General features: G+C 39.1%; 6 protein-coding genes across 14 annotated transcripts in view; 1 reads left to right on the plus strand and 5 right to left on the minus strand.

Moving 5' to 3' along the window:
* The window catches only part of CWH43 (cell wall biogenesis 43 C-terminal homolog), a 24,151-nt gene extending 12,844 nt beyond the window's left edge, over window positions 1-11,307 (minus strand). Inside the window, exons 1-7 of the mRNA XM_065737030.1 lie at window positions 11,221-11,307; window positions 10,701-10,892; window positions 7,553-7,673; window positions 7,256-7,410; window positions 5,790-5,991; window positions 4,339-4,427; window positions 2,439-2,693 (exon numbers count right to left, since the gene is read on the minus strand). Of these exons, the coding sequence (XP_065593102.1) occupies window positions 2,439-2,693; window positions 4,339-4,427; window positions 5,790-5,991; window positions 7,256-7,410; window positions 7,553-7,673; window positions 10,701-10,892; window positions 11,221-11,263 (1,057 nt within the window). The 5' untranslated portion in view covers window positions 11,264-11,307. The remainder of the gene's footprint in view (window positions 1-2,438; window positions 2,694-4,338; window positions 4,428-5,789; window positions 5,992-7,255; window positions 7,411-7,552; window positions 7,674-10,700; window positions 10,893-11,220) is intronic.
* Window positions 11,308-31,863: 20,556 nt separating this feature from the next.
* On the minus strand, window positions 31,864-44,987 carry LOC136049044 (OCIA domain-containing protein 1-like). The gene is made up of 8 exons (XM_065737042.1): window positions 44,835-44,987; window positions 44,014-44,098; window positions 42,187-42,240; window positions 41,800-41,847; window positions 38,773-38,902; window positions 36,416-36,621; window positions 34,998-35,147; window positions 31,864-32,291 (listed from the first exon to the last, which is right to left on the minus strand). The coding sequence occupies exons 1-8, from the start codon at window positions 44,883-44,885 to the stop codon at window positions 32,254-32,256; spliced, it is 762 nt and encodes a 253-aa protein (XP_065593114.1). The 5' UTR covers window positions 44,886-44,987; the 3' UTR covers window positions 31,864-32,253.
* Window positions 44,988-45,271: 284 nt separating this feature from the next.
* Window positions 45,272-197,548, plus strand: FRYL (FRY like transcription coactivator). 8 transcript variants are annotated; one of them, XM_065737049.1, is made up of 64 exons: window positions 45,272-45,406; window positions 59,744-59,951; window positions 108,636-108,835; window positions 115,502-115,555; window positions 118,078-118,217; window positions 118,652-118,748; window positions 121,157-121,236; window positions 121,948-122,028; window positions 122,461-122,629; window positions 123,620-123,712; window positions 126,709-126,807; window positions 128,267-128,368; window positions 131,197-131,241; window positions 133,748-133,851; window positions 134,480-134,588; window positions 136,153-136,239; window positions 136,903-137,074; window positions 137,768-137,900; window positions 138,145-138,252; window positions 139,273-139,510; window positions 140,112-140,300; window positions 140,403-140,489; window positions 141,313-141,581; window positions 141,984-142,179; window positions 143,443-143,567; window positions 144,942-144,999; window positions 145,844-145,935; window positions 146,296-146,468; window positions 146,979-147,139; window positions 147,667-147,777; window positions 148,669-148,823; window positions 149,036-149,135; window positions 150,272-150,440; window positions 151,638-151,897; window positions 152,965-153,105; window positions 154,722-154,890; window positions 155,969-156,053; window positions 157,572-157,684; window positions 158,653-158,803; window positions 159,093-159,196; window positions 159,910-160,095; window positions 161,723-161,927; window positions 162,765-162,886; window positions 163,349-163,539; window positions 164,121-164,215; window positions 165,197-165,804; window positions 166,493-166,590; window positions 167,309-167,479; window positions 168,395-168,535; window positions 170,659-170,856; window positions 171,707-171,868; window positions 172,150-172,224; window positions 172,646-172,822; window positions 175,324-175,527; window positions 176,370-176,537; window positions 180,363-180,616; window positions 181,574-181,781; window positions 183,767-183,916; window positions 185,857-185,955; window positions 189,458-189,526; window positions 192,540-192,557; window positions 193,473-193,583; window positions 194,658-194,854; window positions 195,241-197,548. In XM_065737049.1, exons 3-64 carry the CDS (start codon window positions 108,716-108,718, stop codon window positions 195,497-195,499), a joined length of 9,105 nt encoding a protein of 3,034 aa, XP_065593121.1. In that variant the 5' UTR covers window positions 45,272-45,406; window positions 59,744-59,951; window positions 108,636-108,715; the 3' UTR covers window positions 195,500-197,548. The 8 variants fall into 8 exon arrangements, with proteins under 8 accessions (XP_065593121.1, XP_065593120.1, XP_065593115.1 ...); XM_065737048.1 differs by lacking the exon at window positions 45,272-45,406 and adding an exon at window positions 47,625-47,720; XM_065737043.1 differs by lacking the exons at window positions 45,272-45,406; window positions 59,744-59,951 and adding an exon at window positions 72,092-72,406.
* Window positions 197,549-199,799: 2,251 nt separating this feature from the next.
* On the minus strand, window positions 199,800-201,077 carry ZAR1 (zygote arrest 1). Its single transcript, XM_065736127.1, has 4 exons — window positions 200,346-201,077; window positions 200,185-200,277; window positions 200,047-200,121; window positions 199,800-199,979 (listed from the first exon to the last, which is right to left on the minus strand). Exons 1-4 carry the CDS (start codon window positions 201,075-201,077, stop codon window positions 199,836-199,838), a joined length of 1,044 nt encoding a protein of 347 aa, XP_065592199.1. The 3' UTR covers window positions 199,800-199,835.
* Window positions 201,078-201,457: 380 nt separating this feature from the next.
* Window positions 201,458-202,996, minus strand: SLC10A4 (solute carrier family 10 member 4). Its single transcript, XM_065736128.1, has 3 exons — window positions 202,617-202,996; window positions 202,276-202,486; window positions 201,458-202,140 (listed from the first exon to the last, which is right to left on the minus strand). The coding sequence occupies exons 1-3, from the start codon at window positions 202,994-202,996 to the stop codon at window positions 201,625-201,627; spliced, it is 1,107 nt and encodes a 368-aa protein (XP_065592200.1). The 3' UTR covers window positions 201,458-201,624.
* Window positions 202,997-211,828: 8,832 nt separating this feature from the next.
* Window positions 211,829-240,326, minus strand: SLAIN2 (SLAIN motif family member 2). Of its 2 annotated transcripts, XM_065737060.1 has the most exons (9): window positions 239,933-240,326; window positions 232,427-232,575; window positions 228,721-228,885; window positions 227,536-227,697; window positions 226,389-226,748; window positions 224,075-224,212; window positions 219,435-219,512; window positions 214,481-214,799; window positions 211,829-213,443 (listed from the first exon to the last, which is right to left on the minus strand). In XM_065737060.1, the coding sequence occupies exons 1-9, from the start codon at window positions 240,283-240,285 to the stop codon at window positions 213,377-213,379; spliced, it is 1,791 nt and encodes a 596-aa protein (XP_065593132.1). In that variant the 5' UTR covers window positions 240,286-240,326; the 3' UTR covers window positions 211,829-213,376. The 2 variants fall into 2 exon arrangements, with proteins under 2 accessions (XP_065593132.1, XP_065593133.1); XM_065737061.1 differs by lacking the exon at window positions 219,435-219,512.
* Window positions 240,327-243,814: the final 3,488 nt, after the last annotated feature.

Raw genomic sequence — 243,814 nt, forward strand, 5'->3', positions numbered from 1 at the left:
ATTACAGGGTCCTAGGCCAAATCCACAGGGTGGATTCAGTATGCTAAATACTTCCAGGCTCCCACTGACAGCTACAACTCTCAGATCAGCTCAGTGTGTACAAAATTTACCCAAATTAATCTGGACAAGAGCAATTAAGTTACATTTACATATTATAGATTCTTAATTTACTAGCTTGATGAAAAAAATCACTGTTGATTTTAGACATCTGTTAAATCAGCAAATTAACTGCTTTGTCATCAAGATATAATTAACATGTTTCTATACAGGAACTCCAAGTGTGATTGCTCAACAGTTAGTTCAGAAACAGTATAAGCAGACTGCAGCAGGATGGGAAGTAGCATCTAACTGATATAATGCATTTTCCTTTGGATAGGTAGTGCAAATTAATGTTACAAGCTCTCATCTCATCCCCTAAGAGCTAAAGCATCCCATTATGTGCAAAGAAAATGTGGGAGCATAATGAACAGGGCAAGAGTTCTGCTGGTGGAAGCATATGCCTTCAATATCTTTGTGTCATAAGTAACTATAGAATTCATCTTTTATTTCAGTTATAACTGAAGATAAAATAACCGTTACTCATTACTTTCTTATTGACCCTACAAGCTACATGAGGTGTAAAAGTTGTCAAACAAGGAAGATGGGTCTAGTATAAGGTTTTGTGCATACCCACTTCTGCATTTCTCAAAAGGACACTACTTCAAAGCCATTAAAGATATGGGCAACCAGAGATTTGATCCCTTAGCATTATATTACATCACAGCGAAGTAGCAGAGAAGTTCTGAATATAATGATCTTACTTTCATTGGCACTTTCCCCAGTGCTGTTCCCTACCCAAAATGCGGCAAGAGAAAGGCAGGATATTGGACAGGAGGAGAAAGCAAGAAATAGCACTTGTACCTGAAAGAAACCAGAATAAAAAAAATGCAGTTTCCCAGAAAGCCAGGCTGTAAAGAAAGCACAGCAATAAATACATAGCCTCGTAATATAATCCTCACATCTTTGACAGCAATAGAATGGCATCAGAAAGACAAAAATTGCATTCTCACATTGAATGAGCTCATGTAGTGTCATCAGCTGACATAGGTGAAGTTCACAAGCTTCTTTTTGCCAGAGAGAGTTGGGACCATCTCTGTGATTCTACTCACCGATCCTGACAGGTGAGTTAATCACAGGAGTATTTAAAAGAAACTGATAGAGAGGGATTTCATATAATAGCTTTTCTTTTGTCAAAGCATTGCTCAAAAAAAGCATTTAATACTTCCCTACCACATGCCTTCTTTCTATAATTCCAACAAATAAAACTAAATGAACTGAGGTAACAATTTCTAGAGACCCCTTGAATCGCTTTCAGAACAAAGGAAACTACAGTAAATGTAACGGAACCCCTCTCAAAATACAACAAACCAAAATCCTGAGTGATAGCTGAAATACGTGAAGCACTATATGCTAACTAAGAAACTAGACTGGAGGAGAGTGGTTGAGAGACATTTCTGAAATTTGAAACCACTTAAGCAACAAGTCAAGCATGGCATTCATTAATTCTTTTGAAAGACAACATGGGATAACGTCACATTTTCAAATGTGCCATACGCTTAGCCCAAGATATTGTTTAGCACTCCTTAAGTGTTATTAGTGAAATACACTATTGAAACACATTAATAACTACTAAGAAAATTAGTTTGGAGACAAAATTAGAAAGGGTTGGTTTCACCTCCACCTCCACACTTGAATCAAGGGATCATTTTGCTAAACCCTTTGTATTTGCTCATCTCAATTCTTCCTCACTGTCAAATATCTGATAATTTCTTTTCTTCTCCCATTCCTCTTCTGTTTGTCTGCATGTTTCTGACACTGCAGGCTTATCAACATTCCTTCAAACATGATGGTATGTCCACAAAGCATTAAGTACAATTATGTGGAAATGAAGCTCGGGTCTCAAGTGCAGACTAGCTAGATAAGCAGGGTGCTGCACTTTGGTTCTCAGAGCAGAACTAAATAACGTACTGAATTATGTTACAGTCCCAGGAAGACTTAATAGCCTTCCTAAGCCACCAAGTTTCCAGCAAGCACATTGTTACCTGAGGTACCAAACTGCCATCAAAGATAGCTAGCACACAGATGCAGTCACGCCCTGGATTGCATTGCAACCATATTTTTTGGGTGATTGATTAACAGCTTTTTTTCTCTGTACTTATTTATCAGACTTCCATTTTTCCTCTTTTTAGTTTTCTCTCAAATAAATTCAACGTTCTGCCCACATTTTAAAATGAGTTTGACGGTAAAGAAACAAGTAGATTTTTTTTCCATGTTTCACTAACTTTCACAGAAGCTCATAGAGCATTTAGGAAAAAAATACCTATATGTTAGATAAATTTTAAATATCTGGTTGAGGCTGAAGCAAGCATATTAACATTTGTTCATAGTCATACATGTACCTAAAAGAAGATGGGAGCTTTCTCTAGCATAAGCTCCTCCAGGTACAAATTTATAAGCTGTACACCATACACAGAAGAATAATTCAAGAACATAGGTGAACATGGCTGTACTCATGGCTTTTCCAGGATGCAGACAGCCAACAAGGCGTCCAGCCAGTTGAGGCCACACACACATAGTAAAGACAGCAAGAATGTTGCCTGCAACAGCAGCACTCCAGGTCTGTAAGTAAAAGAGACCAGCTGAAGATGCTATACCTGTAAAGGGACAGAAAAAAAAAGAAGAGTCATTCACAGACAGCTATGTTTTCTGCCCTCTTATTTACTTTAAAACATTCTTCTAGTGGTTGGCAACCCTGCCCACAGCAGGGGGATTGAAACTAGATAATCTTTGAGGTCCTTTTCATCCCAGGCCATTCTATGATTCTATGGTACTAGAAGGAAAAAAAAAAAAGTCTAAAAAATCTAACTGCTTTGCAGTCATGAGAACTGTATCACTAGAAGGATGCTTACCGCCTAAAGTTTTCTCAATATCTCATTCTGTTACAGGTTGCTTATTGATCTGAAGGAGTAAAGCAAAAATGCTGCAGAGAAACTTCAACAAGAGCCAAACCTGAACTGTCTTTCTTATATAAAGCTCCTCGAGCACAATAGCTACTATGCAGTTTATGCATAATAATAGATTTTGCAGTTTTTAAGATGTCATTATAACATTATAAAATGTTTATCAACACTGATCTGTTTATATCAAAAATCAAATCTTATACTCACATTACAGTCTGAAAACACGTTTCTCAAAACTAACAGCTGCACCAAGAGGTAAATTATAAGGGCAAGTGACAGTTTAAGCATTGTCAACTCTTGTGCCTTTACTGAGACTGTCCTGATATTTGTTACTTTATTTTGGCTTCTGAAGTGAAGTAGCCCTAGGAGAAACTCAGTTCCCATAAAATTTCTTGTCTTCACACTGTGAAAATTAACTTGAAAACATTGGCTCTTAAATGCTCCAAAAGAGAACATGAATAAGAACAAAGCAAAACATAATGCACCATGCCTTTTGGTTTCCATATTTTGAGGTCCCAATTATTATTCAACATTTGTGGAAAGTACTGCTTTGTCTTCTTGATGAAAATTATCTACAAACAAACAGCTAAGACCAAAAACAGCACTGTTGTTTTTTGTTGTTGTTTTGTTTTTTAATTTTAAACAGCATTTATGCCAGTCAATTTCTCTTAGATGTGTCTACAAACAAAACCAAGCTGCACCTATCCATGCTAATAAAGTATGGAAAAAAAAACCTCTCTATGAGAATATAACAGAACAATTTTTATCTCCTCTACAGTTTGCTCCATGGCTTTTGTGATATGTCTATAATTTCTCTATGAAATGGATGTCCCGATCCAGCACTCAAACCCCTTTTCCCATCACCTAAGATCCATTGTATGCAGACTGATTCACAAACACTTTGCCTCAGCAGAACTGCTTTTGTGTTCTTATTTTATTGCCAGGAAATCTTGTCAACTAAGAAAGCAAGATGTAACCTTGCCTGTAGGTGAACTGCCCATCACATTACAAGTCATTATGCCTCCTGCAGAATCCAAGGGCTTGTGTCACCTCAGCCCCATAACCCTTGCTGTAGTCTTATACAATGCAGATGATTGGAATCAAGGTGCTGCTCAGGGGAACAGAACTTCAACAAGAGATTCCAAAGGGAACAATGCTGCTCTGCAATTGCCTGGAGATTTGGAATGTACCCCTTAGTCAACTGGTCAGACACGCACATGCTACAGCCAGTGATAAAGACGCTCTGATTAACAATTAACTTGTCTGACATCGGATGTAGGATCCAAGGGCATGATTAAAGGTAATAAAAACAAAAATTCTGCCCCAGCCTTGCTCCTACCTATTAGAAACCAGATGAAACTGGCAACGGAGGACCAACTCCAAAATGAAAGCATCAGTCCATGAGCCAGACCCAACAGAACTGTACCTCTAATATAATAAAATCAAATAAAAAATAAAAAGAAAGAAAGAAGAAGAAAAAAGAAAAGGAAAAAGAAATCATACATTACTATAACTTTATTTTATAAACGTCTGGCATTCAAAAATAAACTTCTAGACATAGAAGTAAAAATGATTAGTAATATTTTATAATCATTTTATTTTAAACAGTGCTCAACTTAAGCATAAAATATCTTTGTTTCACACCCTGCTACATTTTTCCCCTTTACTGGATGTAAAAATAATCCAGTTGAAAATAATGTCTGTTCAACACAGTATATAAAACAAGCTGTGTTCAGCAGCACAAGCCTATCACTGATATATTATATCACTGATATACTATATCAGGTACCAAAGAAAAAGAGAACTCATAGAAAGTGAGAGGAAGGAAGCCATCCTGAACAGAAGCATTATGGTCATTTCAGACAGGCTCCTCAGGGCAGAGGTCACAGTTCAAGAAGAGTTTGAACAATGCTTTCAGACATAGGATTTGGATTTTTGGTGGTCCTGTGTAGGCCCAGGAGCTGGGCTCAGTGATCCTTGAGGGTCTCTTCCAACATTATATGACTTGATGAAATGAAATAGGAACTGTGTAGCATCTAAAATTGCTAACAGCCTCGAGTAACTCTTCTAAGTGCTAATTCTAAATTATTAACTAACTCACCTATGACTACACATAATTGGCTATCAGAATAACTAATCCACTTTCTTTGTAGATTTCAGAACTCAGGTGAGCAATTAACAGCATTAAAACTAAATTCTTAACACCTAAAAATGCTACAGAAGTATATCCTTTAATATGGCACATAGATGCTTAATAATAAAAGGGGAATAAAAAAAGCAGCCTCCAAGGTATACTATTTTCTATTACCTTTTCAATTAAATCAACTGCTAGATTCATCTACTGGATATTACAGATGCATCTCATTCATAAGCAGTTCAACTGCAGTCCTACTTTTAAAATAATTTTGCAGTCTGGTTGATCAGGTGTTATTATTGCCAACATAAAAATAATTCTTGAATAGAAACATTTAAGATTTATTTTCATAGATGCAATGCTTGGAAATATCAGTACTACTTGGCCTCAGTTCTTAAGTTCTCTATTAGAAGTTTCGTGTACCCAGTTTATTCTACACAAACATTTATACCATCAGCCTCTTTCTAGTAACCAAGCTCTTTCCAGTAACACACTGAGTAACGTAACACATCTCTTCCTTTTGGCAGAAATAAATGAACTTGAACAAATATCTCAATCCAGTTGATTTTTAATTTTCACCCACTGAGGCACTGGTTTTGATTACTGTTTTGTTCAAATAATTAAAAACAACAAACCAACCAACCACATGCACTTACCCATATGGATTAGGATCTGGACCCGTATGTGGATGCCCACTTACTGCCCATCTAGAAATTAATGAGACCTCCCCAAATATCCAAACGGTGAGGAACATGAGGCTGCCAAAAGCAGTTCCTGACAAAAGCCAATTAGGCTGCGAGACAGTCTCCCTAACTGTGTTACCAGCAGTGTTCCCTCCTTGTTTCCTCTCGTCTTCAACTAAAATAAGAACAGGAATACAGCTGATCAAAGAGTCAAATAGGAACAAAAGGTTATTAAGAAAACGCCAAAATTACAAAATTACCAGAATAAATTAAACAGACACAAAAGCTAACTTATCTGATCATTCATGAAAACTGATAAGACAAAAAAAGCTCTAGTAAAATTCGTAGGTCTACCAGGCAAAGCTACTGATCATGTTTCCTTAAAATGACAACCTGCCCATATGTTTATCCTTCATCTTATTGGAATGTAAAACATTCAACTGGCTTTGAAAATCAGCAGAAAAGTTACTGGAATTTGTTCAGAGGATTCTGTTCTCTGAAACTCTAAACTCTGATAAGAACAAAACCTGACACTTCCAAAGAAGCCACAAAAACTCCCTTCCTTCTCTTCTCCTTTTTCTTCACTCATTTAAGGAGAAAGGAGTAACTTCTATTGCACTGGCATATTGTTTTGTCACACAGGAAGAAGAAAAACTCCCTTTCTCAGTTCCTGTAGTAGATTCCCTCTCTAAATTATTATGAAAGTTGAGAGGCTTAGCTTAAGTCACAAAACACAACACAAACAAATGCACAGCACCAACTTAAAACCTTATCTATGTGTAAGTGGGTATATCTTTCAATTAATTCATTCAGGTTATACTGAGAAGGAAGGAACTTCTGAGGATTTAACATGAGCTGCCCTCACTAACCAAGCCACTTCACTGTCCTCCTTGGAGATAACTGCCTTCACACGTCTAAAGCATGATTACCATACACCAGCACCAACTGCCACGTACTCTAACCAGATGCTCCAAGAACTTGGATGAGTTTTGATCAAGACAATCTGCCCACTTTTCCAATCTTTCTGTTTACTTTGCAGCATCAGCTGTTCCTTAGCTTTATATTGTCTCCCTTCTCTGACAAAAGATTTGCACTGACAGAAAAACTGAAACAGCAAGATTGAATTAGGAAAATAACAATAACACCACAGATGTTTTCTGCTGGGGAAAGGATAACCCATTCTAGTTTTAGTGGTCTGTGTCATTTCTTTGTTTTACCACTGCACTACTGACACTGCAATTAGTTGGCATTTCCAACGTACTGCAGCTTGTATGGTTTGTAATGCAGATTCTGCCTTGCTTTGTGAAAATAAAAGTACCCTGTGATTTGTAATGTCTGTAACACTTGTGCATCAAACTACTTAAAAAAAAAAAGTCATACATAGACAGGTATACCTTAGGATGCCTTCATAACTGCTTTCTTTGCTATAGTTCATTTACCTGCATAAATTCGCTCCACTGCTGCTAAAAAACCAAGTGCCAGCATGACAGTATTGGCAGCTTGTGAGCTCCAGATTGGGTTTAATGATGTATACCAGATTCGAAGGACAAGGAGCATCATCTTGCCTAGAATGAAGCCCCATATCCTGATGAACCTGTAAGAATCAGGATTAGATCACTGACACGTTTGAAAGGAGGAAAAAGATCTTGTTTTCTGAGGGAAAAAAAACAAAACCATGACCACACATTTTAATATCGAGATATGACTTTTATAATTCCATCAGCATAAAAAAATACCTTTGTAAACTGTTTCCTGACCACCATGTTACTGTTTGAACCAGCAATGAGGATGAAACACCAGCAGCCAAGATGAGCAGTCTACTTGAAGCACTTGGAGCCTGGTATGATGCTAAGCTCCCTACAAACAAACACACACACATGCAGAGGTTGCTTTAATGGGCAACAGGGGTTCCATCTTGCCACTGAAAAGCATAACCCCCCCCCAGTTGCTGAAAGAGACACTGCACCTGTCTTCCACTTCTCAGGGCACAGAAACCTCATTTTTATTAGCAGTTTAAAATAGTAGGTTTACTGTTCAGGTGACTGCGGATATCACACTTTCACATAACTTCAGTCTGGGTGGCAAATTGTGACCCAGGTCTAGTGACAAACAGAGGGGAAAAAAACCACTGTTTGCTGCCAGCCCTTTGCTAAGATCACGTGAGTCAAAGTCGAAGAGATACTAAGAAAGGAAGGGTAGAAACAGAGCTGCTGATCTTGGCACTGCATGCTAGGAATTCTCCAGCTGCCTATGTGCTCATTTTCCTCACAGTGCAAGACACAAAGCTAAGAGCAAAGATGGCAAAATGAAATCACTAAGTGTAGTGAATTATGTTCCTGCACAAACTTCAGCACAGGCTGCACATACAGATTTCTTGCTGCATTGTTCTGAATTCTGCAAGTCTGCCTCTTCAATTCTTTCACCATTTGTGCTAGCCGGTTTAGAGCTGGCATGGGTTTGCCTATTTACATTAGACACACCTTTGGCTGCTGAGCAAATACACCCAAAAATGTAAATATCTAACCAAATATGTAAAGATACCGTACATGCTTTGTCTGAAGACATAGGCTCACACAAACACTGCCAGAAGGATTGTTTGCTGTTTTTTTAAGAGAACACAATGTAGCATGAAAGGATATGGAAATCAAAACAAAAGCTTCAGAGAAAATAAAGCTTCCAGAAAAGATAAAATGTGAACAATAATGAAAGAGAAGGGAAGGTGGGAAGGTCTTCTTTAATAAAAAGAAATTAAAAAAAAATTCTAAATATTCTGGATTTCGCTAAGCATGAAGAACTTCCCAATTTTATTTATTTATTTTACTGTGAAATTAAAGAGTGACTATTTCCTGTGCAGCATCCATGGAATCTTTCTGAGATGGTAAAAAAGATCAAGAGAAGCAATAAGTATCTATATACAAAGATGGAAAATATGCAAAACGAGTCAAGGAAGGGGAAAAAAATTAGCACAGTATGGTAGGACAGAAATTACTTAAAATTATTTAAAATACAAGTAATGAAAGCCAAGTAAAAAGATTCATATAGATATTCTGATAGCACAAGTATATCTCAGCAACTTAAAGGGGTCTGAGAACCAGCAGGAGGGAGGCAAGAGTATGAATCACCACTTGATGCTAAACACTTTGCTAGGAACAAAGAAGGTGAGGAACATCTTCCCCAAATGCTTATGTTCACTGTAGAGCAACAGGAAAGGTGAATACAGTACATTAGAACGGGAAGAGAACGTAGTGTAGAGTACTCAAGGGGGGGGGACAATATTAGGAATGTTTGGGAGGTAGAAATAACAGGAGGACACTGTCACTGTGGGCTTCAGATAACCTCAGCAGGAATGAAGGGGAGACTTCACCTGTGTACAGCAATGTTCAGGTTACCCTGGCTGTGGATTCTGACATCCTCAGTTCCCACATGCTCTGGAGTCCTCCTATGACCACCTCCATTAACACATCCTTTCTACAGCTTATTACTGAAGGTGCTAGCTTTTTATTCACAGCTAATACCTTCAGGAGACCGTGATGAGAGTGAGTAAACAAGTATAAACCAACAGAATTTACACAGCACAACAAATCCATCATTGATCTTTTTATTTAGCAGAATAAGAATTACATATTTAAGCAATTTCCACCTCTCCTGGCAAAGTGAACTAGTAAATGCAACAAGATGATCTGAATGATTCATCTTGAATAAAGATGGCAAATTGTATATTACTGTGATATCTGAAGGAACACAGAGTGCAATTTGAAATGCTTGCTCATTTCTAGTCTCTAAAAGCAATGCACTGCTGCAGAAAGGTAATGTGTCTCTACTCACTGAAAGGCTCATGAAGAAGTATTAGAATGGACAGGACAGAAAGAGCAGAAAAATGAAAGAACATTTCATTTGAAGTCATGACACTAATTACCTCTGTTCAGTTCTAGAGGTAAGAAACATGGATTCTTAAAAAACAACAATGCAGACGAAGTAAACAAGATCATCCTCTTCTGTTCTCTACCAGTAAGAGAGGAAAATCATATGGGAAGCGATTCTGTGGTTATCATCCTATATTGATAAATAAGGAGCCAGGAACTGCAGCAGCATCCTCCCTCTATGCAGGATAGATACTCTCACCTCCTCTGACCATATAGGTGATGCACACTCATCAGTAATAACCTCCCTCCCTACAAACTTCCAGAAAATCAACAAGAACTAAGACTTGCAGTATTCTGCTGAAGAACGAAAGGGAACCTGGCAAGTCTTGGGTAAGGGCGGAACATGTGGGATGGGCAGCAATAAGTTCCATCCTGAATTTATGGACAAACCCTTTTCTTGTGCAACTGACAGAATGCATGAGTCATCTCACATACAGGGTGAGCCTATAACCCCAGAAATACAATGCATGCATACAGATACACTTAATGACTGGAAAAAAAGAAAAGTCACATTCCAGAATTTCAAAAGTAAACCTATTAAAAAGAACATTTCATTTGCGGCAGATTATGTGACTAATATCCCTAATAATCTATCTGTTGTTAGAGACAAATAAATGCTATACAAAAAAGCACTTGCTCAACTGATATCTATGTAATACTGAAAACCTTCTTCCTACTGGGCATTTGCACTAATTTAAAAGCTTCTACAAATAAAGGTGAAGTGAGATTGCTTTTAATTATGCAGTGTTCATCTAAAAACTACCACGATGGATGGAAAGAACATTCCTCTGAATGTATCCAAGAGCTCAAGAGAAAAATAATGTGTGAGTTTGGGACAGCAAGAACTTCTTATTCCATTGCCTTTCGAGAATCCTCTGAGCCTTGAGGAAATATGCAATCTTTATTCTTATGCTTTAATAACAAAGGGGGGAATCTGTAACTCACAGTAGTATGTACTTACCAACCACAGTCAGTCTCAGAAGGGCTAGGATATACTTATTGTTAGCCAGCCTCCAAAACGGACCAATTATCAGGAGTACTGGAGAAAAGAAGGCAGCTGCAAAAACTTCTAAACCTGTGAGTGCCAGCGTCTGCAGAGGGAAGTAATAGATCATCGGTGGCAGGGCATGGTAAAGAGACCAAGAAATGTAGCCTATTAAAAAGGAGAAAAGAAAAAAGAAAGAAATATCATATTTTGCATACTACGGTTACCAAACACGCACCACTTTACACCTCTATGTGCAAAATACTATAGAATTTCGAAACTAATTCAGGCAACAACAGGCTGTTGTCGCCTTTAAATAAAGCATTTCTTTAAAGAACTAATTGCCACTCTAAATTAATCGAATACATCTTCCCAGGAAGCAGGACCATAAGAAAACAGCTCTTGTCCCACGCGACGGCAGCAGCCCCTGCTTCCATCTTCAGCGAGGATCGCTCGGGGCCGTTAGCCGCGCCCCGGCCCCGCCGCCACCACCTACCGAGGAGGCTCTCCGAGAACACGGCCCTCCATAAGGGACCCATGGCCACACCGCACCGTCCGACGGCTTCGCCCCCTTCCTCCCGGAGCCGAGAGCCGTCAGGATGCCCCGCCTCGCCCGGCACGCGGCGGCCGTCGAGCGGGCTCCGCAGCGCCCCCTGGCGGAGCGCCCGGCCCCTCCCTGCCCCGCGGGGACCACCGCCGCGGCCGCTGATCGCCGAGGATGCCTTCCCTCCTGTGCCCAGGCTACGGAGGAAGAGCCCAGAGGCGCTGTGCCGGCCTAATTAACAGACCGTGGTTATTAACTCACTGCTGCCAGCTTCTGGCTGAAGGATTATAAAACAAATGCTGAATTATTACATATATATATGGTATCTATATGCATAATATGTTTGGTTATCTGTTTTTTTCTTTGTTTGTTTTGCATAAAACTTAAACCTGCAGCTATGAACTAAGAAGTACTCTTGCTGTATCTTCTTCAGTTCTATTAATCATACATTACTGTAAGAAACTGCTAGCTGTATCCTCTTGCTTCTACTTACTGCCCCAGCCTAAATTAACTTTATAATCAGCATTTTCTTCGCCTTTCCTGCATAAATCCCAGTCTGCAGGAGTACACCTCACAGGACCCAATACCAGTATTCTGATGGAAAAAAAATAAAAGGAAAAATCAGCCTTTCCAGGGGAGAAAGCGTGAGACTCAGAGTTGGAAGGGGCCCTTAAAAACCATCTAACCCAACTCCCCTACAGCAAATAGGGACACCTACCTCCTCAGAGCCCCATCCAGCCTGACCTTGAGTGCCTTCAGGGACAGGACCTCCCTGGGCAACCTGTGCTGGTGATCCACACAGCCTCAATGACCCTCCTCTTTTCTCTTCTCCACGATCCATATCACTAAACACATCCTTTATTTTTCCTCATCTGAGCTAAGCTCACTTACCCTTGGTGCAGGATTATGCAAGTGGTGACAGCATTCCATGACACGATGCAAATGGAACATGTAAGAGGAGCTCCTCAGCCAGAGTAAACCAGAACAGCTGCTTTTGTAGCTGCACAGTAAGAGGCTGGTGCTTGCAGGCCAAGTCCAGACAATAAATACTTGAAACAGTTTTGCAATGCTTTTAGTAATTAATGTATCTTGCTTTGTGGTTTAGAGGTGGAATTCCAATAAAATTAGGCATGCCTGCAATCACAAACCTGATGTGCTTGTGCGACTTCTATTAGAGTGAAAAATATGTAGCTGATAAATAAAGCAATAGGAATCCAATAATGGCAAACCAGCAAAACCAAAACAGCAAACTACAGCGAGAGCTTCTTCTCACTGAAAGAGCATCTCCATTCTATAATAGGGTTTGATATACCCTAAACTTAAGACAGACATAAAATCCTGAGTTAAACAGAACTCACAGCTGGATAATTGCATTGGTACTGACAGGGATAGAACTATTAGATACCTGAGATAAGCTGTCCTTGCTTATTGTACAGGAGAGGTGTGTCTGAGCACAACATAAGTGCAGAAGAGTGTGCTGGAGTGGTAGAGCAGTATAGCAGTGCAAGATAGGACTAAGAACACTCTTCTGCAGGAGCACTGGAGTGGATGAGCTTACTAGGCACCTGCCATAGCTGCAGCTGGGGCACGGAGACTTATGGGTCAGCTGGGGGCCACAAAGGTCTTAACCACGTATTCATACTCTTAAACAAGAAATAGATGTGGGTTGTCTCTTTCTCAAGGTTACAGTAAGCTGGCTACAAGAAAACGCCGTTCATTTGTTATCTGAGCTGAAGCATAACCTCACCTCTTGTAAGTTACTTCTAAAAACAGTAAAACACACTGTGGGACGTAAGCTATCCTTACCCCAGAGTCAGGAGCAAGGTTAGTGTGCTCAGTACAGTGTGCCTTGATTCACTGCAATATGTGTTAGAGACATCAATACAAGCAAGTCTGATGGCAGGACATGAGCACCTAAACCATTGAAATCTGCGCACAGTGCAGAACTTTACAGCAGTACGTACTTCAAAGTATGCACATAGCCATGCAGCTCTGGATAAGACAAAACCGTGGTCATTTTGCTGCTTTCTTCACACTGAGAAGTGAAAATTCCTAGATCTCAAACACCTGCTAATTACCTGCCATTCATCTCTATTAAAAAACAGGCTAAGCCAAGAGTAGAACAGAAAGAAGTCTATCCAAGAATCAAATAGAGTGTAACAGGGATTTTTACATCCTGGCTTTTGTGCCTAATGAGGACAGAGTTTAATGTTTTACTCAGAAATACGTTGACTGTTTCCTGCTGTGATTTTTGTTGCCTTTTAATTCACCCTTAGCTCTTATTCCCATCAACCTGAGAACAGTGCCCTGCAGTGTAATTATTACATGGCTTTCCATGCTCTAAATGTTTTTATCACCAGTAGTTATTTTTTTAACCACACTTTCCTACATTATTCCAGGTTTGTTTCTCATAGACCTTTTTTAAAAGCGTTTAACAGTCTTCCTGATTTTCTAATAGACCAACAAATGATCATTTATCACACTCCATACTAGTTCCTTTCTCTTTCACGTGCTGTATGTTCTTTTTAAGACTCCTGTTGCGAAGGCTTTGACATTGGTGAATGCAGTTCATTCATTGGTGAATGAGGTTCAATTGGTGAACCTCAGGGTGCTAGCAACCCTTCACCATCTTCTAAGATGCTTTACAGACAAACAGCCACAGGCCCTATGCACCTTTCCCTGGTCTGTGAAGTCTCATCTCCTTGACCTATAATCTGACAGCAGCAAATTTAGTTGGTGGTGATCTCATTTTCTTTTTCCTGAAGCAGAAGCATTTATTGCTTTCTGACTACTGACTTCTCCCCATTGTCTGAAAGAGAGCTGTGACAAGTACTAAGGACAAAGTGCTTGGAGTAGTTTTTTCTTCGAAGTTAAAATTAAAAATAAGTCTAACCTGATAGTAATGCTATAACATGATGGAAAGGACAGCAATAACAGCAGGGTGGAAAAGTCTTTGGCTGGAGCAAACGAGGATGAGCACAGTTGCAACAGCTGTGGATGTAAAAACAAAGGGGAAAAAACACTACTCACCTCAGGTAGACAGGGATCTCCAGCAAGATACCCTCACGTCCACTGCCAGTCCTTAAATGAGGTCTGGGAAGGGGCAAGGTGAATCCTGGCTCCACTCCTTCCAGTTGTTCAGGTACATTGCATGCACCTGAGCTCACCTGGGTTGGCTCTGCCTTCCCACCAGGTGCTCCATCACTGCTTCAAGCTGAGACTTAGCATTTCCTCTACACTGATTTTTAATAGGCACTGTTGCACAGGAAGATGAAAAAATCCAAGTAAACTCTATCCCCAGGAATACATATGCTCTATGAGGAAATTATTGTTCAATTGCTCCTTCATTCTGTGACCAGTTTAAGCTGAACCAACTAGGAAATAGTTGTTTTTTAGGGATTCATGCCATGCAAGATTCGCTTGTGTGTTATATTTTTCATAGTAGCATTTAGTGAGTACCTGTAAATCTTCCTTTCATGTGGGATTTCAAGGATACCTCCTAGCTCACAGGAGACATAGGTGCACTTTTAAGAGCTGTTTTAGGACACGACCCTTGTTGAAGTTGTACACAGAGAGGATGTTTAGCAACAGCAGAGCCAATGACTGGCTTGGTTGGGTAAGATGAGATAATGCTCTGAGGAAAGGGGCTTCGAGCAGCTAAGGCTTCTGGAAGATGAAAATCTCCTTGGACCTAGGAGGATGAACTGTGGGTTATCTGTCATGTCGATTATGAAACACAATGCCGAGGGCACGTGATTGAAGGAATTATGATGCTGATCTCACAAGCTATTAAGTTCATGCTACGTGCTGAAGTGCCATTAAGGCATGGTACTAAATACGACTGTCTCCCTGCAGGAGAGGAAAAAAAAAAAAAAAAACCACCACCACCAAACAAAGAAACAAACAACACCCCAAGACAGCTTTTATTAAAGATAAAACACAATAACCAGCACAGCCCCGGCCAGGAGGTGGCGGTGGAGCCCGGCAGAACACTCGCAAGCTCCAGCTTGCGTGCTGAGTACTCGTATTAGCAATTCACTTTAAGAATATTTTGATGACACGGATTCTGTCCTTTTGCCATGCTCTTGCCAGAAGAGCTTTCAGCTTTCATCCCAAGTGGGGAAGGTAACAGGAAGCTGTTTAATGCGCCATCGGCATTCTTCGAGAGTGGCTGAGAAAAAAATAAAGCCAAGCAGTGAAAATAGTTACCAGTTCTGCAGGTTTGTGTGAATGCAATGCTTAATTGAGGCTTTTTACCAAGGTGAGAGAAGGTCATGCTGCTTCTGCTCCATCGCTTAAGAAGGCATTGTTGTTTGAATGTCCAGCTCGCGTGAAGCAGACACTGCATGAACTCTACAGCTGTGCGACTGACCCCAAGATAAGTGCAGGAAATGGTTTAAACACTGATATTCCGAATGCCAGAAATCATTCAGGTTATTAAATAGTTGGAAGACATTCCCTGTTTAACTCTGTCCTTCCCAGTCGCTTTAGCCTCGCTCAGTGCCACAGTTCTGAGAAGGTACTTACTGAAAAGCAGCAGTGCTTTGCATGTTGATAAAGAAAGCACCAAACCATACAGCAAAATGCAAGAACCAAGACTATTAATTATCGGCAAAGTGAAATGGGTGGCTGTAGGCAATAAAAGCATCTAATTGTTATGCTTACAAAATTACAGACCAGTCAGGCACAAAACAAGCTAGAGCTCTGTAGCAGACAAACGTTCTTTATTTCTCAAGCCACCTCTTGTTTTATGAAGCCTAAGTATTGGCTTTCAGGAGCAGGGATGATGGTAGGCGGTGAGCTCTTACAGGAAAACACTAGCATTGCAGCTAGTTTTAACTCATGGCTACTGCAGAGAATTTGTGCGGAGTACAAATTTCAGATAATGACTGTCCCATTCATTTCAGATGCCCTATAACACTATAGTAGCTACTGACAGTGATCTCTTAAAGAAAAAATAATTACTGACAATTGCATCGCAGTACCCTGGATGGTAGAATGCAAGAATATTGATGCTTTTTTCATCAGGAAAAAGGAAAGGGAGGGAGAAAGACTCATTCATTAACCTAAGCCAAACTTGATGGCAAGCTAATTATTACAGGGTTGTCAACCACTAGAGCAGGCTGCCCAGAGCCACAGCCTTGCCTGGAATGCCGCCAGGGATGGGGCATCCACAACCTCTCTGGGCAATCCGTTCCAGTGCATCATCACCCTCTGAGTGAAAAACTTCCTCCTAATTATCTAACCTAAATCTCTCCTGTCTTAATTTAAAACCATTCCCAGGTTAGATATGCAAGGGTTTAGTGCCTTTTTAGTCTACCGTGTCAGATTGTATCTAAATCATACATTTTCTGAAAGGAGAAAATTAAATACAATGCATTAGCTCCAGGTGCCACTGCATCTGTCTGGAAGAGTGTTAACACATCCTTGTCTCAAAGAGACATTACTCTGAACAAGCAGGTGTAGCAGGTAATTTAGACAGCATTCTAAATTAGTTTTTGAAAGATGAGCAATATATTCAAAATTATAATCGTATAGAACAAGTATTTAACATATATATGAAGGTTATGTATTTAGCAAGTGAGTAACAAATTCTATCTAACACTTCACATATTTGTTCTTTTTATTCTTACAGCCCTTCCTTTGTCTCTTGAGAGCACACTTGTCACCCTGGAGCTAGTCTCAAAAGGTAAATAGAAAAAGTACAAGGTGGGCACAAGTTACAGAGTTCAGACTCTGGAGTTAGTATTGAAATGCAAATTCCCCTGCAGCCTACTGTTTTTCAAGATCGGTATTCTTCCCACTCATCACTGTCACTGCTGTAATGATTTGATCATTGCGTGTTAATTGCTGCATTCACTCATTTGAAAGAACATGAGAGAGAATTCATGAATTCAAAGACTGGTGGCTAGATTCTGTTGCTATGCTCATATGTGCTCAGGTTGGGTCTTCTCTGGGGCTGCTGGTGGGGCAGAACAGCGCACAACCTGAGCAGGGCATCAGCACCTGGTACGCTAAATCCCTTTGTCTATTTGAAAAACACAGGCAGTGTTCTTACAGTGACCACATACTAACATGAATAAGCTCAGGTGCAGAGGGACAAGGAATGCTGCCAAAGTGAGTAGACAGAGAGCTCTTTATGGAGGTGGCTTGCAATCTAACATAAACAGAATAGAACTTTCTTTTATGCAGTGAGTGACCCTGCTTCCACACATTGTCCCTTGAGGTTCTCCCCCAGGGATCACGGCTAACAAGAAGATCGAAGATTACTTTGATGAAGATTGCTATGATGGCTGCATCCCATGGGAGAAAATGAGCTCATCCTTCAGCCCATGTCAGTAGCAAGTTGCAGGAATCTATGGGTCCTGAAGTGCAAAGGAGATAGTGAATAGGCATTTCATCCTCAAACCCAAAACTTGGAGCATTACCCAAGACAGCAAGTAAGTTGGACCTAATTCTAAAATAAAGGAAAGGTTATATACAGGAGATCTGCAGACCTCCACAATCTCTTTTCAAAAGTGATTTAGGAAAGAAGAGTTCTCATTTAAAAATAAACATATGAAATGCAGTTATTTTAACATAAACATTTTCAGTGGTAGCTTGTATTTACTTACCTATCCTCTCAAATTGAGAAAAACTCATCTAACCTTTGTTTTAGAAGTAAGGTCAGCCCAATTATCACCTATGCTCAGCAGATCACACAGTTGTGGGTATCAGCAAATCATTATAGTCTGCTATAGGAAATCCTATCTTCCTTTGAATGCGTTTATTTGATATATTGTTTAATTTATGACCACATGATAAAACAATGTACAATATAGTAATTAGGCTTTTAAATAGGAAGAAATGAAACTGATTCCCAAATCAGCAGAAGTTTGGTGAAAAACTGACCATGTTGAAGTAACATTTTTGTTCCAATTCTGTTCTAGCTTCATAGAAAAACTGAAAACTTAGTGCTACATTTGCAATCACCAGAAATACCATGTTGTGTGTACAAGGGTAAGGGAAATTAGTGCTGACACTATGATAGAATTTCGTCACACTCTATATAGTCTGGTTTTCTGAATTTGAAGTCTGTAATTCAGCTGGCTGTTATAAACGTTTCCTGTCTGCATTTTTTGGGGACTAGTTGCTGCAGTTCATCATTGTCAAATGTATTTCCAAAAATCCTATCCACAAGAATCCATCTCCTCTCTCTTTTCATATATTTCCCACAGACCTCAACAGGAGCCCTTATGCTTATGAAATGCCTTACCAATAATGGAAAGCTTCATTGTTTTTGTATGTCTCTCCTGACACTTTTCCTCATGCAGTACTACACAAGGTGGCTATGTCATGCTCTTTATTGTACTCCTTGCTCCTAATTCTGCTTTGACACTATTGATAAGCACAATGGCAAAGACTGCTTAGAAATTCCTGTAATATTTTGGTGACTGCTGGAAATGGCAGTTAGGAATAATAATTAGTGGAATTATACTGGTCAAGACATTCAGACATCATCTTTTGCAGTTTACATGCAATGAAGTCATTACAACAGCTAGAGAACATAGGCAGGAGATTGCTTCTTCAGAATGTGTTAGTATATCACATGGCCATATTGGAAGCAAAATTCTTGAATGCTTTGTTTGCTTTCAATATTGTAAGCATTGCACTTGCAAAAGACTGTGAAGCAAAATTGATATCAAATGAGGAAAAAGGCTGAAGTACCTTAGTCCCAGGTAGGCAACATTCACATTTAACATAAATTGTTGTTTGATTTCCCATGCTGGGCATGATTGAAGGAGCTATCCTGCATCCATGCTTTTCTATTTTTTTTGTTTACTTTTAATATCTTTCACATTAATTTTAAATCCCTCATTTCTGAGGAAATTCTCATTTTGCTGTATCAGCCTTATTAAGAACACCACACATTCACCCAACTGGAATTCATTTGTACTGACCACATGCATGAAATAATACTTGTAATTGCATTCTAATTCTTAGGTAAAAAAAAAGTTAGAAATAAGTAATTATGGTTAAGGTTGATATTTCAAAGAGGATTCAGATATTAAGATCCCAAAAGCAGATGTAGTTGGAAGTGGATCTGTTTGTGTTATTTTTTTCCCCTCCCATACCTGGTATTATGGTTTGACCAGAGCTTCAGTGAGGGTGCTACACAGGTAATGCTATCCTGGGAAGACAGGAGGGGTGAGAAATGAAATAACAATCACATGGTGGGATGGGGGACACGAGACATGCAACGTTTTCACCACAGAAAGAGATAAGGTTCCTGTGAGAAAAGGAAGGAGTTAAGGCTGGAAAGCAGGGGAGTGGTTAAATGAACTCAGTCTTTGTCTACAAAAAATGGGCCAGCAGCTGGGCTCTCTAAAAACGTTTTCACACACTGCTTGTGGCAATCTGTCCTACATTTCTCACAGGCAGGAGAATGTGTGAAAGTGTTTGCAAGTAGCTCAACTGCCTGGAAGAGGGGAGGGCAGAGGCTTGCTTGAAATCGATGCCATGTAGTATAAAGCTCCCACTGCAGCTCAGGGTAGAAGTCTGATGTGGAAATGATTGGATTGAGTTTCTTCAGCTACTATGACATGGCAGTTTAAACAAATGTCAATAATTGTTCCTTTCTTGCTCCAAAGTGCATTGCTGCAGTCTGTAAGGAACATTCTAGTAGAACCCACATACCTATACAGAAATGGAGATTTTACTGGATGTTACAATAGTAAAAACTGTTTTGAAGGAAGACATTAGAACAAATTCTCACTCTTACTCCACTGTTCGAACATCTTACACAGGTAGCCTGCAAGCACTCAGCAAGAGGCAAAAAACACTTTTTGTCTCAGGCTTACCTAATAGGGAGCGCTTCCAAAATGGGCAGTGCTTCTCTTGTACCAGCTGGAGAGATCCTGAGCAACATGGTCAGTCCCATCATCTCGCTGCTCTAGCTGGAAATCAAGCCCCTGAGGAAAGGGGAGAGAACAGCAAGCCAAAAACCTTCTGAGAGGTACCCTGATAGTAACATGAAGGGGGAGAGCAAGGCACAGCTAACTGTGATTGAATGACACCCTAAATACCCAAAACATATTCAATTGAGGGTGGTCAATTAATTTCCCAAGTAGTGGAATACAAGTTTTGATGGCTGTGGTAAGATTTACCTTCACTGTTTGTCAGAGCACTAGCTTGCTGAAACTTAAAGCCAAAGGCAAGAGACCTTCAGCCTGTCCCCTCTTTTAGACTTCCTTTGTGTGATGAGAGAATTTTCTTCTGGTGTATATTTACCAACTAACTACTTTTAAAAGCATTCCAATTTGTCTCAAATTGAGAGAAACCTTGCAGCTATATGAGGGGAAGAACACAGGATGCCACAGGTGCTCATATTTGAATTCTTCCTACAGTCAGTCCTGAAATCTCTGCTGCGTGGCCCATTCCCTTTTCCAGCTCAGACATCCAAAGACCTTGGCTGCTGCAATTTTAACCAGCCACTTAGGTGGTGTCTGCTTTTCAAAAAGGCTAGAAAACCCCAAATTGTATGAGTACAACTGCAAAACAGGTACATTTCTTTCAGATTTTGATTGCTAGAAGGAAAAAGACTTCATATTTGACCAGTACAGTATTCTGTATTTGCCAGGAATCAGGTTTGATGGACAGATTTTAGAACATCCCATGTTGAAAGCAAGCTAATGTTCAGCTAAAAGATTTAAATGATGTTTTTTATCCAGTTTTGAGATGTGGTGAAGATGATAGATGCCTTACCGATCAGCTTCATCTTTCAAGCCTTTATTGTATGGAGAAATATCCCATAAAAAAATCAAGAACAAACATTTCCCCAAACACAGCAACTGTGTTTACTTGGAAACCAAAAGTACAGATACTGAAAAGTCTGGGCTTCACAGTCAGCTAGTGAAGCTTGTCCTCTGTGTCTTTTTTGTTTTGTTTTTATGTTATGCCTACAGCTCATTATGCCTATGGTTTGTATCCATTTTGATCCATCACCTTTGGACACTTCTATCTGAACAAAAAGAGACCTTGCAGTCAGGATATATAGGATGTAAAAGTAGAAATTAACTATTAATTGGTTATAACAAACAGAAGACATTCCAGATTTAACAAGCTTATAGGCTAAATGCTTACCAGCCTGATAAAACACATGGAGAATCCTTCCAAGCTCATCAGCTGGCAGTGGAAGGGTTAGACTGACTAGCCTACCTGCCTGTTTTGCCTTTAAAATTGCATATCTTCCAGAATTAATGTTCACACTCTTAAATCCTTGAGATTCCAATAAGAACCAGTCTGTCTCTACAGAGGCACCAATTTTACACTTTTAACATTTCTACAGTTTTTTCCTGCAACTCCCTCATCAGTCTGAGAGAAGGGCACACAGCTGTGCTGTATTAGAGCTGATGCTCAGTATACAAGCAGCTAAATCAGGGGGAGTCCTCAGCAGGAACTGAAGGGAAGGAGTATTACCCTGCTGTGGAGATGCCATCATCTTTGGTGGATGTGAGTGATTACAGGCATACTGCAATAGCCAGAAAAACCTCATGCATGTCTTATCCACTTTCCCTTCATCTGATGGGAGCTATCAAGGTGACAGTAACAAACAGCACCATGATCACTCACACTTGGGTTACTCAAGGCAAGCCATAGCACACACTTGTGATGACCACATTTCATGGCAGGCTCTCAGACATGGTTCCTGTGGTCTCTGGATAGTTGAAGATCACTGAGCAGTAACTGTTCAGTGTAACATTGTTTAGGCTTCCTATCACTTTGTTGCACAACAGTAAACGTTACTAATACTGACGTTTTCCTCTCAAAATTAATTTCCATTCTTTGAAAGAGGCAATATTCTGATGAGCTAACAGTGTTAGCTAAGTTAATGACTTATTGGGCTATCATTGTGAATGATATTTAAGCTGTATTAGCACTAAATTTGTGCCTACCAAACTAAAACAAGCACAGGTTTCAGGAAAATCACTCTTAAAAAGATGTTTAAGAACTTTTTTCATACCCTATGGAATTTATAGCCAAATAATTCTCTAAACCTGCCAAGTTCCACATAATACTCCTTGGTTTGAGAATTAACTGGGCTGTATGTTTTGGTTGGGTTATTACTTAATCTTGTGAAAATACAATTACTTCTGTGTTGCAGGAAGAACAAATCTAATCAAGCATGAAGCTGGGTAACAAAGCTTCATCATAGTGGTGCTGCAATATTTCTGGAGCATAACTCCAGAAGTTTAAAATAGTGTGAAGTGTAAGTTTAGTGACTCTCCAAAACATTTAAGGACCATAACAGATTGTGTAATGAAAGGCAGTTGGTTCCCATTTCTTCAATGACTTCCATGTGCATTGATTTTTTTCCAGGTGGAAGAATGGGCATTCTAGAGGAGGAATCAAATAAACACTGAATAGTAAATTGAGTTGTTTAGAAGATCTAAATACTTTCAGATTTCACAAATGTATGCAGAAGTGCCATGTAAGTTCACAGTAAAATCTGTATAATAAGCAGATAATAACCTGTGCAACCTGGTCTAGGGAGCCTACTTTGTCAGGGGTGTTGGTCTAGATGATCTCTAGAGGTCCCTTCCAACTCCTACAGTTCTGTGATGCCATAAAGTGAATAGCCATATGTAAGCATAAGTCTACTGTATGAAACTGTGACTAGAAAAGGACTGAATGTAGAGGAGAACACCTGTGATACACTTTCTTCTTTGGGGACTTTCCTATCAATTGTTTCAAATAATTGCACTCAACTTTTTAAAACTGAACATAGAATAATCTTTGTTTCAGCATGGAAACAAGTTGTAGGCTGAAAAATATGCATATTCTTGTTAAGTAATTTTATTTAACTTTGAGTGAGCTGGCTGGTCTACAGTTCTCTTTGAAAATAAAGAGAATAAAGCTGATTAGTCAAGTATGCATAAGCCTATGAAAAATAACACTTTGAACTTATTCTATTACTTTCTGAGAGGACAGAATACTATAGTGTGATGGAATGAGAAAAAGTGGACAGCAATGAGAAAAAGGTAGGAAAGGCCTTGTCAACAGTTTACAGGCAGGTTCAGCCTGGTTCATTGACAATTGGTGTAAGGGACCCACGGACCCACGCCCCAGGAAAGGGGAAGGGGGAAAAGGAAAGGGGAGATGTGCCAAGGAACAAAACAGCAGCAATGATCTGAAGAAGAAAGCTAATTTACTAAATAAGATATCAGAAAGCAAAATAACAATAAAATAGGGACTGAAAGCTAATAAATCAAATAAAATGAGCAAGAGAGAGTGTCCGATAAACTGAAGGCCTTACACTAACGCTGAAGGTGAGATGGCAGCGAGCACCCACTGCTGGGTTGATCCCAAAGAAAAGAGAGTGTCCTGTGACCACAGACAGTTTTTATCTTTTCCCTCTGAGCAGAAATACATAAAAATGCAAAGCATTGCACAGTCCTCTGGGGAATGTAGTTCTTCTTCTCTTCTGAGACAGGTATACCTGGAACTATCAATGATCCATGGAGCTGGAGCATTAACTCTTTAACTCTAAATGCACTACATGATGTTATGAGATGAAATATCAATAACAAAAAACATAAAACCATGACAGGCCTAGACTGTAACAAGTGAGGACAAGTCCAAATGCAGCAACCGTAGACAGAATGAAAAGCAAAAAGGTCCACTTACCCTTAGAAAGCCTCAGGTAGATAGGGTTCTCCAGCAAGATAGCCTCATGTCCACTGCCAGCCCTTAAATGAGGTCTGGGAAGGGGTGGATCCTGGCTCCACACCTTTTGGTTACTCAGGTACGTTGCATGCATGTGAGCTCCCTTGGATTGGCCCTGCCTTCCCACCAAGTGCTCAATCACTGCATCAAGCCCTGTCTTAATAATTCTACTACAGAGGAGAATGAGATAACAGCATGCTGAGCACACAGTGCTAATAGTTGGGCAGGGCTGTGGTTGGGGCGGTAAGTAGAACACATTCCCTGGGACAGGAGCCTGTGGGACCAGGATGAGAGGGATGGTTGAGGGCACAGCTAGATTGGATGCCACTCTGGTGCCTAAGAACAGTATTTATTTGGGAACACAAGCTACTTTGACTTGACTTTCATGACTGAACAGCTGTTATTTATTTGTTTTATTTGTCTCACTTGGCATTGCTGCCATGAATTCTCTTTGGGAGAGTGAAAAAAAGGGATCCAACTTCTGACACGAGCATTTTAGCAGTTCCATATCTTGGAAACAGTAAGCTGCTTTTACAAAGCACCCTGTTTTCCTAACTGTATATACTTCATTTGAGCAACTTCCTCCAGAGTTGGTGGATCTGTGAAGCCCAAAACTGTTGCAAGTATACCTATGATACTTAACTATGAATAATAATTCTTTGTAATTGCATGATATTATGAAGAATCATTACAGCTTTCCAAACAGAATGTTAATGTCTTATAAAGCTATCAGTGTGGTTTTGGAAGAGTGGATGTGCGAACAAAGGGATCTACTCCATACTGTGCTTCTGCTTTGTGTAGTTTGTCTTAATTACTTTTTACTATTCATTTTTTTACTTAGTATAGTTTGTCTTGTTTATTTATTTTTTTGGGGGGGAAGGCTTTTAGGAAAATTACATTCTCAAGAAATAAAATGAGATAGTTCTTAAGGGCTGTTTAAAACCTAGAAGGCTTGAGAGGGCTTTGGGTCAACATACTAACATAATCTGGCAGAGGAAAACACAAGTATATTTACTGATGGAGAATAACTAGGAAAAGTCCTCAGTACTGTGAGGCTGAGTGATGAGCTAAAAAAATGCACTAGAAATGCGCTTCTAGCAAGGGTTAGAAAAAGTAGAAAAAAACTTATATTATTCCATGTAAGGAATGGATTGGCAATTTTTGGCTTTGGGAGCAGTTCCTGCCAAGGCTGCATATCCCAAAAAGAATCCTACGTCATCGCTGAGCAACTGGATGAACAACAAAAGGGCTTCCTGCTAGGGATTTAGTCCTGTCTAATTTACTCAAGAGTTTTGGCAGAGGAAATTTATCAAAGTCTTCATCACCCCTTCATCTTCACATCTTTTTTTCTCAAGAATAAGTTGAAGCTTTATATGATTGAATGTCTTTTCTATCAGATAATTGTTCAATGTCTTTTTTGTTGTTGTTTTTTTTTTTTTGTGCAGTACCAGATTATGAAGTGACTCTTGCTTTCCAATTTTGAAAACTTTTTATTTTGTTACGGAGAAGACACTATGATTATACTGAAATGATGTATTGTCACTCTGCCACAGATCTTAAAATCTCAGGAAATCTTGAATCAATCAATAGAAGAAATAATAGTAGCATAGTAAAGGTGAGTGAAAAAGGTATTTAAACACATACAAGAAGCTTAGTGCCTTCAGCACAGAAGAGAATAAACAGAACCAAAAGCTCTAAAAGATGGCTATTACTGTTTGATTCTGTAAGAATTTACAGTTCTCATTTATCTGAAGTAATTTCACACAAACTATGTCTCTGAGGAACTGACATCTCTCTCCAGCAACTTTCTCAATAGTTCTTTTCTCTTTGTCACATTTTAAACCTGAACAGCTATGCACTTCTAATTTTGCTTTGCTTATTTAAATAAAAATACTAGTTGTTTCATTGTCTTAATTATTCTGAAAGAAATGGTTCCCTTGACTTCAACTTCCCTGACATATGCTGGAAATACAATACTGCGCAGAGGAAGCAGTCCTTGAGATTTCTAGAATGTGTGGATGATTGCTTCCTGACTCAGCTGGTGCAAGAGCCTACCAGGGGAGATGCCTTGCTTGACCTACTTTTCACTAACAGGGAAGGACTAGTAGGGGATGTGAAGGTTGGAGATTGTCTTGGCCAGAGTGACCATGAAATGGTGGAGTTTGCTATTCTGGGTGCCGTCAAGAGGGTGACTAGCAAAACTATTACCTTGGACTTCCAGAGGGCAGACTTTGACCTGTTCAGGACACTTGTTGCAAGGGTCCCTTGGGACTTGCTCCTGAAGGGTAAAGGGGTCCAGGAAGCCTGGATGCTCTTCAAGATGGAAATCTTAAAGGCACAGGAGCAGGCAGTCCCGGAGTCCTGTAAGTCAAGCCGGAGGAGCAAAAGACCAGTGTGGATGAACCGGGATCTTTTGTTGAGACTCCGAGAGAAAAGGAGAGTCTATGTCCTCTGGAAGATGGGTCAGGCTACTTGGGGTGACTACAGAGAACTGGCCAAGATCTGCAGGCAGAAAATTAGAAATGCTAAAGCCCAGCTTGAAATTAGGCTGGCTACTGCTGTAAAGGAGAACAGGAAACCCTTTTACAAATATATTAACAGCAGGAGAAAAACTAAGGAAAATTTCCCTCCTTTACTCAACGAGGCAGGCAATATAACCACAGATGATAAGGAAAAGGCTGAGGTTCTCAACGCCTTCTTCACATCTGTCTTTAATAGACAGGACAGTTATCCAAATGGTACTTGCCCTGACCTGGAAGTCTGGGACGGGGTGCATAATGCACCCCCTGTGATTCAAGCAGAGACGGTCAGAGATCTTCTCCTCCATCTGAACTCCCACAAGTCCATGGGGCCAGATGGGATCCACCCAAGGGTGCTGAGGGAGCTAGCAGAGGTGATTGCCGAGCCACTTTCTGCCATCTATCAGCATTCCTGGTTATCTGGAGAGGTCCCACAAGATTGGAGGCTTGCCGATGTGACTCCCATCTTCAAGAAAGGCCGTAAGGAAGACCCGGGGAACTACAGGCCTGTCAGCCTGACCTCGGTATCAGGGAAAGTTATGGAACAGATGTTATTGAGGGAGATCACACGACACGTGCATGGCAATAAAGGGATCAGACCCAGCCAGCACGGGTTCACCAGGGGCAGGTCGTGCTTGTCCAACCTCATCTCCTTCTATGACTGGGTGACCAGACAGGTAGATGAGGGAAAGGCTGTTGATGTAGTCTACCTGGACTTCAGCAAGGCCTTTGACACGGTCTCCCACAGTATTCTCCTAAGGAAACTGGCAGCCCGTGGTGTGGACAGGTTCACTCTTCTCTGGGTGGAGAACTGGCTGGAGGGCCGTGCCCAGAGGGTAGTGGTTAATGGAGTTAAGTCCAGCTGGCGTCCTGTAACGAGTGGTGTCCCCCAAGGGTCAGTTTTGGGGCCCATCTTGTTTAATATCTTTATTGATGACCTAGATGAGGGAATTGAGTGTACCCTCAGTAAGTTTGCAGATGACACAAAGCTGGGAGGATGTGTCAAACTGCCTGAGGGTAGGGAGGCCCTTCAGAGGGATTTGGATAGGCTGAACAGCTGGGCTGAGCAAAATGGGATGAGGTTCAATAAGACCAAGTGCCGGGTCCTGCACTTTGGCCACAATAACCCCATGCAATGCTATAGGCTTGGGGCAGAATGGCTTGAAGAATGTAGAGAGGAAAAGGACCTGGGGGTGTTGGTTGATGCTCGGCTCAACATGAGCCGGCAGTGTGCCCAGGTGGCTAAGAAGGCCAACAGCATCCTGGCCTGTATTAGAAATAGTGTAGCCAGCAGGAGCAGGGAGGTGATCATCCCCCTGTACTCAGCTCTGGTACGGCCGCACCTCGAGTACTGTGTTCAGTTTTGGGCCCCTCACTACAAGAAGGACATTGAGGCCCTGGAGCGTGTTCAGAGAAGGGCAACAAAACTGGTGAGGGGCCTGGAGCACAAGTCTTATGAGGAGCGGCTGAGGGAGCTGGGATTGTTTAGTCTGGAGAAGAGGAGGCTCAGAGGAGACCTTATTGCACTCTACCACTTCCTGAAGGGGGGTTGTGGTGAGGAGGGGGTAGGCCTCTTCTCCCTGATAAGTAATGACAGGACAAGAGGGAATGGCCACAAGTTGCGCCAGGGAAGATTTAGATTAGACCTCAGGAAGCATTTCTTTTCTGAAAGAGTGGTCAGGCACTGGAATGGCCTGCCTAGGGAGGTGGTTGAGGCACCATCCCTAGCGCTGTTCAAGAAGCGTTTAGATGAGGTGCTAAAGGACTTAATTTAGTAGTTGGGTAGAGATAGTGATAGGAGGATGGTTGGACTAGATGATCTTATAGGTCCTTTCCAACCTTATGAACTTATGAACTTATGAACTTATGATGCTCTTAGGAATTGGAAGGTTGTTCATAGATGAGACACCCTGGTGCTCTCCTGGTTGTGTTCTAATGCAGCTACTCAGAAGTGCCCCAGAACTGCTCCTGGTGATGGTGATTTACATCCACTTCTTATATTAGCATAGAAAATATTTAACTTATGGACTCCAGTTACATCAGTGTGCACACTTACTTTGGCTCAGCTGAACTAATGCAAACCCTAAGGAACAGCTCTGAGGCAAGAGCCTGAAATAGTAATGAGATGCAAATAGCCTCATTCATTTCCTTGAACCTGAAATCCAAACATGATTTGTTGATTTCTATAAGCCCTTTAACAAGCAATCAGACTACGAAAAGGGTTATTTATAGTCCTGTTGTGTCATTTAACAGATAGCAGAGATAACAGTGCTGGTTGCAAACCGGAAAAATTGCGCTGCAAACAAACCCTGCTCTGGAAGGGCTGAGCTGGTCACACATCAGAGCTGCGGGCAGCAGCCAAACGAGTACCTCACTGAGAGCAGCCATCCCAGCATGGGCAAGCCAAACAGGTCCTTAGCTTCCAACAAATAGTGGGCAAGTCAGGATTCCTTCTTGAATCTCATGCTTGAGATTTGCGTGTTCTGTTCGGAATGGAGTGTACTATTTCCCCAAGCCTCTGCAGATCTGCCTTAGCTTTCAAGAGACAAACCAAATTGCTTTTCATGTATGTGTTTATCTTCAATATAGATGCGTTCTGAACAACTTGAATAGAAACAAACCCCTCAAAACTATTTGTTCTTATTTCAGCTTCTGAAAGCATTCCTTGTCTTGAGCGGAGACAAAACAAGCAGGACCAGAGTTTTTGGTAGTGTTACGGGCTGCAGAAGAGCTGAGGAACATTTACCCAATTCTCTCTGTGCTCAGGCACGTCAGTAACAACTGGATAATGCTCATAGCTCCTTTAAATTGGACATGCAACCTTGAAGAGTTTCAGGAGACAGTGGGAGCAGTAATTCTGAAGCTTTTTTAGAAGTGTTCCTAGTGAAGTATTCAGACTGATTTGCTGGTGTTTGCTGTAGGGTACAACAGTTAATTTTTTATGTAGCTTAAATTCAAGTACTAAAAGAAAACAATTAGCTTTACAGTAAACATGAATAGAGTTATGTCACATTTATTAATGAACAATGGCCCATATGACAACTTCAATTCATTTGTAATGCAATCATCTTTGTTGTTAGGTCAGATCATAAATGCAGAAGTGGAAATATAAATGGTAACGCCAAGTGAAATTCTTGCTGTGATTTTTGAATAGTGAGGGACCTACATTCAAGTGAAATAAGGGGCCTGGTTAATGAATGAAGAAAAAACACGCTTTACATTAGCTGGAAACACGTTTAAACAAAACAAGGAGGTCTATCCTGCATTCTTCATATCATCCTTATTAATTCTTTATATATAGACATTTTTATTTATACTGCATATATTCATTCACACTGCAGTATAAAAACAGGTAAGTGGGTAGCTGGTATGAAATGATGAGACTGGAAGAAAACACTCTGAATCTCTGCAGTACTTAATGGTAAAGAAGTGCAGAAGAAAGGAAGGGATAAAACTCAGGAGTTTGATGCACAACAAAAAGCAAACTGAAAGTGACCCTATGATGAGTCTTCAATAGGCAGTCAAGTTACCACCTACAATTGTGAAAACTCTTGTATTTAATGCTTACTAAGCCAAGTGCTTGGGTGAAAACAAAGAACTTGAAATGGTTTCTATGGTAATCCCAATTTGTTCTTCCTAACCATGTGCAGTGGAATGAGAACTTTACCTTCAATTTAGAAATCTGATGTATATACAGTGTTCTATTAAGCACAGTCTAAATCAACATTAGCTATACATGCCTTTTATTCACTAAGGAAAAAAAGTCTAATATAATTCATGTAAAATGCTGAATTTTCCCACCTGAAATATTAATTAAAGGCAAGACTAAGTCCCAGTTTTAGAGCAAGGGCTTCTGATCATTTTATTAATTAATAGTCAGTCATCAGCATATATAAAGAGTCCTCTCCAAACGTTGCAGTTTGTGAGAGCTAGAGGGAGTCCCACTTTTCAGAGGAATGCCCCCACTGCTGAGGTATTTACATTAACTCATAGTCAGAGCCTGAGAGGACCACCCCCCACATAAATACACATCGTCATGTGAGCAGTTGAGATTCCTGAGACAAAGGTTACTGTCTGTTTATCTTGTACTTAAGAAAATGCAGTATTTACTCCAGAATAAAAAAATACAAATGTTTATATTGATAGGCTTCTTGTTCAAGAGCTGCATCTTCTACTGTTGCAGTATTTTCTCCCCCCATAATGCTGCAAGTCTGCTCACAGGTTTTCTCACTTGGAGGCATTTCATTTGTCCAAAATTTTCATTCTTTCAAGTGAAAATGCACTTCCTCTATCTTGCTCTTGTTACAACACCTAAATCTTCTGTCCCTGTTACTTTTTATCACTTTAATTCACAACTATGAATTTTGAATTTCCATGATAAATCTAATCAGCTTTGGAATAGTGCACCAAATAGCAAAACCAAAACCAAACAGCAGTGTAATTCTGGCAAGCTTCCTTGATATTCAGTTTTAATCGTGGCAACAAGAAGTATTCTCTACATGCTACATTTTGAAACATCTTTAAGCTTACCTGGTAAGCAGGTAAGCTTTAAAAAAAAAAAAACAACAACAAAAACGATCAGCTTATCTGAAAGCAATCTTTGTTTTGATGATTATAAGTGGTATTTCTCTCAAAGTATTTTCTCATCTTTTCCTCATTTCAGCTGATTGCTCTTACCTACCCAAAACAATCTTCTCACTCATGTTGCTCTGCCGCTAGTCCACTAAATCAAGGAAGTCTTCAATAATTTCCTTCCTAGTAGGCTATTTTTCATCTCTAATAAAGATGTCAGGAATGCTATTAACTTCATGGCTTTGGTTCAACTATGGCCAAAAAGCCCAAACAAACACAATACTGTGAGATTAAACAGCATACCTGAAAATAAGGGAACACAAATGGGTAGAAGATAACATTAGTACTTTGACTGAGACAGAACAGATGATGCACACGTATGAAAAAACTTTTCAGTAGTTTTGCCAATGTAGCTCAGTTCTGACAGGTAACTGCTCCACTGCTCAGGATCAAGTTTCAAGCTTTTTTTGTTTGTTTGTTTGGTTTTGTCATGACACTCACAAACGGAAAATAAGATTTAATGCACAAGAATTAACTCTTAACAGTCAATATATGGTTTATATTTTTACCAGTTTGTCTGGATTAGCACTTACATGTGCAACACGTGCATGTCAGGACAAGAGTCCAAATATACTGCTGTCACCCTGAAACACTTTTGAAAAAGGGGAAATCCAATTCAGTATGGTTACTCATGTATTTGGCTAGGTTCCTCTCCAAATAATTCAGTACTATTCCAAATATTACTAAGTATGATAAAGCGTTTCCAGCACATCATTTTCAAACAAAAGAGTGTGAGAGGTTATTTCTAGAGGTACCTTTTAATGCAAGTCTTGAAAATTTGAGAAGATTTTGACATTTTTCCCATCCCAATACAAGTAATTGCTTTTATTTACATACATTTTACCCCTTATACATTTCTACTAGTTATTGCTAGTTACCTTCTTCTTTCTTAAATAATAGCACAAATGGTTTACAATCATGACACCTCAAAACAGCCTGGCTCACAATTAATTCAAAATAAAAAATGATGTTAAGCCTAAATATATTTCTTTAAATCTTTTGTGATGTCAAGATTTTCTCCTGATTTATTTTTTGATTGGCAGAACACTCCAAATGTGTCAGCATCCATGACTAATATAGATGAAACTAGCTGACAGAAGAGCATTTTCTTCAGTTCTTCATTCAGTTCTTACTCATCCCAGGTATCTCCATATTTATTTACTTTAACTAAAGAAAAGAAAAAAACAGTAACCACGTTATTAGTTTCAAGTATAAAAATTACAGTGTCAAAAGGAACAGTCCAATGTCACTGAAAGTGTGGAGTATGTTAGTCACAGCACAACAGACCTCTAATTAAAGATACTTCTGAATAAATGGGGAGTTCATTCGTTGTTCTTTAACCAATTTATCCTCAATCCAGAGGCCAACTATGCTCATTCCTGCCCTACAGAACTTGTAATTACTTGGAAACAAATGCAACACGTGGATGAAATGAAGACAATTGGAGGAAACAGGCAAGGAATGTTTCAAGAAGTATGTGGCTACATAATGTAGTTACGTGCACAATTGGATGGATTCAGGATAGTTCAAAACACAAACAAACCAAAATCAGCACTCCCTACTAGGAAATCATTATTATTTGGCAGCTTCCTTTAGTGTATAGGAAAAAAACAGGCTACTGGTCCCAAAGGATTTACTCAGATACGTTGTGCATAACTGAAAAATGGCCAGTAAGTAAAAAGATGCTCTCCTGAAAGTGATCTGGAAAGTGTCTGTAACAGATTGCCACTGCTGACAGGGTGGATATATATGGATCTGCATGACACAGAAGCAATGCTGATGCTACTTAGGCACTCTTTATAAACTGACTTGCAGTTTAGTTATTTAACCCAGTAGAAGCAGTGGAACAGAACAGTGGATGGTCCTTGTTTCAATGAGAAGACAGCAAACTTAGCATAATGCATTGACAAATCTGTTTTAAGCAGACTGATACTGCAGATGAGGGACATGAGAAGCTGCCTAAAACTAATCTGACAGTTCTTTAAACCACAGCAACTTAGCAGATTGTGTGCATTTATTGACTGGAATGGTCCAGTCCAATTCACTGTGCAGCTACACAGGTTTACACACTTGTGACAAAAGAAGAGAAGGCACCAGCAGATGGAAGCTAAAGACTGCGTACAACTGGTTTAAGCATGGTTAGTTTCCTCTTCTGTCCTTGCCACAGAAGACAGAAACCACTGTCTCCTATTGGCAATCTAGGTCCTATGATACAGAGACATGTACAGAGATAAACAAAGGGGTAATGAATCAGGATGCAGAGGATGTACATAACAGGTAACATATCCCACATGGCACAAGAAGCTAGAACAGATTTTAGCCCACAACATCAGAATCCCTTAACTGTAGTGCACCTCCACTTACAAAGCATTTCTTAATTTTTGTACTCCCTTCTTTTTTCCCCTAACAGTCCAAATTAGGTACTCACAGAAGTTTATCTACAAATCTCACGTACTGCTCAGTTCTAGTCTCAAAGACTAACCATACCCAAACAAAACACAGAAATGTAAACCGAATGCAACGCTGCTGATCAACTATAATAAAAGATCCCAAATAACTACAACTACAGGAAATAATGCATTCTCATTTTTAGCCATAAGATTGGCCATGCAGTACGGCAAGGTTTGCAGGATGCTGCTTAAGATTTCAATAGATTTTTCTAGTGGTTCTCTGTCTGTGAAGAAATATCTTGAAAAATACTCATTCTGTAAATCAATTGACAGTGTCAGCTGATCGAACTTAGAATCTGCAACTACAATTTCAATAGCTCCTGAATGTTTTATCTGACACAGTCACACGAAAAAGAGAAAAAAAATCACTCCATTACTCTCTTAGTGATGCATTTAAATCTTTACCCAACAATTTCAATTCTAGGTTTCATTTTGAGACCATAAGCATTCTTCTACAAGCAAATGACCTGGAAAAAGTATTTCACAAGTATGTAATAGACTGACACTACTATACAACACTGTTCCAAAGTTTAATATTACTGCTTCAGATCTTTTTGCATTTATATACTTTTAATATATTTATTGCAACCTAACATGCCCAGTAGGATACATTATCTATTCTTACATACTTTTTTGCATTATCCTTGAGAAAACATTTGGTTTTGCTGCATACAAAACAAATGACTGTAGCTTAATAGTCCAGCAGACTGGTGAAACCCTTATCTTGATAATACCTTCTTCCACAGCTGTCATTCTTAATAATACAGTTCTAGAGCAGCTAAGTATGAATTGCTACTGATGTCTCCTTTTAAAAACAACTGTTCAAGTCAGAAAGTCAGCTGGAGCCCTATTTTTCAGAGCACTGCATTCTTATTTTGTTGCGTAAAGTTTTGCTTCTCATTGTGAAAACAAATCTCGATATTGTTGCTAAATACTGTTTCCTTCCTTTGCATTTTAATGTAGAATAATGAATCTCTACAAACAATACCACTATAGAAATGCACTAATTCCACACTAAACAATTCATAAATACCCCCCACTCCAAAACCACCAAGTGTGCTCTATTCTGTGAGAACAATGGTATCTGAAACACACACCTCCTTCCATAGCTAAAACTCTTCAGTAAAGCTCAGAGTTCAGAGAATTCTGTTGAAAGACACTGCTCAATATATTAAAAAAATAATAATAATAGATGTTTGGAGTCTGGCAATACAAGCAATAGAGCTAGAGATGAAGAATTACTATCTGCTTTTGCAAGATCAGCATTTCTGATAAGACCCTACTGCATATCACATACTTGGAGACACTGCAACTGGAAGTTGCTTAAAGGGCAGGCAGAATCAAGCTTTGGCTTTGTAACTGTCTTACAAATTATTGCTACTGTTTGAATTTACCACGGTGCTGTTGTAAATCAGTACATTACCTTCTTTAGCTGGTCTTTCCTGGGGAAATTTGCCTGGAGTTCCTGCCTTTGGTGGTGACATTACTTCATAGGTCTCTCTGTGCTTATTCCTTAATTCCTCATATGTGACACCTTTTTTTTTACGACTTTCTTCTGGAATTGGAGGAGCTTCTACAAACACAAAAGTACCAGAAATGGCATCACACAACAAAACTTGTCTACAACCTCTTCCAGAATGCCAGTTAATTACAGTTCAATCTCAAAAGAAAATGAGCAGCAGCCGCAATTCTAAATGCAAGTGAGAATGGATGTGGTTCTTTTATCCTTTCCATTTTGTCTATCTGGTTTACATCTATTTTACCTTAGTTTTGTAATTTCATCCAGTGGAAAGCCTAACAAGCAATGCTACCTGACAGATAAAATAGTTTTGGTCACTTTAGATGAGATGAATGTTCACCATTTATAATTCCTGAAGAGAAACCTGGATGAATCTGAAGTGTTTGTAGTAAGGCTTTAAATTCTGCTATTAAAGAATGAGGACCACAACCATCATATGTCACTTGATATACACTTCAATGTACATCTGTAATGCAGAATGGTTCTGTAATTAAGGCTTTACAAATCACTGATATTAGTGATGAAGTATTATTATAATTCCCTCAACACATCAACACCCCACGCTTTTATATACCAAAAAGTAAGTTGCACACAAGGTTTTTTTTGTGTGTGTAAAAAATATTTTTCACCAAGGAATTAAGAATCCAAACTAATTCAAAATATGCAACTTTGCATTGGATAGCAACAGCCTCCTTTGTGTACCACAGAGACCAGACTTCAGAACAGTATTTCCTCTGCAATAACGGAGCACACAGTTCATACTGGACTGATGGGAACAGCTGCACAGAACAGTACTCTAAAACCTTTTTACTTCACCATGAGAAAATCAGCTGTCACATGAGAGAACAATACGCATTCAGTACTCAGAGAACACATTCTAAAAAACCCAACAGTTTTAACTTATGGAATGAGCAGTATAAAGCACCATCACTAGTGAAAATTAAAGAATTCTGAAAGGCTAGCAGAGAAATGGTGGAGTCCATGGCTTATCTAGTGCAATGAAAAAGCTGGCACATTCACCTTAATTTAAATCAAAAAGAGCTTCAAGTCAGAACATGTTTTTTGGAGGTTGAGTTTCATAAGAGATTAAGCCTTATAAATTAATTTACTCACAATTAGAGCTACAAAATGAAAAAACACCTGCATTTTGCTTAAATAATACATGTATTTACCTTCTGTCTCAAAACAATTCTAGGATTTTCAATGTGTTTCACTGAAAAACACTATTATGCCATGTATGTTTGCATGGGATGAAATTAATTTTTCTGAGAGAGCTAAGAGAAAGAGTACTACAAATTGCTAAATATTAAGACAGATCCCACCTTGAACATTATAATCAGAAATTCCTGTAGGTGAAGATTCATTCAGGGAAGCACTGAATGGAACAGGTTCATAACTAGAGAGGGCTCTGTCTGTTGAGCTATAATCATCTGAATAGCCAGAAGAAAGAGGGAATCCAGCTTTTGGAGAAGATTCAGTATATGATTGAGAAGGCATATCTGAAAATTCAGATTTTCGACTGGAAAAGCTGAAAAATAATACAAATAGATATTAAATACAGAAAGCTGAAGTTAAAATGAAACCATATGAGTAACATTGTGTGCAGCTCAAGAACTTATCCTGTTCAATGGTTTTGTTTTGTTCTCAACAAAACTAACCAAACTGCCCTAAAAAAAGACCTTCCTTTTAAACACTGCAAAAATCTGTATGTACCCCTCCCCAACACTCTTTGCTTCTTCCCAGAAACTGAACTCATAGCCCCAAATCTCCAAACAAGAAGACAAAAGAGAAATTATTTTGCATTTTAAAACACAGAAACGACAATCCTTTCCCTCAGAGACTCTTCAGACACAAAAAAAAACACAACAGACACAAATAGTACAGGGTGTGTCCACCTAACAAGCTATAGCATGCAAACTACAGACATTTCTAAAGATCTTTTAGGAAGAATTTGCAGTTATAAGACCCTTTATTATTACTGGTGCTATAATTGATCAATAATACAGAACAAAAGAAAAGGAGAATGAAGATCTGTGTTGGGGATAAAAAACTGTAATAGTTTGCTGAGTTACTGAATTAAATTTTCAGAAGAAAAATAAATGAATTTTCTTTTGAAAGAAAAAGATTATACAAAAAATACTCCTGAAATGGATGCCTGATGCCACTCGGAACAGCCTTACAAATCATTTCATAGCAACGTGTCTGTCTCTACCAATAATGCCATCCTCTTGGTTCCATTAGTCTTTCTTTGTTCATTTTTTACTTGAAATTTCTGCTTAGCTGTACATTTAACTTCATACAAAGATTTGCAGTTAATATCTGCTTTGTTCTCACAAAGCATACTCCATCAACACACAGAGCTACGCCATTGTTTTTTCTCCATTATATTTTTAAAGTATTTGCAAACACAACATTAAAGAATGATGTAATCCTTTAGTTTCCTAACTCTTTTTTAACTGCATGCAAGAATTACCAAAACAGGTTAATTGGCAGATGTATAATGACCACAAATAGGAGCACAATGACTTCTGTCACTGGCTTTAAAGGCTAGTAGATGTGGATGACAATGTAATTTGAATGAATTTAAATTCATTTTTCTACCAGGGAAAGGAAAAAAAAAACATCACTTAGGAAATATGATAGATTTCAGAGATACAGAAGAAAAGACTAATAAAAGATCAAGAGACAATGATGCAGCAGTTGATTGCACATCTGAAGTGAGCAGAGTTAATGGCCACAATACAGTCTTTTTAAAAACTGTGGAGTGGTGGGAGGGAGAGTCCAGCTGAGTTTATACAGTAGATGTATTAAGTGATCATTACCAAAACTCACTGGAAATAAAAAAAAAAATCAATATAAAAAGTAAACCTTGCAGACAAAAAATTAAATTCTTGATTAATTTATACATTTGTACTTATCAAGTCCTACAACACCTAAAAAATCTTAGCACAGAGAAGTAGCAGGTCTACCACTCCCTATCCAAAGACTGTTCTGTCTTCTCTAATTCAAAAGTTTAAGTGAGACATTCCAGAAGTAATTTGTAATTAAAAAACACTTGAGGTAGAAAACATTCTGGAACAAAACAGGAAATAGTTTTAAGAACTTGATGAGTTTCTCATATGTACAGCATAACTCTGTTACAGATGTAAAAGATTTAAACAAACAGCCACAAGTTTGACCACCATGCTTCTTCCTGCACTGATATTGTTTACTGAGCTCTTTCCTTCGATAAACACTGAAATCATTTCCACCCTCTTCCTACTTGAATCAAACTGAACTATGAAAAAAAGCTTCCAGGAGGTAACACTATTTTATTTCAATTAACTTAAGTTTACACCTCAGCTGAGCAGGGCAACTTCTGATGTCACACTACTACAGGTAAATTCCACAGGAAATCAACGTATGAAAATCTATACCTTGTAAATTAAGATAAGTAAAATCTTTATTTTTCTATTTGTCAAAGTAATTTATTGTATGTGTTGAGTTCAACGTGTGTGTTTTTATAGCTGGTCAATTGATACAGCTGATAGATTCCAGAAAGGGGAAAAAAGGGAAAGAGGGAAGTTACAGATTTGAAGATCTCTGAAAGCTGATAACATAAGCTTGATCTCTTCAGTTTTTAAAATGTCTTACTCTAGAAAAAAACAAGTGTTACATTTAAAAGAGAATTAATTCTTACGAATGTGAACTATGTCTCTGAGCCTGTCGCAGAACATCTCCTATTGGGGAGTCCTTCAGCTTCTTAAATTTCTCACTACAGATCGGCAGGTATGATATCTTCCCAGCCAGGTATCCACACATTCCAGCAACTTTATTAAGAGAAGGAAAAAAAAAAGATGGTTTTATATGCTTAATAATAACATTCAACATAGTTTTAAAATAAATAATTTTAAATAAATTATACAGCATCTTCAGTAAAAGAAACAAACAAAAAGAAAAGTGGTAATCATCTCTTCGCTACTTTTGCAGACAAAGGGTACTAAAAACAAATGCAAGAGTTAAACAAAGACATACTGCAATGACTTAAACATGACACGAGTATCAGGTGATTCCAGCTAACAATTAATGAATGAAAGGTGACAAGGAATTCCAATAAACTTTTCCCAAACTCCAGAAACAACAACTAATAATCAAAGATGATAAAATGGTCACCAGTAAGCAAGGGTAGAATTTAATCCACTGAAACAGACACATCTTGAACAGATGAAGAGAAATCTACAATATTTTAGTACTAGGCTCTACTATAAAACTAGATGACTGAATTGATGGAACCCTTGCAATCTTAAGGCAAATGTTTTCAATTCAGTGCATGAGACATTTTATCTGCTAGGCAGGACATAAATCTAACACACTAGTTTATTCTAGAATTAAAGCTGCTGATTTCCATCAGTTGATCCTTCAGGTTTACGAGCGGGCAAATTGGAGCAAAAGGATTCAGCTCCAATCAAAAGAACCTTTCTTATTTGTAGAAGATAACTAGATCCTTTTATATGAAAGGATTATTTTTTAACTGAGAAGACTAAAGACTAAATCATCCTTAAGACAGGTAAGTGTTAATTACCAATAACATTAATTCCCCAAGAGTCTCATGGTGCAGATCATATTACCTGGGAATCAACATAATAGGAGATTTTATCCTACCACACTGAAATTGTGATCCCTGTGATAAAGCCTGTATCTTCCAAAAAGGTTAAAAAAATGTTTACCACGGGATAGGAAAGCCAAAAGCAGAGTTTACAAACATCTACCAACAAGACACATAGGGGTTTAGCTGCTTGGAAGAAAAAAAAGAAGATAACACATGCAGAGGAAAAAATTAAAAGCCCTTAAAGTGCTAAAAGAAAAAGTCTTAAAGTGTTTTATTGTTTTACACCAGCTAACTATGAGCTAGCACCAGTACATGGAAAAACAACTACAAAAACAACTACAGCTGTGCTGCAAGAGGAATGTACAGTTAAACTACGGAACACTATGTGGAGCTGGCAATAATTTCCAGAAAGATCCTGTAGATAGTAGCCACATCTCACCCAATGGTGATGCAATGAGAACTGCTCTACTCAGGCCTTTTCAACCACAACTACATCCCTCATAAATCCTGGTACTTGAACTGTACCAGCTAACTCAGATGAGCTACCTACTAAAAAACAACTGAAGCACACTTTTTATGGAAGTTTCCCTAATTTCAAGTGAAAGTCTGCATGCCCACCAGCATGTGCTGAAGATAAGGCAGAAGTATTCCAGCTCAGTTTGAAAAGCAGTTGGTCTGGTCCATTTCAAAAGTTAGTTCTGCTACATAAACAGAACGTGGTCCTCAGCAACACATGTGTAGGAGGTATCAGGGAAATAGTAATTCAATTATTTATTAGAAATGTTTGTGCTGTTTGGTGTTCAAAGAAAGCAAGTAGAACTTACTATAAACAAACAGCAGCCCCAGTCTCTCACATTCATTTATCTGCCTAAACAACACTTCCTTCACCACAAATCATGGCTTTTGCCCTCCTCCCACTGAAGTAAACTGTAATAATAACTGGCTGTAACTGGCTGCATCTGGGCAGATCGGCAAGACGGCACCTTGTTTTACTGTCATGTATTACATTCATAAGGCTTATTATTTTTTTATTATACTTAATCCAAAATCATTCACAAGAAATTGCTGTTTTCCCATAATTGTATAACAGAACATCTAGGGAAAAAAAAAGCACCAAAATAGCATGAATGGGACAAGTGAGACACATGAATAATGACGTTCAAATTAGGAAGGGTGGGGTGGGCGTACCCTGGCAAAGTCTCACTTGGCAAAACCTCACTGCAGCAGCAGTTTATTGTTCCAATATTTTAGGAGGTATTATTTGCACTTAGAAATTTTTAAACAATGTCAAAAAGTTTTACTTGGCAAAGCAAAAGTATTGAACAGATACAGCAAGTATTGAATACAATCATCGTCAAAAATGAGTTTCCGATAGAAGCATCACAAATTGCTAGCATGCACAATTCAGGTGCTAGAGGAAGTGTTACTGTGTGTGTTTGTTTCTTCCCTCCTGCAAAGTTTACACAGACAAGGGAAATACAAAAGCTAGGTCAAAAGAGCATTTTTACTTAGTTCTTTTCAGTTGTACTACTCTGAATAGATGCTTTAATAGCAACAGGTTACATTCCTACACGCAGTCCTCCTTAAGCATGAACTAATTTCTGACAAATTTCTGATTCATCTTTAAACTCCATCACAGAAAAATACTGCTCCCTAGCAGGCCATAATGAAAAGGAAACTAAGTAAGGAAACTCACACAGTGCCTGTTCAAAGTACTTTTATCTTACATTCTCATATTACACTTGTCAGGAGTAGTTCCAATCTTAAAACTTTATAGAAAGCCCAAAAGCAAAAGTTGTCACAAATCTGTTGCACAAATTCAAATATAATGAATTGCTCTATCACTTGATACTGTCTAGTGTCTTCCCAGTATTATATGTTGTGTTTAAGAAACATCGCAAAGAAGCTGCTGACTGATAGAATCAACTGCGGGAGGTGAATTTTATTCATTGGATATATCAGACCATGCAGGCATGATCTTCAAGCAGAGTTTTACTAATTTAAGGAGGGAGTGAAGTCAGTCAGCCACCCAGCTGGTCTCATCAAAGTTACAACTAAGTAACAGACTCCAGAACCTAAGTCATAAATGCCAGCTCATCTATACAGGCTTTTACTTACATGCCACTTTAGTGAAAGAGCCAAATCTTGAGCTATCTTTTAGAATGCCTGAAAATGAGAAATCAAATTAAAAAGAAGTTACTAAGTATCCTAAAGAACTAAGAATTAGCTTTTTAATATCACACAGAGTACCACCACATTCAGTAAAATATACTGTCCCATAGTCATAGAGATATTGCATTTGCTGAGCAATATAAACTGAGGAAGAACTTGATTTTAATTTAAAGTTCTGTTCCTTCTTCAGCTTCAGAAAGTGCAAGTCATATAGCTTAAGAGTCTGAATTCTCTTAGTTACCAGTAGTTGTTAAAATGATTATAGTATCTTTATTAAGCAGAAGTGTTTTACCTCAGCAAGTAAAAATTAAACCAAGTATATTTACAGTTTACCTTTTTTGATTAAGAAACTAGTAGCAAGCATGCTCACTGCAGCCAAAGGAAAAGCTGTGAAGAAGAAGAAAAGTTACTTGAACACAATTTTCAATGTTATTTAACAATGTATACAATAAAATGAGAGATGCTAGGTCTTAATAAATTCATTTTGTATGAGAATAGAACTATGCACAATTAACAAGCTATAAAAGATATGGGATATTCTCAATCCCAGCTTTTGAGACCTACTACAAGTAACGTGACACTGTGTTATCTTGCCCTTGGACTTCACACTTCCTAAAATACAAAAGCCCGTTGCAGCTGTGATAAAGGAGCAAGGTACTGACACTTAGCTACAGCTGCTACAGCATCAATGTAGCACTTCAAACCTGAAAAGCATACACAGGCTTTTAGAAGAGATGGCTGCATAAAGACCAGTGCCTCCAAAAATTATTGATAACCAAATGTTTGATTTTGTTTTAATATGAAAATTCCAACTCTTGCAGAGATACAAAATAAATTGATTAAAATGAGGCAACCAGAAGAGTTTTACTCATTATCAGTGAAATAATGGAGCAGGTTTTTTTGTACCTTATGAATCAAGCTACCCAACTTTGGGGTAGGGTCAAGAATGCAGAGAAGCCTATGAACTTGGAACTGCATTGCTACTTATCACAATCTGCTTGATGGCTTGCACCAGTGTTTATCACATTGAATGACTTCAGATAGCAGGAAGCAGTTGGAGACAGCAAGAAATAAAAGGAATGTCTATTTCAAGCAATTATAATATTTGGAAGATAATACTGTTTTGAAACTATTCATAGAACCAACAACACACAAGATATGGTAACAGTGAAATGATGAATGTTGACACAGCTAAAGGTAATGGAATTAGGGACTCACAATGAAATTATATTTTAAGCAAGTCTGCAAACATGTATGTTACGAAAAGATGTTAATTATATTAACTTGGCATAGGGGGATTTTTTTTAATTGCAAACAGCACTGAAGTTTTACTGTTTTGAAGCACGTCATCTGCTAATCAAGTCCCTATCTTAAAATACATAGTATTTTAATTTTTACACTACTAAAATATACGTTGCAAACTGCTTCTTTCTTCACAGATTGAGAGAGATGTAAACTAGATTGGGAATCTAACCAGTGCATTAGGGTAAATATGAGCTGATGTTACATTTAAGGATAAGTATTGGCTCCATGACTTGCAAGTGAGGTTACAACAAATGTTTCAACAAAGATATCACAGCCCTCCAAATCCACTGAATATTAAAACCCTGTGGTTTGGGAGATTCTAGGACACATCTTCTACAAGTTCATGTTCTTTGAGACAGAACACCAGTGTAGGTTTGAATTGAAGTTAAAAAAAAAAAAAGTTACATTAAAAAAGTCTAGCAGGACTAATTGCAGAGGACCTTAGTTTAACCTTCAGAACTCAGAAATTATTTCTAGGCCAGACACAAATACTGGACATCAAAGACAGGTTACACAACACAGTGGAAACAAATGCTATGCTACAATGTGAGCATAACAATGATATAAAATGGTAACTAGAAATTAAAACAGCAACGGGTAAACAAAAATTGGGAGTCAAACAAAATCACCATGAATAACTATCCAGGTGTAGAAATTAAGCAAAAGAAGGTTAACAAATCAGAGACCATCCCCACTTCTCACTGCTATGTGCAAAAACCACTCCAGGAACAAAAGAAATCTTAAGAAAAACACCAGGAGGCTGGAACATCAACAGCAAGTCACTAAGGGGGGAACGTAATGCATCCTAGTCAAAATGGCTCCATGGGGGAGAAGGTCCTATCAAATCCAACTCACCTCGGTACCGGGCGCTCTCTTCAGCACACTCCTTGAGGAGTCTCCTTTCCTCTTCTGTCGGCACATAATGCTTAGGGACTGTGTTCTTTTGTTGTGGAGAGCAATTAAAAAGAGCAAAATTAAGATTTAGGGGATTCTTCAGTTAAAAGCTTGTTGTGACTTTCAGACCTCATAGTGCCTAAATGTCAGTACAGCTATGGTGAAGGAGCCAACACTTTTTTGCCTACAAATACCACGTGAAAAATACCATGAAAAAACAACAAAGAAAACTCAACGGTTCCACAAAAACAGACAAGATCCAGTGTGTGCTCAAACCACTTTCCTTGGGAAAGAGAGCTTTGCACTCAGCCACCTGCCTCCCAATTTAAGGAATTCGGACAGCTCACTAAACCTCTTCTTACATTTGTCAGGGCTGTAACTCCACGACGCAGGTGTGTTCCCACCAGTACTCAGCACGGCCGGAACGCAGCTACGAGATGCCCGACAGAGGCACTCCCCTACGGACAGGGGCCCAGGGGAAGAGACACCTCCCACCGTCCCTACAAGCGTTCCACCGAGGCGCGGGCCTGCTGCGAAGTGCCAAGGTCGAGGACAAGCGGGCCTCAAGGGCACGGCGAGGGGGAGAGCACGGCGAGGGGGAGGGCACGGCACGGCACGGCGGCCCCAAGGGTCGGCCGGAGCCGCACAGTGCCCACCAGCAGCCACGCATCCGCGTGTGCCAGAGGCCAACGACCTCGAGCCTCACACCCAAGCGGGAACGGCGCTACTACCAAACTGCTCTAGGGCCTCCAGGGCCAGTACTGCCAGACGCGCGCCCGTACCTCAGCCGGGTCGCCGAGCTCCCTGCCACCGGGACCCTGCCCGGCCTCCATGGCGGAGTGGGGGAAAAGCGAGCCCGGGCGGGCGGCACCGGGAAAACGGGGACCGGAAGTTCCCTGACGCCCCTCCGCCAGGCGCAGCGGCCGACCCGGAAGTGGGTGCGAGGCACTGCGCAGGCGCGGGGAGCGCAGGGCGCCGCGGGGTCGAACGCGTTGCCGGGGAGGGCCGGGCGGCTACCACGCCCCGGGGCGGATGGGTGTAGGTCACAGGATTCGGGAGCTCTTTCAGGGCTTTTTGCCTTGAGCCCGTAAGGTGCAGCTCCGCTGTGAGAACAGGAGCTTCGTGCCGATGTGGCTAGTGCTGTGTCTGCTGTGCTGCTTGCTCGTTGTTTGTTTTCCCCTCGGTGTGAAAGCTGTGTGCGCGCGATGCGGCTGCGGGCGAGACGCAAAGCATTGATTTCAATAGAAAACGTTTCCTTCCCGTGCCTTATCTCGTTTCCTGCCTTCTTAAAGAGCGCCACCCTATAATAAACGTGAGAGTAGGCACAGCTTCAGCAGTGGTGAACCCTTTAAAGGTAATCGTTATGCGGCTGTTCTCTTTTTTGTAGCGTCGGTGTTCGTGTTGCTAGCGCTAGGCTCTCTGCTTGGCTGCACGCAGGTTCCCCTTTATTTAAGGAGCTTTGCCAGGAGTCTAGCAAGCAGCTGCCCGAGCTCGGTGGTGAGGATGGTGCTGGAGTGTGTTTATGTAGAAGAGTCTGCGGGTATCTTGTTCAAGTGGCAGTGATAGCGGGTGAATGCTGCTTTTGAGAAATCGGGAAGGGGGAGGAGGGGGGGGGGAGAAGACGTTTTTAATAACGCGGTTTATGCTGTAAAGCTTTCTGGTAAACTCTCAGTACTGCTGCTCGAATTCTCAGCGCAGCGTTATGCCTCTACTTGCCTGGAATGCACCGCTCCCTGCCAGCCATCCCCGCAGCCAGCCCTTGCCTCTGAACTCTGGAATTCAAGTGAAGAGGCTTAAATTGCTGCTGCCTGATGACTGTACCGAAAAAGCCCGTGCCTGAAGATAGGAAATGCGAGGCTTAGAGGCTGAAGGTGTCAGAAGTTAGCAGGGAATGTGCATGTGAAATATCTGAAACTAGTACAGAATGTGACTGTGCTGTGAACACGTGAACGACCTAGGATAAACGAACTGGGGAGTGTGAGTGCCACAGCAAAAGGAGCTTTAGAGGAAATGGGTTTCTGAATTTGGATTATTGAAATAAGATGAGAAGATGGAACCAAGGAGAGAGAGTTTTTTTTTTTGTAGTTTTCATCATAGAATAAATAAATTACCAGTTTATCAGGTTATTCTGCCTGATAATGCAGATTAGTTCCAACCTTCATCTCTGCTCATCACTTGAGCCTGCCCTAATTAACCTCATTAACACCTAAACGCTGTTCATCCCAAAGCAAAATAATTTGGCCTCGTGAATCCCCAGTAGTTTTATTTAATGCATTTTAAACGGCAATTAATTTGATGCTACTTCCCATCCTAGATAAAGATTACAATTTGTTGTTAAAGCTTGCATTTTTTTGTATGGGAGATGTGCTTATGGATTATTCCTTCTCTAACCACTGAGCTTCAGATGTGGAGGAAATACCTCTTGGTCTCCTTTGTTGAAGAAAATAATTACACCTTTGTTTCTTGTTATTTTTTTCCCTCTTTTATAAAATTAATACTTTTTCATTCGATTTCCCCACTTCACTATTCCTGCACTTACACGTGAGTTTTACCTTTCTTCCTGGAACAGCTGTGTGCAAGATGCTTAACGCTGCTTACAGGTTTCACCTGGCTGCCTCTGTCTGTTCTCTGCTTTAAAACTGCAGTTGCGGGGCCGTGTTGGGTTTAGGTGGTAGAGCACATCCACATCTTTGGAACTTCAGTTTGTCTTTGAGTCAGCGTGGAGGAGCAGCAGTATAAAGTGATCTGTTAAGGAAAGTCCCCAGAACAGGTGCTCAAAGTCTGAATGCTCGAATATACAGAATAGTGATTTCTCTGTTGGCCTTTATTGCTGTTTCTTAGCTCTGGACAAAAGTGTGAAGTGCAGCAGCTGGGAGCTGCCAATTCTTGGCCTCAGGGCCACTCGTGGTATGGCCACTGCCTAACGGGAACAAGGCACTTCTGTCCTAACCAAGTACTGCTGAGGCGGCTGCGGCTGGTGGCACACAAGTCAGTTACTTGGTGCCCGAAGCGTCGCGTGCCGCCAGTGAGAACCAACAGTGGGCGTCAGTAGAGCTGTTAAGCACAGCCTCAATTAGTAAGGATTGTACCTGCGTTGATAATAATTAATAACAAGTGGTAATGCAGCGCGCTTTGCAAATCACTTTACAAGCTGATCCTTAGGGCTACACAGTAAAGCAGGAGAGTAACGAGCTGGGGAAGGGGGAGAACCCCGCTGCTGAACGTGAGGACAGGCGGGCTCCTGGGTGCTGTCGTGAGCCGACCCACGCGCAGCGCCCGCGAACCCCTCAGCACCCAGGCCCCGAGCGCTCCTCCCGGGGCGGGACTAGCCGCCGCCGCAGGGGGCCGCCGAGCGCTGCGTTTTGATTGGCCGAGCGGAACAACTGGGGGCGGTGCCTCGGGGGCGGGCTCGGCCACGGGGAGCCAACGGGGAGAGGGCGGAGGGGCGGTGCTGCGTGAGTGCTGCGCTCTCGCCCCAGTGAGCGGAGGTTCCTGGTGGGGCGCCGCGCGCCAATGGGCGGCGGGAGGCCGAGCCGGGCCGGGCCGTCGAGTTACCGGAGGGGAGCGGCGACGGCGGCGGGATAAAGCGGGCGGTGTGCCCGGCGGCGCCCGCTTCTCGACGGCGGTGCTTTGCGGGGGAGCGCAGCGCTCCCGAGGCGGTGGGAGCGGTGAGGTTGCGGCAGCGGGACCGGGGAGAAGGGGGGAGGGACCGCTCCCACGGAAACGGGGCGCGGGGACGGGCTCCGCGCCCGGGCCGGGCCGCTTTGTTTACGGCGGGGAGGGGGCGCGGGGCGGAGGCGGGAGCCTGTCGGCGGAGTCGCCTCCCTCCTTCCTTTCTGACCGCGCCGCGCTTCCCCCGTCCGCCTTCCGCTGCCGGCGGGTGCCCGTGCGGCGTGGCGGCCGCCCCGGGGCCAGGGATCTGCGCTTCGGAGTGACCGTGCGGCGGCGCCGGGGGCAGCGGCCCCGAGCCGGGCTTTGTTCCCAGCCCCGCCCCGGCAGGCGGTGGCGGTGCCGGGCCGGGGGCAGCGCGGGCGGAGCTCGCCCCGAATCGTGGCAGCGCGGCGCTGCGGCGGGCCCGAGCTCGGCTCGGACCCCGAGCTCATTTTTGCCCTCGCGCTGTGTTGCCCGTACGGCTGTAGGTATGACGGGGCCTCAGCCGCTGTGCCCCCCTTCCCCCCGCACCCCCCGTTCAGCTTTCACGACGGTACTTCCTCTCCTTCGGTTCTGTAATAGTTCTGGTTGGCTGTAACAACGCTCAGTGAGCATCTCAGTTTGTATTTTAGTCAGAAATCTGTTGCTCGCTAGCGATTGCCGGGTTAGTTCCAGCTCAAAAAGAATCAGAAAGGTAGAAAAACAACCAAAACCAATAACAAAAAAACACGTCTGGAGGTGGGGGAGAAGGAAATCTGGGCTTCTGTCTTCCCAGAACCAGAGACCTGAGCACGCCTGGGAATGCCCATAAAATAAGTGGTCTTTTCTGTACTCCTCGTGTGCTTGGCTGTCCCCTGAGCTCAGGCTTTGTGCACTGCAAGGGATGTTATCAGGCAGTGAGGCACTGAAATGAGGCCAGAAATAGCAAAGTGTCAGTAGGTAGGTCTCTGACCTGACCACAAAGAGCCATGTACGTTTGTAGGAACGGTGTAGCGTGGAGCGTGTGGATTGCTGTGCTTCATGAGGTTGTTCACTAAGTGAAGCTACCTGTAGCTATTTAAGAAGTTCCTGCAGTGTGCCTTTCTGTAGGTTTCCCTCTCTGTTGCTGTGGTACTGAGGATGCACCCCAGTGCTTCAGAAGCTCAGTGGAAGCTTGAACAAGCAATGGGAAACCACACACACTGCGCCTTGTCTTTGTATCACAGGAAGGAAGCGAACCCCAGGTAAAAATGGCTTTGCAAGCTTAATAAGTTGAGTGCTTACAGGTGAGAACAACACTGTGTCAGAAGTTTATTTTTGTAGGGATTCCTGGAGGCCATTGGCTGGTGGCATGTGATGGCAGTGCCCAGCAGGACCTCCCTACTGCCTTGCTGAAGCTGAAGAATGGATGTGGCTCGAGTCCCTTCTGGCTCCTCTCAGGAGGCAGAGTTGGTTATATGTTGCTGTGGGATACTGTCGCAGAGAAGTGCTGCTGAGCTTTGTTTCAAAAGAGAAGTTGATGAAACTAGCTTTTCTTGTTAGCTTGGCTGTCTGAGCTGGGGGAGCACAATCACAGCTGATGCTTGTGTCATAGCATTACATCCTTCAGGAATTAGATGGAGGGCTGTAGGACTGCAGGGAAACAATGGAAATGTCTCAGTTGTTCACACTGCTGTTTTAATGCCTTTCCACCAGTGTCCTCCTGCTAGCCCTGCGTAGCTCAAGAGTGGTTCTCAAGTGTTTTTTTTCCCACTGTAAATGTTTGTCTTTCCAATTTTTGGGGTTAAGATTAATTCGTGTGCAGAAAGTTTTTGCTAATACAATTGAGAACACCCTGTCTGTATTTACTTTTTCTAAGAACTTAAGAAGATTATAATTAAACCCAGTTCCTATTGGCTATGTATGAAAGAAACCAACTTGGAAAACAAGGTGTTCCACATCCAAAATTGCCTGTTTTGTATCTACTTTTGTAGATACTACTTCAGGGAGTTTTATCTTGGTCACTTTGGCTTATGGCAGCTGGTTCATTATGGCACAAAGGGCTTAATGGTTTTTTTTTTTTTTTTTTTTTACTCAGAGCACTGTGAGAGGCATGCAGGCAAACTGTACACTTCAATGGACTCATGTAATCCAGATCATGAGTATAGAATGTGCTCCCTCTGGTGTAGAGAGCCACGAGCTTGTGGCAGTTTTTGTATATGTATTTGAGCCGTAGCTCAAGGACAGCCATAGGTGTCATGTTCCAACAGCCACATGCAATGAAGATACCTCTGTGTTACAGATGAGTTGCACAAGTTACTGTGAGAACAATGGAGATAGTGGTTTGGGGTTGTGACTGTGTGACGAACATCGGGCCTGCTCTGTCCTACAAGTGGGAAGTGTGGGGCAGCTCACACGCAGTGGTAGGGCAGCTGCCTCTTGCAGTCTGACTGTGGCTTACCGCTGCACAGTGCTCTGTATGCTCACACCCAAACAACACTGAACCTTTATGACTTCTGGGTCTGTAATAAACCTCTTAGTAATGAACATGGACTGGAGAAAAGCTTGGCAGTGTGGGAAGGTTTTGTAGTTCAGCATTATTCTTGCCTGGTCTCACTCCAAATCCCTGTCAGCTCAAGTAATAGGTGTTAGCCAAACTGATTCAACTAGGGTTGCTTTGCCTTTTTTTTTTTAATCAATTAAAATAGCAGTTCTTTTTCTTAGTATTTAGATTGCTTACCCTAAGTGCTTAGTGATTAATTTTCTATATGTGTGTGTTACACTGCATAGCTCTGTCTCTTTCAAGACTGTGTTGTCCTTCCTTCCCCTCCCCCAAATCTAGTACAATCCCTAATTCCCTGTGACATGAGCACCTCACAGGAAGAATGACAAAATGTGCATGGGTGGGGTGGGGGTGGGGGGAAGTAATTGCTGTCACTGAAAAACATAAGGAAGGAGTAAGTGCTTGAGCTAATTAAACTACAGTATCTGCTCTTTGTTTTGAGGTATTTTTCTATTTATTCCATTTTTGTTCACAAAATGAAATCATTAGCAAAAACTAGGAAGAGGAACACATTAAAAAAACATAAACTTCAGAAGTTAAGATTGAGTTTCTCTTAAATGTCTAAACATTTTATAGAATGGCCTAGTGCCACAACACTGCTTTTGTGAACTTTGATTTCTTATTTACATACAGAGTATGCCACTGTGAGTGCGAGCAGTGTAAATTATATATATTTTTAAGAGCAGGTGATAATGAACAAGGTCAACCTGTGAAATTCACAGAGTCCCCCAGGTGGTACCTATCCTGCACTCCAGCACTTGCTAGTAGTGTAGATCAAATGGGCTTTTGAGTAGCTGGGACTGTCTCTGCCTGAAGCAGCAGCTGGATTTTCAGGGGAGCTTGTGGCAGAAGGCTGGGGTTGCTTGCTGTGCACACTTTGATGGTGTGGCTGGTTGCTTTGGAGTTAGTTTGGTCACCTGTTTCCTATGTTCTCCCTGTTCTCCAGAGAATGGGAAAAGTCCCCTGGTGTGAACCTTTCTCTTCTTTATTTATTTATCTGAAGTTGGCATGACAGGATAAAAAACAGAACAAGCTTTGTGTGCCTTGTCATCTTGCCTATGGAAGGCTGCTTCACAATAGAATTCCTCATATACTTTGGAGTATTTTTAATTCTCAAATTGTATGTTAGTAGCAGTCGGTCAGTTGCTATTGCCAACATTATTGTTCAGCTTAAATAATAGTGTTTCCTTTTTTAGTGTTCAGTCCATGTACTCCCTGGAAATAGGCTGTTTGTTTTTTTTCCTGGCATATCAAAAGTATGCTATTATTGCCAGACTCATGTTTGGATGAGATGCTTTCTGTTCACTCAATGGGCCTACAATTTCATTGCTGCCTTACTTTGTATAGAACTAGTCTTTTTAGCATGTATGTGTTGACCTGACTTATATAAATTATTCCAGAGAAGGTTTCAGTGGCACTTGATCTAGGTCATTAGATGATTTCGCAGAAGTATCTTGCCAGTAGATCTTCACGTCATGTTTTTCTTCAGTTCTCTCAAGGTTTCTCATATTTGTCTTTATAAACTTCAATTTACAGCAAAATTAGGTTTCATTCAGTTAAATGGGGAGAGAAGCTGTAGGGTGACAACAGCAATGTTTATTGATGCTGGGTTTAAGTGTCCTTGGGCCTACCAAAGTTCAGGCTGTGGTGGGAGTGGCGTTGGTTATGCTCATTGGGAAAGCATTCAGGGAGCTCAAAGGTGCCACTAACAATGTGCAAATAACTGGGGTAGAGAAACAGAAAATATTAAGTGCCATTTTTAGAGGCAAGAATGTGCTAAATGGTCATAGTGAGAATATAGACAAGCCCTGCTCTGCAGTATTCAGTCACACTTGGATAGCCTTTCAGAGAAGACTGACTGCTATTGTTTTTTTCTTCACTATTTGTTATTGTAGTAGTCTCAAAATACAACAATTGTGTGGGTTCTGCCAGTCTTATGCAGCTAAGCTTGTTTGTTTGTAGTAACTGAATATAATGTTGGAAATGTTTATAAAATAAGGGCTGGAAGAGAGTGGTGAAAACTACACATATAGATAGTTGTATCTGACCTGAAAGGTAGGGCACTGGTAGTGCAGGGTGGGAGACTTAAAAGAAAACAGATAGGCATTTAAGAAATAATAACGAATGGAAGGGAATATTTATACTCTGAGCTTTGAAAATGCTATGATAAAGCCAGGTATCCGGAATTCATGTTTCAGTTAAAATTATAAAGAGTGACTTGATTGCTCAGTTGGTGTTGGTGCTCAGTTCCTCAACAAGAGGATGCACCTACTGGGAACACCATGGCCTGGAGGCAGAGCTGGATGGACAGACTGGCTTTCTTTGTTAGGGAAAGCTTCAGCCTGTCTTTCATGAGAATAGTCCATATCGACAGCACTTGTGCTCCTGCTCTAAGTAAGGTAGAACTGTTTGGATTCTGTCTGGGGCAGCATAACATTTTAGAGATGGACAGAATTTGCCGCTTGGAGGGCAAATTGAGCTAATCCAATCTGCTGGTAATGCTGATCACATTAAAAAAGATGACTTTAAACAAAAATAGTACGATTTCTTCCCCTGCAGATGTAATATGAAAACAGATGTCATCCAAAAACTGAAAAATGTGCTGCATTGTGCAGACTGCCTGCTGTGGCTTACTCATTCCCTGGGGCAGGGAGCTGAGCTGGTCCCACAGTGGCCTGTGCTGCTACAGTGGCTTGGTGAGCCTGTGAGATGGGAGATGGGAGCGAGTGCTGATGTTCCTGGGAGAAGTGGCAGTAGGGGTCTACCCTTACTCCTGACACCTTCACTCTGTACTGCAAACCTGTTTCTTTGCTCTGTACATACATGCAGATTCTGCTGGCTTTCTCTGTGTTGCATTTCTTGATGTGTCCATGTACCTCATGCTAGTGATCCTTCACTCAATTCTGTGCCCTTGCCTCTGCTTCCCCAGTAATAAGCAGAGATTTCCTTTTTCAGCCTTTGTTGGTAGATGTTTCTTATCAAACTGGAGGTAAGCAGTGTTTCTCCAGATGGAGTTGATGGATGTTAGGGGTGTGCGTATGTGTTTATTTCCATCTACTTCCCCGCAGAATTTACAGGTAAATAATTATGGAAAAGCTGGTGTAGATGAGAAGTGTTGGAAAGCAGGTGTGAGAATAGGTAGAGAAGCTCAAAACAAACAGAACAGGCTTTTAGGGGAGAAACTTCTTTACCTACCATTGTATGTGCTTTTAATGCTTCAGTATAATGCTTTTGGACCTGTGCTCTGGAGGGACAAGACCCAATTACAAAGCATTTGAGACAGTTTTCTTTCTGTCTGTTGCAATCAACTTTTGCAATTATAGTCTGTTGCTCAGAATCCATAACCAAGTCATCAGATAGGCACTGACCATCCTTATCTTTGTGTTGATAAATGGTGTAGAAGTGATCTGAAACAATTTAAAGCCCGAGTTTTTGTTCCCTGGGAGAGTATTTACAGAAGGTACTACATAGCACGTTCTGTATTATGCTCTACTGGAAGTTGTTCTTTTGATTTGCATTTTTAAACTGTGTGAATATTTTTGTTATCATGTCTTTCTCAGCCTCTGTAATTTTATAGTACTTTCTATTGCATGCTCCAGCAAAACAAAAATGATTGTAGTTGAAAGGTGCAGGATATTGACCTGCCTGTAGTTAGTAGTGCAGGTGTTTTACGTTGAGGAATTGAAATGTGTTAGTGCCAGAAGTCTCTGAAAGCGATCTGCATTCAGCAGGTGACTGGAAACCAGTGTGCATTTGTTACCAGAAGAGTAGGACTCTTTGGAAAATGTATCAGTGGGGCTTTTACAATGCTTCTAGCCTAGAAACAAAAAGAATATTTTGACTACTTTTCTGTTTCTTATTTTTGATGTACTGGAGAATGCAGGATGACCTCACTTAGGTTTCTGTTAAAATGAATAGCAAGTTCACGTTTCAGGCTGCGTGAGTACAGAACTCAGACTAAATTCTTTTTAAGAAAAAAGGGTAGATAGACTGTTCCTATGTGGAAGTACAGCAGAGTCCTTGTTCCACTCATTCTACTTCAAAAGCAATAAGGACTCATGTTGCTTATTATAGGCTATGCAGCAGATTCCCAGAGTCCAGAGAATGCTGTAATCATTGGAGTATATCATTTTAAGGATGTTTTTCTGCAATTGCTTACTATGGGAAATCTGACTGTTATACTCCAACATGGACTGGTCAGCCTACATGTGGAAGGGCCACTGTTTGATATATAGGACCCCAGTTTAGTTTCTCTTAAAGTTGCTTTAAGTACGAGCGGGAAATGACTTCTACTTAAAGTAGAACCTTTTCACTTCAAATGCATATACTTTAATTCAAAATATGCATGCTGTTTGTGTTAATAACTGAAGGAAAGCTCTATTGCTGTGTATTCTTTCTCCTTGTGCGAGCCCAGTGATGTAACTGGTAGGTGATTTAACAGTTTTTGGCAGTTTTTAAAAATAGAATGTATTTTTAGCATTAACAGTCTGGTGAGGGTAAAAAAGTAGCACATAAGCTGTTGATTTTTCATTCAGTGATTCCAAGTGCTTCAACTGTAGTAAATTCTGATCTCTAAAAGCTTACTGAATTGAAAAGGATTGGGTTTTGTTTGAATTGCTGTCAAAAGTAGGATGCTGCCAAAAACAACATGAAGGTGTGAATAAGCTCCCGCTTTTTAGATTTAATTCATATTTTTAGGCTGATTTTGATGTAGTTTGTGCTTGCAGTTTGTTTTGGTGGGGAGAAAGGACAAAAGGTTTTTAGAGCTATTTATTTGCAATTTTATGCATTTTCCCCTGTATTGCTGTTGTGATGATGGAGCAGGGCTCAGAGTTTGATATGCAGCGTAAGCATTCTGAATGGGAGTTCTTGTTTTTCCTAGTGCCAAAACTTTGTTACTGCTGCGAGGGTGATTGATGATGCTTGGATCAGTGCCTGAGACACCTTCAGTAGGACCATCTGCAGCATATGGACCTAGATCTGCTCTTTTGCTTTACTGTTGCAGACACCTGAGGGAGACAACCGCTGCCATGGGGCAAGGTCTGCCCTTTTTCTTAACCAGTGTGCTGGAAACAGAAAAGAAATGATGATAAATCTCTAGGTGATATAAGAGTAGGCAAGCTGGAGCCATGCTTGTTACTTCTCTTTAAAATACTGGTATGTAAAAGAGCTTACATTCCATGCTGGGACAGGCAGTGTTGGAAGCAACGTCTGTTTGAACTGGTATTGTTGAGTATGACCTCAGACACTAACAAAAGGTAACTTACTTCTTACCCTGTACACCTGTGTGGAGTATTGGGAGACTGGATACATACTGTAGTTTCATAGAAAGCAACAAACTCCTCCTCTCCAGACAGTCTTACCTTATCAATGGCGTAATGGGAAATGATGAATGTCACTTGTTTTGGAAACTCTTGTCCTAATAACTGCAAGTCTTATTAAGAGGCTAAGCTGAGAGGCTTGAAAGCTCTTTGCTTAAATATGCTTTGGATGAAAACCCCGGTTTAATTTTAGCAAATTTCTAATACGTTGAAATGAATTTCCAGAAGATAAAAAGTTGTCATAAAAATTTGAAGAGCAAACAGGCTTTCCAGCACTGTCCCAATGGAGGTGAATCACGATTCCTGTACTTTTTAGTCCTTTTTCCTGCTAACTAAAGAAAGGTGAAAGCAAAGAATACATTTTTGATTTGTTATGGTCAAGTCATTACACATTTGGTACACAGACTTGCTCTGAAGTTTATCTCACAGATCCTTCTCAGCTACAAATTGATTATATTGGAGTCTTTTTGATTGAAGTTTGTCAGTTTATAAATGGAGAGCTATTTATAATTCTAATTGAGACAAATTGTTGAACCAGTATAATAAATTTAGTTTTCAGGTGCAAATGGTTGACCTTATTCCAAAGTTTCTGTATGATGGAGGTTTCTCTTTTTTTTTTTCTGTTTTACTTTTATCTTCTCAATCCAGGACCTTCTGGGTTGAGAAGTGCTACTCCTCATTTCTACGTCCCTTATGTAGAAGCTGAAACTGCCTCATTTTCCTGCCTTACAACCACGCTTCTTCTACTTGCAACACCTGTACTCCTGTTTATGACACCTGTGTGCTTACATGGTTAATTGACCAGCAGTCACCCAGCTGTGCTTGCCATGTGAATCATGGGCTGGAAGGCGAGCTGTGTTTCTGTAAGGAGCTTGTTGGTGTCAGAAAAGTGTGTGGCCTGAACTTGAACATGTATGGTCAGTAGTTGTAAGCTGAGGTACCACTGTATTGTTGACAGCATGTTGTAACACTATTTATTATGGGACCATTTTTTTTTTTTTGGCTGTCACTGAATATTGCTATATATTTGCTAAATTATTAATGTACCTCAAGCCTTTAAAATGAGCAAAAGAACCAGGTTGTTCCTAAAAATCTTCTGTTAATACAAATTGTGCCAAGCTTCTGTAAAGAAAAGAGGCACGTGAGGATATTGGTGATTTAGGAAACGTCATTCTCCCTTTTTGTTCTTTTATAGCCCGGTTTCTTGTGCATGATGAGCTTAGAAATGGTTTCTGAGAAATTCAGCATCTGTTATTTTTGGGGATGGCCTCAAAAATTTTTGATGCTTCTGGGACAGTTACGTATTAGAGAAAGGAACAGTACACACCAGCTGTGGTGTAAATATATGTGATAAACTTGGTGGGATGGAGGAACTGGGCAGCCCCTAAAAGTCTTGGTGTACTGGGAGCATCTCCCTGCTGCAGTGGGAAGGTTGCTTAGTTGGGGGTGTAAGAGGCAAGGCTAATTTCTTTGTATGTTGTTACATTGTCTGATATATCTGGGCTGTGCTGTATCTGTTTCTCTATTGCATGGGCTGTTAGTGTATCCCCTGTGACTTCCTGGACTTGTGCTGCCTCCTCCTCGTGTCACTGTCCCCAGGGACAGTGTGTTGTGTTAGGGCTTGTGATGCCAAAGGCAGCTGAATGTAAAAGTTGGCCACATTGTTGAAGCAACCATGGACTGTTACGTTTGCACAGACACTAGTTTTCTAGTAACTTGACAGCGCTGCTTAAACAATGCCTTTAAAAACAAATGTAATTAGTCTTTGACTTTATTCTAACTTTTAAAAAAGCAAGCACAGAGGTATGGAAAAGAGTGTAACATGGAAAGCGCTACTTCCAGCAGTTAGTTAAAACTTATCATTTCTTGAGTGTTATGTCATTACATCTTTTGTCCCAGTAACTATAAAAAGACCCTAATTTAGTGTGTTATACATAGCTTCTTAAATGCAGGTGTTGACACATTGATTTCCTGCAGCATTCCTTTAAATCCCCGACCCCACTTCTGTAAGTCACTGTAAGTAGTCTTCTCTGTTACCTCCCTAGGCTTAACACTAGCAAAAAACTTGTCCATGATACCTTGCCTTCCAGATCTGATAAAGCATAGTTAAAACGTAACTTGACGTTGTAAGCTGCAATGGAATGAAGCCCAGTGAACTTCCCTCCAGCCATATGCTGTTGTTACTGTAAGCTTTGCTCTCCATTGGAGTCTTTCAACCTTGCTGCTACCTTTACTGGTACTTGTTTCCTTTGTTGATTCAATCGGAGTAAGTTGCTTCTGTAGAAAACCTTAGGTTTTACATAGATACAATCATTGTTCTATTTGAAGTTTCAGACAGCTGCTGCAATGTGAAGTTTATTGTTACTCAGTATGTACAACTGTAAAACTTGAGGCAACCTGCATGAGTTTTCATGTGCCTGCCACTCTCTGAACCTTTTCTGTTTATTTTGCCAATTAAATTGAATTTGCAGTATCTAGTCCTAATGTTCTGTCAAGTTAGTTTTCAGTTTAATTTCATTTCCTCCAATGAGCAGCTGGGCTGCTGGGCAGTCTGCTTGGGGAGCGTGGGGGGATGGAACACAGGGTAGTGGACAATGAGTCTGATTGCAAATCACAGACTGCTTTTGTGTGTTTGCTCCACACAGTGTGGAGGAATGAATTATGCATCTGTGAATGTAAGTTATGAGAAAGTGAGCTACAATGTCGATGTAGGCCATGGTGAAGCTCTGCTCTGATATGCTTTCAGTTTTATCAAGAGTAACATCATGTTTCAGTTGTCTTCAGGATCTGTCTGCATTTGGTGTAAATGAGGAGGAGTTAAAGGAGAGCCAGCCAGCAGCTCATTTCCAAACTGGAGGGGGGATGTAAGGCTTTGCATGAGTTGATTGAAACTATTTTTTTTTCTAAAAGAGTAAAAAGAGAAAAAAGGGAGCAGTGTAATTAATGGAGACTGAGTGAAAGACCCATATGTTTCTGCTGCACAGAGAACAATGTTTTCTTGCTCTAATAATCTAAAGAGGAAAAAGTGATGCTGATTTTATACACTGTCAAAACTGCAAACAGTTGGGACTTATTAAAGAACAGGAGTTTAGCAGGTGAAACTCAGATTTGTATCTGTCTATAAGCACGTACTTTTACATCTGGTTACCTCCTTATAAAACGTGACCAGTTTATTTTTTCCCAGCTTAGAAGAAGCAAGTGTCAGTTAACTTGCATCTAATTTCACAAGTTTATCTAGTTTTCCTGCTTTCTCTAAGTCTCACTTCTTAAGTTGTAAAAGCAAGTTTAATTTCAGCATGTGGCTTTTTAGCTTTAGATCACATTTGTATGAGTGTCTCTTCAGAAGTGGTAATAAAGAATTAGAAGAAACAGTCTCTAATAAATTGGTGATGATGAAATAGTTAACACGTCCCTGAAAGAAACTAGTACATTCTTGTTGTATCTGGGCGCTGATTAAAGTCACGTTGGGTGTACAGGTCTTTGAATGTACCTGCAGTTCTTCAGGCTATGACTTGAAATATTTTTTTTCCGTACAAACTAGAGGATCAGGAGTCGGGGTTTGCTGCTGCACGTTGGGACTTGAGTTGTTAAAAGTGCTTGGTCTGCCCCCAGGGTGAAATGCTTTTGCTGTAGTTCAGTGGTAAGGGAGAACAAAAGCGAACTCTGAGGCTTAGGCAAGTTGTGACAAGTATGCAAGTTGCATGCCGGCCTCTGTTGTAGAGGAATCTCCAGAAGTTCTCAGGGCTTTGTTAGAGAGACGCAGCTGAAGTACAGTTTCCTTTTTCTGACTGCATCCCTGTGCTAAACTGGAAGGGAAGGAAAAACAGGAAGGAGCTAAAAGGACCAATATGGAAAAAAATGATTTGGAATGATTTTAAGTTTGGGGAGAGTGTGTATAGATATAGATGTATTATTAATAAAGCCAGTTTGTAGTTTAAATGTCACTAAAATCTGTGCATAGTGGCTGTACATTTTATTTCAGTTTCAATTCTCCCCCCATCCCAAAACAAATTACTCATGAATTAAAAATCTTTAACGTTTAAGAAGAATAGTAGTTTGAAAGACATCACCTAGAACTTTGTGTTAGTTTTTTTTTTTTTTTCCCAAATGGAAAAGTTCAGAATACTGAAGCTTTTGGAAAATGTTGATATCTATATTAAAATTAGTGTCTAACCTTTGACTTTTTTTTCTTTTTCAGTGTTTTATATTTCATTTGTCTGCACTGTGTTTGGAGATCCCTTTCTGGTATTTGGCTACGTACCAACTGACCTGTAGCTGTTTACACCTTTATCTATTCCTCTCATCTCTAAGCACGAGCAGAACTTGGGGAAAGATGTCTTGATGGATACATCCTGAGTGTGATATGCTAGTGGCTCGTGTTGGTGGTTAGCAATGGCTTCTAAGTGGTAAGACCTTCAAAATTCTTCCATAAAATATATTTTCATATGTCAATTTTTTTTTTGTCTTTTGCCTTGGTCTTTGTCATCTCTATTTTACTGTTAATACACATCCAACTTTGCACTATCACTTCAGATGTCAGTTACCCGAATAAAAATTAATTACTGCATTAAATAAGAACATCTAACAATGTTAAATTAGAATATTTACTTTATTACTGTACTGGACTGTGGACAGATGTGGGCCTCTGCTGAAGAGGATAAGAACAGAGTGAGCAACATTCAACCTTTCATTCAGGAGCTTCCTAAGTCAGATGTACATCCCGTACTTTCACTAGGCTGATTGTACACATATTAATTTCTTTTGCCCAAATAATTTGTTTGGTAATTCTGTCAAGTAGTCTTTCATGTATTTGTATGCTCAGTGGAAATCTGACTTTATCTGATCTCCTGGGATGTGGGCAGGTGCCTGAACTCTGTCCTCTTGTGGATAAAGCCAGGAAGTGCAGCTAATTAGCAAAGTCTGTAGCAATCCCTTCTATGGATTTTCTTTTTCCTTATTGGCCTTGGTTTAAGAATTTTATCTCAGTTAAGTAGGTCTGTATTGATATCAAGCACAGGGTAATTCTTGCAGATAAAATTGCTTCACTGTAGTCTAGCAATAAATCAGGTAGATTATGCTTCCTTAGTGTCTTTGAGAACTGAGGGTATTTTGGCACAATGGAAGGAAAATACTGAAGTGCAGTTGTTGCTACAGTATTTATTGAATGGACTTGTGCATTCAGTACCTTAAATATTCTGCAGTGTTTTTAATGGCTCTCACTTTCCTTTAGTATATTGTCCTTTGTGTTCTCTATAGAAGGAAACAATTAAGTAGACTTTCAGTGTATTTTAAGTCTTGGTATGGGATCATCTCTGGTGTATTAAATTGCTGTTTGATTCAGTTACTGGTTTTTCATTCCTAGTTGCACAACTTGATAACCTGCTTCACTTTCTTTTGTTAGAACTTTAAACTGCAACTACCTTTTTTTCCTAATGTGTGCCTTCTTTCAAATAGTAACAGATTTGTCGTTACAGAAGTCTTCCTTGAACATCCTTAGGTTCCTGTTGTTCAGGGGAGACAAGTGTAATTTTTAGCTTTATAGCAGAGACTCTGGGTCAGGTTATTTTTTTGTTTTTGTTTTTAATGAAGCAGGAAAAAATGAGGCAGAACGCTTGAGGACATGAGTATTGTGTTTGCTGTAACTAGTTCTACAAGAGCTTAGCATGCTTTTAGCATCTTCAGTTATACCTCACTTTAAAATATTTTAATGTTTAGCTAACATACATGTTTCTATGTTTATTTAGAAAATGTGACCCAATGTAATTTGAACATTGGTTGTTGTTCTGCTGCCCTGTTACTGTGTGTGATTCTGCTGAAGAGCATTGTAGAATGTAGTTGCTTACAATGAAGTTGCAGGCTTCAGAACACTTGATGATGCATTACATTGTTCAGGTAATGTGGAATGTCTGAGATATCTGCAAGAAAACAGATGAGAATGCTAATAGGGACACAGAAGAGCAGCTTAGTTTGTGGAGTGTGAAAGCTGTGTCAGATTACCAGGGGGGAAAAGATTAATGGTTGAAACTGTTATAGGATTTTCCCCCCCTCTAGGATTCTTAGCAGTTCAGAAGGTCATGTGTGGTATGTTATTTCTGTGTAGTGACATCCAAAATCCATCAAGTTCCTATCTCAACGTTCTGTAAAGCTTGCTCTTGTTGAATCTGTGTTTTTGTTGTGGAGAACAACTTTATCATGAATGATAATTTTGGAGTTCAGTTAATTTCTTTATCACAGTATATTTGTTCTAATGTAATCTACTTGTATATTGAGCCTAATAGTATAGAATGCTATCAGGGGTGCTTTCCTGAGATACCTGAAATTAAATACATTTGGTCTTCAGAAGGACTTGAACTGCTCTATTTCTTTTAACAGTCTGCTTAGAAGACTGCATCGTTGTAAGGCAGTGGACAAAGCAACTTATGTGAGCCAACTGCCTCTGTGCTTCTACAGCTCTGAAACTTATTTATAGCATTCTGTATGCATAGGCATCTTAATCTTACTTTTAACACATTTCGGTCAGACAACTGTCATGGAGATGCTGCTCTTCTTGGTCAGCCAACAACTGTTTCCTTGAAAAGAATGATACTGGAGTGTTCTTTAACTTGAAAGAAGCAGCAGGATGTAGAGCTACTTGTACAGTTACTCTGTAATAAGGACTCTTACAATTAAAAGCTGTGATAATATGTGTCTATGGAAAGGAATGAGAACCAGAAGTCTTCAGTGAACTGGAAAATCCCTATCCCTTGGCTAGTAGCTAATGAAAACAAGTACTTCAAAGTCAAACAAGTACTGCAAAGCACAAATGATGCAGCAACTTCTGATCTCTCCTGTGCAGTTACAGGCCTTCCCTGTGGAAACAGTTCCTCTTGGATGTGCTTCTGCACATGGATTTAAAGCATCCTGCCATTCTCTGCTCAGAGGCACTTGGCACTCTTGGTCTTCAGGGAGACCCTCCATAATTTCATCCTTTTGTGTATCTATTAAAAAATAAATATATATATATATTAAAAGGTCCTTGCTCGTTTGATTTGAAACACAGCTTAACAATGCATGTTAAAATGTACAGCAGAATGTAAGGACTAACTGCTTTGAAATACATGCTTAATTTTAACGACATTTGACCATCTATTCTGCATTAATTGAAGAAAGATAGTGCTAGTGTAGAGGACACAAAATGACAGTACCAACACCTCTGTTTTCATAGCCAGCTGACTCAAAATGATCTGAATGTGTAAGCAGACCTGTTTGTGTTACTGTGTTGATGAATCTTTAGTTTTTTTCTGTTTGATGTAGCAGATTAATTTGAAAACAAAGGATATTTTCAAAAATTAAGAAATGGAAAGTGGTGAGGTTTTTTTAGCTGCATCTGTCTCAAGGAAGAGGTAATCCTAAAGTTGTTTGGTTTTTTTGTTTTTTTTTTTTTTTGGAAAAGAATTCCCTTGCCTTTGACAATGACAACTAATCTTTTATTTTTTTCCTACTTAGAAAGCCACAGGTGAGAAAAAGAAATGCTTTCTTTAGCTTTCCTATTCTGTCCACTGACTGGAGACTGGGTTTCTCTCTGATCATGCTCAGCTGTATTTTAAATGCTTCTTTCTGCTCTTTGAAGACAGCTTTCTCCCCCTTGTTGCTACTTGCAGAAACAGGCTTAATCTTTGTCAGGTATAACAGAGCAGTTCTTTTTCACGTCTTTTTCAAACCTGTTGAATCTGGTGCGTGTTAGTTAAAGTTGCACCAACGCTTTTTGTCAAAATCTGTACTTCTCAAGGTATCTTTCCATGTTGTGTCAGTCTGTTCTATAGCTTGCCCTTATTTTGTGGTCCTTGTCAAGAACTAATACTTGAAGCTCCTCTGAGCTTTTCTGTTACCACTAGGTCAGTGAACAGTTAAGCCTGCATGAAGAAACAATCCTCTGTCTTCATTGCAGCCCTTTAAGTAATGTCTGTGTTCACCCAGCTTCTGAAGCTGCAGTTGGTGTACCATGTATTGTTTGGCATGATTCTCTTGTTTCCCTTTGAGTGATTTTGAAAACTTTACTGTGATAGGAAGTCTAGGGTTTGTTTTTATTTTTGATCTCAAGCGAACCTGCTTGGGTGTGTATAAATACTTGAAGGTTCCATATATAATTAAAAATGGAAACTTTCTCTGGGGGGAATTCAGCAATTAGTTGCTTCAGGTGCCCTCATCTTCCCATGCATTTATTTTCCTGGTGACTTTGATATGCTCAGAATTATTCGCATTTAGCAAGCGCTCTCTTATTTGCTGGTAACCCAGAATTGCTGTTTAACTTATTCCCCTCTTTGCTTATTAGAAATATTAATTTAGTCCCTAGCTTATAGCTGGATCTATTTCTTACATCTCAAAGGTGTTCAGGATTCCAAAATAAAAGGAATAAGTGAGTCCTTGGCTTGAATATTATACTGAAAGCTAATACTTCCTCTCCTGTGCTTAAACCCTGAAACTAAAAACTTTGCCAAGTAAACCTAAATTAATTGTCTTCTCTTGGATAACTAGAAATTATTACTGGAAATGAGAATTGTGTAAACTCCTTGCTGTTTTATTTTTTTTGCCTGGTAGGAATTATCACAATTTCTTAAATTACTTCATTTCTGCTATATCTGAATATACATGGGATTCAAAAATGACTCTTAAGTAAAAATAGATTTAAATATAGTTTACAAATGTTGGTGTGCTGAAATTATGATGGAGTTTTCATAGACTCACATGTAGCTCTGCTGGGAGCATCATTTGCTGCATCTAGTGGTCTGAGGTGGTTTTTTTTATTTTTTATTTTTTTACCACCTTGAGTCAGAATACAACTGATCTTAAAACAATTTTTTTTAATGGAAAAAAAAATCTATAGATGTTCTATGTTTGCAGTGCAGAAAAATCTCTCTTTTATGTAACGGAATTTATATAAAAATGTAAGCTCTAAATTAATAACCTATATTATTCTGATGCTTACTATAGTAAATCATACTCAATTTCTGTACCATCCAATAAGTTCCTTAAGTAACAGATAAGAAAGGATCTGGATCTCACCAGGAGTGCGTTTGTTCCTTTAATTCAGGTGTCAATCTTTCTGTAAGCCATGAAATGTTGAAGACTTCAGCCCTGAGTACTTAGCACAACTATTTATTGTAAGAACTGGGAGGTGGGACTAGTTTCTATTTAAAACAAACTACATACTTCTGCCAGCAGCATTTTTCTTTCTGGTTAGGTTCTGATTATGATGTGAAAACGCATTCATGTTATAGGTAAAAAAATATTTGTTAAAGACATCTGCATTTTATATGAGAATTTAAGTGCTGTTGGTTTTGCACTGGAGCAAGTGATTAGGTTTTTTTTTCTATTTGATATTTAAAGAGGAAAAACTGCTACTGCTGTAAAATTTACAATACATTTCTGGAAAAAATAATCTAAAGATTTTGAGAGAGATGGAAAAAGAAAATTTTAAGTTATTTTCCCTCCCTTACTGGTGGGCAATCATTAGACATCTTTTGGGTAATATTCTGTTAAGAAAATAGAGATGTTCGTTTTGAGTACTTATATAATTAGCTAAGAGTAACTTTCTGAAGTCCCACATGCAATTACTTTTTCTGAATCATTCCAAATATATTTTTTTGAATGTCGGAGGTGATGTAATACATGTTTTTTTCTTATTAGAGTTCCTTATTGCTTTTACTGATTCTTAATTTATATTTACTTCTTATCCAAAGAGCTGTAAGTGATTTGCTTCTGTTGCATCTAAAACAGCTGGACCACTGATTGTAATTTCCACACTTGAGGAAGTACAGATATTTTGTCTTTTCTAATAGATGAACTTCTGAAGTATGCCTTGTGTTTCTTGGTAGGAGTAATTGACTTGCTTATTTCTTAAATAACTAAAAAATAGTCTGAATAAATCAATATTTGTCTGCTGTCAATTGTTGTACTAAGATCCAATGTAAAGGACAATATTTCATGTGCCAAGTTATAGAACCATTAGTCTTTTTCTTTCAGAGAGAGAAAATATATACGTTGGAAAGAAAAATGATAGATGTTGTCATAACCAGTTCTTGAAAGGAGTGTGTGAAATTAATGCAAGTTGATATTTACATCTCTGAAACCTAGCTTGATTATCTTTTTAAAATAAAGTAATAGTCACATTCTCATATACTGTTCCTAAGAGCTGCAATGGGAGGAAACACCATCAGGTGTGTATATATGTATTTCCTTGCTACTTACTCCACTCCTTGTGAAAGGAAGTGGGGGCAGTTGGAGGTGCTTTCAGTGTCCAAACATTTTCTTCAAAGAAGAAAATGTCTTCTGTTTTTGTATTTCCTACATATTTTTCTCCTATTGTGATTAGTCAGCATAGAATAAATGAGACCGTAATTTGACCCCAGAAGAGACGAATGGCAAACTTGCAGATGGCTTTCAGTGCATCTAGCATCCGGAGCACAGATCTAGTTTTTGCTGAAAACATTGTCAGCACAATGCTGACTAATCTTTACTTATGGGGAACATTGCTTGATCAGCACAGGAATACAGATTTCTACAGGTGAGAAATGGCGGCGTTATTACACCTCAGTACAATCTATGCAGCATTTCTTAACAGATGGTATACTGTAATCTCTAATTACTGTCATCCACATAAAACATCCAGCTCTCTAAATTTGAAACTGGGAATGAACTTGGATAGAATTAATGGCTTATAATTGGAGAGAGTCAGATGGCAATTCTGGCTGTCAAACGTAAAACTGATATGTAGTCTAAGTAATTTTGTTTCTTAGATATATATATGTCATATTTAGTTGCATTGCATACCAAATACTTAATAGAAAGAAGTTCTTTCACTGAGGACGATCCTAGTGCATTACTTAGATTTCTTGTTGGAAGTCCTTGTTATGCTACAATGCAAATTACTTTCATAACTAAGGTAACGTTATTTAAAGATAATGGGGTGAGCATACAGTTCTTTTCTTTGCAGAAGTTGCATTGCTTTAGCAAAGTGATTCCTTTAGAATAACATACACTAATCTTTTAAGGGTTTTTTATGTGAAAATTTTGTGTTGGAGAGTTTAGAGAAGATTAGTGAGAATTATCAAAGGTCTAGAAAACATAAGCTGAAAGTCTGAAATAAAATTTCTGCAAGACAGAGACAAACAAAAGGTCAGTTTCCAAATACATGGAAGACTGTGTGCCTCTGGGATATTATTTTCATGGGTGCTTATGCTGACATGCTGTCTCTCACTTACAGTAACAGTATTCATGGATCTCTTTGTCAAAAGAGGAATTGGGAATAAAAAATAAATAAAAATCCTTCCAGCTGCTGCAAATTGATATTGCCTTCATTTCCACTAAGCTGATAAAATTCAAAGCAATAATATCACAACATCTTGTCTCACTTCAGTTCTAAATGTTGAATATTTTTTGAAGCTGTGTTGTAGCTTACTTTATCTGCAAGTGTGACCAGCAGCTTATTTTCAGGATGTGGAGTCCTAAAATAAAAGTTTTGCATGATTTATTTTAGGAGAATAGAGATCATATACAGCATATCATGAAGAATAATAAAAATAACTTGTAGTACCATATAGCCTATATATAGGCTTCTTGCATAGGCAGTGGTTTAATTTTTAAAGTGAACTGTCTCAAATGCATTTTTTTTTTTTACTTCTATAGGTAGTTACATTAAGTATATGGTATGAATGCAGTCAAAGCTGACTGCATAACTATGTTTACTTGAAATACATGAACTAGGTTGTATTTAAAAAAGTATTTCAAACATTTGAACTTTATGTGAAAAAAATTCTATGTATGAGGGAAAACCATAGAAATGCAGCTCTGGTTTACTGTTAATTGATTAAAAACAGTGTAACAGTGATGTATTTATTCTCAGTAATACAGATGTTTGTTCTTGAAGGTGAAAACATTTGTGTATATACATTCATACATGTGTTTTATGTAATATGTGGAAAAGGATCTGTGTTTCATTATAGCTGTATAGCAAACAATTGTTAGAGTTACTGAGCAATGAATGAGGACATCCTTTAATTACCATAGAAATTTATTTATGTTCATTTGAACAAGACTGTTTTCTAGAGCAGTCCCTGTTGAAGCTGTCTGAAGTATTCAGTTGCAGCAAACATAATCATTCTTTAAACTGTTTTGTGTAAATGAAGTTAGAAATTATCCTTCTTCTTTGTACTTCCAGTCAGCACTCACTTAAAAACTGCTGGCTGAAGTGTTGCATTGTTGTACTGGCAAGTGTTGCAGTGTTGCACCCATTCGATATCTAATCCATGTGCAAGTTCTGAATGTGGCACCAGTTCTCAAAAAGATACCCCTAACAAATGGATTGTGGGTTCAGGAATGGCCAGAAGGAAAGATGGAGGCTGAAGGGATGAACTTAAATCTAATGTAAATTTGTGGACTTTTCCGAGACAAACCTATTACTTGTAGGTTTCTCTCTTCTGTGGTTCTGATTTCCAAATAGAATTTCTTCTCAGAGAGCTGGAAATATTTTTAACGGACACGGTTGCTGTAACTTGTTGTCTCATGAGACAGGAATAGAGAGAGCTCTATGGAACAGGCTTGCTACTGAAATGTGGAACAAATGTGGAAGTAATCTAGAACCACTTCTATCTTCTATGTCACTCCCTGTAAGATCAATTAAGTAAGCCTAACCTTAAAATAATGCTGGAAGAAACAAATTTAATTGTATGCTGTAAATGCAAGGATGTAAATTATTGTTTTGGACAATTATTTTTCTCTTGTCCCTTCTTCCCTTAGTTTACGTTTTAGTAGTCTGGTCTGTCTAACAGCATGGAGAAACTTGGCCTGAACCAGTAGAGCCCTGATTCAGTCAATGTATGTGAACAGAGATTTTGAAGTGTAGGTAAAGGTTGTGACTGTGTTCCCATTTTGCAAGGGAAGAACTAAAGTATGGGAGTAAAATAAGTGCATGGCTTCTTTGTAAACCAAGGCAGAACCTGTATTGAGTCTAGATGTTCAGAGGATTTGCATTGATATTGGGAACTGAGCTTGTACTGTCTCGTGAATTTACTAAGTCTGTTTTTAATTACTGCAAGTTACAGTTAGGAATCACTAAGGTTAAAAAAAAGTAATTTTCACAGGTCAGTAACATTTAAAAAATACAAAAACAGAAAACAGCAGCCTTAAACAGACTAGATTGGGCTTGGTAGGAGAAGCAGGGTTAACTGATGCTATGTGCCCTTCTTGGATTGGAATGAAGATTATTTTGAGCAACAAACAATAGACTTTTATGCTTTGGGCATAATTTCCTAACGTTTAGGAAAAGAATCTAAGTTGGCCCATCAAACATAAGGAAATTCTTATATAAATATATGCTTTCATAGAGAGAGAGAGAAAGTATGTTAGAGGTAATCCTAACAGAAATATCTATTCTGGCTGTGAAAATAGCAGTATTTGTGTGAGAAGTGTATATTGCACCATTTATTTATTTATTTTTAACTCTGTGGCTATCTCTTGTGGGAGAAGATCTGGCCACTTCATTGCCATGTAATAGTTTGAATGACGTGTTTTGTTGCCGACTGAAGTGGATGTCCTACTCGTGTCTGAATGAGTATGACTCATTGCAGGCTCTGCTCTGGGATTTGCTTTCAAAATGCCAGTTGTTATTTGAATAAAACTTGCCAGTGAAAGAAATGCATAGGTTTGGAAGATGTTGTGTGCGAGGTCAGGAGTCCTAACAAGCAAGAGGTTAGTGACAGGAAGACCAGGTCATTACCCTGGCTAAGGGTAATGTCTATTCTAATTGTCTATTCTGCAGCTTCTACCCTTAGCAAAAGGGTAATGTCTTAAGGGTTCCCAGGAACTCCAACGTGTTCAGGAAAGCATTGTATTCTTCAATGCAACTTAAAGATAAGTACTATTTCACCTAATACAAACATTAAAAATGTTGGGACTTTCTTACTGAAGGGGTAATGCATTCAGTCACTGAACATAACAGTTGCATTTTCTGTTCAGCTTTGATTGATTTACTTAACCAGGTAATTGATACTTCTGAGTGTGTTCACTTCTAGTGATGCCAAATCAAAACCAAGCTCATAAAAACAGCAACAAGCCTCCAGAAATCCCCAACTTTCCAAAGGAAAAACCCCATAAGTTGCTGAAAAAGCTCACTGCCATGTAGAGCAAGTGCAGCTTGGGTCAATGAAAAGAAATAGAAGCTTTACTGAAAGCTGATAGATGGTTCTTACTTTCATTTCTCAGAAACCTGAAAGGTAGAAATTCTTTCAGAAAAGCATGGGGGTGACTGAAATGATTTTCATGTCTACATGAAGAAAAACCAAACTTACAAACTATTGAGAAAGTGTATGAATTGTGTTTAAACTGTTTTTAATATAAAATTAAAGCGGTATCAAACTTGCACTGTTATGGAGATCATGTACTGCAAAGATTGTACGATCATCTGTGCCCACTTACTGCAGTCCTTGGTAGTTTTTATTGTAAAGTCGTATTAGTTGAACTGGACCAAGGTGGTAATTAATGTTAAGCAGGTCTGTAAATATCTAAGAAGCAGGAGGCAGAAGGACGAGGCTGGACTCTTCTCAGCAGTGTGGCAATAGGATGAGGGGAAAGGGTAACAAACTGATGCATAGGAAGTTTTGCACTTTAAAAGAAAATAAACTCTAGAGAGAAAGAAATAGGGTTTGTTTTCCTCCCTCCTACAGGCTTCTTTGTGAAATTATAGCAGTGTCCTGTTAATTGGCTGACAACTATAAAGTAGGCATCTGGTACCTCTCACGAATTCAGTATGTTAGCTTACGTGCTGGAGTGCAGGTTTGGTTTCAAGCTCAGCTGTTATGTTCAGCATTCAGTTATGGCTTTGATCTTCACTGGGGGAAGAGCAGATTGTTTTCATTGCAATAAGACAAATACTTGCAGATCAGCCTTCTATTCTGAGATTAGAGTGTGAAAAATTTCCTATACATAGGTGCTGTAGTGGCTGCTCTATTTCTGTAGCAGATTGACTCCCACTTGAAGCAGTGATATTCAGTTTGAATTGTCAAGTTGAAGAAAATTGTGTATCGCTCGAGGTTCCCTGCTAATAGTGTGCTCAGGGTGTGTCAAGGGTGCGTGGATAAAACCCTTCGGCTAAGTAAGAAATAGTAATGTTATTAGGGACCTGTAGGCTGAGGTAGAGCCCTCTGAGGTGGGATATGATGTTAACTAAGGACACAGCTCGCATCTTGCGGCTCGGAGCTCGCCGCCAGGGGGCGCTGCGCCAGAGCCGGGCTACGGCTGACGCGCTGCCTGCTGCGAGATGCCGGCAGCTTACAAAGGGAATTTAGACGCACTTGAATATTTGGAGATTTTAATGCAGATTAGAATGCTAAAGATAGCAAACGTTTTCAGTCTGCGTTATCTCAGGTGGCAATTTCAGCGAACCTGTACGGTGTTTTTCAAGTGGCTCCCAATCCCTTGGAGCATCTAGCTAATGACGACCTCCAACAGATTGCGCTGCGTACACTTGATAGATTTTAAAGTATTTTTGTTTCCTTTTAAGAAGAGCTAGTTGCAGTGGTGGATGTGACATTAGGTAGTTTTGTTTAAGGTATCTAGTAGTGCTTTGCACCTATGTTGGATAATTTTGTTCAATACACTCAGAAATACCTTGGACAGGGAGCTGCTGTCACAGAGGCTGCCCATGACTCAAGAATCAGTGCGTGTCAATTTCTTCTTGAGTGATGACTGTAATCTACAGTGATAAAGTGAGGTGTGGATCTCCGCTCTACATCTAGTAAATAATGGTTTCAATCATATGTATTCTCATATGTAAAAAGAATTAATGCTTTTGTGCTAACATCTGTTTTTTTCTTTTTCCTTCCCCTTCTCCCATGAGTTTTCCGCTCTAAATGTGAGGCATCTTTCATAATGGCTTCCTGAAACTATATATAGAACAGTGTTTAAACTTTCTTCCAAATGAAAACAAAAACCTTGGTTAAACCATATTGATAAATAGCCTTAGGGACAGTGAAAGTTTGGACAGAACGGGACAGTTTATTTCTGTACTTGTTGTGTCATTGAAGGTGGTTTGAGTATTTTAAGTGGTAAATATAGCATCAGAACCCCTGGAAAATGGAACTCAGTGTTTAATAAATGTTAATAGCTTAGTGATTAGTACTTAACACCATGTGAGAATGCAAATGGCTTAAACTGTGGTGCTGCCAGACACTTTGTAGAGCTGGTGAAGAGACTTTGAAAATGATAAGTGTTATCTTTCAAATGCAGATGAATGCTCTCTGTGCACTCCATGAAAATTGAGAGCTATTGAACTCTGTGAAATACGACTTTGAAATACATGTGCATTTTTTTTTTTTTAGAGCTTTAAAGTGTTGCTGTGCTAAAATGGTGTTTTATCCTAGTCAAGAGTTTAATGTATGTCAGTTGATAGACTGGCTTGTTGTTGTTTGGTTTTCTTATCAGTCTGTACAGTTAGACTTCTTTAAAATCTGCCTGGGAGCAGCTGGCAGCTGACGTGCTGGGGCTGGCACCACCCAGGTCCAACATATGACATCACTGGGAGAAAGAAGTAATGTGCGCAGTCTACCTCTGCCTTCAAGGAAGTTAATGTGGGAGCTGTAGTCTGTAACGTGCAACTGTTACTGAAGTGCTGCAGTTAGTAAGATCCGAGTGTACAGAGGGCAGGCAAAAATGGAGTTTCTCAAAAAAATAGTTCCTACAGTCACTTCTGGAGATGTTGTGTTGGATGTTGGAAGTTCTGTCCGTGAAAGCTCTCCAAGGCTGCTGAAGATGAGGCGTGTCAGTCTGCTCTCCTTAGGACAAACAATAGATGAAGACGAGGAGATACATGTTTTACATCCTCATTTCCGTATGTATCCATGTCATTAAGCTGATTACTAAACTTTCAGCAGGTCACAATTATTTTGCTAAATTGATGGACTTTGTAATGGGGCTTCTTTATCAGTCACTATAACAGTGGTGTTGCTTAGGTTTAGAAATCCTTTAAAAATAACACACTGTCATGTTAGTGACCTGTTCTAAAGAAATTTTACAGGATTTTTCGGAGCAGGGGGAAGTGAATTTCACTATTAAAGTTGTGAAATTATAATTTGTCTATGGCTAGACATTAAGAGTTGTCTAGACAGGTGAGCTGTGCAGATATGCATCTACTGCACAGGATTCAAGTTCTATGCTAGCTTTTCTCTCTGTTTCTGAAATCCCATGCTTTCTAAGGTGTTTCTTTTAAGAGGTTTTTTTAATTTCAAAAAAAAAAAAATTTTTTTTTACTGTTTTGAAGACTGTACTTGGTATAAATGTGTTATGTTTATAGAGTTTTTGATTGAGCATGGGTCATTTTGCCTGTATTAACTAGGAGTTATTGTATTGTTAGTAGTAGATATTATTGTATATAGACCTTAACAGGTAGAAAAAAAAACAAGTATCATGCTAATAAGTCATTGTAAAATTAGTTGATGTTACTTTTTCATATAGTACAGCTGAGTTGCAGTGGAAAATCTGGTTTTATTTTAGCTGAAGACCAAAAATAAGTAGATTGTAGAGACTATGGACTTGGGTTCTGATGGCTTTGTTATGATGGCTTTATGTGGTGACTGTTTGACAGCTCTGATCAGAAGCTCATGGCCTTTTAGTCATGTTTGAGCCTTTGTTGGGCTTTAAACCTCATGGCTGTATAGCAATTTAAAGTTGGATATCACTGTGAAGTGTACAGCTTCAATATCTCCATAGGCATATCTTGCCAATTTTGCTTTTATGCTGTAATATGTTATTCTTTGATACTTAGAAGTATGAGTTATAATGTATTTGGAATGTTATAACTTCAGAGTTATAATTCAAGAACAGTCAGAGTTGTCTTTGTGCCAGTCTGAAAGACAATGCTATAGCTGAAGATTGTAGTCAAAATAGATGCTTTCATCTAATGTTGTTCAATGTTTTATTGATAGTTGAACAAATTGATATAATAGACAATGCACCAATCCTGCTGTTGAAGATTATTTTTCTTTTCCCGCTCATCAAATTTGTCTGAAGGTCATTAGAAGGAGGGATTTCTACAAATCAGTAGTTTCTGACCGCTATCATCTAATAGCGTGATGTCAACATGTGCAAAATGCAGACTTAGTCTGTTCTGGGATCATGCTTTTACCATAGCAGATAGTGGCTGAATCCTCTTTAAATTATCTGCTTATTTCTATTTTTGTATCTTGGTAATGGAATGAGCTGCTCTTCTGGAATAGAGCAAAAGAACTGCACCGTTCACCAGTTGGGCATGCAGCAGGCGGCAGGGCATGGTAAAACAGGTAATAAAACAGTAGAATGATTGGAAAGAAATTATCAATAGTTGCTTAACATCTGCAAGGTGGTGGTAGTGCACTGCAGAATTTAGTACAATTATGCTGTTCAGGAGCTCGATAGGTTCTTAAAGCTTGAAGTTGTTTGTTCAGTAGGTACGCCTGAATTTGAAAGTTCCCTGTGGTGGTGGTGGTTTCTTTATTCCCTTTTCTTGTGTTCCTTTGTTTTATTTAGGAAAGTTTTGGTTTGAATAAGAATCTAGGTGAAATTCAGACTCTAACTACTTAAGTATTATAGAAGATTGTTAAAAAACAACAACAGAAGAACAACCAGCAAAAACTTGCCAGCATGTATCTGATTTAAATTGCATACAAAATATTTAAGAGGTGAATTCTTTCCTTCTAGGATTAAGGTATATTTATCAATATTGCAGTCCAAAATACAAACTGAATTGGCTTGTACTTCTGCCTTATTACAGAAAGCAAGTACTTATAAATTTATCTGTGCTCTGTGGTACATTTCCTTTGAAATACATAGTATCTGTCTGAATACTTTCAAGAGCTTTTTAAAATTTTCCATAGCTGTCTTGAAATTTATTGGATTTCCGGAAAAAATCTTACTTGCTATTTTCATATGATTGTATGTGTAACAATGTGTAAATGGTAGTGGTAAAAGTACATGCAGTTCTTCTACATTTTCAGTAGCATTTAAGAATTCTCCGTTTTAAAACTTTGTCACAATAGCCTTTCCATGGAATACTCCATTTAAAATGAAACATAAAGAGATGATACGGAGAATCTAGAAAAGGTATTTTCATATAGATAATTACAAAAAATACATGCAGACATGTATCTGTCAATGATTTCATATTCTCCCTGTTGCAGCGTTGAGGTGACTGCTGTGACTGCTCTGGGCAGGTGGGCTCCTGGCAGTTGTACCTATAGCATGTGATGTGTGCTTTGGGGCTTGGTTGTGAGACAGGGCAGCTAACCTTGTGGGACAGGTGTCATGATAAGCTGTTCAAGTCAAATCTGCAATGCTCACCAACAAATTTAAAAGCTTTGGGGTGGTTCAATGTTCTCATTGCTCAGTGCCCAGGGCCATTTCTGTGTATGGACAATGTTTCCTCCTGCAAGCATTAATCCTGCTTCCCTTCAAATGCCACTGCTAGAAAGGCAGGAATAAGCCATTGGTGGTAAAGAAACGAACAGTAGAGTTGTAGCTGATTCAGAGGACTGAGTGCAGGGGTGGGATAGACATGGACTGCCTCTGAGCAGCATCCCTATATCAGCTCCCTGGAGTTGCCCAGAGCAGTCCCAGACAGCCGAGGACATCTGGGAAGTATATATCTGAAATAAAAGTCGGGTTTGGGATCCATGTTCTGAATTTCAGTTGTTGAAAGCTAGATTGGTTAACAACAAACAAAACAACAACAACCCACCATTGCTGTTTTTTCCTTCCTCCCTTCATTCTTTGTTTGCTCCTTGTTCACATAGGCTGTTTCGTAGTACTGTTTGAGATCCAGAATATTACTTACATACAACTCTCTAAACCTCACGTCTGTTTTCTTATCGTTGTAGATAATGCTGTTTTGCTTGAGTAATACCTCAGGAAACTCTTCTGTGTGTATTTTCCATAAGAAGTAAGGGCCCCTGGAGCTTTGCCTTGAAGCCCTTTGTAGCAGAACAGGGGATTATTACTATTTTTAATGTTTCTCTAGAAGCTGATCAGGCTGACCTAATAGCTTGCTGCTAGTGAAGAGGACAATCAGACTCCCAGATGTGCAACCTCTCCACCTCCTTTCTGGTACAGCCTTTTCCTGAGCTGGTGTTTTGGAGAAAGCTGTCAGGAAGCACTCTAGTGTATTGGAGGTGATAGTTTTGAGAGAAGCAGTTGAGGTGAATCAACTCTGATTCAGAGGTCTCTGTGGTCAGTAGTAGGGGCAGCACTGCATGGCTGGTCCTTGTAGGTGGCAGTCACCTTCTGCATACCATGTATTTTTAATAGATTGATCTGTGGAAAAATATATATTTTTTAATATTTTAGATAAGCAGAGACATAAGCATCTCTTCACAGCTTTATTTTTAGTGTGGGGATTATCCCTTTTTCATAGTAGTACTTAGAAGCAGATATGAAGACTCCATAATTCTGACCATTACTGAATGTTTAAGTATGGTGTTGCTTAAGACAGAGTCAATAATGAATTATAATAAAGTTTAGAATTATACAGTGTGTCTCTTAAAAAAAAAAAAAGACCTGAATCTTTTGTCCTGTACTTGACTGTACACGTAGTGTACTTTTAGTGTAGTTGACTGTTTCATCTGAATAATGAGCATAGATGAATTCACAATGGATAAATAATGGATATAATCCTCATTTCCTCCAGTGTGTCTGTTTCTTTGGTTATGAAGCTCTTTACATCATCCCAAAGTGCAACGTAGTAATTCTGACTTACTGCTTCATTCGGGATGAGTGTCAGAAAGACTCAGAAGTATATCTGAAAGCCTGTTTCTTTATACCTAAGAATACTTATGTAGATTGAATGAGGATGTGTTCCTCTGAGATAGAGCGAACAGTGTTTACAGTTTTTTTTATATGCTATCATAGATTACCTGTACATCATTTTCAATGCAAATGTAAAGCCAGTAATACTTTGCACTCATCTTATAATACATTGTTTTCTGTATTGTTAAGGCACTTAAAAGGTCTTCTGGGTCTTAAGTAGGTTACTATAGTTTTACATGTCGGCTGAACCAGTGTAGTGGCTTGCTACTCTTCCTGTTCATTTTCTTTCTGTTCCACAGAAAATATTTAAATTGAAAAGGAAAATTTGAGAAGCCCCTTCAGTTAAATTAAAAAAAACAAAAAAGCTACTATGTTATGCTCCAAATACTTCTTTTAAAACATTTTCTTTAGACTAATTCTTCAGGATCACACAGTTAAAAGGGGAGTTGTTCAAATGTACCAAATGCATCTTTCCCTAATTAATCTAAAATTACTTTTCACCAAGATAGTTGGAAGCTATAGAAGATAACTGTTCAGTAGAGAAAATTCTCAACTACAAAACAGTTTTTCAACATAGTCACCTCTTCATTGTGCTCACGTGCACTGTTTGGTGTTTATAAACATTCAGTGAGTGTTGATGAATGTCAGTGGATGCAATTTTTTCTGCAAGGAGGAATTCAGTGACACACCTTTGCTTCATGTCAGCCACCATTTTGTCTGAATTACCCTTCTGCTGCCATTTGTCTTGTGGCAACAAAATGCAATAGAAAATTGATGTGAAGATTCAGCCTGTACTGTAAAAACAATGTAAAAATGATTTTCTTTTAAAATATATTAAAATTTCACTGTGCTGAAAAATCCAGACCAATGCTCCTGTAACTCTCAAAGGTCAATGAAGTATGTACCAGCAGGATAAAATCAACACTTGCCTGTAGAGATTACATAGTAGTGCTACACTATGTTAGCACTAAGTCGGTAGTGATACAGACTTAAATTCAGCAGTACAAAGTAGCCTTGGGATCCTCCTGTGGACTCCCTCCTACAGCTCCACATCTTGTTCTGGGGCTCCCAGAAGTGGACACAGTTCTCCAGATGGGGCCTTACAAGGCTGGAGCAGAGGGACAATTGCATGACTTCCTTCAAGAACTGATGGTACTTCGGGTGGCCCTGGGCTGTTTTGGTGGCTTTACTTCTAGCTGTTCTGTCTTGATTTGTAGATTTCCATTGTACTGGTTTGTTCTTTTTTTTTGTTTTGTTTTTAAGTAACGGAATGCTTTTTACTCCATCAGTTCTAAATTTGTATGTTTTCCTTCTGAAAAGTGTTATGAGTCCAAACTGAGAAAAAATAATTTCAAGCATTTAATTTGAATAAAGGGCTAATTTCAAAGGCTTTCCTTTTTTCAGTAAATGAGAGAAAATTTAAAAATGTTTTTCCTTTATGGAAAACTCAGCTGAAGAATAAATTATTATTCTGTAGGAGGAGTAGTTAGAGGTGAATATTTTAATTTGCCCAGTAGTTGATGTAATTATGCCATATCCACACATAGGTAGATTGTGTTTTTAGAAAGCTAACACATTAATGTCAATCACAGGCTGAAATGATTATTACTCTAAATCTCCATCAAGAAATAATGTAATAGAGCAGCTGGTTCCATGAATAAAAAATGTCTCAGGGATGATATTTTCCACTTGTCTTGAATATGTTTTGACCATATAATGCCAGCTGTACACTTTCTGTGACTAGCAGAGATGGCATTGGGGTGGTGGTGGTGTCCCTTCCCATTTGCTGTGTCTCACCAGAGGCAGGTGAGCACACAGGGAGCCTTGTGCAGGGCTCCTGATAAAGCGATAAGCTTCAGAGCTGCCGCGGGGCCTCACCCAGTGCTGGGCACAGGTGCCAGATGCATCTGCTTATAGAGGCTATATTGTACTGCTCCAACTGGGGCCCTTTGGAGGACTTTGTGCTGTGGACTATTTGCAGAACTTTTAGACAACCGTGGCTTTGTTGTAAACTTTTAGTGTTTGTTAGGTGATTAGTATCCAATGCTGCGTTCAGCTATGCTTTTGGGTTTGCTGTTGTTTTCTGTTTTCTCTCTTTCTGACTTGTGTTCCTTTTCTTGCTCTTCCATGAAGCAGCAAGGTGAAAGGGATAGAAATAATACCTCATAGAAGTTCTGTTAAAACTAATTCGCTAGTCAGGATATATCTGTTAATTAGCTTTCCCTCAGTCCTAAGAGTTTCTGGTTTGTACTCCTGCTTCATGTTGTTGCAAGAGCATCTGTTGTTTCAATGAGATGGGAAAGCTGTAAATGTTAGTGCTAAAAATGCTTAAATGTTTGAATCCTGCCTTAAAAAATGCACTGTAATTATGCACTGTAACTGAGCAGTGTGCCTTTGGAGTGAGGAAATGTGCTATTTTGGTTTAACTAAGAAGACTGCTGTATTAAGGACTTTATTTATATTTTTATGTAACACTGTTGAGCAGAGCTCCTTATGCTCCTGCCTGTGTAATTAAAACATCAAGACTGGCGTTTTCAGAGAGTTAAAACATGAAGAGAAAATTGATTGCCTATGCTTTGTCCTTGCTGTCTGTCTTCTGTTTCTAAGCAGTTCCCAAAGCCTTCACCTTGTGTGTGTGGGCGCTGCCTCAGCCCTGCCAGCTGTGCAGCCTCGTGGGCTGATGTGCCCTTCATGGCACTGCCCGGAGCTGGTGGGCTTGTCGGGTGAGCAGGCTTAGCAGGGACACCCAGAACAGCTCTTCATGCCCTGCCAACACACACCTCAGTGGCAGAGGTGGAACAAGCAGCTGTATTGTGCAGCTGGCATTAGAGAACACTATTGCTCTTGTGAGCTTTAAGAAACTTGTGACTTTACTGTGATTACTAATACACTTAAAACAAAAAACAAGCCACAAAAACACAAAAAAGTCCCTAGTTATGTGGTTTTCATTGTTTTTTTTTTTCTTCATCAATACCTTCTGTATTTGCAAATAAGGTGTTTGCTGTAGAAGTGCCACAGACATTTAGCAGCTTGGGAGGAGCAACAAAAATAGAAACATAACTGATTCCTAGCAGTTGTCCCCAGGCCTTGTAGGGTAACAGAGTTAAGCCATTCCCTGCTCTATCCATTTAAATGCCCAGCAACTAAGCAGGGATTTTCAGCGTAGCCTCAAAACTGTTCCCGGGTTCCATTTAAAGGGTCAGTAAAACCTAGAATGCTAGTTCTCCAAAAGCAGTGCACTGGTATATTCCTGCTGAAGCACAGTAAGAAGACTGTCATGTTACAGAACCCAGCGCATCATTGAGCAGTTATTTCTTGTTGTTTGGTGCAGAACCATACCAATCAGACTGTACCTTTAAGGTTTATTTGTGGTCATGAAAAGTCAAAACTGAGCCCTTGAGACACAAGTAAAACTTCTGGGATTCTGTAGATTTTTAGGATGACCAGGAAAATCAAGGAACTTGGATTTGTTAAATTTATGAAATACGTTAACAGCTATGGCTTTGAGTATTGCTTCACTTGTTTTATTTCCTCTTTGAGAGAGAGTAGTTAAATAACGTCTCAGAACTGCCTGCTGGGTTTTTAGAAGCGCTGCAACTCTGCATTACTGTTTTGCTTCTTTGTGTTCAGCAATCTGGAAAGCTTGATTTTTCAAGAAGGGACAGAGTGAAATCTGTTCAGTGAAAGCCTTTACAAAGTCAGTAAACTCTTTGTTAAGCTACTTTAAAAGCAGTCTGATTTTTCAGGATTCTGTTGTTCATTATTTTTTATATAAGCTGGGAGACAGGGAGGATTGGAGGAAGATAGGATTACTGTAATAAACATTGACTTTTTACTGTGATAGACTTTTCCTTCCTGGAAAAGTTAAATATTAACAGTGTCCTCTTTGAACTTATTCAGTGGCTGTGTTCAGTCAGAAATCTGTGCATCTTCAGTGTCCTTCCTGATCTGGTTGGAAAACTAATAGTTGTAATTGACTTTAAATAGGAAATAATATTTGTAGTTTTGTCTTAATGCATTTTCTGTCAGTCTGTATCATCCTGAAGTTGAACGTAGTAGGACTGAAAACCTCAATGAAACTTGGGAGCAGAAATGAATTTACCTTTTTTATGCAACTTTTAAGAACTGCTTTAGCTGTATTATTATTATTTTTAATGAGCTATTTATGCTGGAATGATTAATGCAGATTACTTTGTGGAAGAGGAAGCAGAGAAATCGTTTTATTTCTGCCATCCTAGTAGGAAACAGCTTAAGGGGGGGGAAGTTACTATGATGTGTCAGACTCCTGCAGAAATGGAACTATTTTCAAAAGAACTTGAGAAGAATATTTCAAGTGAAAATTGGAAATGAAGCTGAAATCTGTAATGTTATTTGTGAAATGTAAGTGAATGGCAGAAAATGTTTTTTTTATCATTGGAAAGCAAACTTTGTAAATGATGCTCTTTTAAGGCATCTTATACAGGAATATATTCACTCATTAAAAAGAAAAAAAATGTAATCCATTAGGAAAGAAGGATCACATTACCTTTTCAGTCCATAGGGATGAGGCTGAAGCAATGCTGTGAACCGTATAATATTACTATATATGTATATATTACCATATGCTAGTAGAATGTGTATTTTTTTGTCTTGTGTCTTGACCTTTGCCACAAGTCAGAGCTTTGACAGCTGCAGAAATAACTGTTTGATGTTGTACTTATTTTTTATACGTTGTTCACAGTTGTTGCTAGCAACATTACCAGGTAGGTCCAAGAAACTGGCATAATGTTACTCTATTAAAGAAAAGCTGTATACACCTCCTTTGCAAACACATTTTTAGTAAATGAATTGATCCTAGTATATTGATACCTTCAGAAATGGTTTTACTAAAATTTCAAACTCTGTGAATAAAAGAAGTTTGAAACTTGTTATCTGACGGTGACGTGTCTGATCTTTCACACTGCTTGGATGCTATAGCTACTTACAACACCCAGGACTGTTTTTTCTGTTTTATGAGTGGTTGTAAAATAACGCCTACTGTTTTCTTGATCTGAATATTGCATCTGTAAAGCTTGCCCTCTTGAAACACAGGAAGTCAGTTCAGCGCTTTGAGTGTGCTATGCATGAAGAGTAGAGTAGTACCAGATATGGATGCTCTTAATACTTCATGGAACTTGTGGGCTTATTGTATGGGACTGTAGTTTGTAGGGTTGTTTCCAGCCTAAAGTCTGCAGACTTGTTGCTGATGTGGCTCAGGCAATTTGCATCTGGCCATGCTCTTTCCTAAAAGGTTTTTGTATCAGAAAAAAAGCAAGGTGTGAACTGGATGCTGGCGTTTGTTATTCTAGAGGAGGGCACACAGCTTGTGTTGCTGATAGAGAACTTTCGCTTAACACAGTCGTAGTCATATTCTTCTCCTTTAAAGACCTTACTGGCATCATTGTGCTCATTCAATGGTATGTCTCACCTTGAGTCTTGAGAAAGTATCAGAAACATTCACGGATTTATAGTAGTCTGCTCTCTTCAATAATGAAACTTACAACTGGCGAAGTATCACATGGTTAGCAAACTTCAGAATCAGTATATAAACTACATTTGTTGGAATTGTGTGAATTACTGCTTTGTAAGGAACTCCAAAGTCCAGCCAAGTAATATCCTTATTTTGTTGAGGATTTCTTTTCACTTTGTTTTTCTTACATTAAACAGCTCCATTTCGAAGTTCTTGCCCTGTAGTGAAATAGAAGTGCTCTCTTTTTCTGTCTCCTCTCTAGGTAATAAAGTAACAGGCCAAGTATCTTAGGAAAGGCTTCCCATATATGTACTGCTAAGTGATACATATTTTTAGATGCTTCCACAGTAGAGTACTTGTTGCTCTTGATTTTAGACACATTGTAGTTTCCTGGCCAGAAATCTGTTTAATTTTCCTCATAAAAGGAACTGATGCTGTAAATAACATTTTCTTGCAGAGTTTTGAGATGCATAATGATGATATCTCTTAACACAATAGTGAGTTTTATTGGGCTCTGTTTAGTGAATTAGCCTTGTCTGTGCCTGGCAAGCTTCAGGGGCTTTTAATGCATGCTTTTCCTTGCTTCTTCTGTTCTTCATTTGGTTACAAGTAAAATAAATGTTACATCTTAAATTTTGTGATTTATCCTGAAATCTTATGCCAGGATATGAAGTCCAAAGATGCAGTAGTTGTCTGTATGTCTTTGATTATAGACATACAAGTTGGGGTTCTGAAGATTTTAGAAGGCTCATAAAAATGATAACATGATCATGCTTTTCATAGTGATGTTTGTGGTAATGATGATGTACATGCAAGTACAGAAGTACTCTTAGCATCTTAGAAGTTCTTAGTGGGATAATGTTGAGCTAGCTGCATTTAAAAGTAAGTGTTATTTTCCTCAAAGAGGAGACCTATAGGAAGTAATTGGGTGCCATGGGGGAAAGCTATGTAACTTGCTGTAGCAACTGCACTGTTATCACAGACAAATGTGCAGCCTTTAAAATATTTTGTCCTCTATTCACTCTTAAAACACCGCTATGCAGAAACACTGGCAGCTCTTCTTAACAGGGTTCTGGGAGGTGGAACATTTGGATTAGTATTTCTGTGCTTCTGGAGCTTCTGGGTGATTATTGATTTACAGAATAAAAACTGAGTGGTGGTGGTTGCAAGTACAAGGAATCTGGAGTGTATTTTAAAAAGTCATTATTTTTGAGGTGCTGGGAGAGTTGGCTCATGATTTTGGAATGCGTGCTCTTAACAAGGCCTCCTTTGAAGAATTCTCTGTAGCCCAGTGTTTAAGGCAGTCAGAGACTAACCATAATTAATACAGTCTTTCAAATTAGTGGTTAAATTCATCAGCCAGTTCCAAAATTTGACCTTTGTATCTCACTAATAACAAAATACTGCCTCTTTTTTTTTTTTTTATTTTTAGTAAGAGGAAAATGAAATGCATGGAGTATAGCTCTGAATGTATTCATAAGAGAAGTGATGAAAAATGAGTATGAGGGTAATGGGAGGCACTAGGTGGGTATAATATTACCTGAATCAAGTCGTGAAAGAAAGGCTGATGCAGTGTCCCAGAGCGTCGCATGCAAGGAGATAAGAAGCCAGCCCCAGGGACAGAGCAGTTTATGTGGCAGTTAAAAATACTTCAGCATTTTTGGATGTACACCATTCTTACCTCTCTTGTACTGCTCAGAGCATACGTGGAGGGCACGTGTGTGCGTTTCCCTCCCCCTGGCCGCTTTATTTCTCATACAGTGTGGAGGTAGTTCTGAGGCTGCAGGGTCTTCTGATGGCTTTAAAGCAGATGTAGCTGTGCATATGCTGCCCCTGTATGATGCCTTTTAGTTGGACTGCATGGTACGGCTCATGTCACGGCCATGCTGCGTGCAGCTGCAGGGACCTGTGCCCGGCCCCGCCGTTCTGCTGTGCCCGCGCTGCTGGCCTCATCTCGTGCTGTTTGTCACTTAATGTAATCACACACAACGCTGTAATAATTGTAGTATCGGTTGGGAGTTTTAAATAAAACCCGGAGAACAGCTTTTTTATACTCCTATACAGTTTGAAATAGGCGTGCAGACGGGGGGGGCGAAAAGCGGCCTTTCGATGTCCGGCCGACAGCGGCAGTGGGGAAGTCTCGCCGTCCCTTTCCGCAATGGGACCGCGGTGGCAGCGCCGGTTCCTCTCCTGCGGGAGCCGTGCGGGCACGGAAGGGTCCCACGGGGGGCGCCCACCGCCGGTGCGCCCGCCCGGCCCCGCCCCCGGCCGTGCCGCCCGCCTCCGCAGTCGGCGCGCGCCCCCCGGGCCCTGCGTCAGCGGGAGGGCGCGCGGCGGAGGCGCGGGTGGCGGCGGCGGGTTGGCGGTGCTGCCGCCCGCAGCCGGCACCATGCTCAGCCTGCAGGACTCGCTCTTCTTCGAAATCAGCATCAAGTCCCTGCTCAAGTCCTGGAGCGGCGGCGGCGGCGGCGGGGGTGAGTACGGCGCTGCTCCGAGGGAGCTCCTGCCCCCAGGACGAGGGTGCTGTGGTCGTGCCTCGGAGCGGTCGGTCGTTGCGGCCGCAGAAGGCGCGTGCTGTGCGGCGAGCTGCCCGGGCGCAGCATCCCGGACTGAGTTCCCTTTGGGACCGTGCCGGCTCAGGAAGGCCATAGCACTGGGCAGGGACAGCCACGCTGCCCTTTCCTCATCCCACCCACAGCCCTCGTGCAGGGTCACTGCTGCCCGAGTATGGCTGGTGTAGGGTGATGGGGTAGCATTACCTAACATCCCATACTTTGTAACAGTAAAAGAGCAGCTGAAGCAGGGAGCATCCTGTGTCTCAGCTGGGTGTGAGCTCTGTGAGGTGCTGTCCCAAGCTTTTTCTCTCCATTTCTCCTCTGGAGCTGCTGGGGTTTGAGATCCACACGCATACTGCTCAAAAAGACTGGTAAGGAATTAGAAGCGTGTTTACCGGCACACCCAGCAGCCCTGGCATGATTTGCTTCTGGCACTGATGGTGGGATCCGCATTTTGGCCTGGCAACCTCCAGGCTGACAGCTCTAACTCAAAACCATGAGTATTTCAAAGCCAGCATCCCTCCACTGCTTCTGTGCATATCTTAGGGTTTAGCTGTTCCAGGTTCTGCTTTGTACTCTGCAGTTAACTGATGTTCTTGCTGACTCATAAATAACTGTAGTTTAAACATATATTTTACGGTACAAGTTAAAGATGTCATGAAAAGGATTGCAAATCCCTGAGGTCAATTTTACTAATGTGTATTATTTCCATCTTGAGACAGAATGTGGGATGCATTGGTTGCAACAAACTGAGTCTGTAGCTGGCTAAATAAGTGCTGTGTCAATAAGAAGGCAAACTGCAGACTCGTGATCAGATGCCAGCGTTGGCTGTAACGGGGCAGTGATGTTAACAAAGGGTATGTGAGGAGAGGCTATGCAGTGTCGTGCTCCCCCCTGTGCCCTCTGCTGTGTGAGCAGCAGCTCCCTGGCTGTGCCAGGAGGGTGGGATGGGGCTCTGCCGCTGCACTTGAGCCCGCGTGCCTCACAGTGTTGTCTCCACTCATGTGAGTGGACATGGTTGCAGCTGCTGCGGTGTGTAGCTGGGTGCAGTCCCAAGCTGTAACTCACACCCAGGCCGCTTGCTTTCTGTCCCCTAAAACATTTTCCAATCAAGTGGTGCAGTGTGTGCAGAGCAAGGAGTTACGTAATATTTATGTTGAGCATGTGCTTGGAAATTCAATAAACTCGCATCTGCTGAGAGATTACATAAGAAAGGTTTCTCCTGTGTTTTCTTAAAGAATTTTTAAGTAACTTGAGAACATTGTATGCTGAGGAATACCAGAGCAGGGGTGCATGTGCTCGTGCACATTTGTATAAGTGCTCATAAAGAGCGTGTCCTGCTCCCACAGACCCCGGCTGAGGGCTTGCTTAGCTGGCACAATGCTGCTGCAGTGCTGGCCTGGCCGAGGTTTTATTGTAGTTGATCTTTCTTCTTTCATTGACAACAATGAAGTGACACTTGTATGGCCTAGTTTCAGAATGCTGTCTCTCTGCCAACAATTTTAGGCATTACTTCTTTTTGAAGGGAGTCAGGCATGGCCTTTTAAACCATTGCTGTAGGGAGGGTGTTCCTACCCAAGGATTGTTTGCTTGCTGCAGTGACGGATGGAATGGTGACTTCATGTGAGCTTATACTTGGGTTGCATATCTAAGGAGTCTTAGTCACAATAACATGTCTGAGTCCTAAAGGTGAAAAAATATGGGATGTTAACAGTTGTGGATCCCGTTTTGCTCATTGAAAGATGTATCTGTAGTCTGTGGAGTGATGCTACTGAGGTTTCTGGTTCTGCAGCAGGAGGGCATGTAGTTATAGTTATTTACATCAGCTGGTATGAGAAAGCACTCATATTTTGTCCACAAACCCTTTGTTTGATGAAGGTTTGGATGCCATGAGAAGTACTTTTGGTAACACAATACATATGTTCAAAAGCCAAATGTGATGCTGCTTACCAAGAGAAGCGATGTGCAAGGGCAGCCTTTCTCTAAGATGAGTTGTATGTTTTCATGACATCTCTGCGTGTATTTCTTGAGCTTATAGTCAGTTTCCTGGTGAGCACCATCTATTACTGCTTCCTACAAGCTCTACTCTGTTCTTTATACCTGCCACAAGGATCATCTTGTCAAACTCAGAAGTAAAGAATTATTTCCAGAGAATGAAAACTGAGCTAAGAAAGTATCCCTTGTTTTTCTAATAACAGATGCACAGGTTTTTGTTTCTGTGCAGTGGTTGAGGTGCATCTGCTCAGCAAACAGAGCAGGAAGTCTGTCTGATGTCTGACTGACAGTAAGCCCACGTGCAGCTTATTCAGGAAGGTATCCCTGCTGGAGGTGGCTCATGGGATTCTTGGTGTTGGTTTGCTCACCTTACTTCAGGAATGAAAGTTCCCGGAACCTGGGAATGTACAAGCCATGCTGTGGCAGGAAGGCATGCTGGATCTGTCCAACAGCTGTTTTTGAAAATGTATTCTAAAATCAGAAAGAAATGGAAGAAGGCAGAAAGGAGTGAGTTAGCAGAACTGTGGCAGCAGAGCAGTGGCAGGTAGCTTGGTAATGGGGTGAGTTCACCAGGTGGGCTCGGGGCTGCTGTCCTTCCCAAGGATTGCCTAACTGAAGGGTGCTTTTGCTCTACAAGAAATGGACTTCTGCCCCTCAGGAGATAGTGCTCCAATAGCCTGCTATTGAACAAGTTCTGTGAAACAGGCATGGTTTTGCCCTGTGGCTTTTCATTTCATGGCAGATGATACAGTGTGCTTCAACTGAGAAGGATGGCATCATTTCCAATTCTATTAACAGGGACATATATAGGAAGGGAATGTCTGAGGAACTGTGGGACAAACATTCTTTTGTTGGCCCCCATCATTTGGGATGAGGTGGCTGAGGGCTTCTGCAGAGCTGGGCACGTGCTTGCCAGGAGGGGCAGCTTTGCTGCTTCTGCTGCAGGTTGCTCCTGGATTGAACTGTTTAAAGAAATGCGTGCAGTTTGTTAATACTTCAAGAACCATCACTTTGATAAATTTCAGCTTTCCTTCCCTGTGACTGTTAGACAGCAAGGAAAGTGAAGCATAGGAGGAAAAAGGAGTCATGAGATGCTATGTGGTTGCTTCTTCTCTTGGATGTCCCTTGGGGTGGTAGTGAGCAGTGGTGGCCTGGGGAACCGGCAGGCATTTCTAATGGCAGGCTCATGTTACAGTAGCAAAACCTGAGCTTTTCCACCATGAAGAGAAATCTTATTTTCACGAGGTCATTTTTGTTGTCTTCTTAAGCAATAATTATCATCATATAAGTACAATATCGAACAGTTTGTTAACTTTATTTCTCCAGCATTAAACATCACAAACAATAATGCTCAGTCTTCCTGAAGGAAATGTTTTGTTAATTGTCACCGTTACTTAAAAAAGTCATGATAATGAGTACTCATACTGAAACTCCGTAGACTGTGTTTGGGGAATGTACCAATTTTTCCTGTCACTGTATTTCCTGGAATGGTTTTGGTATGCTGGAAAGTGATATTTCAAAATAAAAAAATAATTCAAATTTATGATAGATTTTGAGAGCGCTACTAGACTTTTTAGATTCTGGTTCATTTTCCATTTATTTAACTGTATATTGTGTTAGTTAATGTAATTACTGATCTGTTCCCTGTACTGCTGAAGTTGTAAATTTATTTACCATAGAAGAAGTGTTCAATGGCTTTGCCACAGGCCATTAGTTGTCATGGTAAAGCGAAGTTATGGCAGTAGTTAACCACCCCATGAAATGTGAATCTGATTTCTGCATTTTGAGTTAAAAAAGGAATTATGTAATGTAACCTCAGTATTTGTCCTTGGTTATGAACTTTGGTGGCCTCTAATGCTGGCCATTTGCACAGCTGGAATACATTCAACTGAATGAAATGACACTAATGTTATGTGTAGTAACGTCTGGCATATGAAGAAAAAGAACTATCTAAAAGGATTTTTTATTTTATAGAGGTCAATAAATAGGCTGGCAGGAGACAGGTAAGCTGTAAGATGCTTGAACCAGTACCATGTGAAGCTGAAAAATGGATGCTCCCAAGTTGAAAGTGGCCAAGGTGCTGAACTTCTGTTTCAGTTCTCTGTTAGGTGCTGGATGAGCATGGACAACATGTCACCCCATGTCTGAACACACAAAAGGGGCTTTGCTCCAGCTATGCAGCCGTATCACCTTCTCTTCTGCCACCTGTGGTGCTTGTCTCATCGTTTTACTGAGCAGGTTTGAGTCATTACATCAGCAGAAATTCTCTTGGGAAGTTTGAAGAAAGGTTTTCTTTTATTTAATGAGCCAAACAGGAGTTATGTTGAGGCACAGGTGGGTGGAGTAAGGGCTGGTGTGCAGGAAAGGCTGGGGCCAGCTGCCCACAGGTGTGATTGTGACTGCCTCTTTCAGTGTCTGCTACATCAGCTCAGCTGGGCTGTGGAGCCTTGCTCTCATGTGTACACAAGCTTCCTTTATATTTGCTTGTTATATTTCTGCATGACTGTGTGAATCTTTCTTTTTGTTTTTTTTTTCTCCCCATAACTTATACTCTTACTAAAACACTTCTATCCATGTGTGTATTTTTTTTTTCCTTTTTTGCTGTATCTGTTTGATGCCCACAGTCTGTACTTCAAAACATGATGGAAATTTGATGTAGATTAGATGTAAGGGCTGGATGCTCATTAGAGAGAAGGGTATGTGTCCAGATTTTGAGAAGTTATAAGCAGATGGGGATATAAAATGTTTTGGGCCTTAATTTTGGACTTGGAATTAATTAATTTTGGTCATGGAAAACATTGAACTATGATTTGTTTTGAAGATAATGTCATGTGTGATTCTTCATATAAAATTTTAAATAAGATGCTTGCATCGTAGTAGGTACGATATATGCCGGGCCATGCATTATTTATTTTCATCAGGCATAGGTATGCTAGAATGAGCTTTCCTTTAGGGCATTCTTTCTATTAAAACAATATTCATTTTGCTAAACCCATAACTCAGTTGGATTTTGTAATGATTCAGATTGCAGAAGAGAATGCTATTGAAAGGAGAAAGTGCCCCACATAGAAAACTCTCTGTCAGCTGCTATTGCTAGAATAAACTGCGTGCTCTGCATGAACTTCAGGAAAGCTCCAGATAAGCCAACTGCAGCAACCCATATCAAATATCCCATTTCTGCTGACTTTTTTTTTTTTCAGCTCTAGCTCTGCTGATTTTGTATTGGAAGGGGAAAGGTTCAGACACCAGAGATATAATAGCATTTAAGAGATCACTGGCAAAACAGTATTTGTTTAGTAAAGTGGTTGACATCTTCAAAACGCTCTATAGAGCAAAAGTTTTGTTTGCTATATTATATCCTGTTGGCATATAGCTGCGGTTTTCCCTTGTTATGCTATATTCTACCTTATTTTTCAAGAAAGTATAATGAAGGTAGTCAAAGGGAGCTTGTAAGCTCAGTTAGATACAGTGCAAAATAAAGCATAAACACAAACTTCAAGAGGAAAAGGCCATTCTAAATCAAAAGAGGTACCTGTAACCTGAAGTATGTAGGGCCATGCTGCTGTAATTACAAGTTGTTTGAAGTCTGCCAGTCCTAGTGCCCGTCATGAGGAAAGCTTTACATTTTTACCTGTGTTTTTGGGATAAAATGGAGGGAAATTTACTGAAATGCAGTTTTGGATAAAAAACTGCTAGGCTACAATAATGGGAAAAGAATATTAAGGCATACACTGCATTGTTTTAATGGCTTAATATTGGAATATTAATTATTCAAGTGTTAATGTATAGAAACAAGTTATATCATTGACTTTGTATTGATAAATCTTATTATGCTAATCCAGGAACTGTGGACCAAGCAAGAAGTGAATGTGGAGGTGGTCAAAATGATAAATTATTTATAACTGGAAAATGTTTTAGTACAGTTTCAGAATTGTTTTTTTTTTAATAAGTCTTTAATTATTTACATCAGGCTTTAGACTTGGTGCCTTAAATGAGTATAGTTTAAAAGCAAACAATGTATGTAGGACAAATTTTACTTAGTTCAGAGTAAATACTGAATAAATAATACTTCAAAACAGTGATGGCAGACAGCAAGCATATAATTGAAAGCAAAATCCTCACCATTTACCTTTTCTCATTCTCCTAAAAATGAAGAATTTGATAATCTAAAGAGGAAAAAGAGTACTTTTTTCAGATTGACATAGGTTCAATGACATTAATTGTTCAATAGGCATTTGGATGATGCCCTCAGTAACATTCTTTAACTTCTGATTAGCTCTGAAGTGGTCAGGCAGTTGGACTGGATGATCTTTGAAGGTGATTCAAAGCCATTCTTAAATGTGTATGGAAGTAGACTGCTCTGAGAATTAAAAAAAAAACAAAAACAAGACAATTAATAAATAAACCACATAACCTTTTGAGCTTCTAAAATATTTTGCCATTGTTAAAAGCAGCAGTCCTCATAGGTTTCTTGCTTCAACAATCCGTTCCAGTTCTAGAAGTAGTTAACTGCTCTAAGAGATCCTAGGAAAACACGGTATAAAGGGCTCCTTCTGGTTCTACCCATTGGCCACAGCTGCCATGTGAACTGGGGATATTTTCAAGGTTACTTATGAAGGATCCTTTGTAGCCTATTGCTGCAGAACAGAGTGCTTGTCCAGAAAGATGTCTTGAACACTTGCAAATCAATACTAATTACTGGATATTGAAAAGAAACGTTACACCACAATGTGTAAAGCAGCATAAGTAGCTCTATGAATTGCAGATTTTCTTCCTTTTACTTCTTTTGTTCATCATCCCTATGTTTTTGCTGCTGAACTATGACTTAAAGGAATTCCTGATCTGAAGGACTTGTTTGTGAAGGTGCTAGTGCATCTGGGTTACTGTTCAGTATCAGCTTAACTGGTCTTAATGCAGAGCTGGTGTTAGGCTTAGGAAATAGAGTGTCTGTCATCTCAGTGGAAACCTGTCTTTTTTTTCTCTTTGACATCTTGTTTGTGCCAGCTGTCAGCGGGATGCAGCAGTTGGGCCAAACATCACCAGATTTGTACTGTTCTTTCAGCTACAAATGGGGTCTTGTCCTGGAAAAAAGACAAGCTGGCAACTGACACTTCATTTTTATGACAGCAGATCAGAGAAAGGAGGAAGATAGCCCAGTTGTACTGAGATCTGGCTGAGAAGTTCAAAGTTTTATGGATAGCTGTTTGAGACAGAAACCTGTGACAGACTGAACAGGGATGTTCAAGTAGGCTCTTGCATTGTTCTACTTGCAGGGGTGTTCTTAGCTTTCAAACCCTCTTTCTTCAGAAAAAAATAAAAGAAAAGAAAAAGGTAGGAAAAGAAAGTCACTGCCAAAAGTGCATGGATAAGAGGAAAAAAAAAAGACAAGAATAAAGAGTTCCAAGTCTTTCTTCTTTTTTCTCTTCTTAGATAAATTAAACAGAGAAAAATAATCTGAAAGCATGCTTGACGCTGTATTTCTTTGCAGGGCAGAAAACAAACTGTATACTAAATTAAAAAAGAAATCAGTAAGTAAAGCATGTGAGCAAAACCAGGTTTCATAAATATGGTTAAAGGTAACCAGAAAGAAAGCCTTTTTCCTCTTAGAAGTTTCCATAGCATATGCCAATGTAGTACTATTGAGAGGATTACTTGGACACATATGTTACATGTATATATACAGTGCAGTATTGGTGCCTATCTTTTATGGTAAAGTTGTCCTTGACAGAGAGTAGTGTAACTGAAAAGTGTTCGTCTTGAAGAGGACAAGGGCAACAAGATGGCTAGTGACCTTATCCAATAGGGTAGAGGATGGCAGGACAGCTAAGGAGAGTGCAGACTTTTTTTTTGGTAGCAAGCCTTGTAGAAGTTCACTATCGAAAATGTGGTGTAGAATATGAAACACCACTGAGCATAAAAACTTTTTTAAGCATATTGAACTAAGGATGAATCTCATTGGTATTGAATCTCACTGTACATGATTGCTGTCTTCCTTTAGTAAACCATGCTGGGCTTTGGGTAGAGTTTTCAGAGTCAAACATACATGCACTGCTTACTCTGAAGACCCGAAGTGAGGAAGTACTGCTTTCTTAGTTGATTTTAATGTGGATAACATTTTACTAGGTATTTTGTTGCACTTCTTTAGTTCTTTCTCAAGGTTAATTATCCCTTCTTTACTTCTGTTAAGACTATTTACGTTAGTGCTACCAAGAAAAATGGTACTACATCCTTCAGACTAATTTGTTTTTGTTTTGTATTTAGTTTTAAAGTTTTTAAGGCTGACTGCCAACAAATGACAATCAGTATTGTATAGGTCTAGCTCTTCCAGATCTAAAGGTCCTGAAAGGTGCTGAAGAGCACATCGATCTCTCATATGTGCTGGACAAGATTTTCTCTGTTTCAGTCTCCAGGCATACAGTAGCCTTGCCTCATCTGTTTGACTCCTTCCATTTAGATATTTGTAAGCACTGATGAGATTCCCCCTAGGCCTTCTCCAGGTTGAACTGCCTCAGATCTCTCAGACTTTTCTCACAAGGGAGAAGCTCCAGGCCCCTCATTGTCTTTGTGGTCCTATGTTGGACTCTCTAAAAGTTCCCTGTCTTCCTTGAACTGGGGATCCCAGAACTGGACACAGTACTGCAAGTGTGGCCCCGCCAGGGCAGAGCAGAGGGGGGAGGATCACCTTCTTCAACCTGCTGGCTATGCTCTTTCTAATGCACCCCAAGATACCATTGTCTTTGTGGCCACAAGAGCACACAGCTTGCTCATGGACCTATGGTTGTCAACCTGCTGACATAGGAGGGTATAATAAAGTGTTGCAAGCTCTCATACGCATCCATAGTTAGAAATATGTTTTGTTTTGTTTTGTTTCTCTCAAGTTTCCTCTGTTTTTCTAACCTATGTTTCTTATCATATGCAGCTGCTTTAGCAGGCTATTGGTAACAGATTTCTAGAGATAAGATGTTGCTTCTCTTATATGCTTATTTCTGTGACATAACAGTGCTTGAGCCACGTTGCTTATCAGCCTGCTTCCTGCAGAAAAAAATCATCTCTGTCGTGAGTCTAGGGAACTTCCGGTCAGCCCTGCAGTGAAGTAAGTTTTTTATAGTGTGACAAAGAGCATCTCAGCATTTTCTGGTGATATCAGTATGTGACCATACAAACTGAAATACCATGTCATTGAGGAAAAGATGAATGATGAGCTTTGGACATGGAACTCCAGTTTGTGGGTCACTGGCTTGCAGTGTAACTGCAAGAGTGACCAAGGATTGTTACATTTCATGGCTTACGTTGGTTCCATTCCAGATGTCAGAGCTGGAGCAGTGTTTGCAGCACTGTGGTTTATCTCCAGGCCCTAATCCCTGCTGAGATGTGTAGTCACTGCAGCTCAGTGTGCTGGCAGCTGCCAAGCACAACTTATTTTCCTTCATCTTTGCTTGTGGTCGTCCGCAAACAAAGTTGTTCTCACCTTATTCATGAAATCTGTATCTTACTGCTTAACAATAATTAATGAAGTACTGGGCTTTCTTAGAGTACATACGGTTTTTCCTTGTGTGTCTTTACATAGTAATGAGGCTGAGGTTCAAATGCTTCACCAGAAAAGCCAGCGTTTGTAGCACCGAGTAAGAATCTTTGGGCAACATGTTAAAGTATTTTTGGTAATAGTGTAGCAGAGGAAGGATGAAGCAAGTATTGCCCTATGTTCAGATATGTTTGTGTTGCATTTTAAGAGCAGAGTTGACTAGTGTTCTGGGAACCTGTGTGATACTTTTTCTTTCTTGTAGCAGTAGTCAAGAGATTTATGAGTTATACAGTTGCATTTGTGATGTCCTCTGCTAAGAAAGTTCGCTGTGTTTCTAAGAAGGACAGCGCATTGGAGCATTTGTAAAGCCCAGTCTTGATAATCACCTAGTTTTCTTCTGGTGTATATATATGTATGTATGTATGTATATATATATATATATATATATATATTTAATTTGTAGAAAGCTTTAGTCTTCTAAAATATCACCCAAGTACTGTTGCTGTCGTTAATGGCCACTGGTATCAGTACATGTGGTTAGACTGACGAGATGCTGAGTTACTTTTCAAGCCTTAAAACCTCTTAGTATTTAAACAGTTGTAGTTCTGAATGCTGCTGGGATTCAGTTGTCCTACCTCCTCACAGGGTGCTTTCTTTAAAATCTAGACTTAGATATACAGATGTTTATTCCTGTCTGTCATTATGAAAGACTTCAGAATAAATGCTACCCATTTCTTATTATTTTTCTGATAGACTGGATGTTTTCTGCTTTGTTTTTGTTGTTTTTATTTCCTGTGGGACTTTCAACAAAAATGGGGATAATGCTATTAATTTTTATCAGAAAACAACATATACAGTTTAGTGATGCTATTTCCTAAACCATGTCGCAAATATAAATATGGTAATTTTATTAGAGGGGAAGGTGATGTTATTAAAAAAAAACAAAAAAACACACCTGTGTTTTCACTCACTCTGTGTCACAAGCCCCAGGATGTGTGTGCAGGACAGGAGTGTTCAGTGCACCCGGCCATCAGTAAGCACCACAGTGCTTGTGTCCAGCTTTTAGGTCCAGGATTCATTACTGTGACATGGGAAGAAAAGGTGCCTAATACTATGTCGTTGGCTTTGTATCTCCTGGATGATTCTTAGGTTGTAAACTACACACAAATTTTGGATATGTTTTTGAAGCTGACAGCAATCACTGTATCCATCCTGTTCCACTCCCGTAAGTCATTAGCAGTTGTGATGGCTCTTTGTGCCCAGATCTGGGTGGATTGTGAAGCTGCAGGTAGATGTGCTGGGGTCTCCCTGACTTGCTAACAATGGATTATTGTAGCACCAGCCTCTCTGAGAGCCCCTTCTCCCCTGCTGTGAGCTCCTCTGGTACTTCCACACCCTCAGTTCATACTAACCTGAGCCTTTCCGTTGCAGTTCTCTGCAACCAAGCACTCAGATGCTTTTTAGTGTTCTTAAGAATGTACTGAAAACAGATGGAGGCTTGTATTTTTGAGAAGGCATACTACTTTCTGCTAGAATTGGATAGGAAGTTTTAAGTAAAGGCTGAGAAAGCTAGGATAAAAAAAAAAAAAAGCTTTTCCTTTTGTCCTTTGATTCCAAAACAGTACAGCTAAAATCTTTTGAACAACCACTTTAGCCATGGATTTTGGAGTTCTGTGGACAGGCATATGATAACCTATTTTTATTTCAGATGTGACTAGCCTCCTCCCCAGGATCTGACAAAGAGGCTGTTAACTCTGAAAGCTTGGTGTGTTTATGGTGGCTAAGAATAGCACTGCACCACACTTGGTATTGTCTTCTTTCAGAGGTCCAGTTCTAGCACTGGGTGCGGTTTGCATGCCATGTGAGAATTTACAGCTTGTCTTGTGCCATGCCCTTGTGCTGTTACTTTCCCTGAAGACTCAAAGCTCTGAAGCCGGTTGTCTTATTTCTAAGATGTTGCAAAACTGCAGATTCTTACTGGTTCAGTTGACTTTTATTTGTGGTAAGAGAAATTTCTTCAGAGTATCTGGTAAGGAGTGTAATTGTCTCATGCTAACCAATGTAAGAAGACCTTTAAAGTAGGGCTTCACTTGGGCTTAGCATTGCATTATGCTGCTATGCCAGGACTTCAAAAGTGCAGAGGAATGTCAAAACACAGTTGCTAATCATAGCAACAAAATAAGTTTGTATTAGCATCCCAGAATATAGTCCTCAGTCATGTAGATTTTTCCTAATTTTCACATTCAGCAATTTTTTTCCCACAAGAAATACTGAAAATAAACATTCTAGACCCTCACCGACTGCAGTTTGCTGTTGTCCCGTGGAATTCAGTGAATGAAAGGGAGTACATTTGGGAAACAGAAACACACAGAAGACTACAGCTAATTTGGAAACATTGACTTTACAAAAATCTTGTGAGATCTGCACGTGTCATCGCAAGGAAATGTAAGCTGTAGTTTAAAAATAGCCACCTTAAGGATGTGCTAATTCTGATTGTATCGGAAACCGAAACACAACAAGTGTTGAATTTTCAGAAAAGCTGAAGTTTTATGCCCTGCTGAAGTAAACTGCACTGCAAGGCAGAAGAATTTGTCTGGGGAGTTATGTTGTTTTCCCTTCTCTTTTTTTTTCTCTTTGGACAGTTAACGTTACCTAGGTGCACAAAATGTTTTTTTTTGTTTGTTTTTTTTTTCCATCTAAGTGAACTTAGAAGAATATGCTGTTGTGTTGTTTAGTTTTTTTTTATTTCTCCTTGACACGCTTGCATTAAACCTGGCAGGTTGAGTTACCCTTCAGTGGCTTACTTCACTTTTCAGGCTGTACGTTCACCTGGAGTATTGCAAGGCAAAACTGACTGAACCAAACTGTAGATGTACTCTTCTTTCCTGAAACTGATACTTGATGCATGAGTCTTGCCCTAACACGGGTTTGTGTATGCTTGAGCATGTTCTAGCGGTCAAATCTGCTGACTTGGGTTATTTCTGTTTTTGTTTTTAAGCCTCAAGTGTATGTCTTGCACTTCAGTTTTCAAATTATACCACAATATCAGAAATACTATGAAAATGTTACTGACTCCTTCATAGCTGGTGTTCCAGAGGTTTTTTTTTCCTCCCAAAGCTGCTAATATTCATTACTTCTAGCATTAACTCAGGAAAGGTATTAGATTGACATTAATGAGATTAATTGAGGATAATGAGCATAATGACGATAATGAGGAAAAGTCTTTTCCTCTTTCTCCAAGGATTTGGAATTGCTTTTTAATCACAAAACAGGAATGAGCGAGAGAAGGGAAGGGGATATACAACCAACTACCTGAGGTTGTGCAGGGCCAGGGAACTCCTTGCAAAAGCTGCTGGCCTCTGCCACTGCCTTGAAATCAGACCAAACACAATTTGTCAAGCGTTTTGTCACTGTTTTGTCCCAGTACAATAGACCAGTAGGGGTTTTTAGTATCTACTTGTAGATTGTGTTCATAGAGTGTGGTTTGTGTGTTTGTTTGTTTGTTTAAAATCTTTAATACTGCAGAAGGAGGACGAGGAGTTCTGATTTGCCAGAGAAACATGAATGAATCACAAAAGATGAAAGAGGGCATTTTTTTTTCTTTTTGCCTCTTAGGTAACGCTGACTTTGTTGCTTGGGGCTTTCTGTAGTGTATATTATTATATACACTACCTTTTGTACTGTATATAATAATATGTGTAAAGGAAACAAAGCTTCATCAGAGATATGTGAGTGGGGATGATTGTTAGAAATAAGCTGTCTGTGCAGCCGTATATCATTGTGTTTGTATTCCATCAGTGCTCCATCCACCACTTCATTTCTTAGGTGCTACTACTTAAGGCTTTAAATGTAGTGCTTAGTTTGTGCTTTCCCTCCCCCTCATGCAGTGAGCATACCATAAAAATAAAGTAGATATTTAAAATAAATTTTATATCATTGTTACCATGGAAGTGTGTGTTTTCTTAACTTACAGAACAATGTCTTTGGAAGTCTGGAATTCTGTTTTCTTTCTCCTTTTACTCTTCTGTCCTGACTGGTTTGTCTTCCCACTGTAGCCTTTGCCTCCTGTATGCTTTTTGATTTAACATCATTTATGCAAGCACTGATACCTTTGTTTGTTTGTTTGTTTGTTTTGTATTTTTTTGCCAATGTTAGATCAGATTTAGCTCAGAATTTAGAGGCAGCTTGTCCAGTGATACGGCATCAATATGTTTCCAACCTGATCCAGTCTTCAGTGTTGAAAGCCTGCAAAGGAAGAACCAGATTTCTTTGTGAGCAGTGAATGTTTCGTTCTCTGCACCCCTGCAGGCTGAACTGGCCATACATAGTGTGCTGAGTAGAAAATGTGTGGATGAGAAAGGCAATGTGTATATAAGTTCACCTGCAGGTTTCCCTCTCACTTGAGATATTAGAACCTGACCATCCTGCGATACTCAAAGGGAACTAGACGAAACCGAACACCAAAGCTGGGAAGCTTACATTTGCTTTGAAGGAATCTCCATCTCCACTACAAACTTTGTTTGAAAGAAGAAAGAGTCTGCAAATGGAAAAATGCTGTGGTACATTGATAGAAACTGCAGGATTATGCAAGCATGTTAGGTTCGAGTGGGTACTTTATTTTTGGGTCCTTACTGGTGAAGTTTGGTTAAATGCTGTTGGGATACTGTCAAAATATTCAGCTTTTACATCATTGAGAAAGCTGTAATTGCTTGTATTTGTAGAGCAGAATTTGATGGTGTGAATAGTTGGAAACACTGCCAGATAACTTGCTACCTGAACTGACTTCCAATTGTCCTTTTGACTCCAGGAGTTAGAACAAAGGGAATAAAGGCATATCTGCAGGGCTTTCAGAGGCTATGGCTTCTCTGCTAAGTGTATGTGTAGTGCTGTCTAAAAGCACTAAAACCACAAACGGTATGGCGCTGAACCTGTGCTAATTGTTCCCTTGGAAAGTTAGAGAATTCTGCTAGCTCAGACCTCTTGGGAGCTCAGTTTATGTTTTCCTGAGCACTAGTGGATCATTGGAACCAAGGTAACAAGCCAGTGTTATGCCATTCTGTCCCTGCTTTCTGTATTTAAAGGAGAGTTGTAATCATTACTTCTGTTGCAGTAATGATTTTAAATAAGAAACGAACGTGAGATACAGATCTCTTAAGTGCCCAAAGCACTTCTGCAATATAACCGTGTGGGAATGGAATCACATCTTTGCAATGCTGCCGGAGGTGTGACTTTGTACTGTGAGAAGCCCAGTATTAAGATACAGGAGCAAGAATTAAAAAAAAATAAATTAGGTTTTTAAAAAAATTCTTACTTTGTTACTGTTTTGAGAGAATACAGAATTTGTAAATAAGTAGAACTTAGTCAGTTGTGTATGCCCAGGTATTGCAGTTCAATATTTTGAAGGAAACTGAGATATCAGGATACATTCCTGACACAGCTTGGTACATTGCCACTGCAATTTGCATTTCTGCCACTGTGCTACCTCTGTAGGTGATGGGTCTTGTTATAGACGAGGGGCAGATGAAAGATATAAGACAAACTATCTTATGCTTTATATATTTTTAAGCTGATCTTACATGAAAACAGCTTTCTGAAAGTGGAGCAAAGCTTGTTAAATGTATTGGCAGTTTTGAAGGATGCAGTGGAATAATTTTGATGCCTTTCTGAGTGAAGGTTTCTGTGAAATTCAGAATACTTTTTTTTTCTTTAATTGAAATGGTTTATCTGAGGAGAGTTTCTGTTCTGGCAGTTCTTCTAGAAAAGGAATTCGATAAACTGCAGTTTTAGTACTCTGACATTTTAATGGTCAGGATTTCCTGATGTCATGCTGTAATCAAGAATGACTGGGCAGGACTTGAGACAACTTAGTTTAAATCAATTTCCTCTTCCCCTGGACAAATCTTTGTGCTTTGTCATGTTGTTTTCAAATTGCATTTATATGGTTTGGTCTTTGGCACCTTATGCTATCCAGCTTATCCACAAATATCCTTTTTTTTTTTCCTATCCAGTACTAGTTTGCATATATGGCCCGCCATAGAAGGCTGTGTAAAATGCTTAACACAGTGAGCTGTAGTTGTTTGTGTGTGTGATTGTCACAATCTCCATCGATATTTCCTGTCTAGTTTCTAGCTCTTGTGATGTTAAGGACGTTTTAAAAATGTAAATATAGTAAAATTAGTTTGACAGACATTCAAATTATATTTTTCTTATTTTGTTTGTTAACATTTTCAGTTTCTTCCTTCCAGAGGTAGCTACTTGTACCATAGGCTGCACATTCTCCCCTGCCATCTCCTGCTGATTAGAATTATGTAGCATGGGAGGTCAACTGGGTTGCAGCAGTGGTCTTTGAGATTGCAGCTTATAGCAGCTTTTGCAGCTTCCAGTCTGATGTTCTCAGTGGGCAGACTTTGAAAGCCTGGCAACATCTGCTGTTCCACTCCTGACTGGCTGCCCTAGAGGTCCAGGCACTGTTCTCATGGCAGTGCTGACCTCTTTTTCAGCCATGATATTTTTAAAGAAAATTATTTTGGTTTTCTATCTTCCACAATTAGAAAATACCTGCACATTTGGTTTGGATGCTTGTAAGTGATACACGTGACTCTTGTTCCTGTTGAATCACAATCCCATATTTACAGTATAACACGTGTTACTTCATTACTAACTTTTAAGAATTGTGGTGCTGTTTTTTATTTTTTTACCTGAAGAAAAGCTTTACTTGGGTCTAAACACTCAAATGTGTGTTTTATAATTGTGCTGCTTTCCACAAATGAGAGAGGCTTGGAAATAAGGTTTAGAAATAAAGTTTAGCTGGGTTGCTGCTTTTCACCTCCGTGCAGAAGTAAGAGCTACAACCAGCACTATGCTTGCTGAGAAGTGGTGAAACCAGCAGGATTTACTGGGGAAGATAGTAGCCCAGTTTCTCTCTTCTCACATATCTGAATTTAAGCAAAAGGAGTACTTAAAAATATTTTTTCCAATTTTATGTTTGTAATTTATTTTACATTCCCATGCTCTGGAGTTTTGGGAAAGAAATATGTATTCTGCTTTGAGACTTCTCAAAATAAGTTGGGAAAGAGACTGCAAGAGATGAAGTCCAGTACAGGAATCAGAAAAATTTCTGGTTAGAATTTGCTCAGCCTTTAAAGCAAGCAGGCAAGAATTTCTTGTTTTCCTCAGGATGCTTCAGGCTGCAAATCAGTACAAAAAGGGCAGAAAGCTGCTGTGGGGCAGAGAATATAGCAATATATTTTCAGAGACTGCATGAAGAAAGCAAGGCTTATGTGAGTACCTGTAACTTCAACACTGACAGCTGTTCTTTTAGCTGAGTCAACTTTCCATAGAAGTAGAAAACGACTTTCATGGTGAAACTTGAGAAGATTGCTGTGAGGTTTTTCTTTTGTGTTCTTTTAGACCACTTGAAAACTCAGCTGTCATAGTACCAGTTTCCACAACGCACTCAAAAATCTTTCCGGGTTCCCTCCTAGGACATCTTTTTCGTTGTAGTCATATGCTTAGTTAGCAACTGCCAGAAACAAGTGCATCTTCCATTGATTGGTGTAAAATAGATGTACGGGTTTTTTTTTTATTCCAGATTCTGGCTGGGATAGCTGAAGCTCCTCAGATAAATTGCCAGTAGGGAAGTATTTTTTACTGCAGAGGTAAAAGTGCATGTTCTGATTTGGAAGTGGAGGGGAAGTTATCAATATATATATAACTTCCTCTTGCTGAAAGATTTGACTTGGCTTTACAGGCATTATGCTAGTTCAGCTGTATGGCTGTACTAAGCCAGTTCCATTGAGAACTGGAAGTGATTAAAATTAGTATATATGTATATTTTAAAAGTCTGGAATTTCTTCTGTTTTGCTGTAATCTGTTATCACAAGTAACGTTAATGAGTGTTGGTAAAATAAATGGAGATAGATGGATAAATGCAGCATGATGCACAGTGGGTCACAGTATGTAGCTCAGTGCCACTTTCCCTGTACCTGGAAGGCAGCCGGCACCGCTACACTGTGCTGCACAGTATTTCTCATCCTTGACAGATTCAGAGGCTTTCTGCTGCAGTGCCCGACTTGAGCCAGCTCTGGGCTGTGTGATGCTGGGGAACCGAGGAGCCGCCCAGCGCCGAGTGTGCAGATGTGCTGGCTGTGTGTGAGGTCAGCTGGGGGTCAGTGCAGCTGGAGCTAATAGGACAAGAAATCCAACTTGGGAACGGGCTCCATGCAGTAGTACTAGCATGTTTGGACAAAAGCCAAGGAAGTACCCATGGCTGTTCTTGCAGCCTCACATGCTTGTGTAACCCAGGTAAACCAGCTGGATACCAGCTGCATCCTCGCCTCACCTCGCTGAAAGCAAATCTATGTGACTTAAGTGAATATATGACTGACAGACATAGATCACTTAATGTATGCTCCAGTCTTTTCAATTAATGTCATTTTGTAGTGTGGACCAGAAGCTAAAGTTCAGAAAGTGCATCTTTTTTTAGAGAAGTATATGTTAAACTTAGTTGTTTTCAGAAAAATGTTTGCCATTTATTTTATTCAAATAATGATGCATAGTTTGTGGAAGGAGATTTTTTTCACTGCTGTGAATAAGGGCACACAGAAAATGGAAACGTGATGGTATAAAAGAACTGGAGAATTGCAAAAGAATGATAAGGGTTTTTAATAAGTTGCTGTAGAGAACAGACCACTTGTTTTGACATAGGAAACTTAATTTTTTGGCTGTGCTCGTTTAGTGTTGGGGTGACTATTGGGCAAATTAGATTGTCTCTTTTGAGTGTCGATGTCCTTGTTAGGGAATAAATGGTTTCTCTAGTTAAGCAAATGAAGAGTTGTTGCTATGAAACACACAGATATCTTTCCATGTCTATTAATTTCACTTCTGTAAGGTAGAGTGAGGCCGTCCAGATGTTTATCAGAGCAGGAGACAAAAGAGTTTAATTAAAATACTATTAAGTAACAATGCAGATAATATTTTCAGTCTTTTGAAATTTTCCTATCATCAGTGTGATTTTCAAACCCTCTTCTGCAACAAGCATCACAGGAAGCTTACCATAGCTGTGATACTATCTGTGCTGTGAAAATAGTAATAAAAGAATCATTAAATGTAGGCTGTGTAAAACAGTTTACTATCTTAGCAGCAAGCTAAATGTAGCAACTGTGTACATGGTCTGCTCAATGAAAATGATGGAGGCCTTCTCAAAAGTGTGTTGAGTGTTCTTACTTTATAATTGTGTACTGTATTTAAAATAAATAAAAATAACTTTAGACACAATTTTGGCCATCGTGAAAGAGGATGGATACCTGGTAGGAAATCTGCTTCAGTCCAACCAAGCTTTCCAGCTTTGTAAGAAGCAGTAGCAACTGAAGTAGAGCAAGTTTCAGGTAGATCATGTGAATCACCTAGTGCCATTTAAAGCAAATAAGAAGGGTCATCACTTGACTAAGTGGAAAGCAGTACCAAAAGAGGATACAAAATGTAAAAAAATATTGTATATTAGCTGTGAAATAAGTTGTGCTGGCAGACTGCAGTACACTGATGTGTATTAGTTACCTTGGGTACCTGCTTGGTATGAGCGAGTCCTAAATAACTTCGTTGATGTAAATGGGACCTCATTTATGTCCTCAGCCACTTGATGTGTTTGGACTATACAAAAAGAAGCAGGATGATAAAAATACCATTCTTTAATATCAGCTTCGGTATTAAGTAAACTTTCATAGGTCTGGATGCTTATGTTTACCGTGAAGAAATCTTGTTACTAATTTAGCATCCATCAGCATGTGTTGCCTTTTGACCTGGGAGTGCGCTGTGTGTCTGATCATCCTTTGTATTGTTTTACTGTTCCTTGAAACTATCCAAACAATTTGGCGTGTCCCTAGCAACCAAACAATACTGTTTAACAGATATTTCCTACAGCTCTTCAGGGGCACTTGCTTCCAAATTTCCCACGTAGCACTAGCTCATATTGGAACAAACAAACAGGATATTGTTTCAAGTGAATAGCACCCAGTGTTTCAAGCAGTTTATGAAAGTAGTTTTTTGTTATCAGACTGTTGCGAATGGTATGGTTTTTGGTTCCAGATTTTGTCTGAAGTTCTGAAGACTGTTCCTTAGTTTTAAACTTCAAAACAATGTTTGAAACTTAAATTTTCTCAGGCGACAGATCATGCTTTGGTGGCAGGGAAGAGGAGAAAGGAAATATTTAATCCTACCCTGTAATGAGAGTTCTCCATTAAATATGCTGTTTAAACTCCACACAGATCCTTTTTAGAATGTTATCAATTGCAGTTTCATGAATCCCACGGAATGTAATTATACCAGGTAATCGTGTAGTTTGACCTAGTTAAGAAATCTGATAATAGATTTTGTCTTTCCTTTAAGGAACTACTGTGTGCATATCCTTCTATTAAACACAGATCAACTCCCTCCCTACTTTCCCTCCTTTGTATTTTTTTTCCTGTTTACTTTAACTTACGGGTTTTACATAGCCGTTAAAACCACAACCATTGTCATATACAGAGCAGGAATTACTAAGAGTCCTCAGCAAATTCACAGATTAAAGTGAAGCCTAGTCTTTATTCTGCTATTTGAGTATGCTGGTGCTTCAGCAAATCTTATGTATTTCTAACTTTCTCATGACACTGTTTGTAATTGTATCGATTTTGCATTTTTATTTATTTATTCATTTTTGGTGGAGAGTGGGAGTTCTTTACCAACTGAAAGATTAGTGCATGTGAATCCAGCAGTTAGCAGCACTGCAGGCATGAGAGGGGTTTTGTGGCTCTGTTCACCTTATGTCTGGTTTTAGATCAACTTAAATAGTCTCGGGACCTCATCTCTAGCAAGAGATGGTGTTCTGTATCTTTGAAAACAAATGTATGTTAAAGTCAGTGAGATAAGACATTAGAGTCTTGCACATACTGGGGAGAGTTCAGTGGGGGCTACCAAGATGAACCTACCAAGGGTTTGCAGCAGCTGCTACTGTGGGAGAGGCTGAGAGCTGGGCCTCCTCAGCTTGGGGAAGAGGAGTTTCAGGGGGATCTCACTGATGTCCATAAATACCTCAAAGGAAGTGCAAAGAGGGGTAGAAACAGGCTCTTTTCAGTGGTACTTAGTGCCAGAACAGGAAACAGTGGGCACAAATGCACAGGCTGCCCAAAAGCTGAGGGGTCTCCTCCTTGGAGATCTCCAAAAACCACATGTGCGTGGGCCTGGGTACCCTGCTCTGGGTGTCCCTGCTTGAATGGGGGTTGGGCCGGATGGATCTGGAGGTGATTCTGTGGCCTCTTACTGAGAATTAGTTGACATTTGTTCAGTGCAAAGTAAATAATGTACTGTGAGGATGATCAGATCTCATCATTTTCCTGATTCTTTAGTGACAGGGGCTTTTTAAGGCCAACTTTTAAATGCTGGATACAGAAATGTATTTTGTAAATAATTACTCTTAAGACTTAATGCAAAACAAAGTTAGAGAGTTATGGGTTAAGAAGTATGTCAGTCTCGCTTGGTTTTCATGTAGAGAAACAAGCGCTGGTGAAGTTCCAGCTCTTGTTGAGGAACGTGGGCTGGGAGTGATGGGGATTGCTGCCAAGCCCTCTGCCCTGTTGTTTGGGCATCGTGGCACGCTTCAGTGGGCAAGGCTAGAAGAAGCCAAAGCAGCTGCTTCAGTAACTTCTTTCTGACCAGACACAGCTTGCAATGCTCAAGGGAAGGTTTAAAATTCTCCATTTGTTGCCAATGTGTTAGCTTCCATACGTGATTTAAAACAATGAAGTCAATAAATTTACTGTTGAATAGAACAAAGCTTTAGCTTTCTTACAAATGCTCATATTTAGGATAGAAAGAGCTGCTTACATTAGAAATATGTAATATCTGTTGGATACTTTAGCTTTTAGGCACCTTAGTACCCGACACCTTTACAAGTCTTTAGGTCTTTCCAATTTAGGCACCTTAAAAAAAGTGTTGTTTATGTCTAGATGAATATGAGAGTTGTTCAAAATGGCTACGTTGCAACGTTTTTCTGTTTTGTAAACACAGACATGCATGTTGGAGGAAGCACAGACTGCTTGTAGTGAAACAAGATGGGTTTGTTTTGCTGTGAGGTGTTTCAACCCTGTATTCATGGATAAGTGGGATAAGAAAAAAGTTTTCTTTTGAAGTTAGGTATTTTGCATTGTTTTCCTTATTTGTAGCATGCACTTCGGTCTCTTCCCAAAAACCTTGGTGTACTTTGCCATAGTGACTTTCTGCAGTAGGGATCTGAAGCCTGGCAGCACTTCCTAGCTCTTGTTGCCTGCATTCTGTGGCACATATATTTCAGTCTCTTTTAAGAACTCTGTCACCGAGATCAAAAAGTTAGATTAAAGACTTATAGGGTATTCAGAAGCATGTTATGACACGTGGCATGGGTGCTTGTGTGCTGGGTATTCTGGCATATCACCTGCTGTGCCCCCTGATTATTGGCAACTTGGCTGTGTGACGTTGGCTTTGCCTTCCCATCTGTAAGAGGGCATATAGCAGTTTACATGAGAAAACATGTGTTACACAAACTATGCTGCTTGTCTTTTCTTAACAATGGTTTGAGCAGCAAACCTGTGCAAGAAATACTTAGAGGAAAATCACAGGTCAAATATATACCAACAAACTTAAGCAAAGGAACTTTCCTTTTTCTGTAGAGACTGAGGTCATTGGGACCATTCATACATTTTCACTTCATGCTGAATTGTCAGCTTTAGTAAAGCATCTATGGAAGTTGAGAAAATTTGCATTCTGTCAAATGTAACTTTCTGAAGTTACAGAAGAAATTCTCAGTGGCTTGGAGACCAACTTGGGAAGGCTGTAAGTGAAGGACTCTTAGACCTGTTTTCCATGATAACCACTATTTTCACGATGAGATCAAGAATGAAAAAATGTTGAGTGAATGTTGTGATTAATATTTAGCACATAGGAATTGCATTTGCAACAATTGAAAACAAATGAAAATGTTGACTATTAAGAAAAATCGGTCAAGTTCATCTTGAAACCTCTTCAATCATGAAAAGTCTCCAGAGCCTTACCTAGGCAAATCACAAAAAATAATAAAGTAAAATAGACTGATATTCGACTCCTGTGCAACCATCATAGGAAAAGAAAATCCTAGTATGAATAGGAAACAGAATCATAGGTGTTGAGAGGGACCTCTGGAGATGATCTTGTCCAACCCCTTCGCTAAAGCAGGTTCCTCCCCTTCAGTAGGTCACACAGGAAAACCTTCATATCACAGGAAGTCTTAGAATCCATTCCTAATACTGTAAAAAACATAATATGCCAATAAATATTCTGATTGTGTGTGTGCAATATGAGAATTATTACTGTTTTCCCTAATTGTCATGGATGTTTTAAACACTTTGAACAGTAATACTTGGTTTTTGATACTGCAAGTCTTGTCAGATAGCCTCTGTAGAAATAGCAAAGAAATGCTTTTGAGTGCTTTGAGAAGAAAAGTGAAATTGAAAGTGGATAAATATTATGCAATCTTAGCCTATGACAATTTCAGTAGATGAATTGTGTGTTAGAGAGAGACTAATATATTGATCAGTTATTTAATATGGCTGGTAATGGACAAGTCAAGATTCTTCGTTAGCGGGGTGTCCTGGTTTCAGCTGGAATAGACTTAATTCTTTTCCTAGTACAATGCTGTGTTTAGGATTTAGGGTGAGAATAATGTTGGTAGCACTCTGATGTTTTAGTTGTTGCTAAGCAGTGCTGCCAGAGAGCTAAGGTTGTTTTAGCTTCTTGTGCTGCTGTGACAAGGAGCGGGGGGGGGCACAAAGGGCTGGGAGGGGACAGTGCCAGGACAGCTGACCCAGACTGGCCAAAGGCATGTGCTGTACCAACTGGCATCATGTTGAGAAAAAAACTGGCCCCGGGGGAGGAGGCTGCTGCTGCTCAGTGCCTGGCTGAGCATCAGACAGTGGGGAGCTGGTGAGCAATTGCATTGTGCATCACTTGTTCTATATATTCTATTATTATTGTTGTTATTATTACAGTTTCCCTTCCTTTTCTGTCTTTATTTCAAACCACAAGTTTTACCTTTTTTCCATTTTTCTGTGCTGTCCCACTTTGGTGGAGGTGGGTGTGAGCAAGCTACTGTGTGATGTTTAGCTACTGGCTGGGTTAAACCTCAACAAGAGTGGAGAAAAATAGTGAGTGTGGCATGTCTGGAAGGAGTTTGCGTTCTTTCTAGAAATATCAAGGTGCTGACAAAAGTTGCAAAGAGGCATTTCTGTTGAACTTATTTGTAGACCAGGTAGAACCTTGAACTTAGATGGTTCATAAACATCAGCTGAAGAAGATCCATCTCATAATGCAGGGAGGTAGTCCTATAAATGGAACTTGTTATTTTTAGTCATACTTGAACTGAAGACACTGGATATTAAAGTCTGTATATTTTATCATGTTCATCATCTGGTTATGGTCTAAATGGGGCTGCTCACACACCTTGAAGCAGTTTTGCATTTTTTCAGTAATAAAAAGAGTCTACACTGTACTCCCTTATCTAACCTTTGAGTAGAATTTCCTATCAAATGCAAAATATAAGTTGAAAAAGACTTCTGGATGTTTCGTTCTTGATTACAGAATATACTGTGTAGTTTTATGTAGTGGATGGGAAAGTATCTAAAAGTGTCATTATTAAGAAGTTCTGCTTTATAGCTCATTGCTTTTCTTCTTTTTTTTTTAATAGCCTCCACGCCACCCAGCAGAGTAAATAAACGCAGAGTTTCTCCAAGTGTTGCTTCCACTTGGGAAAAGAGAGGCATCATCATGTCTAACATTACTATTGATCCAGATGTCAAACCTGGCGAGTATGTCATCAAAAGCCTCTTCGCTGAATTTGCAGTTCAGGCTGAAAAGAAAATTGAAGTTGTAATGGCTGAACCTTTGGTGAGTCCTTTTTTCTTTTCTTTCTTCCCTTGAAATGTTGTTTATTTTTTATTTTTTATTTTATTTTTTGTTTTTCCTAAAGCAGTTTAATATATTATGTCTGTGTTAACTGAAAAAAAACATCCAGAGATACTGTTGAGTTTTACTGTTGAAGGGATTACTTCAGTAATAAAATGCCCTCTGCAAACAGGATTGCTACCTGGATAATATTTTATTGACTTCCTTCAAAACTTTCGTTAAGTGGTTACTGGAAGTACGGCCTTTTAGTATTCATAAGTTCTGTAAAATTACAAAAGGAAATAGCAACTACAAAAAATGTTCCTACATTACTGCTACAAAGCATGTTTCCTGTTGATGTTCCCTTGAAGTAATATATTTTATGAAAATACAGTTTCAAGGGAAGATGCGTTTGGTGTGTTCGCCAAGAAAGGTAGCATTGACATTAATATGTGAGGAGCACGGAATCCAGCATATATTGCAGATCAGGTGAAATGCAAAATTCTGTTTGTAATCATAGAATGGTTTGGATTGGGAGGGGCCTTTAAAGCTCATGCAGTTCCACCCAGAAGGTCAGGCTGCCCAGGGCCCCATCCGACCTGGCCTTGAGTGCCTCCAGGGATGGGACATGCACAGCTATTCTGGGCAGCCTGTGCCAGTGCCTCACTGTTCACTGAGTAAAGGATTTTCTCCTAGTATGTAATCTAAATCTCCCCCCTTTTAGTTTAAAGCCATTCCCCATTGTCCTATTATTATTATATCATGTAAAATGTCTTTTTTTCTTCTGCTGATGAGCGCTCTTCAAGTACTGAGGTGAGTACTCAGTGAGGTTTTTTCTAAGCTAAAGAAGCCTATGTCCAGTCTTCGTAGGAGAGGTGCTCCAGCCCTCTGGTCATCTTCATGGTCTCCTCTGGACCATTTCCAATAGCACAACTTTGTTGTGTTGGGAGCCCCAGACCTGGATGTGATACTCAAGGTCAACTCTCACAAGAGCAGAGGACCCCCTCTCTTTGCTGTAACTCCTATTCTGGAGATACAGTTGGCCTTCTGGGCTGCTCACGTCCAGCTTTTTGTTCACCAGGGCCAATCTAGGTAGCTTACTCTTGAAATAAATGGATGCATGTTTTTTTTTAATTGGAAACTATGCTCAATTGTGATCTTTACTTTGCATGAACTCTGACTCCGTATCCCAAACCAATGTTTGATCTTTTTGTGTTGTTGTTTTTTGGGTTTTTTTTTAATATACACAAGTGATATACAAGCCTAGAATTAAATGGGAAATCCAAGACACTTGTACACTATGCATTGCAACTTTCAGAGCATGTTCTAAGATTATATTAATTTCTGAAATGAAAGTTAATATAAAGATTGTCTTCTGTGGCATAATGCAGCTCGTCCATGTGATTCTTCCTGCTTTAATTCTCATAGTTAATATTTCACTGAATTGTAGTGGTAAAGATTAATAAAGTACCTGTCTTTTAAGATTGACAAAAAATGTTTTACAGAAGCACTAATTTGCTGGGTGCAGTTGTAAACATTTGAAATTATAGTAGCCTTATAACTTTGTGTGCTTGCAAGTATTTAATGTATTTTCGCAGCATGAGTACGTCTTGAATGTTTTCCTTAACTGCTGTTACGGAATGCCCCCTCACAACACGCCAGTAGGCACTGGTCGTGACCATGCTGTACCAAAGGCATGGGATCAAGATCATGCTGTATTATGGGCACACTGACAAGTAAACCTTTGTTCTAGATGTCCATTTCCTACAAATTGCTTTGAATAGCTATAATATTATGAGTATCCATCCCATGCTCCCCTGCCTTCTTTCCCGCATATATCCAGTGAGCTACAGTCTCTGTGTTAGTATTTCTTGGGCAAAACTGGACAAGGGAACACAGTAGCTTAGGCATGCAATGAATTTGGACATTGAAATCTTAAGACCTTCTAGTCAAAAGCAAAAGATAAAAATAATTTGAAATACTAACTGGAAAATCAATTAAATTGAAAGGCCTCTGTGTGCAACAAGTGCTTGCAGAAGCATTTTTCAGTATAATGAGTAGTCCTATTAAAGTAGAAGGTATGTGTGAGTGCTTGGATGGCAGTTCTGAAACTTTATAAAAAATGTTATGAGGCAGAAAAAAAAAGGTAGAAAAAAAGGAGCTAAACGTATTTTGTGGTACCAGTGACTGAATTATCTTAAGGTGAAGCCGTGTGTAGATGAAAGGCCAAGGAAAAGAAAACATTTTGTTATACACACCTATTTAAGTATACATTGTGCGTAAGTATACTTGTGTATGTACCAGACAAGTATACAATTAAACATGACTTTACTGTTTGCTTATCGACATTACAGAGTTCAGGAGGGTTTGTTAAGAAATGACAGCAGTGTTTGCAGGAAAACACAAAAATACTCAAGGGTGATTTCAGGAAGCACAGAGAGGTGTGGATGGTTTTGCTGGCAGTGAACTGGAAGGTAACTAGTGAATGCCATCTGAGTATCTTTTTACAGCTTGTTTGTTAAACATAGCATTTGGACAGGACTTTTGCATCTGTAATTCAAATGGACCGAAGAGCTAATTTCCTGCAGATGCAATTGGTTTGGAGTTAAATCTCTGAACTTAAATACTGATAGCCTGCTAAGTGTTGTAGCCCTGGCGTGGCTTGTGCTGCAAAACGTGTCCTGGATTAAGTGCTGTGACAACAATCCTGGGCTGTGCCTCTCTGCCACACTGCTAACTGTTATTTAAACAAATGTTCTTCAATCATACAAAATCAGAACTTCGTACCAGAGTAGAAATTAGAAAACCTGTGAAATAAGGCACTTTGTAAAGAAGTGTGACCCCTCAGATCTTTTGTCTCATGAACTTCTAAGATAATTGCAAGAATTAATCAAGATCTCTTAATAAGATTCTAATACTGATACTTTGCATACTGTGCATATAAAATTCTTCAGGAGAAGATATGAAATGATAATTATTGATAGGGCAGTGATTTGTGAAAGTCTTTTTAACAGTTCTGTCTGGGTTCATTTGCTAAATTTATAATTTATTTAAACAAAATGCGTTGCAGTGCAGTCAGGTGTAAATTTTGGCACATAGCCAGCACTCCTGATTTTATACTGACAAGAAGCAAGAACTGTACAGACAAGCAGCAGTTTAAAGGATGTGCTAGAATCTGTGGAAAAGTAGAACAGCCTGAGCCCATACTGTATGAAGAGATGGAAGTGAATGTTAGAGTCGTCTGAATGAAAGGAAGTACTAAAGCGATCTTATTTTTGTATGGAGTATTTGAGATAAATACTGACTGTTCTGTTCTAGTATTTAAAAAAGATGATGGAAGTCTGAAGGGGCGATGAAAACTTGTTGGCTGAGATTGGAGAAAAGATTTTGCAGGAAGTGAAGAAAGCCCCTTGCTACTTCAGTTTGTTTTGGTTTTGTCAGATGATGTGGCTGCAAATAATGAAGTTTATGTGGGGAACATATTTATTTGTTACATAAATCTTTAATGTGTTAGATGGAGCCAGACTGTTGGATGGAGTCTGTAGCCAATAAAGTTAGAGCTAGACAATATTTTTAAAACTTGAAGTTGCCCATGTCAGCAAGGGAGCAGAAGTGGGTGGAAAACAGTCACTCTGGAGCAGGACAGCTGGGGCGGGGAAGGCAATATGCTGCTTATTCAGGAGCAGAGTTGTGATTCCCAAAAGCAACTAAATGGTTTCTCTGGCTGTGGATATTCTTAGGGTACACAGTGTGAAATGTTGCTTTTTGTTGATAAATGTCTTTTCTGCCAGTATTTCATTTTAAAGGAGAAAGGACTCAAATTAGATTTGTGTTCTGTTAGTTTGGGTAGTTCTGCAGCTGAGGAAGGATAACTGAGTGACATGAAAACAACTTTACCCAAATGTGAAACAGATCTCCATGGCCACTTATGGGCACTTGCAAGGGAAGGGTGAGAGAAGCAAGTGTGCAAACTTAGCTGTTGTTCCTGAACTGCTCCACTGCCGCACCAGGGTGTACAGGCTGGGCTTGACACTTGAGAGCACTGGAGTGAGGCCACCGGGTGGAACCTGTTTCCACCAGTGCGACTGTTTGCACAGCACACAGACGTCTGCATCCTGGTCTTTGCTGCCTGCTGTATGTTGACATTTCTGCTTTCTGTAGATGCAAACTGCTCTTTGGATCATTCAGTAGTGGATTTTTTTTTTGTGGTTTTTTTTTTCCCCTCATTTCTCTTGTAGAAAATATATGCAGAGCTATTACTTCCATCTTTCCCTGAACTTCAGGAAACCAGAAAGATAAATCTTAAATTATGAATTCAGTGAAAGTTTCCAAACCTTTTCTTCATGCTGTTGTGTAGATTTTTGTATTCTCCATGAAACAACAGGGTCAATGACAAAGCAGTGTCAGAAAAACACTTTGAAAGAAAATAAACTTTAAAACCATGCAAGTGAATCAAAGGCCTTGATAAACCTGTGACTGGGTTAGAGAATACTATTTGGCCGTGTCACATTTGTTTGATATGCAACTATGGTGATGGGAGGGGAGATGGGGGGAGCTAAATTTTTAGAAGTACCTTAAAATAATGTGCTATCTGTTGACGTGGGCAGTTTTGTCTAAAGACTTCTGGATTATTTCATTTTTGTGTGTGTGTGTGTTCTTTTGTTTATCTATTTCTAGTTTTAGACACATGCAATGGATATAATAACCTCAATGTCTGTTCACCTTTTTAATAGTCCTTGCAGGATTGTGGTGAAAACATAGCATGCCAGGCATTGTCACTGTCAGGCTGAAGGAGCCTCACCTCTACCAGATGTTTTATAGGAAGATCACCTCTCCACTTGACAGGAAGGTCCACTTCTTTTCAGGAAATAGTTTTCCAGTTAATTTTCCTTCAGCTCGTTCAGCAATGTACAGTGTTTATATAGGGTGGAACATTTCTCATGCAGTCAATGCAATTATGATTCTTTGTGCAGTTTATCTGAAAGCACAATATGGATGCATGAATTCAGCACTACAGCAGAAAATCTCCTTACAGCAAGAAACAAAACAAAAGAAAAAAGAATTAATTAAAAAAATAGAATTACTGTACAGTATTAAATGCATTTTCCTGAAACCATCATTTAAAAGTTTATTTAAAACATACTTTATATGTACATAAAGGACAGTGTTTTAATTAGGCAGTCAAGTAGTCTGTGTAATCAGGGTTTTCCTGAATCAGAAAAAGTGAAATTGGTCTGAATTCTCCGTTGGTTTTCTCAGTGTTTAATTTCATGCTATACTTTCAGAATGGGCGAATGCCTTTTGCCTGGACAGTGCTGTATCCAAGTTTTTAGAGAGCTGTAGTAGTTGCAAGAGACAGTATTTGTAGTTGGAAAGAATACATCTGCAGTTGGAACAGAAAACTGTCTCTAATTTTCAAGAGTTAAGATAAGGTAAAATGAACTACCAGCTTGAATGCTGAGCTTGGTACACCCAACCCCAGCCTGGATCCATTTCCCGTGTAGTCAGTCTATGTGCTTTGGTATTGCAGGAGTTAAAGGCCGAGCAGCACTGGCTTTGTAAATTTCCATCATCAGCATGGCAGAAGGGTGTTGCCCCATGCCAAGCTGCTGTGCAGTTGCTGTTTGTGAGTGGTGCAGAGCTCCCAAGGTGCTGAGAGCTGTGCATTGCAGTGGCATCCCACCTGGTGGCTGCTTATTATCCCTGGGCTCACCTGCCTCAGCCTCCTCTACTGTCTTACATCCAGTACTTCTGCTCTCCTTGTCTAAGATAGAGGGGTTTCTGGTTTATGTATAGTGACATGAAAAGCACTTCAGTGTGTCTATAATTAGCTGGGAATGCTCACTGTGTCCTGTTCAGTATACACTTAAGGCTGTTTTTCTCACATTTGTGTTCATGGTTTAGCAAGCCAATCATCACTGGCCCTCAGAACCTATACCTGTGTCTTGGTATTTAAAAACAACAACTACCCAGGTATCCTAGCAAGAGACCTGTAAAAATTTATTTCTTGTAGCTGTGCCTATTAGAGTTTATTATGTTTTGTTTAGTTTCCCACAATGCTTTAATTTACATGGAATTGTTTTGTCATGACTATAATTGAATTTTGCTTTTAACAGGGCAGTGTGTTTTATGGTACTGGTAGCAATGAAATATTGTAATTAAATCCCATTGACATTGCATTTTCTGTACCTTATGAAGGAAGTTATTATTGACATTCTCCTTTTCCTGGACTTGGCTTCTAGCTCTTTCTATTTGCTGTTCAGGGAAAGAGCAATGGGCTGAGCCATCAATCACTTTTGCACTGACTGTTAGCTCAGATGGGAATGGCTTTTCTACCCAGCCCAGCACACCTTACCAGCTGCTTTCATCGAGCACACCTCTATCGGGTCTGCTGCTGGGAGGAGGTGTTTGAAGTCTTCTGTTTGTCAGTATTATTAACAATTAGTGTTGCTACTGTGCTGTCAAATTAATTTTGGATCTCTGTTAAATTTATTTTTGTGATCACAATTCATGTCATCAGAAATATCTTCAGCTGAAAAATAGTGCAAGTATTCACATTAAACTTTATTTCTTTGTTCAGTGATATAACTGAAAAAGAAGGAATCTTATCTTTGTTGAATTGCATTTCGAGGTTCATATGTTTGTTTTTTTTTGGTTTTTTTTTTTCAGGAAAAGCTCTTGTCCAGATCTCTTCAAAGAGGTGAAGATCTTCAGTTTGATCAGGTAGGAGGCACGTCATCAAAGGCAGTTTATCTACGGTTAAGGTGACCTCTGTTTCTGCCAGACATTGTTGGGGTGATTTAGAACATGTCTATTGGAGTGCCTGAGTTGGCTTTAGAAGACTTAGATCTTTAAGGTTAGCTACCAGAACAGAGTTGTTAAAAACGAGCATTCAAGAGAAACAAAAAAAAAATCTTGGGGGTTTATTTTCCATGATAGTAAGTATCCAGAAGGTTAGTTGTCTGTAAATGACAGTGAAAACTGCTGAAGGTAACACGGTGAAATGTGGTAAGGAACAAAAAGTTAGTGTATTTCTGCTATCAGCTTTGTGTATCCTCAGCCTCTATTGCTTCACGTTTCAGTGTTTGGGGGTTTAGTTTTTACAAGCAAATAATGTTGATTTCAGTTACTCGATGCTTTCTGATTCTATAGCTGTAGGCAGATTTAGGGTGCAACTTCTTTCTTTCCTGAGTGTATAATCTCACTGTAAAGCTATTATGTTTCACTGGGTTAACTGAACTACACCTGGACTAACTACTGAGTTTATTTGTGTTTACTGTCTGTACTTCTTTTGTCACACAGGCATGTTTTTGTCCTGTAACTTCTTCCTTGCAATGGAGTGGAAGCATTGAGATAGTGCCCCATTAACTACTCGTTCCTATTCTTAACTGTTTTTAGGTAGCCTCTGACTGTATGAATTATAATATTCTGTTTGTATCTTCTGTTCCTATAATTTTTTTAAGCTTCTATTATTCCTCTGATGTAGGTATTGCACGTAAATCTGTGGCTCTGACTCTGATGCTCAGTTAAGAGCCGTTCACACACCTCTTTCTTTTCCTCCTTCCAAAAGGGAAACGTATATTAGGATATGACAGTTGATGCATAAATTTATTTTCCAGGACCCCTCCCCCAATAAATCTCATGTAGGCTTCTAATAATTTCTAATCTAAAGTACTCTGAAGTTTTTATCTTCAAAATGGCTTAGGGGGGATGTAGCTTAAATTTTTTGGTAGCTACAGTATTTTATTATAAATCTAACCAAGAGCAAAATGGTCTGAATAATAGGAGTGATCTATCAAAATCTGTGATCTGTCAAAATCTGTAAATCAGCAGTATTATTTACTTTTTCTATAATTTTTCTCTTTAGAAGTCTTTCTCAGGATATTTTTATTAATTGCTCATTTTTGCATATGAAGCTACGCATGGATTCTGAGAGTAACCGAGTGCACAAAACTAGAAAAACAAAGCATACAACTTCTGGAAGTATGTGATATAGAAATAATCTAATACTTAACAAACCTTGATTTTAGATATATGTGTGAATTCATTTTGGTTCTTCCATTACTTATGTTGACAGAATACTGCTATTATTTTTCTTACAAAATTTTTCAGGCCTGTTCTCTGTGAGAATTTCTTTTTCAGCCGGTCAGGAATACAGCATAATTCCTGTGACTCGGATAACTTGCTGAGAAAACTTTTCTGGTAGTTGAAAGATTGTTCTGGGCTTTCCTTATGGTTAACCTCTCCCCATCCCTTCCCCAAACCTAAAAAAAGCAGTATGCCTTAAATGAGAATGAAGAAATTCTGATATTGACATTATCTTAGTTTTCTAGAGTAGTGAATAGTGAGCAATACATAAGTTGTCTCAAGAGGACAGCTTCTATTGATATCTCTCATTTGAAAGATGCAAGAGATAATCAACGTGTTGCATTTGGGAAGAACAGTATGGTGACTTCCTTTTCCCAGTCATGGTTTTAGGGACTGACTGGCTCCCCTCTGCTGCCTGACAGGGGCTTATAGCTGCTTGGTGCCATCTTTATGCAGTCATTCTTCTTCCCTCTGTGCTTGGACACAGATAAGTTCTGTTAGTTTAAGTCAAAAGAAGAGCAGATAATTCAAATTCTATACCATTTTAAGGTCTTCCTTCTGCAATGCCTTCTGTTGACACTGTTTCATTAGTGTTTGCTTTCCTGAAAGGGAAAAATAAATAAAGCTTGAGATCTAGACAGACGAATGCATTAAGCATGGAGTTAGAATATCTAAAATAAGTTGATTTTTATTATTTTTATTGTTTCTATTATAACCAAAAAAGCTTGTTTTACAGGGTTACATACTTGTTCATTTTAGAAAGGTTATCTCTTCTTTGTCATAACTTAAAGGTAGGCATTCTTCTGAAATCCATATGGAAGTACTTAGGGACTTCCTAAAATATCTGATGTTTTCTGAGTGGTTTCACACAGGCTTTCTGAATAAATTTAGAGTTTTCTGATCCCCATGAGCTTCAGAATAATTTGCCTATTTGTGTTTGTCATATTATTTAACTTTGTGTCATATTTACAGTACTTCTCCAAGATGAAAATTGTATGCAAAACCTCTACTTCGTGAAATTTTACAGTACCCTTTATAAAACAGTGTTAAACACCAGCTTGAAAGAATTATTATAAATCTATTTAAGTTTAACACGTATATACTTAAATTTGATTGCTTTGTTGTGGTAAACAATTTTTTCTTTTTTTTTTTTCCAGTTGATAAGCTCTATGAGCTCAGTAGCAGAGCACTGTCTCCCCTCCTTATTACGCACCTTGTTTGACTGGTACAGGCGTCAAAATGGAACAGAAGATGAATCTTATGAATACAGACCTCGATCTAGTACAAAATCAAAGGGGTAAGAGTTTTCCTTGCAAAAGTCTGTTTCATTTTTGGCTGTCTTGTAAGAAATCTCTGTGTTTGGTGTTTTTTTGTTTGTTCTTTTGACAAATATTTTGTATTTAGATCTGTCACTGGCTAAATCTGTGGAGGAGGAAGATGTTTTGAGATGTTCTATTTAGCTGTGTGGATGATATCCACAAAATGACTTATTAATTTTCTGATATAAAGAAGAAAGTTGGAACCAAAGCTAGTTTGGTTTTTTTTTTGTCAGGTCCTTCCAGGAGGTTTCAGGATCTTAGTGCCACACCAAGCTATAAAGTCTTTCTAAGTATTTATACATGTGTTTGACTATGGTTGGATGGAAAATATGCGTACTCCTTCTCTGTAATACTTGTGGTTAGTCGTGTACAATACGTTCATTCTTGATTTTTTTTTTTTATTTTATTTTAGGGATGACCAACAACGTGAAAGAGACTATCTACTTGAAAGGAGGGACTTAGCTGTAGATTTCATTTTTTGTTTAGTTTTAATAGAGGTTCTAAAACAGGTAAGCTCTTCAATGTATTTCTTTTAATTATTGTTTTTCCATGTCAGTTTTAATCCCCTCTAACTGGAAAAAAAACCTGGAGAAGTATGATAAGCAGATGTAAGGTTGTAATTATGCCCCATATTATTTCAGTTCATTTCTTGGATCCACTAAGCCAAAACTGCTAATGCAGTATAAAAAGTAAAGTTGTAAAAATAACATTTTATTCACGTTTAGCATCTTTTTTGTTCTTAGACACTTTTGAAATACAATGTGAAGTTGGTGCATAGTAAGACTAAAATGTCACATTTCTATAAATTGGAAAGGATGTGTAATTTTATTTTGCCTTTTGCTAATATAGCACTTGCACAAGTTTTGTTATATAAAATTTGCATTGGTATATGCATAACGTAGCAGAGTTTGGCTTCAAGTAACAGCCTTTTTTCTTATATATTTGAGAGGAGAAAAGAAAACATAATATTTGAAAACAGAGATAAGTTGCAACACAGCAACACAGTTAAGCAACAGTATAAAAAGAACCACGCTATGACATGTTAGTGTTTACAGAAAATAAATTAATGTATTGTCTGTGTTATTAGAAAATTGTCAAGTTTCTGTCAGTGCTGGAAATAAAAGGGAAATGGAATAGATGATTGCTGCATTCTGGTATCAGTTTCTCTGTAGAGTAGTGTACATGTTGCTAATGGGTTCAGATTTCAGGAGAGGTGCCAAAGTTTTGGTCTGATAAGACCCTGAGCTACATCATGTAGTCCAGATAAGTGTTTTTCTGGAATCAACCAATTCAGTGCTTATTCTTCAGTCTTCTGAAATGGGGAAGAAAGTTCTGAACAGAAAGTCTGATGTGGTTTTTATGTCTACTTTTAGTGGAGATTCTATCTGATCTAGAACTTTTAAATGTGGAATTATCTCAGCTTTTGTCTGTATTTCTTCTGTTAGATAATTTTTTTGTCTAAATCCCTTTCCTAATCATCTTTAGAAACCCAGCAAACAGTCCTCTGCATGGCTAGGGGTCCATATACTCCTTATTTTGTATTTTGTATGGTTATTTTTGATCCTTAAATTCCACAAAAATTCTTAGCCCAGATCACCTCTGCAAGCTTTGGGTCAGGATTCTGTCTACTTTAAAATGCATTCAAAAGTCACAGAAGTACAGCCTGCTTTCCACCCACCGTGCCCATATTTTCTTTCTTAAGAGCCCTGGTAAGGTTTTTATTCTCTGGGAAATAACTTCAGTGGATCACTCTGTCACAGAGAATCCTTCATTTAATGTAGTCCTACAGGTTATCTGAAGGAAGTACGTTCTGCCTGTAATGTGTTTTGCATTATGGCAGTCAAAGTGTGTGGAAAAGGATAGCTTTCTATCAGTAAACATACTTGTATTCATATTTCATCCTTCCTGTCTTCCTGGAAGCCCTGTCATTGTGTAGTTCTTAGAAACTGTATATATAGTATGAAAAGGTTATGATCCACCCTCTTTTGTAACAAGCACAGAGCAACTGGAGGGGGTGACAGTTGTGACCTGTATTGGAGCAAAAATTTTATTTAAATGGCTGCATATTACTCACTGTATTATATACCCATGTAAACTGCCTGTTCCAGTAACCAGAAATTCTTGAATAAATCGCTTTGTTTACACTGGAGAGTATGGAATTCTGTAGCAATAAGTGTTTTCGTTTTTTTGTGGCCGAGACAGTAATCTTTTACGTATTTTTTTTGTGTTTTTTAGGCAGTTGTTTCCTTCTGAAACTGAGGAAGGTAGTGGTGTTAGGGAACCACTGATGTTTTGTTTATTTATAAAAAGGACCTTCTAAACATCGCATGATTTTGTCACCTAATTGTTACCTAGTGTTAGGAAGATTTGTCATTTTGTCTACTTGCATTTGCAGCAAGTCTTAAATGGTCATCTCTTCTGTGTTGTTACTCTTGCATTTTGTATTCTTTTCTATCATGATTAATTACACTTTGAGGTTAAATCTGTTGTAATAGCACCATGCAAGGAAAGGTGGAAAGCTTAGAACAATGAGTGATCAACTGATGTCTGATGAGTTTCTATAGCAAATTTGCAGTGTTTAGATTACTGTTAGTAGTTTATTTCAGAGTCAATTTAAATCGTTAAAAGCCCATGTGCAAAATAATATAAGAGACTTAGTACATATTAATAAATTCTTTTTTTTTTTTTCCCTCGGGGGTAAGGTTGCAATATTGCTTTGATTTTAAGATCTCCAGGTTGTGTTAGTGTTCATATCTTGCAGAATGAAACTGACCTCATATGCCAGCAGAGGATTTGTGCTCTAACAGGAGTAGGAGATATTTCTGCAGGGCATCTCACAGTCGTATTTATTTACTTTACATGTACATCCACACATATGTACATAGTTACTTACCTATACACAACACTTTTGTTTCAGATACCTGTTCATCCAGTGCCAGATCCTTTAGTACATGAAGTCCTAAACTTGGCTTTTAAGCACTTTAAACATAAGGAAGGGTAAGTTTCACCCGTATACTAAAAGATGTTTTGTATGTATTTTCAGCCTGTACTTCACTGTGATAATTGTTGTCCTTTGATTACCTCACCTGTAACACATTTATGGTGATACTGTAAACGAGCAATGGTTGGTGATTAAAAACTGAACACATATCTTGAAAAAGCACAGCTTTATTTACTATAGTAATAATAATTTTGCATAGCCAACCGGAGCCAGAAAAGAGGATTGAGGTTAGATAACAATAGTAAACTTCCTGTGCAAAATGTGTATGTCTGCTCAACAAAATGACACTACTTTACACAGAGTCACAGAATCATAGGGGTTGGAAGAGACCTGAATATCATCTACTCCAACCTGCTGCTAAAGCAGATTCCATACCACAGGTAGCACAGGAAAGCATCGAGGTGTATTTTTAGTATCTCCAGAGAAGGAGACTCCACAACTTCTCTGGGCAGCCTGTTCCAGTGCTCTGTTACCCAAAATGTGACAAGTTCTTTCTCATGTTCAGATAAAACTTCCTGTGTTCCAGTTCGTGCCCAGATATCACCTATGCTTTTTATTTACGAATCTCACTGTTATTGTGGTTATATTCCAGGACAAGGGATGTCATCTTTGTGTTTGTAATTGTGAACACGCTTGTAGTTTAGAAGAACAAAAGTGTATTTAAGATGTATTTAACGCCTTCTCTGTTTTTTTGTTTTTCTATCTAGGTATTCAGGAACCAACACTGGGAATGTGCATATTATTGCAGATTTATATGCAGAAGTGACAGGGGTTCTTGCTCAATCAAAGTAAGTTCAATTTCTGACTCTTCCTGAGAAAAAATGATAGTGGAGTTAAGGGTATTTAATATAGCTATGTTTGTTACTGGCCTCAGTAACAAATAGTGTAGTCTGGTGTGTGCTCCTTATGTTCCAGCACAATAGTTTGAACAGATCAAGAAATAATCTTTAGTACAAAAATGATTTACTTTGATATCAACTTCTAGGTGCAGAGAAAAGAGGCCTCTGTCTGTCAATAGTTGTTCTGTTAAGAAGTGTATTCCAATGTGGTAATCACTCTAGAAATGCCTAGCTCTTAAATATCAGGGTTCGTCTTGTTTGTTTTTAGTTTAATGTAGGTGCTTTTCTCAGTTACAGAGTAAAGACATCAGTTCTGAGTTAAGGATGTGATGTAAAAGTAAAAGAAAATGTAAATAAATGCAATCTGTATCCCTTGTTCAGGTTTCAAGCTGTTAGGAAGAAGTTTGTCACTGAATTAAAAGAACTGCGTCAAAAAGAACAGAGTCCTCATGTAGTACAAAGTATCATCAGTTTGATTATGGGAATGAAGTTTTTTCGAGTAAAGATGTATCCTGTGGAGGATTTTGAAGCATCATTTCAGTTCATGCAGGTAATTGCACGTGCAAACTGAATTAAGCATTATTTTGATAGTTTAAGTAATGAAAGTGCAGGAGTACTTGCTGTGATCTGTTACTCAGTCGTGTCATGATTCATCCTTTTCTGTTAGTTTCAAAGTTCTCAGACACATCAATCATTTGTTTCTCCGTGGTTTACGAGTACCCACCATAATGAGAACCCATTCTGAGTTGTCCTAATAATGTGGCCAACCTGTAATACATCAAATTGTTTGAGACTAAATGGATGTGGCTAGCAATCTGCTGATTTTGTTTATGAAAGTAGGTTGACAAACCATTTTATTGAGATACCTTTTTTAAAATAGCTGAGATACCAAGAAGCACTTCTGTTTGAAAAACAGTTCATTTTGAAGGAGAATTGGAATCTTTGTTTGCTTCTTCTGAAGGTTGAAAAATTGCTTATCTGTTTAACAACTGTTGACATTAGTCCTGTGGTATCTCCCACACTTGTGCATAGTTCAGTTTCTTTCAAGTTTTACACAATGGAGTGTGTGTACAAATGTATGGGTGTTTATTCCTCTGTGAAGTTGTTTTTGCATCTATATATCAAAGTCGCCTTGGAAATTCAAATGAATATCATACACTAACATCATTATAAACTAATATTTATATATATTTAAAATATATAAAAATCTATATAAAAATGTAAAATATTAGTTTATAATGATGTTAGTGTATGATAAGTTGCTTGTTTGTTTGTTTTTGGAAAGTAGAGGAAGAACTTGCATCTTTTTTTATTCTGAGTAGAAAAAAACATTCCCCTTTCAACTTTTTCATAGTTCCTTGGAAAAAGGTACTTAAAGTTTCCAATCTTCTGTAAAGTTGTTATTATCACAGAAAGTAAGACCAACTATTTTCAAAATTTGAACTAGTAATTAATGTGATAGTAATGTTTATGATATAATAATATTTTTAAGTCTTTTTTTCTTTTTTTAAAAACTTTTTTTTTAATCTTAATCACAAAGGAATGTGCTCAGTACTTCCTGGAAGTAAAAGATAAAGACATAAAGCACGCACTTGCTGGTTTGTTCGTGGAAATTCTTATCCCTGTGGCTGCTGTAAGTATTTTTTTTTCTTACTCCATTTTCCTCTGTTACAGTCAAGCTCTTATTATAAAATTGCTTCCAATAATCTTCATTACATTACATTTTTTTCATAATTTAAAAATGCTACTAAGTAAACTACTTATGAGCACCTATGTAAACTTTTGAAGGGAAGTGTGTTGGTTCAATTTGCAGATTAGCTGCTTTCCCCATGGATTTTCAGGACTTTTTAACAGTATTTTCTCGACTATTTTATCACAGCACTATGGTGTTATACCGTTCTAAAAGACTGGAAGTTCGTGTGTTTAATACTTTGTTTATTTAGAGATTCCAATGACTTTCTTTATTAGCTGAAATCTCTAAGTTCTTTCAAGAATAAACTGATATATCTGACATTTTTACAGTTGGGTAGGTTGAGTGTGAACTCCTATGGAAGAAGAAAAAATCTAGCATAGGAGAATATCTTTGACCTCTACTTTCTCATTCAAATGTATCTTTCTTGCCATGACCTGCATGGATATGTTTATCTTCTCCAAATTTCTTAACTTTGGAATTTAAAAAAAACTAACAAAACACTAAAAAATTAAAATTTAGACAATATTTCATTTTAGGGCATGACCACAGAGATGTGGTGTTGATAGCAACTGTTTATTGACTAGAGTTTTAGTCTTAAATGGGCATATTTATCCTCTTTTCTAGAGAAGAATGGCCTAACTTGATGAGAGGTAGATACATTTGTCATTTTGAATTCCATAGCTGGTTGACAGGTCAAGTGAGGGGTGAATAGAGAAAGTACTCAGCATTTAGGTAAATATGACTATTAGTTTACGAAATTGTAATCTAATTATTAAAAACCACACATTTATTGATAGGACAGGGGAAGCATTGGATTGGAACTAGTTTGTGGTAGTCACAGAGACATGCACATCAGCTGTGCAGTGCATGTGTCTGTGATGAGCTGTGGATCTCTTCCTACAAATAGTGGCTGAGTCAGTGCTTTCAGCAGTTGGTGAGGGAGTCTTGATCTTTCTGACTCATTGAATCTTTAATCATTTCATACAATTGATGCTTCTTAAACAGAAGTTGAGAACCCCATTCCAGGTGGAAATAGAGTTGAGAGTGTTAGTCATTCTCTACGTGAGATGCAAATTTGAATCCTTTCAAGTAGGTGGAAGGGCTGAGTCTGGATTTGCTGTTATCTTGGGTACAGAAAATCACTAGTGAGTAAGCTATGGGATTTCAGCATTATTCACTTCTTTACTGTCATTCTCCTGCTGAGTCATTCAGGCATTTTTAAAAAATATGACTAGAATTGGACCCTCCAGTTGTAATGGATGAGTGAATATTTTACAGAGGGAAAGTTAAAGGTGGTCTATGAGCTCAAGATTATAACCAAAAGCAGTAATTTGGTGTTGGTAACAACTGGCTCCAGTTTCTCATGGGACACTTGGGGAGTACAGAATAACTTAGACCTTAAGAATAGCAAAAGAGAAATAATTTGGAGATGTAATAAAATGAAACTGATTTAAAATGTAAAATTTCTTTCTTGATTCTTTCTTTTTGAGTTTTTACACATTGCAGTATATAGTATTTTTTTTAATCTCTCTGCATCATTAATGTGTTTAGACTGTTCTGAGCAATTTGGACATGAAATCTTAATACCTCCTATTTCTGTAATTAAAAAAAAAAAAGGCTTATTTTGGGAAAAGTAAAGAAATGATGAAATCGCTTTCACCTTTCTGATTCTCTGTCAAAAAGTACAAAATGAAAGCAAATAGAATTGCTTCTGCAGTGTTGTAAAGAACGTGCTTATACCAAACTTATATTTATAGAGAATCTTTTCCAAAAAAGCAAAGACAAAACAAAACAGCAACAATAAAAAAAAATACCTAAGCCAGAATTCAGTAAATACAGAAAAAAACCAAAGGATAAAGTAGTACATGAAAATTATATTTAAATTGATTATAAGAGGCATCCAGAGAGAAGGGTAAGAAATGAAGGGAGTGGAAGAGAAGGCTGTTTTGAATCCAAGAACAGATTGGGTAATAAATGTGATGGGATGTGTTCATCTCCTTCGTTAATTCTCCAAATGGTGCAAGGACCACTTTTATTGTCTATAAAAAGTACAGTGGAGGGCTAAAAGATAATAAAGGGCATGGAACACCTCCCTTACGAGGAAAGGCTGAGAGGTCTGGGTCTGTTCAGCCTTGAAAAAAGAAGACTCAGGGGATCTGGTTCACATCTATAAATATCTGAGGAGCGGGAGGCAAAGGGATGAGGCTGGACTCTTCTCAGCGGTGTGTGGTGATGGGACAAGGGGTAATAGTCATAAACTGCAGCATAGGAAGTTCCGCACAAATGTACGTGGGAACTTCTTCACAGTGCAGTGACGGAGCACTGGCACAGCTGCACAGAGAGGTGGTGGAGTCTCCTTCTCTCGAAAAGCTCAAGACCCACCTGGATGCCTACCTGTGCAACCTGGGCTAGGGAGCTGCCTTGGCAGGGGGTTGGACTCGATGATTGCTAGAGGTCCCTTCCAACCCCTACAGTTCTTTGATTTTCTGATTGTTGACTGACTACTCATCATCTGTGTGTCATTTCTAAGTTTTCAGTTTTTCACATTCAGGGATATAAAAGAAATGGAGAGCAGGGAAAAGCGGAACAGTGGAAAAGTTATGGTTATTATTTTTTAAATACGTTACAATACTTCTAAAGGGTTTCAGTTTAGTTTTGTTAGTTAGATAGTGGCAAATATGTATTCTATTCTTTAAGTGTGGAACACAAACCACGTTTTTAAAATAATGTTTTGTAGTTGGTTGGTTGTTTTTTAACTTACGTAGCTGTGGTGATGATTCGTTATGCTTGTGTTTACATTTCAGTGTTAGCAAATGCTTAGCCAACATGAGATTTAACATTTTAATGTTCTTAAATTCATGAACATTCTAATGCATATTTTAAGTACCTTCTTTATAAGAAATTTAAACCAATTTATGTGTGTATTTTTTTAATAGGCTGTTAAAAATGAAGTGAATGTGCCATGCTTGAAAAATTTTGTGGAGATGCTTTATCAGACTACCTTTGACTTGAGTTCAAGAAAGAAGCATTCGCTGGTATTTTAAAGAAATATTTCAACTTCTCCATTTTGTTCATCATAGGCTTTTAAGCTAATGCACTGTCTTAAGAAAAGTTAAAAGCTCTATTAATTTAAATCCCACCTCTTCAGTTCAAGTACAATCCAATTAATGCTACATATATTGCGTTTGCTCTGATTTTGATCTGTTTCTTTGTGCAAACCATGGTGCTGTTATCTCACTTGTGAGATTGTTTTGAAATTGATACTTGTTTTAGTTTGTTTTAGCACAGTGTTACTTAACCTAATGTGTCTCTTCTGATAAGAACTACATAATTTTATACATTTAAATCATGTTTAATTAGAGGATAGAAATCACAGGCAAGACTTTCCAGCAAAGTAACAGTCTGTGAAGTAGCCCTGTTCTGATTGTTTTTTTCCTCTCCACATATAATCTATTCTTTTTTTTCCAAAATATTTGATTAACTCTTTCTGATAGAAATCTCTACAGATGTCTTCTCCCATGACTACATTTTAGCAAGAATCCACATCTCTTCTTATTGCATTATTTGGTAATTCTTGATGATTTGTGCAGCCGTATTTCAAGTTGATTTATTTTACTGGAAATACAGAGTTAAATTTGGCATTCAAATTGGCATATTGAATAAATCAAGTGAGTTTAGTATCATTTATTCTTCCTTCATGTTAGAGACTTCATAGAAGTGTGAGCTTTACTATAAAGCATATTTACACGGTTGCATATGGTTATACCCATGACATAAGAATAACAGTTGATAGTATTTGTTATTAAAATTTATTCTTGAAGTCAGACTGTTATGTCAAGATTACAGTTTACCTATTTATCTTCTTTCGATAATTTTTGTTCTATAACAAGACAATATACAGTCAGATTTGGTATTAATTGTTGTGTATTTTTTTAAGGGATATGATGTTTACAAATCTAACACAGCAAAGCTAGATCATCCAAGTTTGCATATTCATAGTGCTTATCAAACTAGGCTTTTTTTATTAATCAAAATAGACCTTGAGGAGCAGTAAAATGTCTGACAACCTCAAGCCTGCCTCAGTTCTTACTGAGTTGATTGAATTTTTTTTATTTTTTTTTTCTGAAAGGCAGCTCCCTTTCCCAGTGTGGAAGACCCCGTGAAATGATTCATATGATTGCAGGGAAACTGAATATTGTTAGAAGGGTGAGAGCTGCCAGCAGCCTTTACTTGAGATCAGGCCTTAGTAGATGAGCTCCACTGTGGTACTTTACCATGATCTCTGCAGCACACAGCTTACAACACCCAGTCCTAACTAGCAGACATGTCCTAGTACAGGGCAAAGGCTGCAGCAGAATGCTGATCTGGTGACCAGTCCCTAGCTGCTGTGGGAGCCTGAGACAGGGACGAGCTCTCTGTCTCATTCTCGATGTACTAGACTTGGGAGGTCTGCTAAGAGCAATTTGATCGATTCTTTTTCCCCCCTACTCATAGGCTTTGTATCCATTGATCACCTGCCTGTTGTGTGTCAGTCAGAAACAGTTTTTTTTAAATAACTGGCACGTTTTCCTGCAGAACTGTTTGTCACATCTGAAGGTAAGAGACCTTTTCAATTCAGAAACTTGCAAATCAGTAGCATTTGTTTCAATCCGTTCTCAGACACCTTCTGCAAAATAAATAGTGCTTAGCTATTTAAAAGGACACTGTGATTAATAAAACAAACAAACAAACAAAAAGTCTGAAGTCTCCATTAGTACTGATTTTATGTAATTCTGGAAACATATCTCCCTGATGGAGGCCTTCAGTTTTGTTGAGTAAAATCTACAGAAGTATCTGCTAATAAATGCTGTCACCAACATTACAAAATGTAATTTTTCTTGTGAAGATTACAACTGAGAAAGTAATTTCTCACTGCTTTCCATTTACTGAAGGGACAGAAAATGAATCTGTAGTCCAGAAAATAAATGTCTGCAGCTTGTGATGTGTATTTTTTATATGAAAATTACAGTGTCCCTTTAACCTTGTGGCTTCAGTTGATAGTATCATAAACAAAAGTCAATTGATAAATGTAGAGATATCAGTGCTTAAAAATTAGAGATTTCATTTCATAAATTACTTACAATATTAATTGTTATACATTTTCTTTCCATAATTTTGATTAACGTAGTTCATGATTTTGCCTAAGTGTTGTGATAATTGTAATAAATTCTTTGATTGACCTTCACAGTAGTCATTCTGATTAGATATGAGTGATGATTCCAAAGGTTATTAGTAAGATATAAAAACCAGCATGAAGTCTAATGGAAACAGGGTTAGCTGCTTGGATTGTTAAGGATCATTTTGTTTCCATGACATCTTTCATACTTTTCTGTTGCTTGTTGGGTTTTTGTATATTTTTCATCTAACATTCTCTCGCGATATTTGCCTGGATTTTTTATGTTGTTGTTTATTTTGCTTATGGAGGCTTCTTTTGGTTTTGTTTTTAAAGCTTTAAAAAAAAATCTTACAGTCTAGGAACTGCATTTTTCTGGCATAATGTCCATTGCTGATAATGGATGTTTTAAAGCTATAAAAGCCAGTGAGTTTAACTGGTAGCATGCATTTTATATATATATATATATATATATTTTGAGTTTTCTTATCTACTAACAGCTTAACATGTTTACTGTAGGGCTCTATTCAGCAGAAATTTTAGCTGCGAATTTCTGCAACTCAGAATTTGCAGTGTCTTGATGCTTTGCCATCAATTCGTTATTTAGGATGTTTTGTGGGTTGCTTTAATTTGGTCTATCAAATACTCTTTTTTTTTTCTTGGGTTTTTTTTTTGGGGGGGTGGGGAGGGATGGGGAGGCAGGTAGGTGCCAAGAAATTTATGCAGAAACTTTCTTAAGGTTAATCTTAAAAATTACATCCTGACTGTCCTCCTGTGTCTTGTGAATGAATGTGTTCCTTTGTTTCTGGAGCTAATTAAATGCATGCAATCTGTAATAAGTAATCTAATTAATTTATAAATCTAAATTTCACAGCAATTTAGTCTTTTAGATTTCCCTTCCCCATTTTATTTCCTTATTTCCTAGTGACCAAAGTTATTTATTTGTGGTTACTAAGTATGTAAAATGCAGTCAGGATTCCAAACCCATCATCTGTAGTGTCTTCAATGTTTTTTAATGAAGTAGGCATGAGAGTTATTGGGAAATAGTTTGAAGTGCTAAAAAGTTTCATTTAGCCCTGACATGTGGAGGAAACTAGGGAAGTTAAGAAGCTGCAGCAATGAACAGCACCTAGACTTTGTCACAGGAGTGCTGTACAGTGAGCAGAGACCCACTGGCAAGTCCTGAAGAGGTGACACAAGCTGTGATCTCATGGTGCTCAGTTCATTTCATGATGACTGCCAAGTGCATTCTTTTATCTGGCAAGGAATGCCCTGTTGGCCACACTTCAGTGGGGGAAAATTAAGCCATCTTTTGTTGTGGGTGGAAGCTCAGACCTTGGCAGTCTTTCCATAGTAACTGGTGCACTATATTCATATCCTGCCTTACCTTGCTGCATTTTAGTACAGTTACTTCATTTGGTGGCTACATTGTCCTTGATAACATGATCCAGCAAGATTTATTGTCCTTGCAAACTGCTTGCACTTGGTTTCAGCACATGCCCTGCTAGTTATCCATGGAGTGGTCTTTGTGGAGAAAACATCCCAGCCTCTCAAAGAGAGCAGCCCTACTAGGGCATTAGTTCTTTTTCTTTCCTGCTGTTAACTGCTACAAGGAAGGGTTAAATAGCTCTGTGTCTGGACCAGTGCAAATAGCAGATAAGTGAGTAGTAAGCTTTGGTTAAGACCTGGAGGATACCAAGTGGAGACCTTTGGCATATGCAACTCTGACCTTGATCAGCATGTTAGCTTGGTTACAGTTAGCTAAGTTACTGCTGTAGCTTTGAGCTCTGGAGAGCTAAATGTCTTGAATTTGTTCAGCAGACAGTAACATTGGTCAGTATTGCAAAATCATTTTGCCTACTTTTTTGACTAGTATTTAGATAAAATAATTTTAGATTTGTCAGAAAACTTATTCTTGAATGACGTTGAATTGTGGCATCCGTACCACATCTTACACGGAGAGGAAGGATTCAGTGGAAAAGCTGCTGGAATGAGAAGGAAAAAATGTGTATCATCCTGCACCATTGTTGAGTGGAAAAGAAGGGTTTTTGAACAGTTTAGCCTTGGTGTCTGTTACCTTGAAACCTTAAAAGTCAGAGAAGGGTTTTTTTATTTTTTATTTTTTTGCCACTATAGAACAAACAGTATTTCTACTGAATAGAGTCCTTAGTATACAGCTATCTGTTGTTTTTGTGCTTTTTTTCATCTAACATGCATGTGCCTCCCATTCTCATGTTTGTTATGTTTTGCTGTCTCACATTGCTTTATTTAGATGCCATCTAACAACAGTATCAGAAAACAAATAGAAACACTGCAGGTGAGTTAATATGTTGTTATAACTCAGTGAAATGTTGCTTTGTCTCACGTAAATAATGTATTTTGTACTTTTTCATGTTAATCATTGTATTTTGTACTCTCCTTTCTCTGTAAAAATGCTCTTAGCATTGTTAAGAAGCCACAGGACGCAGAGTGTTTTAAAGGTCTTTTCTTTGTGATAGGGAGTTAAGGAGAAAGATATAAAACTGATATCAATTTGTGCTACGGGTAAGAATATGTCTTCTTGAGGTTTCATATCAATAGCTGGTTTCCCTAAACAGCAGTGCATGTTTCCATTGGAATTAAACTACGTATTCAAATGTATGGGGTTTTTTTCTGTTAATTTGTTCCAAAAAATGTCTTGCATGTGAGCAAACTTGAAAGCAATTTCACAATAAAAAAATGTGAAACTGATTTACTGTAACAACTTGCAGTGCACTAACTTGAAAGACTTTTACACTGTTGGTTTTGCAGGTTTTAAAAAGTAGGAAATGTTTTAGTTCAGAACAGAAGAAAAGTTTAACATCAGTATTAAAAAGTACTTTCTTCAGTAAGTGACTACATTTGACTAACATGGAAAAATGCTGTTTTATTTCTTGCCTTCATTGAGATATGTTTCATTGACTTGTCTTAATGTGTCGTGTAAGACTGTTGTAGATTTGCTCTTTTTTTGTTTTATAATCAAGATACAGTTCTTGAAAGTTTATTCCAAACTTTTCTGATATCATCCATTTGAAAAATTCTGAGATTTGAAACAGAACTGTGTTTGGAAAAAACAAATGACCCACAAAAGGGAATGCTTTAAAATCTGTCATACATCAGCTAAAATGCTGAAATGTAGTCACGTTATGGGACTACATAGACTCATGTACTGCATTCTAGATGCAGTGTTCTTGAAGAGGGAAGGAAATACTGGCAGACTAACAGCAGGTGTACAACAAGAGTGCCATAATTAGACAAAAAAGCCATTTTCTAGAATATTCGCTTTCTTTCTAGTTATAGTAAGAGATATTGAAGTTTTTCAGTGCTTAAGTCTGGAAGAACTGCTGTATTTTTAATGTTCTTACACTTTTTAAAAAGTGAATGCCTATTCATACATTTTGCTTTTCTTATGAAGGAGCAACATTCTTCATAACCTATCAGAATGATAAACCTTCTTAGCTATGGAATGTTATAATATAAGCCATATTACAGAAGTACCTGCTACCTAAACTTAATTATTATTATTATTATTAGTAGTAGTATCATTATTATTATTATTATTATTACATTTTTATTTCCTTCTGGAGCTGTAAATTGTTTTCCCCCTTTGAATTATCAGATATAAGAAAACCAGAGCATTACTCAAGTGGGTTACTATTAGTAAGAGAAGTTCTAAATGCTGCATTTTGGATAGTCTTTGCTAAGGCATGTATGTACAAATGAATTCATAATCTTACTTGGAACATAAAGGTCTGTTGGTCTGTACATAAGCTATGATAAATAATTATGGGTTTTTTTTTTGTTTTTTTTTTTGTTTTGTTTTTGTTTGTTTGGTTTGGTTTGGTTTTTTGGGGGGGAGGAGGCTCAGTTTAAGTTGATTGAAATCAAAACTATCAGAGTCTATTATGCTCTGTATGTCCTGGAAGGACAAAGTAGCAGTGCTACTCTGAATCACTGGCTTGTGGTTGAGGCTAGAAAAAGTGAAAACAGTTATGTTCAAGCCATCAGGCAGAAACATCGTGTCTTGAAACATCAAGACTTCACTAGAGATGGGAAAGAATTCTTTTTTTTTAAACTGAGATGATGCCTAAGAAGTTCCAAGTGGGAGTCATTTACTCCCAGTTCATAATACTAATAGTGAATTCCAAGAGTCCCATTGAACACTTCAAGAATATGAATACAGTGAGCATCCTTAGCTAAAAAAAGAAGTTACTTAAGTTGGTATGACAAACGTTACTGTCACTCAGTGTTCTGAACAGTGAAGGAGATAGAAAGAGGAAAGCTAAACTCCTAGGAGCAGCTTTAGGGATGAAAAAGAACTTCATACCATGCATAATTTATTAATGCTTGCCCTGCACTCTTTTTCTTCTGCACCTGCTACTGTCTGCTCTCATAAACTGAATACTGGACTTAGATGGACTCTGTGCCTGATCCAAAGCAGCTACTCCCATGTTTTAGACAAAACTATTAGGTAGTTTGCTATAAAGAAGGTATCCAATACTTTCTAAGTTCTTTGAGGCATTATGCTCATGGTGTTCAATCTGAGGACTGTTAGTTAATCTTCTGCTTTCGGTGTGTATATAAAACAATCTGAAATTACTAGTTAAGTATTTAAGTAGTATTGGAAATATGCAATGCACACTTGGTTTTTTATATAAGCAGTAAAATTTACAGTCAGTGTTAAACATTTCAGCTTTTGTTCTTGAAAAAGAAGTGAAAATATTCTCAGAAGTCAGAAGAGTAATAATATAATTTCCTGAATGTCCCACAGGCAACAGTAACTGTATTTTTCTTCTGTTTTACAGAATAAAGATCCCAAAATGTCTCGAGTTGCACTGGAATCTTTGTATAGGTTGTTGTGGGTTTATGTTATTAGAATAAAATGTGAAAGCAACACTGTAACGCAAAGGTAAGTTTATTTTGCAAGAGATTCTAAGTTGCTTTTTTTTCCCTACTGATATTAAAAAAGATTCTGAAGTCACCTCAGGGTTGGGCTTGTTGGATAAGCAGAGGAACTTATGTTCATTGTTAATTCATCTTAATAGAGAAAACCAGAGGAACTTGTTTAGTTTGAAGAGGAGAATGAACAGCGTCCACGTTCTCCTTTTACACCTGTGATGATATAAGTGGCTAGAGAGATAAAAATCAGGAAATTTAGTTAACAGGCACTAATGATACCATAACAAATAGGATCTGAAGAATCCATCATTAATTATAGGTTGGAAATGAAAAGTATTTGTTTTTAGAAATTAGCACAGTGAGAATTTGGAGTAGTCATTTGCTTCTCCTTCTGACTATTACTAAGTAGCTCAAAAGCAGAATTTTGGTCACTTCATAAATTAACTCATTGTAATGTTCCCAGCAACAACAGAGAGCTGTACTCTAAATGGCAGGTCCTGCCATTTGTAGCCTTCTGTGATGTGTAGTAGTGAATCCCACACTCGCTTCAGATTTGAATCCTAACAAATAGGCTATTAGAGAAAATAATTCTTATGACAATTTTTTGACTTCTTACATTTCTTTCTCAATTCCTGTAGTCGTCTCATGAGCATTGTATCAGCACTTTTTCCAAAGGGGTCACGTAGTGTGGTCCCACGAGACACACCTCTGAATATATTTGTGAAGATTATTCAGTTCATTGCTCAGGTAAGAATATGTTTTATTTGTAAGAAATATAAATTGCGGACCATTTTTTGGAGTATTTTTAGAGTTTAATATATGGAATAGAATTTCCCCAAATAATAATAGAATTACTAATTCATATCTACAAGTGCTAAAATTAACTATGGTTGTAAATGTTATGATGATTAGTATTAATATTTGTATTGCTCTGTAATGGTTGTGTATGTATGCATATATAGATAAATAAAGTACACCAATATACATAGTATAAGTATAAGGGGCAAAGTATCTGAACATTAATATCCATTTGTATTTAGCAGGGAGTTTAGCCTCTATAGCCTGGAAAAAAAAATTGAACTGTGTGTGGCAGTAGTTGCTGTTGCATTAGAAGTTGTGTTGTTTTAGCTGCTTTTCCTGTCTTAATATCAAAATGCAGGGTGTAATCTCACAGGATACAATTCTCATTCATCTGTAACCTTATAAATTAGAGACTTATGTTTTTCCATCATAGAGATAACTTGTCTGTGCTTCAGTTTCTGAAATTATTTTCTTCTGTTTATATGGAGATGAAACAGGAGACAAAATCCTTTATGCTCTGCTTTGTTGTTGTTGTTGTTCCTAGAGTTCATTTTATTTATTTAATTATCAAATATTTGAGCCTATAAAGCAACCTAACTGTAAAAGCCTGTGCTTTATTTACTTTATTCTTTTGAATTTGTGTCTGGATACACAATTTCATGGTGAACTCTTCTACTGCCCCCTCATCCTAGTTTCAGAATGCTTTTTAAGTGTTCAGTGCATTTTTTATAGTGTGTTAAACAGATGGAGAACTGAAGTTCAGCAGAAAGTAAGTGCTGAAGTTTCTGTTCTTTGGTGCAGATTTTCACCAAACTAGGTAAAACTGTGTAACATACAAGCAGAGTTTTCAGCTTGACACTTCTACTAATGAGATCCCAGGGACTCAAATCAGGCATTCTCAGAATGAAGTAGATGTAATTAGTAACCTACTGTGAAAGCTTTATTTAACTAACTCAACTGTCATCAATAATAAGAGCTGTCTAACAGAAGCAGGAATAAAATATGCTTTTCAAAGGGATGTTCAGTTGGCTCATGTATCAGATTCATTTGTTCCATTTTTCTTTCTAGCATGTATGTTATGTTTCTGAACTTGCTTGAGAACTGAGCTATATTCATTAAAAAAAATCAGAAAAAAAGCATTTGCTGTGCCAATTTGATATATATGTTTTTCAGTTGGCTTCTCTTGTACAGATTGAAACAGAAGTCCAGTGGTATATGACCATTCAAAGAGAACCTGAGCTAATCTGAGATTACAAATGCAACCTTAATTGGTGTATTACCGACCTCACGTGGGCGTTACCAGTGTAATAATTTTGACATTTTATTTTTTATACGTTATATTAAAGAGTGTTGAACTGTATTATATTTTAAAAAGAGTGTTATTAATTCATAAGAATACGTAATAAAAATGAATATTTTAAAACGTTTTAAATATCATTTTTTGTTTTTTAAACTTCTAAGGTATGATACCCACAAACCAGTTGATGTATAAACCTTTTTTCCATTATAGGAACGCTTGGATTTTGCAATGAAAGAAATAATATTTGATCTTCTTAGTGTTGGAAAATCACCTAAGACCTTCACAATTAATCCAGAGGTAAAACAAACTTACTACTTGCATGCAATGAGAACAGGGTGTTGGGGAAAAATTTTGGAACTGTAGTTAAGTTTTTTTAAGCTAACATGAAAGCAGATTAATGAATATCAAAGAAGTTATTCTGATAAAACTGAAGAAATAAGTAGTTGTTACTAGTTAAAGAAATAAATAGCTGTGTGCAATTGCTGTTTCATTTCTGATGAGTAAGCCAGCAACACTACTGCAGTTACTCATTGCAACTATAAACCCAGTATGTGTGCGTGTGTGTATAGCCATAAAGCCTCTTTTTCAGGGAAATTGTACCCAGGTCTTACAGCTCAAGACCCAGTGTAATAGATGAGGTGTATAAACATCTCTTCAGTGTATCATTCTCATGATTCATATCGACTCCTTTAACACTGTTTACTCTAAAACATTACGTGTATTAGTCCATGTCAGTTTTATTGACTGGAATCGGAGAAGTGAGAGGCATTCAACAATCAAATTTTATTCTTGATACTTTAATTACTCTAATGTGTGATATTTAAATAATCCCTGTCCTACTAATGCTGACTGCTTACAGAGAGAAAATGCAGTTTGTGTTTCGCCTCATGTGTGTTACTTCAGCATTTATAATTCCTTTTGTTTTCTGCTTCTTTTTTCTTCCCTTCATTGCTTTTTTAGAGGATGAATATAGGCCTCAGAGTTTTCCTCGTCATAGCAGATAGTTTGCAGCAGAAAGATGGTGAACCACCAATGCCAACAACAGGAGTTGTTCTTCCCTCAGGAAATACTCTGCGTGTGAAGAAAATTTTTCTTAATAAAACACTGACAGATGAGGAAGCAAAAGTTATAGGTATGTACTAGTCTTTTAGAATTTTACATCCCAGTATGTACATTTATGTTCTTAGTTATACTTAAATAGTACGTTTGTGTATCTTTATTTCTATATTTATTTTAAATTCTATCAAGAATTTAGTGGTAGTATGTTGTAACGTTTCTTTAGAGAAGAAGCTCTAGGCAATATTGAACTTCTGATGTCCAAGTCTGGATTTGTGGCATTTTGAAAAACTGTTTTGCACTGCCAAATTAGCACACGGAATACTGAGTGCAATTAGTTTGATAATTCACATAGCAATTTTTCTTCCCTTGATTCACTCTAGAATGTTCCAAAATACAGCTGCATTGGAGTAAAATGCTTTTTATCCCTTTGTTTGGTTGATCTTCTGCAGATGAAATAGTTGTCTCTAAAAGACAGTTTCAAGCTAGAACTAAAATACTCAGAAATGAGAAAAGCATCTTATTATTACTCCAGTGTTTTTGTTCTTTCCTGAAGAAAACTTCCACTTTCATAAAATGCCTCCTACTGCTTTCTTGGGTATGCTTCTTTGTGTTTTCTTTTTGATGCCTAAAACGAGTTTCATGACAGCTTTTGTACAATGAGAAATTTATCCTAAGCTGAATGTGGTATATATTTTCATAAGAATATGAAAAATAAGTGAGAACATGGAATAGTGAAAGAGGTGATTGGAACTCTTTGCCTCTTCAGGAATGTCAATATACTATCCTCAAGTCAGAAAAGCACTGGACAGCATTCTTAGGCATTTGGACAAAGAAGTTGGAAGGCCCATGTGCATGACTAGTGTGCAGATGTCCAATAAAGAACCTGAAGACATGATTACGTATGTAGAACATTGAAGTGTGTTCACTGTTGCACTTGTATCATTTTGTTATTGTGCTGTAATGTTTCACAGTAATGCATCACCAATTTAGGCTTTTTATTTGAATATTAAATTCAGGCTCATCTTTTAAACTAATGCTAAAAATTTTCTAGTACCTGCTTAGTTTTGACCTAAGATTGAAAATCTTCATGATGCACTGATGTGGATTTTCCTGTTGTTTGTTGCTTACAAACTGGTTTTATAGGGGTGAAAGAAAACCTAAGATAGATTTATTCAGAACTTGTATTGCTGCTATCCCAAGATTGATTCCAGATGGCATGAGCAGGACTGACCTCATTGAACTGCTTGCAAGGTAAGTGAAATGAAATACTACTATTAGTGATTATTCCTTTGTAAGAGCTCCTTATATAATTAAGAGTATGTCAGAGCACTCACTATGAAGTTCAAGCATACCGATCAATTCCTCATATTCTTGTCTGCCTTCAGCAGTTGACCAGGTGTTGCTGGCCAGAGTAGCAGGAGTAAATTTAATATGGAAGATCTTGCACTTATTTTTAAAAGAGAAATTTTTGAAAAGGGAGTAGAATTCTGCTGCTTTTTTCTTGTACTTGTTTTGTTGTTTTGTTACTACTGTCTCTTTCTGTTAATAAAACCATTCCCAAAATGCAACATGAAAGCGTGATAAAAAGTCTCTCTTAGTTACCCTGCCTCATTTTTCTGTTTTTTTTTTTTAATCTGACAATATGCTTGTGCTTCAATTTCGAAACTCATTTTAGATTGTATGTGCTTTATTGGTACTAAGTAGTTGAGACAACCACATCTTTGCAGGTTGATAGTCTGAGCACTCGGTGAGAAAACATAGTTGGGTATGTGTGTGCAGGGCTGACTACTTATTACTGGAGCAATAAATTTTGCTTCTGTTTATTTATTTGTTATATTTCATTTTGTAATATAAAGATAGTCTCGGTGTAGGAAAACTGTTCAACTTTTAGTTCTGGAATTACAAGCTCATTTGCGTATAGTTCATTGAGTTCTACCTATGTAAATGTTTGTTAAGATGGGCAAGAGAAAATAAGGTTTTTGTAACGCTTTTTCTTCATAGAAGACAGGAAGCATTGAAAAATAATGCATTAGTGGATAAGTTTTTTCTACCATAGGAGGTAGACATACCTTGTATGCAAAGTGTTTTTTGGTGATTTTTTACTCATATCCATTGTAAGCTGCTTTATGTATTCAGTGCAGAGAATGCATCTTTGTGGAAGTGTTCTACACTGTACAATAAAAACAGGAGGCAGCACCAAACCTTAATTCATAGAGTCTGCTTAAGAACATGTGATTCTAAGGTGATGATACTGATCTTCTTTCTAAACAGGCTGACAATTCATATGGATGAAGAACTTCGTGCCTTGGCTTTCAATACTCTCCAAGCATTAATGCTTGATTTTCCAGATTGGCGAGAAGATGTTCTTTCAGGATTTGTATATTTTATTGTGCGTGAAGTGACTGACATCCACCCAACGCTTCTTGACAATGCAGTAAAAATGTTAGTGCAGCTCATAAATCAGTGGAAACAAGCAGCCCAAATGCACAATAAAACCCAAGATTCTCAGGTATTTTAAGTACAGTCCTTTGATATTAAAACATATTTAATGTTCATGCAGTTTTGTTAGTATGCTATTTTTTTTTTAGTTAATTGATAAAAATTTACTTTCTTACAGTGCTAAAGATATGTAGACCTTTTATTTTATTTTATTTTTTTGCCCAAATACTTGGTTTAATATTAAGTATTCTCTAAACTGATTAAATGACACATTTTTATTCAAATCAAATTCAACCTGCAGAATTGAAAATATTGAATCGTACAAAAATTTCCACTAACACATGCAGAAGATGTAGAAGTAATTTTATACAATATTTAATATGCAAGAGAGTTATTTACTCATTTTAAATTTTGCTCTCATTGCTTTGCTTACATGAGGAAGTAAAATAAGAAAGGGAAAATACTTTCTTGTAGTACTTGGTCCAAATTCAGAGAGAGAAAACAATACAAGCTAGCTGATACTGTACCATTTTCATAATTTAAAATATGACAAGTAGACAATCAAGACCTAAACACATTCTGATTAATTCTGTCATCACTAATAATAACACTATAATTTGATTATGTTTACTTTATTATTTATTTGTTTAACTTCTGTGGTTATTTCTTAGCGTGGTGTCCCCAGTGGTGCTGCCCATAACACCCTTCCTCTGGAAAGGACCCTTTATTCCAACGTGTTTCATGTGGTGGAAGGCTTTGCTTTGGTCATTCTTTGCAGCACTAGGCCTGCAACAAGAAGATTAGCGGTCAGTGTGCTTAGAGAAATAAGGGCCTTGTTCACACTTCTAGAAATTTCTAAGGTAAGATTTGATTACCCATTCATGTAACTGCTTAATGAAAGAATACTGTTTTTCTTGACTTCGTGATTTTTATGTTTTTGTTTTGTTTTCTTTTGTTTTTAGAGCGATGATGAATTGGCTATAGATGTAATGGACAGACAAAGTGCTTCTATCCTGGAGAGTTTCATACATCTTACTGGGGCTGATCAAGTAGGAGAAGTTTTACCTTAAACTTGGGTGTGAGATGATATATTTCTCAAGATGTATTTGTACGTTTTTAAAATCAGTGCCGTTATATTCAAGCTAATTTTATCAAGAGTTCCTCAGCTTCAAATATATATATATATATTTTTTGAGGCTGACAACATCGTTGTACATTTTCTGATCAGTAAGGTGCCCACCACCACCCAGACACACACATCCTTTTCTGTTTTTTTTATTTTTTATTTTTCTCCTCCTGGCTCACAGATTACAAGTTTATTGAAGGAAAGACCACTGACTTTTTCTGTCACTATGCTATGTCTAACAAGCAGTGCTTCCTTTAGCAGCCAGAATGAGAGCATTATACATATCAATGAGTAAGAGCTGAATTCTTTGATATATGTTTATCTTAACTATTAATGATCAAAGAGAAGCTTTTCCATGTTTAGGCTTAGGAAATGAGTTGTATTTCAGTAGTAGAACTGGAAGAGTCTGGAATCTTTTGGAAGGATAAGTCATTATGAGTCATATGTTGCTTTTTTCTATTATTGTTTTTCTTTTTTAATTATTATTATTATTTTTTAACAGTTTTCTGTTACTTAATATCTGTTTCCTTTCCAAATGTGTTTTTGTCACTGCCTGCATTAGGAACTTCTCTAAAAGAGCATGAATTAAGTAATGTATTTGAACTAAGCCCAAATGTGTTTCTGACACTAATATTTCAGAATGAAAATCTAACAGTGAAAAAATAGTACTCAATATGCATGGAAATGAAATGTTTTTTGTTTTATTTTTTTCCTTCTTTTCTTTCTTTTTTTTTTAATGCATACAGACTACTTTACTGTACTGTCCCAGTTCAGTAGATTTACAGACTTTGGCTGACTGGAGTTCCTCTCCAATCAGCCACCAGTTTGATGTGGTCAGTCCATCACATATATGGATATTTGCACATGTGACGCAAGGCCAAGATCCGTGGATTATAAGCCTCTCAAGTTTTATGAAACAGGAAAATCTTCCCAAACACTGCCCAACAGCTGTAAGCTATGCTTGGATGTTTGCTTATACCAGACTCCAGATGCTGTCTCCACAAGTGGATATAAAGTAAGATCATTTCTAAAGGAGATACGAACTAATTTGCTTGTATTCTTTCAAGATTTATCGTAATTCTAATGCTGTTTATGTTTCAGTGAGACAGTGTGCACTCCTAATATTTTCTATGGATTTCATTCATCTTCATATAACAAAAAAGAGCAGTTCTATTTGGAAAAAAAAAATCTGCTGTAAAGATTAATTCATGCCTGTGGCAGTATTTGTAGTTCAACAAGTTTGACTATAAAAGCATACATTATTGATGTACAATTTTGTTCTGAATAATTTATTCAGAGTAAACTGTATTAACAGTTGCAGAAACAAAGACAAATGATTTAAGGATGAATTCAGTGGAGAAACAAAACCTCATAAGCATTATTTGTTATACTGAATTTTTTTCTTTTCTTTAAATAGCAGCCCTATCAATGCAAAGAAAGTGAATACAACTACAAGCAGTGACTCCTACATTGGGCTCTGGAGAAACTACCTGATTCTTTGCTGCAGTGCAGCATCTTCTTCAAGCTCCTCTACTTCCACTGGTTCTGTGAGATGTTCCCCTCCTGAGACGCTGGCGTCCACCCCTGACAGTGGTTATAGCATTGATTCAAGAGTAGGTTCTTCTAATGCTGATTATAAGTACTGTAAATATGTATAATTGGAAGTAGAACCACTTGAGGTTTATGATAGCTATCATAATTTATCTGAAAATGTGTTTAAGTTCCTTTTTTCATTTGTTTTGGATAGTGCTTTAGTTCATTTCTTCCAATCCATACTGTAGAAACATTTCTGCCTGTGTTTTTTCAGGCAAAACCTAACCATGTAATGAAAGCATTAACCCTATTTCAAAGTCTTATCTAGTGATAATGAGGAAATATTTTGCTTACCATTATTTTTTACTTTTTTCTATCAGAAGACCTCTGTAATTCTGGCCCTCTCATTTTTCCACTAACAGAGGCAGTGGTCTGTTCAGATGCTATACTTTGTTCTATTTTTCCCAACTGCAGATTTGTCTGCATTACTGCATGTTACCTGCAGACGTGGTTGGGCATTCTTTTGCAGTTTTTTAATTTAATCTCCTCTTCAGCTTCCTGTAGAAGATAGGAAAGAGGCAGTGAAGATAACTCATAGGTTTTGCAACAGATTTTTGGCAGAAGCAGCCTACTCTTGTTGTTACCAAGATTCTGTCCTTAAATCTGAGAAACTGCAAAATGAAATTTTAATGGATTTACTTTTCCTTGTAAAGAACCAGAAGATCTTACAGGATGTTTGTAGGCAAACAATGTTCTCATGAAGGTTTTTCTCCGATAATGAAATATAGAAATGTTCCTATAATCACAATGTCTTCAAGATCATTTTTGATTTTCAAACTTCTGGAGATGACTCTCAGATGGAGTGTGTGCCATTGCCTCTCAGCTGACTGTTGAAGTCTTGCATAGCTGCATATTCAGCTCTTTTTGCAGACTTATTGACCCTAGTAACAATCTATTGTAGGACAGGGAGCCTCAGTAGGTACTGAACAGATGGGATGAAATCTTCCCAGTGGCTTTTTAAGTTCAGCGAAGAAACAGCAAAGAGCAGGGGAGACAACTAGTGATTATTCTGAGGCCTTTTCAATTATCTTTATCCATCTTCGTCGCCACAGAGGAAGGATGTGCATTTTGCACCATCTCAGAAATTTGTTTTCCACACCACATGTCCAGAACTTTGTTTTTATCATAGAATTGTAGGGGCTGGGAGGGACCTCTAGAGATCATGAGTAGTTCAAGTCAGTGTTTACTGTGAGAAGAATCTGATATTATAGCAGATGTTTTAATCTCACTACCTGTGTGTTGGATAACTGCTTCATTCAGGTTTATTCTGATTTTCTTCTTAGATCATTGGCATTCCATCCCCTTCTTCCTTGTTTAAGCACATAGTTCCAATGATGCGCTCTGAGAGCATGGAAATTACAGAATCCCTGGTGCTGGGGCTTGGCAGGACCAACCCAGGAGCTTTTAGGTAATTGCTATGTTTCATCTGGTTTTATGCTAATGATTACAAAACTGGGGAAATAGAACTCAGAAAAAGGCTTTTTTATGCATTAAAATATCTGTGAAAACTGATTATCATTTTCTAGCACTTAGCTATGTGACAAGAATTTTTTAGAGGCTAAACTCATTTTATCATTTTAATGCCTTTTATTGATATTAAAGACTGCTCTATGGAAGAACAGATCGTGGACTGTTGACATTTACAATATTAATTACAGTCATGATTGTAGAGATACTAAACATAATTGATAACACAAATTAAACTTGCTAGAATACTCATTTTCCCTTTTATTTTCTATTAGTAACATCATGAGCTTGTCTACTTTATTGTGTGCTTTCCATTGAAAGCCAGCCTTTTAGTATGCTTAACCAAAAAAAAAAAAAAACCCTTACAAAGACAACCCCCCTCCCTTTTTTTTTTTTTTTGTTAATTGAAATAGAATTATTATACTACCTATCACCTTGTCTAAGTCTCATGTAATTCAGCAGACTATGAAAGTTTTTGCAACTTTCTGAACACTGTAATACATTTCCTGAAGGAGGACCTTTGAATGGTTTAGCAGGGGACTCTAGTCACTGAGCATGAAAACTTCAGTGAATTATGCTTTTAAATTAAAATAGCACTGAAAGAACACAGAAAATGTGGGACACAATGCAGCAAACCTGAAGTAGAGGAGGTAATTACTATGCTAATGTCATCAAAGTAGAATCAGTAAGTTTGACCTTAGTGTGCTGTCTGCATAGATCCACACTGCTGATATCTTTTCTGTTCCTTTGCCTATCTTCTTGGAGTCAAGATAGTTGCAGTTTGGCAGAAGGAACTGAGAGAAAACTGTGGAGCTTCAGAACAAACTGGGAATGTAACCACAGCATCAAAACATTGCTTTTCAGTTTTCATGAAGACTAGACTGACTAGTCTGTCGGTATATCATTGTTGGCCTTAGAGAAGCAGTGTTTATTAACAGCTAAATGCATCTTGACAGCTGCAAGAACATAATATGATTAGCTACCAGCATCTTTTTTGTCCAATAGTATCTGTTTGCATCATAAGGCTTTGTCAAACCCAGAATATGAAAGTGAATGAAAATAATATCTGATAGAAACAGAACTTTCAAAATGAAAATGTAATGTAGTTTTTGAGAAATCCATTTTGTGGTTTGTATTTAAATTAGGAAAATCTTCTCAGAAACATCCCTTGTAAATGCTTATTTATTTCAGAAAGGTACAAGAAAACCTAAAAATGTTTTCAATGAAATTTAAACACTTGATATGAAACATTTTTCAGTTGAGTTGTTAATTTAATGATTGTTCATATTCTTTTAATTATATTATTTTAATTCAGGGAACTAATAGAAGAATTACATCCTATAATTAAGGAAGCACTTGAAAGAAGGCCAGAGGTAATTAGATGTTTTTCCTATATTCAGCACACAGTTTTAGCTGTCTTCTCAAAAATGGTAGAAAATAACTGTTATGCTTCTGCACCTAAAAGCTGTCAGTTTACCAGGTAACAAAATGAAATGTTACTTTTTAAAATTAGTGTGTTGTATTTACAATAGAAGAGTTTTGTTTTGGACTCTGTGTTCTTCTTGTATAAAAGGAGTTTAGTGGTGAATGACTAGGCATTCTTTAATTCCTGTTGCCTAAGCATAATTTAACATAGGTAAATAATGCCTGCAATTAGTAGTTCCTAAGATGGCATTAATTTATACTGTGATACAGCTTTGTTTAGTTCTTTAAAATTGAAATGGCTATGAGCTCACCTGGCTGTCTGCCCTGAATAAAAATCTTCTGCTGAAGAGGATGTTTTACTGTGGGGTTAGAGGCCCCTGTAGGTATCCATAGAAATAATAAACTCTGAAAACACGAACACAGATGATTATTCAGTATTTTTTTATGGTAACTGTTGTACTCATATTAGTAATAAATTCATAATCAAATACAGTTGATGAGAAGGAATGTGACTTTTGTTTCAGAATGTTATTGGAGTATAGTGTGTTTTCTTAGTCTTGCACACACAGAAAGATTGGTGTTGTAGTTCAGTTAATTGTTTTACATGTCACACTTCATGACAGGAGAGTTACAAAATAAAAGTGCATTATTTAGTTAATATGTGTAATAATAAACTTATACCCCCGATAATTCATTTCTAATTGTAGTATAGATACAATGATGCTTGTTTGTGCCATACAGTTTATCTGTTTTTCTCACTTAAGCTAATTCTGCATTTCTTCTGTTGAATAGAACATGAAGCGACGCAGGCGTCGAGATATTTTACGTGTACAACTAGTACGAATATTTGAACTGTTGGCAGATGCTGGTGTCATTAGTCACAGGTGGGGGCAGCACTGATAAGCAGGATCACTATATGATATCTATAGTGAAGCATTATTAATTAATTTCTTGTGTTTCTAAAATTGCATTTTCTTCATTTGTCTAACAATTACTCCCAATATAAGAACTAATTCTGTGGAAGGATGAGTGACCTGTGAAAATAAGACTTGATTGTTTGTTTACTTTCACTGGAGTATTTTATTTAGCAAGGAAACAAGCTTGGGAAAAAAATGACTTTGACTTCAGTGTTTGCAATAATGAGGTTTTGCTTCTATTAAAGAGGAAAATATCAGGATTGCTTTTTGTTGTTATTTTTTAAAACGTGTATATTTAGCAAACAGTTTAATATTTTTATTTTTAAGTGCAAGTGGTGGCCTTGATAATGAAACACATTCCCTCAACAACACTTTACTTGAGTATGTTGATCTAACAAGACAACTCCTAGAAGCAGAAAATGAAAAGGATTCTGATACACTGAAAGATATCCGATGCCATTTTAGTGCCTTAGTGGCAAATATCATTCAGAATGTTCCAGGTATGTAAAAAGATGTTGATAACTTCTGATAAACTTTATTTTTTTTTAATTTTATTTTTTAAAAAGCATTAAAAAATCTACTTTAATTAAATTAAAGTTTTAAATTAAGTTTTAAATTAATTAAAGAATTAAAAAATCTACAAATCTACTGAATTTGCAGAGTATATTAATAAAAATATACTATCAAGTTTTGAACATGACTTTAGCAATGAGGGTTTTTAAGAGAGATTTCTGGTACTGTTTAGAAGCTACAAGTAATTTTCTCATTTAGCCAAAGTCTTGTTGGCTGGCAGTGCATTTAAATTTTTAGATTAATAAATAGCTTATCCTTATATCTCAGTGACATTAAGTGGGATAACAGTAAACCTACATCCAGCTGTTATGATATTGAAATAATGTGTCTTTATTTTTTCCCTTTTATGGTAATTATTTTGATATGATTCACTTTTATGTACTTTATTTAAAAAATAATCTAAAAAACATTTCTTACTATATTTGCTTTACTTACAGTCCACCAGAGAAGAAGTGTCTTTCCACAGCAAAGTCTCCGCCACAGTCTATTTATGTTGTTCAGTCATTGGGCAGGTCCTTTTAGTATCATGTTTACTCCCCTGGATAGATACAGTGATAGGAACATGCAAATAAACAGACACCAATACTGTGCATTAAAGGTATTCTAACACTTTCTGAACTTTGGAAATAGATTCTCATGTTGATTTTGCTAATGTGTATTTAATGTTTTGGCTTTTGTGGGATCCTTGATTTTCATATCCTTGTTGTCATTTATGACTGTAATTATTTCTCTGTTTTGCCTACTTGCTCGTTTTAGTTTGTTTTCCATACTGTAAACCATTTCACGTAGGATAAGAAATACTTAAAATTGCTAGTAAATGTTGACTTCCCATGACTCCTCAGATGCTTAAGGAGAAAGACTTTCATGTAAAGTTCATTAACAAAAAAATTGTTGTATCAACTCTTGCATAAGTTAGCTTTTCACTTTTAACAGTTGTATTTGAGAGTTCAGAATAGCCTGATTTTGACTGTAGTATTTCTTAAACAAGATGTTAGTCAGTTTTTATTAGCCTTAGTCTTTCTTGTCTGAGAGAATAGGTGATAGTTTTCTGGCATTGTAATGGGCTTGATAAAAACACATCTGCTGTATCTGTGTTATTAAAATGTAGTGTTTTGCTTTCTAAAGGCTATGTCTGCTGTACTGTGTTGTGGCCCTGTGGCAGATAATGTTGGGCTCTCATCTGATGGCTATTTATACAAATGGCTGGATAATATCCTGGATTCACAGGATAAAAAGGTAATGCAGGCAACGTAAATATTGGTTTGCAGCTCTCAGTACTTTAAACATAAGTATTCATGAATTACTGTGGTCACATTGACCGAAAGGCTTTTGAGTGGCTTATGCCTAAAGCTCTTAGAAGTGCATATTTTTGCCTTGTCTTTGACACGTACTTTCACCAAGTTGAGGAATGCAGTCCCCAGGCACATTCTGAGCACAGACAAAGCAGAACTGAAGAGGAAAGGACTGAAGCTTTTTTTTTTAAAGTTTATAAACTAATCAGTTGGTAAAGTTGTAGTAATAAGCACAAGCTTCAGAAATGTAAAGGAGACAAGATTTTTAATGTGAGGACTGTGAGGCTCCAGAGTTCATTGATGGTATCCTATGGAATTCTGAAGACCAAGCTTTACATCTATTTAGGAAGGCAAGCATAACATCTGAAAGATAGGGCTTCCATTGCACTAATACTATGATGGCATGAAATTACTGCTTCGGTAGGCTAGATTCAAGGGATTACACAAGTCTCCAGATGGATCAGTCCCTTCTGTCCCATCCTGTCTATATTTAAGTGCTTCTCTGTATCTGTTGCCTTCAGGTCTGTGTTCAGAAAAGAGTAGATAGCACAAAAAGGGCTTGGATGGAGGAAAAGGATCGTTAGAGCTATGTAGTTGTTTACTTCAGTAGTCTTTTGCTGATTGTACAAGTTGAACATTAAACAGTTTGATAGTATTATCTGTTGTTATTATAAACTGTGGACTCGTTATTTTGAGCTGGAATAATTTTTGTATACTACAGATGTTTTGGATTAAATATCTATTTCCCTCTTTTATGCCATTTTTATAAGTTGGCCCTTTTTTATTTTTTTATGTTATTTTATTTTATTTTTAATTGGTTCATTTCTGAATACAGGTTCACCAGCTGGGCTGCGAGGCAGTTACGCTGCTCTTGGAACTCAACCCTGACCAGAGTAACCTCATGTACTGGGCTGTAGACCGGTGCTATACAGGTTCCAAGCGGGTAGCAGCTGGCTGCTTTAAAGCCATAGCCAGTGTGTTTCAAAACAGGTAACACAGAATTTTTCAAAACTTTCATCTTCAAAGTGTAATTTCATGTAGAACATTTTTTCCAACCTTAAAGAATGGAGATCACCCCTATTTGCACATATGTGTTAGGTTATTCAATATCATATCCCCTGTGACTTAGCCTTTACATAATAAATTCCAGTAAAAAAAATCAAATTAATGTTATTTATTTCATGCTTGCAATTTTTCCCTAGGGATTACCAGTGTGATACAGTGACCCTTCTAAATCTGATACTGTTTAAAGCAGCTGATTCTACTAGGGCTATCTATGAAGTTGCTATGCAACTATTACAGGTTTGTAAGCTAATTTTGATTCAGTTGTTTTTGTTTTAAAAATTAGAATAATGTCTGTGCACTGAAAATAACAGCAGCAAAACCCACAAAGATATTTCCAGTATTATTTAGTTGCTCTTTCAACTAAATTGAACTGTTTTCTTCTCTGTTTTAATGCATAGTTAGTCCAGATCCTTACTTGGCCTAAGTAGGTGTCAGCAAAATGTGTCTGTTTTCAAGGAGTAAGCCCTGAAGACTTACATTTTCACAACACAGGCTTTTCTAAGATACAGAACCTAAACGAAGATTTTTCTAATTTGACCATACAAAAGTGTTTTATAGATCAGTTTTTCTAAAAGCACCTCAGAGAAAAGTGTACTGCTTCTGTTCCTTTACTCACTTTACTGATATAGCTGTCAGTTTCCTGATTTTAGCATTGCTGCCAAACATTTTCTCATCTGTCAACACAGAGAGGTGTTAGGAGAAATGTTGTTAGTCATTTACTTCTGCTAGTTCCTTCCCAAAGGCATTTAGGGGTAATATAGGCAATGCTAATATTAAAAAATGTATATATGTACTGCCCATAGTTCACACCAGAAGTCATTTTGGAGGTGTTTTCCAGGGTCCTTGTGAGCTAAATTAAGCAGTAAAACCCTTTCTGAAGTATACTGTTGCTGACATGTCAGCACTCACAGCTTTCTTCCTTTTGGTCCCATCATTCTTATCAAGTGAACGGTGCTGCTTAAGACCAGCCAAAATTAATTTTGAATGTGCTGAACTGCTTTAGCTTCCCCCTGCATTTCTGGCACATCATAGATTGCATTTATTCTATCCTTGTCTCAAGAGTAGGAATTAATATTGTTTGGAAATAAAAGTATTCAATAGTATTTTGCAGTTTGTTACAGTAAAATATGTTTTGAAAGTTATTTTGAGAAAGCAAACCTGAAGAATTATTCATTGGAAATGCATCGAATGAAATGAATGATAGCTGTTCTATACTATAGTGCCATGGTGCTTATGAATACTTATATATGGTGATCTATCAGATACGAAGCATTAAATGAGAGTAGATGCCTGAATTTTAGAAGTGATTTTTTAATAAAGACTTCTGTTATAACTCTGTTCAGAGCTTCAAATTCTGATCATTGCCGTTGTAGATCTTGGAACCAAAGATGTTCCGTTACGCTCATAAACTGGAAGTTCAGAGGACAGATGGAGTTCTGGGTCAGCCTTCTCCTTTACCACATCTGTATTCTGTGTCATACTATCAGCTGTCAGAAGAATTGGCAAGGACTTATCCTGAGCTAACACTTGCCATCTTCTCAGGTATGGTTTAAAATGAACCAATATAAAGACCATTGGGTCTGAAATGTTTTACAAAACATGTAGTTCATAATTCAGTAAAATAAGGAATACAAGATAATATCTTCATAATAAGTGGATAAAATTGAATTTACTGATTAACAGTTTTTGTTTATTTTTATTTGTAATATATTAAAGAGGAAACAGAATGAATCAAAGATTACTGACTTTCTAATATATAAAAGAGAAATCATGTATTAATAAAATAATTTCCAACGATTTTCATAATTCCTCTTCTGTTCTTCTAGTATTTTTGTTTACCGTAGATTGCTTAAGAATTATATTCTGTAGCATTTTAAATAGTTGCAGAATAACAACCTCTCATATAAATTAAAAAAAAAAAAAGCAAGGACAAATGTAGGAAAAGTTTTAAAGTGCTTTTTTGCCAGTTTGTATCTGCACATTTATTTGTGCTCTGGGTTTTCAGTTGTCTCTTCAATTAGAGGGATTTTTCTCTAGGTAATAATTTTTAGAACTTACTAAACACAATATGATATAGTGTATTTTTTTTCCCCTTGGTAACTTGAATTGGTTTGTTCTTACTGTTTTTATAAGAAATGAGCAGTGCTGAAACCCTGCTCATCAGTCTGGTTTGCCATGTTTCTAACTGTCTAATGTGCAATGCATAGTAGTTCATCATGACTCATTTTTATCCTGGAAAGCATTACTTATGCTTTCCTCTCCATGCAGATAAAACTGGCACATAGAGATTGAATTTTGCTTTCCATTTTCAGTGAAGAGATACTAATAGAATAAAACTAGCTTGTATTTTTCAAGAATTGAAATTAATTGAAATTAAACAAGCTTGAAGTGGAGGGGGAGAATGTAAAGCTTACTTGATCAGAACTTTCAACAGTTAACAGAAGTATGAGAACCTAGTATGCAACTTTCTTGTTTGTGGATGCTAATCTGCATATATGCATATAGCAGTTTATTTTCTTCAACCATACTGTTTGCTGAAAGTGTCTTCAGTTAGCTCTACTGAAGAATACTGGTGGTAGTTATGCAGTAGCACTACTCAGTTGAACAAAAAAATTATGTCATTTTCAGTGATTTTTTTATATTAGTGTGTTGTACTGGATCCGTAGTAGTAGTTATTGGTAAAATCAATTCTAATTAATGATCCTCAATTTATGTATGTATGTAATCTTTGAATTACAGAAGTAAGTCAGAGAATCCAAACGGCTCACCCGGCTGGGAGACAGGTGATGCTGCATTACCTGCTGCCATGGATGAACAATATTGAGTTGGTAGACTTGAAACCTTTGCCAACTATTCGACGGCAAGATGAAGATGAAGAAGATTCTTTGAAAGATAGAGAAATAATGGTGAACAGTAGGCGCTGGCTACGAGGAGAAGGCTGGGGATCACCGCAGGCTACAGCCATGGTCCTGAACAACCTTATGTATATGACTGCAAAGGTAGAAACTGATTGGTGCTCCCAGATAATAATGTTCAGAGATAGTGTTACAGACTTGCAGGAGTTACTGCTCATATTTGTCTGCTTATTTATGAATACTCAAACTACATTTTTGAGTTCTTTTAAGAAAAATGTAATATAAATAGTTTAGTAACTGTTGTGTATAGCAGTTGCATATTACGGCTTTTCCATATAGATGTCTGTTTGGATTGATAATACCTAGTCCACTCTGTACCTATGATCTCTAAATGGAATTTTGGAAGAGATTTTGTAACTCTATTTGATAGAACAAATTCTCAGATACAAAACAATATTTTTCAACATAGGAACCGCCATTAGCTACGTTTTCACCAGTGATGAACAAGAGCCTGCGTACCATTCTTGTCAAAACCTGCAGCAGCAGAGGTGACCCACTGTTGCCACTGCTGAAACACACCACCCACTGCTTCACCTTACTCGCACGCACTGTTTGGTCTCCATAAACTTTCAATAAGCTTTGATGGATGTCAGTGTGTGCCATTTTTTCCACATGGGAGATTTCAACACATTTGCTACGTATGCACTTCCATGTCAGATGCCATTTTGTCAGACTGCCCATCACATGGCAACAGAATATAATGGAATACTGGTGGGGAGGTTCAGCCTCTATTGCCATACCGCTGACTTACACCTCCAATGTAATAGGCTGGCATAATAAAATGGGAGGCATTACTTTTGGAGCAGACCTAGTAAATATGTAATATAGTTAATGTATGTAAGCAACAAAACTTATTTTAATTTTTAATATTTTTTGTTAAATTGGTAAGAAAAGAGAACAACAAAAAGCTAACTAATGGGATATTGACTGATGGGATATAAGTGAGGGATATTTCTCTCTTGTCTGGTAAAGAGAGACAATCGGTTTTTTTAGTTGAATATCTGATTGCAACTCTACACATTCCGACTGAAAAACTTCTTTATGTTGAATGTAAAAGGAGTTGAAAATATACCAAAAAATTTTTTTTGGCAGTCTTGGAAAAAAAAAATTCAGCTGGAGTTTTCAGGAGAGATATTTACTTTGTTTTCCAGTACGGTGATGAAGTGGCTTGGTCAGAGATTGAAAATGTCTGGACTACTTTGGCAGACAGCTGGCCAAAGAATCTGAAAATAATTTTGCACTTCCTGATCAGTATCTGTGGAGTGAACAGCGAACCCAGCCTTTTGCCTTATGTAAGTATGCTGTATGAATCTCCTTGGTGTTACTGGTGTTTTAGAAATTAACTGAGTCTCCAATAGTAAAGATCACCGAGCAAATATTTGAGGTGTTATTTCTGAAATATCCAAATCAAACAGCATAATAGTATCATCGTATGTTTTATGAACAGTGTATACTGCGAATAAATCAAATACAAAATGTACATAAACCTGAAGGGAAGGTACAAAGAACAAAGAGGCAGACTGTCTTCACTTTAGTCATACCCAGTGCCAGGGTGAGGGAGAGGGCACAAACTGAAAAACAGGACGTTCCCACTCTGCTGGTACAGGCTGAGCATTGGCGCAGGTTGCCCACAGAGGTGATGGAATCTTGGGAGATTCCCATAAGCTGCCTGGACCATGCTCCTGGGCAGTCTGCTCTGGGTGACTCTCCTTGAACAAGAGGAACTCCAGAGGTCCCTGCCAACCTCAACCTTTCTGTGATTAGTGTACTAATTCTAGAAATAGGCTTATAGGATTAAATGGACACTAGCTGTCCCTGGCAAAGAAAAGCTTTTGCTATTTCAATGACAAGTTCAAGAGGCAAGGAATGCTTTTCAATGTAATATATTCACTGTATGCTGAAAGCCTATAGAACTCTTGAAATTGAAGAAGCCTGCCGTTGATAAGATGAATGATACAAGTATTTGTAATACAAAACAAAAGAGAAAATAATTTCTATGCTGCTGGTAGTCTGTTTATGAAAGTAGCAGTAACTGACTGCAATTTACTCAGTGATAAGTCTGAAACAAAGCCATCTATCAGTTATGAGCTGTCAAAATTCAGTGTCTGAGATGGACCGTGGACATTATTTAGTAAGTAAATTTTTAAACAAGGAAAATATTTATTGAACATTTGCTCTTGCATTTTTGTTCCTTTGTCAGAAAAAAAAAACAACTTGGAGATTGATTGCTAATTTTAGATTAATTTCATTCCATGTGTGCACTGATCAATTCCTTTCCATCATAATATGCAAATCAGCAGCCACAGATAGTTTCTGTTTGTTAGGAAGAAATAAGATAGTTCCGTAACTAATATTTTCATTAGAAAATTGTAATAAGTTTTGCTAGCAGTCTGGAAAAGTACATATGAAGTAAACAAAGACAGGAAGAGGAATCTGTGATGAGTATATATTTTTATCTTTATGTGTGTTTCTGTGAATATATCTAGGACTTGTAGTATTGTGTTCTTACAAAGGCCATTTTAAGTTCATTGGATGGCAGATGTTTTCATTGCAAATCAGAAAATCTAGCAATGGAGCCTCAAGTCTTTCCAATATAGTTTGAAGCAGCAGACAAAGTAATTCCATGAGTCAGACATCCTAAATCAATTGCTTAGCATTTCACTTATCATTTCTTAGTGTCATTCTCCAAATATTAGTCTCAGATGTTGCTAAAATCTTTGTAAGAAAAAGCTATTTTGTTTTAGGAATAAGTTGCATGTATCCTCACTAGCAATAGAGGCAGAGAGTTGATCTAATGAGTTGATAAAATCTTTTCCTTTTTAAGTTTATTTTCCAAATCACCATGGTAAGAATTTTATTTATGTATTTTGATATTCTGTGTACATGTAATTTTTTTATTTGATGGCAGGTAAAGAAAGTTATTGTTTATTTGGGTAGAGACAAAACAATGCAACTATTGGAAGAGCTGGTGAGTGAACTTCAGCTTACAGATCCCGTCAGTTCAGGAGTCACCCATATGGATAACCCACCATATTACCGCATCACTTCCAGCTATAAAATCCCTTCTGTCACTTCAGGTGAGAATTTATTGAACTTAAAATATTATTGCTGCTAACGACAATCATTTTTCTATTAATCAGTTAAAATATTGGAGTTCATATGTGAAAATCTAGTAGAAGTACAGTGTTCTATTTCTGTTAATTATAACAGAATTTCTATTTTAAAAAATTGGCATGTTCTGGTTTATCCAAAATTCTTATTAACCAGCATCTGAAAGACTCACAAGGAACAGGATTGTATTGATGTTGTTAAACTTTATCTGCATTCAGATCTTGTACTGTTTACCCTCAGTATATCACTTTTATGTTTGTTCAGCTAAACAATTGGGACAATTCACATCTTTATTTTTTTTTTTGTGAAGCATCTTTCAAAGAGAGCGGATGGGAGCATCTAAGTGAGGATTTAGCTTTTCTGCTACAGAGCTGTCAATGTTCTGAAGCAGCCTAGGCCTATCACCTAGGGATTATCTGGATAATAAGGTGGATGCATTGGTACTTGTTCATGTGTGTTAAAAATGTATTAAAAAACTTATGGGGCTCTTATACTTTCATGTTTATTGAGCGTAATGAAGTAGGGAGAGGAAAGTGCAAAATTATTCCCAGTGTTGATCAGGTTAAGTGTGATGGCTGATAGTTTCTCTTAAATAGAGATTGATATAAGCTTCATTGAACACTGTTAGGTTTTAATCCCTAGTCTGTTTGTGTTTTGAATTAACTGCATACCAAAGTCCAACTGCATTTTACAGATGAATAGTAGAAAAGAAAGAAAGAAGGAGATATCTAGGTCCTGCTTTAAAAACAAGCCTTTCTGCTTCACTTACTCTGAAGACCTAGTGATTCCTGGAATTAATTATTTGCTTTATTTCCAGTGAGTGAGATTACTGTAACAGTTCAGAATCTTTTAGTCTACGCAACAGTTTTTTTTTCTCCTACATGAAAGCAATTACTGCTGCTTGGTTTGTATTTGTGCCTGTTGCTATAGCATATGTCTGTTTAGAAGCCTTGGCATGGACAAGTAAATAAGGGTCATAGTGTGCTGCTTAAGAATGCTTTGCTTTTTTATTCAGTTACCAATTTCTTTGTCCATAATTTACAGGTACCACTTCTAGTAGCAATACTATGGTAGCTCCCACAGATGGCAACCCTGACAGTAAACATATAAAAGACAGCATTGAAGAGAAGTAAGTATCTCCTCAGAGATCAGTTAATAGTGAAATTACAAGAATTCCTGGTAGCTGCTATAAATACTTGCAACTCAGTGGTTTTAGATACATCTGGGCTGCAGGAAATGTATGCTTAAGTTCTGCAAGTGAGCACAATTTCGTTGTAAGTAACAAAACTGGAATACTATTCAGGATTAACAGTCAAGCTTTGCAGTGCTGTAGCTAAGTGTCTAAATTAGTTATTTATCACTTATATGTTTACCTAAGAGAAATTACACTGTAGGTTTGTATGGATATGTTGAAGGCAAAATAACGAGTTTAGCAGAATTTGTTACGTTACTGGTGGTTCCCTAGCTTAGAAGAAATAAATGGTGCTCAAATGTTGATAGTTTACTCTTCCACATACAACATGTTAATGTCTATGTTTATCAAGATCCATTGCAGCTACAAGGGATCTTGTAGGATGTCTCCCTCCCTAATTTTTGAGATTCTTTAGAGTCATCTTTTGGGTGCACTTCCCAAATAGTGCTACAAGTGTGAGTGAAGTGGAAAGCAAAGATCTGGCATGGAATTAGTTGGGATGTGGACTCAAAGCTGCTGTGGGCATGCTTTCACTGGGTGTTAAATGTGAGCTAGCTAACCTTACAATGAAAGGAGGAGCAAGGATCCCTTAACTAGCATTAGAAAATGTGTGCACATAAAAATGTGTGCCCAGGCTATTACTGTAGAGTAGCTGTAATGTGGTAGGTTATTTTGTGATGACTTGTTTCCAAGCCTTAGAAATATTTCGGCAGTAAATACAAAAGTAATTGTATTTGTCTAATTATAGCAATATAATTGCCCATTTGAGCAATTTTCTTTTCCAGGATGATGATATCAATATAATTAGATTGGTAAATATATTGACAGAGACTTGCCTCATACTTCAATTAAAACAAATTATAGAAGATAATGAAATCTGAGGTGTCATTCAGAATTTGGCCTACCAAGACACAGACAAGTGCTGATTTTCAGGCTTGAGCTGAAGAGGCTTTTAAAGTTATGATGGCAGTTCTGAAAGTGTGAAAGTTTTGGCATTTGATGTAGTGTTGTCTAAAACCTCCCGAGAGTAAATGTTTTTTGACAACGATATGCTGTGTATATCTTGATCTTGAAAGGAGGGAGGAATTATGGAAGCTATCTCAAAAGAACTTGTAAACTGTGCGTTTAGTGCTTGAGTTTCTCTGTCTTCTTTCTAATTTATCAAATTAATTAAGATTGAAGAATCTTTTCAATGTTAGTGAGAAGAATGTGTAATGGCAACACGTGATAATATTTTTAAATGCTAATGGAATCGATTTCTAAAATAGGTTTGCACTGGATTACCTCCTGGAATACTCTTGTTATGCAGCTGAGATGTTTTGTATTATATCGTGTAATTGTCCTTGTAAGATGAAACATTTTTGCATAACAGTTTTATTGAAATACAGAGATCCTGATTGATCAATTGTCACGACAGAATGTCAGTTACTAATGTTTCCTTATTTGTTCCTGCAGTTATGCACATCTAGACATTTACAGTGGGTTGAACAGTAACTTAAACCGTCAGCATCACAGACTAGAATCTCGCTACAGCAGCAGCTCTGGAGGATCGTATGAAGAGGAAAAAAGTAATATTTTAATTTACAAATATTTCTATGTGTAGAAAATAAAATCTTCAAAAATTAATCCTTTCACTGAAAGTTTTGGAACATGAGGAAATAGCAATAAAGAGGTTTTCACATGAACTTATTTAAAACATTTAAAATATTTAAAATATTTAAATATTTAAAATATTTAAAATATTTAAATAATAATATGTTTTCCATTTTTATTTTTTTGCATTCCCCAGTCTTTGTTCTGCTGTTGATCTGGCACATATTTGATTACAATACAATCTGTAAGGGAGATTAACATGCCTTCTTTCCTTACCTTGTTATCCAGAATGAATTGTGAACATCATCGCAAGTGAAGCAGTTTCATTCCATTTCTTTGCTCTTATCAGCACCAAAGACAGTAGGTTAAGATGAAGAAATAAAAGTGAGATTAGCAGGTGGAAAATTAAATCCACGAGGAAAAAGATGGTAGAAAATAAGTTTAAAAAAAAAGGCATAAAATTGGAAGCGATTATTCTTTCAAACAGCAGCAGTACTTGTTTAAAAAAAGAACAGAAAACCTTCTAAGAATCCTTATCAAAGCGAAGTATGGCAGGAAAGAACGATCTTGCAGTGTACATGTAATTAATTTTCAAGCTTGCTTTAATTATTTTATTTATTCTGATCTGTGTTCTGGTTTTTCTGAGGTGCAGGTGTAAGAATAAAAGTCAAAATCTTTTCTGAAAATCTGTCTACTTTTGGAGGCATTTCATTAACAGCGGCTTTATTAACTGTTACTGCTCTTGTACCAAAATAACCCTAATTATCATTGCCTGTGTCCAACTGCTGCATACAGGCCTGTTTGTCAAGAACTTAACTTAAAGGACTATAAAACAGGAACAGACAAATTCTATATTGTATAACAGCCTTTAGGAGGCTATATAATACAAAAATATACATTTTGAGGGTGTTTATTTTTATGGTTTTACTATCTGTTGTGTTAGGTGATTCAATGCCTCTGTATTCAAACTGGCGGTTGAAGGTGATGGAACACAATCAAGGAGAGCCTCTCCCTTTTCCACCCACTGGAGGTTGCTGGTCACCCTTAGTGGATTACTTGCCTGAAACAACTTCTCCAGGCATGTCTCTTCACAGGTAATTGCTTTGACAATCGTTAAATACTTGCTAATGGCTGTTTGTTACTTTTCGATTTATGTTGTACAAATATACGAATTTAAACATAGTAGATTTAAAGATATTCGATGAAGATAGTACAATTATTTCCTGTCATTTTACACATCTAGTAGTTTGAGATTTTTAAGCCTTTTATTTTGGGGATCTGGAGTTTCTCTGTCTTCATTGTGAGTGTACATATTTTCCCTTACATAAACCTACATAAAGGTTGCATGTTATGTTCTCCTAACAGATTTATTTTTGTTTTTAGGTGCAACATAGCAGTGATCCTTTTGACTGACTTGATAGTTGACCACAGTGTGAAGGTGGAATGGGGAGGTTACTTGCATCTTTTGCTTCATGCAATTTTTATAGGTACCAACATTCTTCTAGAAATATTTTTTGTTATTTAAAAATTGTACTTAATTACATAGCTGTTCTTTTCCTCTTTTAAATTAATGTTTAGCATTGTATTTAAATCTTGTTAGGATGTAAATATTTACAGTCACAGCTTTAACACAAAAGATGGGAAGGACCACTAAAAATCACTGTACCTGTCATGGGCTATTTAAAGACTTACTTTCAAAAAAAAAAAAGCATTCTTTTTCCTTTTGAAAAAGAATTTACCTAAGTACCTCCTTTCAACTTGATTAAAATGAGTATAATTAAGAGGGATTGCTATTGTACATAAGCAGTTTCTTGTACCACTTTTCCCTCTTTCTTCTTGTAGAAAACAAAGTGAAATTCTGTTTATTTTTTCTTTCTGTTTGACTTCATAGTAGTTTTCATACAGAAAACATTAATTTCTGACTGCTGTGTAAGAATTGAGGATATATTCATGTTTGTTAAACTATATGCTTTGCTTTTATATTTGAATACTGAAAAAACTCTTAAGGTTGGAAGAAATAGCTTCTGTATCTATCAGGAATTTGTGTTAGATGAGTTATTGCATTATGTGTCAATCTGATAAAGTGTAACATAACAATTTGAAGAACTGCTATTTTATTATAAAAATATAATATAATTATAAATTGAATTGTGTGCTCTCTGTACTTAATAAAACTTTTCCATTTTTTTATCTGCATTAGGTTTTGACCACTGTCACCCTGAAGTTTATGAGCATTGTAAACGACTGCTTTTGCATCTACTGATAGTGATGGGATCTGGCAGTAATGTCCAGTCTGTTGCTTCTGTCCTACTCAGAAACAGAGAGTTCAATGAGTCCAGGGTGCTTACTGTCAAGCAAACTACACATTTAGATTATACTTTTACAGGTATGCTTTTAGAATTGTTAAAATGACATGGGAAGTTTTCTTCGAGGAATTATCAAAATCTCTTTTACTTCTGTTGTTTTTTCAGGGTCCATCTAGTAAAGCACATTTTATTTCAACTTTGCCTAGCTGGCTAAAAAATATTTTCAGACTGAATGAGTACTGTTCCCATTAGCACTTTGTGCCCAGTTGTCAGAGTTGTGAGCTCAATTGAGCTATTAATTAGTAATGGAAGTAGTAACAGAGGAAATTGTACGCATTGCATCTGTAACAGTACAGTTTTTAAGATGCTTCTAAAATAAAAAACAGGAAATTACATCTCTTCCTTGTGTACAGGAGCTCTCAATTTCTGACTTCAGTCTGTTGTCATTGTTTAATAACCTAGGAGAATATTCTTGTGAGGTCTTGCAGTTTAATATTCACCTTAACATCACAATGATTTAATTATGCAATCATTTATATATTTTATGTGTAACTGTGAAAGTAATAGGTGTGAGTCTAATGTAAAGAAAAGTGAAAAGAGTATTTCATCTGAATTCAGTAGGTGGCAGTGTGCTTCTATAAAATCTGTTGGTTCCATTCTGTTCAAATCAGAAGTGGTTTTGCCACTAACCAAAAATATTCATGTTTCCTACATTCGATATTCATGGTTGTGAGGAATTAAAAGTTGGCATAGCCAGGCAATTATTTTATGTAAACCTGTTCACAGAATTTTAGTAATGTGCTTGCACAAGCATTGTCTTCCTAAACTTTGCAGGTTTGAGTAGAACTTTCTAAATTTGACATAATATTATGCTATTACCACCGAACAAACATATCTAATAGGAATTGCAATATAATCAGGATCAAATATTTCCAACTGGGATTTAAAAGAAAGTCCTTACATGTACGCATGACTAACACAAGGTCAAGCAAGTTGATGTAAACTTCTCTTTCAATGAGATAGTGCCTCAGCACTGTAACTCAACTGATTGACAGATTGATTTTATTTTTTTTTTGTGGTTGTCAGTAGGTTTCAGGTTTATGTACAGTCATTACAGTCAGAGATTCATGACTGTCTTCCTTTGTCAGTTTGCTTTCTCTTAGCACCTTGTAGGCATAATGTGAGGAGATGGTACAGTAGTATTTCACAACCACATTATTCATTCCATGGAGAGCAGCAACTATGTTAAGCTAACTTCAGAAGCTGTGCAGCCAGAAAGGCCCTACTTAGAATTGACTGACTAGTTAATACTTAGTATTTGCTGATTTAAAGTGCTGTCAATTACAGTGGGACTGTGTTTCAACAACAAAAAAAAATCTGCATGTTATATGTAAGCAATTTGGATCACTTGTCTCAACTTTCTGAAGTCTATGATGAGATGCTACAGACACTGTTGTGCTGTTGTTTCACTGTATTACCAACACCAAAATCAAACAGCATCCAGTAATTCGAAAGGAGGAATCTAACTGTTCCTTATTGAGGGTCAAGTCATGCTAAGGCTTTGAAAATTTGTTGATTTCATTAGAAATTTTTGCATCCATGAAATTATTCTATTTGTTAATTTACTAATTTTTAGAGAGCTGATTTTTCTTTTTATTTATTTAGTATTGAACTGATGAGCTCATAATGATCTCATTTTTATTTCAGCAGGTGTTCATGATTTTATACCTGATTACCAGCCCTCCCCAATGACTGACTCAGGGCTTAGTTCAAGTTCTACCTCTTCTAGCATCAGTTTAGGAAATACGAGTGCTGCCATGTCTCATATGCACACCACCATCCTCAATGAGGTTGACATTTCAGTAGAGCAGGATGAAAAAGTAAAAACTCTCATAGAATTCATTACCTCAAGGTAAGATTTCAGTTTTCATTTTTGTTAAGAAAAGTTTCTATCAGTAAGAATATTGAGTCTAACCCTGAAGTGTTTTTATGTGGTGCAGCTTATGAACAACCCTAACTTTCCAAGTACTTGAAAGCATTTGATCCCTTTCCTTGTCCTGGTTGTTAAAAGTCTTTTACCGTGTTCTGCATAAGTTCATTATCGTTGCTATCCACACTGTTTACAGATTAGGAATCTGCAACATCTGTGGGAATTTTATGCATTCACATACAGAAAAAAGCTGGGCACTGGGGAAAAAGAAGAAAGAATTAGTAGCAGAGATCATCTCTGAAAAAAGCAACACTTGTTCAGTTTATATGATAGTATGTATAAAGCTTTCAGGATCTAAGTCTGAAATCCAACTTACATAGTCAAAAATTATGAGAAACTTGACAAAAACAAAAAAATAGATTTTCATAGCCCTGAAATTAGAACAGTGTGGTTTATTGCTGGGAAGAAAGAGAGGAGAAAGAATATAATTTTAGCAAGTGCATAATGGTGGTAGCTGTAACTGGCTTTTTGTTAGGTGACTAAGTATTACCCAATGGAAAGCGTCTCTTTGTAGATTTACACTGTTCTATTAGAATTGATACATTGCTTTTCACTGCTTCTTACTTTATTTGGCAACAGCAATATTGAACTGTTCTCACAGTTCTTTGATTTGTGTCTGCAGTTGTGTGATAGTTCATTTATGTGATAGGCACTAGATTATTAAGCAGTTACTTAAGGCAAAAATAACATTTAAATAATACTAGTGACAAAAGCTGAGATTTTCATTCTGTCACATTTGCTCTGTTTTTACATTTTTAGGAAAAGAGGGCCACTTTGGAATCATGAAGATGTCTCAGCTAAGAACCCTAATATAAAGAGTGCTGAACAGTTAACTGTATTTTTAAAGCATGTGGTATCTATATTTAAACAGTCTAGCTCAGGTAAGCTAGAAAACAGTCAAAACGTGATAGAATGTTTAAGTCTGCAAACTGCATGATCTTTTTCAGTGCCAGTAAGTTTATGGATGCTCTATAAAATGACTTTAGGATATCCTCCTACTTCTAAATAACACTGATTTTTCTTGTGTATTGCACATTTCAGTTGATGCTTCTCTTGAATCAGATTTAAATAGAATATTCTAGGAATGAGATAAATACTAGTTTATTGTGGATATGACATTCAATTCATAAGTGTTTTATCTGCAAGTCTGTCAAGTGTTAAGTATGTTCATATGCCTGGAAAGATTTTCCAAATGAGTATTCCTTGAGGAAAAAAGTAGGAGACAAGAATATTTTGACATTAGGAATGACTTCAACATTGATACTGTTGATTAAATTCAGGTATTTTTGTGGGGTTTTTTTTATGAAGCATGGTGATATCTGAGTATTTATTTTATTTTATAGGAGGATTTCAATTGGAACACTGTCTCAGTGAAGTTGCTTTGCAAACTGCTCTTTCATGTTCCTCTCGACACTATGCTGGGAGGTCCTTTCAGATCTTCAGGGCTCTGAAGCAGCCTCTTACTGCATCTACACTTTCTGACGTTCTCTCCAGATTAGTAGAAACTGTTGGAGATGCAGGAGAAGAAGCTCAGGTATTTTTTTCCCCCTAATTTTATTAGAAAACTGAACATGCCTGAAAGACATACTTGTCTATTATTTTAATGATGGACAAATTTTAAAGCATTTTGGATTTTGTTACTTCTGTTTTTAAAAGATACTTCATGTTTCAAAGCAGTTTGAGTCATTACATTTTCTGAATTTTCACCAAATGAAATGAGATTTGCCATGTAATACAAACTTAACGAGAGTTTGATGAATCTGTTTCTTCAAAAAGGTTTATCAGTCATATAAAGGACAATTTTGGTGTTCTTTATTAATAACTTAGATGAAGTGTTAATACCATCCAACTTGGTGCTGTGTCTAAAGAATTCAATCTAAGCTTTCAATATTGCAAAATCATAAGTCTAAATAAGCAACAGTAAGACCATACATAAGAATAGTGTAAATCAGAATGATTTTTTTGAAATTCTAGAAATAAATTAAAGGGCTTGTCATTAAAGGGCATCAGAATAATCTAGTTATTGATGCTGATTTTGTATTGCTACTAAATAGTTATGATGTGATTTCTCTTCTGCATATTGCATAATTTATAATGACCTGTGGCTTTCCCCAGGGTTTTGTCATAGAACTGCTTCTGACTTTAGAATCTGCTATTGATACATTGGCTGAAACCATGAAGCATTATGATCTGCTTTCTGCTCTTTCTCAGTAAGTTCTTGCACTAGTCAAATTACATTATACATTTTTATACATTTGAATTATTTAAGATCTCTGTTACCTATGTAATGAAATAATTAGTTATCATCTTTGCAGGGTAGCGATACCAGACTAGCAAAATTGCTTCCTCTTTTATGACGTTTTCAGCGTTTTTCCCCAAACAAATCTCAGAAGAGCCTAGATTTTCTTAAGTAGATCTGCCTTTCCATATGACTTTAGTTGTGAAATGTTATCATTTGTTTTGAAATTTCTCAAAAATAAGGGCACTGTGAGTACATTTAGGACTTCTTTTTTTATCAGGCGCTAATGAACTTGATTACGTAGTATCATTTCTTGGGGTATTATTTTTCCTCATTTGTATGGTATTTAAGAAGTAATGTAAAGTTTACAGATAAGAAGTCTTGTACCTCAATAAATACTTCAGTTCCAGTTCACCTTTAAGATCATCTAGGTCCAACCCCACTGCCATAGACAGGGACACATCCCACTAGATCAGGTTGCTCACAGCTTGGCCTTGAATGCTTCCATGGAGGGGGCATCCATAATCACACTGGGCAACCTGTTCAGTGTCTCACCACCCTCAAAGCAAAGAATTTCTTCCCAATATCTATTTCTCTACCTTTATCACATCTATTAAGAGGGTAAGTTGAAATGCTAGATCTTCAATTCCAAATCATCTTTTATGTGCTTTAGGTTGATTTTCCTTATTTTACTGAGTTGCTGTGTAACTGTTTTGGTATTTGGTGATTGTAATGAATATACACATTGTAACAAAGGTAACATAGAGAAATGTTCTCAATAGAGTATTTTCATGTATTGTAATAGTTTTCCATATATTTCCACGTACGCATTGCATTCACCAAGTTGTATATCCCTGTGATTGGTGTCAGATCTTTTTCCTTTCTTCCCTTTTTCTAAGGGGTATTGCTGCATTTTGCATTGAATATCATGTTATAATGGTTTTTATTTTAGAACCTCATACCATGATTCTGTAATGGGGAACAAGTACGCAGCTAATAGGAAAAGCACTGGACAGATAAATCTAAGCACAAGTCCCATTAACAGTGGCAGTTGTTTGGGATACTACAACAATACAAGAAGTAATTCTTTGAGACTGAATTTGATCAGTGAGAGGAGAGGTGACCGTCGACGGAGCAACACACTGGATATAATGGATGGAAGGATAAATCATGGTGGAAGTTTGGCCAGGACTAGAAGTCTCTCCTCTCTGAGAGAGGGAGGGATGTATGATGTGCAGCCCACTACTGATCCTGTCAATCTGATGGCCACTATATTTTGGATTGCAACTTCATTGCTAGAGTCGGACTATGAGTATGAATACCTTTTGGCTCTCAAGCTGCTCAACAAACTTCTTATTCACTTGCCTCTGGATAAATTGGAGAGTCGGGAAAAGATAGAAAAGGTGCAGAACAAACTGAAATGGAATAACTTTCCAGGCCTTCAGCAGCTTTTCCTAAAAGGCTTTACTTCAGCATCCACACAAGAAATGACAGTTCACCTCCTCAGTAAACTCATCACAATTTCCAGGCATGCTTTGGTGGATCCTTCTCAGCTAGCAGGTATCATTAGTAAATATATTTGTAAAGAAAATGGTTTTGATTTTTTTTTTTGTGTGTGTGTGTGTGGTTTTGTCTTTTTTTTTTAATCAAGTGAAGTGTAATCAAAATCAGTAGTGGTTATTCATTTGCCTTGAAAAGAACTCCCTTCAATCAAATGTTTTTTTTTTGTAGTTGTTGATAGCACAGTGCAAGTTAGAGGAAATACATTAATGACAATGATTATCTGACAAAAAATACTGCACAAAAACTTTATGTATTGACTGTTAAATTACTTCAAACTTGCTGACAAGTAAATCTAAAGAGTTTATGTATTATTTTTCATGGTCTTGTACTGAAAAGCTCTGTAAGTACTATGTTCCAACATTTGCACATTTTATAAATAATCTCACTGTATTGCCTTAAGCTGCCAAGTTTCTTGACAGCTTGGCTTAATAGATCCAGTAATGATTTTAGTTTCATTGGTCTATCTTGTCTACTTAGACACACACACACCTATATATAATACTTGAATACAAACTCAGTTACATGTCTATATCTATGTGTGAATGTAAGTATATCATACTCTAAGAGTACATAAATACAAGAAAGATATATACATACACACACACACACACACAGACTCACACTCCACATTAAGTTAAGTCAAAATCCTTAGGGCTCATATAACTGTGTTTGTGTATGTGTTCAGGATTTCCCTTAAACATCTTGTGCCTACTTCCTCATCTGATCCAACATTTCGATAATCCAACTCAGTTCTGTAAGGAAACAGCTGACAGGATAGCAAAGGTATGTAAAATGATGCTTGTGGAGTTTGCACGAATTTACTTTTATTACCAGCACTGGTTCAATATTTTTTGCGCTCCTTCGCATAATTCATTTATATGATTCTACCAGTTATATAGAAATAACTAACTATAAGGTGTTTGATTTCAAAAAGGTAGTAGGCAAAGTTTATAGATGTCAGGCATTCATTGAGAAGATTATCTAGGTTTTCTGCTACTCCAGCACAACATTAAGGTAAGACTCGTATGAGTAGTGAACAAGCTGGGATTGTGGATACCAAGGTATAAATGTTGCAGATGCTCCTGGCCTTCTAAATACTAACTCTCACAGCTCTGAGTAGTACCAGGCTGTGAAAAGGGCAGGTCAAGGTTTATTTAAATGAAAGAAGATGATCAGCAATGCTGAAGGGACAGATCATGGCTTACAGATAGCAGAGTATAGACACCACCCATTCAGGAATATGGAACTGTCTTGCTGCCTGATAATTCATACTTTTATTTATTTGAAAAAACAGTATGAGAATTTTAGCAAGTTCTCTCTATTACCTTTCAGTGAATTGGCAGGCCTCAAAATCCAACAGAAACTGTTGATACTCTTTTCATGATTACTTTGATTTCAGTTATTGGGGATGAAGTCTAGAAAATATACATAATGACTTTTGGATGTGTAGGTTAAAATTTTGTCATCCGTAACATAACTGTATGTACCTTTGGCTTTTCAGGTTTGTGCAGAGGAGAAGTCACCAACTCTTGCCAATCTGGCTCATATGATGAGTTTATACAGTACACACAGTTATTCCAGGGACTGTTCTAACTGGATTAATGTTGTGTGTAGATATTTGCATGACTCCTTCTCAGATGCCACCTTTAACCTTGTAACTTACCTTGCAGAGGTAAATTTTTAATGAAGGTGTATTTCATGTTGATTTTTTACCTATTCCTTGTTCATGTGACTTTGAATATTGGGAGGAAAAGAACATCTTTCATCATAGAAATGAATAATAAAATGTTCTAGGATATGGAAAAGGGATGACTACTGCCACTTTGGAGTGCAACAACTGGGGTGTGCTTTGAAATAATAACCACTGTAATGTGAGATCCCTTTTTTACAGTAGTAGTGCTTTGTAATGTTGGTTATGCTCTGTGCTATGTGGGTAAAATATGTACAGTCTTGACTTCAGTAAAATACACGATGCATATTTTAAAATACACTTTTTAGCCCAGTACACATTTGAAGTTGTCCATAAGTACTAATTTCAAAGTTCATTTGTAAGTAATGCATAGTATATCATCAAAGATAATTTAAGGACAGAATTCTGTGTGATTCTGCCAGCCCCTTAACCTGTTGTTAACTTTAAAAAAAGTACCTGGTATGAAAGGCTTTTAGAGTTTGTCTTTGAAGAATATTACTTCAAACCGTTAAGGAAAAAAATACTTAAAGATTCTCACAAATGAATTCATATATATTAATTTCATTCATAAGACAGTGTCTACCAGGCATGGATGTAATTGTTTTCCATGCAGCTTTGAGGTTTTTACTTTACCTGAGTGCTTTTATTTAGTAAGAAGTATTTTTTATTAGATACTTCAGATCTGTGCTGATATTGTGAAATTTGGGGGGAAAATGAATTAGAACAGGTAACATTGTTTTATTGCATTTCATTTTCTTTTTAAACTAAAGTAAGATATAGAAAAACATGGAGTGGCACACTAGAATAAGTATGAAAGTTTGTCTACATTTTAATGTTTGTTTTCATTTCTTGCTACTGTTAAAAAGTTATTAATTCTTCTTAAAATCTCTTTTCTAGCTGTTAGAGAAAGGGTTATCCAGTATGCAGCAATCCTTGCTACAGATCATTTACAGTCTTCTGAGTCACATTGACCTCTCTGCAGCACCAGTGAAGCAGTTTAATTTGGAAATCATTAAAGTGATTGGTAAATACGTTCAGGTAGGTACTCTGAGAAACCCTTCTGATTGTTGTGAAGCTGGAAATTACACTTGGTTTTCTTTTAGAATTAAAATATTTTCAATATAAAAAGCAGGTGTTTAAAGTCAAATGCTGTAGGATTTTAGTTTTTTGTTCCACATACTTGATTAGTTATAGGCTCATATATTTGTCCAACTTTATTTACATCTTTTGGGACAAATTGCCTGGATGACAGTGCATCTGTTTATAGATGTGGGCAGTTGTATATATGTAGCCCTAGCAGGTGATCCTTAATCTGTTAAAATATAACACTTTAAATGAGTAAACATTTACTGTTAAGTACTGCCTGAAAGTTTTAAGTGTATTCCTTTTCAGAAGGAAGATTTACAGTTAAGTGCATGTTTAAATTACTTGCAGTAATAAATCTGTTCAAGTGAGGAACATCAATGTTCACTGTAAGGAATTTGAGTGCATTTTTTAGTAAAGGAAGTCCCCCGAAGATGAACAGTGTTTTGCCCCAGGCAAATTGATTCTTTGTTATTGGAACACAATTTACTGAAAATTATTTTGTGGAAGAAAATGTAACATCCTGCTGAAAGATTTTTATAAAAATGCCTGGAGCACAAAGGCATTTCAGTGCACAACATTCTCATTATTTGTCTCTTTTTTTTTTTAATCTTGAATTCCATTATTGCCAAATGTAGCTCAGTCAAATGGTTTAATCATAATTAACCAGGAGAGGTAGTGTTCCCTGGATGTTTTTTTATTGATGGATATGTACTTAAGATATTGTGTTCCTGTCAAAGTGCATTAGGCAAAATGGAATGATTAGCATAACAACAATCTTTGTGGCCTGACATCTGCTTGCTTTGCCTCTAACCTTTATCTGAGCTTTCTGTGCAGGGTTGCACTGCCATGGAACGTAATCGTAATTAGAAGATGTAGCAGTCAAAATACTAGTACTAGTGAAAGAACGTTCCAGAGAAGCATATGCATTTTTGATAGGATTAAACAATTAGGTAATAAGAGGGCATAAAATATGATTTCTTGTTTAACTGTGATGCTACAAAACAGGGTTTTTACTTTCCTGTGATCACAGTGCTTTCTAATAAATATAAATCTCTATGGGATGGTTCAAGTTGAGATGGTAATTTTTTTATGCTTATGATACACAGAAATTAACAAGGATGTTGAAGGCCATCGTTGCCTACAAAGAAGCATGTTCTAGTTAGAGTCTTGCAAGTGGTGCTTATTTGTTTTAATGCATTAAAGAAAAAGTGTTTGGATACACTTATAGTGGTACTAAAAAAAAATAAATTGCTGATGATTTCAAAAAAATGGAAGATTTAGGTTTCAGTCAGAATCCTAACATTTCCAGGAGCATAAATCTTAACCCTCCAGAGGTGCTGCTTTTGGTGTATATCTGTTCTTTTATCCGCTCTGCAATCTCTGCAGATGGAACTGCTGAGTTATTTACATCACCTTAATCATCTTTTTAAAGAGAGAGCACTTAGCTCAGGCTCAGCCTCTTATGTTCTCATACATTTGTCCTTGGTCTTTTTTTTTTTTTAAGTGCTCCATCAGTTTGATGCAAGATAAAAAATGTTGTAATTTTTTTTTTACATCTTTCAAATGCTTGAGGAAATACAAAGCATGCAATATGTTCATCTGTTTTAAATTCAGTTTATTCTTCCCTTAAGCATAAAAGAATTAAAGATGCCAGGGGGTAGAAATTATTTTGCTTTTAAATGCTATTGAATTTTGTTTTCTTGAACATGAAGGACAAATACTCCAGATAATGGTTAAAAAAAAAAGGAAAAGAAAAAGAAGACAAACACATAAACAAACTGCGTAAATAGTGAGAGCAAGGAGCGTGAAGCAGTCCAATGTGCACTATGATCTGGCACTAGTAAGCCTGCCTGGCTTGTTGTAACAGCCATGGAATGACCTGATGCTTCGTTGCTGCCTTACCAGCATTTCCAGGTCCAAAGCTGCTGCTAGTGCTAATGCCTTGCAGTCACCTCTACATCAGAGCTATTGGCTTTGGGAATCTTGAAATGAGCCAAAGGAAAATCCTGCTGTACATTAAAGTTTGCTTTATTATCCAAAGTGATTGTTGGGTGACTGATTTATTTTCTTTTTAGAGTCCATATTGGAAGGAAGCCCTCAATATTTTGAAACTGGTGGTGTCTCGATCAGCAAGCCTCGTTGTACCTAGCGATATTCCAAAGTCTTATGGAGGTGACATAGGTTCTCCTGAAATCTCCTTCACAAAAATTTTTAATAATGTTTCCAAGGAACTGCCTGGCAAGACCTTGGATTTTCATTTTGATATATCAGAGGTAATCATTCTGTTTAAACTACAGTGCAGTGTCTTTCTGTTCCAAACATGGCTTTGTTTTATGTTAGCCTTTCGCATTGATGTCATACAACAAATGTCATTTTTAAGAATGCGAGTTGAAGTTTTATACACATATGAGGTGTAACTAAAGTCATACTGGAAAGATTTATTAAAGCTCAAAATGATGTATTAATACAGATGATTTGTATGTCTGGAGATGGGAGCCAAGTGACTGCAATATATATAGGGATGCAGAATCTGTGGACAACTTTAGAAGGAATTAAAAAAAAAAAAAAAGGGATCAAGGGATCATGGTTGAAACTGTTCCTAAATAATGATTGGAGATACACATGACATAGGAGCATTATTTAAGTTGCATGCAAATAAGCCAAGACACTGGGAAATTCCTACAGAATTATCTGAGTAGCATTTCTTTTTGGAAGGGCTGGATATAATCCTTGATTTCCAAAAGTGTGTGTATTCTAGAGAAGTTTCTGAACTGTGGAAATTATTAGTTAATCATGGTGAAGCTATCTATAGAAGAATTTCACAAGTTATTTTTGAAATGCATTTAAAAATATAACTGGACCGTCAGCATAGGATTTGCATTTTTCAAAAAGAAACAAAACAAAACAAATGAGTAGAGTGACAATCTGATAGTCAAGGTACAAATATTCCACTTTTTATTTCCCAGTATGCCGTTGTTGTATGGCTGCTTCATAGAATTCTAAAATAAAAACAGCCACAAAGAAAAAGGCTGTCTATAACATAAGAATAATTTCTAAAACCAAATGTGTAGTCTCTATTAATACAGATTTGAATTTTAAGAAAGCACATGTTGTCTTTGATAGACACCAATTATTGGGAATAAATACGGTGATCAACACAGTGCTGCTGGTAGAAATGGGAAGCCCAAAGTCATTGCTGTCACCCGGAGCACCTCTTCAACTTCATCGGGCTCCAATTCAAACGCATTAGTTCCTGTCAGCTGGAAGAGACCACAGCTCTCTCAGGTACATTGTGTCTCAAGCATGTTACACATGCAGCATAGACAGTGTTTACGAATGTGTAATAAAAATATTTGTTGAAATATAATTTGAAATTGCATTATGTTTTGGCAAAACAATTAACTAATATAAGGTGAAGGCCAATACAAGTTAAGAGAATAAGGTTCTCTTTCTAGAAGATATCAGCATGTAAAATGACTAGTTAAAAAGGCAGGTGTACGTTTTTACTTGGACTTCTGGTAGATGCCTTGCTGTGTGATTTATTATTATCTGGTATACTTTTTCAGAGGAGAACCAGGGAGAAGCTGATGAATGTGCTTTCTCTGTGTGGTCCAGAATCTGGGCTCCCAAAGAATCCTTCAGTAAGTAGTGGTGGTGTTTTATTTTGCTTTTAAAATTCCAGAAATGAGAATGCTATTGGGTTTTCAGGTACTGATGAAATTATTTAGAAACTGGTTTTTTATTCGGTAATTAAAAAATCCAGTAGACATTTTAAATATAAAAAACGGAAAGAAATGGAATCATAAACAATTACTGTTGTTCTTCAAGAGGTCCAGACTTCCACAGCTTTCACAGTAACAAAAGAATAATCTCTCTCATTTAAAGATGTAGTCAGAGGTCCAACTAGTCTTGAAACAAATTGCATGTTGCATGTGCCACTGTTATGATTACACTGCCACACTCAGTACTGCTATTGCTATTAAACTGTTCGAAGCAAGATGGATCACTTCTAGTGTTGCAGAAGTTGAAAGGTTTTCTTTCTACTTTTACCCATCTCTTCAGGTTGTGTTTTCCTCTAACGAAGACTTGGAAGTTGGAGATCAACAAACCAGTCTAATTTCAACAACAGAAGAAGTGATTCAAGAGGAGGAAGTTGCTGTAGAAGACAATACCAGTGAACAACAGTTTGGAGTTTTTAAAGACTTTGACTTTTTAGATGTTGAATTGGAGGATGCAGAGGTGAGACCTTGGGATTTCTTCTGTATGTTTCCTTTTGAGAATGTTCTAAAAATTCAGCTATGTTGGTGCAAGTCTAAGGAATTGGCAGCTCTTTTACCTAATCCCATTGGGAAGAATTTATAATGTGTTTGAGCTTAACTTGCACGATAAAGAAATTTGTATCTTAAACCTTGCAGTATTATGTTGTTGCAAATTGTGAGGGAAGGGATTCTTTGTCAAGGGAGAGGTGAAGTGACTTAATCTGCAAGTGAGAGGTAATGTGAGAGTATAAGCCCATTACAAGATGAACACCTGGTTATAATGCAATAGAAAACTTACTATGCAGTAGCAACCTGTGAAGCAGTATACTAAGAAAATATAATCTTTCTTCCCGATACGTTTCTGCATTTTGCAAAGACAAAGATCAACTTTCAAAGTTGCAAACCGTACAATCTACTAATTATATATGGTTACTTCAGACATCATAATTGCTTGCATTACAACATTCACATTATATCTGGTTTATTGCAATTATGTTTCTTCTAATTCTCCCTGTCAAAAAAGAGAGAGGAGAGGTAAAACAAAATTGAATTTTTCAAAATAGTAACAATCCCTTTAACAATTGTTATTTATTTGGGGATGAGTAAGAGGCTTGAGACCAGAACTTGATGAAATCTAAAAGTATGGCTGAAGGACTGGGGAGAAGTAGAGAAGGAACAGAGTGCTTTGTAGTTCCTTCCAGTACTTTTATTACTGTCTGTACAAAGTAGTGAATTAGTACTGATGACTCTTGCAGGTCAGGAGTCAACAGGCTACCAAGATATCAGTCTGTATAAATCCTGAAATTGTTCTCTTTCTCGTGCTTTTATCCAGCCCTTTTCAAAAAATCTTGGGGTTTTCCCATTATACTTAAGTTTTATCACACTTTCTTAAACTTACTGATTGCTTCACTTCAAGCCACTATTTGCATCTTCTAGGGGATGTGTAGACTCGTTGTGATGTATTGCATACATGTGACCACACTCGATAGAAATGCAGTTTTGTATATTGAATGCTAATTAAATAGTTTAAAGTAATTAAGGCTCAGTAGTAGATGAGGCTTTACACAGGCAGGATGCCAAAACTGAAAACTTTACCAAACTGATAACCTTTAACTTTCTCATTACACACCTATAAGCAACATCTAGTGCTATAATTAAAAAAAAGAAGCATATAAGCTTGCATATAAGTTATGCACTTGATACAAGAGATGCCCAGTTTTTTACTGGAAAAACAGGATTATATTCTTTGCTCATGAAACTTAAGTGCTTTTCCCCGCAGAAGTAGTACTTTATTGTTGTTGAGATTGTTTTGCCTTGATATAATTTTTTTTTGTACGTTTTGTGGAGCAAAACAGATCAGTAAGAGAGAAAGTGGCTAGCAAATGCTCGCTTTACTGTGGATATTCATAGTTTATTGATCTCTTGTCATGACAAAAGATGCCTGATAGAGCAGTTTTGGAACTCCATACTTGCACACTTGGGGCTGGATATGGTATTTTAATAACTGGCTATAGGCTGGCAAAGTGAACTGCTCAGGTTTTTCCATGTTACTGTTATTGTTAAGGGTTGACAAAATGCTTGAGAAAATCAAAGATGATTGTACTTATGAATTTTTTTAAAAATACAGTGTTTTAAGATCTGGATTTAATTTAGTAGTTGGGGCGTTTACGATCTAAGTATAACCCAGCTTATAAATATGAAAACAGGAAGTATCTGGCTGTTGATATTTAGGGCACTTTAACTGGTAAAATAGTTAATGAAGACATCCATTTTTCTGCAGCTATAACTAATATTGATGATGCTTTGTCACTTGAATGTGGTCGCTTCAGACTCATGCGTGTTAGTTAAAAGACTTCATCTGATGTTTGTTGCTTTACATGTTACGCCAGATGAAATGTATCATAAGCATGCTGGTTTTGGTGTTTTGTCATCAGTTTATTTTTAATCAGTCTCCCATTAGAAAGATAAATTATTTTAAGTACTAGCTTTTTGACTAAAGCTTTTTTTCAGAGCTTGAATCAGTCTTTTACTGTTTGCAAATCTTATGTAATAAAACATTTTTCCCTGGTTCTAGAGTATCTTTAAGTGTTCGTCCTCGTTCTTTCTAATTATATGTGTTTTCCTTTTTGCTAACCAGGAGCTGCAGGTAAGTTGCAGCCTGGTGCCCTGGCTTCTTCATCTGTTGTTGTCTGTGGTGTGTTTGTACTTTCTAGTCAGATACGTAAAATGGATACCGATATAGATAATAGATTGAGTTACTTCTCAAGAAGATCATCAAAAGAATTCTGCTTCCTGTGCCATATATTTTAATTTCTCCTCAAACATCTTTTAGCAAGGTGTTTATACTTCTAATATAATTAAAGGGCTGATTGAAACTCTGTTCATAATGCATTGTACTTGTGTTGTCTATGTTACATTTGTGTATTAGTTTTAATATGTTGACATTCATACATGTATGTGTGCAAACTTTTTTTTTTACAGGGTGAAAGCATGGACAACTTTAACTGGGGTGTTCGTAGGCGCTCTCTTGACAGTATTGACAAAGGAGACACACCATCTCTTCAAGAATGTCAGTACTCTGGTAGCACGCCCAGCTTGAACCTCACCAACCAGGAAGATACCGATGAGTCTTCAGAAGAAGAAGCAGCTCTGACTGCAAGTCAGATACTGTCTCGCTCACAGATGGTTAGTTTTTTTGTTTGTTTGTTTGTTTGTTTTGTGAAAACAATCTGAGAACTTAAGCTTTTACCTGCATTCTTAATTGCTAAGCATGGCTCGTGCTTCTCATCCAGAGGAGCAGATGCCTTGAATAAAACTGAACTGTCTGCACTACTCTGTCACAGTAACTTCCATGAAGGGAGTTACTTTGCTAGCAGTACAAAACAGATTTATAGTTCTTATACAACAATCCTGTTTTAAATGCCTTTATACTTAATTATTGTTCAGATATAAGTGTAAAATCACATACGTTATTTGCGAAGTGTTTGTGGGACTCTTAGTGTCAAAGAAATCCCAAATATTAAATGAAAACAAGAGCAGTTAAGTGATCCCAGAGGAGCCTCAGTTGTGTTTAACTATTGAAATTACTAATGTGATTATGCATTTTGAAGCTTGTGTAAAATCAATCATAGGCGATTCAGAAGCGTTTCTAAATTACATTAATTAATTAAGAAAAAAGTGATCTGGGGGGAAACGGGAGCAGCACAGATAGCATTCCTCTTTTCAGACTTGAGGCAAAGTTCGTATTAACGTTTCCCATAAGAGACCTACTGATCAGTGCTTTGTGTAGCATTTTTCCCCGTACCAAAAACCTTTCAGAGGAAGAAAGGAAATTATTTTCAGTATCCCAAGGATAACTTTAAACTTCCCTTTGAAGTTAAATGTTGCAGAAATGTGTATGATGTTTGAAATGTTTTCTTTTTTGGGTAGAGCTTGTGAAAAATTGAAACACCTAACCACTCTGAAACATATTATTTTAAAATTAATGGGTTTTTTTCCTTTCTTCACATTTTTCTTGTCTCTCTCAGTTAAACAGTGATTCTGCCATAGATGAAACAATATCAGATCATGCTGGCTTATCACTTCAATCTCAAGATTCCACTAGCAGTGTGGGAACAGAAGAGGTGCTTCAAATCAGAACTGAGACCCCAAGTTTGGAGGCGTCTCTAGATAACTCTAGCAACCAGCTGCCTGAGGTGGGGAGAAATGGGGGCTGGTGCATGGCTGATCTGGGCTCCTTCTAGTGTTCAGTAGCAACTTTTGCTTTCTTATTTCATCTGTTACACTGGTTGTTTGATTTGCTTTTAATATTTCTAACCTGTTGGAATGTTCTTATAAAAGGCTCCCTCAGAATGAAAAGTACATGTGATGGACTTAGGGATCTTACCACAGGTTAAAAATATTCTGGAAGGGCTGATAATGAGCATTTCATGGTGCCAAATGAAAATATTTAAGATGCTTTTCCTTGATATGGATGAAATCCTTCTTGAGCAAAATTTTCTTTCAAATACTTTATTTCCTTTGTTTGCTTTCTTTGGGTTAATGTGATTGGTGCTATGGGGGAATAAAACCTCAGGCCAGCTGTGTTAGCAGTTGGTTCAATTAAATAATCCTTTAAAGAGGACCACAGATGCTAGTGGTGTACTTTTTTGGAAAGGCCTTTGTGGAGTGAGACAGATTTCAAGCTAATGGCTGCCTGCAAATCTGTGAGTACTTCAGTTTTTTTTGTTTTTAAAATCTTTTGAATAATTTAAAATAGCAAAGCTCATAAAATAAAACTCCTCTGCTACAATTCCTATGATATTTAGCAGTTATAGATAAAAACTCTGCGTGGGTCTATTTTCTTGAATTTGAAGTGGCTTCTTTTAGGTAGACACTGTACCACATCAGTTAAAATCAGCGATGAGACCGACAATCTTATTTTTGTTTGACTTGAAGAGAAGTTTTTCAGAAAATTAAGCCATCCCTCATATCTTTAAATGAGCAGTGGACAGATCGCATTTAAGGAGTCTTCAGCTAACTTGGTTCAGACATAATTTCAGGAGTTTCTGAACAAAGGCTATGTGGTATACTCTAGAAAATCACTCTTTTTAGAAAGTGAACCACTACTTAGGTTAAAGTAACTGAAACAACAGAAGACATATTTAGAATGTAACAGAGGGGAAATGTGAGTGACTGCAGTCCTGTGGTAATACCCTTCTAAAACCTTCTAAATGTGTAACACTGACATCCGTAAAGCAGCTTTCCCCCCCTTTTTTTTCTATTTGCCATTGCAATTAACAAGACATTTTCCTTTGTTTTATTTATTTTTGAACACATTTCCTTACACTGTAGTTGATAAATTGTGATAATTGTCTCAAATCTTTAGAGTGCCTGCACTCATGTTGCCAGTTAGGCTATATTATCCTGTTAGTGTTTATCTGTTTATCAGCCACTGCAGTTTTGTTCTAGTGGAGTTTTGAGTGATGAAGAACTCTTAATCTGGATGACTTTTCTTCTGACATAGACAGATATGTTTTATGTTAAGATTTGAAATAATTCCTTTACAAAGTGGAGAAGTGAGATAAAAGCTGGATTTTTTTAGAATAACGTTCACAGTAATAGAACTTCTCTTTGTTATTTGCCCATGGTACATTCTAAGCTGTAGTTCATTTTTGCATTTTCTTATTCCTCTCTAAGACTTGGACTTGTTCTTCTACAACTCCCTTTATGAGATCATTACACTTATAATTCACATGAATATAATCATGGAAATAAGTTGCAGAGTTTTAGTAAAAATATTGAAAACATTAAGAGTAATGAATGCATTTAAGTTGGGCTATAAAATGATTTCATGACTAACTACCATACAGCAAAGAGTGCTTTATCAGAAACAATAGCTGATGAGTGAATGAGATTTTTCTTCATCTGTTAATTTAAAGTATGCATCGCCAATGAAGTTAAAAGTCAATGTATTTCATAAATAAATAGAGATACATGCATGCCCTCAGTGGTGCAGATATCTGTATATATCAATCAAGATATAGGTTTGTAACTTAAGACTTTATTGCACTTTGCCCTGTAAAAGTAGCACTATGTATTTACTTCAGAGTGCGTAGTTAGTTAATATAGTCCCTATTTATATTTACTGAAAAATTAGTGTTAAAACTGATTGTGGCAGCATTGTGTTTCATGTACAGCATTGCATGGATTTAGAATAGGTTTTTTTGCCAGTACTCTTTATTTGTAGATCTTCACAGTGAACTCTTAAGCCAATTATTTTCTTGATGTTTCAATTAAAATAATTGCATTTTTTTAGATTTTACATCTCACATTTTAAAGGTGCTAGATTCCACTTGAAAAAATATAAACCTCATGTGGTATTTTGAGTTTGTTCTTGGGCTTTATATGGCTGATAGTATTTGATGAAGAAGTTTAGACCATAATAACTGACTGGTTTCTGTGTGAAGCTCTTTCTGGGAAGGGACTCAGCTGTACATACAGATTGATGGCAAAACTGGCGCTGTGCATAAGGGAAAAATATACTCGGCAAACTCATATAAATGTAATTTGTAAATGTGATGTGATCCAAGCTTATTTTATGCTTGTTAGAATATGGGATTCAGTCAAACATATACATTTTCTTCAGACACAGTTAAAACATTCAAATTTACCTCTCAACAAGCATTAGGTATCAGTCTAGTTTGGCTAAAACAGAGATGGCATTAGGCCTCTTAGAGTGGGAAAGCATGTATTTGCTGGTTAGATGCTGTTGAGTTCCTTGTTTCTCATTATAGGGATGCTAAAGAGTTAAGTAAATAATTTATTTAAATGTCTTTGATGAATTCCCAGTAATAATTTTATCTCTGCAAAAAGGACAGAACATTTCACATTCCAGTTAGGAATTTTTGGTTTAGCTTACAAGAGCATTTCAATTTTGAATAATAAGCTTTGCAAGATTAAGTGTGTGAAATTTTCTTACTAAAATGATTCTCTGTTTTAATCACCTACACTGTGGATTTACAGAGGAATTATTTACTTGCAGTAATTTTCCTCAGGTTTTGTGCAGTTGAGAAACTTGAAGTGTATTACTCACTGACAATCAGTAATATGTTAACATCTGTAACAGAAATGAACCACTTCTTCAGTCCAAATTGTTTGTTGTGGTCTTGTAAAAATGCCTGGTGTTCCTGTGTGCTGCATGGTGTGACACAATGGCTGTTTTATGCTATAAAGTTCCAGTCTCAGACTGTACAAAAGAGGCATTAGAAGTGAGGTCACTAACTGTGCTGTGCTAAAGGGCAGCAGTGTCACATGTAGAAATACCACTCAAGGTGAGATAATGTTAGGACCACTGTGAAAGAAAATTATGTAGTTCTGTTTCAAGTTGAATTGTCTGATTCTGGAGTCTGTCCATAGTTAGTTATTTGTCGAAGGATTTGTTTAGGATGATGAAAGCTGTGAAATAATGTGCACGCTTAGAGGCTGCCCAAAAGTTTGTTGACTAGTCCTGGGCTGGCAAGCAGAGGTAAAACAGCACATAATGGCACAAATATTAATGATGTGTGATAATTACTGCCTCTAGGAAAAAGCAGTAACAGGAAGATGCTATTTTTATTGCACAGAAAAATCAAGTAAAAGGTTTCAAATGGTTAATCGTAAATTAACTAAATTCAATATAGTGATTTTAATGAATATAATTATGCTAATGGGAGAAGAGAGAAAGGGTCAGTCTAATAATACCTACCTGATATTAATAATCATCTCTTTGTATGAGTCAGTGATCAAAAATCTTCATTCAGAGATTCAGAGTTGAACCCTTATAGTTATCTTAACCATGTCTTAAGAGTTAAGAGGACTGCCTGTCTCTGTTCAAGTAAAACTGAACAATACAAAGAGCTGAATGTCTCAAGTATAAATTAACCTGTGTAAGCACATTTGTTTTTTTTTTAATCAGTTTGTTACTTTTCAATAGTAAAAAGCTGATAAGATTGCATAAGATTTGACCAAAAAAAAGTAATAAAAGTATGTTTGATTTACAGGAAGGCAGTTCAGCAGTAAGGGATGAGCAGGTCAGCACTGCTAGTGAAGACACTGGGTCATATCTACTACAAGAACAACAAGACTGTCTGGTCTGTCATGAACCTCTTGAGTTGGAAGAGACCCCAGAACTGTCAGAGCCTGCAGCTCCAGAGAGCTATTGTGAATCTATCTGTGAAGAAGATGTCACTCTTGCTTTGAAAGAACTGGATGAGAGATGTGAAGAAGAAGAAGCTGACTTCTCTGGTTTGTCTAGGTCAGATTAATATTGGTTCTAACTAATAAAAATTACATCAGTACATGAACCAATGCAGTCTTTCTTATGACATTGTTTCTTTTATTAATCTCGCAGTACAGGCTTTTAAAATGATGTTTTCATATCTGAAATAAGGTTTATGCCTATTTAGCAAATAAGCTCAGTACTTCTCTCAGCAGCTTCTGAGGAGAAAAATTTTTCTTGCTGGTGAGAGAAGCAGGTATTTTCCGTATAAGGAAAGCAACGTGCACGAAAACATGAGAATTCTTGAATAAAAGAAACATCAGAATTTTTAAAGGAATCACAACTAAATGGTTGTAATTAGTAGCATTGATTAATTGATAGTTTGATATTTTTATTGGAGGTCTGGTGCCTAATGGAAAATGTGATTGCAGAATGCTCTTCAGACAAAAGCCTATTAAATTGATTGCTCATAAAAATGAAAGTGTTCTCATCTCCATCTTCCCATCTATCTCACTGATATAACTGAAGACGGTTTTAAGATATTATTAAACTGCCAGCTGAGCCTTTCTCTTATTGAAAGATAGAATTTGTTATAGATGCTGTATGTTTAGATGAATAAAAATTGGAAGAATTGAATGTTAATTCAGTTACAGAGGGCACGAAAGAAAGGTCAGTTTCTGAGTGATACATGTTTATTTATAGTGCTGTATAGAACTGTCTGTAACCTACAGATAACAGTTTGTAGCTGTGCACAGAAACAGCGTGGTTTAATAAGCCTTGGAGATATTTGAGGTTATAAGCAACTTTTTTATACAGTAGTAGAAGAAGTTTTGAGGTTTTTTGCTTTTTTGTTGTTGTTCATAGTAAGGTTAGTTGAAGAATAAATTATTTTTAAAAACACAGTCCTTAATTCTTAGTAGTTTTATTATCAAAATTAAAGATATTTCCCTGAAAATTACTTAGAGGTTAACTTCTTTTGTCTGTCATTCACAGCCAAGATGAAGAAGAACAGGATGGTTTCCCAGAAGTACAAACCTCCCCACCTCCTTCACCATTTCTTTCTGCCATATTGGCAGCTTTCCAACCAGTGGCATATGATGATGAAGAGGAAGCCTGGCGTTGCCATGTCAATCAAATGCTATCCGATACAGATGGTTCCTGTGCTGTCTATACATTTCATGTCTTCTCAAGATTGTTTCAGGTCAGTGAATTGCCAGTGCATGGCTGTTAAGTCTGAAATCCGCTCCTCCTGCTTTTAAAATTATCCTTCCCTTGTGTAGCTGTAGGATTGTGGTAGCAAAAAGCCTTAGAAAGCAAATCAAAAGCAGACCAAAAGAACCCCATAACACAAAATAAAACGAAATACTGTGTTGCAAAAAGAATGGTATATGTTCATACACTACTTTTCCATGAGACATCTGCATTCATTGTCTCTGAGAGATAGCTCCTGCTCAGTGGGAAGGGGAGGAAAAAAAAGCTATTCAGTATTTCTTGTAGGCTTTTAGTTCAGCTTGTGGTTTTTTTTTTTCTGAACATCACCCAAGCTCAGTGCTGATTACGGAATTAATGTTTTCCTCCTGGGATCTCTATGGATTTCATTATGATGGGTTCACAGCATGAAAAACACTAATGAAATTATCTTTCATCTGTCTTGTGAGAAATTGTGGGGTTTTTTTTTAATTGAAACACCAGGAGATATGTTAAAGCTGAAGTTTCAAATGTCTCTGATGTTATATTTACCTCACAGATGAGGCATCCGATATGATATGCCTGTGGCCTAATTTTTCTAGCTCCCTCTTCCCTGTGTTTAGGGAATGTGTTTTTTGTGTTTTCTAGGCAGTATCATGTAGACATATATTATTCTTGGCAACTTCTTATGGGATAGCAGGAACGTAATTATTCCATTTTAATTACAGGCAATGTTCCAAGTGAGCTAATAGCAGATACAGTATTACAAACCAAGACCTTCCGACTGCAACCCTTTCTTATTCCTCCAAAGCTAATTCTGCCTGCTGTTTAGTATGCCTTAGTAGCCTTCTCAGTGGAAGGATCTTGGGGTTTTTGTTTTGTTTTTTTTTAGTATCATGCAACCACAATGCCCTTTTATCCCATAGATAGGTTTAGGGTCAGTTCCAGGAAGCAACTTATTTGTGAAGAATTCATACCCTACCTCATTCATGGAATAACTTGTTCGTGCTTCAATGCCCATCTTTACTTCGTAGTAGAAATATGCATTTTGCCAAAGTGCTATGAAAAATTGCTGTTATTTGCTTAAGATTTTTGTTTTCTTGCTTTAGAAGACATCAGAGCTTTTGTTTATCTGTATAATAGAAAGATTTTTTTAGAAAGATTTTTTGAAAGTGGCTAAAAGGGAGTGTTACATGGATAGCAATTGATATTATCCTAGGCTCATTAGAGAGGGCACTAGAAGGAAAGGTAAAATCTTTTATGGCTTTATGGTGGCCTTCAGTAAGCTGGAACAGCACATTCTGTGGGAGAATAGGCTGTAGCTACCCTGGGCTCAAGGCTGGGTAAAGATGCTTTCCTGAGAAGTTGTTACTGGACACAGAGAAGAGTTAAAATATTAAGATGAGACCTTGTTTGTCTGGACCTTTCCACTGTGACTTCCAACTCTGTTCAGTTTTTCAGCTGTAAATATTGTCTTTATATTGTTTTATTGTACATGTAACTTTTATAGAATTTATGAAATAGTATATGGCAAAGTGTCAGATTACACAGAGCATGTGGTCAGTGTAATCGTATATAATGTATGTAGGACAGATTTTTCAAAGGTGACAAATCCTGAAGGTAGCATTTTTGGACACAAGTAATACTATACAGGCTTATCTTGACTCATAAAGTTCTGTATATAACTTTCTGCAACACAAACAGTAGAAAACGAGTGGAATCTGTATGGCACAGTCATTTGGATATCCTGATGCTAAAGACCCAGATATGAAAGGAAGTATCATCTTTATAGTTGCATGCTGTTTTCTTTTACTTACTTCTTACCTTCTTGGAGCTAGTTTTAGTTATGCTTTGTATTTTATGTTTTGCTTTGTATTTTAATGTCAAAACATCTGTGCTGTCATAATGGAAATTTGCCCTGAGATTCTTAATCTAAAACATCAGTGGGGGAATGATATTGAAATACTTTTTTTTTTTTTCTTCTGATTTGCTTTCTAGACCATTCAAAGAAAGTTTGTAGCTATAACAAATGATTCAGTCAGCTTTCTTGGAGAAAGTCTACAACGCATTGGAAAGAAATTTAAAAGTTCCCTGGAAGTGATGATGTTATGTTCAGAATGCCCAACAGTCTTTGTGGATGCAGAAACGGTAAAAATCTTTTACAGTTAATGCTGAAACAGCAGTTTACTTAGACATCATTGTGTAAGATACAAAATGATGATGAAACACTTGGAAAATAGCAATGCCTGAGGAAGGCTTTCAAAGGTTTGAATAAATTGTGTTAATTCTTGCCTTTTAAAAGATTGTGCTCGTTTCACTAATTGAAATGTTATCTGAATAATTGTGAGATGTTAAAAAAAACAACCCTTTTTTGTGAATGAAATCACAAAGGAATTAAAAATGTGGGTGACTGGTACAAATAATGAACATTTGAAAATGCAACCATGAAATGCATTTTCTTCAGAAAAAAAAGAAACAAAAAAGCCCTCCAATTTTAACAGTGAATGAACTTAGCAGATATCACTTAGATTCCCTTGCTGTTCTTTAACTTCCTCGCCTGTTTGTATTTATTCTGTGGTCTTTGGACAAAGACTTGAAGAAAAAGGATGACCGCTTACCATCTTGGCCTTCTTAAATTATGTTCGTCTATGTATTTAGTCTATCATGCATGAAGAAACTACAACTATATAATGAAGGCACTGAGTTGTTTGTTGTTGTACAAGTTGAAATCTTGGGATGTAATAAATATTGATATTAGAAATCAACTCAGTGGTTAGGGGCAGTAAAAAAAAAAATCAAGCAAGCTGCTAGAACAAAAAGAGATAACAAAATCGGAATGCATCATTAAGCTAATGTACATATCTCAATAGACCCACGTTGTGAACTTTGTGGGTAGTTTTGGTTCATTGCACTCAAAGAATATACAGTTGAACTGGAAACAGTTCCAAGAGAAGTAACAGGGATTATGAGATGTGTGGAATGGTTTCCATATAAGATATGAATATGCAGACTAAGATTTTTCAGCTATTTGGGAGATAATCTGTTAGCTGTACATAAGTGCTCATTATCATGATAAAGAAGGAGGAATTGTAGCGTTTTTGTCTTATTTAAAATTAAAGACATTTGAATTAAGCTAGTAGTGACTTAGAAAGCATACCAGGACCAAAGAGGTATGCATGTTTTCAGAAAGCAACAAACCCTTGTGAAAGAAATATCCCTGCATAGATTTTTCATATGCGAAGCAACACATTGACAGAGACAAACAGTGCATTCAGGAACAAAAAAGCAAATAAATCTCTATGTACTTGTCCTGTTTTGCCTTTCCTTAAGCAATATCAGATGGGAAACTGAGATAGCTTGGACTTTGGCCTGACCCAGTATGAGGCTCCTCTCTTGACCTGCTTTTTTCCTTGTTGCTGATGGGCATCTCTGCTCTTTTGTTCCTGCGTTGGAATATGGGAATTAAAAAAGCACAATATGGACAGTGCAGTTCAAGAGAACCATGTATAATGTTTTTTGTTTAACTTACATCACTTTAAAAGCAGTATAAATTTATCTAGAAAGGACATTTATTTTGAATAAGAAGCCACAATAAGAGATAAACTGGAGCACAGTTAGAACAACTAGAGTGTGTAAATATGCATAGATTTATATATGTATGTATCTATCTATATAATGCTGTATGCAAAAGAATATATACATATATAGCAGTACACGCAAACATACCAGTATATGTATATTCATGCATGTACACGTACTGGTGTTGTTAACACTGGCAGATATTATTGTACAGATAAATCTTCTCATCCCAAATAATTTAATGGAAGTGGACCTACTTGTTATCAGATTAATTTTCACTAGGAGAGAATGGCTACTCTGAAGTAACATTCACGTACCAATCTTTCTCTCTGTGGTGTCTACTCATCCATGCAAGGCAGACATTTGATTCAGATTTTATTTCAAATTGTTCCCACGCGTGCCTGAGTAACTGGGATGCTCAGTCACTGTCATTCCCCGTGCCAGAGTTTTGCAGTCATTGGACTACGTAGATTATGGTTGGATACTATCTGACTGTTTTTATCTTTCAGCTTATGTCTTGTGGCCTGCTGGAAACATTAAAGTTCAGTGTCCTAGAACTCCAGGAACATTTGGATACCTATAATGTCAAAAGAGAGGCTGCAGAACAGGTGAGTGTGTGTTATATTTCAAATCAACTATATGAGACTTTTCCTGGAGAGTGAAAATGATCGTTAGGAAAGTTAAAGATATGTCTGAAGGAATGTATTACTGATCCCAACATCCTATCAGGCAGTGGTGGTGGCCACACAGACTAGTTTGGGTGATGTGAAAAAAATAATGGATTTAAGCTGTGGTATCTTGGTAGAGCTGTATTTTGCAAGACAAGTTTCCATGTTTCTGAGTTGCACTGAATTTATTAAGAAATGATGGCCTCTGCCTTTCAAAGTTTGCTGGCAGCTGATCTGTTTAGTATAATAGCTGTCCACTTTTTGGTGGAAATGTAGCTTCCTCAGAACCAAGGCTAATGAATGCTACATAGCACTGTAGGTAACCTGTTTTTAGGACGCAAACCAGTATTTCTGCAGAAGAGATGATGAATTTTTTGTCCTGCTGTGTAGCTAATAACAATTTTTTTCAGAAACTAATTCATGAGGTCTAATATAATCTTGTCATTTAGGTTTAATCAGAAACAAAGCATTCATCTAATGACCAACATTACCTTATTGGAGATAATATTTAATGTCTGACAATCTCCAACGCACAATGCTATCATCAGTACTGTAAGAAAACTATGTATTTTATTCTTCATTTTAGAGAGCAAAACTGGGGCACAGAGAGAATAACTGATTTTCCCCAGGGTCAGACAAAAAGATTGAAGCAGAGTAGAGAGATGCTGAGGTGTGTGGATATGGTTTGAGTAGTAACCATCCAGAAATTGGAGATTTGCCCTGTACATACTCATTTAGCCTGCAGAAGATACAGTGTTTGGTATATAAAACTGTATCCCTTTCAAATGGCTAAGAACTTGCTTAACTTATTTTTAACTATTCTTCCTCTGTGACATGTCATACAGATATAAATCCATGCAGGATATTATGAGTTTGTTTGCATTATTATTTTACTTTGGATATCAGTTGGGTGGTCTCTTTCATTATATCATAGTGAAAGAGTGTTGTTTTTCTTTCCTGAAGAGAAACTGTCAGAAGGGTGTCTAGTAATGTTCCTGTGGTCAGCCTGTCTTCTGCCACAGCATTTGTGAATGACTGGAGCAGTAAGAAGGTTTCTCTGGGTCAATGGAACTGTGAAATAACTGAGAGCATCTTGACAGCTTTTATTTTTCTTTAATAATTCATAAAGAGAATGAAGTGGTACTAAGGAGGGAGGTGTATTTCTTTGGCTCTCAGTCCTCTGTTTTTGTGTGTATTGCACAGTACGAGTAGACTTAAGAATCTAATTTTCAGATAATATTTCACTGGTTTTCTCTATCCCATTGAACAGAATATAGGGAATGACAGGAAGAAACTTCTTGAAGTCACATCTTTTTGTTCTGTTACTGCAACCAATAATTACATGTATCCTGTTCAGTCTGAAAGCAAAATACATAATAAGCTTGTTGCAGACCTCACTTTTTTCTTAGAAACATGCAGAAAATGAACAGAGTTCATTAGGATATTGTCTAATCTAATAAATACAAATTAACAAGTACTCCAATAAGCACCATTCACTTCTAGTATCCTCTAGAATTAACCACTGGAAAAATCTGTAAATTATCCTCAATTAAAAATTGTTACTTAGAATTTACCCTAATAAATAGATGCTGTTTGTCACTGTCGGTGCTGTGTACAGTAGTGGCATTCCTGTTCACATTGATCAAATTCAAAACAGGGTTGCAGTTGCTTGAAACTGTGCACTGAAATAAAGAAACAGGTATCTGTACTATAGGATTTTTGAGGGATGTCTGTTTTAGGGGTAATCGGACAAACCAACCTACGCTGTGACCAAGGACAATCACAAACATCCCTGTCTTACATTTTTCACCCTACATCTTTGTAGGGAATACCTAGGGAAAAACAATTTGTTTGTAAGTAAATATATACACGTATTTTACCACAGAATCTGTTCCTGTTCTCAAAGAGAAAGTTTAGGCCTTTCTGCAGTGCTGAACGTATATTCTTTGCAAAATTTTTTATTGATAATTTTCTCAGGCTTTTGGAGCCACTGTTCTGTTCTCTTGCAAGGAAGCTGCTTTTGACTTCCCTTATATACTAGGGACCAAGATACTGAATCACACACATGTAATACAAAATATAATGTTATATGTATTGCATAAAATTGTAGGCACACTCTTTCTTCGAAGTTGTTTAAGATTTAAAGAATTTTTAAAAGGAGAGCATGTGAAAACATCTGCAAGCTTCCAGTTTTTGTTGCTGTTTGTTCCAGTGCAAACCTATTCCATTATTGCCGATGAATGCTGTCAGATAAAAAGAAAAATCAGATTTGCTGTGTATGTCGGTATCCATGTCACTAATTGAAGCTGACACCGCAGTGTTTAGAGAATTCCATTTCTCCTCCTGATAAGCACACAGGCCTGGTTAATTCACTAAGTAACCTTTATTAAATTGAGCAGATGGGAAATCACATTTTTCTTTTTCTTACATCAGACAAAGGTTAGAAAAAGGTCACTGAGACTTCCTGTGAGACTTATGATATAAAGCACTCGGTATGCTATATTATTCTTTCATGGATGTACAGAGCCTGTTCTTCATTTCAGAAGATAATCTGCACTCTGCATCTCAACATGACGTGTTGCTATTTCAGTAATACCCAAATTACCTCATGCTTGCTGCTGTTTTCACTGTACAGAAGAACATGCTGAGCATTCTGTAGATGAGATCACCAGGTCACATTATGCAAAAAGAGCCCATCTGATTCCACAAATGCTTTATATTAATACTTCAAAATTTCCACGCTTTTTTAAGGGTTAAAAAAGAGATTACCCACTCAAAATAATAAATCTGTTATGCGCTATAGGAACTGGAGTTAAATACAAGTGCTGTATTTATGGAAGAGGGTGGAGTCTGTGTTTGCATGGTGTAACGTGAGAATGCTTCGTCTCTCTGGCTGGTACCAACCAGGGGTGATACTAAATTCCCACTGAAGATTTTGGACTTCTTTGTTCCTCACAGTAGATCTGCACGTACATCTAGTTACACAGGAACTTTTATTTTTTATATTTGAGCTGTGGCTCAAATAAAACAGACTTCCTCCTCTTCCACGATTTGAATGATTGGTAGGTTTGAAGTGCTAAGAAAACATGGTGGTGTAAACCTTGTGCAACAAGTAAAGAGAAAATACAAACTCATATAATGAAGGTCATTTTTCTGTCCCCTCCCCTTGTGTCTCCCTGTAACAATACCCAAATGCAGTCATGCTATTATTTGGACTGAAGTGTGTTATCTCCATCTGGGATAACGAAGCTACATGAAATTTGCAACAGAAGGGATACAATAAATGATGCTGTACACTGGTAAACAATGGATTTCATATCACGATTTCTTACATAGCCTAAGGATGTAAAAGATTTACTGAAATGTCTGAAGTAGTTTTACCACAGTTTTCAGTTTGCTCTATTTCAGATGATGTTTAAACTTGTTTGTGTTTATTTTTCAGTGGTTAGCTGACTGCAAAAGAACATTTGGTACTGATGATGGCATTCATGGCACTAACACAGATGCCCAGGTAGGTACATCTCATTTATAAGTCTCTGGATATGAGATTTAAAAGCAGATCTGTTGGACAAAAACTCCCAATATTTTCAAGAGAGATTAAAAACATATGAAAAGCTTTTCATTTCAGTTATCACGCGATCTTCTGGAAACTCAGTTTCTTATGATGTGGTGGTCTAATAAAATGGGCTCTTTTTAATAAAAGCTTGCAACCAGTCTTGGGTTCTAGGCTTAATAACACTGAGTAGATAAGCAGACCAGATACCATCTTTGTACCAGTAAGTCCACTTTTATGCAGCTGTTTCTAGAAGAATAAAGATCAGCATTCTGCTTATATGCACAGATAAACTGTCTGGACAAAAATCTCTATAATTAATGTTATGTAAATATGTATGACTTTTTTGGAGCCATCATTTGGGTAGGATGGAACAGGGAGTGAAGTGGCAGTATGGCAAATATTCTATGAAACACGTCTAAGTATTATCTAATGACAACAGGGGAAGTAACCTATTAAGATCAGTTTGATATTCTGTATGCATTTGCATGACACTGTCTCTGTTTAATATTACTAACTGCTATATAAGTGATATCTTTCCTCAAGTGGACTAGGATGGTTTTCAAAACACTGTAACTGCATAATATTGATGCTGCAGAATTTAAAAAAGCAGATCCAAAACCTACCATTATAGGTACAAGGAATCTGCCATTTTGAGTCCTGCCGTAAGAAAATGAAACGTAAAAAAGAAGAACTGCAGGTAGCACTTTCTCACATTTTCACAATGACATTTTGACAGAAATCAGGCCAAAGGAGGAGGGATTTTATTCCTTCTGTTCAATTGGAACTCTTATTCCTTGATATACCTGGTAATGTTTTTTCTGCTGAAAAGGTGGTGTTTAGCAACAGAAATTTCTACCGTCTGCATTAACTGTTTCTTCCTTACTTTACATTTAGTCTCATATATACTTTATATACAATCTGTTTAAGTCCAGTCACAAAATGTATATTAGTTTTTTAGAGTACTGAAATGTGTTTATATTACTGCATCAAAGTTGAATATTTTAGAAACGTTTAACGTGGCTAAAGCAAAATGTCATTACCACACACTAGCTGCCTCTTGCGAGGATTTTTGCTTTTCCTACAAACACAAAATCTGGTATATTTTATGCTTGGTTTACATCTTCATGTAGTGACTGGCCCTCTGTAACACCATAGTACTACAATACACCAAATGTTCGATGTATTGATTTAAAAAGCAGCATCTGTGTATTCCAGTCCATTTTTGGAATCCTGCTTTATGTACACTAAGAAACTGTTAGGGCATTACCATGGAAGGAAATATTACTATTCCCATTATATAGCTAGACAAACTAAGAAATGTTGGGAAAGCAGGCTTTTGTTTAGCTCGTGCAGAGAGAATGCACCAGACAGAGCGAGGCAGTTTTATTTGCTCCTTTCCAGTTCAGCTGTGTTTAAAGACAACCTCAGAACAGGAGCTGTGTGGCCAGCTGATACTGATTGTGGAGACCTGCTCTGCTTGTTTCAGTTCTAGCTTACAAAGCAGGCTGGCAGCATTTTGTGTATATGTGTTTGTGTGTTCCTTGCACTGCAGGCTATGTCTATCCAGTCAACCAGTAAATGCTAAAAAGACCTAAGTGCTTTCTTGTGCAGAAACACAAGGCTGCAAGGCTGCTTCCATTTCTTACCAATTTTAAGCTCTGTGATCGATGCAGCTAAGGAATAGTGAGATTAATTCTGTTCTGGCTCATGCATTACCAGTAGACTTGCAAGTAAATATAATTATTGAGTTATTGCTGTTAGTACTTACATGCAAGCCTGATACAGAGCATCTAGATTCAGGCTACACTGTTTATACAGGACTGGCAGGTAAGAAAAACAAGATAATTTTGCCAAGCAGACAAGTATTATATGGAAGTCTGAAGCAGCTTAGTGCTATTCTTAAAGAAAAATCTCTCTTGAATTTTTAGGACAACTATCAAAGTATGATTAGGGGAGGAGTATTTATGGCTCATAGCAATAACAAGTTGGCTTAAACAACACTGGGACTTGGTGATTAATTCTGAAATAAATTGACTGCCATTTCTCAAAATCTGAATCTCTGTGCTCCATTGGAATAATTCTTGTCAACTTGGGTGGTTCAAGATCTTGTCTTGTAATTTTTGATGTACAGTGCATTGGAAGCTTTTGCTTATATATTTGTACTATGTATATAATAGCACCAAGTACAGTATAAAACTACTCAATATTTACAGTCCATTAAGCATACGGTGTATGGTTTATTACACACCAAGTATATAGCTGTGTGCTTAATAACTCTTAACTGCTTCTGCCTGTTAGAATCAAATGCTGGTTCCATCTTCATACACACATGTCCTTTGAACGTGGCTTAAACGTCATCAGTACAGTGCTTTACAAAACACAGAAGCTTCTTACATAGTGTGAGGAATGTATTTACTGTTGTTTTTTTTCTCCCTGTCTCTCTCCCTCAAACACTGCTGGGAGGGGAAAAAAAAAAAGTGCAGTAAAATCACAAAACTGTCACAATAAGGTGTTGAGAACTGAGTTTAGCAAAAAGAATTTCCTAATAAAAATTCTTAAATAAAAAAAAAAATCAGAATCCACACACACTTCAAATTTTAAAAAGACTTATCTGCTTAAACAGAAAAGTAAGAAGCATTGTACAGATTATTTGGATGTTTCAGACCTTGCTTTGAATTTCTAAATTCAAAAGACCAGGCACGGTTGTAAGGGGAACTATGTTACTCATGTTGTGGGACAAAAATTCAGTGTATTATACTGGTAATTACAACAGCAAGTGTGCAGTAATTCAACCTCAATCTATTAATTTTTTTTTTCCATTCAGGGTATATTTGGAGCACGTTACTTGTATTTCATCCTCCATTTTACCTGGGACATCTTTTTACCCTAATTAAAATGATTTCCTGCACTAATTCTTGATCTTTTTTCTTTCTTTGTATTTTTGTGACCTGCTCATCTTCTTGCTTAGCAAATGGAAATTCTAGCAGTAAGTGATGGTTCTTGATTTATCGAATACTTAACCATGCCAGCCAACGAGCTGGTCTCCATCCGTCTCATCCATTTGTGACATAGTGCTGTCTTGTCATAGACTATTACAAAAATGCTGTGTGCTTCATTTCTACATCATCTAACCCACTGAACTGTTGGTTCTTTGTAGATAACAGAATCCTGTAGTAAGTAGAACCTTTAGAAGATTATTTCATTAGAATTAGCTCTCACGTCTCGCTGTATTAGCACTGTCTGCACCTTGAATAGTTTTAGAAGCATAAAAATGGAAACAAGACAGTGCACAAGTTAATGCTGCTGTTTCATTTCTTTAAGATTATTTATTTTCTAAAACAGAAACAGCTACCTTTAACAAAGGAAACATTATTCTTACATTCAAGAATGGAGTTATTTTCCTCTTATTCAGTAAGGCAGTTACAAGCTGAAGACCAGGTTATATACTATGTTTACGTATTTATATTAGTGGTAATGAAAAATGGTGTACTTACCAATCACAACTATATTTTTTTTATATTAGTTCTTGAATTCAGAGCAATAAAATATCAACAATACGAGCAAACGATCCATGATATTCTGTCTGGGAACATGACATTTTAGAATGCAATCAGAATCACTCTTTTTTCTATCTTTTAGAAATGTTACTTCTTATTAAAATGTGAACTCTTAACCTGTGTGAAAGAGTCTACCTATAAATCCAGAACTGAATGAAGCTTTCATTTGCTTTTCATTAGCTTCTCGCTACATTAGCTTGCAAATCTTTTTGGCATTTTCATCAGTAACCAAATAACTACTTTTACTTTCTGTGCGTTCTATATTGAAGTTGTCATTTGTTTCTTGTATGGGATAGTACATGCTCTGCACTTTGTGAATATAACAACACTGTTTACATTTGTAGGAACTGGAGTTATGTCGGAGGCTATACAAGTTGCATTTCCAATTGCTGCTTCTGTTCCAAGCCTACTGCAAACTTATCAGCCAAGTAAACACAATCAAAAAAGAAGCAGAGGTAATGAAAATCATGCCATTTAGCTACTTACTGTTGACATTTGGAAGCCAAGTCATTTTGAATACATTTTGGTAGCGTGTTTTTCAGCAGGACGTCTTTTTAAAAACTGCAGGAGGGTGCCAGCTGCTCTGTAGCCAATTAATAAAAGGTCTAAGTAGAACTTGCAGGAATTTTCTGAGATGTACAAAACTCAACACTGATAATTGCACGACTTGAAAGCTCTTAGACAAGAATGCAGGAGTCCAGTGATGAGGACTCTAAATATTTCAGCAGCACACTTGTATTCTAATCAAGCTACATCGAATTCAGCCAGCAGAGTTCTGTGATGAAGCTCTTTTCCATCACCCCAGTGCTTCCTGTTAGGAGCACAGTGACCACCTACCTGCCAGGCACTTCACTGCAGCACGCCAGCCACCATTCAGTTTCACTGCAAACCTTGTCCCAGCCTACACAGAGTTAGTAATGCATTCTAGATGTCTTGTGGCTGATTTTGAGGTGTAAACTTTAGAAGCAAAATGCGTCATTCAGCTGTGCACCGTGGTACAAGATCTTAATCAAGTTTATCTGAATGAGTTTTGCTGTTAATAATGTCTCTTCAACATTCTCCCACCGGGACTGTAATGCAATAGAGGCAGCATTTTGAAAAGGAAAAAAGTATTGCTTGATGTAGCGGAGAGGAAAACAAAAAAGAGGAGTGGGAAGTCTTTGGTTTAGGAAAAAATGATGCGTGTTACTCACTTAGATCTCCAGATTTTTGTAGGGGCTGCAAATAAGTGAGTTCATTTTGTATGCAGACTGATATGGAAGGTCAGCATCACAGCAGCCTGAATTCTCAAGTCTAAAGTAAAGAACTGACAAAGATGGGAAGTTTCACAGGGGAAAGCTGAAATACCTGATATATGTACTTGGGCCATTAAACTGCCTGTATGTATAAGGAACTGAAGCAAATAGTTGGATTACTTTGTCTTATCTAGGATTGTACCAAGGAGGAAAAATGTATGTGTGTGATCAGCTGCAGCTTAATTTAGCTAAAAATGCATTTAAACAAGAAAAACTTATTTTTTGGTCTTTTAGGTCATAAACATGTCTGAGGAACTTGCTCTTCTGGAGAGTTGTCTGAAAGAGGCTGAGGCTGCATCTGACAGTGGTATCGAGGAAACTGAAATTGCAGAAGCTTCCCAGGCTAGCACAGAAACAGCAATTCACTCTCTCATTGAAGCCCTGAGAAGCAAGGAGTTTGTGTCAGCTGTAGCACAGGTCAAGGCTTTCAGGTGAGCACATAAGGATTGTGCTTTCAGGCCTGAGTTTGCTAATGGAATGGGCTGTTTAAATTTAAAGGCAGGAATAGGCACTATTCCAATTTTTTCAGTTATTGCTAGATATTCTTACTGAAAAAGACAAGCATAGTTGATTAATTATTGCATGCTCAGGCATTTTTTGACGGTAAAAAAAAGTAACTGTAGTAATACTTACTCTTTAGAATTTGGCTGTGAAAAATCATACTGTTAAGGATGCTACAGAAAAAACATTCCTATTGCATTTCCATACCTTTTGTTCAGTTCTCTGTTTTAAGAACACTTATAAATATTACTTTTTATTATTTTTATTTGTATTTATTACTTTTTTTAATGTCTGAATACAAATTGTTTGTTCACAGATCCATTTGGCCCCACGACATCTTTGGCAGTTCAGAAGATGACCCAATCCAAACACTGCTGCACATATATTTCCGTCATCAGACACTTGGTCAGACTGGGAGCTTTGCAGTCGTAGGCTCCAACCAGGATATGTCTGAGGCCAGCTCAAAGCTGATGGAACTTAATCTAGAAATTCGAGAGTCTCTACGCATGGTGCAATCCTATCACCTTCTAGGGAAAATCAAACCAGGAGTCAGTCTTGTGAGCACTGGATTCTGAACGGCTGTCATTTAGAAGAGAACTGATACTGAAGATGCTTCAGACTATTATTGAGCACCTTTCATTAAAAAAACAAACACAAAAAAGAAACTGTCCAGCAATCCTGGCAAATGACCCAGTTTCATCACAGCAAAAACTTATTTCTTCAGAAGTTAAAAAAAAAAGTCTGAAAATTAAAGTTAGCATCTTACTTAACTGCTCTTTCTACACAGTAGCTGTGTGGCAGTAGTATTTTTTTAACTAAGTATATGTATAAAACCTACATGAAAGGAAAAGGGCTTACATGTAATGCATACATATGCATTATTTTCTGTTGTAACAGAACTATACGTGGTGTTTGCAGTAACAGCCTCTAAATGTCGAACCAATACTGCAGGTGGGATGAGGCTAAAATCAAGGCTGGCTTATTTTGGCTGAAGACCTGCAAGGCTCCCTGGCTTTCCAGCATCAGTAGATATAATCATCAACTGATACCTAACACTCAGCAGCATCGTGGAGAGCGTGCGGTCAAGTATGAGTAGAACAGCTTCTGACTGCAAAAACCATTGACTTCTCAGTGTTTTACTCTGTTGTAACAAGGAAACGATGTGTGTGAGTTGGTATGTATGGCTACGTGACAGCTGTTTTTTGGAGGTATGGGTGATTGTTAAATGAGGTCTCAGAGCATGCTTAAAAGAGCTGCAAGATTATTTTTGAAGAAATTTTATTTTATTAGATCTAATCCTCATAGCGTGTAAATGTTAGGACATTTAATAATATTTTAAACTGGGATTTCCCAGTGTTTCTAAAAGAAATAATATATCTGTTAACTTTATTGGAATGCTGCTCAGTTCTCTGATCAGTGCTTACGTTACAAGTATTGATAACAACTAACCAAAAAGTAGCTGCCTGCAGAGACTTTAAAATGTATATTAAAGATATATGCTGCCCATCAGCAATTCTCATTAGAAGTTAACTTATTTTATTCTGTATATATTCTAGAAACTGTATAGTGCAAAACCAGTATTTTTCTTGTAAATTTGTGCAATGCACTGTTAAGACATTAGGTGTATAAAGATGAGGGGAAGGGAAGTTCTCACTATGGGTAGTCACATACACGACTTGCAGTCTGAGTAGCCTGCAGGGTTCAAACCGAGTCTGAATGCACATACATAGCTCAACTTAAGCCTAAGGAATTGGGACTATACAGAAAAAAGGACTGCCTACCAAACTGTGCAAACAGGCAATATTCTTCTAGTTCCGTGTCAAAGGCTGTAGCATAAAATAAACTGGATTCTGTTGAAACCAACAGCATTTTGTAAAAAAAAAAAAAAATTTAAAAATTAAAAAAATAAAGAAAAATGAAAAAGAAGAAGAAAAAACAGAATGTAGTCCCACCATTCCTGTGATTTGAAAGGAACACTCAGTATTTTTATATGCATCTCTTACCCACTGTGATTTTTTTTAACGGGCTCTAATTCCAGAGTTTAGAATGTAGAATTGAAATTCTTAGCTCTGCCTTTTTTGGGGGACTTTGACCCCGCTAGAAATGTAATTAATGATACTGAAGCGCATTAACTGAAGGCACTGTGCACACTGTTGGACTGCTGACAGCAGTTACATTACCCTAACAAGCTCTGTAACCGGTCAAGGCACATCCATAATCACTGTATTTTTTCCTGACCCTGATAAAATTGAATTATTTTGGTGGTTTTGTGGTACTGTAGATGGTGTTCTTCATTATTTAATAAGTATTTACAGGGGAATAAGTAGTAATACTTAGTGGCGCATTACATTTTTGTTTGCATCATCTTTTACCAGCTTTTTTTTTTGGTAAAAATAAAATGCATTATATCTGTCATCTTGTGTAGTTTTACAAGCCAGAAGTACATATATTTTTGGGTAAGTTTAAGTACTTATGCTAAATGCTGACTACAGAAGAATGGGAGCCCCATATTCCTGTTTTTTTCCTCATGCCTTGTCAGTGCATTTTTCCAGCCATCTTCTGATACCTTTAGGAGGATTTGTAAGACTCCATGAATTTCTGCATATGTTTCCTCAGCTACATACCTTCCTCCTCCAGACCTCTGCTGTGCCACCTGTTCTGTCTTACAGAGCCCCATCCTTCACTCCTGGCTGCTCACACAGCCCCTTCTCCAAGAGGGCATCAGGCCACACTAAGTGCTGCTCCTCTTGCAGGCTGCCACTCCTCAGATGACTCTGTCTCACCTGGTGCCAGGGGTATGCTAAACCCAGCTGTAGCAAAGGCTGTCCGATATACTGAGTGCAGTATAACCAGAGCTAGAATCTACAAAAAGCACCTCTTCATGGAAATGAAGTACAGTGCATGTTCCGGATATCTTTGAAGAGCTGACAACTCTGCTCTTTTCTGCTTTGCGTAATCACACAGGTCAACATAAACACACCATCAGCTTCCCTTCTTTCTGAAGAACTGAGGAACCAAAGACAGAGTAGTAAAGTGGAAAAGGATGCAGAACCGCACTGAGCCATCAAGCAACAGAAGCAGTGAATGTATTTACATTAGAGGAGTGACACCCACAGCTACTGCTGCACTAGGAAGCAGCTCAGCACAAAGGAAAGCCTGACTAACACCATTGACAGCACTGCCCTTCCTCCACTCTCCAGGACCTCACCACTGAAGGAGCCCTCCTGCAGCTCAGCTGTGTGCCTTCCAAGGCAGCTGCGGGTATAATGACTAACAGGTGTGCTCTGTTTCACTCAGGCTGTTGCTGGTAGCTCCACAAGCAAGTAATCCTCAAAGCCATGCTTGCGAGGAGAGCTGTACACAAAGGAAGAACTGAACTGCTTCTGTTACTATTAGGTGCCCTAACACTTGATGAGGCACAAAACTCGTGTCACTGTGGAAAAATTAGTAGTGCTCTGCTCATTCTTAGAATGCACCATGCTGTTACAGTAATTAGTGAAGCAAGCATAAATGAAGCTACTGAGCAATTAATTGCTGGTGATACATTATACTCTTAATGCAAAAGATTTAAGTTACGGAACTACAAAGGAGTGTTACTGCACAAAGCTCAAGGGACAAAAGAAAATAAAGCAGGAACTGACAGCGAGATGAGCTACCTCTGTTCTAGAGGAGCTGTAGGATTAATGCTGCCCCTCAACAGGCATTCACTACTGGCAAGGACAGCAGCTGCCTCCCCACCATACAATGACCTCTATGAGAGCAGCACACGGATGCACACTGCTTTCCCCCATCAGTCATTCCTGACATTGGTCAGGAAGTTCATCCTTCTCTAGAGAAGCCACCTTAAAAAAAGTGCTCCACAAGGCCCAGTCCAGTGTAATGCTTGATTTCAAAGGTAACAGCTTTATTAACATTCTCAGGAAATGACATTTCTCCACTGTTTACCCAACTCCTTGCTATGAGGCAGACTGTAGTAGTGGGTTCCTCAAGTTGTCTGTGCAGGCAGCACTGCTGTAGTGTGCTGATGTGCCCAACACCACTGAAACACACTCATCTCTACGAAGACCTCACCCTGGCAGCAGAAATATGGCCTGGGTGCATCACCTCCAGCTGCAAACCCTACCCCAGAAAGGTGCAAGGATCCGCTCCTTCCCTGATGGAAGGCAGCAGAACCACACCTAGGCGTGGCCCCAAGCAAGCACCACCATGTGCACAGCTCATTGTGCAGTGCCCGCAGGCTCAGAAGGAAGCTGGGCAGATGCAGGTGACCTGGAACCCTTGAGGTGCCACTTCTCTCAATAACTCCAAGTTTCTGCTCACCCGATGTGTGTAACATGAGCAACACCCCCCACCCCGTGCTGGTTTGCAACAGCTGCCCCGAAGAGATGAATTAAGACCACCCCGTGCAGCATGTGGTCAGCCAGGCCAGACCAGACACACTGGCAGCAGCTTGACTTCTACACAGTGATCCTCACTCAGTGTCCAGAGAGGAACGGCAGGGCAGGAGCCCTGGAACACCAACGTGCACAGTGACTGGCTGCCACCACCAGGGCCCTCTTCGTGATGTGCCCCTCCACCTGCCGCGGGTGTCTGCCTGATGCCCAAGTGGCTGAGCTTCCCATGCAGGGTGAGTAACCAGCCTTCATTCCTGTCCGAGACTCCACACAGCCTTGACAGCCCAGACTGTCACTAACTTCCAAACCATTATTCATAGGCTCTTCCATCACAATTACCAAAATCACAACACGCACCCCCAAATCGGGCACAGCCTCGCCTGACCAGCGGGGGCTCCACTAAGCCTTTACTCGCAGCTTTCCCAGCTACCCCCAAACAACAACAGAAAACAACCTGCCGAGCCCGCAGTTCCCCGGAAGAGCCCTAAACGAAGGAAATCCCCATCCCCCCTCCTCCTCAGATGATGTATTTGAAGCTGAAGGTGCTGTCGCAGGAGAGGCGCTTCCCCTTGCACCTCCCGCACAGGTCCTGGCGGTGCGGCCGCTTGGGGTCCACGTGGCGCAGCTTCACGGGGCAGGTGCAGCGCGTCTGCTTGCAGCTCTGCGGGGAAGCGGCGTCAGCGGGGAACGGGAGCGGCCGGGAGGGGGTCGCGGGGGCCGGTCGTTACCTGGCAGGTGATGTCCTCCACGCGGTACGGGTTGTAGGACTTCTGGCAAGTGCGGCAGAACTGGCGGAAATACACCTGCGGGGCGCGGGGCGGTCAGCGGGAGCGAGGCCGGGCGGGACGCGACGCGACGGGACGTACCTTGTTGGTGCCCTGCACGCACCACACGTAGGCGCTCTCCCAGCGGATGTTGCAGTCCTTGCAGTGGTAGTAGCCGTACTTCTGCTCCAAGAACTGACACAGACGGCGGTCAGCGTGGGCGACTCGCGGCCCCGGCCCCCGCCCCGGGTCCCGCTCCTCACCTGGAAGCGCAGACGGGCCTTGCCCGGGGCCGCCTCCTGCTTCTGGGGCGCGGCGGACGGCTCTGCCCCGTCCCGAGCCCCCTCCGGTGCCGCGGTCTCGCGCTGCTGCAGCGGGGCGGCCTCGCGCTCGCCCGGTTCCTCCCAGCTGGAGCGCACCGCCTCCGCCTCGCGCCGCTCCTCCTCGACGGCCGCCGGGACCGCCGGTTCCTGGGGCTCCTGCGACGGCGGCTCGGGCTCCTCGGGGAAAGCGGTGAGACGGCGGGACGCCACGGGCGAGTACACGGCGATGGTGCGCGGGAAGCGCACGGCGCGGGTGCTGGTGGTGGCCGGGCTGCCCTGCTCCTGGTCCGGCTGCGGCTCCGGGGCCGCCTCGCGGGGTCGCGCCGGGGCGGGGCCGGGCCGGCGCCTGAGCAGCGTGCGGGGCCCGAGGGAGCACTGCACCGAGGCGTCCTGGCGCGGGTTGACCTGCACGCCCACTTCCTTGGTGTTGGCCTTGCGGAGCCGCGGCGTCAGGTTGGGGTTCACCTGCGACAGGATGGCCTTGAGCTGCGCACGCTGGTAGTTATCGAAGTACTCGGCCGCGGCCGCCGCCGCCGCCTCCCCGTAGCCCGGGAAGTAGCCGCCCCGCGGCCGCCAGCCGCCCGCCGCTCCCTTGCCCTTGGGCGGCGGGTAGCGGTACGAGTAGGGCGGGTATGCGGCGTACAGGTAGCTCTCCATCGCGTCCTCCGCCATTGCGCCGGCACGGTGGGCCGGGGGCGGCCTTAAATACCCCCGGGGCGGGGCCCGGCTCCCTCCGCCCCGACGGCGGCCGCATGGAGCAATGGGGCTCCGACGCCGCGCCGAGGGGAGCGGTCCCACGCGGGTTTGCTTTGTGCTTCGCCGTGTATTTGCGTGAGCACGTGCAGCGCGATGCTTTACGGGCGGGGGAGGGGGGGTTACGGAGTCACACGTGGTAAGGTGCCAGCCCCTCGGCCTCTCCAGACACTCTTCTCCTTCCACGCTGCGGTGGACAGGAGCCTTGTTGCATGGAGATGAGCGGTCATTGGGTTGTATCGCAGTGACGCTTTTTCCTTTTTATTTTTATTTTTTATTTTTATTTCTATATACTTTTGAGGAAATACACCTGTGATGGCAATAAACACACGTCACTTTGTACGACGGGAACAGCTGGAACAACAACAGAGTCCGGGCGAGTGCACCCGGCACAAGCATGGCTTGCACCACGCTGTCACCTCAACAGCAAACAGCACGCGGCCACGGCTGCCTCCTCACCACATGCCTACAGAGCTGTCTGTGCCGGCTCCGTGGGAGCAGCACCAAATTCCTCAGTGGTCACCGTGCCATATGAGGTATCGGGCACCTCCTCTTCCTTCAGCTTCCTGTAGGAGATGTCTGTGTCCTCCTCCTCGCCCAGCATCTCCTGCTTGGGGCCGTCTCTGCCGTACACCTTGTAGGCCAGCACAAAGAGCCCCGCTTCTGCCGCCTGGAAGAGCGCGTAGAGCAGGGGGAACATGTACATGCCACCCACCAGTTGCGGGGGGAAGGTGAGCTTGAGGATGGCAGTGCAGAGCTGAACGTTCTGGCAGCCTGTCTCCAGAGACACCGTTCTTCGGCAGTGCGGGGGCATTCTGAAGAGTGTGGCCAAACCGTATCCCAGGGCATACCCCGTGAGCGGCATCAGCACGGCGATGGCGTAGACGGAGGCGGGGATGTGTGCCAGCAGGTCGGGCCCCAGCATGGTGCCGGTCAGGATGAAGAGGATCACTAGGGTCACTAGGAGGGACCACAGCGAGACCTGACCACAGACAGCGAGAAACAGCACGAGGCTGAGAGTTTTAACAGCGTGAGAGCCCCCGGTGCTCTTGCTTTGTGTACTCAGAACTGCTGCACCACAGCGATGCCCACCCCGGTGCCCACCCCACTCCCTTACCTTGACCAGGAGATCGGCGGCGCGGGGGTACCGGTAACGGATGAGCACCCCCAGGCCAATGGGGAGCAGCGTGCTGCCCAGCGTCAGGCTGACGGCGCCCAGGGGCAGCAGCCGCACCAGCGCCGTGTGGATCCAGGGCCGGCTGTACAGCCACAGGCACAGCGGCATCAGCAGCAGCGCCAGCAGCGTGGAGGAGGCGGTCATGATGATGCTGCGCGGGAGCGAAAGGTACAGCGGATCGCATCCGGGCCGGATCTGACAGACCACCCCGCCCTCCCCAGCCCGCGATAGGATCGGGGCCCCGAGCCGCTCGCCGTCCCGTCCCGACGCCCGGAACCTACCTGAGGGTCATGTCGCCGTCGACGAGCACCGACATGAGGTTGGAGAGGTTCCCCCCAGGGCAGCAGCCGCACAGCAGCACCGCCACGGCCGCCACCTCGTCCAGCGCGAAGACGAGGGCGAGGAGGAAGGCGACCAGCGGCATGGCCACGAACTGCCCCAGCAGCGCCAGCAGCACCCCCACGGGCCGCCGCAGCTGCCGCCCCAGCTGCCCCAGCTCCACGGCGCAGCCCAGCCCCAGCATGGTCACGCACAGAGCCAGCCCGACCAGCACGCTCAGCCCCTGGCTCAGCGGCCGCTCCCCCAGACCCTCGGCGGCCCCCGGCGCCGCTCCGCCGTCGGGGCCGCCTCCCGCCGCCGGGGGCTGCTCCGAGCCGGCCATGGGCGCTCGGCGGGGCCGCGGGACCCCCGGGGGTGACGGGCGCCCGCAGCCCGCAACGAGCTCCGCGCCGTCTGCCGCCGCTCTCGGGGGCGGTGTTTCGCCGCAGCCCCGACGGCCGCCAGCACCGCCCCCGGCCCCGCCGCCCTCCTCCCGCGGGGGCAGGGCCCGCGACGGCTGCGGGGGGGTTGGGGGGGTAGCGTCACCGCTCCGTGCCAGGGGCGTCCGGGCTCGCGGTAGTCCCCCCACCCTCGGCTGGAGGGAGGAGTGGGATGGGGGTGGGAGTTTGGGGCTCTGCTGTGTGCTGAGGGTGTCCCGGTGGGGCAGAGCCACAGGGACTGCGCCGTGCCGGGCGACGCCGGTTTAAGTGCTGCTCCGTCCGTGCTCGTTTCCTTGCCGTTAAATGAAGGACGGCACGGGATGAGTCATCGGCGCTGGACAGCCCGATGGGACCCCGCTCTGTGCGGCTCATTCATTCGTGTTCTGTGCTCCGTGCTGCTGGCCGAGGGAGCGCGGGGCCAGGTTGGCTTTCTTGGGCTGAATGCTCCAAACTCTGTGTTTCCTCTGTCTGGAATGTGCTTCAAGCGTTACGTCCCTCACACGGCCAGTGCCAGTCCCTTTATCGCACCGTCCCCGTGCTGCGATGCCCCGCGGTTCCCGGCTGCCGAGGCTTGCAGGCGCGGTGCGGCAGCTCATCCCACCCTGCGCTATCTGCCGCCGTCGCAGCCCAGGCTGCCTGCGGTGGTGAGCAGATATGTGTCACAATGTATAGCGCGTCCCATGGGCAGGAGGAGGCCATGATAACCCAGCTGCTGGGTCCCCACCTCCTGGCGGCACTTTGGTGCCCGGCACTGAGCGTGGTGGTTATGATCTCTGCAGGTGGCTGCAGGCTGCCATGGCCCGTGTGTGGGGCACTGCAGTGTGCCTCTGTCCGCACTAATTGCTGCTGTGGGGAGTGGGAGCACACACTGCTTGGCCGCGGCATAGGAAGCACTGCAACAACTGCTGGCATCTTTTATTCTCCATTTCTTCCTTGTTCCGCCTGTTGAAAATTGGGTGAGCAGGTAGGTGGTGAGAGTGAGGAGCAGGAAGGGGAGCAGCCACTGGTGCTGTTTGTAGCCTTTGTGAATGATGTTGTCCCACACTACTCACAGAAGAGGCTGCTGTGGAGCTTCCCTTCTTTTGGTTCGTCTCGTGTTGGTGTCACGGAGTGCCTGGCCTCACAGCCTCTTTCTTGAGTCCCTGGGTGCAGCATCTATGCTGCCTTCTTGCGTAGATGGGATCCCATAGAAGCTTTTCCCCTCCATTTGACCTCCCCCATTCATTGCAGCCTGCCCTCCCTTAGACTCTTACTTCAAATCATAGACTGCTTTGGGTTGGAAGGGACACTAACGCCCGCCCATTTCCACCCCCTGCCATGGGCAGGGCTGCCACCCACCAGCTCAGGCTGTGCAGGGCCCCATCCCACCTGCTCTTGAATGTCTCCAGGGATGGGGCACCACAGCTCTCTGGGCAGCTGTACCAGCACCTGAATCCTGTTCGCAGTCTCCTCTCTGCTTCTTCCCCTCCCCGAGAAGCACTCTGACGTTTGTCACCTTGAGTGTTGTTATGTGGTCGAGGTGATGTGGTTCAGGGCAGACCTGAACACACAGCTTTGCTGCTGGGCTGTCGGTCTCCTTTGTGTCCCTGCTGCATTTCCCCTGCGTGGCTGGGGACAGCTCCTCCCTTTGAGTCACAGACCCACTGAGCATTTCTGTGTTAGCAGTCCAGGGCAGAAATTACCGTTGAAATAAACCCCACTGTTGTACTTGATGTGCCCCATGGTTATTTTTAAAGCCCGTTAATCATCAAATTACTTCGGGACTCAAGTCACGACGTTCCAGTATTTCACCGTTAGGACTGAGCGTCCTAGCTGTGTGAACCACCTTCCAAAAACGAGAGGCAGATCTCTTTGCCAGCCATCCCATTACGAGCAGGCTCCTGGCCCGTGGGAGAAGGGCTAATCCTGAAAATTGATTGCTGATGGGTGTCTGCTGAGGCGGTTGTACCCTGCAGCTGGAAAGCAGATATCAGCAGTGTGCGTTTGGAGGCTGCCTTAGCAAATTTCTGTTAGCAACTACATGTTGCATGTTAGATACCTTCACCTGGGTTTACACAGGAAATCTTTCTGCCTCAGGCACTGCTCCCTTCTGTTGCTGTCTGAGATGTTTGTGTGTGTGTGGGAGCACTATCAGCATTGTGATGAAAGGAAGAATAAAATGAATGTCTGGATGACTAATGCACATCTCAGTGCAGAGGAGCTGGAATCAGCCTCGTGCCAGCCAGGCAGGGGCAGGGTATGACAGAGCTGGGGGTGGCAGGGCCGGGGATGCTGGGGCTGCCTCTGAAGCTCACCTCTGGGCTCAGAGCCAGACAGCCCCCAGCAGCAGGCACAGCTCTGCCTCTGAGGGGTGAGCCCCTGGGCACGGGGCTGGGGCAGTTGGAACAGGAATGTGCTGTGCTGGAGGTGCTTGTGCAAAGTGAAACGACTGCGGTGTGCTGATGGAGGGATGTGCATAAAACAGCAGACGGCGATGGGCTGTTCCTGGCCCCGACCCCGCTGGGTTAGAGGCTTCTGTTTCCCATTGAGGCTTGAAGCTCCTCTTCATTTCCTATGCAGGAACCTAACCCAGTTAGGGACATAAATCATGTGAGGTGAAGTGCATAAATGTTGTCTCGTGCCTGTAAAATATGGGTTGTGGTTTGGTTTTGCTTTTTTAAAGCCAGGTCAGAGTGAACAGCTCTGAACCTGTATCGTTCTGCGGAGCAGCCTGACTGTCAAAAAGTACAGCACTAAATTGAATGACTCCTGCAGCTTTGTCTGCTATATGGAGTGTTCATTTAATTGAAGAAAGACGTTTTAAAGATGAGTCCCAGCCCTCTGCTGCCAGAGCTTTCTTCAGATTGAAGGTGAGCCCATGGGCAGGTCCATAGCAGCAGCCCTGCTCTGCCTTGGGTGGCACAGAGCACTCAGCACTCCACTGTCATTGTCAGTGCTGCTCCTGCAGCTCCTCGGAGCAGACCGAGCAGTTTGTGTGCAAAGCAACACAAACATGGGATAAAAATGGTCCTTGTCCCACTGCCAGGTCTTTACAGAATAATGAAAATGGATATCTGTGGAACTGATCAGCACACGAACAAAGCAAGGCCAGACCAGAAGCCAGGTGTGCTGTTACCTAAATTAAATCTCCATTGATTTACAAAGAAATCTCGGGATAATGGGAAGAAATAAATCTAACACATAATGGGAAGCTCTTAATACTCCTCTTAGAGAGTGTTGTACATTGATCCCACGTAAAACAGCCCTGGCACACGGCGCGTGTGCTCTTCTAAAGCCTCACTGAGGTGTGGTTTGTTTTAATAACCCAAAGAATCTTCGTGTTGATCCCCTGATCTTAGTGGGACTGCTGTGTCACTGCGGTCAGGGACATGCATTCTGGATGCTGTGGCCCTGGAAAGGTGGTTTGGGTCAACAAAGGCTTTTGTTTCTGTGTTGGGGTGCCAGGCAGGTACTGTAAGAAGTGTGCAGTGGTGTTCCTTCCCAGGGGCTGCTGACCTCACTGGTGGCTGCAGGTGGACACACAGCCCCCGTCAGCAGCTGCACATGCAAGTGGGGTGCTTTGTGCACAGCCCAAAACAGCAAAAATCACTCCTCAGCTGGGCTGAATTGAAAAGGAATTGGTTTCACAGTAGAATCAAAGCTGTCCAAGAGCTGGGTAAAATCTGTCTCTGTAGGCTGTTTCTAAGACTTGGCAACTCTTGAATGAAATGTAATTACAATTAAATATATATATATATATATATAGTTGGACATTTAATTGTTTTTTGTGGTTTTTTTTTTTCACTAAGGAGTTAACCAAATCTGTCATGACTTTGTGAATAGTTAAATTTGTCTCAGGAAAGGTAATATTCTTAAGTGTTTCCGCCATCCCAAACAGCAGTTGAAGATATCCAGCCCAGGGGATAGTTCAGCTCCTTTAGGGTATGAGCAACTGGAGGGTCAGGAACACGTGGGGGTGGCTTCAGAGCGCGGCATGACAAGAGCATAGAGCTGCACTTGGAGCTGCTGTCAGGGAGATTTGGAGGAGATGCTGACAGGACAAGTGGCTGTGCGTGTAAATTCTAAATAAGATGTTTGAAATCTGGGTAGCCAAAATGCTAAGGCCCAGAGAGTGGTGGTGAATGGAGTTAAACCCATCTGGTGCTCCCCAGGGGTCAGTACTGGGGCCACTCTTGTTCAGTATCCTTACTGAAAAGAAAAAGCAGAGTGGAAGTGGTCTGTAAGTGTGATCCCTCTGTTGTTTTAATGTTATCAACAGATTACTGATAGATCGATTTTGGTGATTCACATTGGTAATCAGTATTATTTAATTATCTTCATAATGAGGAAGATGCAGGAAGTGGGAACATGCTGATAAAGACATTCTGCCAGTGAAAAATTTGTTGGAGGAGAACAGCACAGAAACACGGGATGGGAGTGCTTGCAGTGGGCTGAGACGTGGGCAGTGCTGCCCACAAAGGCTGTGGGGTCTGAGCCCAGTAACGAGTGTTGTTTTTGTAAGTTAGTTCTGCAGGACAGGCATTCAGCCCAGCTCCTGACCAGGAGGACTGAGCTGGGCCCGGGTGCTATGGCAGACGGGTCTTGCAGTGTTCCTGTGCCTGGAGTGCGGCCTAGGTGATCCAGGCCTGTGTAAATGGCAGTGTAAATACAGGAACTGAATCTTTGCTAAGATTATTCACCATCCCACCTCCAGGAAAGAAAAAAAAAAATCTATTGACTCTGACATTTACAATAGACATTATATGCTCTGTGACATTTGGTCTTAGAAACAGATGTTGACCAAATTTCCACGTGTAGCTCACCCTCCTGCCACAGGTGAGAGGACACCGCAGCTGACCCCTGTCTCTAAATAGCACAGTGCCCGCCCCTCCCCCCCAGCTGCATGGTGCTGGCAAAGGGCTGAGCCACAACAAAACAGCGGCAGCATCACCAGCAGCGTGTGGCAGAGCAGGGAACTGCAGGAGGGTCTCCTGCAGCCCGCTGAGCCAGCCCTGAGCTGGGAGCTCTGGGATAGAGCTCGTTCTGTCGCTTTCCCGCTCAGCATTCTGGCTGCCCCTGGAGCGTGCTGTGAGCGGGAGCAGTGGTGAGGTGGTTCGGCTCTCTTAAGCCAGGGTTAGAACAGAGGGGTGAGTAAAGATCTGTTAGGTAATGAATTTTTTGGAACTGGGTTGATCTGGTGGTATTAACTGAAGGGAAACAGAGCTCCTGGGAGAAGCCCCTTGAGGAAAGAAGCATCATAGAATCATTTGAGGTGGAAGGGGCCTTCAGAGGCTTTCTAGTCCAACTGCCTGCAATGCTCAGGGATGCCTGCAGCTCGGTGAGGGTGCTCAGAGCCCTGCCCATCTGACCTTGGCACTGGGGGCTGGTGTCAGCGTGGGCTGTGGTGCAGCCCTGCAGCCTGCCCGTGGCTGGGGAGCACGGTGGTGTGCAGGGTGAGCGTGTGCCTGGCAATCCCATGATGAAACAAACGGCTCTATGGAAAGTGAGCCTGAAGGAGTGCTCGCTCCTTTCAGTTCCTGAACAGCAAGCTGTGGAATTAACACGAGGCTCTGGGAGGAGAGGGTTCGTTTGCTGCGCTGGAGTTTCATGTGAAGCCTCGCCTCCCGAGACGAGGCAGCGGGCAGGCTGCCTGCAGGGGTCAGCCTTGTGCTACAGGGTGGGCAATGCTCGAGTAGCTCCGTGGGCTTTTCTGTCCTGGCTGTTTTTCACTTAAAAAGTGTGAAATTAGATTGCTTTAACTTAAAAACTAATATATATATACACTTCTGTTCTTATAGATCGAGAGAAAGAACTAAAAACACATTGCTGTCATGTTTAACAAAAAACTTGTCACAATTTGACGCTTTTGTTTCTTTTTACTACAAATATCTGAGGAAAAAAAGTCACTTTCAAATGATCACAGTGGACTGCTCTGCAGGCAGCAGCAGCATAAGTGCCTTCTGTTGATTCTAAGTGCTGGCAGTATCACGATGCTCCATCTAAGTATAATATGTAATGATTTATTACACAAGCATACTAGGAGAGATGCAGGAAGGGCAGTCATGCTGCCTGTGATTTTGACACTGCCCTATGTTTTCCTGAAGGAGCACAAGGCGAGCTGCATTTGATTGCTGAACCAGAAAGTAAAGGGAAGCAGGAATGAGCAGCTCACATTGGAAAGAGTGAAGTCAGCTCTGCTTTAGAAGGTAAGCTGCCCCAGGGGAAGCATTCTGGTCTGGGTGCTTAATTACAAACCAGGGGACTACACTGCGATAGCAGCGAGCCTCACTGGCTGAATTCCATTAAAGAGATTGAGCATGATGCGTACACCACATAGAAGTAAGTCGAGCTTAACTGTTGAAATGCTGATGTGATGAAAAGATGGCATTTGTGTTATGGAAACAGACTTACTGAATCCAACAGCTGTGCTTGTGCTGTGGATTTATGTGGCACCTCCACTAGAACACTTTAAAGGCTTGGGAAGGGGCTGCACGTTGGTTACTGCACGTCTTCCTCAAAGGGGTACAGATTTCACAGCTGTGAAGTTGAATGATCTCCAGCTACTGCAGCAGTAGAAGCAGTCAACCACCTTTAATACAGAGGCAGTTATTAATGACTCAAGGTGTGGAAGAGCATGGCAGCTATTGCTTACGTTGTGTAGTAGCGATGTGCATGTTACCAAACTTAAACTTCTTGCTGCTGTGTGAACCAAAGCAGGCTGAAAGGAAGATATAAGCATGCAATATTGCTTGGGGTGAGATGACAGGAAGCAATGGGTTAGAAGAGCTGTTGGCCTGTACTGCTCTTAATGAATATATTCAGTTTCTTGTCTGTATTATCAGTTGTAACAGGTAATGTTAATTATATATTATTATACATAATATAGTAATAGGTAAACTTTAACAATTGACCTGAGCCTTGTTACATATGCTGTAAGGCTGTTCAGTTTTCTACGTATATGCCCAAATTCTCACACTGCAAAGTTGCCAGCAGCAGCAGTGAGGTGGCTGTCCCTCTGTACTCAGTGCTGGTGAGGCCACAGTACTGGAGTACTGTGTTCAGGTTTGGGCCCCTCAGTACGTGAAAGATGTTGAGGCCCTGGGGTGTGTCCAGAGAAGGGCACAGAAGCTGGGAGAGGTCTGGAGCACAGAAGGGGAGTGGCTGAGGGAACCGAGATTGTTCAGTCTGGAGAAGCGGAGGCTCAGGGGAGACCTGAGCTCTCTACAATGACCTGAAAGGAGGTTGTAATGAGTTGGAAGATCAGCTGAGGTAACAGTGATAGGATGAGAAATAATAGGCCTAAGTTTGTGTCACGGGAGGTTCAGGGTGGATATTAGGAAACATTTCTTCTCTGAGAGAGGTGAGGCATTGCAAGGATCTGCCCAGGGAAGTGGCAGAGTCACTGCTCCTCCAGGTGTTCAGGAAGCGTGTAGCTGTGATACTGCAGAACATGGTTTGGTTGGTGGGGGTGATGGTTGAACTAGATAATCTTTCCAACCTTGGCAATTCTGTGTTTCTGTGGTACTTGAATCACACGCTGTCCTTACAGAGCAGCGGCCTCTGTGCACAGAACAGGCACCTCAGCCTGCTGAGGAAACCACAGAGCCAAACAACAGCGCTCGCTTCATCAAGTGCAGCAGCAGCTGATGTTCAGGACTGAAGAAGTGAATACAGCTTTTGGAAAAACAAACTAACTGCCCTAAAAAAAATTCAACAAAAACACCTCTAAAAATACCCTATAAATATGAGAACGCTTTTATAAACAGTTTGCTATAAAAATAACGACCCAGGCAGTGCTTTGTGGTAAGAATATTTTATATATTTTTTTTTAACACTTTAACACTTACAAAAAACATTCAAACACAAAAAAAATTAAATAACTTTGGAAGCAGAACGAGTCCTTCTGCCTACATACATACAACAATTCCGAGCTGTTGGCACAAAAAGTAATCCACATTCATAAAACCCTTACTACTATATCAAACATAAGTTAAGTAAATCATAGGCACTAGTTTATCAAATCCATATTTCCACACTTCTGCAGTAAATCTCTAAACACAGAGCCCCATGATTTCCTGATATCAATAAACTGATAATGCACAAAGGCTTTCTAGTAAACAGTCTGTCTTTTCAGGAAGCTGTCTGTTGTATTTCAGGGGGAGTAGAACAGCAGAGAAAAGAATGCTTAAGAACTGAAGCTGAATTCACCCAAGTAATGAATTACTGAAGGAAACTTACACAGCAGTTCGATGCAGCCATGGTAAAACCCCAATGTTGTCAACTAAATTGACTTTTGAAGTTTAAAAGTCAACCAAGGTGTATGATAAAGTCCACCAATTAAAAAAAATTATTATTTTTTTCCAACAAAGCAGCATTGCTTTGTAAAATGCTGACTAACTGTTAAAGTTCAGTCTTCAAGGGGAATGGGTGCATTCGATCTCTTCTGGTTACAGCTACGTGAGATGCTCACTGACACCCACTGTCTGTGGCAGCGACGCGAGGCTGGGTTGTTTCAGCAGGAGCCCTCTGCTGAGATCTTACTGAGTTACAGTGTATTTGATACCAACTTCAGAGCCTCAGCCCAGATCTCAGCCTGGGCTGTGAAGTCGCTCATCAAGCCGTGGCTTGCCTACAGCTGCTTGAGTAATGAAGAGCTGCAAATCAGTCTCTGCTGCTTTCTGTTTGGCTTCTTCCAGCACAAGTGGTGTTGCATGGCTTTTTATCCAGGAAGATGCTAATGCTAGCCTAAGATTTCAGGGTTAGTTGTTCTCTGAGTGGTGGGAGTCAAAATCCACCAGCAGTCCTGAGCTCAGGTACTTCATGGGCTGAAGGCTACCTACTGCCCCCTCCAACTCGTAGTGTTTGTCAGTCATTGCACAAAGGACACCACTCACGTCTCATTATTTCATCGACTGTACATCCCACGTACTGAAAAGGCTCCAAACAAAATCCCTTCCATTTAACTAGTCCTACCGAATACGACCTTAGTTACAGGTGTTTGTGTGATGCCTTCCAAAATGGAAAATGATGGTTCAAATGCTAATTATATAAATGAGTTGTTTTGAGAAAATTGTGTTAGAATAAGTCAGAGCCACAGGAGAAATTTAAGAGCTTGTAAACAGACATAGCAGGTTTCATACTCTATTACCAGTAATGTAAGATACACATATGTAAGGCAAAGTACATATTTAAAACACGCTTACTTACATGGGAAATATCTTCTGTAAAAATATTTACAATTTAAAATTAAACCAATTTAAGAAATGGATGAAAGTAAAAAAATAGGATACAGAAAACTCCCTCCTACCGTGGAACATCACCTAAATGAATATCATTTGGCATCAAGAATCAACTCATTACCTTAAAATTTGTATGTTACAAGTGCATAGTTGTGTTTCCTTCTCCTCTCCTGTCAGCATTTACAGCTGTGTTCCAGGCTGCCAGCGATGTGCTGCGGTATCAGAACGCACCGACGTGACTACTTGCTTCTTCCTTTCGTACAGGAAACCTGCTATAAAAAAAGTTTTCCCCAGAGAGCGAGTAATGTGTTACAAATGTGGCTACAACAGCAAAGGCCATCTTTCCTGAGCCAGGAACTTTAAGGTCAGAAAGATTGTACAACTGATACTAAGCCCTTTTGGCAATCCTGCAGCAGGAGCACGTAAAGCTGATCAATCAACATAGGGAAGGGGCAATCCGTACTATTGCCTTCGTGTACGTCTGCCACATTCGAAGCTGCAACGCTAATAAAAGCCACAGCTACTCCTTCCTGTCTGCCTGACCTCCAGAGCAGCTCCTGCTCCTTCCTGAAGGAGGAACGTACAGCTTCCCCCAGCAACAATCTCATTCAGTTGTTAACAGTGACGTTACAATAGTATGCATTTACCAACCTTCCTGTTGAATTAAATTAGGTTGAAAACGATCTTTTGGAACCTGAAGTGACTGTTGTACTTGCTGTTTTTCAAGATGGGCATTTCTTTGGCATTCGTTAGGTTTTTGCCCAGACATTGGCCGCTGTCATAAATGCTCAAACTGACCCACTTCTAGCAAGCAAGAAAAACCACAATACGTAACTGAGAGCAATTTAATGTGAAAGTGATTGTATGATTACCAAACATCTGATGTTAGATGTCATTAAAGTGCTGCTTTATAATCTCTGCCAGCTTGTGCTAATTAGAGACAGAGAGGTCTGGAATTTTTCCAAATCCCAAAAGTCACATCTGAACAGTCTGTAGGATCAAGCTGTGTGTTAGCTGCTGAGGAAGCATCCGTGAGCACTGGAACTTTGCATTAAGCTCTGCAGTTCAATAGCAGCCATCTTTCCAACTCTCATCTTTCACGTTGCTGTAGCTTTTCGGAGCAGGTAACGATCTAGAACAAAATGAGGGACTTTTCAGTTTCACATGTAACAGCTGAAGTCTCCATCTACAATACATAAGAGCCTAAACATTTGAAAACAAAGTACTTTAAATATGTATAAAGTATATATATATTTATATTCACTTTACTCATTTGTTTCTCTGCAGTACGGTTTATTTAACATAAACTCTGAAGTATTTTTCAGTTTACGATCTTGACATCCCATCTGAAAACATTTTCTTACTGTCCTGTGCAAGAACACAAGTTTAATCTCCTGCCATTTGAAAATGAGCCTTTTTTTTTTTTTTTTTTTGTATATGCAGGGAGATCCTTGTTTAGAGCACTACAGTTTCCTTACACTGAAGTCTTGAAGTTCAGAACTACTTCATTGTTGCACTGTGTAAGGACACTGCATGCTGTACCTAAGGCACGTACAATAGCTGTGTAGTAAGTGAAACACTTCTAAGGCCAGCTGGGATTTGGACAACTACACATTGCTTCTATTAAAAAGTTTCAGAGGTTATGTTTGAGTTGAAAAGTTTCTTTTGTGCTGTGGCTTAACTGCACCGCTATTTACGTTTAGAATACACCCTGGATGAGCCCTCTGTTGGTCTTCCCTTACTGCTCTATCACAGTGCCATTTCTTGATGTGGGTTACAAAAGGAATTCCAATAGTTCTAACTCAGGATGTGTCACTCAGTGCTACAAACAAATTTTAATTTGCCAGCTACATTCTGATGGCTTTTTTTGAAACCACAAGGACAAATCTTTATTGCCTTCTCAGCCCACGCTGCGATGCCTTTTTAGTTCAGTATCTTTCATTATTCATTTCAGCTTCACCCATCCTCCCACCCCAATTCAAGAACCTTTTTCTCTCAGTTCTGCTTCAAATCCGTTTTGAAAACACCAACACTTCACGCAGGGGTTTCCATTTGCATCGTTTCTCAAGAGCTGAAACCAAGCTAAGAATTGCAGGAAGGGACAGCACAAATATTACGTACAGAAGTTAGCATGCAAACAGAACTTTGGACTGCCTCTGCCACGCTCACCTGCGAACGGGCTGTGCAAGTTTGCTACGAGGCACTGGGATGCCCCCTGCGGAAGGGGCACTGGGTCTGGGCAAACCACTCCTCATCCCCGCTGTCCCTGCCGGCCTGGTGAGGGTGGTGCTGTTAACACCGGAGGCGGGGCTGGGCAAGCCTGAACTCTGAGCTGCAAGAGGCCCCGGTGAAGAACTGCTGTGTGTCAGCTGCGTGGCTTCCAGAGGAGCACCAGAACCAGGTCCGTGGTTACTAAATGCTTTCAGCGGTTGTCGGAGAGCTAGGGGAGACGGTGCTGCGGGAGAGCGGAATTTGCTTGAAGAAGGTACTGGAAAATAAAATGCAGAAGTTACTTTCAAGCTTAACTTGCAGTATAGCTGAGATTAAGAACAGGCAAGGGTTTTATGTGAAAAGTCAAACAACACGGAATGTATAATGGAGTACAGCCAATCAAGCAGCAATGAGAAACAGGAATTCAGATGTCCTCTTTGTCACGTGTTTTCAATATAATAACCCCACTGCTCCATTTATCTACTGTGAGGATTTCTCTGGATTTATAAGTAATGCCAGTAGGGCCCTAGCCATTCTATCCCTCAAGTCAGAAGAAACAGGTGAATGTATTTGGGTAAGAAGAAATATAGCTGCTTCAGAAATGTGTACCTAATTCCCATCCCTAAACCAACACATTCAAGAATGTAGGATTCTAGTGTGATATATCTGTGCATACTGGCACTTCCTCGGGTACAGGGATGCAGCTCAGAGCAGGGCATCCTCAAGTTTCTTTTATGCTCTTTTTAACCAAACTCACTAAATCAGGATTCCTTCTATGATAGTGTCAAGTTCAACATCTACAGTCTGAAGGTAAAACAAATAAATAAAGACATCCAGCCAGCTCCCAGCACCAGAGATAAACCAGACAACTCCGACAATTTATAGCCTTCCTCCTCTTACACACGTCTTCTACATTAGCAGTTTTACTTACAGCTGCATTCAAATACTTTGTTATCAGAATGTATGTAAAAATCCTCCCTGGGAAAAGTTAATAAAACCAGTGGCAATGTATTTATAGGCTCAGACTTAGAATTTAACACTCTGTTGCAGCCCTTAATTCAAGGTGCACACACAGATGTATGCCGTTAGTACTTTTTTTGGTCCTATATATTTATTTTACTCAATGCAATAGCAAGAGTTAAGTATTATATACACAAGAATGAATTCTGAATTTTCCAAGTCAGCTCGCAATTAACGACAACTGATCCTCACAGCAAAGTACTGACAATATTTAAGTGCTTTGGTAATACTAAATCCTAAGCTCAATTCCTTATGAGTATCAGAAGTATTTTTAAAAATATGCAGAATGTATCACTAAAGAGCGTTCCTAAACAAATCCATCTTCTTAATACTTGGGTGGAATTTCACCATCTCAGCCTGATGAGGGTGGGTGGGATTCAGCAACAGTTGATGTTGGAGGAACATATCGATCAGAAGAAAGGAAAAACCATGCTGACATCCAGTGGCCTTGCATGAGCAATTCTTTCTTAACTGACTTCTTTATGCAGAGGAAGTTGAGTTCCACTTTGACAGATGTTGTGCTTAAAGATGGCCCTTCACACAGCACTTATTATCATCATTTTACGAGACAGATCCACTACAACTAAGAGAAGAAACCAGTAATGATAGGAATATGACTTCTGAAATGGGGTACAGAGAAAGCAGTAATTTCCAGGTTGTACTGCGAAGCTATTCCTGATTGGGGTTGATAGAAAGATTAATTTGTATGTTATAGATGTGAGTTGGATCCAGTTTCTTTGGGGATTATCCAGCAGGGCCTTTCTACTGACAGTAGAAAGCATGAGGCTGTGCATGGGAAAAGCTGACAAAGGGTGGTAGAGATGTCAACAATACATGACAGTTGGTAAGGGAGAATAAATGAAAGCCCTTCAAATAAAAACCTTGGTGTCAAGCCAGACCATGGATCACAGAAAGCATTAACAGCAGAATGACAGACAAGAATGGCAGCAAAGTGCTCCCAGAACTACGATGGATTACATATTAGAGGGGTTTATTTTTTGAATGTGAAATTGTCTGTAACATTGGTGTAACTAAATCAGCAATTACCAAGATATACTACAGTCTAAACAAAAGGAGCTTTCATCACTGGATTTTTCATCACTATACTTGGTGGAGCTCAAATACAGCACCATGTTAGCAACTAACCTGGCAAACAATGCCAGTATATAAACACTGAGCACAGCCTTAGGGCTGCTAAGGAGAGTTCTGGCTGCTAACATGCACAATGAAGAAAAGGTTTACAGCCCTGAGTGCAATGAAAACCTGTAACTGAAGAAAGTTTATCATCTTCCAAGAGAAAGTAAGTGTCCAGTTGTATGGGAACCATTGAATCACGGCCTGAACCACTGATGGACCACCTGAGGTGAGCACTGAGTCAGCCGCAGGAGCACAGGTGAAGGCAATTCATCTGTGTGGCTGGAACAGGTCCAGTCTGGCTCCACCTCTCCCAGACCCCATTTAAGGGCTGAACACCACTGGGGAAGGATCTCTTGTTGGAGATCCCTTTTGAGTGGAGTTCCAGGCAAGCCTTGACCTTCATTGACAGGTGAGCCCTTCCTAGTTTATTGGGTGCCTTTTACACCATCTGGATAAGCTCTACAAAAATACACTGTTCATCTTCAATATATTGTGTGGGTACTATTCATTCAAGGTATCCACCCTACACCAGTGAATTAGTCTTCTCCATTCCCCAGTGTTCTCTCACCCCGTTCTATCACGCTTCCAGCTTGAGCTGTCCATTCATACAGTGTTTCCTGTCAGCGTGCACATTGCAGACATTGCTGAGAGCTGTATTCATTATTTTACATAAAGGAATTAATTGTCTTCCAGTGTGCTGCAGTCTCTGAAGCAATCGCTGGCCAAGCGCCTAACAATTCTGCTCAACATGTGAAGACTTTTGTCTTAGTGCATTTCTGGAGTTTGGCCTGTTAGTAAGACTGGATTACACAGAGTGGAGTGCTGCCTCAGTCCAATCTATCTGATACTGTATACGCATCTGCAGTAGTGAACTAACAGATGTTTAATAACAGCACATAAAGGAAGTGCTTTAATAGCAGTGCACAACTCCATCTCCTTACACACTAACCAACTAGAACCAGCTACAATTAAAACCTCAGGCAGTAAGGAAAAATCAGTGCCACCGTGCACACTCCTGGGATTCTGACTGCAGGGCAGGGAAGAAAGTGGATGCAGTGAGGACTGCACCCCAAGGCTGCTGCATGCCAGCTTGAAACCAGAACCGATTCAGATGCATTGTTAAACTGAAACCTCAGTACGAGGACTCAGACCCCTCCAGTGGAACAGATGAGGCAAAGCAATGCAAATCAATAAGCTGTTCTGTCACATGACTGATATCGAACTGTTGTATAAACCTTAACAAATCTGTTGCTGTGAGTTAATTATTTTATTACTTAAAGGTATTTTGAAACGTTTACAGAAAACGATTAAAGAAACAGCCCAAGTGCTGCTGCAAGAGTTGTGAGGAGATGCAACAACATTTCAAGAAACTAAAAACAATTGTTGCCCATAGTCTTTTGAAACTGAAGTCTTGTTTCATTGCTGCATGACGCTGGTATAATCCTAAGAATCTCACTTAGGTCATAGACAAGAAAACCAACACTCTGAAGACTATAAAATTTTGGTATTTCTATGCATTTCAACAGCTTCAGGAGAGGCCACCAGCCCTGCAAATGTTCCACACAATGGGATGAATGCAGAGACACGGCCTGCTGGAAAGGGCACAGAAAGCTTTGGGAAGGAGTAAAAATGACAGTCATATGAGGAAGCAGAACACTGAGGGATGTTTTTTGCATTTGGAATGAAGTATAAAGACCATTAGAGACTTCCTGTCAGCCACGTGCATCTGCTTCAAAATCATTATGCTTGGCTAATTCAAGGGAAGACAGGACACTAGAGCTCTGTGAATGGAATGATGCTGACTGGAAGAAGTTAGTGCTGTTAAGGCACTGAAAGGCATGCTTGTTGTCAACCACCTCCAGGATCCACTCAAAGGATTCTTACTGCCCTTGAGACTTTCTAACATAAGCATATCTTATGAACTGGCTTCAAATGAAGTCTTTAAAGCAAAGTTTTCTAGTCTGTAATATGCAACGGAACCAACTACATTTGAAGCCAAAACCATACACTTTTGTTTTCATCTTGGCTGTGAGACTGAGGCAGTGTCACATGCAAGGCTGTCAGCATTCACTAAAAATCAGCTACAACTTGCCTAATTGTGTCTGGGACTTACTTTCTTCTCAAAAACGTCAACCTCAACTGTTAGCCAACTTGAACATTATAAGCAATAGTCTGTAATCCTTTGAGGAGAAAAACCAACACAAACTAAATTACACTGTGGGACAATGGTTTGGTTTTGAGAGGAAAGGAGAAAGCACAAGCAATGTGTACACGTGCACAAATCTCCAGCTGACACTGTGTGTTCAAGGGTGAAAAAGCTGCTACTGTTAGTTTCCAGAACTAAGTAAAAGAGGATACTTTCCTTGTCTGATTATTTTTCAACTTCAGAAATGTTTACAAAACTTGTTTTACAAAGTATGTGTTGCAAGAAAAAAAATCCCACCCAAACATCCTCCCACTAAATACTTATTCAGAAATCTACTTTTCCAATCCAGCCTTAGCCATCAGTGCTAGATGTCACTAACAATTGGATTCTGTCTCAAAACTGGATTTAATGCTTTTCTTTCTTTACGTGATACTGGAATGTATTTTCAATGTTCAGACTGAGAAGTTAGGTGTAATAGAGAATCAAGAGCTACTCAGTTCATCCCAACATGCAACAGCAACTCATTAATCTTCAATGTGTGAGATTTAATACAGGTGAACAATTATATGAGATTTGCTGGAGTTCGATAAGAGGCCATAAGTTAATTACCTCCTTTTGCAGATGGAGTTTGAAGAAACTGTTTGGTTTTGAAGGCAGCACGAGGCAAATTTTTCTGCCTTTGCAGAGCTGTTGAAAGACAAGAAGTGTTATATTTGTCTACGAAGATAAGTAAGCTGAGTTTACTGGGAATTTCAGAATGGCATCCACTTGTGAAGCATAAGGAACAGAGTGAGTAAGACACTCAAAAAGCTGTTATGGCTCTGAAAGTGATGGTTTTCAAACAGTGCTTGCTCTTAATGGCCAAGAGTTACAAAGAAGCGTGTCAGAAATTTTGCAGTGCAAAATGCGCAGATTCTGTAAGAGTGAAGCTCCTTGCAGGGCAGAAAGCCCAGGAAGGCAAAAACAAACAAACAAACAAATAAATACACCAAAGGGAGAACAAGCCACCTAGCACGCATGCTACAGCAATATGAGTGCAAGGTCATAAAGATGGAAATTCAACTGTCCTGTTTGATCAAGCAAGACTAAACTTTGCATTTTAAAGTAACTTTCAAGAAAAACTCCAGCACTGTGCAGAAGCATCACTTTTGTATGAGCATCACTTTAAAAAAGTGTCATTCTTATGCAAACATAAACCCTTTGAGAGACGTTTGCCTTTTTTCTCTGAAGTTACACAAGAGGACTCAGAATGAAGACACAAACCTGAGGGATAGCAGCTGTCAGCAAGAAAACAGCACACCCATCTTTATTTTTTGACTGCTCCTATGTCCTGCATTTTTTTTCCCAGTAATGTTCAAGGGTAATACCGCCTTGAAACACCCTTACTACCTACCAGGCACCAAGAGAGAAGCCTGCATTCCGAGAGCGGCAGAAACTTGGCAGAGAGAGAATTATCTATTGCCAGAAGGAATGCACCGATGCAGCGTATTTTCACCGCAGCATACTTTTGGAGGGAAGAAGGAAAGCAGTCAGTGAAATAAAGCTTGGCCTACACAAAGGCTGCTTAAAATGATAACGCACGGAAAACCGTCTCTGCTCACCTCAGTGTGTAGTTTTATGCCAGCATAAAACTGCTTGCACCAGTAAGGTTTATTTCCATAGTGAGAGGGAAGAAAGATGGAGGAACAGCTGTGTGTGAAGAGCCTAACCCTGAGTGAGGAAGGTCAGTACTCACATCACCAATTGTTGAATATTGCTACAGAAGGCAGAAGAAGGAACAGATCTTTTCTAAGGGACTTCTTCAGTCAGAGCAAAATCTGCAGTAGTTTGTGAGCTATAAAGCAATGCCATCGTGTGTTTTACCTTCATTCTAAAATATAAGGAGGTGCTCTAATCATTTTGATCTTAATAACTAACTAAAAACTTTGTTTTTAACCAACAGCAAAAATGAATAAACACGTTTATAAACATTTTAAATTGTGCCTAAAAGAAAAGAGCAAAAGGCCCTTCCACCAACTAGAATCTAATGCAAAAAAGCATGAAGCGACAGTCAGTTATTACTCAACTGCTGACACGTGGCCTGACTGTAAACTTTTTTTGATACTCACAAGCAGCCAATTAAACACATGAAGATGTTTAAAATGACCACGATTCCCAGACTTGCTTTCTTAAAGGAATTTAGTGAAGCCAACCACTGGCCAGAGTGTTCCTGTCCACAAGTATTCCACAATACCACTTTTTACTGAATCAGTGTTTTTGTTCTACCACATTAAATCAAGAACAACTTCTTCCTTCATATTTATGACCCTAAATGTTGTTTTCCCTATATCACTCCACTACATTTAAACTGCCAACTGCACATGGCAGGAAGTTGCTTCCCCCATCATTACTACACTACTTGCAAGTCAGAGATGTGAGATGATGTGGAAAGAATTAAAAAAAATAATCATATATATATTTAAATATATATACATATATATCAAATTCCTTCTTTCCTTCCCAGTGGAGACTCCAGGAAAAGTTCCCAGCACCTAACAACTTAGTACAAGTACTACACCACTGCAAAGAACCTCAAGCAGGGACCTTGAGCAATGCTGTGGGAATGTGATGTGAGATGAGCACATACATGCTCATCCACACTATTTGCTGCTCTTGGACTGCTCCATACTACCTCTCACAAACGGTGCAAGCTGAATATATATTTATACATATATGTATAATATATATTATTTAATTATATTTCTTTCTGATTCACCGGATTGGGATACTTAAGATTTCCTTAAAATATGCATGTTCTTTTGCTCTGAACATGACAAGCAGACTATGGTCACTAATTATTTGAACAATCTACAGCCTAGCTCTTTGAAAAAGCATTGTAATTAACTCTGCTTAAAGCTTTCACATCCTTGTGTTATTAATGCTGCATACAATCAAAAGCATGCATACATGATCCACACAGAACCACCTTGTAAACTGTACAGCTCTGCACGATCTCCATAGAGTACAATCTGCAGTTTGTAACACACTGATGTCTAGAAGATGCCTGTTCTTTGGAGAATGCAAGTGTTACCCTATCTGCCAGTGTCATACAGTGGAATACTTAGCAGCTTTCACATTCAGAAGTCCTTTCTGCGTGACAGCACAGTGAACTGCATGTAAACAAAGATTCCAACAGTTACACTTAATATTTAGTTTATTCATTCAATCTGTTTTCAAAGATAATTTGGATTTTTCACCGAATTAGAACTAAAGCTCAGAAAATGTCTTCATCTTTTGCATTTGTATTTTTTGTAATTATCTGCCACCTACTCTTTGATCAAGCTATTAATTTGCCTACATGACCATATCAAGAATTGTCTGTACAGAAACTTACTGGATTCCTAGCTCATTTTTGAATGCCAGCAACCATAGCAAGTTCAGTATTGCAGCCACAGCAAATGTGCAAGTAAATTATGAACAGCAGATCGTTGACAAAAAGAAAAGTAGTGATCCCAGGTGGCAAGCCAGCATCCTTGCAAAGGTAAGCTCATGCAAAACTAGCAGGTATGAGGAAGCTTTGAATCCTTAGACCCAGAAGTCATTGCCAGGGGAAAACAAAACTTTGCTGCAATTTAACAGCGCTCTGTGCAAGGTGACAAAAGCCAATAAAACAAAAAGTGTACAATAAAAAAAACAAAACACAATTCTGGAATTTTGTTATACAATGTACAGTTTTGAAGAGTTTTTTTTTTTTTTATCCAGACTAGGCAAAGATACTTACTCATTGACTTCACACACAAACCGTTTTACGATTGTCAATAGCAAGACTCTGACAAACATCTGTAAGAGCAGGGAAACTGTAAAAGCTAGAAATCCGGGCTTTGTTAATGATACTTAACTTATGCTGAGATGTAAGCTGCTCTAGAGGCGTTCACCTTTGTGTAAGATTCCCATAAAAAGCAAACACATCTACCTAAAGCACTCAATGACTCAATCTGTCCAGTAGTTGAAAACAATTATTTATGTATAAACGTCTCATAATTCAAATATTGAGAACTGAGACTTCTGCTATTGATCATTCTATAAAGTTTCACTGTGAACATTAGAAATTAGAAAATAGTTTTCTGACTAGATAAGCTGCCCTCTGTACTCTCCCCTATCAAGTTCACTCTATTTTAAAACACCAAATACGATCTGTATTGATTTGGCTGTAGTAGCACACAGTTGGGACTAATTGTCCACAGAATCCTTACGTCCAGAGCCACTACAAAGGCAGAAGTCCTGCTGTCTTTGCAAGGTCTGTGTTATTTATCTGTAAGTGGTTGTATTAGCAAACTGTTTTGAAAGGCCTGGTTAAAAAGGCCCATCAGGTATGCCAGTGTGCCTCTACTCTTCAACAGGTAAAAAGGAGAGTTGTTTCATTCACAAATACTATCTTACATTGCTTATCAAATACTTGGATCACTGATGAAATTTTATAGAGCAAAGCTCTACAAATAATAATATTCATAACGTGTTCTTTCTTTGAAAATGTCACACAGCCTTATCCATTTTCCAACTTGTTCTAAAATAAAAATGGTCAGGAAACATTTAAGCAAAAGGAACTGTCAATATTGACATACAAAGAGGCACTGAATATTTATGTTCCATTTGCTTTGGCTTTAAGGTCACCATTTCTAAGAGACTTGTGAGATCAGCAGCGTTCTCGTATCAGTGGTTCACTTCCAAGCAAAGTAGCAGGCACTAACCCAGCACTGTGCTTTTTGTTTCATGGGACTCAGGTTCATCTAAACCTTTACTGAGAAACACTGATGTTTGAAACCACAAAATCTGCAACTGAATACCTAATTCTGAGTGACAAAGCAGAAGAAAATAAACTGCAAATGAGTTAAAATTGCATGAATGATTTCAGACTAGGTTTCATTTGTTAAAACAGCAAAACCAGCATCAGGAGAAACATTGTGGTAGCGTGATGTGTTTTTCTAGTTGGAAAATAAAATTCAACTGTATGCAGCACTATACATCCTGTCTAACACTACTTCAGTACGTGATGCACTTTATGGAACTTGATATGCTTTTAGGACGGTATAATGTTATTTTAACAGGAGACTAGACGTTCTTTCCATACATTCAATACCTGATTTATTTTACAAAAAATACCACGCCTCTAGTGTGGCACACAGTGTTTCTCTGCACCATGAAACTGGAAAACAGCTCAGTACCATCACTTAATTCTGACACATCCACTAAAACATCAGGAAAGTACTTACTGGCTGAGGCTTGAGGTTGAATGCGAGGTATTCCTCCATTTGGCACTTGGAAGTTTGAGTCACTTCTGCTGTTTTTCACAGACTCAGCTTGGATGCTAGATGTCCTGGACAGGTTTGGAAGACTACGCCTTAGTTTTTCTGTGTGAAACAACACAAAGATATTGCTACGTGTAGCTTGATGCCTGACAAAGTTCAAGTTATTAACCAATAGCTGAACCCAAAATCTAAGCGACACAGATAGCTGTATGAAACGAATCTAAATGCATACTTTGCTGCATTACAGTTCTTTGATCATCTGCAAAGTTTTATATGTAATGAATGCACAATTTTCAGTTGTGGCAAAAGAAAAATAATGAAGATGTTCCCAAATTGAAATGTGGCTAAATTTTAATTCTCTGAGGTTTGTTCCATCGTGCATACAAATCTATCGTGCAGTGTTGCATACTTTCTGAAGTCCTTATCCAGACTATACAGTGCTTGTCTTAAGATTAAAAACAGTAATTTTTGAGACAATATTTGGCACTACTCAGCCCCACATCAGCACGCTGTGTAACAAATAGGTGCTCACTTGGAAAGAAACTTAACACAGAGCATTTTAAATTCTAAAGGGTTACGATTCCTTCACATATGAGTCAACTATTAATTCAGCTAGTACTGATGCTTTAAGGAGCTTATAAAATGCGAACCATTTCTCACAGAAGGCAAAAAAATGCTGCTAAATTTTTCTCAACTCTTGTGGCACTCTGCATATGTCCAAGCCACGCAGAGCTGGGACGATGACACTACAGGACAGAACACTGCTCATGTGGCCAACTGAAGAGTGATTCAGGGAAGAAGTACTCTAACTCACACAAGTACTAAACGTGAAAATGAAAGTAAGCACTTTCATAGGCTGAATATTCTTACAAGTTAGCATTGTATTCTGTGCATTCCTGAACATCCAGATTTCCCATTACCCTTTCTAGAGCAGAAAAAAAATCCCATACAACATTTTTGGCTGTGAATATCCAAATAATATCCAACCAGACAAAAAAACACTGCAAGAGAATTCCCTGGAAGTGTTTCAGAGCACATGATTACATGCTCTATTTTCATCCCTCTGATATTTGGGATAGCAGCCTTTTGTACCTGGCCTCTCATGGAATATTTTTGTTGTACCTCATCTAGCACGCACTAAGAGTTTCATGAAGCCCTAAAAAAGAATGGGAAAGGGATTCTCAACTAAGACACAACGTACTCATAATTTACTAGCTTTTCTGTTGAATGCTTTCCTACATACCTAACATTTCTGCAAACCTCCAGATAAGATTTACGTTAACCCTTCCAAAGACATTCTTGAGTAGCTAATTAGATTTGCAGGATCATCTTTCCCAGAAGCTCTAGCCTAGCATATTTATTTTCTTGATTAGAAGTCGAAAATGTCTTAGTCAGTGGAATTCTGTAAGTGATATAGATTGCTGCTGTATCAGCAGGAGAAACAAGAAACACAGAAAAACTGTTCAAAAATGTATTTCTACATCAACCCAGCTTTAGACATTTTACATCCATCTTGCCTTGAAGAGAAATAAATAAGCTCAATTCTTCATAACTACATGTATTTCTGAATTTAAGATTTGATTCACCAAATAACTACCATTTTTAGATGGGAATATGCTTATGGAATTTCAGCTCCGTAAAAGGAGCTGACTTGCTACCAAGTGTACTCAGAAGCAAAACTGTACCAGAACAGCATTATTATATGACAATACATTTGGCATGAAGTTTTCTGCAATTTTTACTGTGTGGCAATTTGCACAGCTTCGACATTTATTTAAAACAGTCAAAGTCAGTATTACCATTTTAAGGCCATATTCATGGTCAGAGAGCACGCAGTCCTGCCGTGTCAGATGAAAGCATTCAGCTATCACATAGGTTAGAAATATGCCTAAACTACAACGTTACACTTATTCTCAGCAGTTATACTCTCTTCATTTTATTCTGCCATCTGCAAGGCCTACTGGTGAATGATAGCTTCCCTTGTGCTCTCCTCCATCTTAAAGCATTTTCCTGCCACAGACAGAACTCAGTGACAACAAAACTTGACTACTCTCAGTGACTGGATAACATCTAAGATATAGAGGAAGCCTATCAACTCACCTAACAGCTAAAGTTCTCCAGCAGTATTTAAGCTTTGCTTACTGTACTTTATCTTAAACAACGCTGAGATTAAACCATGGTATTGTGCGAGTGTACAGTTTTAGCACTTCACACCAAAGTCTATTTTACACAAGTACTTGAGCTACTTGTGTAACAAATCTGAGACAGAGCTTATTACCTTCACTTTTGACATTACTGGTCTGCATATCTGCAGGATGGCCTTGAAGCGAGAGCCGAGGCTGCTGTAAACGGCTAATCATGGGCTGGGGTGACACTCTGCTGTATTCTATACTTCGAGCAGGTGATCTGGAGCGAGGAGAATTCCTTGGAGACTGTTTTGGCGAAGGCCAGGGAGAACTACGAGGTGACGGTGAGAACCTGCTAACGGCAGGGTGCACTGTGTGATGCGTGCCATCTTCTTCATCTTCTAAACTCTGTGCATCAAGCTCCTGGTCACTGAATGTGCCGCGCCTCGTGGAATTGCAAGAAGAACCGGAACTGCGGCGAGAAGCAGAGGCTGCATACTCTTGCCGGAGGCCTGGCAACAGTGAGCATGCTGTTACTTTTAGCAGCACACAAATGGCACAGACTAGGAATGGCTCACACAACTACCTGCCCAGTGCTCAAACTCACATTTAGCTCACCTTCCCTCTTTTTATTTGAGGCATAAAATTAATTCCAGATTAGCATCAAACAAAGTTGTCTAACAGCTGAGTAAATAGGTGAGTTTCTTCCTTTTCCTACCACAACAATCATCAATATAGTTTTGCTTTCTACTTGTTCATCTCCTGTCCCAGGCTGGAAACTCAGCACAGGCAACAACTTAATTTTGTTATCATGTAACACCCTGTAAGAATGATAGCAGCTGCAATGAAATGCCTCTTGAGATACATTAGTAAATATAACAAAAAGCTACCCCTATTCTCTAGACCAGCAAGCTCCAAAGCTGGGAGCACTTATCCCAAGGGGTGCACAAAACAATTCAAAGTGATAAAGGGAAGAACATTTTTTTATCACATTGACATATAAAATAGTGTTTGTAATTAATGTTTGTTTCACATTTAAACCATCCTTTCTGAATTTCTACTTTTTTTTTTACTCTTTATAATGTACATAATGTACCAGGGCAGGAGTACAGGTATATAATTGAATACATTTCCTCATCCAGGAGACACAAGTCCTTAGCTAGTCTTCTCAGGAAAACTACGTTTGTATATCCCTGATAGGGCAAAGACTTCTCTCCCATTCCTGCTAAGTTCTTCTGCAGTTATTTAATTAAAAAAGATCAGCTATCCCACTTGGTTTTCAGGATGCAGAATACTTACTTTCTTCCTGCATCCGTGCTAAAATTTGCACATCTGTAACATCATTTAGCTTATAATTAGATCCAATCGAGTCTTCATCCATCTCTGACGCACTTAATTCACTGTCCACAGAGGACTGTGGACTTAGTGGAGGATTCCTATCAGCTGAGCTTTTAAGATGACCTATAGAAAGAAAATAAATAGGAGATGTTAAAAAAACAAAAAACCAAAAAAACAATGCATAACCTGGTAGAAGAACCAACAATCTGAAAAAAAGATTGCCTTCAAACACTGAGGCTGGCAGACAGACATTGGAAACGTTTGACTGCAAATCTACACTGAAAATGAGTAACTTTATTGAAATCATTATAACAGATGAAATTAACGACACATAATCTGCTCCATATCTACCAAGGTTTCAACTGCTATGAAATCCATACAGCTCTTACAGAAAGAACAACTGCATGCCTGTTCCATTTACATCTCCATTCTTATTTCTACGCACCACGAGGGCTGCACTGAAAGTAAAGCCTTCTATTTGATTATGTTGGCCTGCAACACCAGAGGTGGGTGTCAGTGGTGTGGAGGTTGAGCCTCCTCGCCAATATTCCATTACATTTTGTTGCCATGTGACAGATGGCAGCAGGACTGTAGCACATAACAAAGACCAGAGCTAGATAGATGAAAACAAAACTTGGGTAATGACTCTGGTGAATATATTGCAGTGCAGGATTATCTTTATAAGTCCACAGCAAGCTATGGATAGTGGAACTTAAAATGAAATGTTTTTTCTCTTCCCTGCATACTAACTTGAGTTAAAGTAAATACAATGAGCCAAAATTCTGACTTCAGTGCAGAGAGATGTTCCACTCATCAATTTTTCTAAAGGAAACTTCAGCGCCTACAGTGCCACAGAGTAAGAGTTTTGGTCTAGCTGTTAAAATGTAACCAGTTATCTTAGGTCCACGGGTATCCAAATTTAACACTGTACACGCACCTCACACCAAAAGCTATGTAAAAAATGCCTTTCCTAAAAAGCTTAAATACAGCACAATGCAAACTTCCTAAAGAAAAAAATACTGATGGCTTGTGGTGTCTTTCTTATTCTAGCTCCATGGAAATGTGAAGTATTTGAGCACATATTTTTGAAGGAAAGGAAGAGAGGGAAGGAAGGGATCCCCCACTCCCCCTCACACACCCACTTACCTGAGGTACCTGGAGATATGAACTGTTTGACTAAAGCAGATTTCACTGGTGTTGAGGAGGGGGAGTTAAAACCACTACTGTAGGGGCTACTGGTATTTGGACTATAGGAGCTGGCGTAATTGACTGCACTGAAAGGGCTATTGTACAAACTCTGTCTCTTCATGGCTGTACAAAAGAGGAGGAAAATGACAAATTATAATACAGGAACAAGCAAGAAAAATGAATATAATACTAATGTAACTTCAGTGTGATTTAACTGCTATACAGTTCAAGCAAAGCACTTAAGTCAGCAGGTATCTTTTTTTTCCAACTGATTTCTTAGTCTCCTAGGTACTAAACCTAACACGAGAAAACTACAAGGTAAGATAACAAGTACATTCTTAGTAAAAGTCAGATCTAAAATTGCTACACTCATTTTCTCCTGTTTAGCATGCTCAACCTAGGCACTGGGAAGAAGTAGGGAAGGGACTCAAAACTTGACTGTAATAGCTAAGCTATGCTAATACAGAACCTAGGCATTACATACAAATCAGAGACACCATTAAATAACAATGGCTACAAAAACCATCCTCTTTGTAACTGGACATAACAAAGAGAGGCATCCCTACATACATCAAGGTTAGAGTACATGAAACACAGTTGCCCCAGTACAATCTGAATAAGTGTTTGATGCAGCCCAGCAGCCTGCCTTGGAAAATGACAGATTTTGTACCACAACAAACAGCAAGTGCCCACTGAAGACAAAAAGAGTCCTTAGCTTACGTAGTACTGACAGAGAAAAAGATTGCTTTTGGCTACTACTAAGGAGCTGCTGCAACACTGCAGCCATCCCAAGGAAATCCTAACATCTCCACATTTAAAACCAAATGGAAAAATGAAATTTTTGAAGCAGTTACCTTTGATTTTTGCCATTTCAAATGCTCTTTAATATCAGTTGACCCAAACAACCTTGTTCTCATCCCCCCTAGGTTTCATCTTTCTTTGAGAATCACAGCTAACCCCTGGGATGGTGCTGACATATAGATGGAACTAAACCAGCCAGCAGTCACATTCCTCCTGCAATTGCCTTTTAGGGTGAAAGAATAGTTAATATGTATATAAATCATATGGGAATGCAGTTCATGTCTAGTTCTCCAGAATTCAGAGACCTGTCTGGATTATGCAGTATTTAAACAGCAACCCCAAACCAGAGAACTATAAACATTGCATATGAAATTCCCCAAAGCATAAAAGAAAAAAACAAACGAAGAAACCAAAAACACAAGCACAACAAATGCTTGTTTATATTTCTGGATGCCCTGAATCTGTTTGGTACTGTAAAGCAGAAAAGACAGTCATAGTTCTTACTGCAACACAAACTTAAGTGGAAGATTTATACAGCACTTAAAAAAGGCTTCTCCAGAAGTCACCAAGTCAAGACAATTGCATGAAATGCTGTCTTCAGTGGCCAAGCCTGCCTCAGTTCCTCCTCCCACCCACTATGCCCTTTGTCACTACCTCCTCACTCGCTCTATACAAGAAATAGAGGGGTTGCACTGTCACCCAGATTACTAAAGCAGTGTCAGTAATAAATGACCTCATCAGAGAATCAGTCTTTAGTAGCACTCCAAGAGGAACTGTGTTACCACAACTGATCAGCAAGCAGAACACAGCAAGGCGGAAATGGCAGGAATTCACTGTAGATTCCTTAAACTGCTCCCACTTTCACTTTCAGGCTAAAATGGTACGTGCTCATTTCACCAACAAGGGAATTCAATGAATTTTAGCAAGGATTCTTGAGGTGCCTCCACTTTATTTTGTGAATGTCACAAAGGAAACCTGTGCTTCATTATCAAGCTCAGTCAACAAAGAAAGTAATTAAAAGTGGCTGTATTCCAGTTGACTCTGATGAGACAAATCACTGCTACTTTAGTGCTCAAGCAACAACTAGTACTAAGTATTTATGACACGCAGATTTCTTTAGATGAAAGCAAGCATAATTTCACTATAAACAAAAAAGTACTCCCTGGTACATTATGAAATTTATATGGTAAAACATTTGTCATCCTAGGCAAGTATGAACTTTTACCTTCCTTAGCACTGTATTTCTCGACAGAAAAAAAAAAAAGCTACAACAAAAAAGCCAAAAAGCCAAAAAAAAAAAAAAAAAGCTCTATTCAAAACATTTTTCCTTTTATAGAACTCCAATAGGGATTTCTATAGCATAGGAAGACACTAAGTGTTTTCCAACAATGCAAAATATGGTCTTAGGAGTGGCAATGTTAATAAGTAGGACAACTTTGAACATAATGATTGCGATTCTCCATTAGATGAAGCATCAGCTTTGATCAGATCACACATTAGCTTTCAAAACATTGGAGGGAAGGATTAATGAAATGATGAGCATTTTTACAGAAATGCATATTTTCTTCTATAAGATTCAGAAACAGCATTCACCACCCGGTTTATTTTAGTCAACAGTTGGTTAAATCGGTCTTCAATTTCTCTTTTGCTCTAGAATAGAGAGGAATACTATTTCTGGGTTCCTGCCACTGATTTTTTCACTTGCTCATTTGTAAAATCTGGTATCATTTTAGACTTCCTCATATTGGAAGTGCTGGTTTCCAGCCAATGTGAAATGCAGTCTTTGCACTTTTAACCACTGATCAGAGGGCAAGACTAAGAGAAGACTTTGCACCAGAATATGCCTAATGTTCCCTCTAGTCTGGATACTCTTTTAGCACTTAAATAGTCTCTCCCCTCCCTGTAACTGTAAACCTGAGTTCAAGAGCAAGTAGGCACCATGCATTCCATGTCCTCAGGAACCATTTGCGTGTAGCTGAAAGTCCCTCTTTGCTTCTTTACCATCACATGATGGAAAAAGATTATTTTATAAGAAGAAAGAAAATCTGGAATACAAGAGTGCATTTGAGACTGAGAAGAGGCAAAAAATTAGAAATACATTAACAGAACTGCGAAAGAGAAAACAGTCATGGCAAAAGAAACAACAGGGATCAAGGAGAGAAAGTAACAGCAGTATGAAAAGCGTTATCTATGGAGAATGAACTGAAATTTATTAACTGAATCACTAACTCAGAATAGGTGAAGAGATGGTGAACCATGATGCAGGATCAAGTAGAATGTGAATAAAAGGATGAAGGTAGCAGGCTTCTCTCTTCAAGGATCAGACACTCAGCTCCTTCCCCAGTTTCAAATATATAACCAACTATGCTGCATCAAGGAAAAAAAAAAAGAAATTGTGCCACCCCCTTAAGTTACTGGGCATGGAAGGAAATCAAATCAATATGATCTTCCTGGAGTACTTCACTTTCTTAGACAAAATAGCTCATTTAGGAAAAAAAAAAAAAGTGCTAACATACTGACAAGCACCTAACAACTAATTAGGTATAACAGCTAGTATAATACAGGCTGTTTTAAAACAAGAGCTCCAAGTGAAGGACGTTGGTCAGTAGCTTTCAGAAAGACACACATTGCAGCTATGCAGGTGGCCTAAAACTCCCAGATGCTGCCTCACAGCTAATGCTTCATTTTATTTACAATGTAGAAAACTACAACAATGAATTTCTCTTTGCAAACCATGACAACTTTAGACAGAATTAACTCCTGCATCTCACTCTTCTTTCACAACTATTAGCTCATTCCGATCCTTCTGACTCCAGTTAAGGATAATATGTACAACACAGTGGTGTTAATACTCAGAACTCACCTGACATTGTCTGTTCCAGCCTGTGGATCAGTGACTTTTTAGCACATTCGATGTCAGGGCTTGGGTAATCCAAAACCTGCCTGCACCAAACTAATGGGCTGACACATTTTTGCACTGGAGTCAATCTCTTCTTTGGAGACGTATATAACCTGAACAGAAGAAAAACATGAAAACAAACAAAATGTGGATAAATCAGGCATGTAAAAAAATACTACACACTATGCTATTTCTACTCTTATACTGAACCGACAGTACAAACACAAAATATAAAGAAAGCACAAGTTTTAGCTTTAAATTAACTATTTTGGATGCGGTATAATACTGATAACATGTGGCTATCTAAGGATTTCTGTCAAAAGCTGATGCCCACATTGCTACGCCTTCATAAACCAACTGGTATGCCAGAAACAAACCCTGATATGTGGACAATTTCACTCCATTACATAAACATACAACCAATACAACTGAGGACTGTTCATCCTTGATTTAAATAACACCTTAAAGAAGAAAATGAAGAACGATGCAATATACAACTACAGTTTTCTCAAATGCGAAAAGCTGTAAACAATATCCACCGTAAGTGCTGAAGTACACAGGACAAATCTCCTAATTCTGTACCCTTGAATGATAAATATCTTCTTTCTATTTGTAACTTGTATCCCAGCACCTGATCCTTTATTTTTCTGAACAAAGAGACTTCTCTGTCCTAAGGGGTACACAGTCAAGCATTAAAAACAAGAAAGAAGAGATAATGCATGTAGGAGAGTAAAGGTAAACAATGGGGCCATATTGCTCTGGAGGAGATACTGAAAGGCCTTTGCCCATTAGCACTCCCATTCATTTATTCTAAATTCAGTATTTCCTAACTGAAGAAACAAGCATTCCATTGTAAAGGCTTTAAAAATTCAGCTGAACATTTATCACCCCTCCACAAACAGTTTAAAGGCAAAGTCACATCCTATCACTCTCAGAACAGGGATATTTAGGCCTTATCTTTTAAAGAAAAATGTACTTGGAAATTTGTTTCAACGGTAAAATGCAAGATCTACAGCACAAACTGAAGCATTTGCAGAAATGGTTGTGCGTGTGTTTCCTCTAGGAGCATCTAATGACAGATCTCATATTCCAGTAGCTTAGGAATGTTTGAGAATCATTTGAGTCAGCATGCTCCCATACAAAATGGCAAAAATTCCTGTTTCCTTGATGCCAGTGTCATCAGAAGTTCTACCTCCCTGTATTCTTTTTTTTTTTAAGGCAGGGTTGTGCAACACAAAAGAGTCAAAGGCAGCCAAGCCAACCTTGGTGCTGTGCCGAGGAGACTCCCAGCTCCCTGATAGCTGGCATGCCTTCCCACGTGAGAAGCTTCATGCACATCTGAAGTGTTTACAGTAATACCCAGCACAATGGGCAAGAAACTGAAGTGCATGTCCTCTTTTTAAAGATGCACGTGGTAGGTATCTTGAACAATCCTACAAGACTAATTGAAAAGACAAAAGTTTTCTGCAATTTCAACTGTTGCATTTGTTTGACAAGCAATTTATTTACTGACACAATCCAGGCTCACACAGTTCCTATTTTTGCACTCACCCTAACTAAATCCATACTGCAGATTCTCCCACCTATTTCCAGCCCATTGCTTTTCCTTTGTTTCACCTTACATTTCAGAAAAAGACAGAACTGTAGAATATACACATTTCACACAACTCCTCTACCTCATGATTAGAAGTTCACATGTGCTAATGCAATAACACCATGACTCTTTCGATACAGTTTCTTCTATGTCATGCCATTGATTAATACTCATTATTATGAAGCAGTGATCTTTATCCCATGTCTGACAAAGAGCAGCTGATCAACATTTTAAAACTGATGCAACTCTTGCTTTGCTTAATTTAAGTTTAAAGAATAAAGACCAAGAGCAAGGTGAAGTGCTGGAGTGGTGCTTCCACTTCTTCCTCTCCTCCCAGTAGCAGAAAGAACACTAAAGATGCCATGGAATTAAAATAACCATTTAGAAATAGGTTCACAAAGCTCAGTGATCTTTTTTGTTCAGCTGCCATTGGTCTCTGAAGGAGCAGGTCCTCTCTAGCTAAGGAGCTTCCCAGAAAAGACTTCTTTCCATCCATGACCATTTACACATTCAACAGCAAAGTAACTCCACTTGAATGGCAGCACAGCAACATTAAGATCGAAGATTACCAATGACTTCTTTAAACACCATTAAATCACCTTCCAAAAACAGGAAATGGAACATGTTTGAGGAAGCAGGCAACTTCAAGTTACCACCCAGACTTCAAATATTAACACATCAGAAAAACTACGCTCCAACTGATCCACAAGAAAGCAAAGACTCAGCTACAGCTTAGTGACACAAGATCAAGCAAACGAAAACAGTACATGAAAAGCTTGGGAACGCCGACCTATTTGTAACAGGTTTAAGAAGCCCAGGCACATGACTGCTGCTCAGGAACATTTCCTTCCTCCAGCTGTCACTAACCAGAGTGACAGAGCATTCTCAGAGCAGTGCCAGCCTGAAACATAAAGCAGCCAGGGGCTCTGCTGATTAGTTCTAGGAAGACAGGGCACAGGAAAGGCTTTTGCACAGGGACGATTGTCACTACGCACTCATAGGACAATGCCAGCCTAATCTGGTGAGTCATAGCACACTGTACTGTGGCACAACTGAGCTGGGAAAAGCTTTGCAGAAAGAAGACATGGAGGTAGAAACTGAATATTGCCATAAGGATTACCTCACCTACCTGATGAGCACACCTCTCCACATTAAGATACAAGTGGCCAGTTGCCACAGGCATGAAGCCAGAAACCAAGATTCCAACTAGGAAGAAAGGAGGAGTCTTTGTACAAAAACCCTTCTACAGTTCAAAAGCATGAGAAAAACATGCAGATGAATAACAAGGTACAGATCCAATTAGATGGAATACACACACCAAGTGAAAGACACTTGACTTAATGCCTATTTATCTTAGTCACATTAAGCAAAAACAGGTACAAGAGGGAATGAAACAAGGGTATGGATAAAACGTGTATCAGGCAAAAGCAGGATGAAGACAGCAACCTGCTGAGAAGATGCAAAAGAAAAGATAAGTAGGTACAGATCAGTAAGAAATTCCCCTAAAATATCCAGGAAAAAGCCCATGAAAAAGAGCTACTAAAAGTAAATAAATCAGATGAGAATACAGGGCAGTCTGGAAAACACAGTTTTGGGCACAACAATATGAGCCTAAACTAGAGAAGCTTCAGAACTCTACCAGCACCTACGAGGAGGCAGAAATGCGGATCATGCCGAAACAAGATGCGACTGTGAGGTAAATACGGGGAATACCATTAAGACAGCAAAGGAAATTTGTGTCAAAGCTTTCACAATAACCAAAAAAATCAACTGTATTTAAAAGCTGGGAATATCACAAAGGAAGTAAAAAATGGAAAAAAGCTTTCTTTCTTTCTGCAGTCCTCGAGCATTTCACAATGAAAAAGATATCTCAAAGACATCAGCCTTTGATGTTACCAGTTATTACACTTCAATAACTAATAACCTGTATGACCCTTAGTCAACATGCCACTTCCACGTCTTCCTTGTAGTTTGAGAAGCTGTTATCAGAATTTGCTTTAAAAAGAAAAAACTTTGCATTGAATTTACACTTAATGTGCCAGCATCACCTTTTCTTTTACTTAAAGCCACAAGGCAGGAGTTGATCAGAACCTGCCCAGACTCCCAAGCGGCCTGGGCAACATTAACAAACAGTGACTTTTCAGAGCTGAGCAAAAAATGCTGCAATGTAATTCCAGCAATGGCATTTCATTCAGGTGCAGCTCTGAACTAAAACACATCACATTTTACTGGTTCACCACAGCGAATTTTAGGATGTACAATGGATATCAAACAAGGAGATGAAAGATGATCACAACAGATGACAATCGTATTTCTATCCTCTATATCTCAAAGCAGCAACTTTGCCAGCTAACTGGAACAGATGACTAGAACAGAAGTGTAAACTATTAAAAATAGGTATTACTTTAACAGAAATAGCTGCTGAATGACAGTGTGTATAGCAGGAAAAGTGCTTGCTTTCCATTTCAACTAAACAGGATACCTAACAAATACATTGAAAATATGCAGTTTTCACTATTAATATAAACAATCCACCAGTAATTTAAATATACAGCAAACACCTTCTGTCAGAAAACAAAGCCAGTCAGCCATGAGCAATCCCCCAGCCCTACCTAAAGTGACATGCAAACACCAGTACGGGCACGCTAGCTTCTATAGCAACACCACGTGAACAGGATGCAACTGTTCAGAAGTTCACTGTGCAATGTGCATCCAACAGATAGACAGCAACCTCTATATGTGCAGTATGTGCACAAGAGAGTAAGTTCTGAAGAAAACTCACAACACTTTGCTCTCATATTTCAAAGAAAGCTTTTCAGAAAGCTTAGGAAAGTGACTATGTGACAAGTTACTACTAAGTAAGTCACAGAGTGGATTCACCAAACTCCAGTAATGGCCCACGTGTGCACTTATCCTGCAATAAATGAGACAACTCACTTTTTCAAAGCAGCATAGCAAGCCACCTTGCATACTGTTACCAAGTAGTCTTCAGCATGACATGCACCCACACCCAACCTTACCCAGCAAGTCAGGCAAGCAGCTGTTCTCTGTGTCCTGCTCCTCTGAACCGAGCAGGCCTAAACCGAACTCTAAACAAGCCTAGCTGAAGTTCAGTACTGTGTGTACAGGCATGCACACCTATCTGCAACCTTCAGTACTATATCAGGAAGAAAGTGACCCCCTTAACAAGAATTCAATAGGGCAAGGCAAAAGGATAAGGTGATAGGACAAGGGGAAATAGCCACAAGCTGAAGCATAGGAAGTTTCATACAAATGTGCATGGAAACTTCTTCACAGTGCAACCTGGGCTAGGAAGCTGCTTTGGCAGGGGGTTGGACTCAATGATCTCTAGAAGTCCCTTCCAACCCCTCCAATTCTGTGATTCGGAAGCGCAAATTTCATCTGAGCATTAAATGTAAGATAATGCAATTTTCTCAGTGCAGAGAACTGTTTATTTTGTCATTACAAGGCTGTGGACCATTTTATAACAGGGTATTTGAATACAAGGTCTGAAAAGTGTCCACATTACACAAAGCTGAGAAAAGCACAGAGATAACCAGCAGCCTTCACCAGCTATTATCTCTCTCAGCCAGGTCCTCCTGAAATCAACAGCTAAGACAAATCTAGACTTCTCCATGCAGACAAATCAACAGACAAATTAACCTTCTAAGCATAAGCTGTGATTTAAATTTAGTTTGTTTCCATCTGAGGTTTCCCAGATTGGTAAGTGGTGGTTGATCTCTACATCGGTATAATCCTGCAGTTTAAACTGGATTTTGGGCTTAACAGTAGTGATCCAAATCCATCTGAATCTTCATGAGTTCACACGAGGTTTAATTGAGTACATTCACCCTTTTCAGTTAGTTCAATTGCTCGAATGTCCTTGCATAAGCAAGGCCTTAAGAGCAGGATCTTCATGAAGCAGTTCAAAAGAAATCTACTTATATCGTCCCTCCTATTTTTCACAGTTCTGGTTTTTTTTCAACTGATCCACTGAACATTTTCCACTTCATTCAGAGTGATACCTTCCATTTATCAAATGCACAAAGTCTTCCCACCCTCTTAAGAAAATATGTGTTAAGACTAATTAGTGCCTCAGCAGTTGAATTAAGTGTTGTTTAGGAACTGCAGGAGTTCAATTTCCATTTTTATAAAATAATCTGAAAAAAAAGTATGTCACAAGCCAACTTTTCATCCAGCCAAACCACATTTGTCATTAAGTGCATATTAAATTATAGCATAAAAGCACATATTGATATTCCTTGATAAGAGCTACAAGCGAATTTTTAAAATGACTCTTCTCAAGTTGTTTGTTTTTCCTCTTAGTCACTGAGAATGAAATTTTGAATGGTAGTCACTCTAGTAGGAAAGGAACAAAGACTGCACTTAACGTTGTGTTGTCTTTTGAGGACTCGCATTTGCATGGAAACACAACTGAAGCCACAGCAACAGGCAGCACCAGTAACGTGCCAAACACCTGCCAGCAGCAAGCGCAGTGCTGAGTGAGCTGTGCTGCCTGCCCATGTGTGTCCAGAAGTGCATAAACAAAAACACACAGTGCTTATGTCATCACTGTCACCATAAGAATCATCACAGAATAAGCTGTGACATTAACTTCCACTGAAAAGGTTCATCAAGTTGACCACACTTTAAGATTAATATAAAAATGGTAATGCCTTCTGTCACTAGAAAATATGACACTCAACAGATTTGCTATATCACTGCAAACTTACTGTGCAAATTCAGAACATCCTATTTCCCCAACGTGCTATAAAGCAGTACATTACGGGGCGTAAGCTGGGAAATAAGAATAGCTACTTTGCACAGACTCATCTTCTGGAAGATGATGCCTTGTTTTAATTTAGTAAGCTTGTGTTGGATCAGAATAAACTTATGTTCTCATACTTCTCCGTCCATCAGGCTGGATGTCAAGCAAATGACTCCTCTGAGGCACTACATGCACTGTATCCTCCCCGAGCAACTGAAATGATTTCATGCACGGGCAACGTTTACGTGTTTTTAACAGTGTTAGTTACTCAAATACACATATATATATATTTACAATCTACTTGTCTGTGCATTAGTCCTTGAGAACAACTTCTGCAGCTGAGCTTGACAAGCAACTCCAACTCAAGTCACAGTGTTTCTGTTACACTTACCACATTTTCCTTGCGTTGCTCTTAATACATGCTCCTCCCCACTGCTTCTCCCAAAACTCCTACACTGCTCTTCTCAGCTGGGGTCATAGGAAACTTCAGGCAGTTGCCAAACAGCATGATGCTAGGAGAGTAAACCTCCCTGACTGCCAGCAGACGCTCTTCTAAGTGCAATAAGGACAAGGTAACAACCTCCAGCTGCTGTTGCTGCTGGAGCACAAGGCAAACCGTTCATTCAAATGGAGGGGGACTGCCTACAGTGAGCTGTAGTCCTATATCATAGCACCGCTGGGGTTGCAAGGGACCCCCGAGGACCTATCGGTCCAACCCTCAGCTAACGCAGGTTCCCTACAGTAGGTTACACAGGAAAGCCAGCAACAACCGAAAACGCGCAAGACCACGTTGCTGACATAGAGCGCGTTACGTTCGCTGCCTTTACAGCTGAAAGAAATTAAGGACAGACGCGTATTTAAAGAAGCATGGCAGCAGCTGTGGGCTCGTTCTGCCCTGCCTCAGAGCACATCTCCGCGCCTCCTGAACTCCCGAACACGGCACGCTGCGTCCGGGGCAGAGCCGGATCCAGCGTCCTGACATCGAGCTGTCACCGCGACCGAACAAAAGCCTCCGGGGTGGGCTAACGCCAAGCACGAAATCCCCTGCGCTGCCCGTGCAGGCCCCGAGCCGAGGCCGGGCCTCGGGCCGCCTCCGTCCCCTCCTCACCAGGCGGTCTCGTCCTCCTCGCAGCCGGCCAGGCGCTCCAGCTCGTCGGGCCGAAGTGGCGCCGCGTCATCCAGCAGGCTGTCGCCCTCACTGCCGCTGGGCTCCTCGGGGGGCGGCCGCCGCAACGCGGCCCTGGGGCTGAGACAGCGGGGGTCGGACGGAGAGAGGGAGGCGGCGGCGGGGGGCGAAGGGGAGGCCCCGCCACTCAGCAGACGCTTGGGGCTCGCGGGGGCGGCGGGCAGGGCGCCGTGGCGGCTGCGAAGCTGCTCGTTCTGCTTCTCCAGCTTCTTCACCAGCTCCTGCAGCTTCCGCACCTCCGCGTCCGCGTTCACGCCCGAGCCGACGTCCTCCATGGCGGCTGAGCGTGGAAGGCCGGCCGCGCCACCCTGTCTACATGGCCCGGCGGCCCGCGGCATAGGAGGGCGGCGGGGCGGGGCTGGGCGGGCGGCGCCGGCGGGCGGCAGACGGCGCGCATCCGGCCGCCATCTTGTCGCCTCCTCCAAGCAACGTCACCCGCATAACCTGGAAGTGCCCTTCGGGTAGCGGGGGGAGTTCGGGTTAGCGGGACGCGCGCTGCGAAAAGATAGTGAGGATTTAAAAAAAAACAACGAAGTGTTACCGGATCATCTGCTATTTTTTCCAAAGTGTAAAGGCAAACTGAGATGAACAAAGGGAATTGCTGGTTAATGGTCAACATAGTCAGTGCTTGGATAGCGAGGACTGCAAACCTGCAGTCAAGGACCACGAGCTGATAATGGGCTTCTGTAGGGGTATCGCTGGACAGATTCCAAGATCGCTCTGGGCGGGTGTGACAGACCACACCCAAGCTGAGACCCCTGGCTCGCTGTGCACAATAGCTACAATTGGTTGTGAATGCCACAAAAGTGAATGAAATCTTTCCACGATGTCACAAGAGCAAGTGAAACTTCTTTGCCTGTGAAATTAGATGTGTTGCAGATTTTTTTTTTCTGAGCAGGCTGAGTCAGTGCTGTATTTCGTGCACGTGGAGAGGAAAAGGAAAAGTAGGATTTCTGCACTCTCAGACACTGAAGGCCCCTCAGGGCACAGTGTGTTCAGCATTCTGTGCTATTGGACCAGGCAATAACAAATCTGAAGGGCCATAGATCTCAACCTGTGTGTGTGCACTTATCATGTCTGGTTCAGGATGTGTTCTTCACTTGTGTGAGCAGAATAAATGGGGACTAGTCCCTCCATAGCACAAGAAGCCTGGGCAAGGCTCCCATGACACTCAGCTAATTCAATGGGTCTCTCTCTGACAGCTGGTTCCTGAAAAAAAGACTTCCAGGAGCCTTGTTTTGGTGTCCTTTGAGCTCCCGAGAATGGACAACTCATTTTTAATTTTTTTTTTGAACAGCTGTAATTTGCTGTTTTATAAATGGTGAAACTGTTAGATTCTGACTTTGAAACCTTTATTTTGTTGTGTGGAATGATAAAGGATCCCTCAGAGGGATGAGTAGATAAAGATGGGCAGATGTGTGGTAGGAAGTTAAATATTTGTAGCAAATAGACCAAGCCTGGAAAACTGGATTGCTTTTTAAGCAGATTTGTTTAGTCTCCTGAGGAAGATCGTTGCCTGCCAGACTTTCCAAAGGAGGAGTTCAACAGGCCCACACATGCTCTGGCTAGGCGGTGATTATCTCAACCTTTGAGAAAATAAAAAAGAACCATTTGTCATTACAGTATCTCGTGGCATGCAGAGACGTTGCATATGTGGTGGGATTAGTGTCTGCCTCTTTCAAAGTTAGTTTCAAAACCCTAACTGAAAGAACCAGCACTGCAACTTTAATTATCTATAAAATTATCTATAAAAGATATCCCTGAGTACATCTGGTTTCACCTGTGGTGTGAAAATATATCTAATCCATTGGGTTAGACTTAGGTTACCTGCAAGCCTGACTGTGCTTTAGAAACTGAGTAGCAGTGAATTTTTCAAAGGCATCTATGGGCAGAAGAGCCTTTACAAATCTTTGCAGACAGGTGGCCTGCTGTATTTACTACTGATTCCTCCCAGTGTGAAAGAAGGACTGCATTCATACACCACTCTTCCTACTGTGTTACAAGCCTTTCTCGAGGGCAGCTAGGTTCCGACTGAGTTCTGTCATTGTAATACATTTATCTTGGGTATCCTCAATCAAAGTATGTGCTTGATGTAAATTAACAGGTTTATTTTTTTTGTGCACAGGAAAGAAGTTAACCATGTGACTGTGACCAAGTTTAAACACGCTTTTACACTGGAAAAACAATTCTAGGATACTGCGTTGATTTCTTATGACGATAGTGTTCATGGCATGCTGTGGCTAGAAAATGTGCAATTAAATATGTAGGTTAACCCTTAGTTTGTACAACTAATTTAGAATGATGACTTTTTTCAGAGAATCATTGAGCTTGAGCATTGTAATAAGTGTTCTGTATCACTGCAGACACCCCAGATGATGTCAGACTGCTCACCTGAGGTTCATCATTGCAATGTCAGAGTTTCTTCCACAGATCTAGAGTCTTTTCTCCTCGAATTTTAGCATAATCTGCATACAATATTCATTAACAAATGTAAATTCAGCTTCACTGTGGAGTTAGCTACCTGTATTTCATGCTTATCAATCACTTGGAAATAATAGCTCCTTAGAAACCCACTGAGCTCAGTGTGCTTAAGGTGCTGTGATGGGAGTGAAATGACTCAGAATGCTGGGAAAGGACTTGCTATTGTGAAGAAGATCCATGACTTATGTTCATTTACAGATGACTAATTTCAGGCACGTGGGTATCATTGAGTGAAGACATTATCTCCACCCATATGAAGTAATCTTGTGTGAAACCAATATAAGAAGTTTCTGAATTTCAGGAGAACTCTCCTGACACCTCTCTAATAGTGAGCCAGCTCCACAAGGAAAATTATTTTGCTACTCTCAAGAGGCTCTGAGTGCAGTCTTCCCTGGAGATAATATGTGAACACTGATAAACATAAGGTTTATGGCCAAGGAAGGCAGATAGATGCAATGTAATCAGTTCTAATTGCTGCTAGGAACACTGCACACAGACGGGAAAGTTTCCATTTTAAATCTAGGATGCCGCCCTCGTGCTTGAGCTTGGAGGAACAGTGACGACACTTTATTTGCGAAAGAGCGTATGGTTTCGCTACTAAAACCTGCTCAGGAATGAAGTACCCCTTCTCCCTCGAGTCAGGCCGTCGTTTCGCTGCTCGGCGCGGTTCGGAAGGCCGCTGCCGCCATCTAGTGGCAGCCCCTGTGACATGGCAGGGGCCGCGTTGTAGGATCAGCTGGGGAGCAATTCTGCTCCTTCCTCCCTGTGTTTGGAGGGCATGCCAATGGAAATCTTCCGCCCTAACTCTAACACACAGTGGTATTGCAGTGTCTAGAGCCTAGGGCTGAGCAAAGCACTCCTGAGATAGTAACAACCATAAGAGGTAACGACCATAAATCACACCAGAGGAAGTTCAGCTTGGATATCAGAAAACGTTTCTTCTCAGAAAGAGCGAGGAGGGGCTGGAACAGGCTGCCCAGGGAGATGGTGGAGTCACCGTCCCTGGAGGTGTTCAGGGGATGTGTGGGAGCAGCACTGAGAGATAAAGTTTAATGGGCATGGGTCAATGGCTGGACTAGATTTTCTTAGTGGTCTTTTCAAAATATAGTGTGCAAAGAGAGATCTTAAAAGCAAATGAAAAAAAAAAAGTCTTTACATGCAGAAGTATGTGGAAGACGTAAAAATAAAAAAGTCAAGCTTAGGTAGAGGCTATAAAGGAAATTTAATCAAATAATAAAAGCTGTCTTGGCCAGGTAGACAAAAATAAAGAGAAATGGATGCCCCACTTAATGTCAATGCTGTGATTAAAATTAATCTAGGCAC

Source organism: Cyrtonyx montezumae, unplaced genomic scaffold, assembly GCF_038088225.1.
Source record: "Cyrtonyx montezumae isolate F1298 unplaced genomic scaffold, pur_monq_1.0 scaffold_2, whole genome shotgun sequence".
Classification (NCBI taxonomy): Eukaryota; Metazoa; Chordata; class Aves; order Galliformes; family Odontophoridae; genus Cyrtonyx; species Cyrtonyx montezumae.

Excerpts from the sequence above, each read along its gene's own strand:
- FRYL (XM_065737043.1), top strand. The coding sequence starts at position 72,229 with ATGGAGTTTCTCAAAAAAATAGTTCCTACAGTCACTTCTGGAGATGTT. Across the intron at positions 115,556-118,077 it reads AAGATCTTCAGTTTGATCAG|TTGATAAGCTCTATGAGCTC; the intron begins GTAGGAGGCACG and ends TTTTTTTTCCAG. Across the intron at positions 122,630-123,619 it reads CATCATTTCAGTTCATGCAG|GAATGTGCTCAGTACTTCCT; the intron begins GTAATTGCACGT and ends TTAATCACAAAG.
- ZAR1 (XM_065736127.1), bottom strand. The coding sequence starts at position 201,077 with ATGGCGGAGGACGCGATGGAGAGCTACCTGTACGCCGCATACCCGCCC. Across the intron at positions 200,122-200,184 it reads GCGTGCAGGGCACCAACAAG|GTGTATTTCCGCCAGTTCTG; the intron begins GTACGTCCCGTC and ends CGCGCCCCGCAG. Across the intron at positions 199,980-200,046 it reads TGGAGGACATCACCTGCCAG|AGCTGCAAGCAGACGCGCTG; the intron begins GTAACGACCGGC and ends GCTTCCCCGCAG.
- SLC10A4 (XM_065736128.1), bottom strand. The coding sequence starts at position 202,996 with ATGGCCGGCTCGGAGCAGCCCCCGGCGGCGGGAGGCGGCCCCGACGGC. Across the intron at positions 202,487-202,616 it reads GACGGCGACATGACCCTCAG|CATCATCATGACCGCCTCCT; the intron begins GTAGGTTCCGGG and ends GCTCCCGCGCAG. Across the intron at positions 202,141-202,275 it reads CCGCCGATCTCCTGGTCAAG|GTCTCGCTGTGGTCCCTCCT; the intron begins GTAAGGGAGTGG and ends GTCTGTGGTCAG.
- SLAIN2 (XM_065737060.1), bottom strand. The coding sequence starts at position 240,285 with ATGGAGGACGTCGGCTCGGGCGTGAACGCGGACGCGGAGGTGCGGAAG. Across the intron at positions 219,513-224,074 it reads TCAACCTCAAGCCTCAGCCA|CTCTGCAAAGGCAGAAAAAT; the intron begins GTAAGTACTTTC and ends GTCTTTCAACAG. Across the intron at positions 213,444-214,480 it reads CTTGCACAGCCCGTTCGCAG|ATCGTTACCTGCTCCGAAAA; the intron begins GTGAGCGTGGCA and ends ATTTTGTTCTAG.
- LOC136049044 (XM_065737042.1), bottom strand. The coding sequence starts at position 44,885 with ATGGAGGCCGGGCAGGGTCCCGGTGGCAGGGAGCTCGGCGACCCGGCT. Across the intron at positions 44,099-44,834 it reads AGCTCGGCGACCCGGCTGAG|AACACAGTCCCTAAGCATTA; the intron begins GTACGGGCGCGC and ends CCACAACAAAAG. Across the intron at positions 41,848-42,186 it reads TAGTTTCTTAATCAAAAAAG|GCATTCTAAAAGATAGCTCA; the intron begins GTAAACTGTAAA and ends TCTCATTTTCAG.